At 57.1% G+C, this 262,868-nt stretch overlaps 11 protein-coding genes across 34 annotated transcripts in view; 7 read left to right on the top strand and 4 right to left on the bottom strand.

Moving 5' to 3' along the window:
* Nucleotides 1-6,580, bottom strand: part of STK25 (serine/threonine kinase 25) — a 10,903-nt gene extending 4,323 nt beyond the window's left edge. For 2 of the 4 annotated variants that reach the window (XM_036858185.1, XM_036858184.1), the window contains exons 1-5: nucleotides 6,411-6,552; nucleotides 5,847-5,969; nucleotides 1,497-1,727; nucleotides 795-851; nucleotides 184-292 (exon numbers count right to left, since the gene is read on the bottom strand). In XM_036858185.1, the coding sequence (XP_036714080.1) occupies nucleotides 184-292; nucleotides 795-851; nucleotides 1,497-1,727; nucleotides 5,847-5,876 (427 nt within the window). In that variant the 5' untranslated portion in view covers nucleotides 5,877-5,969; nucleotides 6,411-6,552. Of the gene's footprint in view, nucleotides 1-183; nucleotides 293-794; nucleotides 852-1,496; nucleotides 1,728-5,846; nucleotides 5,970-6,410 lie in introns of all 4 variants that reach the window. The other 2 variants (XM_036858183.1, XM_036858181.1) reach the window with 2 other exon arrangements.
* Nucleotides 6,581-29,224: 22,644 nt separating this feature from the next.
* BOK (BCL2 family apoptosis regulator BOK) lies at nucleotides 29,225-41,026 on the top strand. Of its 4 annotated transcripts, none has more exons than XM_036858361.1 (5): nucleotides 29,225-29,555; nucleotides 30,025-30,276; nucleotides 33,048-33,176; nucleotides 39,096-39,259; nucleotides 40,242-41,026. In XM_036858361.1, the coding sequence occupies exons 2-5, from the start codon at nucleotides 30,054-30,056 to the stop codon at nucleotides 40,365-40,367; spliced, it is 642 nt and encodes a 213-aa protein (XP_036714256.1). In that variant the 5' UTR covers nucleotides 29,225-29,555; nucleotides 30,025-30,053; the 3' UTR covers nucleotides 40,368-41,026. The 4 variants fall into 4 exon arrangements, 3 of the variants coding, with proteins under 3 accessions (XP_036714256.1, XP_036714255.1, XP_036714257.1); XM_036858360.1 differs by having other exon boundaries at nucleotides 29,296-29,484; XR_005020649.1 differs by lacking the exon at nucleotides 40,242-41,026 and adding an exon at nucleotides 35,277-36,630 and having other exon boundaries at nucleotides 29,349-29,484; nucleotides 39,096-39,177.
* Nucleotides 41,027-49,069: 8,043 nt separating this feature from the next.
* THAP4 (THAP domain containing 4) lies at nucleotides 49,070-91,067 on the bottom strand. Of its 3 annotated transcripts, none has more exons than XM_036857383.1 (6): nucleotides 90,936-91,067; nucleotides 87,648-88,834; nucleotides 64,045-64,204; nucleotides 62,553-62,662; nucleotides 61,641-61,744; nucleotides 49,070-49,359 (listed from the first exon to the last, which is right to left on the bottom strand). In XM_036857383.1, the coding sequence occupies exons 1-6, from the start codon at nucleotides 91,010-91,012 to the stop codon at nucleotides 49,240-49,242; spliced, it is 1,758 nt and encodes a 585-aa protein (XP_036713278.1). In that variant the 5' UTR covers nucleotides 91,013-91,067; the 3' UTR covers nucleotides 49,070-49,239. The 3 variants fall into 3 exon arrangements, with proteins under 3 accessions (XP_036713278.1, XP_036713280.1, XP_036713281.1); XM_036857385.1 differs by lacking the exon at nucleotides 90,936-91,067 and adding an exon at nucleotides 90,081-90,293; XM_036857386.1 differs by lacking the exons at nucleotides 87,648-88,834; nucleotides 90,936-91,067 and adding an exon at nucleotides 71,538-71,644.
* On the top strand, nucleotides 91,057-112,521 carry ATG4B (autophagy related 4B cysteine peptidase). The gene is made up of 13 exons (XM_036857387.1): nucleotides 91,057-91,683; nucleotides 100,871-100,972; nucleotides 101,124-101,195; nucleotides 102,797-102,895; nucleotides 103,287-103,388; nucleotides 103,914-103,986; nucleotides 106,143-106,222; nucleotides 108,566-108,759; nucleotides 109,273-109,351; nucleotides 109,545-109,690; nucleotides 110,874-110,930; nucleotides 111,200-111,293; nucleotides 112,215-112,521. Exons 1-13 carry the CDS (start codon nucleotides 91,674-91,676, stop codon nucleotides 112,286-112,288), a joined length of 1,182 nt encoding a protein of 393 aa, XP_036713282.1. The 5' UTR covers nucleotides 91,057-91,673; the 3' UTR covers nucleotides 112,289-112,521.
* A 3,102-nt stretch (nucleotides 112,522-115,623) lies between these two features.
* On the bottom strand, nucleotides 115,624-132,194 carry DTYMK (deoxythymidylate kinase). 10 transcript variants are annotated; one of them, XM_036858432.1, is made up of 9 exons: nucleotides 132,056-132,194; nucleotides 127,123-127,771; nucleotides 125,397-126,321; nucleotides 123,966-124,074; nucleotides 123,263-123,421; nucleotides 120,330-120,420; nucleotides 118,588-118,785; nucleotides 116,849-116,919; nucleotides 115,624-115,896 (listed from the first exon to the last, which is right to left on the bottom strand). In XM_036858432.1, exons 3-9 carry the CDS (start codon nucleotides 125,572-125,574, stop codon nucleotides 115,641-115,643), a joined length of 1,062 nt encoding a protein of 353 aa, XP_036714327.1. In that variant the 5' UTR covers nucleotides 125,575-126,321; nucleotides 127,123-127,771; nucleotides 132,056-132,194; the 3' UTR covers nucleotides 115,624-115,640. The 10 variants fall into 10 exon arrangements, with proteins under 10 accessions (XP_036714327.1, XP_036714326.1, XP_036714328.1 ...); XM_036858435.1 differs by lacking the exons at nucleotides 127,123-127,771; nucleotides 132,056-132,194 and adding an exon at nucleotides 116,166-116,254 and having other exon boundaries at nucleotides 115,692-115,896; nucleotides 125,397-126,730; XM_036858431.1 differs by lacking the exons at nucleotides 127,123-127,771; nucleotides 132,056-132,194 and having other exon boundaries at nucleotides 125,397-126,725.
* Nucleotides 132,195-132,349: 155 nt separating this feature from the next.
* Nucleotides 132,350-154,110, top strand: ING5 (inhibitor of growth family member 5). 2 transcript variants are annotated; one of them, XM_036858388.1, is made up of 8 exons: nucleotides 132,350-132,427; nucleotides 134,799-134,870; nucleotides 137,410-137,576; nucleotides 138,670-138,781; nucleotides 138,947-139,040; nucleotides 149,470-149,605; nucleotides 149,698-149,793; nucleotides 151,294-154,110. In XM_036858388.1, exons 1-8 carry the CDS (start codon nucleotides 132,391-132,393, stop codon nucleotides 151,414-151,416), a joined length of 837 nt encoding a protein of 278 aa, XP_036714283.1. In that variant the 5' UTR covers nucleotides 132,350-132,390; the 3' UTR covers nucleotides 151,417-154,110. The 2 variants fall into 2 exon arrangements, with proteins under 2 accessions (XP_036714283.1, XP_036714284.1); XM_036858389.1 differs by having other exon boundaries at nucleotides 149,698-149,759; nucleotides 151,294-151,451.
* A 2,900-nt stretch (nucleotides 154,111-157,010) lies between these two features.
* On the top strand, nucleotides 157,011-178,871 carry D2HGDH (D-2-hydroxyglutarate dehydrogenase). 5 transcript variants are annotated; one of them, XM_036858625.1, is made up of 10 exons: nucleotides 157,011-157,054; nucleotides 158,226-158,588; nucleotides 163,437-163,494; nucleotides 164,861-165,000; nucleotides 165,760-165,953; nucleotides 167,086-167,254; nucleotides 169,214-169,357; nucleotides 170,658-170,800; nucleotides 172,138-172,303; nucleotides 177,678-178,871. In XM_036858625.1, exons 2-10 carry the CDS (start codon nucleotides 158,231-158,233, stop codon nucleotides 177,935-177,937), a joined length of 1,632 nt encoding a protein of 543 aa, XP_036714520.1. In that variant the 5' UTR covers nucleotides 157,011-157,054; nucleotides 158,226-158,230; the 3' UTR covers nucleotides 177,938-178,871. The 5 variants fall into 5 exon arrangements, with proteins under 5 accessions (XP_036714520.1, XP_036714518.1, XP_036714521.1 ...); XM_036858623.1 differs by having other exon boundaries at nucleotides 157,012-157,054; nucleotides 158,221-158,588; XM_036858626.1 differs by having other exon boundaries at nucleotides 157,040-157,058; nucleotides 158,221-158,588.
* Nucleotides 178,872-182,686: 3,815 nt separating this feature from the next.
* On the top strand, nucleotides 182,687-202,376 carry GAL3ST2 (galactose-3-O-sulfotransferase 2). The gene is given in 11 exon segments (XM_036857692.1): nucleotides 182,687-182,717; nucleotides 183,662-183,741; nucleotides 184,339-184,407; nucleotides 185,608-185,680; nucleotides 188,531-188,800; nucleotides 189,002-189,121; nucleotides 189,391-189,549; nucleotides 193,171-193,308; nucleotides 194,201-194,345; nucleotides 200,570-200,834; nucleotides 201,552-202,376. Coding segments are annotated over 11 exon segments (2,175 nt in total).
* A 5,856-nt stretch (nucleotides 202,377-208,232) lies between these two features.
* On the top strand, nucleotides 208,233-211,309 carry NEU4 (neuraminidase 4). Its single transcript, XM_036857693.1, is given in 11 exon segments — nucleotides 208,233-208,383; nucleotides 208,879-209,081; nucleotides 209,157-209,242; nucleotides 209,244-209,401; nucleotides 210,346-210,480; nucleotides 210,483-210,587; nucleotides 210,590-210,819; nucleotides 210,821-210,938; nucleotides 210,941-211,054; nucleotides 211,057-211,257; nucleotides 211,260-211,309. Coding segments are annotated over 11 exon segments (1,551 nt in total).
* A 9,187-nt stretch (nucleotides 211,310-220,496) lies between these two features.
* Nucleotides 220,497-229,586, bottom strand: PDCD1 (programmed cell death 1). 2 transcript variants are annotated; one of them, XM_036858269.1, is made up of 5 exons: nucleotides 229,475-229,586; nucleotides 223,057-223,416; nucleotides 222,457-222,618; nucleotides 221,705-221,739; nucleotides 220,497-221,435 (listed from the first exon to the last, which is right to left on the bottom strand). In XM_036858269.1, exons 1-5 carry the CDS (start codon nucleotides 229,548-229,550, stop codon nucleotides 221,205-221,207), a joined length of 864 nt encoding a protein of 287 aa, XP_036714164.1. In that variant the 5' UTR covers nucleotides 229,551-229,586; the 3' UTR covers nucleotides 220,497-221,204. The 2 variants fall into 2 exon arrangements, with proteins under 2 accessions (XP_036714164.1, XP_036714163.1); XM_036858268.1 differs by having other exon boundaries at nucleotides 220,497-221,438.
* An 8,734-nt stretch (nucleotides 229,587-238,320) lies between these two features.
* On the top strand, nucleotides 238,321-241,942 carry RTP5 (receptor transporter protein 5 (putative)). The gene is made up of 2 exons (XM_036858324.1): nucleotides 238,321-238,481; nucleotides 240,225-241,942. Exons 1-2 carry the CDS (start codon nucleotides 238,330-238,332, stop codon nucleotides 241,711-241,713), a joined length of 1,641 nt encoding a protein of 546 aa, XP_036714219.1. The 5' UTR covers nucleotides 238,321-238,329; the 3' UTR covers nucleotides 241,714-241,942.
* Nucleotides 241,943-262,868: the final 20,926 nt, after the last annotated feature.

Below are 262,868 nucleotides of genomic sequence, written 5' to 3' on the forward strand. Positions count from 1 at the left end.
CTCTGCCAGCGCGCGGGGACACGGTACTCAGAAAGCTCTGTCCGTTACTGGCAGTGTCTTCTGGAAGACAGAGCAAGATGGAACTGCTGGGTTTCCGAGGCCACGGGGGGCGCAGGCTGGGCGCACTGAGCACCGCCAGCCCCGAGCCCCGGAGCCACCCGCCACCTCACAGCCCCGAGGGACCTTTGATGTCTCGGTGGATCTTGCGCTCCGAGTGCAGGTAATCCAGGCCCTTCAGGATCTCCCGCAGGATGGTAGCGATGTAGGTCTCCTCCAGGGGGCCCGGCTTAAGCTGCAGACACAGAGGAGACACTCGGGCCTCCCCTGCAACGCCGACCCACCCTCCCTTCCCCGCCACCCAGAGCCAGCGCCAAGGCCTGAGCTTGACCTCCTCTCTACCGGGCGCGGGGTGACCCTCCGGATGGCGGGGGCTTCCTACTTCTTTACCCACTCTCTCAAGAGAAGTTCCAGATGCCACGTCACGTGGGTGTGGGGGAGGCCCTTTTCTGAGGACAGACACATGCTACCTTCACCTTCGCTGTAAACGTAGCAGCTGACAACGGGGTCCCGGCCACACCCCTGAGCTGTCTGCCTGGGGGAGCTAACCGCCCCACCCCCCAAAGGCCCGCAGAGGCCCGGGACCCCTCAGCACCGGCTGGGTCCTGAGGAACATCCGACGCGCCAAGACGGCAAAGGGAGGGAGGTCACGGGAACCCAGGGCCCAAGGACAACCCCCAGACAACTTCGGTCTGGCCCCGCCCTGTGGGCCACCCACCGCTCGGCCCACACCTCACCAGGTCCAAGGCGGAGCCGCCGCCCAGGTACTCCATGATGATCCACAGCTTCGTGCTCTGGTACCAGAGAAGCGCGTGTCAGCACGGGGCAGCCGACAAGCATGGGACCCCGACACACGCCCCCAGCAGGGGTGACTCAGCCAGGACGCCCACCAGGGAGGGGCTGCGGCAGCCCAGCCTGGCGCCCCTCCCGCCACGCCCACGCTGCAGACACTCTGCAGACAGACCAAGTGCCCGGTCGGCAGCCGAGCCCCCGCCCTCAAAGCCCTCCTGGGAAGGGCTCCGGGCTCCGGCTGTGGGGGGGGGGGGGGCCAGAGCGCTCCCAGCAGACGCACCCTCGCTGGGGAGCGGGCGCAGCCAGGCCACTCCGGAGCCAGCCGACCCCAGGGACCCTGCTCACGCCCTGCCATCCCAAGGGCTCCCCCTCAGGACGAGGCCAGGCCCCTCTCTGCACGCACGCCTGGCCCTGGGGCTGTCGCTTCTTGGGGGCCCTCTCCACCGTGAGGCTGGGTCTGTGTTCACCTGTCGGGACCCCCGCCCTTCAGACTAGGCCCACGTGTGGGCAGACCCAGCCTCGGCCTCCCGAGCAGACACGGGGACCGCCGGGGCCGTCCCCGTGCTGGCCACAGGGAACCGGGCGGCTCCCCGGAGGGGCGGGCGCTGGCGCGGCTGGCGCAGGGCAAGCCCCCAGCCCGCAGGCACCTTCAGGTAGGAGCCGAAGTAGCGCGTGATGTAGGGGCTGTCGCACTGGCTGAGCACCGCGATCTCCTGCTGGATGTCCTCGATCTCGTCCTCCGCCGCCTCCAGGTCGATGGTCTTGATAGCCACCACCCCCTTGGTGCGGGTGTCGATGCCCTTGTACACCTCCCCAAATGAGCCCTTGCCGACGCGGTCGAGCTTGGTGAAGAGCTCCTCGGGGTCCACGCGAGAGTGCTGGGGACAGAGGGTGGGCCGGGCAGCCGGTGACCCCGAGAGCTGGGAAGAGCCAGGAGCGCCCCCAGATGCTTTCCTCGCCTCCTTTACCCCTTTTCGTTCAGAAGATAAAGTTACCCTCCATACAAGGGAAAACGCCCCCAGAGAGCGCGGCGAGGCCTGGGCTCTCGGCAAGACACCAGGGCCGTGGGCAGGCAGAGGGGCCACGCAGGGCACCCCGACCTGCCCCCGCCCCCCGCGTGGGGGGGGCCCAGCGAGGCACAGTGATGGGTTAAGAGGGACAAGTCGGTGGAGCACAGGGAGCTGGGGCCAGTGAGGCGATCCCGGGCGACGCTGTAACCACCCAGGAGCCAACCGCACGCGCCCTGCCAGCCTCGTGAGAAACAGCCCGTCCACGCTGCGTCAGTGACCGCAACAAACTCCCTGGGGAAGGGACGAGGGATGTACGGAACTCTCACCAGCCTTCCTGTAAAACTAAAACTGCTCTAAAAGATAAAGCCCGTGAATTAAAACAAAAAACAAACCCAGCACGCGTTAACCAAGTTCTCCCTGCGCACCTGGAAGCCACACCCCTTAGAGAGAGTCCCATTCGAGCCCCCAGATCAGTCCTCACACCAGCGCAGAGCTGAAAACCGACACTGTCTTGGATGCTCGATCCCGGATGTTCAAATACACGGAGCGCCATCCCGCCCAGTCCCCAAGACAGAAGCACAAAACCGCCCTGGCAGGCGCTGAGCCGCCGGGGCAGGAGGTGCTCGGCACCTCCTTGTCCCAGCACCTGGACGCGGTGGCAGAGGGGCATCGCGGTGACAACCCTGCTTTTTGACCCTGACCCTCAGTGCATCCAAGGCTGAGACAGCTCCACGTGGGGCTGCGCGGAGGCAGCAGCACCAGAGAGCGGGTGGGGCACCCCTGGCATCCCCCCCCACCCCCGCTCCGCGGTTCCCTGGGCTCCTGAGATCACCTCACTCCCGCCACCGACCACGTTCTTGGAGCCTAGAGCGGCCGCACAGGCGCTGGAGCCCCAGGACCCACGTGGGGTTCGGCAGCCCTGGGCAGGACCCGTGGAAAGGCTGGCAGGGAGCCTAGCGTTTAGTCCAGACAGAGGCGGAAAGGGTTTTCCAAGCCCTGCCGGGCCTCAAATCCACCAGGACTCACGTCCCTCCCACCCCAAGCACCGTCACCCAGAGGGCGTCTGGGCGGGCGCCCACCCAAAGCGGCGGCGTTAAAAGGCACAGTCACCACTTGCTCGGCTGCTAAGCACCGTCCGCGCTGGTGCCGAGGGCGGGCCCATCCCAGGGCGGCCGCGCTCACCAGGTCCGGAGGAGACAGCCCAGGGGAGCACAGAGCCCACGTGCACCCCGCGGGTTCACGCCCAGGCAGAGCTCCGTTTGCGGCCCAGCTGGCTCCAGACTGCGATGACGCGTCAACCCCAAGCGGCGAGCGAACTGCCTTCCCAGGAGAGGGCAGCAGGTGACGGGGCCTCGGGGAGGGCTGGGCCAGCAAGCCTGGGACACGGCCCCCTTCCGCCTGCCCCTCCGCCAGTGCCCCTCGGCTCAGCCAGCCCAGGAGGGCCTCTCGCACCCCTGGGGGCCGGCCCAGCAAACCACTCACCCGCAAGCCAGCCCCAGCCCCAGCCCGCGCCAGCGCTGGCACGGCCCCGGGGACGCCTCCGGTCCAGCCGGTGCCCCTTCTGAGGTGGTCTCAGAGAAGAGCCAGGGGAGGAGGGCCGAGGGCTGGCAGCACGAATGGGCACCGCCGTCCCTCCCGCTCTCGGGCCTCTGCCAGCGACACACGCTCCCCGCCTTCTCCACGCGGGGCAGGGCTGGGTCTGGTCCCCCGCAGCGGCCTGACCAGGGATACCCCAGGCAGGGCGCCCAGCCCTCCACGGCCCCGAAGTGGGAGACAGGGCAGACCCCTAACCAGATTCCGGGCTCGGCAGGGAAGTGGGGAGCCCCGGCCCCAACTCTCACCCTCTCTGGGTCCCCAGTGCTACAGGCCAGTCCCCCGAGCAGACAGCGTGACAGGAAGCCTCCCGGCCGTGGTCCCAGCCCTGCAGGCATGTCGCAGACACACCTGCTCACAGCCCTGCCCGCGGAAGGAGAGACAAGGGCTCCGGCGCCTGGGTCTCCGGCTGCCCTTCCTGACAACACGCGCGGTCCGGACAATTGCTCAGGCTGCTCGCTGGGCCCAGACCTGGTTCTCTGAATCAGCCCTGGGGCTGCCAGGTCTGCGGCCACCACTTAGCAGTGTGTCTGTCTGTCTGTATGTCCGTTTAGTGATACGTCTGCCATTAGCGTCACCCTCCAAGATGAGGGGTGCCCGACGGCCCCATCCACCCCACGACGGGTGGCAGCCAATGTGCACGCGGTGCTCCCTGCAGCCATCCGGACCCTGCAGGCAGGGCAGGAACCAGCGGGGCGGGGGCCTGACATCCAGGGCTCCCCCGTGGCTGTGGAGGAGCACACCCCATGCCCCATGCAGGGACCGCCTCAAAGGGCCACAGTGGCAACCACCGCAAGAGAAAACAACGTCCTGTCCGGCTTCCTGCCGCCAACAAAGACCAAGTCTCTCCACCCCTAAAAGGACAAAAGGGGCTTCCTTCCTTTGGGGTCTCTTCCTCAGCTCCTTTGGGCCTGCGCCCCCTTCCCCGGGCGACTGATCCGGACGCCCAGGCCACACTCCAAGTGCCATCAGCACACAGGTACAGGGGTGGCTCATAGCTCCAATTTCTCATTCTGGGACCCACGGGAGCCACTCCTATAGCTCTTTATAAGAATAAACTCGAGCCCGACTTCCCTCCCAGCATCTTAGTCATGTAATTTAAAAGACACAAGATGTCACTGATGAACGAAAACCCACCAGCTCCCGTCAGCGTCAGTGAGCAAGCCCTGGGGCCCATCTGCAGCCACAGCTGGTCCAGGATGCCCTGCCCAGCAACTGTGCGAGGCGCTCCAGGTTTCTCCAAGGAGCCCAGCTGGGTCTGGAGCTGACCCTGACCCCAGCCCTGCCGCCCACACACACACACACACACACACACACACACACACACACACACAACTTCCTGTTCCTCCTGGGCACCCATCCTCAGACTCAGCCAACGGAAGTGAGACTGAGCGCTATATTCTCTTTAAGAGGAGCTCCCAACACCTTACAGCGGTCAGCCTACACCACGCTGGAGCCGACACGTTAAGGAAAACAAGACCCAACGGCTAGGACGCAGGAACGCCCGACTCCCAGGGTGGTTCACCTCACATCAGCTTCCGGTCACACTCAATTTGAACTAACGAAAGAGGGGGAATCGTATGGCCCAGAAGCCCGGACGCTGGCTGCCCCCCGACGCTCTTATCCAGAGCCACGCAGCCTCAGGGCACACTGGGGAGGGTCCCCAGGAGTCAGGCAGTTAACATGCAAAGCCAGACGCCTCAGGGTGGCTGGGTGTCGGGAATTATGAGAACCAATCAGCCAAAAAAGAAAGAGAGTGGGCGCTTTCCAGGCAGGCACCTCCAGCCCAGAGGCAGCCCTTTCCAGCCCCCTCGAGAGACACACGCACACACGTGTCCTCAGCTTTCCCTGCACACCGACTCTCCCAACAGCTGCTAAATCCCATTCCCAGCTCCTCTCGTCCCCCCCCAGCCCCTGCCCCAGCCGGACACGGCCAGCGTCCCTGCCCAGGCCGAGGCTCCGTGTGGACCCCGACCTTCCACGTGCCTCCAGATGCGCAGACCCAGGTTCCTGCGGGCCGGCCCCGTTCCCAAGATAGGTCTCTGCACGCCCTCCGCTGACCCTGCACTGTGGCTCTACGCTGACAGGCTTGGAGACCCCTGCCCCACAGAACGCTGCAAACCAGCCAACCGGAGTCGGCCCTGCGCCCACCAAGCCTGAGCTCCGCAAGACTGCTCCCCGCTCTGCCCACGGCTGTGCATCACAGGGCTCCCCACGAGCTCCTCCCTTCAACCCACACGCGCCTTAGGAGGGGCTGCTCTTCGGAAACTCCAGGACGACTTTCAACAGACAGACCTTGGTGAAGCGCCCTTTCTAGACCCTGCAGCCAGCGCTCCGTGCCAGGCGCACGTGCACCGACGACACACACGCCCGCGGTCGAGACGCCCCCCTTACCTGGTTGGCAAATCCCCTGAGGTGAGCCATGTCTGCGCGGCCCTCAGACCATCCGCTGCACCGCCGGGAGGCCCCGAGATCCCGCCTGGAGGCTCTGGAACCCGGCTCACCCGCTTCAGTCAACTGCAGGGAGAGCAGGCCTGCTCGGTGCCCTGTTCCGGGTACACGGGGCTCCCCGCTCCCCTGGGACCCGGCGGCCGCCCCCTCCTCCAACCATCTGGGGACCAGCTGGGGTTGGGAGCGGGCTGGAGTCAGCAGGAAGGGCCATTCCTCCGAAGGATCCCCACTGCCGCGCTCTCCTCCTCGCCCGGCCCAGCCCAATGCCTCCCCGGAGGAGCTACCCAACACCGGGCACTCCTCGAAGCCCCTCACACCTCCGCCCCCGGCCCCTGCCCTTCCTTCAGACCCAGGACCCCCGCCCCTAACCCCGCCCCCAGTGCCCTCTCCGCGCCCCACCCCCACCGCCGACCCCGCCCCCGGAGCCGTCCCCCCGCCCCACTCCCCCAGCCGCCCGGCCCCCTCCCCAACCGCCCCAGGCGCGGGCCCGCCCGGCAGCGCGCCCACCTCCGGGGGGCTCCATCCCGGCCTCCCCCGGCCCGCTCCGCAGTGCCTACGAAGGCTCCCACCCGCAGCCTCCGCTCGCCCGGAGATGCCTGGGCCCTCCAGTCCGCGAAGCAGCGGCAGTGGCGGCGGCAGCCGGAGAAAGCCCGGCGGCGGCGGCGGCGGCGGCGGCGACGGCGACGGCGACGGCGAGGGCGCGCGGCGTCGTGGCCCAGCGCGGGGCTCTCTGGGACACCGAGTCCCTCTCTCGCCCTACGCCGGGGCGCCCGCAGGCGCTGGACTACAAGTCCCGGCAGGCCACGCGGTGGAGCAGTGTCGCGGCCCGCAGGCGCGCCGCGGAGCTCGCTGGGACTCCGAGTCCGGCTTCCTGAGGGGCTCGGGCCTACGTCTCCCGGCAGGCCGCGGGGCGGGGCCGGGCCGGGGTGGCCGTGGGGTGGGGCCGCCCCTCCGCTCCGCCCTCCCCCCCGCCCTCCGCCCTCTGCCCTCACGCTGCCCCTCCTCCTCCCCGCACCTGGGAGCACCTGGCCCTGGGCTCCCGCCCAGTCCTGCAGGCCCCGCCCCTTGCAGCATCCCCCGGTCAGGGAGGGATGACTGGGTCTGGACGTGCCCGGGAACACTATTCAGCCTGAAAAAGGGAGGCGGTTCTGACACAAGCCACTGCCTGGATGAACCTTGACGACGTGGCGCTAAGTGACATAAGCCAGTCACGGAAGGACAAATACTGTTTGATTCCACGTATGTGAGGTCCCGAGAGTAGCCAGATTCGTAGAGACAGAAAGGTGAAGGGTAACTGCCAGGGTGGGCGTGTTGTTCAATGCGGGCGGAGTTTCAGTTTGGGAAGATGAAAAGAGGTCTGGAGGTTGGCTGCACAACTGTGTGAACGTATTTAACGCTGCTGAACTGTACACTGTTAAGATGGTACGTTTTATGCGACCTGTATTTTACCACAATTAAAAGTAAATAAAATAAAATGAAATAAATCTATCACAAAGGGACAAACGCTGTATGACTTCACTTAGATGAGGGGTCAAGAATAGGCCAACTTGGGCTTCCCTGGTGGCGCAGTGGTTGAGAGTCCGCCTGCCAATGCAGGGGACACGGGTTCGAGCCCTGGTCTGGGAAGATCCCACATGCCGCGGAGCGGCTGGGCCCGTGAGCCACAATTGCTGAGCCTGCGCGTCTGGAGCCTGTGCTCCGCAACGGGAGAGGCCGCGATAGCGGTGGCCCCCGCTTGCCGCAACTGGAGAAAGCCCTCGCACAGAAACGAAGACCCAACACAGCCATAAATAAATAAATAAATAAATTTAAAATAAATGTAATCTGAATAAAATATAAAATCTGGTTTAAAAAAAAAAAAAAAAGAATAGGCCAACTCAAGAGACAGAAAGTAGAATAGAGATTTCCAGGGGCTGGGGGAGGGGAAAACGGGGAGATATTACCTAATGGGTACAGAGTTTCTGTTTGGAGTGATGACAAAGTTCTGGAAATAGACAGTGATCATGGTTACACAACATGGTGAATTTACCTAATGTCAGTGAATTGTACACTTAAAAATGGTTAAAATGATACATTTTATGTTCTTCATATTTTACCACAAATTTTAAAAGAGCAATGATAAATTGGATTTCATCAAAATTTTTAAATTTTGCTTTCAGAAAGACATTATTAAGAGAACAAAAAGACAAGCCATAGACTGGAAGAAAAAATTGCAAATCACATATCCAACTGTATGTACTGAGAATATATAAAGAGCTCTCAAAAATCAACAGTTAAAAAACAAACAACCCAATAAGAAAAAATTGAGAATAGACTTCAACAGACACTTCCCCACAGAGGACACATGGATGGCAAATAGCACGTGAACAGATGCTCAACATCGTTAGCTCTCAGGGAAATACAAATTAAGCTCATAATGAGATACTAACTACTCACATATTACAATGGCTAAAATAAAAAACACTGACAATACCAAGTGCTGACAAAGGTAGGGTGACGAACTATCCTGGTTTCCCAGGGGTTTCCTTGTTCCAGCACTGAAAAGTCCCCTGTCCCAGGAAACCCCTATGTCCTGGCAAAGCAGGATGGTCAGTCACTCAGGGTGAGGATACAAGCTGGGACATAGGCCGTCGATGCTGAGAATGCAAAATGGTGCAGCCACTCTGACAACAGCTTGGCAGCTTCTTAGGAAGTCAACTTGGGACTTCCCTGGTGGCGCAGTGGTTAAGAATCCGCCTGCCAGTGCAGGGGACACGGGTTCCAGCCCTGGTCCGGGAAGATCCCACATGCCGCGGAGCAACTAAGCCCCTACGCCACAACTACTGAGCCTGAGCTCTGGAGCCCGGGGGCCACAACTACTGAAGCCTGCGCGCCTAGAGCCCGTGCTCTGGAACAAGAGAAGCCACCGCGATAAGAAGCCCGCGCTCCGCAACGAAGAGTAGCCCCCACTCGCCCCAACTAGAGGAAAGCCTGCGCGCAGCAACAAAGACCCAACGCAGCCAAAAATAAAAAAGTTTATTAATTAAAAAAAAAAAAGTCAACCAGACACTTTACATAATGACCCAACATTGCCGTTCCTGGGTACTCACCCTGGAGAAATGAAAACTTACCTTTACACAAAAACCTATACATAAATGTCTACAGCATGTCTATTCATAATCGCCCCAAACTGGAAACAACCCAGATGGCCTTCAACAGGGTGAGTGCAGAGACCGTGGTCCATCCCCACCACGGAGCACCACCGAGCAATATAAAGGAACAAAGCACTGGTACTTCTGCAACTTGAGGGGCCATAAAGGCATCACGTGAGAGGAGGAAGCCGGTCGCAAAAGGCTGCGTACGTGGTACAGGGCTCCATTTAGGCGACGTGGGCACAAGGACGCGACGGCAGGGAAGGAGGGCTGAGCAGTGGCTTCCAGGGCCTGGGGTGCGGCCTCGCCTACAGCGGTGCAGCGGGAGGGGGCTTCCGGGCGCGGGACTGCGTTGGAGATTACGCAAATCCATACAGGCAGTAAAACTCATAGAACTGTACACTAAAAAAGGCCATGTTACTGTATTTTTTTTTACAAATAAATTTTTTTTACATTGACAATAATTCCTTAATAGCAAATATAGAGTCAGTGTTCAAATTTCATATATATGTGTGTGTGTATATATGTGGTTTCAGATGTGTGACTACACACAGTTTGTTCAAATTGCGATCCAGTAAGGCCCACACGTTATGATCCGTCTCTTGTTTCTTTTTCCCTTCGCCATTTAGGTGCTGAAGAAATCTGGCCACTTGTTCTGTGAAGGGGCCCAGGCTGCACTTTGCCGCTCGCCTCCCCATCTCACCTGCTCCTGTCCCCTCCTGGGACTTCACAGGTGGACCCCAGGCCCCATGGCTTCTGTGAGGAGGTGCAGGGCACCTTTATCAGACGGCAGGCACACCCCAAAGGGGGAGGACAGAGCATGTCCCCTTGGAAAGTCCTGGAGCCCGGGGTGCTGAGGACACCCCAGCGGGTGCCCAGCCCCTTCTCACCACCCAGGCGAGCCCTGCCCACAGCTGAGTGGCACTGCCCTGAGGCTGTGCAGAAGTGGGGCTGGGGGAGGGTGCAGCCCCCCAGGGACCTCCTCATGAGGGGCCCCGAGAAACAGAGAAGGGGAAGGTTTGGAGACGGAGGAAGCGAGGCTGCCTCAAAGCCAGGGAGGCCGGGGGCCCAGGACCTGAGATGACCCGCCCGACAGAACCAGCCCCTGCCCCTCCCGAGCGCGGACCTCAGGTGGGACGAGCCACACCTTCAGGGACGGACCAGCGGCCTCCCTGGGCCTGTGCGCTTGGCTGTGGGACAACCAGCCTCACGACGGGCCCTTGTCCAGTGCCAGACCTCAGGGGTGTGACCACCCCATGCTCTGGGAAGGGGGTGCTCACGGGGTTCTGCCCCTCGAGGGAACCCCAGCTGGGACTCAGGGATCAGGGCCCACAGCCTGGGAAGGCCGGGCCTGATCCTGGGGCCGGGCTCCTCCTCCCCCTTGTCCAGCCTCCTCTTCTGCCCAGGGAGCAGATCCGTAAAGCGATACGGGCCTGGGAACTGGGGAGGGGCCGGCCCCCTGGGGGCTGCGCCTTGTGTAGTCCAGGCCCCGCGCCGTCCTTGCAGCCACCCCACAGCTCGCTGTCCTGGTGACACTCCTCTGACGGCAGCCCCCGTGTTCACGGCAGGGCGTCCCGCGCACCTTCAGTCCCCAGGGAGCTGGTCCAGGAGGCGGCCCCCGCCGGAGTATTTCTGAACACCTGGGGGAGAGAGACAGAGGCGGCGAGACAGAGAGAGACAGACACAGAGGGAGGAGAAACGGCTGGACTTGAAGATATGATAGGAATTTCTGTAGTCCAGAAATGGATTGGAATCTGAAAGCGGTGGCCTGGGTATCAGTCCTGGGACGTCTGCGTTGGGCCTGGAAGCAGGCAGTGCCCGCGGCAGCCCAGCCTGGGCAGGGTGGGGCAGGGTGCCAGGGGAGGAGAGCCATGCCGCAGAGACAAGGCTGAAACCCCCAACAATGCACGGGGCTGTGAGGTCGGGGCTCCTGCACCCTTGGGTTTGCTGCCTGGGTGGGGCTGGGAGGAACCGGTGGGCACTCCCTGCTGGGGTCTGCAGGGGAAGCTGAGAGGCAGGGCCCAGGGGGAGGCGTCAGGAGCCCGTAGGGCCAGAGTCGGTGTCTCCCGGACAGGGGACCCCAGGCAGGGACCCGGGAGAGCCAGCAGCTCTCCCACTACCAGGTGCTGCTGTGGTCCGGGTGCAGCCCCGGCTGGATCCTGGGTCGCCATGCCCTCCCCCCAGAGAGTGGTCTCAAGTCACCTCTGGCCGGTCAACTCTGTCAGCCTGGACTTTCCGTGTCCCAGCCCAGTGCTCTTCTCCACGGGAGGGCCACCACCTCGGGGCAGGAAAGGCTGAGCTTCCCCACCTCCCTCCCTCTGCTCGGGAGGTGGCCACGGTGGGGACACTGATCCCGAAGCCGACTCATCAGCGCTGGGAAACTGGCTCGGAGAAGCCTGGCCCGGGAACAGCTGCAGGAGAGCCCAGAGCCAGGCCGCCCCTGGGACTCCGGGAGACAAGAAGAGCAGCCTGTGCTTGTTTTCACCCAGGAAAGCTGCCGGGGCACAACAGGGCAAGGCCCCTGGGGCCAGGGGGCCCCGCAGACACCTGTGCCCCCAGCTGGGGCCCCCGCCCCGGACACTGGCAGCCACTGCGCCGAGGGAGGCTGGGAAGGTGCTGGAAGACTCCCGGGGCCAGAGCTTGGGCGATGGTGACGGAGGGGGGCTGTTGCCGCCCACGCCCCAGGGCTGGGGATTCAGCCTCCGTGGGAAACAAACACCAAGCGGCTCCCAAGAGCCTGCCCTTAAATTTTCAGGAATTTTCTGAGCGGGGTGTTACCGCCATTAGCAAAAAATTAATTATAAATACTTAGAATGAGTTATGTTAGCAACGCATCTCTTCCTAACCATTTTGTTCCACTTTTCTTTTCCGTCTGTGCCTGAGCGCATCAGCACAGGGCAGCCCTCCAGGGCTGTGCTGCACGTCAGCGATGTCACCCCGGCCACGGCGGGGGCGGGGGGGATTGCACCACAGGAGGGGGCAGACCTACAGCTCAGGGCCCAGCTGGCCCCTCCCGGGGGGTAGGAGTTCAGCCGCCTGGAAGTGGGGGCGCACAGCACGCTTGGGTGACGGAAGCATGTGGCAGAGGCAGAAACAAGGAGTCAAGACGACAGCTGGGCACCAGACTCACATCAGTCCGCTCCGACTGCCAGGAGAGACCCACAGCCCCGGAGGCTTAGAGGACAGACATTCATTTCTCACATCTGGAGGCTGGGAGTCCGAGGTCAAGGCCAAGGCCAGAAGGGTTATTTCCCGGGAGAACCCTCTTCTCGGCTTACAGGCGCGCGGCTATCTTTTTGCCATGTCCTCACGTGACAGACAGACAGACAGAGAGCTGGAGCCCTCTGGTGTCTCTTCTTGGAAGGGTGCTAATGCCATCGTGGGGACCTCATCTAACCCGAATTACCCTCCAAAGGCCCATCTCGTAACACCACCACATTGGGGTTCAACATATGAATTTGGGGGGGACACCATTCGGTCCATAGTGTTCTAGAGGAATATGCTAGAAACACAAAAGCAAAGGAAAAGGAAAGCAGATCCAGCGAAGTGGGCAGGCAGGTATGGAGGGGAGGTGCAGGTGAGCCTCCTGCAGGGAGGGCCTGAGCCTGAGGGCAACCCCCCCCCCCCCCCCCGCCCCGTACGGAAGATGCTGTGGGCCGGGAAGTCTCCTCTCTGCCTTCAAAGGGCTCGGCAGGGCTGCCATCTAGAGGCTGCACGGCCCGATGAGGAAGTGGTAGGGAACCACTGACCGGGACCGCCCGCCCTGACCAGGCCGCTTGCCTCAGTTCTCTCACAACAGGAGGTCCCCATAAGGGACACGGTGCTGCCGCCACTGCCAAAACTCACCGGGAGGATTCGGGAGGGGCTGGAAGATGGAGGAGACGCCCGACCTCCCAGAGCCCTTCTCGCTGGAGTCCATCCTGGCTGAGAGATGCGCGCGCCACCAGGAAGGACCCTGAGTCAGACTATGGGCCAAGCAAGATGACCGACTAGAGGCAACCCGGAAACTAACCCCATCACCGTAAAACCCGAGACCGCGAGCCGCGTGGCTGAGCAGTCCTCCTGGGTCCCCTCACCCTCCTGCTCTCCCCCCGGGCGCCCCTTCCCAATAACGTCCCCTGCTTTGTCAGCACGTGTGTCTCCTCGGACATTTCACTTCCGAGTGTTAGACAAGAGCCTGCTCTCGGGCCCTGGAAGGGGTCTGCCTTCCTGCAACAGAAGGACACGAGCAGCTGGAGCGTTGGCGGCTGGCCCTTGCCTGGCCCAGGTGCTGGGGTTGGAGAACACGGGCAGCAGGCCAGGCAGGGGTCAGGGTGGCTGCACGGGACGGGGCCGGCTCAGCGCAGGGGCGAGCGCAGGGGCTCAGCGCAGGGGCGGGCGCAGGGGCGCAGGGGCGGGCGCAGGGGCGAGCGCAGGGGCGGGCGCAGGGGCGCAGGGGCGGGCGCAGGGGCGAGCGCAGGGGCGAGCGCAGGGGCGGGCGGGGCGAGCAGGTTCTGAACGTGCTGCGTGGGGAAGACCGCCGGTGGGCCTCCCTGAACTTCACAGGATGCCACCCAGGCTTCCACTCGAGGCCATGCCTATCAGGGAGGGGCTCCCGGGGGCAGACGCTCGGAGGGGGCTTCCCTGCCACCAGAGCTTGGGTTCTCCTTTGCGATGCCGGACCCAGGGTCCCGGTGAGGAGCAGTGCTTTCTGTCCCTGCCACCCTGACCGGGCTCCCCACGGCCTGATGATCCCAGGCGCAAGGTGGCCCTGGTGCTGGTGTCAGACTGTGCCGGGACGCCGGGTCCGGGGCCTGGCGTTGGCGTGAGGCACCCAGGCCTCTGCTCCACGGCGCGCCCTCTTCCAGCCACACTGGTGTCGAACTGACTCACGCCAGGGGTGTCGGAGGAGCACATTCCGTGCAGAGACCGTGGGTGGCAGGCGTAGGGGGGGCTGGAGCTGCCTCCCCCTGGGAGCGGGTCCCTGAGGGAAATCGCCAGGCCCCGTGCATGGGCTGAAGCTGGCGGTGGTGCCCTCGTGGAGAGCGGGCGGCGAGGGTGCCGAGGCCGTGCTGGGTGGGTGGCGGGTGGAACCTGTCTGGCCGCCTCTCCTTGGGCGGAACGGCCCCTCTTCCAAGGACATGGCAGGCGTCCCGGGGCCCCCAGGGCTGTCCCATCTCAGGGTGTCCTGGGGAACAGGGAGGACGGGGTCAAGCGGCCCCTGGGCTCGGGTGTGGCACGGAACCTGGGCGGTGAGCACTTCAGGGCAGAGGACCTGCCGGGTCCCCCCGCCAGCCAGCACCCTGCTGGCGCCTCGGGCCCCTGGGGTCTCTCTGCCTGACCCGCAGACTTTGACCCCTGCTGTCCACACGCACCCTGAGCCTAGCTTCCCCTCTGTCCAGTGGGGACCGTGAGTGGACCCCCAGCTGAGTGCGAATGGTCCCTAAACCACACGCACCCTGGAGGTCCCTGGGACTGGAAAGGTCAGAGGGCACCAGGCTTTCTCCTCTGAGCTGAAGTACCCCGTCCCTCCGTCAGGTTCAAGTCCAAACCCCAGGCAGACCCCGGGCTTGCCACGTGCGATGCAGCCCCCCACTCCCAAAGCCGGGGGGAGTGTCTGCGAAGAGCGGGGCTCTCCCAGGCAGGCACGCCTTGTGGGTGAGGACAGGCTGCTGGAGGGGCGGGTAGGAGCCTCTGGTTATGGACGGGATGCCCCACGGCCACCAGGAAGGAGAAGGGACGCCAGGGGCACACAGGATAGAGCATGAAGTGCACGACCAGGTTTCAGGGCCACGCACTAGTTTTGTACAAGTGTGTGTGTTATTTTAAACTGAGGAGAAACAGGCCAAAATACTCACAGTCTTCTCTCTACACAGCAACACAGATTTAAATGTTTTCTCTCTGCGTGCTTTCTTATTTTCCAAGCGTACTTCAGTGACCAGGATTTATAGCCAGAAAAATATGCTGTCTCTGGCTTCTGGCCGTGACTTTGAGATCTCAGAACAAGGCAGAGTGCTTCAAAATAACATATTTGTGCATAAAGAAGGCCTCCAGACCTCAGGAAGGGGGAGAAAACGGAAGAAAAAGAACTCCTGTCGGGAAAAATAAACGTCCCGAGAGGAGGAAAAGGGCCCAGTAATTGCCCAGCCCTGTCGCTGCCTGTCCCTGTCGCCTGGGGTGGCCGGGGACCGGGGCGCTTTCTGTCCCACGTGGGCTGCAGGCTGGGGGGCTCCCGGCGGCCCCTGGGCAGGCGAGCCCTGTCACATCCCTCAGCCGACGGCCTCTGGGCACCGCAGGGGTCACGGCTTCACGAGCTTGGGACGCGGGACAGGCAGACTGCCCCCAACCCCTCCCCACCCTGCTGGCACCTGGCTGGCAGGTCCACACCTGTGGTTAATCGTTTGTCACAGATGAGAGGAAAACCATCTACGGTTTATGGCCTCGGTGAAGGGGCTGTGAGGCCGGCTGCTGGGTCAAGGCCAGGGTTGGAGGCAGGTGGGGGCGGCCTGGGGTCTCCAGCTCCGCAAAGGGGTGTGGGCAGTCCGGGGGAGGGCCCTGCGTCCCCGTGCCGCCCCTGGAGCTGGGCAGCGAGGAGGGGGTCGGGGCCCTCCTCCCCGCCCCCCCCCCCCCACATTCACTGAATCCTCCCAACTGTGGAAACTTCAAAAGTAAGGGATGTGGCTCGTTGCTCCCGCCCCCAACAGTGACTGGAAACCCAGGGCCCTGCCCTCCCTCAACCCCGCGGGGGCCCTGCTCTCCTCCTACCTCTGACCCTCTCCGGGGGAGGTGGGGGCATCATAGGTGCCCCCTGCCTACCTCCGGGACCCCCTCCCCACCCTAGCTGGACCCGGGTGGCAGATGCAGTGGACGCCCGCCCCTGAGGGCCCCCAGCCCCAGGTTCTCTCTCCGGAGCTTGAACTGGGTCTGGCCTCACAGCCCAGGGCTGCTCGGGAGGCTCTGGCAGCTCAGGGCTGTGCCCAGTGCCCACTGCCAGCTGCTGCCACCTGCCACCTGTCCTCAGGGCCTCAGCGCTCACAGCAGCCTCGGGTCCCAGCTCTGAGACGGGGGTGGCCCCCAGGGCAGGCCTTCCCTCCCCCACCGGCCTCCGCTGGCCTCTCCCAGGAGCCGTGCAACCGGCGGAGTGTCCACCTTGGCCAAGGGTCAGCCAGCCTGTGCTGGGTGCCCACCACCCTCCTCCAGGGCCCAAAGCTGCCCTCCGTGAACCCTCAGCCACGAGATGGGGGACGGCCGGGGGCAGGTGGGGCACGGTGTGACAGCCGTGGAGATGGCTGCTGGGACGGGCCCGAGCCAGGCTCCTCTCTGCCCAGCGTGGGCGCCATGTCTGGCACGTCCATTCGGGGCACGCGGTAATTGCCGAGTGTGGGGCTGAGGTCTTTCCCACTCATCCCAGTGAGCAGGGCACTTGCAGGCCCGCCGGGACTTGGGGCCCAGGGTAGCCAAGGGGCAAGCAGCCCTGACAGTCACACCCCCGAGGCCGTCCACACAGGCGTCCCCCTGGGGCCTGGGCCGCCTTCTCTAGCCTCACGGGCCAATCCCTGCGTTCCAGCACTGAGAGGTGTTTGGGAGACACTTGGTGAAGCCGGGCGCCTCCAGGTGCCTCCAGCCTCCCAGACGCTGCCAGCGCCATCTCTCTGGGCAGAGATGGGTGGCATCGGGCTCCAGCCCAAATGCCCGCTGTGCCCCATGCCCACCGACAAAGCTCCACCTCCTCAGCCCTTTTCTGGCTCGGGTCCTGGCACTGGGCCCCGGGGGACAACGCTGTCCCCACAACTCGCTCCAGATGCGAAGCTTTTAAAACTCCCCTTCCCGCCGGCCTCGCAACTCCGCTCCCGGGCACCGAGGCCAGGAAAATGATCAGAGACGCACGATTTATCTCAATAGTGACCGGTGACATAAATAACAGAATGAAACGCCCATCGAGTGGAAGGTGGTACAGACACCAAAACGCTGCTTAGAAGGTCCTGACGCTCGAGCGCCCGGAACCTAAGACACAAGTGGGAGACACAGAAATGGCTCGTATTCCCGCCCAGCTCCCTCCATCCCTGAGTCCCCTCCCCCGTCTCTCCTGTGGATGGCGAGAAATGCATCCAACCATTACAATGGCTGCCCGTGAGCCAGAGTATGAATGTTCCATGCAAAATTTTAACATTTTTTCTGTACTTTCCAGAATTTATCAGATGAACATGTATTAGTTTTATGACTAGGTTACAGGGGCAGGGGGGCAGCAGAGCAGGTCCCTAAGCCCGTGTCCTTGGGCTGCAAATCACCACAAACTGCGCAAGACCAAGACAACACACCCTTATCCGACAGCCGGGAGGGCAGAAGTCCAAAGCAGGCCTGGGGGCTTTAAAAGTATCAGCAGGGCCCTTTCCTTCTGTAGCCTTGGGGGAGAATCTGCTCCTAGAAGCCGCAGGCATCCCTTGCCTCGTGGCCCCTCCTCCACTTGCAAAGCCAGCAACGCAGCGTGTCTCTGACCCAGCTTCTCTTGGACCCTGTTACACATCCGTCTCCCCTATGAGCCGACCCTCCCACCTCCCTGTTATAGGACCGTTGCGATGGCCCTGGGCCTACCTGGACCGTCCAGAGTGCTCTCCCTTCTCAAGACCCTGAGTTTAATCCCACAGTCCCAGTGGCTGTGTGAGATAGCGTATCTCAGGGATCAGGATGAGAACATCTCTGGGGGTTGTTCCTCAGCCAGCACACCGGGCACTGGAAGAAGGCCAGGACAGGCGGGAAACAGCAGCTCGACTGAAGAAAGAACCCCACCCCCACCCCAAGCCTGGGAAACGCAGTTGATGGAGCAGCCGGAGAAGACTCTGGGATGCAGGGAGGCCAGAGAGGGCAGCGTCTGCGGAAGGAATTGTGTCTCCGCAGTAAACAGATTCACGAGCTGAGCCGAGGAATCCCTCCAGAATGTAGAGCCCAGAAAAACACAGTCACGAGACGTGGAGGAGAGATGCCCCAGCCCTACTGTCCCTCTAGCAGGAGTTCCAGGAGGGGACCAGAGGGGAGGGAGGGGGCGGGGAGGCACCCCCCCCCCCAACACACACACGCTGGGGAAAGTTTCCCTGAAACTGAAGAGGAATGTAGGTTTTCAGGTTAGAAAATCTTGACCTGACACATGATAGTAAAATGTCAGAACTCTAAAGATAAAGACAAATCTTAAAAATGGAGAGGGGTGCTGTGGATTTGATGGTGTCCCCCCCACCAAATATGTTGCAGGCCTAACCCCCGATACATGTGAATGTGACTTTATTTGGAAATGGAGACTTTGCAGATGTGAACAAGTTAGGATGAGGTCACACTGACATCCTAAGCCCAGTGACTCATGTCCTCATAAGAAGAGGGAGGGACTTCCTTGGTGGTCCAGTGGTTAAGACTCTGCGCTTCCACTGCAGGGGGCATGGGTTCGATCCCTGGTCAGGGAACAAAGATCCCGCAGGTTGTGTGGTGCAGCCAAAAAAAAAGAAGAAGAAGAAGAAGAAGAGGGAGACACGGAGGGGCCACGTGACGAGATGGGCAGACAGGGCAGCGACGCAGCTCCAGGCCGAGCAGCTGGCAGCAGAGGCGGAGAGCCTGGGACAGACCCTCCCCCAGAGACTGCAGGGGACACAGCCCTGCCACTCCTGGATTTTCCGACTTCCAGCCTCCAGAACTGGGAGAGAACAGGTGTCTGTTGTTCTCAAGTCACCAGGTTTGTGGCAGCAGCCACAGGAAATTAAGGATGGAGAGAAGGAAGGGACGGAGGGGTGGGGGAGGATACGAGGGGGAACAGGAACAAAAATCAGGGGGACAGGTACACCTGGAGTATGAAGACAGTGCAGGGATGCTTCAAATTCTACTCCAAGCCACAGTCTTTCAAGCACAACAATGGAATTAAAGGCATTTTCAAACATACGGGCACTCAGGGAGTTTGCTCCCACAAGCTGCTCTGAAAGAGAACAGGGGCGAGAGAACACAAGAGGCGTGGGCTCCGGGGCGTCAGGGGCGCCCGTAAAGTCTGCACGAGTGTTGGCTGGGAAACAGGCACAGGGTCACTGCAGCCACGTCCCCCTCGGCAAGCCCCTCCAGAATGACCACGGAGGGATCTTAAACCAGAGGAGAACCCACAGGAACAAAGGAAACTGGAGAGGAGACAGCAGTGGATGAGAGATGTTACTGTTTCCCACCAGATTCTGATGGGAAGGTGAGGCTGGTACCCACCTCCGTGAGGGCAGCTGTCAGCCCAGCCCAGCCGCGCTTGGTAACAAACAGCCCGGCAACCACGGTGGCTCTCAGCAGCTGAGGTTCCTTTCTCACACAGGCACCGTGTCCCCCCTGCCAGGTTCCCCAAGGCTCCACTCACATGCTGTCCTCATCCAGGTGCCCGGTGGGAAGACAGCCCTCTCTGGACAGAGCCATCCTGCAGCAAAGGGAAAAGCAAGGAGGCAGAGACACACGCTGTGGCCCTCATGACTGCTCACAAATCACTGGCCGAGGCAGGTCAGGTGGCCTGGCCCGTTGTCTAGGGACGGGAGTGCACCCATCCCCCACCCCCCAGATGTGAATATTGTGACAGCGATAAACCCAGTCCCTGCAGAAGGGGTCAGTGATGAGCAGTGGGGCACAGGTGGCTGTGAGGGGTCTGACCTTCCCCACCTCCTATCACCAGGCCCCTGGACAAAATGAGCTCAGACCCTCTTTACAAGAGAAACTGGGTCCGCGAGGCCCCAGCCTTGGGAAAGTGGGGGACGGCGAGGGCTGGGGGAGGGGTAAAGGAGGTGCCACCTCCCGACCTGTGGTTCTGGCCCCTTTTCCCGCACTCTGCTCCGGGATGCCACCAGCCAGACGGGGACCCCACCCCACCCACGCAGGAGACCCAAGCAACCTTCTCAGGGGAAGAAGACCTCTTTTCGGGGACCCCAAGAAAGAGGCCGGCCAGTTACCCGGCTCTGCTCGGACCCCACAAGGAGCTGCTGGTCCACGTGGAAGGACAGCCAAGGAATTCCACCAACCCCCCCCCCCCCCGCCGCCCCCAATGGGAAGGACCAAATCGTATACAAGTGCTGGAAAAATGGGGACAAAGCAGGCAACCTGGGGGTGCCAGCCACCAAAAAGCCTCTTGAAATCACAATCCCCAGAGATAAGATACTGTGCCCGTAAAACAGAGGCCAGGGTACTCTGTTAAGGCAACAGTCAGGGAGTAAGAAGGAGGCATCAGAATCCAACAGAAAGGCCACAAGGCAGAACGAAGGCGCTCTCCTAACCCTGGGCGGGGGGCGGGGACCCGTGCAGACAGACGGGGCAGGAAGACGGAGGGGAGGTGACGATGGCTGGCGGATGCATCTGGAAAAGCGACTGATAAGTATTTGCAGGGCCGTAAGGTACCTCCAGGCAGGAAGAGCATCTCAGCGGTGGAGGTAGTTACAGCTGCGGCCAAGGCTGAGGGTGATGAGATCACCGAGGTGGGCGGGGACTCGGTCCTCCACCAATGAGAGAGGGAGGTGGGGCCTGTCGTCCTCCGCCTCGAGGATTAACGAGCACTACGGCAGGTGTTTGGTCTGTGTTGCGTGTGTCTTTAAGAGGTCAGGGTAAGGCCAGCCCACAGCGTCGTTCGTGGTCCTGATGGGGTCCCTGCGGAGTGGAGGGGCTGTGGGGTCAGGGCCCAGGGACGCCGGGGGTCTTCATCTGGGGAGCGCATCTGAATGTAGGTAACCCTGGATGCTTGGACGCACCTGTGGTGAACTTTGGGGTGTGCGCGGAAGGATCCCCCAGAAAATTAGAACTGTGAGCACGGCTTTGAACCTTTATAGCGAGGAGAACCCTCCACCAATCCATGGAGATGAAGGACCCGGAGATTTTAAAAAGAAAGACAGAGAGGCCAACCAGAAATAAACCCACACGCCTATGGACAATTAATCTTTGACAAAAGAGGCAAGATTATACAATGGGGAAAAGACAGTCTCTTCAGCAAGTGGTGCTGGGAAAGCTGGACAGCTGCGTGTAAATCAGTGAAGTAAGAGCACTCCCTCATACCATACACAAAAATAAACTCAAAATGACTTAAAGACAGATATACGGGAGAACACCATAAAACTCCTAGAAGAGAACATAAGCAAAACATTCTCTGACATAAATCATACCAATGTTTTCTTAGGTCAGTCTCCCAAGGTAATAGAAATAAAAGCAAAAATAAACAAATGGGACCTAATCAAGCTTATAAGCTTTTGCACAGCAAAAGAAACCATAAACAAAACAAAAAGACAACCTATGGACTGGGGGAAAATATTTGCAAATGATGTGACCGATAAGGGCTTAATTTCCAAAATATACAAACAGCTCATACAACTCAACATCAAAAAAACAAACAACACAATGGAAAAATGGGCAGAAGACCTAGATAGACATTTCTCCAAAAAAGACACACAGATGGCCAACAGGCACATGAAAAGACGCTCAACATTGTTAATTATTAGAGAGATGCAAATCAAAACTACAATGAGGTATCACCTCACATGGGTCAGAATGGCCATCATTAAAAAGTCTACAAATAGAGACTTCCCTGGTGGCACAGTGGTTAAGAATCCGCCTGCCAGTGCAGGGAACACGGGTTCGAGCCCTGGTCCGGGAAGATCCCACATACCGCGGAACAACTAAGCCGGTGCGCCACAACTACTGAGCCTGCGCTCTAGAGCCTGCGTGCTACAACTACGGAAGTCCGCGTGCCTAGAGCCCGTGCTCTGCAACAAGAGAAGCCACTGCAATGAGAAGCCCGCGCACCGCAACGAAGAGTAGCCCCCGCTCGTCGCAACTAGAGAAAGCCCACGCACAGCAATGAAGACCCAATGCAGCCAAAAGTAAATAAATAAATAAATAAATTTATTAAAAAAGAAAAGTCTACAAATAATAAATGCTGGAGAGGGTGTGGAGAAAAGGGAACCCTCCTACACTGTTGGTGGGAATGTAAATTGGTATAGCCACTGTGGAGAACAGTATGGAGGTTCCTCAGAAAACTAAAAATAGAGTTGCCATATGATCCAGCAGTTCCATTCCTGGGCATATGCTCAGACAAAACTATAATTCAAAAAGATACATGCACCCCATGTGCATAGCCAAGCCATGGGAGCAACCTAAATGTTCATCAACAGATGAATGGAGAAAGAAGATGTGGGATGTATATATTCCATTGTATATATGTACCACATCTTCTTTACATACATACATATGTATTTATATATATATAAAATGGAATATTACTCAGCCATTCAAAAGAATGAAATAATGCCATTTGCAGCAACATGGATGGACCTAGAGATGATCACACTAAGTGAAGTGAGTCAGAAAGAGAAAGACGAACATCCTATGATGTCACTTATATGTGGAATCTAAAATATGACACAAAAGAGCTTATCTACGAAACAGAAACAGACTCACAGACATAGAGAACAGACTTGTGGTTGCCAAGGGGGTAGGGGTGGGGTGGGGGAGGGAAGTATGGGGAGTTTGGGGTTCGCAGATGCAAACTAGTATACGTAGGGTGGATAAACAACAAGGTCCTACTGTAGAGCACAGGGAACTGTATTCAATATCCTGTGATAAACCAGAATAGAAAAGAATATGAAAAAGAATGTATATATGTTTAACTGAGTCACTTCGCTGTACAGCAGAAATTAACACAACATTGTAAATCAACTAGACCATTAAAATTTTTTTAAAAAAAGAAAGATAGAGGGGCCAAGAAGTAGGTGTGGGGCTGTGGGAGCTAGTTCCTCGTCCTGCATGGATGCGCCCTGGCTGAGGAATGCAGCAGTGAAAGCAGAGGCATTCACAGGAGGGGCTGGGGTGAGCCCTGATTTGGAAACTGCCTGCCTGGAAGGTGGTCCTGAGACAGCTGCTTTTCCTGGAAAACCCCCAAGAACCACTGGATTCCTTAAACCACGGACATGCATAACTTTGGTTAAAATGCACAACAAATGCATACAGGTGGAAATGACTGTACCAGGTGTCAACACATATGATAAAGTAACAGGAAGCGTGGAGGGATTGAAGCCGGGGTATGTCTGGGACACACACACTCAGACCCGGCTTCAGCTTAGTGTTTAAAGTTCTGGGAAAATCACAGGCCTCTCCGGCAGGAGATGCTGGACCAACTGCCAGCCCGATCTGGGGAAGAAAAAGAAAGTCTTTTCAACATTCACAGAAATGGATTTTAAAAAGCACACCAGAAGGTCAGGAACAAAGCCTGGGCGGCTGGCTTAGGAGCTTGGGGCGGGGAGGGTCAGACCTGCCAGTTCTGAACCAGCAAAGAAACGAGGCTTGAAGTGACAGCCTGGGGGAAACTTTTGCAGGCAAAGGATTAATACCCAGAATATAAAGAACACAGACAAACCAATGAGAAAAAGAAGTCGCGCTGGAAAAAACGAGCAAATCCTCTGCCAGGACGAGTCATGAGGCTCAGACGCTGACAGACCGCCAGGAAGGTGCTTGGCCCCCTCGGCTCCCGGGGCCCTACGAGTGCATTAAACAACGCGACGCCCTGTTCACCCCTCAGGCAGGCAAGACTTCATTTTATAACTTATAACAGCCAGGGTGCTGCCAGAGGGGCAGGCGACGGTGGCAGGTGCGACGTGGCTGCTCCATGTGGCCCAGGACACGAGGCCACGGCAGCCTGGAGCCCACCCTTCCGGCCGCCACTGGACACGGGGGGCGGGGCTGGAAGCCGGGCACGTGGGCCCCTCCCCGGGCCGCTCGGCCCTCTGTCGTGCGGGCTCCCAGGTTGTTTATCGTGCTCTTATCCAAGTTTATACAAAACCCTTCTGGCCTGGGCTCTGATTCCCCGTGAAGTATGAGCTTCTGGCGAAAAATAAACGGGGAGGGGCTGGCCCCGGGAGAGTTCTGGGCAAATGGGGCTGTCAGCCTCCCAAGCTTGGAGGTGCTGCCTCTGCGCCCAGGCCCCGTCTGGACATCTCCTGTCACGGTCGCATGGCTGGGTCACTGGAAGAGCAGGGAATGGACGCCCACCCAGGCAGCCTTTCAGAGCAGAGCCCCACCCCAGAGGCCCGTCCCCCAGCCTCCGCCCACCCAACTCTGCTGGGGGGGCGGTGAGGGTTACCTGCCCCTCAGTGGCACCGGTGGGACCCCTCCCCAATGGGAGGTGGGGTGCAGCTCCCACCGTTTAGTCCCTGGGGGGGTGGAGGCCAGAGAAGCCCGAGGGGAGACCCCCCGGGAGTCAGCCCACTGTGACCCTGCGTGTCACCCCTGAGGCTCCCGCCCCTGGGGCGCTCTGATCTGCAGCCGCGTGGTGACCTCACCCGAGGCCTGGGCCCAGCCGTGAGGGTTACGACTGATGGCCTCTTGAGCACTTCACTAGCCCCCGCTTCTGGGATTCCTTAAACATCTCCAGGGTTCAAGGACACTCTCAATTTTGGGTTGGGAGCCTCCGTCTCCCCGCTGCTCCAGCTTCCACCGAGGTGGCACGTGGAACCCCCTGCAGAGAGGCTGGTGCCTGGGAAGGCCGGCTGCCCGTCTGTCTTTTCCTCCTTCCAGGAGGTGAGAGCTTAAGTCCCTGGCCTGTCTGAGGGCTGCCTTTCTGTTCCTGTAGCCGGAGGTGTCCCATCGCTACTGTAATCGCTGATGGCCTGGCGGACACCGCAGCCCTCAAGAGGAAAGGGGCCAGGAGGGCTCGGGGTTTAGAACTCGCCCCCCCAAAGCAGATGATTCGGGGGACCCACTGGAAGGAGTGGGGGCCACAGTCACAGCCGGCCCCTCTCTCGGTTCCGTCCACACGTGTGCTCAGCACAGGCGCCCGCCCTGGGGCCCGGGGGGAGCCTGAGAAGGAGGAGGGAGGCCTAGGTGGGCGGCTGCCCAGAGGGAAGCAGAACACACACAAAACAACACTATATATGAACACCTACTGTCAGGGATGGTTTGGACTCCCGAGAGGGCAGACTGGGGGTGAGCGAGGGGCAGAGTGTGTCACACCCCTTGGGGGCTCCACGCCACATCCTCCCGGCCCACCTTGTCCTCAGCTACCCCTGCAGGGACCTGCTGGGCACAGGGGGGTGGGAAGATTTTAGCCGGGGCAAAGGGAGAGGCAGGCACAGGAGGGGGCCTCTCTGAGGAAGTGACATGTGAGCAGAGCTGTAACAATCTAGGAAGGAAGGAACAGCCCGCGCAAAGGCCCTGTGGCACAAGTGTGTTTGCTCAGCTGGAGCCCCCCGAGCAGGCAGAGAGGGGAGAGGCCTTGGCCTTGCGCTGACGAATCTGGTTGGTTTCAAAGGACACTGTCCCCGTGCACAGGGCAGACTGGAGAGGGGGTGGGCGGCAGTGGCCTGGCCTGGGGCACTAGCAGCAGGAGGCAGAAGTGGCTCTCGGGATACGTTGTGAGAGGAGAGCGAAGAGGCTGTGGTGAGGCCGGCCCCGCCGGCCCGGGGATCCTTGGACACAGGAGGAGCCCAGGAACCACTCAATAAACGACGCAGGCCAGCACCCAACAGGTGCAAGGCCCAGACCCACCGGGAGGCCAGCCTCCTGCCAAGACCCTTGCTGGGCCCACAGCTGGCCCTGCACGCCAGAGCCCGCACGTGAGCCCTGCACGTCCACACCCGTCCACTCCGGCCACTCAGTCCCCTCCGGGGCCAGGCTCGGGAAGAGGCCCGCACGGGCGCTGGAGGAGGCTGTGGACAGGGTATGCCGGGGGCCTGGGCACTTGCTTCGGGGGAGGGGACAACACTCTCCTGTGCCTGTCCCTCTGCGTGGCCATGTGCAGACCAGGCAGGACCCCTGTCCCCGTTGCGGTGGACGTTGCCGCTCACTTTCTTACCTGGTGCCACTGGGTTATGGAGCGCTCTGCTCCCCAGACTGTGGCCCGCACAGCGGACTTGAGCAGGTTTCTCCGGAAAGCCAGGACCCGCCTCCAGGTGGTTCGGAGGCACCGATAGGCCCCTGCACCCTGCACAGAGCCGCAGATGTGACCGGGCCCGAAAGACTGGCACCTTCCCATCTCCAGCCACAGCTGGTTCAGAGATGGGCACGGGACAGAAGCTGCTGGCCCCAGGTCATCCCCAGGAGCTCCCTGGGAAGACTGGCTTTTTTTCCCACTGGGAAAGACTGAACTCGTGCGGTGTAGACAGGGAGCTGTGGCGTCTTCTGCCATCACTCAGGGACAGCCTGCCTGAGAGCAGAGCTGTCACGAAGGAGCACAGACAGACTCACAGATAGAAAGAGAGACCCCTGGATCCAGCCATGCCTGAAACCAGTACGTGTCTCCCAGGACAATTTAGTCACATAAATCAACAAAGCTCCCTGTGCTCAAGCCAGTTTGGGCCGGTGTCGGCACTCAGAAGGCTTCTCGGCAACCAGGGACCCACTGGGCCAAGTGCAGGGCAGACAGAGGGATCGGACAAAAGACAAGAGCGGAGAGCAGGAAATCTGCAGAGGTGGAAACTCAGCGCCAACGGCAACCGTAGGAGAGTCCACGCACACTTGGGGGACTGGGGGCTGGGACTGGGCCAATCAGGTCAGCCTCCTCCAGTCCTCAAGCGACAGGAAGGTCTCAACTGACTCTACCCTGACCTGGGCTTTCTAAGGTCTGGCTCAGGGTCTGTGGTCTGGATACTCCAGATGGGCTTAACCGCCCCTTCTGATAAACACTTGGGGCGTTTCCAGTTCCTCATGGTCCTCAGTATCCTGTAGTGAATATCCTGAGACACGGCTTTGAGCTGGTCTAAAAACTCCAGGGAGAGGTCCACTGGTTCAGGCATGGCTGGATCCAGGCACGGCAGCTCCTGTACTGAAGGAACCACGCTAAACAGATGCATCTGTCACTCCTGTGTCAGGGCGCATGAGTCTTTCCACACCCGTCCATGCTGCCCAGGAGACAGGAAGTAGAAAACGTGATCCTATTTTTGTATAGGAGGAAACTGAGGCGGTGGGCAGGGTGGGAAGCTGCCTGAGGCCACTGCGGGGCGGGGGGGATGGGGGTGGCATAGGTTCTTCCTCTGCCAGAGATACATTCCATGGGCCCGGGGCGGGGGTGGGGGGGTGTCCCAATCTGCCTATGCGCAGTCCTGCGCTGACTCCTTCAGCAATCCCTTTCCCATTCCAAGCTTCCATATTTCCATCTATAAAATACACGGAATCCCAAACCTTAGTGCTCTTCAGAAATGCCAGAGGCAGACTCTGTCCTGCTCCAGACTGTGAGTTAAAGAGTGCATTAAAATGAGCACTCACATTTTAAAGCTTTTCTGAAAAAACAGCTAACAATTACTGAGCAACTACTATATGACAAGCACTTTTATACATGGATTAACTAATTTGGTCCACAAAATGTAGGTATTATTATTTTCTCTATTCTACAGACGGGGAAGCCAAGGCAGACAGAGTTTCGACAGCTTCCTGATGGGTGTCAGTATCAATGATATGTTGGCCTCACAAAATGAGATGGGAGATGTTCCCTCATTTTCTATTCTCTGTGCAGGTTTGTGTAAGGTCAGTGATATTTCTTCAACTGTTTAGAGGAATTCCTCAATGAAACCATCTGAACCTAGAATTTTCTTTGTGGGAAGATTTTAAATTATGAATTAAATTTATTTAATTGTTATAGGGCTATCCAGATTTTCTATTGCTTCTAGCGTCAGTTTGGGTAAATTGTTTCATTTAAATTTCAAATTACTGTCATAAAGTTGTTCATAATATACTCTTATTAGCTTTTTAATGTTTGTAGTATCTGTGGTGATGTCCTCTTTTTCATTCCTGACATTGGAATTTGTGTTTTCTTTTTACCCATTATTTCCAGGGGATTATCCATTCTATTAATCTCTTTTGGCTTGGTTGAGTTTCCCTGCTTTTTGCTTTGTTTCATTAATTTCTGCTTTTATTTTTATTTCCTCTCACCTTTAGATTTAATTTGTTGTTCTTTTTCTAGCTTCTTGAATTGGAGCTTAGAGCATTAATTTTAACCTCTCTTCTAAAGCTATAAATTTTCCTTGAAGCACTGCTTTACCTATATCCCACAGCATTTGATATGTCATGTTTTCACTGCAGTTCACTTCAAAATATTTTACGACTTCCCTTGTGATTTACTATTTGACCCACTGATTATTTAGAAGTGTGATATTTAATTTCCAAGTACTTGGAGGCTTTCTGATAGTTTTCCTGTTTTTGAGTTTTAGTTTAATTCAGAGAGGACACACTTGTATAATTTCAATCCTTTGAAATTTGTTGAGACTTCATGGCCCAGGATATGGTCTATTTTGTTTAACATCCTATGTGCACATGGAAAGAACATGTATTCAACAGCTATTGGGTGAAGTGTTGTATATATGTGAATTAAGGCAAGTGGGTTCATCCTGTTGTTTCAAGGATAGAGATGTTGATTCAAGGATAGTGAAATAGGGACTTCCCTAGTGGTCCAGCAGTTAAGACTCTGTGCTTCCTAGGCAGAGGGCATGGGTTCGATCCCTGGTCACAGAACTAAGATCCCACATACCAAAAAAAAAAAAAAAAAGGATAGAGAAATAGACCAGTGGGATAGAAAAGAGTCCAGAACAGATCCTCACATACACAGACACTTGCTTTATAATGGGGACTCTTCTCCAATTCAGTGGAAAGATGATGGCCCTTTCAATAACCGATGATGGTCTACTGGATATCCATATGGAAAAAATGAGCTCTGGCCCCCTACCACAATATTCATAAGAATTAATCTGTGATCCATCATAGATCTAAATGTGAATGCTAAAACAATTAAGCTTCCAGAAGAAAACACGGGAGAATATCCTAATAAAAAAGCACAAACATGAGAAAAGATTGATAAATTGGACTTCACTGAGAAAACTCATGTTCAATATCAGCAAGAGCAAACCACAGAATGGCAGAAGATATTTGCAATACCTTCCGTACAATGCAAATCCAAGTATCCATCTATAATACCAAGCCATGTGTAAGATCAGGGACACAGCATCCAGAATATATAAAGAACCTCTAGGAATCAATACGATAATGAAGCCGGGTGTGAATCCAGGAGGCTGGTGCCAGAGCTAGGTTCTAATCACTGGGACAGTGGGGGACAGCTCCTGCCCCGTGGCCCTCCTTGAGCGCATACCGGGAACTCGCTCGGTCCTCCTTAAGCGGGGAGGCGGTGGGGAAGCTCTGGCCGTGGCTCCGCCCCGGGGTTGCCTTTTCCTTAGAAGGCAAAGCCCCAAGCCTCGCCTCTCGCTGGCGGAAAGTTGCGCTGTGCTGCCCGCACTCCCCTCGCCCCCGACGACGCCGCCGGAGCCCCCGGAGGGCCCGAGACCCCGCGCCCTCAGCGCTCCAGCCCGGCTCGGGCGTGGACAGGGCGGGCGCCGGGGCGGGGCGCGCGTCCTCGCCAGTTTGAATGGAAGGATCCAGATCTGCGGAGACGGCGGCCAGCAGATACTGAGGCCAGCACTCCTCCCCAGCCCCCGCGCCCGAGACATGCGGCGGGAGAGGTGAGCAGGGCGGGCCGCGCCATGGGAACGGCGAGGCCGGGGACAAACACTGAGGACGGCGAGGCGCGGAGGTGGGTGGTGGCCCCGGACGCTGGGCCGGGCCGGGGTCCCGGCAGCCGCCGGTTGGGAGCAGGTCGGGCCATGCCCCCCGCCCACGCCTCCGCCGCCCGCGCACTCGTCTTCGAGCGCGGGCACGGCGGCCCCAGAGCCAATCGCCATTTCCCCGAGGTCGTTCCTATCCCCAGCACCCGTGGGGATCTTTGTGATTGAGCTCGGCATCTAAAAGAAGGTGACACCGCGCTTTGAAAGATTTGGGGCACAAACAGGAACGCTTACCCGCAGCTGGCCGAAGCCCTTCCCCGGAGCCGCGCCGGCCCGGCCTCCCTGTGCGCTCCGGCCCGGCGCACGCACGCGATCTAGGCGCACGCCGCGCCCCTTCCCCGCGCCCCGCTGCCCGCCCTCCTCGCGCGGCCGACCTTCCCCTCCGCCAGCCAGGCCGGGGCGGCGGGGCGGGCCCGTCTGAGCACCCTCTGCCCGCAGGTGCGGCGCCCCCCGCCCGCGTCCCCGCCATGGAGGTGCTGCGGCGCTCCTCGGTCTTCGCCGCCGAGATCATGGACGCCTTTGACCGCTCGCCCACCGACAAGGAGCTGGTGGCTCAGGCCAAGGCGCTTGGCCGGGAGTTCGTGCACGCGCGGCTGCTGCGCGCCGGCCTCGCCTGGAGCGCGCCGGAGCGCGCCACGCCCGCCCCCGGCGGCCGCCTGGCCGAAGTGTGCGCGGTGCTGCTGCGCCTGGGTGAGTGCAGGCCTCGGCGGGCGGGGGGATCCCAGGCTTCCCCTCCAAAGCCGGCCGGCGGGGCGGCCCCGCTGCGCCTCGGGGTACAGCTGTCCCTGCACGGGCCCGCCCGCCGGTGACCGCGCCGGCACCCGCCCCTGCTGGGCCTCGGTCTCCCCTCTGGGGCAGGGAGGGGGCTGGTCCGGGGTGCCCTGAGTAACCCGGCGCACAAGGCGGGCGCACCCAGACCGATGATCCCTCCAGCACCCCTACTCTTGCAGTTCCCCCCTCAGGCTCGCCTGTGCACCGCCAAAGACCTTCCCGCATTTGCCTGCTCAGCCCGGATTTCAGACACTCTGGCAATAAAGAATAGACAGCTCCGGGAAGCATGATGTTTTGGTGGCTAAACTTCCAGAGTGACCCTTGTACTCAGCTGGGCACAAAAATCCTTTGTCGGACCACGTGTCCTGATGTTTGTTTTGGAAAATAGGTCCTTGCAGTTACTGGCTCAAATCCTGCCGTGGGTTGCTCTTTTCTCTTGATTTGGAGGCCTCTTAGGGCTCCCTGTGAAATTTAGCGCCCCAGGAGAGCTGAGCCACCGTGAGGCTGGGTAGCCCAAGATCTCACCTGGACGGCTTGTTGAGTGGACACCTGGAGGTACTTGACCCTGGGGTCACACACAGCCCGGTAACTGTCTCCACCTTCTCTAAGGACCCCAGAGAGGGAGGGACCGGCCCAGCTGACTCAGTCAGCCCACCTCTCCACGGGGACTGAGGTTGCCCAGCCCTGCCCCATCCAGTGTGACAGTTCCACCCCGCGTGTGCACACGGGGAGGTGTGGCAGCGCAGATGGAGCCCTGACCAGGTGGCTCTCCAGGCAGAGTGCGGAGAGACTGGCCCAGGAGCCCTGGTCGGAGGGAGCACCCCGTGAAAGGGGGTGCCCTCCCCGTCTCAGGCTGGCTCGCGTGTCTGCGTGCCCCCGTTTTGTGTGGACCCTGGGGGCAGGCTTGCGTAGACCTGGCCTGCACAGGAGTGTTGGGGTCGGGGGGAGACACACAGATGCCGAGGGGCCATTGCAGAGGGCTGCCAGGGGGGCGGTGTCCCGCCTGGGTCTCAGGGGAGGGGAGCAAGCGGGGTTTGGGGGATCAGCCAAAGGCCCAGAGTGCCTGGACTCCCCTGAGGTCAGCGCCCAAGCCATTTCTTCCAGTTGGGCTGTGGGGACAACACTGGGGGGGAGCGTTCCAGAGGGTCCTGGTGAATATGGTGTCTTGACCTCCCAAGAGCCCCTGGAGTGGCCAGGAGAAGGTCCTGCCTCTGTCCCGGCCTCCTCTGCGACCCTGCCCGCCCCCAGCTCCATCTCCTTGCCTGCGAGCAGGGGCTCGGGGCTGCCTCTACCTTGGGCCCGGGGTCCCTACTGTTTGAACTTTCTGAAAAGCCCTGCTTTGGGCTCTGCTAATCAGACCGGGCCGGTATCTGTCCCTTCAGCACTGTGACCTCAGACCCGGAGAGCCTGGGATGCTTCCAGCCTGGGCTGGAGGAGCAGATCCAGCTAAGTGCCCTGCGCTGGCCCTCTCAGGGGCCAGGCCTTCAGGCCCTTCTCCAGCATCCGGCCTCACCACGGCCAGTCCCTGGGGTTCAGTTCCTGCGAGATGGCTAAGGGGACCCTGGAGGGAGATGGCTTGGACCCCCAAAGCATCCGCCCTTGCAGCTGCTCAGCGTGACCGCCCCTTCCCCACCCGTCATGGCCTGGAGCTGTCTCCCTGCCCCCAGCGTACCTCCAGCTCCTCCTGAGCACAGACGCCCAGCTCCTGGGGCAGCAGCAAACAGGAAGAGGCCCGGGTCGAGCTGGGGTCAGTCCCCGGTAGACCCCAGGGTATGTACGTGGGAACAGCCAGGCCAGCCCTGGGAGTTTCCACGCTCCCTTCCCCATCGTCTGCCAGCCTCCCCTAAGTCCTGCTCTGGTTCCAGATCTTAATTAATTAGATGGAGTGCATCTGCCCCATGGCTGACTCGGAGCCCTTATCGCCTGGACCTCCAGTCGGAAGCATTTTCCTGTTTGCTTTGGCGGAGAGGCGGCTGGGTTGGGGGACGCCCAGTCCGAGGGCTGTGTGGGATTCCCGGCACATCACTGCCAGGGCGCTGCGGCGGGCACGTCACTGCCAGGGGCGCTGCAGCGGGCACACGTGCAGACAGCGCCCTTGAGAGGGCCTGCCACTGCCAAGTGCGGCCGCCCCATCCAGATACCCCCGCTTGGCCCCGGGAGCCCAGGTCTGACCCTGTGTGGTGCTGGTGGCCCCGGGTAGTGGCTCCTTTTCTTGGTTCGCTGAATGGTGCTGGGGCCTGAGCGAGGACGCCCCTCTGAGGCGGCAGCCGGGCTCCCCACCTGCGTGGGGTCGCTGGCACGGTCCACGCCCATGTTGGGCTCTGGTGGCTTGCCTGTCAGACTACTGCCGGCCCGCCCGCCCGTGCAGCTCGCTGTGGGCTGTGAGTCACTCATCAGGCACGGCTGGGTTCCCGCCCCACTGGCCCAGCCGGCTCTGCCCTGGGGGGGGGGGCGTGGCTGGCTTGGCAGAGGGGACAGAGGCCCCAGAGGCAGGCCTGGGGGAGCCCACCGTACCTCCCTGGTCTTGTCCCCGGGGGCTCTGGGGGTGGTGTCTCGTGGGTGGGAATGTGACAGGTCGGGGGGTCAGGAGTAGGGCTGGGATCAGGGTCCCCAGCTGTGGCCACAGGCTGAGGAGTGGGCTGGCCCCAGGCCCGTGTGACCACCTCTGACCCGCCTGTGTGACCGCGCAGCGGACGAGCTGGAGCTGATCCGGCCCAGCGTCTACCGCAACGTGGCCCGCCAGCTGAACATCTCCCTGCAGTCCGAGACCGTGGTGACCGACGCCTTCCTGGCTGTGGCAGCCCAGATCTTTTCTGCAGGTAGGCCTGTGTGTCCAGGGGGCCCACACTGCTGGCATGGCCCGGGGTCTGTGGGTCAGGGCCGGGGCTGCAGTGCTGGGTGGGCTCTCAGGGGACCCTCCCTGGGTCCAAGGACAGTGGGCCTGCTGGGCAGCTGGCACGGGCCTCTTGTGCGGTCCTGGGGCTGCAGTGACCGGAAGCCCTGGCTGGGGTGCATGTCGCAGGCTGCCAGTTGGTGGTGACTGTTGGCTGGAGTGGGGCGGGGCTGTTCTGCGTGTGGCCTGTACGTGTCCTGTGGGGCTTGGGCTTCTCACAGCGTGGCCCCAGGTCCCAAGCAGCCCAGGTGGGCACCGCCAGGCTCTTTTGCCGTAAGAAGTCACGGTGTCACTGAGCCTGAGTCTGTTGGTCAGAGGCAAGTCGCAGAACAGCCCCCATAGTGGGAGGGCTGCACTAGAGTGGGAGTCCCTGGTGGAGTGGCTCACCGGGACACGTTTGGAGAATGCTGACACACCTGTCTCACCTGGCTGGCCCACAGTCACCTGAGAATCTCCCGAGCCTCCATCTGGGCCCTGGGAGCAGGTGACATCTCCTGCTTCTCCTCCTTGTGCCCTCGCCCTGAGTTCAGCTCGTGCTGCTTCCTGTCTGCACACCTGCCTCCAGGCTCACAGGAAACTATAGGACTCATCCCCCAAAACCCCCTCTCGTTCCCACGCCCCGTCCTGGGAACGCTGCTGGGCTTCCTGTGGTCCACAGATCTTGTCTCCCCACCCGTGACCTCGTGCCCTGTTCTGGTGCCCCTGCTCTGCGTGTCCACCCCGGTCCTGTGTCCTGGTACGTAGCAGGTGCCAGGCGCTGCTGGCCATCCAGGTGACCAAAGCCCCCACCCCAGTGCAGCACCTGCTCCATCAGCCGACCCCACCGAGGTTTCCCCAGCACGGTCTGGCGCTGCCCTGGGCCTGGGGACCCTGTGATGGACGGGATGGCCAGTCCCAGCCCTCAGGGAGGGGGAGCTTGGGGGCCCCAGAGCCAGAGTGTTCCCAGGCTGCATCCCGGTGGAGTGGGGGTGTGAGTGGCCACGTGGCATCGAGGGTGGGAAGGGCTTTGGGGAGGACAGGCCCCTTCTGTGAGGCGGCTTTGGGTCTGTCGCTGACCAGCAGTGTGACCTCGGAGCACCCCTTGCCTTTGCTTAGCCATCGGCGGGTTGGGACAGCAGCAGGGCTTTGGGGCAGAGGGCGCCGCGAGCCGCAGCCCCCGCCCCATGGGGGACCTCCGCCCACCGGCAGAACAGAGGAGGCCGGTGGAGGGGCTGGGGCTGCCGCATCCCATCAGAGGGCCCCCAGCCCGCTGACCACACCCTCTGGGTGTTGCCCTGCACTGTCCCCTCTCGAGGAGGCTCCTCCAACCCCTGGTGGGCAGGCCAGTGTGGCAGGGACACGGGACCACCGGCTGCAGGACCCAGCCTCCAGGGCGGCACTGGGTCGGCACTGACTTCCCAGCGGCGGCCACGGTGGCCAGGACTTCACGGGGGAGTGCCTGGGAGGGAGGGGGCTGGTGAGAGGCGTGGGCTGCCCAGGAGCGTCTGGCAGTCCTGACCTGGGTGCCCTCGCGGTGACCTGGGCAGGCCGGGGAAGGAAGCTGACAGCCGCCCTGGGCCCTCCCTGGGCTCCCGTCCGGCCTGACGCTGGCGCGTGGGTGGCCACCGGTGTCTGTCTCCGCTGTCGGGTGGGCGGGCGGCTGGCTTACAAGCCGAGGGCTGGCTTTAAAAGGAAGGGTCATCTCTGAGAATGCGGCTCCGGCCGGCTGGTGTTTGGGACTGAGGGGGCGGGGATGGCTGGGCCTGGGGAGGTGGCTGGCGTGTGGGCAGGGACAGGGGGCGGGCAGCCGGGATGAAGCACCCACCCTGCCTGCCCGGCTTGCTCGGTGCGGGACAGGCCGGAGACGTGCCCAGAAGGGCTCTGGGTTCTGGAAGGACGAGGCGGGGTCTGGGGCAGGGCGGGGAGGGGGAGGGGCGGGGAGGAAGGTGCGGCCGTGTGAATGGGCACAGGGCACAGGGCACCGTGGCTTCTTCCACCTGGGGAGTTCAGTTTAAATCCCGTGATTTTTCGCTTGAAACCGGAGCAGGACGTACTTCTCTGCAATCAAGCATCCCCGCCCCACCCAGCTGGCTCTACCTTTTTCTCGTGGCGGCCTCCACACCGCCACCTGCCCCTCCGGTGCTGTGGGGCGCCCACCCCCTCGTGGGCTGTGTGACCTGCAAGTGGCTTCTTAACCTCCGTGGACCTCAGAGCCGCCTGAACGGGGTGCAGAAGCAGTGTCCGCGGAGCATGGCGCTGCGGGTCCACCCCTCCTGCCGCCGGCTGGCTCTCAGCCCGTCCCCCTGACCAGCCCGTGGCCGCCCCAGGCGCCCTCCCGCTTCCCGCCCGCCCGAGGCCTCCCTTCAGCCCTTGCTCATCCCAGCCTTCCCGGTCGGTCCTCAGGCCCCCAGGCCCCCAGGCGAGCTCCAGCCATCAGACGCCTGCCCGCCCTGCCCGTCTGCCCGCAGCCTCTCCCAAGCAGCTGGGTCTTGCACTCGCTGACCCCCCGGGCTGGGCCTTCCTCCCCCTCCTCCTCCCGGCCGGCCCCTCACCTGCTCTGGCTGTGGCCGGCGACGTGGACGGCTCGAGGACTGCAGGGCAGGGTTCCAGGTGGCCCCCCCACGTGGCTGAGCCCCCGCGAAGGCAGAGGCAGGGGGCGCTGTTCCCGGCTGCGTCTTGGCTGAAGGCGCTTCTCAGTTCCCTTCAGTGGAAAAACTGAAAGTTGGCAAGTGTTTTCATTTTTTTCTTCTCATTACGAGAGCAAAATATTTCACCATGGAAAGATCAGCGAATACATGAGATAAAGAACTCTCAGAAACCAGTACTAAAAAGACCACCTCACTTTAAAAAGAGCAAAGGGTCTGAATAGGCATCTCGTCAGGGAAGGTGTGTGAACAGCCAGCACGTGCACGAGAATTTGCTCAGCCTCATCAGTCACCAGGGAGACGCACATCACACCACAACAAGATGCCACCTCGCGCCCACTGGAGCACTCAAGGCAAAAGGCCAGAGAACCCAGCACGGGTGAGGCTGTGAAGAGTCAGGGCGTGAAGTGGTCCGGCAGCTTCTCCAATGGTAACTGACGGGGTCACCCCCTGACCCAGCAGTTCCGCTCCTCGGTTTTGACCCCTGAGAAAGGAAGCCACATGTTCACACAAGGGCTTGCACACGAGTGTTCAGAGCCGTGTACCCCCACAGCCGGAGGGGCCAGCAGCCCACGTGGTTGTTTCCTGATGGGTGGTCCATCCACTCGATGGAACATTATTCGGCTGTAAAAAGGAATGAGGTGCCAACACCAGGACAGCACGGAGGAACCCTGAAAACATTTTGCTCAGTGAACGGAGTCAGACACAAAGTGGGACATACTGTGTGACTGCATTCACGTGAAATGTCCAGAACAGGTAATCCATAGAGACAAAGTAGATGAGAGGTTGCCAGGGCTGGGGTGACGGGCATGATTGCTCCCGGGGACAGTGATTTGGAGTGAAAATGTCTGGAATTCGATAGTGGTGATGGTTGTACAACATTGTCAATATGCTAAAAACACTGGATCATCTCACACTTTAAAAGGATGAATTTACGCTAGTGAGATTATATCTCCATAAAAAAGAACACAAAGAGCTCAAAGAAAATAGGACATACCTGAGCCCCACCTCCCAGAGACCACCCTGCCGGCACCTTCCGGACCAGGGCTTTCCTCTCCAGGTAAAATGTGGCCGTCACGTGGAGCTCACCTCTCCACACAGCACCACAGAACGCGTGTTCACTCTCTTGATCCCCGCCCTGCCACGCTGACCCTTCACCTGCCCCCGGTGGTGTTGGGTACCTGCTGGACGCCAAGCCTGGGGGTGCCAAGGGCACAGCTGTGAGCAGCACAGAGCCCGCCAGGGCTGGCACCCACGAGCAGCTGGTAAATGGGGAGCGTGGTGTGACGGCAGCGTCACCAGGACCTGATGCCGTCATGGCCTGAGTGGCCCTTAGAGGGGGGACCTCGAGCAGAGCCCTGGGGGTGAGGCTGGAATAGTGTGCATGAGGCCAGGTGGCGGGACAAGGGGGCCTCAGAGGGGCCAGCGGCCGGCTCAGGTGGGACTTCAGGCTTGTATTTACTTTGAAGGAGATGGGAAGGGACAGTAACAGGAGGGTTTGGGGAGTGGCCTGGCCTGATTTACAGGGTTTTAAAATTTTCTTTTCATTGAGGTGAAATTCACATGACATACAATTAACCATTTTATTTATTTATTTATTTATTTATTTATTTATTTACTGGCTACACCACGCGGCATGTGGGATCTTAGTTCCCCGACCAAGGATTGAACCCATGCCCCCTGCAGTGGAAGCACGGAGTCCTAACCACTAGACCGCCAGGGAAGTCCCAATTAACCATTTTAAAGTGTACGATTCAGTGGCGTTGAATGCATCCACAATATCGTGCAACCACCGCCTCTCCAGGTTCTTTGTCAGTGGGAAGAACACCCATTCCCATTAAGCTGTCACTGCCTGGCCCCCTCCTGCAGCCCCCAGTGACCACTGGTCTGCTTTCTGTCTCCATGGATCTGACAGTCCTGCACATTTCATAGGAATGGACTCATACGATACGTGTGGCCTTTCGAGTCTGCTTCTTTCACTGAGCGTGATGTTTTCAAGGTTCATCAGGTTGTGGCCCTGTCAGTGCTTCCTTCCACTTTGAGGCCAAATATCATTCCATTGTGTGGCTGGACCACATTGTGCTTTTCCATTCACCGCTTCTTTATGTTTTGTCATTTCCACCTTTTGGCGACTGTGAACAGGGATTTATTTGCACTGACTTGTGCTCTTATGACAGACTGTCCCAGTTGTGGTGTGAACATGGGTTGAGGGGCATGCTTCCTCCCTGCCTGTGCTGCTTCCTTCGAGGACTGAGGCGGGGCACCCATGTTTGTGTCCTTTCACAGGTGGTGCCGGGTGCCCTCCAGCTGTCTTCCTCATCACAGTTACCAGGCTGCAGAGTTACGTGGATCCTCACATTGCCACTTGGAATTTTTAGTCTGATAGACTATAATTTACATCTCGTTTTAATTTACACTTCTTTGTTTATCAGTGAGGGTGAGCATTTTTCATATGTCTGGTGTACTGTTAATACTTTTTCTTTTGTGAATCAGCTGTTTGTATTCTGTGTTCGTATTTCTTTTGAAAGGTTTCTCTCTTTTTCTCATTGATTTATAAAATCTCTTTCTATATTAAGGAACCTTATACGACTGGCAAGCACTGTTCCCCAGATTGTCATTCGTCTGTCTTTCCTCCCAGGTGGGCTCCATCTCAGTTCTGCCCCCAGTAGCTTGGTGGTCTGGGGAAGGCCGTTCCTCCCGGGGCCTCAGCTTCTTTACATGGAGAACATCCTGCTGTCCTCGCAGGGCTGCGCTGGGGGCAGGTGCAGATGGAAGCTGCTTCCTGTTTATCACATCCAGTGCCAAGTCACTGAGCCCCCTTGACCTGCTCAGCCCCCTCTTTGCCTTTCTGCTCCATCACTTCCTCCAGCAGATACTGGGCTGTGCAGGGGCATCGCCAGGCCCTGGCCCAGGCGTGCAGGTGCAAGGTGTGCAGGTGTGTAACACAGGCTCGAGACATCCCCGCCTGAGAACGACCCGTGATGGTGGCAGGACTGACCTGCAGCAGACGGTGGCTGGGACTTGCCCAGCAGGCAGCTGACCGAGCTCCCCGTCGGGTGGGAGCTGTGGGTTGAGGCTGCCCCGGGTGTCGACCCCAGTCACCAGCGGAATGGCAGGGGTGTGGCTCAGAAAGGCTCAGCCCCCCCACGTGACCCTGCGGGCTGGCCTCGAGCCGGGTCTTGGTGGCCTTTGGTGACCAGCACCCATCTCTCTCCCTGCAGGAATCACCTGGGGCAAGGTCGTGTCCCTGTACTCAGTGGCTGCGGGGCTGGCCGTGGACTGCGTGCGACAGGCCCAGCCCGCCCTGGTCCACGCCCTCGTGGACTGCCTCGGGGAGTTCGTGCGCAAGACCCTGGCGACCTGGCTGCGGAGACGCGGTGGATGGGTGAGGGAATGTGGCGGTGCCAGGAAGGGGGCGGTGGTCGAATGCCTGAGTGCCGGCAGTGGCAGGGGTGATGGGGCTGGAGGAGGGGCGAGGCCGGGGCTGCCCGGCCCAGGACGGCTCCTGCAGCCCAGCTCCAGTGCGGGCCCTCTGGGTCTGACCACCCCCGACTCCGGAGCTAAAACCCGCCACCCGCCCCCAGGGATGGTGTCAGAGTCTCCATGCCCCCGATCACCTGGTCAGGCCTCAGGGGCTGCGGGGCAGCCCCACCTGTAGGAGAGCTGTTTTCTCCTCTGTAAAATGGGTGGTGGGCAAAGGTGTGCAAAGCACACTGGCCGGGGGGACGGAGCTCAGCCCTCTGCTGGGATTGGAGCCACGGGGGGGCGGTGAGGGGCCACCAGGGCTGTGGTCTCATCTGAAGGCGGCACTGGGCGGGGAGGGCGTCACCTCCTGGATGATTCACGTGGCTCCGGGCCTCCCGCTGTCCCATCCTGCCGTCCTGTCCTGGAGCCCGGCTGAGGCTGGGCACCGGGGCAGCCAGGACGCTGACTGACACCACGGCCAAAGGTCAAGCTGTAGGGATAGTGCTTCATTTCTCAGCAGAACTAGAAAGAAATAAGGAAGTAAGGAGTGGCCGTTCACTGGGCTTCTGGAAAGCTCAGTTCCTGCTCCTGTCCTAAGGGATTTGTCCTTCCCTGGCACCCCAGGCTCCACGGCACCTGCGGAAGGACGCTGGGATGTCAGCAGGTGGCCGAGCCGGGAGCTGGTCCCGTGGCTGGGGGCCCAGCAGGCTCCCCTCCCTCCCCGCTCACCGTCTGAATCCACCTGTTGGGTCGGGTCCCATGCGGGAGCCTTCCATCCAGCTGGACCACAAGCCTTCCCAAACGGCCTCGAGCATTCCCTCAGGAGACTTGGCTGACACCGGGCGGGGCACGGGCCGCACCCTCTCCGCTCCACTCTCTGACTGCCCCCTCTTCCCTCCCAGACGGATGTGCTCAAGTGCGTGGTCAGCACCGACCCCGGCCTCCGCTCGCACTGGCTCGTGGCCGCGCTCTGCGGCTTCGGCCGCTTCCTGAAGGCTGCATTCTTCATGCTGCTGCCGGAGAGATGAGCTGCCGGCTTGGGCAGGGGTCGCAGCCCGGCCCCCGTACCCAGGAGGCCCTCGGCCCCCGAAAGCATCACCCTCTGCCCCACCCAAGCCGGGAAGACCCTCGGAGCCCCGTGTCGAAGCTGGAAGCCCTGCCCTGAGCCCCTCCTCCACAGACCCAGGCCCTCTGGACAGGGAAGTGGGGGGCTTCCTGGCCCTGGAGCTGGGCTTCAGGGCCGACGGGGGGCCCTTCCCCATCGTTCCCCCTCTCCCGGAACCCTCGCTGGTCCCCTTCTTTCTAGAGCCAGAAAGTCAGGGTCACGTCCCAGGCCCTGAAGGAAGGGAGCCGGGAGCGCCAAGCTCTCACTCGACGCCGGGCCCCGTCCGTGTGGGCTTCCCACGTCAGGACGTGAGCTGGCCGCGGTGCTCCCGGGCAGGGGGCCTGGACGCGGGCCTGGAGGCGACTCCCGAAGCTGGAGGAGCTGTGGAGTGTTACCGGCTCCGCACGTGGGGCCTAAGGCTCGTGTGGTGGCTGCTGAACCCGTTTCTAGACGGAGGGCGTGTCCCCCGTGCACCGGGGGTGGGTCTCTGCGTGGCAGGGTCCTGTGGACGCGGGAGCCCACGACCGAGAAGGATGGTGTGCTTGTCCGATCCCAATAAAGCTCCGCAGCCGTGGAGGGTGACCCCGTCTGCTCCTTGTGCCCGTCCTCCTGCGACTGCCAGGGACCCGACAGATGACAGGCCGGCCTGACGTGATGGAGCACAGGCGCACGTCTTCCCTCACAGGGCCGACTTGTGCTGCCCTGTGCCACACCGGGCCCGCGCGCATACACGCCTGCAAGTGCTGCCACCGTGCGTGCACCAGCAGCTGCTCCCACGCTCCTCAGTCCCCCTCCCCCCTGCCCCCCGCCCCCCGCCTCTGGCCTGGCAGCAGGCACACGGTGCTGGACGCGGCCTCTCTCAGCCCCGGTTCCCTTTCTGTACGACGCAGGGTGGACCACACGGCCGCTAGGGTCTTCCCTTCCCCATCCAGCCTCCTGGGGAAGAGCCCAAAGGCGAGGTTGCCGTGCACAAGGGGGGCTGCCCCCCTCCCCCCATCGCCCACCTCCTGGCCCCAGGGCCCCCCACAGGACCCCTCTCCTCAGCTTCCTCCCGGGGGGCGGCCGCCCCTGCAAGCCCATCACCTCTCCAAGCTCTGCCTGCTCTGTCTGCACGGGACCCAGGGGCGCTCGCAGTGAGAAGTCTGGCAGATGGCGAGAGGGAAGGAAGGGGGCGGGAGGAGAGGAAGGTCCCTTTGCCACCCTGCTTCCGTCACTAGGATCGATCCCTTGGTACGTTTCCAGCCTGGGAAAGTGATGTTACAGACGCTGAGTCAGGGAAGCAGCAGATTTACGGTCACTCAGAGAGACCAGGCATCTGCGTGGACATTGGGTTAGAGGCTGCAGTACAGGAGATGCCCCATTTCCAACAACAACAGAAGATGACATTTCGGGGTATAAACGGAGTGAGAAATGCGAAACCCTATGTGAGGCAAACTCTGAAGGTACCTCAGAGACACCCTGGCCTTGGAAGGACAGAAGAAATCCCACGTTCCAGAGGAAAACGATCTCATAAGACAGTTCTCTATAAGTAGCTTTGTAAATTTAACGTAATCCTTATGAAAGTACCAGAGTGTTTTTCCCCCCTCTGGATCTAAACAAGCTAATTATAAAGTTCATATGAAGTGGGGGGGTGGGGGGGAAGGGCAAAAACAGCCGGGAAAACCCTTCAAAGAAGAGAAACGAGGAGGGTCTAGGCCTCTTCCTCTGAGTCTGTTGTTGGACCACCAGGCCCCAGGCTAAATGCAGGCAGGCAGGCGCAGGGTCACGGGACCCCCAGAGACAGACCCGCGTGCCTGGAGAACCAAGTCCATGATGAGATGGGAAGAGCTGGGCTTGTGAGCAAACGTGACAACCAGTTAACGCTCAGAAAGAGACCAAATCGAATGCGTATGTCACACTAGACACAAGACAAATTCCAAATGGATCCAAGAGCCAAGCATGAAAAATGAAACAAGTTCTAGAAACAATGGGTGAATTTCTTTGTAACTGGGGAGTGAGCAGAATCTTCCTCAACATGATTTAAAATCCAGGAGCAAGAAAAGACAAAATACTTGCTGGGAAAAAAAAAATGTAACATTTAACATTTTCAAAAGTATCTGCAACTTGAGACAGGAAGCAGAGCAGTGCCGGGGGGGTGGGAGGGGGGTGGGGGTGGGGGTGGGTAGAGTGGGAGTGGCTTAATGGGTACGGGGTTTCTCCTTGGGGTGACAGAAGTGTCCTGGAAGTAGACAGAGTTGATGGTTGCACGACACCGAGAATGTACTAAATACCACTCAACTGTACACCTGTGGACACTGTGGAATAGTGAAGTTCATGTTGTAACCGTGCATTTCACCTCCATGAAAGGTGGTCACTGAAAATCAGGAATACTAGGATTAATGTTTATAATTCGAAAGAACTTAAAAGCTTCGAAAGTCGAGAAGAAAAAGACAAAAAAAGAGAAATGCAGGGACTTCCCTGGTGATCCGGTGGTTAACACTCCACGCTTCTTCCACTGCAGGGGGCGCGGGTTCAATCCCTGGTTGGGAAACTAAGATCCCGCGTGCGGTGTGGCGCAACCAAAAAAAAGAAATGCGTGCAGGATCTCATTTCTCACCGATCAGGTTGGCCCAGATCCAAATCTGACAACAGACTCTTGGTGGTGGAGGCAAGTCCCCTCACACAACACTGCTGGGAAGCAAAATGGCACAGTCCCTTGGGGGAGGGGCAACACTTGGACAAGTCATAGATGCATTTACCCTCGGACTGGCTACTTCTGAAAATCTATCCCAGAGCTACGCTGGCCAAAGTCCAAAACGCCATGTACATAAAGTTATTCATTGTGACATTATTTGATCAGCAAAAGACTGGAAACAACCCAGATGCCCAGCATCAGGGTGTCTGCTGGAAAAACCATGGCAGGGCTGCCTGGTGGGGCACTCAGCAGCTGGGCTATACACCCACGTGGAGCAAAATTTATCTTGTTTTACACTTAAAAAAAAAAATAAATTTATTTATTTATGTTTATTCATTTATTTTTGGCTGCGTTGGGTCTTTGTTGCTGTGTGCGGGCTTTCTCTAGTTGTGAGGAGTGGGGGTTACTCTTTGTTGTGGTGTGCAGGCTTCTCATTGCGGTGGCTTCTCTTGTTGTGGAGCATGGGCTCTAGGCACATGGGCTTCAGTAGTTGTGGCACGTGGGCTCAGTAGTTGTGGCTCGCGGGCTCTAGAGTGCAGGCTCAGTAGTTGTGGCGCCCGGGCTTAGTTGCTCCACGGCATGTGGGATCTTCCCTGACTAGGGCTCGAACCTGTGTCCCCTGCATTGGCAGGCGGATTCTTTTTTTTTTTTTTAACTTATTTATTATTTATTTATTATTTATTTTTGGCTGTGTTGGGTCTTCGTTTCTGTGCGAGGGCTTTCTCTAGTTGTGGCAAGCGGGGGCCACTCTTCATCGCGGTGCGCGGGCCTCTCACTATCGCGGCCTCTCCTGTTGTGGAGCACAGGCTCCAGACGCGCAGGCTCAGTAGTTGTGGCTCACGGGCCTAGCTGCTCCGCGGCAAGTGGGATCTTCCCAGACCAGGGCTCGAACCCGTGTCCCCTGCATTGGCAGGCAGATTCTCAACCACTGCACCACCAGGGAAGCCCGGCAGGCGGATTCTTAACCACTGCGCCACCAGGGAGGTCCCTTGTTTTACACTTTTGACAATAGGGTCATGTAGGATGTTTTGCATAAGCAAAGCTAACTTAAGAAAACAGTCAATTTTTTTTTTTTTAAATTTTTTTATTTATTATTTTTATTTTTGGCTGTGTTGGGTCTTCGTTTCTGTGTGAGGGCTTTCTCCAGTTGCGGCGAGTGGGGCCACTCCTCATCGCGGTGCGCGGGCCTCTCAGTATCGCGGCCTCTCTTGCTGCGGAGCACAGGCTCCAGACGCGCAGGCTCAGTAGTTATGGCTCACGGGCCCAGTTGCTCCGCGGCATGTGGGATCTTCCCAGACCAGGGCTCGAACCCATGTCCCCTGCATTGGCAGGCAGATTCTCAACCACTGCGCCACCAGGGAAGCCCAAGAAAACAGTCAATTTTTAAAAATTAAACAAATGAGTTTCTCTATCAAGTTGGTGACATAAGCACCCAGAGAAATCAATTATTCCAACTATATTTTAACTTTACATCTTCAATGAGAAAGCTGTAAAAACAGCAAAAAATTCAAACTTCAATCAGTAGTCTTATTGTTAATAACAATATTATTATTCTCAAATAATCATACGTATCCTGTAGGAGAAAGCAAATAATGATAAACAGGATTTTCATCTTAAAAGAGGTAAAATCAAAGAATTTAAGTAAAAAATTTTATAATCTTAAAATTTGAATTGGAAACCTAAGTGTGGATGCACAATTTTTTTTCTTTCTTAAAAAATGCATGTATCCCATGCTAAAGGAGTTGAGAGTGAAGGGTTGTGATCTCTGCAATGAGATCTCAAATAGTAAAGTGGAAATAAGTGAGAAAATAATTTATAAAGGGATTTTCCAGTTCTGCCCGGGGCCTCTCAGTCCCACCCCCACTGGAGAGAAGGAGGTTCTGAGGCAGGAAGTGGGTACAGAGGCCATCAGGGGCTTGAGGGGCTCCATCCAGCCAACTATCACATCATGTGGGCCCCTCCCATCTGTCAAAGAAAAAGACTGGACTTGCCTAGCTCACGTCGAACATACAAAAAGTACTGGGTTCATAACAGAAGCAGGAGGGGCGGTGGGGGTGTGAGTGGTGTGAGAAGGCTGGTCGGGCGGCCAGCACCGTTGTCCCTGGCACACTTGTTCTAAAACCCGATGATCAAAGGGGAAGAGAGAAGCGTTTCTGCTGGCTTTCTGGTGTGAACTTATTTCAGAGGAACCAAACTGAGCCTAATTGGATGGATGGAAGATCTTCGGAGAATTCCGCCACTGAATGCAGGACAGGCTTAGAAGACGGCCCTTCGGCAGCTCTGATGGGGGAGCTGGTTCAGGCGGGGGTCACCCACAGGCAGGCCGGTTGATAGACGCTGAGAATAAAGAGGGCAGGCTGCACTGTCTGAGCCTGTTAAGTTTAGCATCAGCCACGTGAGACAGGCAGATGCCGCACAGGAAGACCCGGACAGCCCTTAGGAAGTGTGATCCAACCTCCAGACTACAGCAAACAGAGGGGTTAGAGGGACAATTCAGACACCGCGAGGAGCCCAGAGGAACCCAGGATCCAGACTGGGGACGCCTCCCAGCTTCCCAACAATCAGTGGCATGGGGGGCGGGGGAGGAAGAGGAGGACCAGGTGACCATGTCAGTTATTTGCTCTTCATCTCTCAGCTCTCAGCCCCACCCTTCCTGCTCCGCTCTGGGTGCTGCCCTCCTAGCCCGCTTCCAGCTGTGAGCAGGCAGCAGCCTGGGATGCAGGAGGGAGAGAGTGGGGCTTCCTTGGTGCTCCCAGCTGCTCTCAGCCTCATTCCAGCAGCAGAGACAGCTCTGGTCCCATCCTCCAGGCTCCCTCGGAGCTATGGTCTGAATGTGTTTTCCCTCAAATTCGTATGTTGAAATCCTAACCCCCAAAGTGATGGTAGGAGAAGGTGGGGCCTCTGGGAGGTGACTAGGTCATAAAGGCTCCACGCTCATGATTGGAACGAGTGCCTGCATAACGCAGACTCCAGAGAGCTAGCTCAGCCTTTCTGCATGTGAGGTCACAGTGGAGACGGCCGTCCATAAGCAAGTAGCCCTTGCCACCTAATCAGCCAGCAACCTGATCTTGGGCTTCCAGCCTCTAGAACCGGGACAAGTAAATTTCGGTTGTTTACAAGCCACCCAGTGGATGGTTATTTTTGTTATAGCAGCCTGAACGACTAAGTCAGAAAGTTGTTACCAAGAAGTAACAAGTATCTAAAAATGTGGAAGTGGCTTTGGAAATTAGAGGTTGGAAGAGTTTTAAGATGAATGTTAGAAAAAGCCTCCACTGCTGTGAATGGACTGTTCAGGGCAATTCTGGTGACCCAGGAAGAAAAGAGAGCTGTGGAGAAAGCTTCAGTGTTCTTAGAGAATACCTAAGTAATCCTGAACAAAATGTTGGCAGATATATGGGATGTGTTCATCTAAAACAATAAAACAGCCAGTTTTTACCAACAAAATGGGTTTATTATGGAGCAGCAAAGATTTGTGTTTCAGGACAGGTAACTGTGGCACAAGTCCACAGGCAAGTCCAGTAGGACAAAGGAGAGGAAACTCTTTTATAGAGGAGAAGGTAAGGTGGGAGGGGCTGTTATAAGCAAAAAAGTCCATTGGAGGAAAATGGGGGTCTAAAGTGTGGTGGCTTTTCATTGGCTGGGCTGTTGCCAGGCAGGGAGAAAATCTTCCTTCCTCCTGATGGTGGTAAAGGGCTTCTGGCCTAAGAGGCCAGGTGGTCTCCTCCTGTTGGGATCTGTGCTGACATCCAGTGGAGCTGGTGAGCGCTCCCTCTTGTGCCCTCCCCACTCCATTATTTTTTGTTTTTTGTTTTTGGCCGTGCTGCATCGCTTGTGGGATCTTAGTTCCTCGACCAGGGATTGAACCCAGGCCCTTGGCAGTGAGACCTCAGAGTCCTAACCACTGGACCACCAGGGAATTCCCTCCCCACTCCAGTTTCGAGAGCTTTCCCTTTACTAATTTTCACAGGTGCAAAGGCCAGTCTGCTGAGATCTCAGATGGAAATGGAGGTCATTGGAAACTGGAGGAAAGGCAATCTTTCTTAAAAAGGGACAAAGAGCTTGGCTGAACTGTGTGTCCTAGTTTTGTGGAAGGTAGAACTTGTGAGCAATGAAATTGGTTATTTGCCTGGAAATTTCCAAGCAAAGTGCAAGTGTTGAAGCATGAGGGGCCTTGTTCCTCTTGAACACTTAAGAGTAAAATGCAAGAAGACTTAAGGACAGAATTGTTAACCAAAAAGGAAGCCGACCTTAAAAATGTGGAAAATCCTCAGTCTATTGATATTGAAAGTAGTAAGAAAGCTTGTTGAGACAGATCAGGACGCGTGGGAGGACCTGACACGGAGGTTAGTACCGATCTGTCACGAGCTAGTTACCCACACAATGGGAGACCAGGCAGCCACCTAAACAGAAGCCTAAAGTCCACACAATGGAAAAATGTCTTCAAAGGCATTTCAGAGATTGTGGGGGTGACCCTTCCATCCAAGGCCCAGAGGATAAGGCTCTGCTCCCCACATTCCTGTGCCACAGCAGACGTGGCGGCCCCCCCCGGAGGGCACAGCTGCAAACTTGGCTGGAATCGGTGTTTGGCTTCCACAAGGTACCATCTCTGCCAGCATGCAGAATGCAAAAGCCCTGGAGGCCTTGCTACCTTCCCTCAGTTTTGAAGGATGGAGCCACCTGGAGCCTCAGGTTCATGACCCAGGCAGAGACCCACACCCTGCAAGGGGTGCAGAGCCCCCGTTAGGGCGACCCCGGGTGGGCAGAACCTGGGGAGAGCCGCAGGCACATGACTCCAACCCCTGAGAACTGTGGTGACGGCTGCACCCGGCAAAGCTGGGGCGGGGGGGGGGGAGGGCAGGACCACCCCAGGGGGGCCCGGAGGACACACACGGAGCCACAGAGGATCGTTCCTCTTAAGCCTTAAGGTTTTGGACTTGCTCAGGACCTGTCACGCCTTCTTCTTTCCTATTTCTCCCTTTTGGAAAGGGAGTGTCCATCCACTCCTCTCCTGTCGTTGACTTTCGGAGGCAAGTAACTTGTCCGGTTTCCCAGGTTCGCAGCTGGAGGGACGAACTGTGCCTGAGTCTCTGCTGACCTGACTCTCTCGGCGAGCCCAGCCCGGCCACCACGTCCACCCTGCACGCAGGGGGCCGGCCGCCTTCCTCACGCTCCGGCCACACTCCTCTGAGGGTTCAGCACCAGCCCCGGTCCCTCCTCTGCGCTCCCAGGTACTGACAACCCCCGCGGTGGTGCCTTTTGTCCCCAGGGTGTGTGACAAGGGGATGTATGGCTGCAGACACTGACCCCTGCTCTTGAGCGCGGCCTCCTTTCACCCCGTGTCTACGTTCCTGGTGAGGCTCCTGATACCGTGCTGTGCTCCGGAAAGGAGAAAGGCGCTGTTTTGCTTTTACACACATGCTGAAGTGTTCCAGAGAAGTGACACTGTGTGTGGAATTCGCTTTAAGATGCTCCAGCCACAAAAAGGGGGCAAGAGCAGACGGAAGCACCGGTGTGGCCACACGCTGGCAGGAGCTGGAACGGGGTGAGGTCCAGGGGTCAGTGTATGTCTGGAAACTTCCATCGTAAACAAACAAATGAAGGTGATATTATATTGCCGAGAATAAATCCAATTTACAGAATGATGATAAATTCACTACCATCCTCTTGCCTTGGGAACACCCTTCGTCCATATGGAAATGAGGTCCTTATACTCTCAGCTCTTTAAAAATAAAGGAAAATTAACTGCAATCCTTTTTGTCCTACCTTTGTCTTCACCTTGTTACTGACTACTGTAGATTTATTAATATTTTCAGATCTTGTCAAAATTGCACAAAGGAAAGGAGAGTCACCCCTTTTCAATTTTTTAGGGAAATGACTCTGAAAACAAATAGTCACCAGCAGATGAAAGAAACGTAGTCTACGCAAGTGATAATATTCAAAATGCTCAGCCATAAAAATAAAGGCCTTTTATTTGGTTTTTCTGTGCCATTACAGGAACACGTGGCAACACCCTTGAACCCATGGTGACCTGTGGCCACACCCACACCTGCTGCGGCGTCTGCTGAGAAGCCGAAGTGTCACCACACAGGCCGGCCCCGCCGGGACTCAGCTCTACCTGGGGTCATGGGGTCACCTTCTTGTAGGTGACGTGCAGATGCTGAGTCAGGGGCTGCGTAGTGGTTGCCATGGAGACCGTCTGTTCAAGTTTGCCTTCGGAATTCAGCCTGAATTTTCGGGTAATCTGAGCAGAACAAAACAAATACAAAACACCTTAATTTTACCTTCCAAAGATTCAACAACCGCTGAGGTGCCACCACAGGCCACACGCTCCCGCGGCAGCTGCAACGTTTCACCTCAGTGGTCAGGGGCTTGTGAGCCAGGCAGTGTCCCCGCCAGGGGGTGCCAGACACTCGGCCGGCAGCCGTGACGGGCGTCCTGAGCCCTGGCCCGCGCCCTCTCCCTGCCGCTCAGCTGTTCCCAAAAGACCGAGGTGAGCACGGGCGTCAGTCTCGCCGTCTGACTAGGGGCCGACTGTCCAGCGCGCCCCTCTCCACACAGCTGGAACTGATGTCAGATGTGTTCTCAGAAGACTCGGTACCAGCACTTTTGGAACCCCCGATTCATCAGGGCCAATTACGGCAGCTGCTTCTAACAGGAACACAGATCTGCAGCATCCGAGCCCCCGATGAGAAAACGGGTTTGCCTGGAATGTCTGTGAGCAGAGGGTGAAAGCCCGACGACTGTGGAAGCCGCCTCCAGGGGTGGCTACCTGGCGCCAGAACTGGCAGGGGTGGGGGCCCACGAGCGCCAGAACCCGTGCTGGCCAGGCCCCAGCGACTGTCGGGCAGAGAAGAGAGGAAAGCCAGATTCCAGAGCCTGTTTAAAGCAGCCAGGCTGCAAGGCCAAGGCCTCAGGGGGAAGGGCGTGCAGGGGAGAGACCCAGCTCAGAGCAGCCGTCCCCTCTCAGAGGCCACCCAGAGGCTGGTGAGCCGGGTGGGTGCGCCCGACCCACGGGGCTGCACGGCACAGGCCACCCCCTGGAACCGCTAGAAGGAGGCGTCTAGAAGGAGGGGCCGCAGAAAACCGCCCGGCTGTCGGTCAGGACCCCCTCAGGGCCGCACCCCAGGAGTAAGAGTTCCCCAGAAACAGACTGGGAAGTCCAGTTTCAAAGTAGTGCTGTCTCTGTGGACAGGATCTGCCCTTCCTGGACAAACCAGCAGAAGCGCAAGAACTGCCCTTTGGTGGGAGACAACATCAAACAAGGCCTCAAGTCACCCACGGTTTTCACGCGCGATGTCTAGAATTCAAGAAATTCAACAGAAGGGATGGAAACTAGAAGACAGTGGAAGGACATCTTCAAAGCAATGAAAATAGCTGTCCCCCTGGCATTCTGGCTGCAGTGAAAATACCTTTCAAAAGTGAAGGCAAAATAAAGACATTTTTAGACAAAAAATTCACAGAGAATTCACCGCCAGCAGGACTTCCCCCCCTTCTTTACACAAAACACTAGAGGAAGTTCTTCAGGTTTTAAGGAAAAGGGTGGAAGCAGAGATGCAGGAACGAAGGAAGAGCAGCAGGAGGGGTGAACGCGTGGAAAACCGTGCGGAACCCGAGGCTGGAAGTGAGGGTGAGCTGTCACGTATCCAGCCTCGTGGGGTCTCGTGTGCATGCGTAGCTACAACACGGGACGGCAGACGCAGAGGCGGGAGGAGGACACAGAGTCAGTGTCCTACGTCCCCGCTACTCGGTGGGCTCCAGGCACCAGCCCCACCTGGGCGGCTGCTGGAAATGCAGAGTCTCAGGCTCCGCCCCAGACCTGGTGCCTCAGAATTGCCACCCTGAGCCCCAGGGACCACCCCGCATGGTGGTCCGAGCGGCCCTGTCCTAAGGTCCTTGCCACCGTCCACAGGTGTCAAAGGTCAACGTGCTGTCCTCGCCACGGTAACCGCTGAGGACGAGGGGGGGGGGGGCTGCAGAGGGCAGGACGGGGGGGGCGGGGCGGGCAGGACGGGGGGGTGGCGGGGGGGGGGGGGGGACGGGCAGGACGGGGGGGGACGGGGGGGCGGGCACAGCCCCAGACGAGGCGGACAAACAGAAAGCAGACGGGTGGCGGGCCAACATTCTCACACTGGGCTCGCTTCTTCAACTCCACAGCCTTTGTTCTGGAATTTAATTGAAAAACAAAGTCAAGGCTCTTACCCTTGAGACCACTGTGCAGAGGAAGCAGAAGTGCAGCGGAGAGAAACAAAGCCCGCGTTGCCCGCGCCACGGGCCACGTGCTCAGCTTCCGCAGGACAGCGGCCGCCTGGCCTCAGAGCCCGCGGCCCGCGGGGGGCCTGCTCCCCGGATGCCCCACCACCGACGCGGGACACGGGCTCTCGCCCTCACGACGGACGCCCGGTGCCACACGTGCCGGGGCAGCGCGGGCGGGGGCAAGGGGAATGCCTCCCCGGGGACCCGATGGCGGGCCCCCCGCGCCCCGTGAGCCTTTCCACGTTACAGGGGAGACACTGCGTATCTCTCACGCGGAGCCCGCCCGACGGGCCGAGGCTGCGGTCACCCCCGAAAAGCCGCACCTGAGGACGGACGACCTGGCTTCCGGTGCGGCCCTGCACCCCCCGTGCCGCCTCCGCGCTGCCGCGCCGGCTGCTGGCCACGCCGCGAGGACGCAGCCCATTTCACCGCGTGCTGAACCGAGGGCCGCCTCTCCCTCGGCCTTCGGCTCTGCTTCTTCGTGCCGAAGTCCGTGAACATCCGGTAACAGCCACCGGGCGGCAAGACGCAGGGCAGCAGAAGGCGGGAGACGGTCACGGGGGAGACCCCACGGCGGAGACGCTGGTCCCCCACGACCTCCCCAGGTCCCAGCGAGAGGCTGTGTGAGGGCTGCCCGGCCGCCGCAGCACACGCGCGGGGCTGTGTCCAGCGTGGTGCCCTCAGCGACGACACGGCTCCTGCAGCGTGCCCCCGTGCCCGGGAACCACCCGTTAGGTTCCTCTGGCCTTGGCGGCCTCTTGGATGAAATTTCTTGTGCTATTTTCCTCTTCAAATGAAAGTTATTTGGAAGAACTTAAAGTTGAGGCAGGTCGTAGATGGCATCGCTCAGGCTCAGAACCAGACCTCTCGGGGTGCCCACGGCCTCTGCTGGCAGTGATCCCGAGGTCACGCCACGTCTACCCTCAGGATGAGAATCCACCTGAGCTGCAGACTGACCCTCGTTTAAACAGGTTTAAACAAGGTGGGGTTGGAAGCAACTGTTTGCCTTTAAACCGTCAAAGCGGAGCCTGTCGGGGCCACTGGGTAAGCAGAAGCTGCGGGGGCCGCATTCTGGAGAGAAGCCCGCACAGCTGGGGCCCAACTCCGACGGCAGAGGCAGGTTAGGAGGCCAAGGAGCCTCTGAACACAGAGACAGAGGCCATCTTGACAACAACACGAGTTCTTACTTTAGCCAAGTGTGCTCACTTTTCCTCGACTGCACAGACCAAAGAGAAATATTACTGCAGAGAGAAGCTTGATGTGAGAACTTCTTGATGTTTTAATGATTTCTCAAACTGTTTTTTTTTTCTTGTTCCTGTTATGTCTTTTCCAGTAGGGAAAAGGTGGAGAAGGAAAGGCCAGGAGAGAGTAAGATGGATTTGACTTTGTTTTAGGTCCTAAAATAAAATACCGAGAAGCCACCCCGTACAACACTTGAGGCATCAAGGAGGGGGCTGAGTCACGAAGAAAGGGGCTGAGTTTGATAAACAAGGACATCAGGACACTTGGAGAATTACAGACAGTGCAGGCCTCGCGTTTCTCTCACTGACTTGCAAGAGGGAGGGGATGTATGTATATGTACCGCTGACTCACTTCACTGTACAGCAGAAGCTAACACAACATGGTACAGCAACTCTACTCCAACTAAAAAAAAAAAGAATTAGAACAGATGCAGGCTGCTTGCTGCCAATACCGGCTCCTTTCCCCTCCTTTGCCCCCTGCTTTATTGAGATATAACTGACATGTAACACAGTATAGGTTTAAGTTGAAACATGATGATTTGATACATGTGTATATGGCGAAATGTTTACCGCAATAAGGTCAGTTAATACATCCATCACCTCACAGTTATGTCTTTTTCCTCTTAGCAAATTTCACTAATACAACAGAGCCCTGTCAACTCTAGTGCCGCGCTGTCCATCTTACACCTGGACGTTCACACCCACTGAGCAACACCTGCCCATTTCCCCCACCTGAGCCCCCGTAACCAGCATTCTACTCTGTTTCTGTGAGTTTTCTTTCTTTTTTTTAAATTTCACATATACTGGGCTGGCCAAAAAGTGCCTTCGGTGTTTAAGTAAAAATAAAAGACACATTTTTCATTTTTACCAAGAACTTTATTGAACGACGTTTTCACCCTTTTGTTCCACTACCTTCTGCCATTTTTCAGGCACCTTCATAATCTCACCTTCCCAAAACTTTTTACCTTTTTGAGCAAAGAACTGTTCCAGGTGCCTTTTACAGTCTTCAAGGGAATTGAAATTTTTTCCATTAAGAGAATTTTGTGAAGACCTAAATAAATGGAAATCCGAAGGTACAATGTCTGGTGAATACGATGGATCAATCAGAACTTCCCAGCCAAGATGTAACAGTTTTTGCCTGGACATCAAAGAAACATGCCGTCTTGCATAATCCTGATGGAAGATTATGCATTTTCTGTTGACTAATTCTGGACACTTTTTGTTGAGTGCTGCTTTCAGTTGGTCTAATTGGCAGTAGTACTTGTTGGAATGAATCGTCTGGTTTTCCAGAAGGAGCTCATAATACAGGACTCCCTTCCAGTACCACCATATACACAACATCACCTTCAGACCGGACTTTGGTGTGGTTGGTGGTCGTTTATTTCCCTTGCCCCACGATCTCTTCCCTTCCACATTATTGTACAGTATCCACTTTTCATCACCTGTCACAATTTGTTTTAAAAACGGAACACTTTCATTACATTTAAGTAGAGAATCGCACGTGGAAACACGGTCAAGAAGGTTTTTTTTTGCTTAACTTACGTGGAACCCAAACATCAAAGTGATGAACATAACCAAGCTGGTGCAAATGATTGTCAGCGCTTGATTTGGATATTTTGAGTATGTCGGCTATCTCCCGCGTGGTATAATGCTGATTGTTCCTAATTAATGTCTCGATTTGATCACCATCAACTTCAACTGGTCTACCCGACCGTGGAGCATTGTCCAGCGAGAAATCTCCAGCGTGAAACTTTGCAAACCACTTTTGACACGTTTGATCAGTCACAGCACCTTCTCCATATATGGCACAAATCCTTTTTTTGCATTTCGGTTGCATTTTTACCTTTCTTGAAATAATAAAGCATAATATGCTCAAAATGTTGCTTTTTTCTTCCATCTTCGATATTAAAATGGCTATACAAAAATTCACCAATTTTGATAAGTATTTACTTATTTATTTATTTGGCTGCGTTGGGTCTTTGTTGCTGCGCTCGGGCTTTCCTCTAGTTGTGGCGAGCGGGGGCTACTCTTCGTTGCGGTGTGCGGGCTTCTCATTGCGGTGGCTTCTCTTGTTGCAGAGCACGGGCTCTAGGCACGCAGGCTTCAGTAGTTGTGGCACGCAGGCTCAGTAGTTGTGGCTCGCGGGCTCTAGAGGGCAGGCTCAGTAGTGTGGTGCACAGGCTTAGTTGCTCCACAGTATGTGGGATCTTCCCAGGTCAGGGCTCGAACCCATGTACCCTGCATTGGCAGGCGGATTCTTAACCACTGTGCCACCAGGGAAGTCCCAATAAGTCTTTTTATAAATGCACGCTGGTATGACAGCTGTCACGCACAATCTAACAAAATTGTTTTGAATGAAGTTAAAGACAACTAAGTGCTAGTAGAGCCCTCTTAAGGAAAAAAATGAACGAACATTTTGGCCAACCCAATACAAAACATTCCAGAAAGAAATTAAAGAAGACATAAATAAATGGAAACACATCCCATGTTCATGGATTGGAAGACTTAATATCATTAAGAAACAAATACTACCCAAAGAGACCTACAGAATTAACAAAATTCAAATCAAAATGCCAATGATATGTTTTGTAGAAATAGAAAAATCCATCCTAAAATTCATATGGAATCTCAAGGGACTCTCAACAGATTTCAAAACTTACTACAGAATGACAGTGACCAAAACAGCGTGACACTGGCATAAAAACAGACATATAGACCAATGGAACAGTTTTGAGAGCCCAGAAATAAATCCTTGCATATGCTATCAACTGATTTTCAACCAGGTTGCCAAGACCATTCAATGAGGAAAGGACAGCCTTTTCAATAAATGGTGCTGGGAAAACTGGATATCCCCTCGCCGAAGAATGAAACCGTACCCTTACCTAACATTAATACAAAAAACGAGTGAACAAAAAAACCCCTCAAAACGAATCACAGCCTTGAAGGTAAGAGCTAAAACTATAAAAACTCTTAGAAGAAAACATAGGGAAAGTGTAATGACATCGGATTTGGCAATGCTTTCCTGGATACCAATTTATAGCCAATGAAGAAAAAGCAGACAAACTGTAATTCATGAAAATTAAAAACTTTTGTGCATCAAAAGATACTATTTACAGAGAAAAAATACAACCCACAAAATAAGAGAAATATTTGCCGATCATATATCTGATAAGGGATTCATAAACAGAATAACAGAGAACTCCTAAAATTCAACAACAGCAAAAACAAAAAACAAACAACCCAATTCAAAAATGGGCAAAGGATTTGAATAGACATTTTTACAAAAACGATATACAAATGGCCAAGAAGCACATGAAAAGTTGCTCAATATCGCTATCATTTAGGGAAATGCAAATCAAAACTACAATGAGATACCACCTCTCACCCATTAGGATGAGTGATATCAAAAAACCAGAAAACAGCAAATGATGAGAATGCAGATAAATTGGAACCCCTGTGCACTGTTGATGGGAATGTAAAATGGTGCAGGTAAAGTGATTGTGCACTGTTGATGGGAATGTAAAACGGTGCAGGTAAAGTGGCGGGTCCTCAAAAGATTAAAAATAAAATGAACCACGTGACCCAGCAATTCCCCTTCTGGGGATACACCCCAAAGAACTGAAAGCAGGTCTTGAAGAGATATCTGTACACCCATGTTCACAGCAGCTTCATTCACAATAGCTAAAAGGTGGAAGCAACTCAGTTATCCATTGATGGATGAATGGAAAAGCAAATGTGGTCCATCCATACACTGGAATACTACTGAGCCTTAAAAAGGAGGGAAATTCTGACCCAGGCTACAACATGGATGAACCTTGAGGACACTGTGCTCAGTGAAATAAGCCAGATGCAAAAAGAAAAATAACTGTATGATTCCACTGATGTGAGGTACCTAAGAGGTCAAAATCAGAGAGATGGAAAGTAGAGAAGTGGCCGCCAGGGGGTCAGGGGAGGAGAGGACAGGGAGCTACTGTTTAGTGGGCCCGAGTTTCAGTTTTGCAAGGTGAATGTGTTCTGGAGATGATTAACAATGTGAATATATTTAAGTGTAACCTTAAAAATGGTTAAGATAATTAAGTTTTACGTATCTATTTTTCCACAATAAAAAATACTGAAGAAGAAAAAAAAGTTGGGGGTGAAATAAACTCAAAAGAAATATTGCCAGACCTATACTACAAGAAATGCCACTAATGCAGGTTTAGAATGAAGGGAAATGATACCACAGGAAACTCTACAGAAGGAGAAAAGAGCAACACAAAGAGAAACTAAGTGGGTAACTATAAGAGATTACTCCCCTGCCCCCCCCCCACTGTAATTTCTTTGAAAGTCAACCGATTATTTAAAGCAAAAATCCTAGTGTGAAGGTTTATAATGTATGTGGATACTTTTTATATGTAAAAGGTATGATGACAACAGCACAAAAGGAGGATAAATGTAATTCTACACAGCTGTAAGATTAACACACACGTGAAGTGGGAAATGTAACAGTGTATCACTGATTATAAACAGACTTTGATAAATTTAGCATGCATATTGTTAGCCTTAAGTTAACTATTAAAAAAAAAGATACAGTTAAGCTAATAGAAGAAATAAAACAGAATGCTAAAAATACTTAGTTAACCCAAGAAAACATACTGAAGGAACAAAAGAGGAACAAAGCCAAGAAAGAAGCAGACAAATCAAGATGGTGGATGTACAACCACCCATACAAATACTTATGTTAAACATAAATGAACTAAATACTCCAATTAAAATACAGAATTTTCCGACTAGAGAAAAAAAGCAAGACTCTATAAGAAATGTACTGTAAGTATAAAGACACAATTTGAATGTGAAAAGGGTAGGAAAAAAGATACACTGTATAAATGATAAGCATAAGAAAGCAGGTGCGGTTACATTAGTATCAGACAAAGCAGATTTCCAGGTATAGTATTACAAGCTATAAAGGACATTTCATAAATATAATACATATATCATCTGTATGCATCTAAATTACAGAGCTTCAAAATTATGAAGCAAAGATGGAACCAAAGAAAAGAACTGAAATATCTTCAGTCATAACTGGAGATTTTAATACCTCTCAGTAATTAGATACAACGAAGAACCCCCCCACCCCCAAATCCTCTAGTATACAGAAAATCTGATGACATTATCAATCAGTTTGACCTAACTGGCATTTTCAGTCCACTACAGCCAACAATTGTCAAATACTTATTCATTCTGAGTGCATATGAAATATTCACCAAGTTAGATCATATACGGGGCATAGAATAACTTTCAAACAGACCACGTTCTCTGGGTTTTATAGAACTGAATTAGAAATCATAGCAAGAAAGTCCTCCAATAGTTGGAAAATAAGTAACATTCTTCTAAATAATCCTGTTCAAGGAAACAAAATCATTGGAGAAATAAAATATTTTGAGTGAGGATAAAAATAATAAAAATGGGTTAAGGACTTCCCTGGTGGTACAGTGGTTAAGAATCGCCTGCCAATGCAGGGGACACGGGTTCGATCCCTGGTCCGGGAAGATCCCACATGCCACAGAGCAACTAAGCCCGTGTGCCACAATTACTGAGCCTGCGCTCTGGAGTCTGAGAGCCACAACTACTGAGCCCTTGCGCCACAACTACTGAAGCCCATGCGCCTAGAGCCCGTGCTCCGCAACAAGAGAAGCCACCACAATGAGAAGCCCGCGCACCGCAACGAAGAGTAGCCCCTGCTCGCCGCAACTAGAGAAAGCCTGCGCGCAGCAACGAAGACCCAACGCAGCCAAAAAGAAAGAAAGAAAGAAAGAAATTTATTTTTAAAAAGGGTTAAATATCAATGATCCAAATTTTTCCTTTAAGAAGCACCCCCCCACAAACCAAACAAACGAACAAACAAAAAACAAAACAAAGAGGAAGAAATTAAACCTGGAATGATTAGAATAAAATAAATAATATGACACAAAAATTTTCCAATTTACATATTTCAGTAATACATAAATCCGGTAATATAAAAAATGACAGATCATCACAATCAAAAGGGGTTTATCTGAAGAATGCATGGTTGGCTCAACATCAGAAAACCTATTACTGTAATTCATCATGAGCATCTGTCAGAACTTAATACCCATTTATGATTTTTTAAAACTAGCCATACAACCATATATAATAAACAACAAGGATTTACTGTATAGCACAGGGACCTATATTCAATATATTACAATAAACTATAACTGAAAAGAATTAAAAAAAGAATATACACATATATATGCATAACCGAACCACTTTGCTGTACACCAGAAACTAACACAATATTGTAAATCAATTATACTTCAATAAAAAAAAACTAGCAAGCTAACATCACACCCAGTGGTGAAAGACTGAACACCTGCTCCTAAGACAGAGAACAAGGTACCAACGTCTATTCCCACTACTTTTACTGAATACTATACTGGTGGTCCTATCCAGTGCAGTTAATGCAGGAAAAGAAATAAAAGGAATCAGAATGGAAAAGGTACTGTCTAATAATAGCAAATGATATGATTGTCTATGCAGAAAATCCTAAGGAATCTGTTAAAAAACTACTAAAATAAATAAGTGAATTTAAGAAGGTTATATAAGATCAATCTACAAATATCAATTTTATTTCCATATACTACAAACAAATAATTGGAAAAATTTAAAAAATCACTTATAATAGCATCTAAAACCATGAAATTAGGAAAAATTTAACAAAATATGTGTACGGCTTGTACATTGAAAACTGCAAAACAATTTAGGGTGGAAAAAACCTAAATAAATGTAGACATTTACCTGATACTGATCACAAGACTAAGTTTGCTGAAGATGGCAGTTCCCCACGTTCATCTAGAAACTCAAGCAATCCCAGTAAAATTTTTTCTAGAAATTCACAAGCTGATTCTGAAATTCATATGGAAATGAGAAAGATCCTGGATAGCCAATTTTGGAAAAAGAAAAAGAAAAAAATTGGGTAACTTATATTACCCGATTTCAAGGATTAATACAAAGCTATCGCAATCAAGACAGCGTGGTACTGCTGTAAAGACAGCTTAGAGATCAATGGGATAGAACAGAGTCCAGGAAAAGAGCCACATAAATATAATGAGTTGATTTCCAATAAAGCCACCTACATACTTCAACAAATTAAGGATAATTTTCTTTTTAAAAAATGGTGCTGGGCGACTTCACTGGTGGCACAGTGGATAGGAATCCGCCTGCCAATGCAGGGGACACGGATTCGGTCCCTGGTCCAGGAAGATCACGTGCCGTGAAGCAACTAAGCCCGTGTGCCACAATTACTGAGCCTGCGCTCTAGAGCCCGCAAGCCACAACTACTGAGCCCACGTGCCGCAACTATTAAAGCCTGTGCGCCTAGAGCCCGTGCTCCACAACAAGAGAAGCCACCACAGGGAGAAGTCTGCGTACTGCAACGAAGAGTAGCCCCCGCTTGCCACAACTAGAGAAAGCCCATGAGCAGCAACAAAGACCCAACGCAGCCAAAAATAAATAAAATTGTAAAAAAATAAAGTAAAATAAAAATAAAGAAAATAGTGCTGGCACAACTGGATATCTATCTAGGAAAAAATGAAAGCATCTTGACCCCTACTTCACACCATACAAAAATATAAATTCCCAAATAATAAACCTTAAAGTAAAAGGAGACACTGTAAAAATTCTTGAAGAAAATGCAGGTGAAAGTGTGTGTTAGGCAAAAAATGTTAAGACAGGGCACAAAAAGCACAAACTGTAAGAGAAAAAACTGATAACAGAACTTCATCAAAAGTAAAACATTTTGTTAAAGCAATGAAATGGTAAGTTTTAAGTTGAGAGCACAGTCTTATCAACACGACTACCTGATAAAGGACTTGTGTCCAGAATACGTAACAAACTCTTACAGCTCCAAGATAAGGCAAACAAGCTGCTGGAGAAAAAGGACAAAGGATTTGAACGCTCACGTCATGAAACAAACAATACAACGGCACATAAGCATGTTGAAAGGCTGAGCCACATCACTCATCACTGGGAAAAGGTAATTAACACCTCACTGCAACGCCACTCGGTAGCCACCAGGACGGCCTAAGTTCAAGGCCCAGCCCGGGACAGGGTGTGCGCTGCTGCAGGGCAGGGCTACAGAGTGGCAACGAGAACCACAAAGCACTTAAGACTTCACCATGGAGTGTCCAAGGCCTCTGTGGTTGACGCCATAAAGAAACCAACTTTGGTATCTACTGAAATACACCGAACAAGATCCGAAATCCCTGCAGCGCACCCCCGTGCTGCTGTGCGCGGCTACCTGCGGGGTCTCTGGCGCCCATCACGTGAAAATAAAAGTAAGAGAGACTAACGGTCTACGCGTAAAAAAGGAAAGCTGTGACAGCACAAGAAAATGGAAGAATAATTTTATCCTTTTGGAGCAGAAGACATCTTCCTGAGCAAGAGCCCAAATTCATACGGCATTTAGGAAAAGACCCCGAGAGGCAACTAGAGAAAGATGTACAGCCTGTGGGTAGAAGACATCGTCAATCAGGCTAACCTAAGTCACCGGATGGGGGTGTTGTCACAGATACAGCAGACGACAGATTGATATCCACAGAACATAAAAAATCTCCCAGAAATCAACAAGAAAATGACACCTCGCAGAAAAACAGGCAATGACTCTGAACATCAAGTATCGGAACAAGAAATACAAACAACCAGTGAGCACGAAGAATGCCCCCTCACTCATAAGTTAAATTTAAAACACCAATGAGATACCACCTTTTATTTATCAGATTAAAAAAATCAGAAATCCTGAAAACACACCGCACTGGTCAAGGAGTAGGGAACAAGGTCCCCCCCATGCAATGCTGGTGGGGACATAATTGTTCAACAAACCTGAGGACAGCCAACCGCGCACGAGCAGGGATAGACAATCACATCACGGCCTGCGTGAGCACGAGAAAGAACCAGGTGACAGGAGACAGCCAGGCCTCCAGGATGGAGTGCAAAGGCAGGGGTGCCGCGCGGTCCCACCCGGGCTCACCTGCTCCACGTGGGGCTCCTTGGCGAAGGAGATCCTGGCAATGGAGTGGGACGCGATGCACAGCTCCTGCCCGTTCACCTCGCCCTCCTCCACCTCCACGATGCCTGCAAGGGACACCGTCAGTCCACGCAGCCTGCCCGGGGCTCCCGGCTGCCCTGCGCTGACCACCCTCCTTTGCAATCAAGGGCTCAACCAATCTGAACGTCACGGCCATTGAGGCAATAACTGCCCAGTCACCTGCGATGACCCCCCAGGTAGCAAGAGGGAAAAGACACAACTCCTCCTGCAGCCAGGGCAGGTGATCTCTGGGGGTCGCCCTGACCCTGGCCCTCCCACTCCCCCCAGCGATCTGACAGGAGGGACACGAGGCCAGGGGAATGGACGCCCCTCTGGCTGCCCACCGATCTCCAGGCTGCCAATACCCTGGGCAGCTCGGCTGGCCCTGACTGTCCACCTGCTTCCTGGAAGTGAGCGCTCACTTGAGCCGGTGAGCAAGGTGAAGGGTCACGTAGGTGGGTGTTGAGTAATTTCGAATTCATGAACCTGGTTAACTATTTTAGGATGAATTCCCCCTGGGGGCAAAGCAAACTTCCAGACATAACTTTTGCTCCCTGGTCTAGGTACCCCCCGAGCCCCACCTGCACGGGAAGCTGAGCGACAGCACAGATGTGAGCGCAGAGGGCCGGAGGTGAAGCCGGCCTGTTCCCACAGAGCCACTCCCGCAGCCCCCCGCCTGCCGGCCCCCCGCTCTCCAGCTCCCCCTGAGCCGTCCAAAGGCCCGACACTGTCCACCCTGAAAGGCACCCACGGGGCCACGTCTGCGGTGACATAGAAATCGGGGGGCAGATGCCACCCCACCTGCTGGCAGCACGCAGGGCACGTGGGTGGCAGGCAGGCCGGCAAGGGGAGTACCTGTGTTCTGGGCGCTGACGAAGGCCACCTTGTTGGTGTCGGGCTCCAGGCGGATGAAGCCACACTCCCTGTGCATGGGCTTGTGGGTGTCCGGGTGGAAGGCGTTGAACCTGGACGGGTAATGCGACAGGTGAAGCCCAGGTACCAGGTGCCCACCAGAGCACATGCCAGACTGTGGCCCGCCCCCTCCTCACTTGGCAAGCGTCCCACCCACTGAACGTGAAGCACTGCGTGGAAACACAGACACGTGTAAAGGGCGCCGTGCAGAGACACGGGAGACGACAGGTGCGGGCACCCCCGCTCCCCCGTCTCTCCTCCCTCCCCATCCTCCCACCAAGGCCTTTTCAGCCCCAGCACCGCACACACTTCTCGGCCTAAGCCCTCCACCCACACAGTAAAGTCCCAGCCAATGCCAGGCCTTCCCTCTTCTGAGCTATTATCTTGCTTAGGAGCCCAGTTAATTCATAGGGTAGGAGAACAGAGCGGGCGATGAGTCAGCGTCTTATCACCCGGCCACTGCTGCAAGTTCACGGTGGTGGTAAGAGCTGCCCCTCGACCCGAGAGCACCGACTCACAACTTCAACACCAACGCTTACAGTCTCACCAGCACGACGTGGGGGAATCTACGGCCGCTGCGGATGAGCTTCTGACAGGCTGGTGGTGTGGCTACGGCTTACACGCCCTCTTGCGACCACAACCCCTCACTGAGAAATACTTCTACTACATACACGTAGACCACGACATTGACCAAAATACGTATTTTGTATTCTATTTCATTTTTCTTTAATGTTAGTCACAAAACTGAGTGACCAGCATTAAAAGAAAATTAATTAATGCTAGTCATAAATGTCTCTAATGGGTTACAGCTCATAGTTTAAAAAGACTGCTTTCTATTAGGGGTTATTCTGCATTATCCAGAATTTCCACCTTTTGTTTATGTGCAGGATATTCTTTCCCTTCACCCATTCAGTCAAGAATAATGCAAAAAGGTATGAGACAAGGTATCCTCCGCCACCTCCCCACCACCCCACGCCCCGGGGTGCCCCCACCTAGCCGCCCTGCCCTGCGACCCGCTTCCTCAGGAGTGGCAGGGAAAAGCTTTGCTGCACGCTACGAATCTGAGAGCCACGATACACCAGCTTCTCTGAGCCCTCGGCTGGCTCAGGGGTAGGACTAAATGAAAGCCGGGCCCCCTATTTTCAGTAATCTTGGGGTGACTGATTTCCACACAGGAATACCGCAGGAGATGAAGGATTTAATTGAGCACACGCACTTATCTCCACGTTTGGATTACCGAGCCTGAGATTCTGTGGTCACCTTCACGTTGTCTAAGACACAAGAAGGTACCATTTCCATCCAGTGTGTGTCTCAGGTGCCGGTGCAGGGCAGGAAGAGGGCACCTTTCGGAAACAGACCACCAGGTGCCCTCTGTACCTTCCCACCTGGCGTTCACCTGTCTCATCTCAGAGAGCAGCGCGGCGGGCGGACTCACGAGAAGTTCAGCATGGGCTGGCCCACGTGCGAGATGTGCACCTCCTCCAGGTAGTGGAAGGGCTGCAGGGTCGGGAAGGTCCCGGCTCCCGGCGGGTCGGACAGCCAGGTGCCCAGCATCCAGGACAGCGGCTCCACCACGGGGTTCATTCTGGGGGGCTCTGAGGATGGAAGGGAGAGGGCGTCAGCGGCTGCCGCCAGCGGTTCCCGGCGAGCTTTGTGCGGATACTCACACTCCGTACTGGGGCAGGCCCCAGTCACTGCAGCTCACCCTGCGGGGCCCTGAACACACCACCAGCCACCTGTCAAGAGGGGGAGAAAAAGGCCAAGCAATTAGCAAACGTCATCTTGCCAGACGCAGCTTTGGAGCCCTGCAGCAGCCCGACACAGAGAAGAGAAGGAGAGGGCCTGGAGGGCAAGGAGAGCCCAGAGGCCCCGGGGCCTCCGAGGAGGGCTGGGAAAGCGGCAACGCCAGGCCCCACGCCGGGTGAGCGTGCCCTGGCACGGCGGCCTGGCGATGGAGGTGAAGGGCAGAAGGAAGATGCGGGGAGCGGAGCGGGGGGCTTCGGGGCCAGCAAGACGTGAGAGCGCACGGTGCGGGCGAGACGCGACTGTGGACTCAGCTTCCCGGGAGAAGCCGAGGGTCTGCCCCAGCGGCTCCCGGTGGGCCTCCTTTAGACCATTACCCAGACGGAAAGGACCCTCAGAAGGACCCACCGTCACTGAAGAGTGAAGGACGACAGCAAGGCCTTGAATGGGGGGGAGCCAGGTGGCAAGGCCCCAGCGACAGGACCGCGGGCGAGGGTCAGGTGGCCGCTCCCACTGCCAGGGGCTCCCAGGCAGCAAGCCCAGCCCCACGCCCCAGTCCTACCGGCCAGCAGTCAGGGGATGGAGGCTGACTAAGGACCACGTGCTGCTGAGCAGCTTTTCAGAAACGGGCTCACGCGATTCTCACGCCCGCCGTGTACGGTGGACTCGCCCTGAGACCACGGGAGGCGGGGCTGGCGCCCGCACCTGGCCCACCGGGGGCACAGGGACAGGTGGTCTGAGTCCCAGATGCAGCCAAAGTGCTCCTCCCAGTACGCCTGCTTCCCACACCCTGTCACGCCTCAAACCCAAGTGCTTTCAGGCAAACAGTGCAAGCAATACTAAGCAAAAGCAGAAGAGGAGAGAGGCCGGTGTCAGCTGAGCCGCGTGGGAGGCTACACTACTTTTTTTTCTTGGCCGCACCATGGGGCTTGCGGGATCTTAGTTTCCCTACCAGGAGTCGAACCCGGGGCCCTGGCAGTGGAAGTGCGGAGTCCTAACCACTGGACCACCAGGGAATTCCCAAGGCCACACTACTGATTTCTGGGTTCTATCAACAAGCTCCAAAATGCCAGAGCAAAGGAACCTGCTCCCCAGTCACACACACCAAGGGGACGGGAGTTCCGGAAGCATCTCGGCCTCTAAAATCACACAACCTTCGACTAGATTGAAAGCAGTCTGGGAGAATGACACCCAGGGGAAAAGGAGCTCGAAGGGCTCTGGTGGTGGAGAAGCGACAGACAGCATCTAAGAACAACTGGGGACCACAGAGGAGGGCCGAGCTCCCGGCCAGGCCTGGGCATGCGGCGCAAACCAGAGGGTGGGGAACAGGGACTCACACCTGTGACTTCTGAGCCTCACAAGGCAAAAAACGGGCAGGCTTCGGGGGGTGGGGCAGGGTGAAACTCCCCTTCTTCTCCAACCTGGCTATCTCTTCCGGTACTTCCTTTTCAAACTGCCCGTGGAAAGTTAGAAAGCGAGGATGGCAACACCGGAGCCTTGACTCATCAAACCTTCATAATTAGACAGCAAAAGAAATTTACATCAGGCTTCTAGTTACAATCTTTGATGGAAGCAAAGAACAGAGCTTCCGAATCATCAGTCTGGGCTCCAGCAGACCCTGCTGCTGCTGACTCTCGGGGACGCATGGCTCATTCATTCACCCGTGCGACGTGCCACACGATCGTCCAGGGAGAGGGGCCCAGCAGCCAGCGGACGGGAGACAGACACTCGTCCCGGCGAGGGGAGCCGGCTGGACACAAGGAGAAGTAGAAGGGGCGGAACCTCCCGGACACTAGGTGATGAGCCAGAAAGGGACCTGGGGGCTGTGGGGACCTTCTGCGATCTTACTAAGCGGGGCAAGTTTGGCCCCTGGTGGGCGGGGAGCAGAGCCCGCGCTGGGGACTGGAGCCGGCGGCTGCCCGGGGGGGCGGACAAGCTGCAGACACAAGTTCCCGCAGACACAAGGCGGGCTGGCCTTGCTGGGCAGGAACAGGCAGCCAGCGTGGCTGGGGAGGGCCGGCTGGGAGAGCCTTGTGAGCCCCTGGAAGGGCTCCGGCCTTGACTCTGAGCAGAGCCTGGAGGTCTGAGCAGAAGGGTCGAGGCCTCTGGCTGCAGGAAGCAGCTGGTGGTAGAGGAGGGTGGCCCCCGCGGCCGCGAGGGAGGCGGCACGAAGGGTAGGAAGCCACGACCGGGCGGCAATCCTGCCCTCGGAGCACCCGAGAGAGACGGAAACACGCCCACCCGAGACCTGAACACGAGGCTCATCTGGGACACCCCAAATGTCCTCCAACGTCGAGGGAATCAACAGAACACGCAGACACAGAGTGCAACTTGGACACAAAAAGGAGGGAAGCTCTGGGCTTCCCTGGTGGCACAGTGGTTAAGAATCTGCCTGCTAATGCAGGGGACACGGGTTCGAGCCCTGGTCCGGGAGGATCCCACATGCCGCAGAGCAACTAAGCCCGTGTGCCACAACTACTGAGTCTGCGCTCTAGAGCCCACAAGCCACAACTACTGAGCCCACGAGCCACAACTACTGAGCCCGCGTGCCACAACTACTGAGCCCGCGTGCCACAACTACTGAAGCCCGTGCACCTAGAGCCCGTGCTCCGCAAGGAGAGAAGCCACCGCAATGAGAAGCCTGTGCGCTGTAACCAAGAGCAGCCCCCGCTCGCCACAACTAGAGAAAGCCCGCGCGCAGCAAAGAAGACCCAACGCAAACAAAAATAAATAAATCTAATAAATTTTTTTTTAAAAAAGGAGGGAAGCTCTAGATGAGGACGACCTTGAAAACGTGGACGACCTTGAAAATGCACGCTGAGCGAGAGAAGGCGGACGCTGAAGGCTACTCGGTGCACGATCCGATTTGTAGGAAATGCCAGAAGGGCAGGTCCACAGAGAAAGCAGAGCAGCATTCAGCACAGCAACACGGGTGGCAGGCTCCCCAGGGACGCGGGGAGGGAACGCGGATCCGAGGATCCTGAGGCCACCAGAGCCCTGCCTGCCGTCCAGGTACAGGCCGGGCCATCCAACACTGAGCCTGTGAAAGGTGGCTGGTCCGCTGAGACACGCTCTAAGTGTAAGACACACACTGAATTTCAAAAACTCAGTCCAAAAAAAGGAACTTCACGTAAATCAGCAATTTTCAAGTATTGGTGGTTACACGTTGAAATAATAATGTTTTATATAATATTGAGTTAAATAATTTACTAAAGTTAACTTCACTTGTTTCTCTTTACCTTTTTAATACGTTTAGTAGAAAATTTAAAATTAGGTAGGAACTCACGCCACATTCCTGTTGACAGCACTGGAAAGGCCAGTTTTCGACACTCAGGGAATGCTGTCCTGTGAGTTCTCCCTGAGGGTGTTCCTAGAAGACAGACTTCCCCAAAAGGCGATGGGAGATGGTGGCAGAGGAGTTGCAGTAAGTCCTGAACACGTTCCACGGGACAGCAGAGGTGAGCACAGGGCATGGGTGGGGGGTGCCCCAGCCGCACACAGAGACCGCGGGAGGAGTGGGAGCCCGGGGGGCAGGGCAGGCCGGCCGGTCCCTCATGGAGAGTCCGTGGCCCCGAGGCTGCCCAACCAAGAACAGACCATGCGGGAAAGATTTACTTTAAAAACAAAACACAGCAGGCACACTATAAAGCACTAAGAACTAACACCAAACACACCTGAAGTCACATGTTGAAAGAAAAAGCTCTTCAGAATGAATCACAAAGCAAGATCCTCAACACTTGCTGTAAACAAGAGATACAAAGGCAAGCAGCAGGAAATCAGGCGTCATGACCCTAAAATCAGGTAAAATGAAGTTCAAGCCAAGACGCATTCAAGCAGACAAGGAACAGCTTCTCAGAATGCGAAGGGCACAGGTCACCATGGAGATTATGTGTGAATACTCATGCACCAAATGCCGGCAGCAATGTTTATAAAGCAGAAATTACTGAAGACGCTCAGATGTTGATAGAAAGAAACTAAAGGAAATCTCCATTCATGTCTCTCTATGTCCAAGTGAATAATATTCAAATAATGAAATAGAAAGCCTATACAATATAATTAATGAGGTGGTTCTGACATACACTGAACTTTGTAGCTTAAAACTAAAGAATACTCCTTCAAGTTCCTCTGAAAGACTCATGAAGACTTACCTTATAAGGGGTCAGAGAAAACCTGTAAGTTTCAAAAACTGAAAAGAGTTCCCACCATACTGTCCGATCACAATGAGAGACTAGAAATTAAAACAGTACAGATATTCCTTAAAAACATGTCACGAAAGAGACGCCAGACACAAAAACGTACACATTCCACGACTCCACTTGTAAGAACGTCTAGATCAGGCCCGCGGATCTACGGGAGGGGAGTCAGGAGGCACAAAAGAGCCCAGGGGAGCTGGCTGAGGGGTCTGCACCCGTCAAACCTCATCCAGGGGACACCTAAGCTGTCTCACTCATGTAAATGCTACCTCAGTAGAAACGTTAGGAGGTGAAACTTCCGTGAAACAAACAGGCATCAAAAGAAAGCAGAGACGCCCGCCTTTCCCTGGCCTGCTGGCTGTGCGACAGCAGCATGGGGCGGCCGCGCCTCCTGGGTCTCGGGTCCCCGCAGGGGGACTGCTGCCCCGCAAGGACGGGCTCTCTGTTGCAGGTATTCTGGTATTTTAAGAGAAACCAGAAATATTGACTTTGGGGGTATATATCCCGGTTTCTAAACATGTGTTCAAATTAAAACAAGAACAGGCTGTGGTGAGTCCCACCCCCTCGTCCCCAGCGGTCCCGGTCCATGAGCTGTCACAGCCTTGGCCTCACGACACAGGGCTTGTGGAGGGCCCGGCGCTCCCCTGGCCCCAGGGTCAGGGCCAGTGAGTGCCCCCCTCGCGGCCTCTCGTCCCTTCTCTCTTCCAGCCTGAGTGAGAGGCTGGTGACACCAGCGACCCCCCTGCAACCTGAACCAATGGCTTCCAGAGTGTCAAGGGACATTGCAGCTGCCCTCAGCTGGGTTTCTAAGTGAGGAAGGAGCTTTCTGCACTGTCTGAGATGCACAGGGAGCTGCTCTGGACACAGGGACGCTGCCCGCGTACGGACAGGCCCGCTGCCCTGATGTCAACACGAAACCAGCAGCCTGAACAGTGCAGGAGGAACAGCCCCAGGACCTGCCGGGAGAGGCCTGTAAGGACGCGGTTGTGGCGGTCCACGAGGAGGAGAGCACAGCCGGTCCAGTGGGAGAACGGGGCTGCAGAGACTGTGAAGTCTACTGCAGGGGTGCTCCGCCGTCCCCAGCCCCCAGGGGCCCAGGGACTCGCCGCAACACCGGCACCTGGAAGGTGGGGGGAGGCGGAGCAAAGACGGATTAAAGATGGACCTGGGGGGTCTCCACTGCACCCTCGTTTGCTAGGAGGCAAGAGAGGATGTTTTTATAAGAAACTCCAGCAAGACGCAGGAACTGCCTCAGGGACGCGGAGACGAGACAGGAGGAGCACAGGTGGGAAAGGGTTCCACGGAAGGTCCTCTGAAGGGACAAGAGCCCAGCTGCTCTCGAATGGGTGGGACGGGGCATGGGGGCGGCTGGCCGACATACGCAGAGCCCAGCTCGTCCCGGGAGAGTTGGGCTGGAGGGCCTGAGGCGGGCCCGGACCACGCGGTGTACACCTGCAGGGTCGTGGGACGAGATGGCAGCGCTGGCCGGCGGCCCACCACCACTGGTCCCGCCTGCCCTCCTCGTTCCGGGGTAGCGGCCCCGGGCTGGGTCTGAGCGAAGGCTACCACCCACCAGGCTCAGGCAGGGGAGGAGCTGGGTGTGCAAACCGCAGCCAGGTGAGGCGAAAGGCGGGGCTGACCAGTCCCGGGGATGGAGACCAGGGAGGTGGCCAAGGGGACTGAGGGTGGAAGTCAGACACCTGGAGGAGAGTCGCCAAAACCAGAACATGGGAAGCGAGGCTTAAGATGTGACGTAGGTTAGGGAGTGAATGAGGACAGAAGGTGGGGGGGGGGGGTGGGGGGAGAAGTCCAGGTGCGGCTGGCGTCCTGGGGGGTTGGCACTGTCAGGGTGGCGGTGTGGGCCACACGAGCCAAGGTGGACACTGCCACCAGCACGGGTCAGAACCACCAAAGAGGCGGACTCAGCCAGGCACAGGCCCCTGGACAGAGGGTGGCAGGGTGTTTCGGGAAGAGCAGGCAGGGTGGGGTGACTGCTGAGGGCCTTGCTCCCCGCCTCCAGGAGACTCAGCCCCACACGCGCTCATCCGCGGACTCGGCAGGGCCGGATGGTGCACACGAGGCCATGTGGAGCCTTCCCGAGCCGAGGTTCCTTGAGTCCTCGGGAAACAGAACCCTCGCTCAGGTGTCGGCTGTCGCTGAGCACGGAGCTCACCTGTGATGGACACTGTCATCACACTGAGAAAGTGGAAGGGGCAGCAGTGTGTTTATAAGACTGCATAGTAAAAAAGACTAGAAAATTCTAAGATGACTCTTCTTTTAAAAGCCAGAAGAAATACTGTGAGTAGAAATGGAGCGCTTGCTTGGAAAGGAAGGGGCACGCTGTTAAATAAACGTCAGGAGACTCCTGGTGCGGCCCGAGCGCACGGTTACAACCCAGAAGGTCCGACACCTGGCTCTGCTCCGAGAAACGCTTCAAATCCAGTCCTCCTGGGCTGCTGTCACTTGCTCTTAATCGTAATGAACTTCACCGTGGACAACAGTCAACAGGTGGGCGTGGGCAAGTCCCCGAAGGTTGGCTGCCCCGCCCCCGCCCCCACGCCGAGCTGCCACCGCTGGGGAGCCACTGCCAGCTCCTTGTGTGCACTGAAGTGTTGCAGGGCAGAAAGACCAACAGGATACTTCTAAAATCCAAAGGTCAAGTGACATGAGCCTATACATATGCCAGAATCCATCCAACTATATCCTTAAGATCTGTGTATTTAACTCTAAGTTATACTTCATTAGAGAAACAAAAATAAAATGAATTTAAAAGTCAAACACATGAGAAGTATAATAAATAGGAAATCTAGCCTACTTGCCACTTTCAACCTCTTCAAGTAAACCAGACAGGCTTTTCTATGCATTTTTTTCCCCCGATTTGATTTTTCTTTTATTAAGATCTCAACCAAAATGCAAAAACAAAAATTTAAATTTTCTCCAAGAAATTTAAATTTTCATTTTTTTTGGCTCAAGACAGTGAAAGCAGGCTTACCCATCCCTAAGTTTTCTACCCTCCAGACACCGTCAAGGTTCTTCAAGGTTGTTTTCTGCCAATACACGGGAAATGTTTGCACCTGGCTGTTAGCAGCTCGACAGGAAGTGACTGCCAAACCTGAAGGATGCATTCTGGGAACTGTAGTTCCATGATAAAAGGGGATTCCTCAGGAGAAAGTGGAAGACAAGGACAGACCAGAGACGACCGAATCTTAGAGCTGAGAGGGGCTTTGGAGGTCAAGGTGAATTTATGAAAGTCAGACAGGCCAGAGGGGCGAACCGTGTGGAACAGAGCCAGGAGTGGGGCCTGCACCCTCCGCTGCTCCCACTGATGACCAGAGGGGACTGCCCTGTTCAACAGGGAAAGCACGTGGGCCAAGCACGCAGCAAAGGCTCTTTCTGGAACACACACTCTGGAAACTCCTGCCGTGTCCCCTTCTGTGTCTCCTGGCAAATGTGTCAGCAGACAGGCCCAGGACCCCCAGGGGCAGGAAATGAGCACACCCGTCCATTGGGACCCAGGGACCGATGCCTTCCTGGTGCCACCCACGCCCACATCGCTTTGCGTTGATGCCAGCATTCCCGCCAGGGCACAGAGAAAATGACGCCAGCTGCACACACATAGGGTGCAGAGCCCAGGTGGCCCAGCCAGCGCTGGCTGTCCCAGGCAGAGAGGGCATACACGCAGCACACATGGTCCGGCTGGTTCCCACTGGACGGGCACCCCAGGGGAAACTGTTCTTTTAAAACGATGGCAAGGCCTTCACTTCATCACCCAGGACATGGAAAGGCACCCATGCACACAGGGGGAAAAAGGAAATGACAGAAAATAGAGCATATTTTCTGTAAAATACAAAAGACATAAAAAGAGGCCAAATTATTATTATTTGCGGATAAATGTTATGGTTGGTTATCTAGTTAATCCGAAAGTCTCAACTGAGAAACTATTAGAATTAATAAGTGAATTTGTTAAGGTGGCAGTTACTAAAATGGGCAGCTTTCCCGCAAATTAAACTCAACAGGGGAGGGGCCGCCATCTTCCACTCTGACACGTAGAGCTTAGAAGTCATAACTCCTGTCTTTACAAGAAAAACACTGAAAGAACTGAAAATCAATGACTGTCCTTGGACCCATCAGAGAAGTGCGGCCACAGATGTCTCCCCCAAACCTGCAGAAACGTGCTCACCTGGAGCAGAAGCTGGCGGGAACCCTAGACCAGATGCCGGGCTGAGTGCGCGAGACTGAAAGAGTAAGCATCTGTGGGGCCACAGTCCTGCAGGCCCCGCACTTCCACGGCGTTCATTTCCAGAAACCCACCAAGTTCTCATCACAAAAAGCCAAGAAAAAAATCACCTGGGTCCTTGGCAGGGGTAGGGGGAGGGAACCATGTTGAAATAAGCCCAGAGCATTCTCCAAAACAAAGGCCTGTTCTGCAGTGAAAAGACTTCACCAGAGCTTGATCTCACCTGGGGGAAGGGCTCTTCCCCACTCGGCCCGCTGGCCTTCGGGTCTTACCCCAGGGAGGGGAAAGAAGGGGAAGAAACACTTGTGAAGGTCACAGCCCAGGAATACAGGCCACTAAAAGGCTGAAATTTAATCGTAAGATTATAAAATGCTTCCCTTCCCCCTCACCGCTACTCAGGGCTCCAGCATAACAACAGGATTACAGGGGAAAATGCCCCAAGGTACGGACTCTATGAAAACAGTCTTCAGAGAAACCCAAAGACAAGAGGGGAGACAAAAAATAAGGACATGGAGGAATCTGAAGACTTGGTACGTACAGCTGCAGCTGCAGGAGAGATGAGACGCTGCCCAATCGCGAGTCAGGTTATGGTGACACTTCAAGCCGAGAGCCCATCTATGTCAGTTTCCACTGTGATACATGACACCATATCCACCTCTCCAAAAAATTACATGGTATGCTAAAAAGCAAGGAAAAAAAAAAAAAAACATGGTCTGAAGAGACAGAGCCTGACTCAGATATGGAAGAAATTCTGGAATTATCAGATTAATATGCTAAGGATGCTAACTGAAAAAGTGGACACCATGCAAGAAGAGATGAGTAACATCAGAGGAGAGAGGAAATGTGGACAAATAATCAAAAACACTGATGGACAAGGCTGAGGAAAGAGAGAATCTGAAGATATGTCCATGGAAACTTCCCCAACTGAAATGCAAAAAGAAAAAAGAACGAGAACAGAATATCAGGGAAATGTGCAACAATAAAAAAGTGATACGTATGCATGATAGGAATAGAGAAGAAGAAAGGAGATAAAGAAATATGTGAAGTAAAAAGAGCTGAGAATTTTTCAAAATTAATGACAGACACCAAACCACAGATCCAGGAAGCTCAGACAATACCAAGCACAATAAATACCAAAAAATCTACATCTAGGCATATCATATTCAGACTGCAGAGAACAAAAGACAGAGAATCTTGAAAGAGGCCAGAGGGGAAAAAAAACCTCATCTACAGAGTTAAAACGATAAGAATTACAGTGGACTTCTCGTTAGAAGACATGCAAGCAGGAAAAGTGTAGAGTCCTACATCCAGTGAAACTATCCTTCAAAAGTAAAGAGGAAATAAAGACTTTTTCAAACAAAAACTGAGAGAATTCACTGCCAGCAGACATGCCCTGCATGAAATATTAAAAGTTCTTCAGGGAGAAGGAAAATGATATCGGTCAGAAAACTCGCATCTATATAAAGAAGAGAGCATAGGAGAAGGAATAAGTGAAGGTAAAAATAAAATGCTTCCTTTTCTTATTCTTAATTGACACAATAGACAAAGGTTTGTTCAAATTTTTAGTAGTAACAGGGTGATTATAGCATAAGTGAAATGAATGACAGCAATTTCATAAGGGACACTCTGTTAAAGGCACCTACACTACCTGTGAAGCAGTGTAGTGTTATTTGAAAGTGGACACAGATTAGTTGTAAATGTATATTGCAAACTTTCGGACAACCACTAAAAAACTTTTTTAAAAGAAGTATAATTGATATGCTAAGAAAGGAGAGAAAATGAAATCAAATAAAATGCTCAATTAAAAACAGAGAAGGCTGAAAAGGAGAGGAAGAAAACAAAAGAAGCAAATGGAAAGCAGTCACAAACATAGACATCAATCCAGCTGAAGCAATGACCAGTTTATATTTGAGTGGCCTAAGACCACCCATCAAAAGATGGAGACCATTAGAGCAGATTGAAAAAAAAAAAGACCCACTATATGTTGTCTATAAGAGACCCACCTTAAATATAAAGACAGATTAAAAGTAAAGGGATGTAGAAAGATATATCATGCTGACAAGAATCAAAAGACAGCTGGAATAGCCGGAAAGCAGACATTAGGACTAGAAAAATTACCAGGGGTAAAGAGCAGCAATAGTATATAATAACCAAGAGGCCAAGTCTCCAAGAAGATTAATAATCCTCAATGCTTATGTACCTAACAACAGAGCATCAAAATACATGAGACAAAGCCCGACAGAACTGCAAGGAGAAATACACAAACCCACTATCACAGCTGGAGACTTCAACACACTACAAGGAAAGGACAGATCCAGCAGGCAGAAAATCAGCAAGGACACAGATGAACGCATCCATCAGCTGAATATAACTGATCTCTATGGACCACTATGGTGGCTAATTTTAGGTGTCAACTTGACTGGGCTAAGAGAATGCCCAACTAGCTGGTAAAACATTTCAGGGTGTGTCTGTGAAGGTGTTTCCAGAAGAGATTAGCATCTGAATTGGTGCACTCAGTAAAGCTGATGGCCCTCCCAATGTGGGTGGGCCTTGAGGGCCTCAACAGAATAAAAAGGCTGAAGAGGGGCAAACTTGCTCTCTCTGTTTTAGCTGGGGCACCATCTCCTGTCCTGGGGCCTTCAGATGGACCAGGACTTCCCTACCCCCTCCCAGGCCTTTGAACAGGGACTGAATTACTCCACAGGGTTTCCTAGTTCTCGAGCTTGCCATACATAATGGTGGGAGCCAATTCCTGTAATAAATTTCTGTGTACACACACACACACACACACACACACACACACACACACACACACACTACTGGTTCTATTTCTCTAAAGATCCCTGACTAACCACTAGTTCAATCAACAACAGCAGAACACACACTCTGCTCAAGCTCAAGCTCACAAGAAACATTCACCATGACAGGCCACATTCTGGGCCACAGAACACATCTTAACACATTTAACAGAACAGAAATCATAGAAAATACGTTCTCAGATCACTGGAATTAAATCAGTAACAGCAAGATACCTGAAAGATTCCAAAATACTTGGAGATTAAACAAGACACTTCTAAGAACAAAGTGGGTCAAGAAGGAAGCCTCAAGAGAAATAAAAAACACTTAAACTAAATGGAAATGAAAATACAACTTATCAAAATTTGTGGGACGCAGAAAAAACAATACTTAGAGGGAAATGTATATTAGAAAAGTAGTATCTGAAATTAATAATCTAAGTTTTCACATTAGGAAAGTAGAGAAAGAAAAGCAATTAAGTTGAAAGCAAGCAGAAGAAAAGGAAAAAAAATTAGAGCAGAAACTAATGAAATTGAAAACAGGGAAAAAAAGAAAATCAACAAAATCCAAGATTGGTTTTTCAAAAAGATCAATAAAATTGATAAAACTCTAGCCTGGTTAACTAAGGAAAAAAAGAGAGAAGACACAAATTACCAATATTATAAATAAAAGAGGAACATTACTACTATCCCATGGACATTAAAAGGTTAAAAAGGCATACTATGAACAACTTTATGCCTACAAATTTGATAATTTAGGTGAAATGGATCAATTCCTTGAGAGACACATACTAGCAAAATTTATACCAGGAGAAATAGATAATCTGAATAGGCCTATCTCTATTAGAGAAATTGAATCAATAATTAATAACCTTCTAAAACAGAAAGTACCAGGCCTAGATGGGTTTCTAGAATATTGGTGAATTCTACCAAACACTTAAAGAAAACATTTTACCTCTTCTTTACAATCTCTTCTGGAAGGCAGAAGCAGAGGGACTACCCCCTAAGTCATTCAATTGAGGCCAGCATCACCCTAATTCCAAAACCAGACCGAGACATTACAAGAAAGGAAAACTACAAATATCTCTCATCAACATAGATGCAAAACTCCTTAACACGAGCAAATGGCATCTAACAACGTAAAAAAAAAAAAAAATTATACACCATGACCATGTGGGTTTATTCCAGTATACAAGGCTGGTTCAGCACTCTAAAATCAGTTAATACACTCCGTCACATTCAACAGGCTAAAGAAGAAAACTCAAATGATCATATCAATGGATGCAGAAAAAGTGACAAAATCACTTTTCATGAAAAAACTCTCAATAAACTAGGAATAAAGGGGGAACTTCCTCAACTTGATAAAGAACGTCTATTTAAAAAACCCTACAGATGGGAATTCCCTGGCAGTCCAGTGGTTAGGACTCCGTGCTTTCACTGCTGAGGGGAGGGTGCAGGTTCAATCCCTGGTCAGGGACCTAAGATCATGCAAGCCGCATGGTGTGGCCAAAAAACCCCCCCAAAACCAAAAAAATGCTACAGTTAATGCCATAGTCATGGTGAGAAACTCAAAGCTTCCCTACGAAGATCAGCAACAAGGCAAGGATGTCCCCTCCCCACTCAAACAATGAACTGGAAGGTCCAGCTGATGCTGTGAGAGAAGAAAAGGAAATAAAAGGTGCACAGAGTGAGACCGAAAGATAAAACTGCCTTTGTTCTCAGATGACATGACTGTCTGTAGAAAATCCTAAAGGATCCACAAAAAAACTACTAGAGTTAATCAGCAATTATAGCAAGGTTGCAGGATATAATGCTAATGTACTAAAGTCAATTGTTTTCCTATATACTAGCAATAAACAACTGGAATTTGAAATTAAAAAAAAAATAACATTTATACTTCTGCCAAAAAAAGAAGGAAATATTTAAGTACAAATCTAACAGAATATGTAAAGATTTATAAGGAAAACTACAAAACTGATGAAAGAAATAAAAGAAGATCTAAATAAATGGATGGATATTCTATGTTCCTAGATTGGAAGATTCAATATTGTTAAGATGGTCAATTCTGCCCAACTTGATCTATTGATTCAACACAATCCCAATCAAAATCTCATCAATCATTTTGTGGATACTGACAAACTGATTCTAAAGTTCATATGGAGAGGCAGAAGACCCTGAATAGCCAGCACAGTATTGATGGAAAAGAATAAAGTTGGAGAACTCACAGTACCCTATTTCAAGACCTATTATAGAGCTACAATCATCAATAAAACGTGGTATTGGCGAAAGAACAGATACATCAATCAGTGGAACAAAACAGAGTTCAGAACTAGACCACCACAAACAAAGGCAACTGATTTTTTACAGAGGAGCAAAGGCAATACAACGGAGAAAGAACAGTCTATTCAACAAATGGTGCTGGAACTGGATGACTGGACTGAAAAAAGCATCTAGACACAGACCTCACACCTTTTACAAAAATTAACTCAGGATGGATCACAGGCCTCGATGTAAAACGTTAAAGTGCAAAACTCCTTAAAGAGACATAGGAAAAAATCTGCGTGACCTTACTTGGCAATGAGTTTTTAGATACAACACCAAAAGCACAATCCATGTAAGAAAAAAGCTGATAAGGACTTTATTAAACTTAAAAATTTCTGTTTTGCAAGATGCTGTTAAGAGAATAAAATAAAAAGAGAATAAAAAGACAAGCTACAGACTGGGAGGCTATATTAGCCAACCCCTACCAACCGCTCCGACGCCCCCCACCCTGCCTAAAAGCTGCACTCGTCACCTTCCCTGCCTCCTTCTTCGGACCCTAGTTTTAGAAAAATTTATGTTCCTAACCCATGTTTGGTTTTTTCCTACCATTTCTATCCCATATATTTTCATATATTTAACTTTATTACATAAAGAAGTAAAACAAAAAAGGACTTGTACCTAAAATACACAAAGAACTCTTAAAACAATAATAAAACAACCTAATTTAAAAATAGGAGAACCATCTTTGAAAAGATGAACAAATTCAACAAACCTCTAGCTAGATGCACGAAGAAAAAAAGAGAGAAGACTCAAATTACTAAAAATAGAAATGAAAGTAGGGACATTACTACTAATTCTACAGAACTAAAAAGGACTATGAAAGGACTATGGACAATTGCATGCCAACAAACCGGATAACCTAGATGAAATGGACAAATTCCTAGAAACACAAAACCTACTAAGACTAAATCACAAACAAATAGAAAAGCTGAATACACCTACAACTAGTAAGGAGATTGAATCAGTAATCAAAAACCTCCTGACAAAGATGAGCCCTGGACCTGATGGCTTCACTGGTGAATTCTACTGAACATTTTAAGAAGAACTAACAACAATCCTTCTCAAACGTTTCCAAAAAAATTGAAGAGGAGGAAACATTTCTAACTCATTGTATTGAGGCCTGAATAACCTTGATACCAATGCCAGACAAAGATACTCCAAGGAAAGAAAACTACAGGCCAATATTCCTTCTGCATACTGATGCAAAAATCCTCAACAAAATACTAGCAAACTGAAATTAGCATCATATTAAAGAATTACATACTGTGACAACGTGGGATTTATTCCTGGAATGCAAGCATAGTTCAACATACAAATATCGATCAGTGTAATATGCCACACCAACAAAATGAAGGGAAAAGAACACATGATCATCTCGATGCAGAAAAAGCATTTGACAAAATTCAACACTCTTCCATGACAAAAACACTCAACAAAATAGGGATAGAAGAAAACTACCTCAACACTATAAAAGCCATATATGAAAAGCCCATAGCAAACATAATAATCAATGATGAAAGACTGAAGCTTTTCCTCGAAGATCAGGAACAAGGCAAGGCTGCCCACCTCACCTCTTCTATTCAACATAGTACTCGAAGTTCTAGCCAGAGCAATTAGGCAAGAAAAAGAAATAAAAGGAATCCAAATTGGAAAGTAAGAAGTAAAATTATCTGAGATAACACGACCTCATATGTAGAAAATCCTAAACACTGCACAAAAAAGCTATTAGATTATAGGTCATATAACTCAATATCAAAAAACAAACAACCCAATCCAAAAATAGGCAGAATACCTAAAAAGACATTTCTCCAAAGAAGACATACAAATGGCCAACAGGCACATGAAAAGGTGCTCAACACTGCTAATTATTAGAGAAATGCAAATTAAAACCACGATGAAGTATCACCTCACACCGGTCAGAATGGTCATCAACAAAAAGTCTGCAAATAATAAATGCTGGAGACTGTGGGGAGAAAAGGGAACCCTCCTACACTGTCGGTGGGAATGTATATTGGTGTAGCCACAATGGAAAACAATATGGAGGTTCCTTAAAACACTAAAAATAGAGCAACCATAGGATCCAGCAATCCCACTCCCTGGCATGTATCTGGAAAGGATGAAAACTCTAATTCAAAAGGATACATGCACCCCAATGTTCATAGCAGCCCTATTTACAACAGCCAAGACATGGAAACAACCCAAGTACCCATCAGCAGACAAATGGTTTAAAAAGAAATGTGGTATATATGTACACAATGGAATATTACTTGTCCATAAAAAAGAATGAAATACTGCCATTTGCAGCAACATGGATGGACCTAGAAAATAACATAATAAGTCAGACAGAGAAAGACAAACATTACGTGATATTACTTATGTGTGGAATCTAAAAAATAATAGAAATGAATCTATATATAAAATAGAAACAGACTCACAGACATAGAAAGCTAACTTCTGGTTATCAAAGGGGAAAGGGAGGGGAGGAGGGATAAATTAGGACTACGGGATTAACAGATATATGCTACTACATATAAAATAAATAAGCAACAAGGATTTACTGTATAGCACAGGGAACTATATTCAATATCCTGTAACAACCTATAATGGAAAATAATCTGAAAAAAAAAAGACTGAATCACTTTGCTGTATACCTGAAACTAACACAATATTGTAAATCAGCTATACTTCAATTAAAAACAAAACAAAACAAAACATCAATAAACCCATGGTGATTCACGGTGAGCCAGCTAAGGTAATTTGGTAATCCTTCAGGAAAAAAAAAAAAAAAGCTGTTGGATCTAATAAATGAATTCATCAAATTAGCAAGATACAAAGTCAACACACAAACATCAGTTGCATTTCTATACACAAACCATGAACATGAACAATCTGAAAAGGAGATTACAGAAACAATCCCATTTATAATAGCATCAAAAAGAATAAAATACTTTGAAATTAACTTAACCACGGAGGTGAAAGACCTGTACAATGAAAACTACAAAACACTTCAGAAGGCAATTAAAGAAAACATAAATTAATGGACACACATCCCATACTCATGCACTGGAAGGCTTAATATTGTTAAACGTCAATATTAACCAAAGCAATCTACAGATTCAGTGCTCTCTCTCTCAAAATCCCAATGTTTTTTGCAGAAATAAAAAAACCCATCCTAAAATTCATATGGAATCTCAAAGGACTGAGAATAGCCAAAACAATCCTGAAAAAAAACAAAACTGGAGAACTCACATTTCCTGATTTCAAAACTTACTACAGTAATTCAAAACAGTGTGATATTGGCATGAAGACGTATATAAACCAGCGGAACAGAAGAGAGAAGCCAGAAATAAACCCCCACATATATGGTCAAATGATTTTTGACAAGAGTGCTAAGACCATTCGGTGGAGAAAGGACAGTGTTTTCAACAAACGGTCCTGGGAAAGCTGGACATCCACGTGCCAAAGAACGAAGGTGGGCTCTAACTGGTCCGGTATACGGTTATCTAACACCATATGTAAAAACTAACTCAAAATGGATGAAGGACCTAAACGTAAGACCTGAAGTAATAAAACTCTCAGAGGAAAACATAGGATGAAAGCTTCACGACACTGGACTTGACAATGATTTCTTGGATATGACAACAAAGGTACAGGTAACAAAAGAAAAAATAGACAAACTGGAGTTTAAGAAAACTGCTATAATTTGTATATCAAAAGGCAATATTCACACGATAAAAAGGCAACCTACAGAATAGGAGAAAATATTTGCAAATCATATTTCTGATAAGAGATCAATACCTAGACTATATAGAGAACTCCTAAAACTAAACAACAACAAAAAAACCCAAATAACCTGATTGAAAAATGGGCAAAGGACTTGAACAGACATTTCTCCAAAGAAGATATACGAATGGCCAATATACACATGAAAAGATGTTCAATGTGACTAATCATTAGAGAGATGCAAATGAAAACCACAGTGAGATATCACCCCACACCCATGAGGATGGCTATTATCAAAAACACAGAAAACAAGTGCTGGTAAGGATGCAGAGAAACGGGAACTCTTGTGCGCTGTCGGCAGGCATGTAACGTGGTGTATTCATTATGGAAAATAGTATGGAAGTTCCTTAAAAAATTAAACACAGAACTACCATATGAACCAGCAATCCCACTTCTGGGTATACACCTGAAAGAATTGAAAGTCAGGTCTTGAAAAGTCACCTGTACACCCACATTCATAGCAGCATTATTCGCAAGAGCCAGTGGGTGGAAGCAACCCAAATGTCCATTGATGGATGAGTGGCTAAACAAAATGTGGTCCATCCACACAACGGAAGAAAATTCTGCAGTATGCTACAACATGGATGCACTTTGTGGGCACCAGGCTAATTAAACAGCTAATCACAGACGGACAAATACTGTACCATGTCACTTACATGAGTCAAAATCATGGAGACAGAAAGTAGAATGGTGGCTGGCAATGGCTAGGCGAGGGGAGAGGAAGGGATATTGTTTAGCTGGTATAGAGTTTCAGATTTACATGAGTTATGGGGATGGGTGGTGGTGACGGCTGCTCAACAACGTGAATGTATTTAATGCCACTGAACTGCACACTGACAAACTGTTAAGAAGATAAATTTTTTGTTATTTGTACTTTAACTCAATATAAGAAAAGGAACAACAACAAAAAAGAAATGAACTATCAAGCCATAAAACGACAGAGGAACCCTAAATATATACTAAGTGAAAGAAGCCACCCTGAAAAGGCTGCATGCTCTGGTTCATAGCAACCAGACATCCCAATCACACAACAGCCTAGAAAAGGCAAAACTACAGAAAGAGTCTCAAGGTCAGTGGCTGCCAAGGATTGGGAGGAAAGGCATGAACAGTGGACGGAGACGTTTTTAGGGCAGTGAAAATACTCTATGATATTGTAATGAGGATACATGTGCTTATGTATCTGTCAAAATCCAAGTATAAGGCGTCCTGCGGGCTGACCTGCCCGAGCATCTCCAGGGGCGCACAGACCCTGGCCGGGACTCAGACGCGTGCAGTGGTCGCCTTCCTCCCCAGGCCTTCAGTGGGGAGGCCGGTGCTCCTGTGTTTGTGTTTGTTTGAAAGATTCCTCTTTTTGTCCCTTTCCCAGCCGTGTTTTTCTTGCCCAGCAATGATTCATCTTCAATGGTTTGAAATCACAAAATTTCTACCCACCGAATCTTTTACTTCATTCTACTGAGTTGGTCTTAAATAAAATCCTCTTGAGATTTGTATCTTTGAAAGATATTCTTTCTTGTTAACAATGGTTTGTCAGTGGACGAAAAAAATCCAAGACAGCGAACCTGAATGTAAACTGTGGACTTAGTTAATAACAACGTATGTATATGGGTTCATAACTTGTAATGAACGAACCACACTAACACAAGTGGAAATGCAAGATGTTAGTAGCAGGGGCAACTGTGGGGGAATTTCCTGTACTATCTGCTGAATTTCTCTGTAAATCTCAAACTTTCCTAAAAAAAACCTCTATTAATCAGAAAATAATCAATGGAAGGTAGGGAGTAGGTAGAAATATAGATGAAATAAGAATATCAGAATACTGATAAATGTTGAAGCTAAGGGGTAGGTACAAGGGAGTTATTATACTTTTCTGCTTAATTTGTACATGTTCAAGATTTCCACAATAAAAAGCTTTTAAAACTCCAGATTAGCTCAAGAACTGTCTGTATAATGAATAAAAGAGCGGGAAGAAAACTGAGATATTTTTGGAGCAAGTATTAAATTAAAACTGAGGGCATGGCTGAATCACACTTGATAGTGGACATCCTTGTCATATCAGGGACATTCACAGGTCAGTGAGCAAGGCGGGAATGGCACGGGCAGGGAAGGACGGAGAGGGGATGAACATGGAAAGATGTTCATCCTCACTGGTTCACAGAAAGGCCAGCAACGCGGCCTGGTGCAGCATGATGCCTGGACTCAGCACGGGCTCAGGGACAGAGCGCCCCATCCTGTGGGAATGCCACTCAGCACCAGCTTTCTGGAGGGCAAACTTCCCAGAGCCCGGAACCTGCAGGCCCACTGGCCGGGCTTCTCTGCTTCAGGGACTCTGTCCAAAAAAATGGGACTGGCTGAAGGTCATGGACTGAATAAACAAGTGTACAGTCCCTTCAACACACCCTATAAAACCACCAGAAGGTTCCTTCACCGATGAACGAAGTCATAAGCACACTGGGAACGGTCAAGGGAGCAGACGCCAAGGAGAGCCGCAGGCGGTGACCGTGGCGCTGAGCGGGGCCCTGGGTGGCCTCTCTCCCTCCCGCCCCTCCCACTGCCCCGGCCCAGCTCCTCCTGCAGCCTCTCCCTGCACCCCAGGGAGCCCGGGAGCAGAGGTGCAGCACGCCCCCCGCCCCTCCTCAGGGCCCAGCGCGCTCCCCTCCGTCCTCACGGCTCTCCCTGCCCATCTGGGCCCCAGCAGACACCTGCTCCCTCGTCCCCATCCGACACACAAAACCTCCCTGTGGAGCCGTGCTCCCCTCTGGCTACTGCCCACTGTCCCCACAGCTCAACCTCTTAAAGTGCCTGGTCCCCAGCCACCCTCACCGGCCCCTCCCTTCACCGGCTCTACACCCAGCTCCACTCCCACCACTCCACGGAGACTGTGGTCACCAGTGACCCCATGGGGCCGAGTCAGCCACCCTCTCTCCATTCTGATCAGCGCAGCCCAGCAAAGCACCCCCCTTTCTACACACCTTTTCCCCCGCCTCTGCAGGCACACACATGCCACCTCAAGAGGCTGGGTGCTGGCTCTCTGGCATCAGCACCTATGAAGCATCTCAAACTGGATTCCTCTCAAAATTTCTCTGTCATCTGAGTTCCCCCCAAATCATTAACTATTTCCCCAAAAGAGGGAAAAATTGGTAACAATAAATCATGGCGAATAAAGTAACCAATACCACGTGTACGTGCATCTACTGGGGAGATGAGGATACGGAGCTCAGATCAGAGACGACCTGCACTGGGGGAGGGGCACAGGAGCCGATCAACTCAGGCATTTACAGAAAGACAGGATGAGGCTGACAGACACCCATCAGAATGGAAAGAGAAGCAATGAGAAAGCCTAACAAATTAAAAAATAAAATTAAGAGGCAGGCCCAAGTTTCAATTTATCAATAATCCCAGTTGTAAATGGATTAAATTACTTTACATATATATATATATATATATATATATATATATATAAAGGCTCTCAGATTGAGCTAAAATATAGCTACAAAATAAAGGGATATAAAAAGGTTGAAAATAAGGAGACAAGTAAAACTTTAAATGGGACAAAATAGGCTTTTCTGTTTGGTAACACGCAGGCATACTCACGTATCTAATAACACGGTCTATAAATACAGTTAAACTGAACATTCAAGAAGCAATGGCACCTCAGGAATCACAGTGACAGACCTACCTCACCTCTTAAAAATCAACAGATCAGTGGATACAATAAGTTAGGAAACAGATCAGTTGACCAATAAAATAAGCTAGATCCAGCCTCAGCCCGACAGAACAATGTAACCAATCGATGGACAGGACACATTCTTCTCAAGCTGTAAGGAAACAGTCACAAACACAGAGCGTACTGAGCCACAATGAAACCTCAGAAGATTCTATAGAGCATGTATCTTTAAGTCACTGAACCTTAACAATAACACAAAAAATTAACTCCCTTCCCCCAATCCATCCACTTGAAAACCACAACACCCTCCTAAACAACTCAAGTTAGAGAGAATCAAGACTGAAATTACAAACTCTTTAGAAACTAAGGGCAAGGAGAGCGACAGGAGGCGGGTCTGTGGCGCAGAGCCAAAGGGACAGAAGGAGGGATCCAGCCTCCACTGCAGGTACCGGGAAACATAAACTGTCCCCGAAGTCGTTATGCACTTCCCTCCAGGAGCCAGAACAGCTATAAAACCCAAGAAAGCAAAAAGAAGTCAGGAAGAAGGAAGCAGAAACAACAACGGAGACCTGATCAATGCAGGCTGTTTGGAAAGACCTGCAATAGTGACAAACTTTGGGGCGTCTGACCAAGAGGAGCAGAAAAAGGTACCAAGAAGGGGCTTCCCTGGTGGCGCAGTGGTTGAGAATCTGCCTGCCAATGCAGGGGACACGGGTTCGAGCCCTGGTCTGGGAAGATCCCACATGCCGCGGAGCGACTAGGCCCGTGCGCCACAACTGCTGAGCCTGCGCGTATGGAGCCTGTGCTCCGCAACGGGAGAGGCCGCGAAAGTGAGAGACCCGCGCACCGCGATGAAGAGTGGCCCCCGCTTGCCGCAACTGGGGAGAGCCCTCGCACAGAAGCGAAGACCCAACACAGCCATAAATAAATAAATAAATAAGTTAATTAATTTAAAAAAAAAGAGTTAACACGTGAGGAGGTTTAACTGCCAGGCACAAATAAGCATCTATCTTTGTATACAACTGCCTGTTCTTTAAAAAAAAAAAAAAAAAAAAAAAGGTACCAAGAAGTAATACCAGGTACGAGAAACTACAAAAAACACTTTGAAATAACAGGAGAATGTAGCGTGTAACTCTGACCAGTACATCAGGATGGCTTTGGGTTGTGCTTTTGTTTTTGGTTGTGCTGATGGTTGTTGACCTGGGGGGTCCAGGAAGCCCTGAACAGCCTGTCACACACTGGAGCCTTTTCTCACCTGCAGTGTTAATTACAACCTGGAAGACAAACGCTGATGCAGACTAAACGCACGACGTGGTAGGAAAATGGTTTCCACCTTTATACACGTAACAGGCAAAAGATACTAACCTCAAAACTGATTCTACAAGAAATAAATAGTAGACTAGGAGGAAAAGCAGAAACATAAGCAGTAATGTATGAAATATATATCCAACCTATTTGTATAATAGACACAAAAACATGTAAGTGAAAGCATAAAAAAATATGGACTTCCCTGGTGGTCCGGTGGCTAAGACTCCACGCTCCCAATGCAGGAGACTTGGGTTCGATCCCTGGTCAGGGAACTAGATCCCGCAGGCATGCCGCAACTAAAAGTTGGCATGCTGCAACTAAGAAGCCCGCATGCCACAACTAAAGATCCCACATGCCACAACTAAGACCCGACGCAGCCAAATAAATAAATATATTTTTTAAAAAGCATTAAAAAAAGTCTAAGATTACACACTAAATTTTAACGGCAACCAGGAATAAAAGTGGGGAGGTGAGTGGGAAAGGAGAATTTTCACCACTTCTTAGCCGATGTATTTCTGCAGTGTTCTTACGAGAGAACATACTCTACTCGAATAGGTGTTTAAAATTTTTAAAAAGTTATTATTAACGTTCAAAGTGCTTTAACGTCAGGATATTCATCACAACCCAACTGGAAAGAACCTCCTCGTGATTTTAAGAGTCTCCTGCGATCTTTCTAATGGCTCACCGCGTCTGTCTAAGCTTACGTTTCAACCCTAACGCGTCAGCAATTTCTGTCTGCGGGAGGTCTGCGACAGGAAGGGATCCCGGTGGGACGGGGGACCAGCCGTCCAGGCCCCACCACCGTGGTTCTGGGTCTCCCACCCCTCCTTGCTCACCGGCTAAAGCTCCCAGCTACAGCCACCTCCCGAGTGCCCTGGAGCCCAGCCGGCGAGGCGAGCTCGCCAGCCTGGCTCCCCTCTCGGGAGGCACCGCGCGGCGCAGGCCCCGCGCTCGCGAACCCCAGCCGCGCGGGCGCCAGGCCCGGGTACTGACCGCGGCCGGGGGCCAGCAGGCTGCTCAGGTGGGGGACGCTCAGCCGCCGCAGCCGGTCCAGCTTCTCCCGCAGCTCGCGCACCTGGCTGTCCGAGCGGCTGACCCTCTGGCGCAGGGCCCTCAGCTCGCCGTTCTTCTTCTCCACCTGCTCCTGCAGGCAGCACACCTGGCTCTTGCTCTGGCGGGAGGAGAAGCAGTAGGAGTGCAGCGAGTCGATGAGCTTGCAGGCCCCCGACGCCGACAGGATGACCTCGTTGATGGACATGGGGCTGGCGTCGCTGTGCTCGCTCTGCACGGCCTCGGCCGCCGGCTTCGGGGTCACGTCGGTCGGAGGCGCCGAGGGGCCCTGCGTGGGCTTCTGCGGCGTGGCTGTGAGCGATGAGCTCGCCGTGGGGGGCGCGCGTGGCGGGCTCTGCGCCGGCCCCTTGTCGGGCCCCGGGCTGCTCCCGCTGCAGCCGGGCTCGGCGTCTCTCTTCGGCCTCTTGCGGTCCACGGGCTCCCGGGGGACGGCTGGCCTCTCGCGGGCGTGCTTGGAGGAGAAACTGTAGGAATGAAGCGAGCCGATGAACTTGCAGGCCCCGGACCCCGGGGGGGTAAAGTCATCCACGGAAATGCCGCTCCTGTCCACCAGGTCCCCGTCCGGGGAGGTGGCGTTCTCGTCGCCGGCATCCACAGCACAAGCGTTGGCTTCTCCCGGGCTGCCGGACGCGGTGGCGGAGGCCGGACCAGCATCTGCGTGTCCTTCCGGAGGCTGTCGGGCCCGCTGCGGACCGGCGGCCTCCCGGGTGGCCCTGGCTGCGGTTCTGCCCTGTGACGCGCCCCGCTTCAGCTTGCGGGACTCGGGCTTGGCCATCAGGCTTTCACTCGAGGATGACGACGACGACCCTGCAGCTGCCTTCCCGTCGGCAATGTCACTTGCATGTGCCCTCAGACCCCCCGAGGCCTTCCTGGCGTCCTTTCTCCGGGGGCGGCCATGGCCTCCGGGCCCCCTTTTCTTCTCAGCCAGGTGGAAGATGGACGGCACGGCCGTGGGCTTAAGCAGGCGGTGTTGATCCTCCAGTCTCTTGGAGAAGCTATCTTTGGTGAAATGTTCACTACAGAGGAAAGAATACTTAGTGGGCGTCCAGTTATCCCTCTGAACAGCCTTCAACCACTGGATCAGACGTTTTGAGTCCTTTAGGGGGAATCTGCAAGACAAATGACAAATTAGAAAAAAATAATTAAGTGCCTCTCCCTACTACTATCAACTATAAAAGCAGAACAAGTGTATTTGCAAACACCCAAACCTGTGCTGACTTTACCCATTTAAAAACTTAACAAAGAACTAAGGAATACCTTCTACTTGCAACTTATTACTGAAATAGAAAGATGAAAGACGCACTGTCTGCCCTTAAGAAGCTTACAGTCCGTAGGGTGGATAAAGAGTGAAGGTGAATACCTCCTCCCAGGCTGTGATAAATGCCCTGCAGGGATACAGAATCCTTGGAGAGACAGCACCAGATGGCATCACGACAGCGGGAAACGCTTCAGGAAGCCCTGGAAATAGTTCCTAGAAGCTCATAGCTGGCCAACCCTCCTGGTGTGCCTGGGATACAGGACTTGGGGTGCTCAAAGGAAGATGGTTGCCCCTCCCCCCCCATTTAGAAGTCAAGCCAAGCGTCAGACAGCAGAGATGGGAGCAAGAGGCCAGGAGAGCGTCCCAGACACCCCCACGTGCCCCAGCTGCGGCTCGAGGAGCCGAGGACACGAGACCAGCTCGCAGAGCAGGCGAGACTCAACAGCCACGGCTCTGCGGCTCCCTCTGAAAAGCAACCAGTCCCTGGCAGATACTGAAAAAGACACTTAATGATCATTTTTTTTCTCATTCAGGCAAGATGTCTACTTAGAAAACTCTGGCGAAACTACACATACGAGGGTGGGAGTGGGGCGGCCATTCCGGAGGGCTGTTCTGCTGCACCTGAGGTCACCTAAGCCACCTGACGCTGCTGGGGATCAGGACCGCGGGGACACCAACCCCTCACGAAGCTCCAAGCAGCAGGACCCTCTAAATTTCCTCACTGCTTTGGGAGCCCGTTACCTGAAGCTCCCCTCCACTCCCAGTTCCCATGTCCTCGGCCATTATGAATGCCAACAGCAGCCTTCTCTGCAATGCTTTGCCTCCGTTTTCAAATACAGTAACAAAACTAAGGGCTCTGAAGGAAACTCAAGTAAGCATGCTGGCGACCGCTGAAACAACCTGCTGTTACTATCTTGATAGGTTGTAACGACTGAGGACTTAACGCAAACCACCACGAACTTTCAGTAAGACTACACAACAAATGTCCTCCAGGTTTTCAAAACTTGAACACCATCCCGCAACATCAAAAGGAAAACAGAAAAGTATCCGGGAGGAGGTTTTTAAGGTGGAGTTTCTTCTGCTCACGGTTCTGGTACCTCCAGCGTGGAAGTCGTAGAAAAGGACTCGCTGTAACGGGCTGAATTCCAGAGCCTTCACGAAGCAGGCCAGGCCAGAGAGAAGGCCAGTCCCTGCCCTGCCTCGGGCCGGTTTCCGTGGGCGCCCACGGAACGGAGCCCTCCACGGGCTCGCAGCTAAGCCCCGGCGAGGAGCGGGCTGGGCCGGCCCCACGCTGGATGCTGCCAGGGACCTCCCGGGACTCACCTCCGCGCGGCAGGGCTACCTTCCCCGAGGCCGACCGCGAGGCCCCTTCTAGGACACAGCGTCTGGAGCGCGTGTTAATCCATGAGGCACATTTGCTCGGCCACATCTCTGATCGCAGAGATCAAGACGGGCTCCCCCGCGACGAAAAAAGCAGAAAAGTCACAGCAAACGCAAGACGACAACCGACCGAAGGAAGCGCGTTTCCAGAACACAGCGTTTCTGGAGACTGGCGGCGCCAACCCGAACCCATGGGGCGCAGGGTGGCCACGGGGTGGTGGAGGGGCTGCCGAGGCCGCGGCGTGGGCGCCGGGCGGCCTCCGAGTGGGCATGGGGCGCGCACCGGCGGCCGAGGGTCGCGGGGGTCGAGTGGCCACGGATGGAAGCCGCCGGCCGCGGTGGCCCGAGGCGCCCGGCCCAGAGACGCCGGCCGGGCCAAGGTCACACAGCGCCGCGCTGACTCACTCGCGGGACCGGCCCGGGGCCCGCGCCCTGAGCGACCCCGCGTCCGACCGGGCCGCGCGGCCTCAGTCTCCCCGCGGGGCCGGGCCGGGCCGAGCCGGGCCGGGCGGGGGCGTGGCCCGCGGGCCGCGCGGGCGGCGGGCCGGCGGCGGCGGGCGGGGCCCGGTTACCTGTGGAAGGAGACGGCGCGCTTTTCCCCCTTGCCCTGCCGGTTGGAGCAGTTCGCGGCCGCGCAGCAGATCACCATCTCGGGCCTCGGGCCGCCGCGCCGCCGCCAGGCTCCGGCCCTCGTCTCGCCGCGCCGAGCCCCGGGCGGGACCGCCCCGAGGGGAGGGCGCGCGGCGACACGGCTGCGGGACGTGGGAGCCAGCCCCGCAGCTCCCGCCGTACGGCAAGATGGCGGCGCCCGGCCGCCCGCCGCCCGGCCGCCAGGCCCGGCCCTCGGCGCGCCCTGGATACCCGGCACCTGGCGGGGTGCAGCCCACGGCTCGCGGCGTCTGGGGTGGGCGGGGGTGCCCCGGACCGGCAGCGCCCTGTGGAGACATGGCGCGCGGGGGGCATCCGTACGGCAAGATGGCCGCGCCGACGGGCCTGAGGGCACGACGGGCTCACGCTCCCGCCCCGGTGCCCTGCTGCCCGCTCGCGCCTGCTTTAGCTGCCCCGGCGGCTCGCTGGTGGGATCCCCGGAAGCACGGCGCAGGCCGCCGTGGAGCCGAGCGCGCGGGCCCGGGCCTCCGCGCTGGGTCCGCCGTACGCCAAGATGGCGGCGGCGCACTTCCGTCGCGTACTTCCGGCCCCGCCCGCGCCCGCGCCCGTTCGGTCCGGATTGGCCACGGCGGCGGCCCGTCGCGTCGCTCTGCGGAACCGTCGGAGCGACGCCGCGCTCAGTCGGCGGCTCTGGAGGGAAGATGGACGCAGGTGAGGGCCGGCGGGGCGCGGGGGGACCGGGGCGGCGCTCGCCGGGCCGCTTGGCGCCGGGGCCTGGGCCGGGGCTTCGCCTGCGCGGCCTGGGCGCGGGGCGGAGCGGGGCCCTGGGGCGGAGCGGGGCGCGGGAGGCGTCCGCGGGAGGCCGGCGCGGGTCTGACAGCCCAGTTTGCGTGTCTCGCGCTTTTCTGGGCCGCCCTCAGCGCCCCGGCCGCCGGTCTCCCGGGTCCGCGGCCGGCTCGGACGATCGAGGCAGCGCGACGTCCGGGACGGCGGGTCGGGACGCCAAGCGGTGCTGGGGGCCGGGTGGAGCCGGTCCATGACACTGCGGTGGGGAAGCTTTTGTCCTTTCGTTAGGAGTTACGAAGGGGAGACTTTAACTCTTATAAAGTTACGGGGGTGGGCTGGAGGCGAGCAACATGCTCCACCACTCAAAACATACGCATTTTTTTTTTTTTTTCAAATTCAGTGATCAGTAGATGATCTAAGCGTTTTCCGTGACTGAAAAGACAGACTGAATCCATCTCATCATGTCTTAACTCTCTAACACAAAGTGTGCGGGGTCTGGGGAGGGTGTGTGCGTATACGTACGTATGTGTATATCTGTGGATGTGCTGTTTTGCTCTGTTTCATCATGTTTCTGCTCCAGGGGGGAGAATTGTTTAATTTTTGCTGGCACGCTATTTTGGATTTTGTCCAGTATCCTTGAAAGCATTCTTACACCTTGAAAAGCCCTCTTTTTCATCCCACAGCAGTTTTAGTTCTTTTATAACTTGTAGGGAGTGATTTGTGTTCAAGTATCCCTCCATCTGTAAAAACTTTCTTCTGGTTTAATTCCACCTACCATTCTGGATGGCATTGTTTTTGCTTTTTTTTTTTTTCCTGGTAGCTGCAATGTAAACTTAGTGAACTCTCAGTTTGGAAACTGTAATATAGACCTGTATGGCCAATATTTCAGTGACTTGTGGCATCTTGTCACTGAAGTGTGTTAGGTAGTAGGACAGAATGGTAGCCATGACTCCGGAAAGATGATGTTGACCAGATGTATTGTGAAGTTGTTCAAAACAGGAAAAGTACTAGGCCCGGGGTCGGGGAAGGAATAGAATTATTTAGTTGGCTACTTTCTTTTAGGTTATGACTGCTTGGGTGCCTAAGAGCATTCACTTGGGAGACTCGGTTAGGGTGGAAGGCACAGTTTTGTGATGGTCGTTTTACGTTAAACGTGAAAACCATCATGTTAAAGTTGAGTAGCCGCATGGTGATACCCTCATGGGACACTGATCACTGCTTCAAAGCAGAAAAGGTGTTTGCGTTTGAAGGCCTCTCTTGATGCTAGTAAAAACGTATATGATATTTGTAGGGTGTTGTGGAGAGTGTTCTTTCTGACGTGGTGCTGTACCACCTTTTAGGATGATTAATGGTCCAGCCTCCCCTGACCCCTGGAGTCCTTACAGGTTCTGCCTTCCTTGCCAGATGTTATGCAGTTCCTGGTTGTTTTTATAGTCATCCATTCAATAACTATACTTATTACTGAGTGTGGGTTTGTGTCTGGCATTGTTCTAGACTCTGGGGCTAGAGAAGTGAACGAAATAGATAAAAACTGTGTGCTGGCTGACATGCTAGACGTGACACCCACGGTGTGGCTCGTGGGAGGGTGACATGGGTCAAGTAGGAGGGGTTTGCAGTCGCCAGGATGGCCCGGAAAGGTCTCACCACAGAGGTAACTTTTGACCAGGACTCAGAAGCAGTGCAGGCGGAGGGCAGGTGTCCTGCTCCGGGAGCAGCCAGTGGCCAGTGAGGCCAGGGTACAGTGGGTGGGGGTGAGAGAGCTGAAGGTGGAGCAGTGATGCGGCCCAGGCGAGGCCTTGTTGGCTCGTGGTGCTGGCATCTGAGCTGGCTGGGGGTGCTTCGGAGACTTTTGAGAGGAGGAGTAACGCGACTTGCTCGGGGTGCTCTCCTGCAGACGGGCGACGGCGAGGCCAGGAGACCAGTTACGAGGCTGTTGCAGTACGCCGCGCGCGAGCCCTTGGAGGCCTCGGTCAGCGTGGGGAGAGGGCGTTGACCTCTGGCTGCCTCTGCAGGTTGAGACAGTGGGGCTGTACCAGTGGGACGTGGTGAGGGCGGGGTGGAGAGGGAGGAGTTGGAGGTGGTGTGAGGTTTATGGCTTGAGCTGAGAAACTCATGTGGGGAGACTTGGGGAGATCCCGCTTGGTGGGGAGCTGTTAGCGGTTTGGTCTTGTACATGGTGACCATGAGGTACCTGCTAGATGTCCATGTTGTGACATCCAGAGAGCCTTGGGTCTGCAGGCCTGGAGCTGAGGGAGGAGGGTGGGGCTGGAGGTAGAAGTGTGCGGGGGCCACTCTGGACGAGGTCACTGAGGGTCTGAGTGTGGGAGGAGAGAGACAGAGCTGGGGATGGGGCCCTGGGGCTGCTGCGTAGAGGTCTGAAGGCGGCAGGCAGGCCCCAAGCACTGTCCGTTCAAACACGCTCCAGGGGCTTCCCTGGTGGTGCAGTGGTTGGGAATCCGCCTGCCAATGCAGGGGACACGGGTTCGAGCCCTGGTCCGGGAGGATCCCCCATGCTGCGGAGCAACTAAGCCCGTGCGCCACAACTACTGAGCCTGCGCTCTAGAGCCCACGAGCCACAACTACTGAAGCCCGCACGCCTAGAGCCCGTGCTCCGCAACAAGAGAAGCGACCGCAATGAGAAGCCCGCGCACCGCGATGATGAGCGGCCCCCGCTCGCTGCAACTATAGGAAAGCCCGTGCGCAGCAACGAAGGCCCAACGCAGCCAAAACGAAACGCTCCAGTTGGCACTTAAATCCACATGCTGTCCGTTCCTTGAGGACAGAGCCGGTGTCTTGTGCTTCATCTCCGGTGCTTTGCGTTGTGTCTGGTGTGTGGCTGGCGATGGAAGAAGCAGAACTTGAGTTGGTGTTAACGCACACATCCTTGTTCTGTAGATGTTCCTGGGCTGCAGAGTCTGTGTGTAACGGAAATCCAGTGTGTTGGTGTAAAGTGTGGCTGATGAGGGCAGCTCACTGCAGGGCAGCGGGGCTCACTGTGGACGCTCTGTCCAGCGCGGTCACTGAAGCGGCGTGTGCAGTATTCTCATGCCGCTGAAGTTCCAGCTTTTCTTCCCTTCCATCCTCCTTCCTCCCTTCCTTCCTTTTTTCATTCAGAACTGAACCACCAGCGTTTTCATATAAACTATTTGGGATTTGAAAAAACTAATTATTTGCAAACCTGTTATCTTTTTTTTTTATATATAGGTGTTCAACTTTTTTCCAGATTTTATGTTTTTGGTATTTATTTTAAATTTTTTATTTATTATCTATTTTTGGCTGTGTTGGGTCTTCGTTTCTGTGTGAGGGCTTTCTCCAGTTGCGGCGAGTGAGGGCCACTCTTCATCGCGGTGCGCGGGCCTCCCTCTCACTATCGCGGCCTCTTGTTGCGGAGCAGAGGCTCCAGACGCTCAGGCTCAGTAGTTGTGGCTCACGGGCCCAGTTGTTCCGCGGCATGTGGGATCTTCCCAGACCAGGGCTCGAACCCGTGTCCCCTGCATTGGCAGGCAGATTCTCAACCACTGCGCCACCAGGGAAGCCCCCAAAACCTGTTATCTTAAACATAAGCATTTTCTGAAGGAAAGGAAGATCCCTTCTTTTAATTTTATTCATAAAGCATATATAATATATATATTTACGGAGTATAATCTCTCAGAAACATAAGCATTTTGGGGAAATGTCTTTGAAATGTGGTACATTACACAGAGCTCTAAACGAAAAGTAATGGTGCATTATTTTTGTGGTTCTCCCTAGTTGAGTTATGTAATTGGGACTAAGTCTTCTGGTTACATTTATTGAGCACAGTTTGCTATTTTCTACCACATTAATAACATTAAATTGAAACATTTTAAAAATGGAATTGCCATTCTGTTAAAAGGCTTTCCACTTCCTCTTCTGGGTGTGATCAGGGACATCCTAGGGAGGAAGAGGTGGAAAATCAGGCGTCTGGGACCCAGGTGACCAGGTGGGAAAAGTGTTTCTGAAAGGCTTCTTTCTCAAGGTGGATGGTGCCTGTCTTGCTTCTTCTGTGTGTCATCTTATTTCAAATTAAAATCATGGGACTTCCCCGGTGGCGCAGTGGTTAAGAATCCGCCTGTCAGTGCCGGGGACACGGGTTCAAGCCCTGGTCCGGGAAGATCCCACATGCCGCGGGGCAACTAAGCCCGTGTGCCACAACTACTGAGCCCGCACGCCTAGAGCCCGTCCTCTGCAACAAGAGAAGCCACCGCAATGAGAAGCCCGCGTACTGCAACGAAAAGTAGCCCCAGCTCGCCACAACTAGAGAAAGCCCGTGCACAGCGACAAAGACCCAGCGCAGCCCAAAATTAATTAATTAATAACAAAAAATAATTAAGTTAAAAAAAAGATTAAAAAAAATTAAAATCATTACCTGGGCATCTGGAGACTGGCATTCTTTGGGAAGTTGGGCTCCTTTTAACTCAGGAGGTGTGTGAACTTCAAATGAAATGATGTGGGATGTGAAGGTGCTGAGGTTATCACAGGGCTGGGGTGTGAGACGAGGGAGCCTTCTGGGCGGAGTGCAGAGGCTGCTGGCCTCAGTCCCCAGTGGAGCTGGTCAGTCTGAGAACAGAGTCGATGAAGGAACCTTCGAGGGGGGGCTCCTCGTGTTGGTCGGTCTCTGTGAAGCTTAGTGAGTGTGAACTTTAGTTTTAAAATGGAAAAGTATCAGTTTTTCTGTTGGAGTCTTTTGTGGACTGGTGTTCTGTAATGTTTTCTGTTCTGCACAAACATGAATACATATTTGTGCCTAAATTAATACCGGTGATAAAACAAAAGTGTTGTTTGGTTCAGGGAAGGGGAAATTTAATTTCATCTTGTAAGTAATGAGGTCTGAGATCACACGAGGAAGAGGCACAGGAGGTGCTCAGAGCCATGGTTGGGGGTTGCCCACGGTGCTGGAGCCCGTCCTGTGTTCTCACCCCACTGGGCAGAGCTGGCAGCTTCTCCCCATTTCGTAGGTGAGGAAACTGAGGCTTAGAGATTTGAGTCGGGTGTCATACAGCTAGCGTGTGGGTTCTCTGTCTCCAAAATCAAATCTTAATACAAATTAGAAAGTTGAACACTGGAGGTGAATGGAATTCAGAAAAGTCTTTCCTTTCTCCGTTACAGAGGCTGAGCCGAAGGTCAGGGAGCTGGGGGTCCGGTCCAGGTGCCCCGGCCCGTGGCCTTGCGGCTGGGTGTCGGGAGGGAGGCTTGGTCCCGTCCTCTGCGCAGGCCCATGGGGACTTTCTGACAGCGGCCCAGGAATGAGGCCCTCCGCTCGCTGCTCTTCTGGTTGAAGCCGCCGCAGGTCCATGGACTCTGTGCTGGTTTCCGGGGTGGAAGCCTGAGGACAGTGAAGCAGCCCGGGAAGTGGCCGGCGGCCCTGCCCTTGCGAGCGGGCTCCGTTACCGGGTCCAGGTCTGGTAAAGTCACTCAGGCGGTGGACGTCGTCCCGGGTGTTGCACCTCCCTGTGGTCGCGGGCTGTGGAGACGAGGTCTCCTACCCGCTTCAGTGATGCCCCGCGTGCGCTGCCCATCGCCACCCAGTGAGGATCGGAGCTCCTCGCGTGTGTTGACGTGTTTCTTCCTCCCGTGAGCCTCGAGGAAAGCAGCACCGCTCCTGCGTTGCCAGCGAGGAAACGGGCGCGGAGGGTTCCCAAGGAGGGAGCGTCGGACTTCTGGCCCTGTACGCGGTCAAGGTCAGGGCGCGTTGTTCGGACGCTCCGCCCGGTGCCCCGTGTGGCACGTAGAGCGGGAGCGGGGCCTGCGGGGTGTCTGCGGCTGGTTCAAGAGGCAGGTGTGACCCGCACCCGACAGGGGGCAGGACTCGGGTGGTCCTGCCGTCAGGAGGCGCAGGGAGGTGTGGGCCCAGGGGACTCGGGGACCACCTGCACTGTCACCTCCTGGCTGCACCTGAGCTGCCGGGCCCTGCGGCTGCCACCTGCCCATTTTTTCCCTTCAGGTGCCTCACGCAGTGAAGACGCTGAGGCTGAGACTGCACCGCCCGTTATTTTGTTAGTTACAGCAGGAAGCTCAGTGATGTGTTCTAACTTAATGGGTAGGATACCTGTTGCTACCTTCCCTTGGAAGTTGGCTTTGTTGCCTATAATGTTGGCTCGGTACCCTGAGAAATGTGCCTGCTTTGCATGTGGTGTCTTTGGGTATGAAAAAACCCCTCTACTGCAGGGCGGCCGGCCGTCGTCACCTGGCTTTCAGAACGAGCCTTGTTTCCTTCTCTTCCTTATCTGCTTGTCTCCCTCGTGGTGGTAGTTTCCTCACTGTGGGAAGCTAGGTTTCTCAGGAGTGTCTCAACGGTCCTTTGATGCGTGCCGTGTCCCTCTGCCGCCCAGAGCCTCCAGCGTTTAGAAGGCATGTCTGCCTTCAGTTCAAGGCTGCAGTCTCGGTGGGGTCTCGGTCCAGCAGGGGGAGAGTTGCTGTCCCACAGTGCTGTCCGTTGAAATCAGGTCTTGCTTGCGTGCTTTTTCCTTGGAGTAACCTTTGTGGGTTTTGAGTGTACGTATCGTTTAAGCCTCAAGGTCAGAGAAGGCCGTGCTTTCTGAAGATGTGGGGTGGCTTTCGAGGGGCAGCAGAGACACGTGATGTTTTCAGCTCCTTGAAAAGGTAGAACTTTAATTCATCTCAGCTCGGTTTTTATAATCACCTGCAGAAACAAGTAATCTTATGTAAAAAAGGGGAGAGAGAAACTTGGACATTAAATTGTTTACTCCTGATCCCAAAGCGGCGTGGCCGACAGCGTCTGGGGAAGTGTGGAGAAGCAGACACATCAGAGCAGGGCCCCTGCCTTGCACCCGCCCTCTGGGCGGCAGAGCTCGCTCTGGAAGCACGCGACTCCTCTGACCCTGTAGGAGTTCCGGTGAAAAGAAAAAAGGCAGAGCTGGGTCTGGGTTCCCAACGTTCGAGAATTCTATTTTTTTTTTTGCAAGGGGGAAGATCCCTTTTTTAAAATAATTAATTAATTATTTCTGGCTGCGTTGGGTCTTAGTTGCGGTACGGGGAATCTTTCGTTGCGGCGCGCGGGCTCAGTAGTTGCGGTGCGCAGGCTTAGTTGCCCCGTGGCATATGACATCTTAGTACCCCGACCAGGGATCGAACCCGTGTCCCCTGTATTGGAAGGCATATTCTTAACCACTGGACCACCAGGGAAGTCCCAGTTTGAGCATTTTTGAAGCGGTGAACACAGGGCCTTCTGTTGATGCGGATTTGTTCATTTAGTGAGCGCTGCTTTCCCAACCCTGTGACTGTGAATTTGCTGTGCATCCAGTTAATCCTTTTGGGTGTAGTAAAATTGCTTGTCTTCGTCCTTGATGTTAGTGACACCAGCTGACCTTGGAGCCTTTTGTCTGCCAGCCTCCTCATGAGCCCCTCATGGGAAGGGTTTCAGGGACACTTCAGCGCTGCGCTGCAAGGGCATCCTGTTACATGTTCCGTTTTATGGGTGAGGGGCTTCCCACACCGAGGGGCTAAGTGCCTGCTCGGGAACTGCAGCCCGTGAAGGCCGGAGCTGGGAGGTTGTGGGATGTGGGCTGGCAGGGATGTGCGTGCAGCAGGACACTGTGAGGCCCTGAGACGTCTGGGTGGGGCGCTGTGACCACCGCGTGGAAAAGGATGAAGAAGAAACCGCAGGTGTGGCATGGCTTCATTTATGGATCTACACATACAGGCTTCTGGAAGGAGAGTCAGTCCTGGGCATGAAGCTGAGAGTGATTTTTTTTCTTTTTTTTTAAATAGAAGATTGAGAAAGGTGGCATTTTTTTTTTTTTAATTTTTTACTTATTTATTTATTTATGGCTGTGCCGGGTCTTCGTTTCTGTGCGAGGGCCTTCTCCAGTTGCGGCGAGCGGGGGCCACTCCTCATCGCGGTGCGCGGGCCTCTCACTATCGCGGCCTCTCTTGTTGCGGAGCACAGGCTCCAGATGTGCAGGCTCAGTAGTTGTGGCTCACGGGCCCAGCTGCCCCGCGGCACGTGGGATCCCCCCAGACCAGGGCTCGAACCCGTGTCCCCTGCATTGGCAGGCAGACTCTCAACCACCGCGCCACCAGGGAAGCCCTGAGAGTGATTTTTTACATTTTGTAGTCTTCAGAGTTTGTTTTTTTTTTTTTTTTATAAATAGTATATGTCATTTTTACCAAAAGGTAGGGCTGTTGAAAAATAAACTCAGGTGTGGGGGAAACGCATTTAATATCTTTGATTTTCCAAAGAGTTGAATGGAGTTGCAGGTGAAGGGTAAGAGAGCACTGTGGAGCTGGCGAGGCAGCAGCTGGGGAGATGGGGTACCCGGGACACACCGTGTGCCCCTCACCTCGCGGGCAGTGGCTGAGCTCTGTCGCCTCCGGGGCCGTGTGCAGAGGGAGGGTGTCCTCCGCCGGAGCTCCGGGGCGGGAGGGACGCGGCCTCTCGAGCTTCTTTGAGGAAGCCCCACAGAAGGGGGTGCTCACAGAGGGGGCGCTCAGGGCTTGGAGGCACAGCAGGTGGCTGCGGCTGTGCGCACGGCACCTCCTTAGGAAGTCGGGGTGCGCCCCCCAGGTTCCAGGCCTCGCGGCGCCCGGGGCCCTGGAGGGCTTTGCACTGGTTTCGGGAGGTCAGTGTCCCTCCCAGGAGTAGCGCTCTGCCCCTCTGCCGCTCACTGCGTTACGGCTCCTAACCCAGAAGTCGGGATGGCCTCGGAGCCCTGGGGCGGCCAGGAGAGCTTGCTCGACCTTCTGTGCCATCTGGGGCCGCCCTCATGTACAGAGATAAAGGTTTGGGCTCTTGTGTTTTTATCTTTTTAGAGTTAAATCTAAAACAGCTAAGGGCTTAAACCAGGTGCCTTTTTTTCCCCTCCTTTCTGTGCCCTGGGCCTGGCCCCCAGCTGGTCTCTCACCCTGGGGTCTGCCAGGCAATGACTCTGTCTTGAACTTGAGAGGCTCAAGAAGTGGGTGCAGGGCCGCTGCCGGGTCGTGAGTGTTTGATTTCTCAGTGTAGTGGTGTGGCTGGTGCACTGAGGTGCACAATTCCACGTGGGCTCTGTGTACGGAGATGCTATAAATGATCTCTGATATTGTTTTATGAAATCATAGAACTGTCATCAGAGTGTGTCTTTGGTTTCCATAGCTACTCTGACCTACGACACTCTCCGATTTGCTGAGTTTGAAGATTTCCCCGAAACCTCGGAGCCTCTTTGGATCCTGGGTAGAAAGTACAGCATCTTCACAGGTACCAGCCCTGCCGGAGCCTGCTGTGCTCTGCGTGCTCAGTCTGCAGAAAGAACTGTTTGGTGATGCTAGTTATCTGCTACCTCTCTGTACCATGTGCCCTAGAAACTTACGGCTGTGTGTGCATGTTTCTTCTCTCGAACGCTCTCTAGAGAAGGACGAGATCTTGGCCGACGTGGCGTCGAGACTTTGGTTTACATACAGGAAGAACTTCCCAGCCATCGGTGAGTACTGTCTGCTACAACGTGGGGTGAAGTGCATGTGGTTCAAGCAGAAAACTTAGGTTTCTAGCTTTGACTTCAGTGTGTCAAGTACTTGTCACTTGGTGTCATCCTGAGGCAACCCTAGGTAAATAAACCGGCTGAGGTCTTGTGCCTCGTGGTGGTAGAGCTGGATTCCAAACCCAGGGCTCCTGATTCTGCTGAGGCAGTGATGTTTCTGACTGTAGGCCACACTCTATTACTGGGGCCTAAAATCTGGATAATGGGTCACGACTGGCATTTGAAACGTAGAGCAGAACGGGGCGGGAGGCGGTGTGGCACGTCACGGTGGCGCTGCAGCCTGCTGCCGGGGGGCTCGTATGCCTGTGCATCTGGCGTTGCCTGGGTCGTAGCTGTACAGCGTGCTTCTTGCTGTTGGGCCAGGATGTTGGGACGCCCTTGCTCTGTACCTGCTGCCTTTTCTAGTATCTCCCACACCTAGTTGTGGTGGGAGCTGAAGGTGGATGTGACGGGTTTCACATAATACGAAAGCATGTTCCATTGAAGTGGTTCTCCTCGCGGTAACCCTGGAGGTAGACAGATGGGGCCCGGCTCCGCGCCTGGCCTCTGCCAGTCGGAGAACCCCAGGCCGGAGGTTCGGGACCAGGAGACGGCCCTGCCTTGGTGGCCTGTCTCGGTTGGTCCCACTCCTAGATGTGCTTCCATCCGTCCCCCAGAGCTCGACGTCCGGGAACGCTGGAAGGTAGGGGATGTGGCCACTGTTACCAGGGTTAGTGTCTAGCGACAGGGCTTGTCAGACATGCTCGGGGAATGTTGGTTCATCCAGCAAGTTGTCCTTTCACCCCTACTTGGCCCTGGACGCAGGGGCGGGGTCGCCTGGCCTGTGAGGCGCACTCACTGTGCTGTCAGGAGGACGGACCCCTGACCTACAGCGTCCTGAACCCACAGGGCTCTGAACCCACAGGGGCAGGACGGGCTGGAGGGCAGCCCTGTGTTTGGAAAAGCCATCGGGTGGAGCGCGGTGGCTCTCCCGGCCGTGTGGCCTGTGTCGGCCTTGGCCGCGTGGAGCCCACCGTGTGGGGCGTGGGTGGGTGGGCGGGGCTGAGTCCACGTTGGCGGGGCTGTTTCTGCGCACCCGGCTCTGCCTACCCCGATCCCGCTGCTGCCCCGGGAGGCGGGCCTTGTCCCCTGCGCCTGTGTGCGGGAGGGGCTGCCGGAGGGGCGGGCAAAGGATGCAGCCCCCCCACGGCGGCCCGCGTGGTCTCAGCCCTGTTTCCTGTCATCTTTGGGCCTGTCTCACGCACACCTGGTACCGCGGTGCCCGGCGTCAGCGTCTCCCTGTGCCCTGGCCGGCGGACGGCGTGTTCTCCATTTCTCATGAGGCTGAGCATCTTTCCATGCTTCCAGACATTCTTTTCTCTCTGTGACTTGTTCACGTCTTGGCCCATTTTGAGGGGGTTGTTAAGATGTTTCACTTCCCAGCAAACGCAGCCTTGGCGTGAGCAGGTTCAAATGGCGTGTGTCGCCTGACACGGAGGTGACCCGTGCGTGGGCTCTTGGCCTCGGTCTGACGGTGAGTGCCTCTCTCTCTCTGTCCATGGCAGGGGGCACCGGCCCCACCTCGGATACGGGCTGGGGCTGTATGCTGCGGTGTGGACAGATGATCTTTGCCCAAGCCCTGGTGTGCCGGCACCTGGGCCGAGGTGAGTCAGCGCTGGGGTGGCCACGTCCTCAGGAAGCGAGGAGGATGGTGGGGCGAGGTCAGCGGAAGTGGATCACCACGAGACGCTTTAGGATTTGGGGTTTTCTTCAGCGATGACCCAGTGGTTCTCGTTGATTGAAGAAAGTGGCTTTAAAGAAATGCTGATAAACGTTTGTCTTGTAGAAATTATTTTTAAACTACTGAACCATTCTCTCCTTTCTGTATGGATTTGTCTTGATGTGTTGGCATCTGTGTATTTGAAATCCCGGAGAACTCGGTTCTTAAATTTAGAAAGGTTCGCAAGAGGTTTGGATACCACGAGCGCCTTAGAAAACTGAAGGCTTCTTGCCTGTATTTTGGTGAAACTGAACTTGTGCACGTGTCTCCCGTAGACTGGAGGTGGACGTGGCGGGCGAGGCAGCCGGACAGCTACTTCAGCGTCCTGCGCGCGTTCCTGGACAGGAAAGACAGCTGCTACTCCATCCACCAGATAGGTGGGGGGTCGCGGCGCGCCGGCCCCGTGCCTTGGGGCGCTGCGGTGTCGGGTCCCCGAGAGCTCTGCTGTGCCGTGAGGCGCAGGCCAGCGGGGTGGGGACGGCCCCGGGCCCATGGTGAAGTGCTGCTCTGCGCCCCGTCTCCGGACACCAACTTGGTGGCCTTGGAGGCCGGTCCTCTCGGGCTCCGGCCGGGAGTCCGGGCGCTCCTCTGTCTTAATCCAGCTTCTGAGCGTCGTGTTTCCACCTGTAGACGGAGGTGCGGGTAGAGCCCTGAACTCGCTCACCTGAGCCGTGTCCCCAGGGCTGCTGCTCGGTGGAGGTCTGTGGGGAGGGAGCACCTTGAGGAGGAGCCTCTCCCTTGGGGAGGAAGCGTCCTGTGCCCGTCAGGAGCTCGTGCCCAAGGCAGGCTTCCTGTGACGCGCTGCTTACGCCGCACGTGCTGGGATGGGCCTCTGCGAGGCGCGGGGAGGGGTGTGGGGTTGGCGGGGCGCGCGTGCCGCTGACTGGCTCTGTCTCCCGCAGCACAAATGGGAGTCGGCGAGGGCAAGTCCATCGGCCAGTGGTACGGGCCCAACACCGTCGCCCAGGTCCTCAAGTACGTGCTGAGCGCGCCCCCCCCCCCCCTCCGGGGCAGCACGGGTACCTGGGCGCCCAGCCTCGCCTGAGTCTGTGCTGCTGAAGGAAATAGGGGTCTCGTCCTCGTTTCAGGACCCTCAGGAGGGTCCTCAGAGGTGACCGTGCCGGTGGTCTTGTGAACTGGAACTTCCCTTCCTAGTGAGGCTGAATGCCTTCATCCGGATGCAGCCACTGGATCGGGCCTTTGCTCCTTGTGTGCCGCGTCCCCTCCTGTGCCGTGGTGTCTGGTGGCCTGGGAAGTGGGACGTGGTCGTGGGGCGACAGCATTCAGGCGGGCAGCCTGTGGCCGCCGTGGGCCTCCGCCTCTGTTCCCGCCCATCCCCCTCCCTTGAGACCGCTGTCCTGGGCCGTGGCTCCCCGGGCAGCCGCCTCGCGCCCCTGCTGCCCGCTCCCGCCCCGCAGGAGTCCCCGGGGGCGCCTCCCGTGGCCCCTGGGCCCAGCCTGCTCGTCCTGCTCGCCTGCTGCTGGGGTCCGTTCCTGGGGTCCAGGACACTGGCTCCGCTTCCTGTGCAGCTTCCAGCTGACCCCCAAGCCCACTGTCTCTTGTGTCTCCTTGCCCAGCCCCTGGGATTTCCAGCCCCCACTGCCCTTTGGCGTCCTGGCCCAGCCCCGCTGCCCTGAAGCAGCCCGGTCAAGGTCACAGTCAGTTCCGTCGTCACGTCCCAGGGCTGAGTTTCAGCCCCGACGTACTCAGCCGTCTGCAGGCAGCCCCTGGTGTGGGTGCTTGCCGCGCTCCTTGGAAACTCGGGCTGCTCGGCCGTCCTCCTCTGTCCGTCTGGGCGCCTGCTCTGCTGAGCCCTGCGGGCTTGTCTCACGCCTTTGGTCACGGCTTTTCAGCTCCTGTTTGCGCACGCGCAGCTCCTGATTTGTCCCAACTCCAGACTCACATCCAGACGCTCATTCGGCAGTGCCCCTCGGATGCCCAAGGGGCACGTTGACCTAATAGCCCAGACCCAGAGCTGGCCCCGCCCTCTCCTCCAGCGCAGCCCACTGCCCCTACGGGACGCAGCACCGCCCTTCTGGGGGCTCAGGCCAAAAGCTGGGGTCACGCCAGAGCCCTCTTCCCTTCAGCACACCCCGCCTGCATGTGCCCGAGCTCTGAGCAGTGCTCCCTGCCCCCGCCCAGGCCCCCCCCTCGCCGCCTCCTCTCTCTGCCATCCTGGCGCCTCCCTCCAAACTGCAGCAGAGTCACCCTCAAGAAACAGACGGTGGCCATCTGTTCCTCCTCTCTCAGCTGTCCCGGGGTTCCCCGCTGCGCCCGGGAGGGCGGCAGGCACAGGCCAGCGTGCCGGCCCTGTCCTCCCCCCGCGGTGCCGTGCCCTTCGCCTGGAGCCCCCCCAAGGCCTGCCGCGTTGCTCCCCGGGCCTCCGCGCCGAGGCCGCTCCCACCCAGGCCTCCCTGCGCTTGCATCAGAGGAGCGCCCTCCCCTCTGCCCCGGCTCTGTGCTTTCCCCAGGCACTTAGCTCCCCTGGAGCGCCAGCCTCTCCTGGGACCTGGTCTCCTGTGTGTCCGTGTCTCTCAGCACGGGGGGCCCACCTGGCCCTCGGTGAGCCCGGGAGGGAGGGGAGGGAGGTAGCCGGTGGAGCCCTGCAGGTGGCATCCGCTCTGGCATTCCCACCAGGAGACCAGGGGCCTCCGCCCTCCACCCGTGTCCCCAGGTGCGCTGGGTGCTCTCCCACCTGGGGGGCCCCTCTGCAGCCCCCGAGGTGAGCTCAGAGGCCCTCCCGTCGTGCCTTCGGTCACGGGCTGCTCCTCTTTCAGAACCGTAATTCCTCGGCCACAGTGGCCCACCCAGCACGGGGACTCCCTGCTGGGCTCTCTGTCACCCGCAGGTTCTCTGTGAGAACTCAAGCCGGCCGTTGGCTCAGGGGGCCTGGGGGATAAGGCGGGGCTGGGCCTGCCTCGGGCAGCGTCCGAGACCTGGGCTCACGTTCTGGTTCCTGCCCGTGTCCAGCCTGATCGGGAAGTGACACCCCGGCAGGCTCCTGCGCAGGACCTTCCCTGCACGGTGGCGGCTGGGTGTGGCAAGCGTGGGGCCCGGGCGAGAAGAAGCGGCCGCAGAGGCCACAGGTCGAGCTGTGAAGGCTCCTCAGCGTGTTCTGCCCTCTCTGGTAGGAAGCTCGCCGTCTTCGACACGTGGAGCGCCCTGGCCGTTCACGTAGCGATGGACAACACGGTGGTGATGGAGGACATCAGTAAGTGAGCCAGAGCGCGGTGTCGTGGCGGACGGGACCAGGGCAGCTCGCTTCCCTGCCTGGCCCGCGGGCCCTCAAGGGTGGTGCCGGCCAGGCTGAGCGGAAGGCCACTTGTGCCCCACCCTGCTTCTGCGTCTTCCTTACAAATAATTGACGCCCGTGTGCTGGGTTCAGCTGCCAGGCCCTGTGTGTGCCCTGATGCGCCGCGAAGTGGGGCGATTCACACTGGCCCTGGCCATCTTGTCTTCTGGCCACGCCAGGCGCTACCGGAAGTGTTGAGAATTCTGAGGGGCACCTGGGTTCATGAGGTCTCCTGATGGAAAAGCAGAGAATTTAGACACGTTGACAATGCTAATGGGGCTAGAAAACTACAAGTGGGGGCCTGGTGCAGCCGGAAACCCACCCCTTACTAACAGGGCGTTTGTAGGGGACAGGCCACGCGAGGACGCAGTGAGCCCCGAGCTCAGCAACGACAGCCCCGCTTCTCTGCTCTTGTTCCAGAGACACCAGAGGGGCCGCGCTAGTGGTGACCATCTAGTCAGCAAGGAAAATGTTCTCATCACAAAAAAGCCTCAGAATCAGCGAAGCGAAACTTACAGCAAATTAAGAGAGACTGTATGGCAGATCGAATATATAAAAATAAAGTTACGAGGATCTGAATAATACAGTAAGAGAGCTTTAGTAGAACATGTGTCAAACCCTAGATTCCGGTGGCAGAGCATACCTTTTCAGAAATGTCCATGGGACATTTATATAAATTAATGCAAGAATAGATAGAAAAAAGGACAAACTCTTACCACCTAGAAATGTCAAACTTCTGTCTTAGCTTTTGGGTCAAAAAGAGTCAAGTTTACAGACTACATATCAGAATCTGATGTGTACTGAACTCAGGAGAAAACACGTACCTTTAATACTGGTGACCAGATCATAAGAAGTGAAGATGAATGGGCATCCTGCAGTTCAGCTCAGTTCTGGCCCTGTCTGCACTCCTGGAGATGGCATCAGACCCACAAGACTGCCCTCTCACCCCCAACTTAAGACCCCAGTGGCAAGTCCAGGTGGTCACCTGTGCTTCCGACAGACTGGCTATGGATTGGAGGTTCCCACGACCCTCTCCTTGGCTCCGTTACTTTGCTGGAGCGGCTGGGAGAACTCAGGAGCACGTCACTCACTAGGCCACAGATGTGTTCAAGGACACACCTCAGGAGCAGCCCGACTGAGGAGACGTACGTGCCGGGGCCTCCTGGAGTCTATGGAGGCTTCGTGACACAGGCCCGTTTAGGTTTGGATCGGGCGTGTGACCAAGAGCGTGCCTGGTGGTGGTGTCCGCGGCAGAGCGACACGGGAAACGGCTTGCTCCCTGTCAGCGCTGCCTCGGTCACCTGCTTAGGACGCGCCCCTGGTGCCTAGCGGCTCGCAAGTGGTCTGGAGGGGATACGTTACGCGCACTGAGGGTTTACTACGTCGGGTCTGGAACAGTGGTCTCTCTAGGGCGTGTATCCCTTCCACATTTATCTGTTGGCACTCTTCTTGGGAAGAGCCCTCTTTTCTCCCCTCTTCCCTCTCCTTATTTACATTTGGAAGACCTATTTTTAGAGTCAGGATCTTCATGGATTCTATTTTTAATTCAAGGTGTTACCCCTTATGGTCATTACTTACTCCTTGTCCCAAATTTGGCTGGCTGTTTGACAGAGTCCTGTCGTTTTTGTTGTTCAGCGTTTTCTTTCTGGCATTAACTAGACTCAGGCTCACCTGGTACATTCCCTGCCCCATCCCTGGAATCAGCCATTTTCCCCTTGGTTCCTTTTAGTGGGGAAAGGTGTTTAGGAACCACGGACGGGGTGCCTGGTGTGCTTGGGGTACTGGAGTGGCTCTCTCCTACCACTAAACCCCGTAGTTAATCCGATTATTGAAGGATTACCCAGTGTGTCTAGACAGAAGAAAAAGGAAGGAGAAAAGTTATCGCTCGATGCTCTCCTTGCTTAGGGGGGACCAGAGGGGCCCTGGGTCAGTGCTGCATCCACTAGGCTGGTGGCTCCGTGGTGCTTGTTTTATTATTGCTTCTAAGGTGCACGTAAATGTTTTCTTGCATTATTTTGTGTGTATGCTTTATTTCACAATAAAAAATTTAAGTTAAACGCATAGAAAGTGTGCAAATTTATTTTTTTCCCTCTGGGCGGCAGGGTTAGTGTTATACTTTATTTTCCAAGTTTGAGGTGTACTTTAAGTACTTGACTTTTTTATACTCGTTTCCTGTTAACAGTGTAAATTCTGTACCTGTTTCTCTTGGGTGAACTTCTGCCTACTTCGTTTAGCCCATAAAAGCACGTCTCCCTTTTTCAGGAAGGTTGTGCAGGAGCAGCCTTCCTTGTGCCGGGGCCGCAGCGTTTCCTGCAGATTCCGACCGACACTGTAACGGGTTCCCGGCTGGGGCCGAGGTCAGCAGCAGGCCGTCGCCATGGAGACCCCTGGTGCTGCTCATCCCGCTGCGCCTGGGGCTCACGGACATCAACGCGGCCTACGCGGAGACACTGAAGGTGGGTCTGTGCTGGCCCGTGCCCTCCCGCCTGTCATCCCTGCCCACCGGGGGGGGCTGAGACCCCGCTTCCTACTGAAAGCCCCAGTTGTCACCATCTTGCCCGGTCCAGCCCTCTGACCGCCCTGTGGGCTCCCGGCCCCCACCCCTCCCGCTGGCCCCCGTGCCCCCACCAGCTCGCTCTTCCCTGCTGCCACCTCCTGGGGCCCTTGCTCGTCTTGCTGACGTGGTGCTGCTGGCCTCCCGTCTCCATAGCTGCCCCCCGCCCACGCGGGGTGCCGGCCCCTCCCCACTCCTGTCCGCCCGGCGTGCAGGCTGGGCCGACCCTGTCCGCCCCCCCAGCCTCCCCTTGTCCCTTCCGGCTGCCCGGGGCTTTCCTGAGGACCTGCAGCCTCGGTGTCCGGAACCCGCACCCTGTGGGTCTGGTCTTCCATCTGCGGTTGCCCACGCCTGGTGCTGCAGGGGGAGCGGGGAGCCCCTCGCTCAGCGGCCCGGCCTGTCTTCCGCCCCGCAGCACTGCTTCATGATGCCCCAGTCCCTGGGCGTGATTGGAGGGAAGCCCAACAGTGCCCGCTACTTCATCGGCTACGTGGGTGAGTGGGGTCTGCAGTGACGTCGGAGGAAGGGGTGTGGTCTCTCGGGCAGCCCCCCCCCCCACTTGACAGGCAGCGTGCCCCCACCTGGCCGGTGCGACGTGTGCCCTTTTCCCGTCCAGCCGCGTGGCGCTGGTGGCTGTGGTGAGGCAGCTCTGCCCGCCTCCCGCTGACCTGCCTGCTGCCCGCCCAGGTGAGGAACTCATCTACCTGGACCCTCACACCACGCAGCCAGCCCTGCAGGCCGCTGAGCACTGCCCGATCCCGGACGAGAGCTTCCACTGCCAGCACCCGCCCAGCAGGATGAGCATCGCGGAGCTCGACCCGTCCATCGCCGTGGTGCGTCCACCGCTTGGTCCCGCTGCCGCCAGCTGCGCGCGCTTGTGCCCGGGCGCCCCGAGGCATCTGTGCCCAGTCCTGCTGCTGCTTTAGGATGAGAAGGAGAGCATCCCCATTTCTGTAATCTCAGCGTCTTGGAATAAGTATTGTGGTCACGTGGCTTAGAACTCAAAAGAGCACAAAGGGCTGGCAGCCTCAGGTGTGGCCCAGGCAGGCGTGTGTGCGCGAGTGAGTGTCCCGCGTCGCTGCCCTGCACCCCCCCCGCGGGGCTTCTCGGTTCGCCTTTACTTTTTAGAGTAGCTGCATCTGCAAGGTGGTCCCTAAGAATGAACCTCCTTGCTCTCTCTCTTTTGATTACAAGGCTGGAATTGTTGGTTGTTCTAAAAATATGTTTGAAGGAGGCCAAAAACACCTAGGAATCATAACACCCCTAGGGGAGTGATTAACTGAGTTGTGGACACGACGAGGCACTCGGTCCTGAGAAGGGATGACCCCAGACGCACTGCCCATGGGTCTCGGTCGTGCCCTGAGGTCGGTGGCGGCGGGCTGGCGCGTGGGGGCTCTGCTGTCACAGGAGCCCCCCCCCCCCCCCCCCCGTGAGCTCGTGAACATCAGGTCAGGTGGGAGCGTGCATCCCAGCTCTCGGGGCCGCGGAGGACGGCTGCTCTGGGGAAACAGGCCTCCGTCTTCCGGCCGCAACCCGCGTGTCCTCGCACCAGGGCCCTGAGCAGAGCCCCGAGTGCCTCTCTGCGGTTCCCCGGTTTCTTTTTCTCCACGTGGTGGGTTGAGCGTTCCCAGTAGCTCATCCCAACCCTGGAGTCCTGCAGACGGTAGCTCCAGGGGGGACGGGGTCCGCACGCCTGGTGTCCCCTCGGGAGGGGTCTGCTGATCCCGTTGTGCCCTGTGCGTGCTGTGGGCCACTGAGGCCTGCGGCCCAGCCCCAGCGGCGCGGGAGGAGCGAGCTCCCTGCTTTGCCCTGACTTGTCGCCGTGACCGGCTCGCTGCCCGGTTAGTCCAGGCAGAGGGCGAGGGTGGAGCCGTGGACGCAGCCCGCGGAGGGGTGTAGGGGCTGGAGAGGCGAAGGGGGCCGGGTGCGCGGTGGCCAGCACGTCCAGGACGCACACGGGGGCCGGCGGGTTGGACGTGTGTGCCGCTCTCCGCTTACCGCTGGCTTTGGTTTCAGGGGTTTTTCTGTGGGACCGAGGACGACTTTAACGACTGGTGCCAGCAAGTGAGAAAGGTCGGTGGGGCCCCGCCCCTGTGCGGGTCTGGGGGTCCTTCCTCCCCTGCTCCGCTGGCGCTCGGCTGCACAGCGTCTTGCGCGCCTTGCCTGGCCCTTGGACGCCAGGTGCGTCCCTGCTGGGATCAGGGCGCGGGGCCGGACTCTGCTGGAGGCTCCCTGGGACTTCCGGTCCCGAGTCGGGGTGGTGAGGGGCGGCGGGGTTCCTGCCTGCGCACGGCACCTCGCTCCGCCCGCGGGGCCCCTGACGCGCTGTGCCCCGCTGACAGCTGTCCCTCCTTGGAGGCGCCCTGCCGATGTTCGAGCTGGTGGAGCGGCAGCCTTCCCACCTGGCCTGTCCTGACGTCCTGAACTTGTCCTTAGGTGAGTCCGGACGCCCCAGGGCCCCGTCTCAGGTGGGGACGGGGGCGTCCCCTGTCTTGAGGCTGGGGGTGCTGCCTGCGTGATGCTTCTGCCCTGCCCTCCGCCTCCCCAGGTCCCGTCCCAGTCACCTTTGGCCTTTCACGTTGCACGGCCCCTCGGCGGCCCCTTGTGAGTGGGACCAGGGACGCTGCCGGTGCCGCCCTCCCTCCTCCCACCCGCGTGGGGCAGCACGCCTGCAAGCCCGCCCGGCCCCTCCGCGCTCCTCCCGTGGCCCCTGGTTCTGAGAGCTGGAACGGGCCACGCTTCCTGTGCTGATGTGGCATAGGTGGCTCCGTCCCCACTGCCTGGTGGCTCTGGGCTTGGGGGAGCCTCGCCCAGAGTGCATCGAGCACGTGGCACGTGGGGAAAGGGGACCCGCCGGGGGGCCCTGAGCACGTAGAGACCACCCTGGGGAGGACCACAGCCCGCGGCCTCACGGGAACCACGGGGGTCGGGGTGCCAGTGCCAGACTCAGGACAGATGCCCCACCAGACCTGGCTGGTGCAGGGTGCGGGCACCCCTCCTGGGATGGGACTCTTGCCCTCCTGGCCCCCGTTGCTTCCCTCTGGGCTCTGGTGAGGGGCGTGTCTGCCCCCAGCCGCACATGCCCTCACCCGCCCAGGCCGTCGTCCCCATGCTCACAGGGCAGGAACCCCTCTCCCACCTGCTCAGACCCACCGCCCGGGAGGAGGGCGCCTCAGCCAGGCAGTCCTGGCATCCTCCGACCTCCCTCTGCGCCCTGGCCACCCTGGACGGTCAGGCGCTGGGCAGGACCTGCTCCTTCGTGGGGCGGGTGTGCTCACACGGGCCCTTGTCCCTCGGCCCACACCCCAGACTGACCCACGCCTGGCACCTGGTGAGGTTTTGTCACGTTCCTTCTAGATTCTTCTGACGTAGAGCGACTGGAAAGATTCTTCGACTCAGAAGATGAAGACTTTGAAATCTTGTCCCTCTGAGGATCCTGCAGCTAGGGGACGGTCTCACTGGCCCCGCAGGGGCGCTCGGCCGCCGCATCTCATCCCGCCCGCCGTCCGCCGCCCACACAGAGGCCCGCGCCACCGGAGACCCAAGCGCCAGGCACCCACGAGGGGCTCTCCCGCCACACTGCCAGCCCTGCCCGGCCCCGCTTCCTCCTGGGCTCCAGGCCCGGGTTCGCTTTGGAATTAAAGTCCTGTTTGAAGTTCCGTGACGGACCTGGCTTCTGTTGGGCGTGTCCTGAGCCAGGCTCCGAAGACACGGCCTCCAGGGCCATCGCGGCGGGAGAGGGGGCCGAGGAACCACGGCCCGGGTCTCTTTGCGTTGGGAGGAGAGGAGCAAGGGGTGGGGGCGGTGAGGCCCAAAGACGTCGCCGTGCAGTTGGCGCCGGGACAGACGCGCCGCCAGAGCCGCAGATGAGGCCGCGGGGCCCCGAGCTGCTGCTTGCCTGTCGCTCCAGCCTCCCCAGGGCCTTCCGCCGCCTCCCGGTCAGCGAGGCTTCGGATGGTTTGGGGCCGGAGGGTCAAACCTCAGCTTTGTGCCTCTGCCCCTCGCGCCGCTGGAGACCTTCCAGATGGACGCCAGCACCTGCCTCCTTAAACCTGTGTTCTGGGCCCCGGGCACCGCCCCGCGCAGTGGCTTTCGTCCCACCAGGGAGCGCAGACGGGGGTTTGGGAGCCCAGGAGGTGGCAGCCTTCTTCCCGGGGACCTTCCTTGCAGAGCCCCGGCTCACTCCCCGTGAGTTCTTCCCTCCGTCTCCCATTCTGTCTCCCCCTCATCCCCCGTCATCCCTCAGGTCGAGTTGGGTGGGAAGGTTTCCATTCCTTCTGCTGTGCCACTGCTGGCGGGGCCGGGGGTCTCGCTGCAGCTCCTGCTGGTGGCACAGACGGCGGAGGTGGGGGCCCCCCTGAGCAGCGGGGGTTCTGTCTCGTGTGCGTCGGGAAAGGCTCACTGAGGAGCATTCACTCTTAGCTGTATAGTGCGCGATTCTTAACGGCAAATAATAACAGTTTCAATAGAAAACAAGGTTCGTCTGTGTCTTGATTTTCTCGGAGCTGTAGTTGGACATGGTAAGAGCGAGAACAAGTGTTTTCTGAGCTCACGAGGGGTCTGAGGAAGGACTTGGTGGATGGACGCGCTGAGCTCGTTCGTTCCCAGACCTGAGCGAGTGGCGCCCTCTTGTTCGGACCTGGTTCCGCCACGCTGACTCTCAACTCTCTCTGGCTCCTGTGGTTTGCGGGGGAGCTTGGTTTTGGGAAGACGCTCTCCTTCTTTCATAGACGGGAGGGAGTAGCTGCGGTGCCGGGAGGCGTGTTGGCTCCCTGGGCAGCGTCCCTGTAGGCGCCCCGTGCCTCAGCCGGTCACCCCCGAGCGGGTCACCAAGGATGTGAACAAGGGCCTCTCGCCCTGCCGGGAAGTCCTGGTGGGACGCTCGGAGCGACCCCGGCCCACTCGGCTCCCCGCTTCCGCCTGCCCGCCCACCCTCCAGTCTGGTGCAAGGGGACCAAGGCCAGACAGGACAGCAGGAAGCGCCATGGCTCAGAACCTGAGTCCTGGCCTCTAGACGTGGTCGCGTTGGCTTCTTGAGCTGCGACGCCCTCCACACGCAGGGGCCGGAGACAACACTTACCTCCCAGGGCCCTGGCGGGCAGAGGTCAGCAGGGCTGTCCCCCTGGGGCCCCAGGGAACTGGCTACCTGTCCTTTCCGGCTCCTAGAAGCCCCCGCGTCCCCTGGATCAACACCCGCCCCCCCCCGGCACCCCCCGCAGAGCCGGCATCGTCTCCTCTGAGCGGGCCCCTCCCGCCTCCCGGGCGATCCAGGGTGGCCTCCCACCTCCTGGTCCCTTTGGCCAGGTGGGCGCCCTACTCACAGGCTCCGGGGGTCAGGACGAGGATGTCTCTGGGGGCTGTCATTCTGCCGGCCGCGGGGCCCAACAGGCTCCTTTAGGGGAAGCCAGAGGGTCAGGGCGCCTCTGGACATGCGGCCCCCTTGGCAGTACCGGCTGCCGCAGCCCTGGCGAGATGTTTTAAAACCCGTGCTGGGCGTACTGAAGAAAGTTTAAGTGGCCCGTTAATTTTGCGGCCTCCGGGGCCATTTCTGTCTTCACACCAGCTGCCCGTGGGCCCCACTCAGCTCCGGCCTCTCCTCCCCTGGGCTCCGGCCCGCCCCCACCCACACGGCCGAGCCCTGAGAGGGTCTGCGCTGGGCCTCCGTGGCTCCGCTCCTGGCCTGGGCCAGAGAACTCTCGTCTGGTGCCCAGCTCCCACTCGGGGGCCCGCCCGGCGCGCTCCGGGCATCCCACCCAGGTCCACAGCCGACGCAGCCTCCCTGACGGCCCGGTACTCTCAAGACCCCCGCCCCACGTTTCGTTTTCTTCACCTAGGACGTGGCCTTGGTCGTGTGAAAGATCAAAAGGCAGGTGGATGGGAGGGTTGCCAGGCCACGCCCACGGGTGACCCTGGGACTCCGGAACGAAAGTGGTCTGACTCTGCGAGCGGTTCCCAACTGTTTCTGTCACTGGGTCACGGGCCCCGAGTTCTGACCTCGAGCGTGTGCTGCACGTCGGGGTGGACACAGCCAGGCCCTTCAGACGGACGGGCGCCCGAAGCCAGCCTGGTGCCATCAGCAGGACCCGCTGTGAACTGACCGCACAGCCGTCCGCGTGCACAGCTCCAGCCACCCCCAGCGCTTGTGTCCTCTGTCCTCCCTTGAGGGCTGGGCTGCCCCCACCTGCCAAGCACCTGTGGATGGGCAGCCTCATCTATTCAACCTGGACGAGAAGGGACCCTGCCCGGTGCGGAGAGTGGGCGCCACCGCTGAGCTGGGACCCGCTTGGCCACATACGGGTTTTCCCCAAGCCCTGGTCAGACTGTCTTGTGACACTTTAAACTGTCACATCCTCTTGTTCTGCTCGGAATCCAGTCTCCTGGCACGCACAGAAGGGCGCTGAGACCTGTGGTACCCTGCAGACGGGGGCTCTGCCCACCGTCCACTGCAGGGCCACTGCATCCTGGAGTAACTTGACAGGATGCAGCGACTACACACCTGCATTTCAGACCTTAACAGAGGGAAGAGCAAAGCGAGCACTGGGCGTGCTCCGAGGAGACGGGCGCCGCCGCTCGGACGCAGCCCGGTCAGGCCTTGTGAGGTCGGCACGTTAGGCCGGCGCTCAGAGCCCAGGCACGGCTGATGCATGCCAGGCCCGGGGCTGCCCACAGCCGTTTTCATTTCATCTTTACGGGTGTCTGAAGACGTCCACAAGGAGATCAGCGACCCCGATGGAACTGCCTGGACACAGTCACTATGAAACTTCAGTAAGCAGAACACAATAACTAATTTATTAGTATCTTCGGGGCACAGGTGAGGGCAGGAGAAGGCCACCCCGCAGGCCGCTCCACGGGGAGCCCTGCTTCGCCCCCCGGTCGCTGTGCACACGCGGCTCCTGCCTTGCGGATGGCAGACGGGGGTCCTGTCCCTCTACGTCCACAGCTGCCCCAGCGGCCTGTGTGCAGCGGCCCGCATGGCGCCCTCAGACAGCACGCGGATTTCCCGGTGGACGTCCTCGATGCTCCTGGAGGCGTCCACTGTCTGGGCCGGGGCGGGGGCGGGGGAGAGACAGGTTAATGTTCTCAGTGGGCGGGTCAGGTTCCGGAGGGCACGGCTTCCGCTCCTCCGGGGTCCTTGACCCCCGGCCTCCCCTGGGGACAGTGAGCTGGATGGGTCCTTGGGACCGAGCCGCCCGGCCCCCCGGCTGCAGCCCCGGCCAGACGCTCACCCCCAGGGGACCCCGGTGCCACCAGCAGAGGCGGCGAGGGCAGCGCCCATTCCCGCCCCTCCACAGCTGCGCCCGGACCTGCCTGGACCCCAAGTTCTGCCGGGAGCCCAGTTCGGGTCCGACTCCTCTCCCTGGTACGATGGGCTTCGTCCCGACAGCTGGCTGCCCCACCTTGCCGACCCGTGGACCTTCGGTCACCGAGGAGCCAGCCCACGAGAGGAGTGACTCTCCACCGGAGGGAGGGACACGTACCGGGCCACATGAGGGTGGGCGTGCCTGGGAGCCCCCTCCTCAGCCAAGGCTCAGCCCTGGGCGCCAAGAGCCTCTAGGCAGCCTCTGGGGCAGCAAACTCTGGAAAAGCTCCAGGGTGTAGACACGCTCAGACAGCTGTAACCGCTGCACGAAGTCTATCAGGAGCGACACCGCCTCCCCACGGGCCCCCCTGCCCCGCCTGAAGGTCACCCTACCGTCCACAGCCCCAGCGGCAGAGCTCTGGCACAGAACCAACCCAGGCAGCTCACGGTGCGTGGCACCTCCCGTGTGAACCTGTACGTGGATACCCCTCGTCCTCTGGGGGCCCAAATAACCGTCTCTATCTCTTTCTCCATAAAATGGAACCAGGAACAACTCGGGACGCTGGGCCGGGAAGGCACAGGGTGAGCCCAGAGATCGATCGTAATGGGCCGGGAGCAGGAAGGGCCCGGAAGTGAAGGGAACTGATCAGAAGGCCCCGGGGCTGGGGTGGGGGTCACCCAGGGGCCAGACCTGGGGCCATCTGCGCCTCCAATTGCGAGGAAAACGGGTTGCTGGTGAGTAAGCCGTACAAACATGAGTCCGTGCAAGTGTAAACATATAAACGAACTGCAAATCTATGAGCAGCGAGGTTTTTACGTGGCTTCAAAGCACCACCTCGCAGGGGGACGCGGAGCGACTTCACTGTGAACCGCTTAACCCAGAAGTCAAGGGGAGCGTCGCTGGAGCGCGACACACCGAAGGCGCGCAGCCCGTGACGGGGCAGCGACAGCCCACCAAGGACACACGACCTGATCCAATCACAGAGTCATTCTGAGGTTCGGCTACAAAGCGACTGTTGCGACCTTCAAAAAAGTCAAGGTTGAGAAAGTCACAGGCTGGAGGCCAGAGAGTGTGCCTGTGAACTACGTCCTTTGTTACAAGGGTCACTAGCGGGACCAGGGGGGTCAGGCACTAGGAGCGGATCCATGTGACTGGCCCCATTGTGACAGAGAGGGGGTGTCAGCTACTAATTTATTCTCAAATGGTCCTGGGGAAGAATTCCTTGTATCGTACTTACAACTTTTCTGTAAGTTTGTGACTGTTTTAAAAATTTGAAAAATAAGTTTTCAGATAAACAAAAGCTGAGAATGCTATGCCAGGAGACCTGCCCTACAGGAAACATTAAAGGAAGTTCTTAGAGCTGTGGGAAACGAGACAAGACGAAAACTCAGTGCAGGAAGAAAAGGAGAGCGCCGGCTGGCCTTCCCCTTTCACGTTCCCAATGCTGTTAAGTCTTGTCGTGTTCCTAGCAGGTGCTGAAATCTAGTATAAATCAAGAGGAACTCACACCATGTAGAACTAGTTTAAAAAAAAACAGAGAGGGACTTCCCTGGCGGTCCAGTGCTCTCAATACAGGGGGCAGGGGTTCGATCCCTGGTCGGGGAACTAATCCCACACACAGGCCGCATGGCACAGCCAAAAAAAAAAACCCGAGAAACAGAGGAAAGCTCTGCAATTCAGTAGCTGATAGAAGCAGCCAGCAGGGGTGACGGGGATTTGAGGCACCACACTGCGGCCTGTCTGGGGAAAGACACGCCCTTCCTTCCACCCCCGAGCACACAGGAGACAAACGGAAAGGTCAAGGGCGTACTTCGCACCTGCACACAGAGGAGCCCCGGCCCTGGCCACAGACCAGCACCACCCAGGGCAGGACAGCGGGGAGGCACAGCCGGAGGGCGAGGGAGAAGCACGAGGTGCCAGAGCCAAGAACCCAAACCCCGGAACCTGCCCAAGTGGCGAGGACACCGCCAGCAGTGAGAGAGCAGCGGCCGTGCCAGGCGGGCGCGTGCAGGGAGGATGGGCCGGGGCGCCGGGGCACGTGCCCTGAGGTGGGCGGGCGCCAGGCTGCGGGGACGGAGAGCAGGGAGGTGGCAGCTGTGGCGGGTGCGGGCTGCCTGGCGCCTGGAGTCAACGTGGAGGGGCTGGGAGGCCCCACGCTCGAGCCGGTTACACGGGAGCGAAAGTGCCGCCGCCTGACCCCCGCGGACTCGGCGTTCTGGACACTGGCCTTGCACAGCTGACGTCCAGCAGGGGACGGGAGCCCGCTGGACGGCCGGCTCGGCACAGGGTCCCCCGCGCGGGACGGCTGCTCTGGAGCCGCTGCCCGTGCAGCCCTGCCCTGGGCCAGCATCAGGGCACCGACCCACGTCCTGCACCAAACCCAGGACCAGAAAGCGCCGCCCCCAGGAGGGCCCGGGCACCGCGCCCACCTTCCACGGCAGACTGGAGTCTCCCAGGAGCTGCTGGAAGCGCTGCAGGGCCCGCTGCTGGAAAGGGCTGCTCTCGTAGCGCTCACGGCCGAACTCGCCCCTCGCGGCGGCCTCCGGCAGCTGCAGCTGCAGGAACACGACCAGGTCCGGCTTGGGGAGGCCCACGTCCGCCTGCTTGCACCAGTCCAGAGAGAAATTCTGGCGACGAAGAACCCAACCGTTACGGAGCCAGCCTGACGCGCTCTCACTCCTGGTTTCAGAATTCATCAAAAAGGGGGAGAGGCGAGCTGACGTTTGAGGGGAGAGTTCTTACACAGCAGCAGCTCTGTCCTTAGGTCTCCAGCGTTTTGCTTTCTCTCCCATCACCTTCCTGTGTTTTGATGTGTGAACACGTACACAGTGGACAGAACACCCCGGGGCCCAGGACGCGTCACTCAGGGCCCGGGACCGAGGGCATCGTGCGTGCGCCCCACACCCTCTGGCCAAGCAGCGGCAGCAGACGGGCCAGGGCGTCACCCCCTTCCACAGAGAGGGGAGGACCCCAATCCTGGAGACGCTCGCCAGCGCCCCGTGTGCTGTCTCCTGCACGTCCCATCTCATTCATCCTCGCGACTCTAAAAATAGTGTCCCCACTTCTAGAGAAGAGAGAGCCACACAGCTCTGAAGATTTAGGGTTAGAACCCAGCTGTGGGCCCAGAGCCTTGTGCTGCCAGGACGCCCTGACGGGAGTAGGGGGCCCGTCGGCCCTGCCCGAGCCCGCGTGCTTTTCACAGACGGAGCCGTGTGGCCGGTGCCTCGGGGGACCGCCCTAAAGGAGGACCCAGCTCGCTCGTGCGGGAGGACTGGCGGGGCTAGAAGGCTGCCATTGTGCAGCGCTTCGTGGACTAACCGCGCGCGATAAAGACTGTTAGCACAAAACGCAGACAACCAGGCACGCTGGGCCTCTTGATGGGCGACTTGGGAAAATAAACAATTCAAACATTTTAGCGGAAGGAAGAGATGCAGGAACCTACGTATCGAGAGATTCAAGAGACGTTTCAAGAATGGACCTTAACTGGCTGGGTTCTGATTCAATCGAGCTGTAAAAACACAAGCCGGATCACCCGGCTCCTGAGAGCGCTGGGACCTCTGCACTGACTGAATGATGACATTCCGGAATGGGGTGAGACGAGGGTTCTGAAAAGTTGTTTTGGGGATGTGCACCGACATGTTTATGAAGGGACTGATGATGTGTCTGGGGGTCACAGAGACCAGAAGGTTCTGAGGCAGGTGACGGTGCTGGGTGGCTTCTTTTCTCTGCTGGTGTATGTTTGAAAATTTTTAAATAAAAAGCAGGAAAAAAGGGCAGTGTAGTCACTGCCATTATGCCTGTGAAACAGCAGCTCCCTGGAACAGGGGGTCAGGAACACAGCATGAAAGCAACCCAGACACTCTCACCGTCTTTTCCGAAAACGAGACGCTGGATGAAACAGGTCTGCCGATGGACCATCTGTGTAAATGTATCATGTGAAATGTGTCGGCCAAATGAAAAACGCAGTTGTATCTGTGAAAACAACCTGTAGCTACGAAAAAGGTCTCTCTTCTTGTCAATAAAGACCAAATTAACCTGGCGAACACGGGGATCTCAAACCCCTAGAGGCAGTGACATGAAGAGACTCGTGCTGCGACTGCTCTGTGCCCACGGGGACCACACTGAGTCCACACCAGGCACAAACCACGCGCTGGGGCCGAGCTGCACTCACCTCCTTGGCGCTGGTGAAGGCGACCCCGGAAAAGGCGTACCTGTCCACGACCAGGGTGACGCCCTGGCTCAGCTTCTCCTTAATGAGCGGCCTACAAAACAGAGAATGCCTGTGAGCCATGGCCCTGGCTTCGTGGGCCCTGAAGTCTCACGCTCAAATCACCCTGCCGACACAATTCAATTCAGAAGCCAACATGATGAAGGAAGCATGCACGGGCAGCAACCTGTAGCCTGACTTGTCATCCCCCAAGGCTCTGACTCTTCACTCCCAGCAAAGCCCAGCACGAAAAGACAACTCCACTAAAGGGGATAAATACAACTGGCATTGGCAGCTGTCCAGAGGCAGCTCGGCTGTCCGGGAGCGGAGGGGCCGGGCCCTGCGGGGAGAGGAGGGGCCGGGCCCTGCGGGGAGAGGAGGGACCGGGCCCTGCGGGGAGAGCAGGGGCCAGGCCAACAGGAGGGAAGGCTGGACGTGGCCCGGAGGTGATGAAGGATGCTCGTGCGTCCACCTGGGAGCCAGGACACCCTCCAGCAGGAGGCAGCAGGTCCCCACCACCCTCCGGCCCCGAGACCTTAGCAAGGTGGGTGCAGACAGAGGCTTGGCATCGGCCAGAAGCACTGCTTGTACTTGGGGAACAAAAGGCGTCTGCTACTGTCACGGTGAGAAGCTCACAGAACAGCACGGCAGGGGCGCCTTCAACAGTGAGACGCGATTCCCACCACAGCGTCATTCCTAAGTGCAAATTATCAACACTTAAAACTACCTCATCTTGTGAACAGAACGCTGGTAGAATACGGCACGAGCACAGAAGATGCAACTGTACAGAGAACGAGAAAGATGCCCCATAAACGCCCTCCTGACACGTTGCTAACAAAGCAAAGCACATTGAGCACACAGGTGGCTGCCTTTATATCAGACAGAAGGTGAGTCAAGACAACAGGTATCTGCTGACTTTGTTTAGAAGTGAATGGGCCTGCTTACCGACAGGGGAGGGCAGGGCTTGGATGGAAAGGGGATGGGCAGGGCAGTGACCTTTCTGTATGATTCTGACCCTTAGAACCATTTCATGTTTTACGTATTCAAAAACTGAAATCAACAAGAATGGGAAAAAAAAAGAAAAAAACCCCTAAAATTGTATACAAAGTCAAATGAACCTACCCATATCCCAAATGAACACAGTGGAAGGGCAAAGGCGTGCTTGAGATGTTTGGACACAGCACCGTGTGCCCTCATTCTAACGACAGAGCTGCAACCACCCGTGAGCCCCAGGCAGGCTTTACATAGGTGGGGGCGGTGATCCTAAAACCAGCCCGTGGAGGGCAGGCGGGGCGGAGGAGCCCGGGTGCTGGACGAGATGGCAGGGGTCAGACAGATGCGGGGGACGTGAACACGTGCAGACGCTGAGGAGCAGACGTCGGTCTCTGAAGTCCACCCTCCACAAAGCGGAGAGAACAGCTGGCCCCGGCTAACGCAGGAGAAGGCACGGAAAGCCGGAACACCTTGCCATGCCAAGAACACGTCCAAGGGACGAAGGAGCCAGCCTGAAGGGATTCCCACAGGCCAAGGCTGGGACAATCCGAACAGCAGAACGACGACCACTAGTGCTTATGACCCAGAGTCCGTACTGACGATGGACGGACAGATGGACGGACGGGGAAGGCAGGAAAGCTCTTCCTTACACAGAATGCCAGCTGATCAGTGTGGAGGGAATGACAGAATCAGAAAATCACAATAACGGACTCCAGCAGGATGACTAACCAACACAAACTAGGAGGTGAGTTTCATAGAAAGGGGATATTTATGGGTTTATGAGTTCCCCTTTTGACTATTTACAACAGGAAAGAGAGTCACTTAGTGGAAGAGCCTGGCCAGCAGCCCCCTCACTCATCAGGGGAAACCCAAGTGGCCTCGCATCCTGCCACGATGCCCTCAAGAGGACCCAATGGCACTTCTGCGGTATTCCTACCAAAAATGCAAACCCAAATCTACTCGTGAGGAAACATCAAGTAAACCCAGCATTTCATAAAATAGCCCTTGATTTTTAAAGAGTGAGCAAATGGTAAAGCAAATGTGGCAAAATGTTATTAACGGGTGAAGCTTGGGGAAGGGCACCGGGAATTCTCGGTGCTACTCCCGCAGCTTTCCTGTCTGATTGAAACGATTTCAGAATAAAAAGTTTAAAAATAGGTAGAGAAGAACATTGCTAAATTGCTATGGAAAGTAAGAGATATTGCTCATTTCCAGGAATTTAATTCCTGGATGGCCCTAGAGGATCAGTAGGTTTTGGCAAATAGCCGGGGAGGGAAGTGGAGGCCGTTACCGGAATCGGTGCCAGGGAAACCGCACAGCAGCTGGGAGGGGAGATGACTTCCACGACCAGCAACTGACCTAGTAAAGACGCAGCACAGCAAAAGAGCAGAAAACCAGGGGCTGAGGAAGTAACCAGAGTTCCCTCAGAAAGTGCTCCAAGCACCAGGGTGGACTCAAAACAGCCCAGGTTAACTGAGCACCCATTCCCAGGCCTGCCCTGCACACCAGACCTGAGGGGTACTAGGGGCCACAGCGCTGCCCGGCATCCGACCTGTCAGCCAACGACTTTCAAGTGTCAGCAAACCTGATCTGATGGCAGTGGCTGGAATAATCAGAAGGGGGAGCTGTGGCAGAACAAATGGCCCAGAGACTTGCAGGCCTGTGTCCTGGAAGCAGACAGCAGTTAGGGAATGGAGTCAGAACCGTTTTTCATTTTCAGTTGCTCTGACATTACTTTTCTACAAATCCACAAAAAGCGAAAAGCACAACATTTATGTCAATAAACTCCAGATGTGTTAAAGATTGTAAATCTGCCCTCATTTTCATCTAATACACGGAGGGGGAGGCCTTTCCAGACTAGACTACCAGCTAAGCCAAAGCCAAGGAGAGTAGTGCCAGCTTGCTTGTGAGAGGGAACAAGGCACAACCACCTGAACGTCCGTCCACTGGCATCACTTAATCCAAGGTGGAGCAGCCTTTCCGGAGAGCAGGCCGCCGGGACGGGAGAGAAGAGGAAGAGTGGAGATCGTGAGGCGGACTTAGGAAGCCAGCCGTGAGGGAATCTGTACGGTAGGATCCCATTCGTTCACGTTAAAACAAAACACCTCCGATGACATATGTTACCTACATACGTGTGTAAATGGAAACAGAAGCACCTGAGAGTGTACCCCACAGGCACTTCGTCAACAGTTGTGCTGGGTGAAGAGGGAATCCACCAAGATGATGTAAATCAAAAAGAGGGCGTGAGAGGGCACACCCCAACACAAACTCACCTTCACTTAATGATGTGTCAACACTGGTTCATCAAAGACATAAATAAGAGCAGCTCTGGGCGAGGAGGAAGGGACAGGGGTATGGGGGACTCTTTTCTGTGTATCTAAAACTACCTACAGTCTATTAATTACAAAAAGCCAGGGGCGGGGGGGGGGTGGGGGAGAAAAAAAAGCATTAACTAGTGCTCTTTGGGATCCGTGCATAAAAGAACCTTGTAAAGGTACAGTCTCCAGCATGACTCTCAACCACTCAGAAGCAAGAGCCGCACTCAGAGTCCCAGGGGGAGGCACAGAAGCGGGGGGGGGGGGGCAGCAGAAGGACAAGGTTGTTTACACGTGTTCCCAGCGGTTCGCAGAGAAGAGCAGGTGCACCGAGTGGTCCTCCACCTCGCTCTTCTTTTCCAGGTAAGAACTCAGAAGCTTGCCAATTTCAGTTGATCTTTCTAAAAAAGAGAGCAACACACAAGAGTGACGTCAGGCTCTCCATCCACATTAACAGTTTGTGCCAGATTTCCAGGCCCTGACCCAAGTCTAACTTTGAGTTTTATTTTACAACTTTAGACAGGTTCACCTTTTCCTGAGAAAGGGCAGCAGTGTGCAGACACTCTGGGATGAAAAACGCTTCAGGAAGAAGGAACTCAGGTAGGAAGCAGCAACTGCAAAGGCACTGCCAACCCAGGGGGACCGGCACCAGGAGCCACCTTGATACCAAAAGAAGGGTATTCAACTCCCAGAGTCGGCCCTCCATATCTGAGGTTCTGCATTCTTGCATTCCACCAACCCAGGACTGCGTGGTACTGTAGGTGTTTATTGAAAAAAATATGCATGTAAGTGGACCACTGCAGTTCAAACCCATGTTGTTCAAGGATCAACTGTGTAAGATTTGTAGACTGGCTGGCTTAAAGATTAAAATGATAAATATTCAAAAAAAGCACTTTCGGACTTCCCGGTGGTTGAGACTCGCAGGGGGCACGGGTTCAATCCCTGGTCAGTGAAGTTCCACATGCCACAGTGTGGCCAAAAAAAAAAAAAAAAAAGAAAATTTAAAAAAGCATCCCCCCATCCCCCTACCCCTGGTTTGTAAACCTTGAACTTCTCTTGATTAAGTATTGATATTTTTACAGCATTTTCAAGATCAATGTTCTACCTTAAAAAATTAAAAATATGACACAAAACCCTTCACAGGGTAAACAACCATGCAAGGGCGGGGGGCGGGAAACCCAAGACAAAACGGAGACTTGGATTACAAAGCAGCACCCGGAAACTTTCAGGGGTCACAGATACACTCATTCTCCTGGTTGTGAAGACGCTTTCCTGGGTGTACATGCGTCAAGACTCACTAAACACGTGACTTTATGCACATCAGCCGCGGGGCAGCTGCGCAAAAACAGAACCACAGACTAGTCCCACTGAGGCTCGGGGACCACAGGGGGGCCCAGTCCCCGCGCTCCGACCCGCGGACAAACGAGGGCGAGTCCAGCGCAGGAGGCCTTCGCTTCTCGTCCTCAGGAGCCGGCGAGGCCTCCGTAGCCCCCGGATCCCCTCCCCGGCCCCCGACATCCCGGAACCCCGCGCCCGCCGCGCCCACCCGGGAAGCGCAGCAGCTCGGCGCAGTGGCCCGCGGCACACAGCGCGTCTACCAGCTTGCGGCTCTGCGTGCTCTTCCCCGCGCGGTCCACACCCTCCAGCACGATGAGAGCGCCGCGCCTGCCCGCCATCGCCGCGCTTCCCGCCTCCGCCCCCAGCGCAGCGGGGCCGCCCGGACCTCTCATTGGCTGCAATGGGCCGGCGCCCACGGCGCGCGCCGGGATTGGCTCAGATGGGCCGGATTGGCTGGGACTAGTACGGCGGAAGCGGCGCGACTGGCCCGACGGGGCCTCGGTCGCACCGCCTCTTGCGGGCCGGAAGCGGGGCGCGCCTTCTGCCGCGCGGGCCGCTGTCATGGGCGCGGGCGCCCGTCCCTGCTCCTAAAGTTCGGGGCTGCGGCCTCGGGGCCCACCCGCCGCCGACTCCCGACGGCGGGGACCTTGAGGGCGGGCGCCCCGGCACCGGGAAGCGCTCAGTCAGGTTGGCCGCTGTCGTCTTAGGGGCGGTTCCAGGTGAGACCGCGTCCGCCGCCTTCTCGTCGAGGGGTCCCGCCCTCTGGGCCTCATGGCCCCGGAGGCCTGTCCCCAAGTACTGTCACGGTGGGGTCAGACCTCAACCTAGGGGGTTGGGGCGGACACCAGCGTTCGGCCCGTGCCAAGCTGGCAGCCGCGTTTCCCAGAACTGCCTCTGGAACGTTCGAGTTTGCCGAGGAGAAATCCGGAGGCAGCCGGCAGCGTGGCCGTGAACTTCAGGGCTGCTCTCCAGGGAGCCTTCGTGAAGCACCTGCTTCCCTGCTGCAGACGAGAGACGGGCGAGGGCTCTCCAGGGCTGGGGACGTCAGCGGACCCCCGCGAGCTCCAGACCGTCCACCTCGGTGCTTGGGCTGAGGTCGTGGCAACAGTTTCCCTGACTTTCCTCCCCCACCTCATTCGGTGCAAGCCCCTGATTTCCCGTGACCCCAGACACCTATGGTCGCTTGACGTTTTCCTGATGGACCGTTGCTTGATTTGGTTGTGGGTTCCAGAAGGGTGGTAGATTCTATCATTCCCAATTATTGGCTTTCTTCCTTGATGTTGAGCTTGGCCCTGTGACTTCTAAGGCATCTGTAAAGTAACCAGAGCTGACTTTCAGGAAGAAACTTTAAAAGCTGTTGTGCGGGTCACCCCTCCCCTTCCTGCCGCCAGTGTGAGAACAGCATGTGCACGATTGGGCTGCTTTTTCACCCTGGACCTTGGAATGAACAAACAGCCACAGCCAAGCTACAGCCACTGCAGCTGACAGGTGGCACCAGCAAGAAATAAACAGTTGTGATGCCGGGTCCACCGAGACTTTGGGGTCCTTTGTTACTGCGGTACAACCTAGTGAAAGGTCATTGATACAAACACTAGTACTTAACATTGCCTTTGAATAATCAGTCTTGTTCTGAAATTTTCATCTCCTTGCCTTCAAAAGGATGAAGGGATTAGGGATTACAGTACACAAGAGAACCCTCCTGGGGTTGGGCAAGTCCCAGGACAGCCTTGTACCACATCTGTAGGATGAACTTACCAGGCAGACAGGCAGGAACACGTGCAATACCTCAGCTTGTGACCACATAGCCTTCCTGGTCACCCATGGAAATGCGGGGAGCCTGGCTGCTGGGTCCTTGTATGCGGGGGATGCCCTTTTGATGGCAGAAATTGCTAAACTGGCACAAGTACAGTGAAATTTCTTATTAAGATACAGGAAGCAATTTTGCTTCCACCTCTTCCAACATGCCTTTGACTGCAGGTACCAGAATGCCAGCCTAACTGGCTTAAATCACCAGGATATCTAATCATCTCACATAACACAAAGTCCAGAGTTAGGCAGCCAAGAACTGTTTCTGCTACTCAGTGATGTCAGATGTTGGGTCAACAACTTACCAGGTCTCTTAGCTTGTCCCTCATGGTCACAGGGTGACTGCAGCACCTCCATGCATGCAGTCGTGACCTCACATCCCTGACGCAGGTACAGGAGAGTCCTTGCATCTGTACATCCGTCTCTGTGCTTGCTATGCTGAGAACCGTCTCCGCACAGTCTGCCCTGAGCAGTGCGAGTCTCCACTGCCACGGAGGCCTGGTAGCGGGCACAAGGGCATCTGCTTCATGGAGGCAATGCCAGCTAGGGCGCTGGGCCTGAGTGTGCTTGGGGCCGGTGAAGGGCCAGAAGCTGGCCGGAATTGCTGAAGCTAGCTGATGGGCATGTGGAGTTTGTTAGGTCCTCTCTGCTTTTGTGAGTTTGAGACTTGCCATTAAAAAAGAGGCCCCATAGCTCTCTTACTGTCCTACTGCAACTTCCATCACAGGAATTGGTCAGACTTTGCTACTACCCATCAAAGACTCTCTCCCTGTCTTAGCCGGGTTGCAAGAGCGAAATGCCACAGGCTGAGTGGCTTAAACAGCAGAACATCTTCCTCACGGTTTTGGAGGCTGGAGGGCCAAGTTCAAGGTGCCAGGAGGGTTGATGTTCTCCCTCTGGGTTGCAGGTGGCCACCTTCTCACTGTGTCCTCACATGGCCTTCACACTGTACAGCTGTGGACAGAGAGAGAGAGGTCTGGTTTCTCTTCCTCTTAATGATCTCTCAAATACAGTCACATTGTTGGTTTAGGGATTCAGCCTATGACTTTTGGGGGGGATATTCAGTCCATAGCACTCATCTACTTCCAGAAGAATAAGATTGTGCTGGGCACATCACTGCCCTGTTAGATGCCATCGCTCAGCCCTCCCTGCAGGTAGATGGGGTCAGGTGGCTACGTTACTGCCAATGAGATGCGAGCAGCAGTGGTGTGTGCTCCTTCAGACAGTGGACGGAGCACTTTCCCTCTCCCCCAACCCCCCCACCACCTTCTTGCAATCCAGCCTTGACCATGAAGACAATGGCAAGGCCCTTTGGGGGCAGACGCCACGCTGGAAGGAATCTGGGTCCCTGAGTAACCCCACAGAGCATGGCTGCCTGGCCCCTGGACTGTTACATAAGAAATAAAATTCCTTCTGTGCTAGTGGGTTTTGGTTGGGTTTCTTTGTTAGAGTAGCTTAGCCTTCCCCCAAAGCACTGGCTCTTGACTGGGGGACATTTTGACTGTCACAGCCTGGGGGGGGGGGTCTAAAAGCATCTAGTGGGGGAGGCCAGGGATGTTGCCGGCCATCCAAGCACAGGAGAGGTGCCCCCCACCCCAGGAAAGACTTACTGGTCCCAAACTGTCAATAGTCCCAAGGTTGAAATTTGTTATCAAAGATTTATCTAAAGTATTGCAACATACTGAAAGAAAAAGCATGGGTGAAAAATAGTCTCTGCCGCATCAGTAAACAAAGGATGTTGCAGCCGTCAAGCCGGCAGCTGCTGCAGACGCCCCTGACGGTGCACCCTGAGGGGATTCAGGAGGGACAAGAGCCGGATCCTGGCCCTAGATAGTTAAGGTGCACATCAAGAGGAATGATTTCAGTGAGCCCAGACTCTTGAATTTTCCCATACATAGAAAAGTGTTAAATCCATTAACTCGAGGTGTCTGGTTTCCTTTAATTAACAGTACTCTTTTGATGTTCCGACTGCGCGGTTTTTGTTGCAAAAACTCTCATATATCCTGGCTCCTCTCTTACCTCCTCAGAGCAGTCTCTCAGAAAGTCTGACAAATAAAGCTGAATTCTCAACTTTTAGGTTGTGCGTTTTTTTTCAGTCGACAATAGTTAGGGAATCATCTCTCATTTTTGCAGTTTCTAAAACGGTCTTTGTAAGAGAATTCATCACTATCTGGGAGGAGTTATTTTCATTATATGATACAGGAAGACCACTACCCTTCATAATAAAGAATTTTTTTTTAGATGAAAGGCATGAAGACCAATTTCCCCATCGATAACAGTAAAGGACATAAAATGATAGAAGAACTACAAACAGCCAACAAATGTGTGAAAATCTGTTTAGCCTCACTTGAAATCAAAGAAACACAAAACACTGAGGTTTTTTTTTTTTTTTTCCCCTATCATGTTAAGCAAAGATAATAAAGCCTGGTGAAATCTAGGGTTAACAAAAGTAGAAACATACTCAAAGGAGTGTCAGTATAACCTTCCCCTCGGGCAATGCATTTAGAAATATCAGCACTTAGAACACACCCTTTGAGCCAGCAATACAATTTCCAAGAATCTATCTTGAAGAACTAATAAGACGGGACTTTCCTGGTGGTGCAGTGGTTAAGACTGCACGCTCCCAATGCAGGGGGCCCGGGTTCAATCCCTGGTCAGGAAACTAGATCCCACACGCTGCAACAAAGAACCTGCATGCCGCAACTAAAAACCGGCGCAGCCAAATAAATAAATAAATATTAAAAAAAAAAAAAAGAACTAATAAGACAATGTGGTAGATTAAGATGGCCACAACTGCGCTACTCCTCCCATTGAGAGGTGGGGGTCCACTTTCCCTTCCCCTCGAGTCTGGGTTGGCCCCAGACTCAACCAATAGAATGTGGTGAGGTGATGTCCTGGGATGACCAAGGTGAGGTCACAAGAGTCTGGCAGCTTCCACCAGGGCCTCCTGGAAATCTCCAGAAGCCCTGAGCAGCCACATAAGAAGCACAACTGGGCTGGAGAGGCAACGTGTAGGTGCTCTGGTCCCTGGTGCCAGTTGAATGCAGCCTTCCAGCCACACCAGCGATCTCTACCGCATCACACAGAACAGAAGAATAATCTAACTGAGCCTTGCTGGAGTGCCTGACCTACAAAAATTGTCAGCTCTAATAAAATGCTTCTTTTAAACCACGAAGTTTTCAGGTATTTTATTATGCAGCAGTAGATAACTGGAACAGATACATACAGGTGTATGAACAAACGTTCACAAGAGCACTATTTATGGTAATGAAAGATTGGGAACAATCAAAATATTGTTCATCTATTAGGAGTCTGTTAAAGTATGGTACACTAACACTGTGAAATATATCTAATAAACAGAATGACATAAAACTGAGTAAAACATGGCCAGAATTTATGAAGAGTATTAAGTTAAAAATGTAAATGGTAGAAAAGTGGATAGTGTGACACCAGTTAAGAAAACCAACAGCTCAATTTAAAAACTGGGCAAAAGATCTGAACAGACACCTCACCAAAGAGATGTACAGGCAGCAAATATGCATGTGAAAAGGTGCCCAACATCATTTGTCATTAGGGAATTGGAAATAAAATGAGATACCTCTACACATCTATTAGCATGGCCAAAATCCAAAACACTGACAACACGAAATGCTGGCAAGGATGTGGAGCAACAGGAACTCTCATTCATTGCTGGTGGAAGTGCAAAATAGTACAGCTCATTCTGGAAGACAGTTTAGTGGGTTCTTTTTTTTTTAATTAATTAATTTTTATTTTTGGCTGCATTGGGTCTTTGTTGCTATGCTCGGGCTTTTCTCTAGTTGTGGCGAGCGGGGGCTACTCTTCGTTGTGGTGCACAGACTTCTCATTGCGGTGGCTTCTCTTGTTGCGGATCATGGGCTCTAGGCGAGCAGGCTTCAGTAGTTGTGGCTCGCGGGCCCTAGAGCGCAGGCTCAGTAGTGGCACAGGGGCTTAGATGCTCCGCAGCATGTGGGATCTTCCTGGACCAGGGCTCGAACCCGTGTCCCCTGAATTGGCAGGCGTATTCTTAACCACTGCGCCACCAGGGAAGTCCCAGTTTGGCGGTTTTTTACAAAACTAAACATAATCTTACAGTGTGACCCAGCAATTACAGTTCTTGGTATTTACCCAAAGGAGTTTAAAAAAAATGTCCACATGAAAACCAAAACATGAATGATAATAGCAGCTTTATTCATAATTGACAAAACTTGGATGCAACCAACATGTCTTCAGTAGGGTAATGGAGGGACTTCCCTGGTGGTCCAGTGGTTAAGACTCTGCTTCCACTGCAGGGGGCGCGGGTTCAATCCCTGGTTGGGGACCTAAGATCCTGTGTGCTGCGCGGCATGGCCAAAAACAGGTAACTAAATAATAGGTGAATGGATAAATTGTGGAACATATAGACAATGAAATATTCTTTAGCATTAAGAAGAAATGAGCCATCCAGCCACGAAAAGGAATGGAGAAAACTTAAAATGCCTATTACTAAGTGAAAGAAGCCAATCTGAAAGGGCTATATACTGTATGATTTCAACTATATGACATTCTGGAAAATGCAGAACTAGAGACAGTGAAAAGATCAGTATTTGCCAGGGGTTCGGGGGCAGGGAGAGGGATGAATAGGAGAAGCAGACGAGTTTTAGGGCAGTGCAAATACTCTGTATGATACTGTAATGGTGGATACTTAACATAATTGTACAACACAATAATTCGTAATGTAAACCATGGACTTTAGTGAATAATAATGTATCAGTATTGCTTCATCAATTTTAATAAATGTACCCCACCCATGGAAAATGTTTATAATAAATGAAACCGTGTGTATGTGTGGAGGGGGTGTATAAGAACTCTATTATTTCCTTCTCGATTTTTCTGAAAACCAAAAACTGCTCTAAAGATAAAGTCTATTAATAAAAACACTTATCTACTTAAAACAATAAAAAGGTGGGTAGAGTGCAATTATGTACGCGAGCGCGCGTGTGTGCATTTTCACATCAAGCATTAAATGGGGCCAGAAAGGTTGCACCGAAACTGCTATCATTTAGATTGAAAGGTGAGCAAGATAATCACAGTCCTGTAACTTCGGGAGGTTGGGAAACTGTAAATTCCTGTACAGTTTGAATTTCTACAATGAAGATAAAATTGCCAGAACAATGAACGTGTTTCCACTCTTAAATATCTGCCTGGGGTTTAGTGAAGAGTTCACGGAGGAGGGTGTACCTTTAAGCGTGCATTTTCAGTGATGAACGACTGCCCCCGGCATCGCAGGGGTCTGGGTCCGCGGGGCCCCGGAGGCCGCTCCTCCTGGGGTCGCGACGCGCTCGAGCTCCCCGCTGCCCGACACCTGCTCCACCCGCCCCGCCGGGACCGCCCAGCTCCCGCGCGACACCTCGCGCGGCCCCGACCGGAAGCCGTGGGGCGGGTTCAAACAGCGCCCCGCCCCGGCAGGCGACCAATCAGCGCGCGGGGCTCATTAATAGTGACCACGCCGGCCCCGCCTCCGCCTCTCGCGGGGCCACCGCCCGCGCAGACCCAGAGCGCGGCCGCGGACGAAGATGGCGACTGCCATGTACTTGGAGCACTACCTGGACAGTAAGCGCTCCTCGCGCCCCCTAGGCCCACCGCCCTGGCCGGGCCGCCCCCGCCGCGCCCGCCCCCCGCGCACTAGGCTCCGCGCGCGGACCCCGGGGCACGTGGGGGCGGCGGGACGGCCCGGGGGCGGCGGGAGCGGCTGAGGCACGCGCGGGGCGGGAGGGCCCACGAGGGAGGGGCGCGGGAGGTGCGGCTCGGGGTCCCGCCGTCACGGCCGCGCCAATTCCAGGTGCGTCACGGCGGGGCGGGGCCGGCGGGTGCTGGGCGGGGCCAGCGCGTCTCGGCTCCACCCTCCCAGGCTCAGCCCCGCCCACTTTCGCCATAGGCCTCACTCTTTCCTACCTAGGACCCGTTTTCCTTGGCTGGGCCCCGCCCCTCATTCACTAGGCCCCGCCAACTTCGTCGTCGGGCCCGCCCTCTCCGCCCCGGCCCCGCCCTCTCCACCTAGGCCCCGCCCCTCCGAGTCCCGTCCCGCCCATTCCCGGACCCGCCCCCACCGTGGGGACCCACTAAGGTGGTCGAGTCCCAGTCCCCTGGGACTCTGGGCCGGGTTTGGGGGGGGCCCAGGGCCTCAGGGTTCTGGGTTCTGTGCCTGCTTGTGCTGTGACCTGGGAGTCGCTTCCAAGCCTCAGTTCGTGCATCTGCAAGGCATGATGGCGCGGAGGGTCTCTGAGGGCACCTGTCTTTGCGCAGGGGGTTGGGGGCGCTACTTAGACGTGTGGGTAGGGTGTTCAAGGCAGTGGTCATCACAGTGGGCCAACGTCCCGAGGCGTCACACAGGTTGCACCCTCTGGAGGACTCCTGAGCAGGTGGTTATTGGCCGCATTTCACAGCGGGGGTGACGCTGCGTCAGAGGCTAAGTAGCTTGTCAAGGTCACTCGCTGGAGAGTGGCGATCCCACGTTTGAGCCCTGCGGTCCGACTCCAGTCTGACCCTGGCGGGGACATGGCCTGGGGATGCGGGCTGGTGAGGATTTTGCCTGGTAGCTCTGGGGCCCTGTGCTGCACTGGGGATTTTCAGTCATCCGGGCCTGGGTGCCCAGACCCCCACCCGAGGTTGCTGAGAGTAGGGAGTGAACCCCGGCTCCGAGGAAGGCAGTGGGGATCCAGCCCTCCCCAGGGGGGTCTCCCAGGCATGGCCCAACCTGAGCACAGCGTCCTGGGCTGGAGAGCACCGTGGAGGGAGGAGCTTCCGCACCATCGTCACTGGAGACGCCTACACCCAGGTGCCTGTTCGGGGTGCTGCGGCTCACCCTCCTCTGACCGGTGCCTGCCCAGGGGGCCCCAGGAGGAGGGTCTGAGGAACACAACTCCTGTCCCGTGCGGGACACCCACGTGCAGGCTTGCGGACGGAGGTCACTGCTCACTCCCTGAGCACCTGCTGTGTGCCAAGAAAGCAGACATGATCCCTGTTTTCCTGGAACTGGCTCTCAGATGGGAGAGACAGAATTTTTAAAAGTTCACAGAAGTTTAAAGGTCATGGAGGAGCCCAGCAGGTCTGAGAGTGTAGGGGTGGCACTGTCTTGAGAGCCCTGGTAGGACAGCAGGGGAGCCCACGGGGAGGGCGTGGTGGGCCTGGAGGCCGTGGGTGGGTCTGTGCTGCTCTCCGCATGAGCTGGGAAACACTGGGGCTTAAGCAGCAGCTTTGTACAATTAGACAGAGCTCTTAGAGCGGTCATCTGTGGAGGGGGCCCGTCCTGGCTGCGGGCAGGTGGGGAGCTTGGCCTGGACCAGGAGCCTGGCCATGCGGACAGCAGAGCAGTGTGGGGCAGGGTCCTTACCTGTGCTGTCCCGCACGGTCTGTTTGATTTTAAATAAACTCAAGTAAAATGAGAAGTTGAGTCCCTCGGTTGTACTGGCCCCATTTCAGGTGCTCAGTAGCCCCGTGTGGCCAGTGCCTGCTGTGTCGGGAAGCTCTGTCTTGGCATAAAGTTCTACCGCACAGCCCTGGTGGGCACCAGCCAATGCCCTGAGTTCAGAGTAGAGTGGGGGGAGAGCAAGGAGGACCCCGGGGTCTGGGCTTGTTCTCTGTGGCGGGGCGTCTGCAGGGGAGGAGTGGCCTGCGGTCTGCGGTGGGAGAGTCGCACAGGCATCTTCCCCCCTCTGCCCTCTGTTCGCCTCAAATTTCTCAAGTTTCTGACAAGTTCTGAAGCGCATCAGCCTATTACCAGTGTGAAATAGGGGAGGGCTGGATTCCCCACTGTCTTCAATGTTTGGCTCGCGTCCCTGAAAAAAGATACCTTGATTCTTCTTCTCTCCAAACCCTAACAGAAACAGAAGCCAGAGTGGGCTTATTGTTTGTAGCCTTGAAGTATGAAGCTTGGAAGGCGGGTTTTTGTCCTGCTGTTGAGAAGCATGTGTCTGTGTTTCAGGTATCGAGAACCTTCCCTGTGAGCTTCAGAGGAACTTCCAGCTGATGCGAGAGCTGGACCAGAGGACAGAAGGTGGGTTCAGACCTTTCAGAACAGCCAGGGTGTGGGGAGCAGCTCCCCAAGGCCAGGAGCGGAGCACCAGGGTCCTGGGGGTGGCGCACTGGTCTTCCAGGCACCTGGGGCAGTGGGGCTGCTGTCCAGCCCTGGGCCGCAGGTGTTGGGTAGTGTGTCAGAGAGAGTGATGAGTCTTTTTTTTTTTTTTTAATTTATTTTTAGCTGCGTTGGGTCTTCGTTGCTGGGCGCGGGCTTTTCTCTAGTTGCGGCAAGCGGGGGCTACTCTTCGTTGCGGAGTGCGGGCTTCTTATTGTGGTGGCTTCTCTTGTTGTGGAGCACGGGCTCTAGGCACACGGGCTTCAGTAGTTGCAGCACATGGGCTTCAGTAGTTGTGGCTTGTGGGCTCAGTAGTTGTGGCTCACGGGCTCTAGAGCGCAGGCTCAGTAGTCGTGGCACATGGGCTTAGTTGCTCCGTGGCATGTGGGATCTTCCTGGACCAGGGCTCGAACCCCTGTCCCCTGCACTGGCAGGTGGATTCTTAACCACTGCGCCACCAGGGAAGCCCCTAGTGCTGAGTCTTTAAAGTCAAACTTAGTCCCTTGTGTCCCTACACGTCTCCATGTCACATCTTTATAATCGTCATCCCCTTCCGCAGTCAAAATATTTGTTACCTTTTCTCTCCTTTAAAAGATTTTCTATTTTCAAACTATGTGTACATAGTTTAAACAGTTAGTCCTTTTAGATCGTTTGGTATTTAACTCCCTATTTCCAAACAGTTCATTTTTGCTGCTGTTTCTTACTTTATTTCCTTTTGGTTTTAGACTTTATTTATTCAGTTATTACAAAAAGTGAAGATTTACGTCTCCAGTTGTGCCCTGCTCGGTTCACGCGCACACGGCTCCCTCCCCCCGTCTCCTGGGTGGAATGGACTGGAATTTGAATTGTGGTGGTGCTGGGCTGTCCGGCGGTGCTGTTTCTTTCCTGGGCTGCTGTGTCGGTGGTTTACCGTACGCTGTGCTCACATGCCCTGTTGGAGTAACTGTCTTTTTCTTGGAGTTCTTAATGCTTTGCTTGTTGGTTTTGTTTTCCTCGTTTTCAGTGTGCCTGCTGCACCAGGTTACCTGCCAGTTCTGTGTGTGCTCTCCATGGAGACCTCTCTCCTGGAGCCTCTGTCCTGCGGTCCTGTCCGGGCCGACTGTTTCCGGGCCTGCCACGCACGCCTTGCCCTAGGTATTCCTAGGCTCTCCCTTTGTTCCTCTTCGGCGTGGAGCCCTGTTTCCCAGATTGTAAACATACTACTTCTTGATATGCCCGTTTGTTTCAGAGGAGCCTTTTCTCTGGGAGCTTCCAGGAAGAAATTTACGGCAGGGTAAATTTCTTATACCATTGCATGTCTGAAAATACAGCAGTGAATGGTTTGGCTGGGTATAGAATTCCAGATTGACAGGCATTTCCCCCAGAATGTGGCAGGCGTTGCTGCATTGTCTCCCAGCTTCTGTGTTGCTGTTGAGAAGTCTGATGTCATTTGGTTTTCTCATCCTTTGAATATGTGATCTTTTTTTCCCTTTCCTATTTAGAAGCTTTTAGGTTTTCTCTTTATCCCTGAGGTTTTACATTTCATGGTGATGTGCTTGGGTATGGGCACTTTTTCACTCATTGTGCTAGGCACATGTTTTGCAAGATTGGAAGAGCTGTGGTTTTTCACTAAGGAACAGCTTCCTGACTAGTGAATACAGAGATTTCTTTTATGGTGAGATAAAGCATTTATATTCAGAAATAAGCATAAACATTTGTAGATTGCTTAGCAAATAGCACCCGGAGAACCTCTCCCCAGATGGAGAAATGGAGCCTCTAGTGCCTGGGGGCCTGTGTGATCCTCATGAGCAGGCCCCCCTTCCCCAAGGGGTACACCCTGAGTTTTCACCTGCAAGAATGGTTTTCTCACCTCTCTAAACCAAAGAGTTAAGAGTTGCGTCTGTCTTTGCCTTTAACATCAATGGAATCATACAGTGTGTCTTCCTTTGTGTCTTGCTTTTCTTGCTCAGTGTCACCTTTTGTGGGATTAATCGATGTTGTTATGTTTTTTTTGTTGCTGGGTAGCGTTCTGTTGTGTGAATGGACCACAGCTTATTTATCTGTTTTACTGTAGATGGGACGTTTGGGTTGCTTTCTATTATCTGCAGTTATGAATGTTTTCCCATGTGTACCCTGGCCTCTATATCTTTAGGGTATGTACCTGAGAGTAGCCTGCCGGGTCATAGGTAAGGTGAGCACATCATTATTCAAACAATAATAAATGGACTCTTCAGACTTGAGAGTCCAAGAGGGCACGATGAACCCTTGCTGGGGCAGTGTCATACGTTGGGACTGTCATGGGCGCACTGCCCTGGTCGGGGTGTCTGCTTGTCTCCCTGATCCAAAGTGTTTGGGAAGGCTGTGCCCGCCACCGGCGGCCAGTTTGGGCCAGCCACTTCTTTGCTGGCCCTTGTCATTGTCAGGCTTTATTGGTTGCCAGTCTGGTGAGCGTGTCCTGGCTTTTCGCCCGTTACTCTCTCAGACAAGAAAGCCGAGATCGACATCCTGGCCGCAGAGTATATCTCCACGGTGAAGTCTCTGTCTGCGGATCAGCGCGTGGAGCACCTGCAGAAGATCCAGAGCGCCTACAGCAAGTGCAGGGAGTACAGCGACGACAAGGTGCAGCTGGCCATGCAGACCTACGAGATGGTGAGCGGGAGGGGGGGCGGGGGCGGGGCCTCCCCGCCCGCACGCGCCTCCCTTTCACGCAGCGAGGGGGCGTCGAGGTGGCGGCCGGGCTGCGGCAGAGCGATGCTGCTGGAGAAGGTGCACGTTGGAGGAGGCCTCGTCCTGGGACCGTTACTGCGGGCTTGTGTCCTGTGCCCGTTTTGCTTGTTCGTTTATATACACTTTTAATGCTTGTTTTTGTCAGCTTTAGGTAAAATCCTAGAATTGGTTTTGTCCAGTTTCCTCTCAAGTCCGCTTCTCTTGGGGTTTGCAAGGTGGCACAAAGCCGTTCTGCGACGCACCTGAGGTCGTGTAGTGCGGCTCCCGTCCTTGCCTCCCCCGATAAAACAAACAGTGATTTCTTAAAGCCTGAAATCAGTCGTGTTTGAGAAAGAATCCTCTAGGAGGAGAGCTTAATGCCTGTGTGTGGGACTTTGATGCTCCAAAGTGCTAAATCCTTTGAGTAATCAGCCTGTCTTCCAAGGAGTTAGGTGTGATCAACGTCCTTAAGGCAGTCCGTTTTCTCTCTGACGTGTAACGAAGCTTAGGACTGTGGTTCATTTCCAGTCGGGGGCCGTGATGGACGGTGTTGGACGGCTGTCACCAGCCAGCTGGTGCTGTGTCTCGTGACGTCCTTGTCGCTACAGGAGCCCCTCTGTCACGGGCAGTTGTCCTGTGCGGTCCTTCCTTCCAGCTCCGTCCTGAACTCCGTCTTCAACAGTCATTTTCTGTTGACGAACCCATAGCTCTTCACATTTTACGTCAGGATCTAGTATCCAAGGTCCTCAGCCCTTTACTTCATTGCATCTTACGGCTCTGTTTCTCATTGTTGCCTGCCTTCAAGTTTTTTTCCCTGAGTGGGATTTATTCTGTTGATGGGGAACAGAATGTGGGGAAAAAAGACCCTTGCATCAAGTTGGAAATAGCAGGCCTTGTTCTAGCAGAGTGTTGTTACTTCTAGACTCAATTTAAGGGCCAGCAGACACTGCTTTCTGCTTGACGTCAGGAGCATTTGTGACCCTGAGGCGTTTTGCTCTGAGTTTCGAACGGAATGTGTGAGCACCCTTCTGTGCAGGTGGATAAGCACATCCGGAGGCTTGATGCGGACCTGGCTCGCTTTGAGGCGGACCTGAAGGACAAGATGGAGGGCAGCGACTTCGGAAGCTCTGGAGGACGGGGGCTAAAAAGCAAGTCTGTTAATTTGTCTTCATTTTGTTATTGTTAACTATGGAGTTTTGAAGAATTTTGTCTGATAAGTGTGTTAGGAACATTATGGTAAATGTCATATTTGGGTAAATCTTGTCCTGCTTCAGTGAAATCTGTGAACAAAGTTGTGGTCTTTGTTGTTTCAGAAGGTCGAGGTCAGAAAGAAAAGAGGGGCTCCCGGGGTCGTGGCAGGAGGACCTCAGAAGAAGACACCCCGAAGAAGAAGAAGCATAAAGGAGGGTGAGAGGTGCTTTTTTTCTCTTTTTCCCTGAAGAACACCATTGGTATTTGCTCAGGATGGAAGCACCGGTGACTGCTTAGGCTGAGGAAGTGCTTATCTGTGCGAGGTGTGCCGTAGCTCCTCCTGCTTTGCCCGCGCCGGGTGTGCCGTAGCTCCTCCTGCTTTGCCCGCGCCGGGTGTGCCGTAGCTCCTCCTGCTTTGCCCGCGCCGGCTGTGCTGTACCTCCTCCTGCTTTGCCCGTGCCAGGTGTGCTGTAGCTCTTCCTGCTTTGCCCGTGTTGGGTCAGTTGATCCTCACAGCAACCTGAGGGAGCAGTGTTGCAGTCGTGGAGACCGAGGCTTCGGAGCTGTTGGGTTTGCACCAGGCGGTCTGACTCCAGAACCCATTCTCTTAGCCACTGCGTGCCCTGCCTCTTAAGGGACACGGTGATGTTTGGTGCGGTTCAAGCTAAGCCACTTCCTAGTAGTTGAATACACATCAGTTGATCATTTTATATATAAATACATGTTTTAGATGTATTCATTTTTAAATTGTGTGACTGCATTTATTAAATATCCATGTCATTTAACTTGAACTTCAGAATATTTCATTTAAAGCACTCTCTCACTTGCTACCCCCTACCCCCCAAGATAGCTTCATAGAATATGAATGTAATTGCTTCGTCCTCCAAGATAGTGTAACATTGCTTCATAGAAGATGCTGAAATGCCAAGTGGCTTCTGTGGAGATGATTCTGATGGTTATGGGGAGAGCTCAGAAGAGTTAGTTTTTGACAAAAGAGAAGTTTTGGTTCTTAAACCTTGTGTTTAAACTTTTATCTTTAAAAAAAAACAAACAAATCCAAATAGTGTCTTTGTAAAGTAATGCACAGATGCAGAAGACCACACAACACACGTGTAGTTTAACGAATTACTGTAAGAGGCACATCCTTGTAATCATTGCCTGGTCGGTGACTAATGCTCCCTGGGGGGCCCTTCCCTGTGCCCTGTCAGAATCACCACTTCTCAGCCCCAGACACACAAGACCCAGACAGACAGGGTGTTCACTTCCATTCTTTCTTTGTAGTTTTGTCCCCGACACGTGCACTCCTGGACCCTATAGTTTAGTCTTGTTGCTTTTTTTTTTTTAAGTTTTAGATTAACTTCATTAAGGAATAATTTACATAACAATAAAATGTTCTCATTTTAAGTATACAGTTTGATGCTGTATTCAGCTTCTTTAAAATTATAGAACTAGTCAACCTTTCTATTTCTTCTTGAGTCAGTTTTGGTAATCTATATCTTTCAAGGAATTTGTTGTTTCATATAAGTTGTCACATTTATTGACATCAGGTTATTCATAATATTACTTTATTATTCTTCTGATGTTGTAGGTTCTGTACTGATGCTCACTCTTTCAGACCTAAAATTGATGATTTATGTCTTCTCTCATTTTGCCTTGATCTTTTCAGAAAACTAGCTTTTGGTTTCATTGATTTTAATTTTTTTCTCTACTGTTTGTTTTCTATTTCACTTATTTCTGCTAATATCTTTATTCTTTCTGTCCTTCTGCTTGGCTTGGATTTACTTTGCTTTTCTTTTTCTAGCTTTTTAAGGTGGAAGTAGCTTAGATCATTGATTTTCATACTTCCCTTCTTTTCTAATATAAGTATTTAAAGCTATAAATTTTCTTCTAATTACTGTTTTAGCTGCATCACACAAATTTTGATATGTTTTTATTTTTATTCCATTCAGAATATTTAGAATTTTCTTTCGTGATTTTTCTTTGACCCATAGCTTATGTAGAAGTATGCTTCTCAGCTTCCAAATAATTTGAGATTTCCCAGCTAACTTTCTAATTTCAATTTCTAATTTAATTTTGCTGTGATCAGAGAACTTCTGTAATTGAAATCATCTGAAAGTGATTAAGTTTTGGGTTATGGTTTATGGTCTGTTTTTCTGAATGTTCCATATATACTTGAAAGCAATGTGTATCTTACTGTTGTTCGGTAGATGTCAATTATATAACTTGGTTGACAGCACTGTTCAAGTTTTATGTATCCTGACAGATACTCTGTTTACTTGTATAAATTACTGAGAGAAGAGTGTTGAGATCACCAACTCTAGACATGGATTTGTCTATTTCTCCTCCTGCTGTGTGGGTTTCTGCTTCATGTATTTTGAAGCTCTGTTATTTGGAGGTACATACACATTTAGGTTTTTTAAAAATAATTGACTCCTTTATCATTATTTATTTTGTTGTCCTTCATAATATTCTTTGTTTTGAAGTCTGTTTTGTCTAATATTACTATAGCCATTCCAGGTGTCTTGCAGTGAGTTTTTACAGGGTGTGTTTTTTCCCTTTTTCATTCTTTTACTTTCACCACATTTGTGTTTTTGTATTTAGAGTGAGTTTCTTGAAAGCAGCAAATAATTGAGTGTTGCTTTTTTATCTAGCCTGAAAATTTCTCCCTTTTCATTGCACTGTTTAGACCAGATTTAATGTAATTAGTGATATGGTTGGCTTTAAATTTACTATCTTGCTATTAGTTGTCTCCTTGTCCCATCTGTTCTTTTCCTGTCTTCTTTTGGATTAATCGTGTATTTTTTCAGTATTCCATTTTTTTTAAGTGGGTGTCAATGGCATCTCAAAGAAGTCTTAGTTTTCATTTTATTTATTTTTTATTTTTTTGTTTTTTGTTTGTTTGTTTTTTGGCTGTGCAGCATGGCTTGCGGGATCTTAGTTCCCTGATCTAACCAGGTCCCCGGCAGTGAAAGTGCTGTGTCCTAACCATTGGACCACCAGGGAATTTCCTCAGTATTCCATTTTAAGGACTATTCCAGTGTGTACACCCTGTTTCATTAACTTATCACAAAGAATTTCAAATAATACTATACTATTTCATGTTTAATGTAAGAGCCTACATGGGTATTCTTTTGTTTTCTGCCTTTTGTCCTTTGTGCTATTATCAAAAATTTTACTTCTACATATGACATAAGTCTCTGAATATATTGTTGTTATTGTTTTAGGTCTAAATCATTGCTTATCTTAAACACATTTTAAAGTATGAGAAAAAGTTTTATAGTTAGTCCATATATTTACCATTTCCAATGCCCTTCACTATGTGTAGATGCAGATTTCCATCTGGTATCATTTCTCTTCTGCCTGAAGAACTTTCTTTAACATTTTTTACAGTGCAGGTTTGCTGATGGTGATTAATTTTCTGGTTTTGTTTGTCTGAAAATACCTTTATTTCACTTTCATCTTTGAAGGATATTCTTGTTGGATATAAAGTTTTAGGTTGACTTCTTTTTTTCTTTCATCACTAAAGATGTCCTGTTGTTTTCCATCTTGCATTGATACTGATGAGAAATTAGTGGTAATTCTTATCTTTGTTCTTCTGTATATAAGTGGCTTTATTTATTTTTGCTGTTTCTAAGGTTTCCATTTAGCAACTTGATTTTTTAAAAAATTTATTTGTTGTATTTAATTATTTTTGGTTGTGTTGGGTCTTCATTGCTGCACGCGGGCTTTTTCTAGTTGTGGCGAGCAGGGGCTGCTCTTCGTTGCGGTGCGCAGCTTCTTACCGTGGTGGCTTCTCTTGTTGTGGAGCAGGGGCTCTAGGCGCACGGGCTTCAGTAGTGGCAGCACGCAGGCTCAGTGGTTGCGGCTCGCAGGCTCCAGAGTGCAGGCTCAGTAGTTGTGGCGCACGGGCTTAGTTGCTCCGCGCGGCATGCAGATCTTCCTGGACCAGGGCTCGAACCCGTGTCCCCTGCATTGGCAGGCGGATTCTCAACCACTGCTCCACCAGGGAAGTCCACAGCAACTTGATTTTTAACAACTTAATTATGATGTGTCCTCGTGTGGGTTTTTTGTGTGTTTTCTGTTTGGAGCTCATTGAGCTTCTGGGAACTGTTAGTTTATAGTTTGCATCAAATTTGTAATTTTTCAGCCAGTTTTTCAGATTTTTTTTTCTGCTCTCTTTTGTCCTTTTTATGGGACTCCAATCATATATGTGTGTTAGCTTGATATTTTCCTACAGATCACTGAGGCTCTGCTTATTATTTTGTCAGAAATTTTCTTTCTACGCTTCCATTTGTATAGTTTCTATTACTTTATCTTCAAGTCTTTTCTTCCTTGTTGTCTAATTTAATCTTAATCTCCTTTAGTGAATCTTTCATTTAAGAAATTTTCTTCTCAGGAAGTTCTGTTTGTTTCTTTTTTTATATACCTGCCCTGTCTATTATTACACATATACTTTCCTTTATGTCTTCGAATATATCATTTTACAACAGCTTTTTAAAAAACTTTCTCTTCTGATTCTGTGTCATTTCCAAGTCTATTTCATTTTTTTTTTTAAAGCCGCTTTATTAAGATATGATTGATACACAAAGAACAGTATGTAATGCATACGTTTTGATGAGTTTGGCAGGTCTGTTTCTGTTGACTGCTTTTTCTCTGGTTGTAAATCACATTTTCCTCCTCCTTCACATGTCTAGTAATTTTTTTAAAAATTAATTTATTTTTGGCTGCATTGGGTCTTTGTTGCTGCACACGGGCTTTCTCTTGTTGTGGCGAGCGGGAGCTGCTCTTCGTTGCGGCGCACGGGCTTCTCATTGTGGTGGCTTCTCGTTGCAGAGCATGGGCTCTAGGCGCACAAGCTTCAGTAGTTGTGGTGCGTGGGCTCAGTCGTTGTGGCGCATTGGCTTAGTTGCTCTGCGGCATGTGGGATCTTCCCGGACCAGGGCTTGAAGCCGTGTCCCCTGCATTGGCAGGCAGATTCTTAACCACTGCAACACCAGGGAAGCCCCCATCTAGTAATTTTTGACTCGATGTTAAGACAGTGTCAGTGTTATGTGGTTGAATATCAGGATTTTGTTGTCTTCGTTTAATGGGTGTTGAATTTAAAAAAATCATTTAGGGGCTTCCCTGGTGGCGCAGTGGTTGAGAATCTGCCTACCAATGCAGGGGACACGGGTTCGAGCCCTGGTCTGGGAAGATCCCACATGCCGCGGAGCAACTGGGCCCATGAGCCACAATTACTGAGCCTGCGCGTCTGGAGCCTGTGCTCCTCAACAAGAGAGGCCGTGATAGTGAGAGGCCCACGCACCGCGATGAAGAGTGGCCCCCGCTTTCCACAACTAGAGAAAGCCCTCGCACAGAAACGAAGACACAACACAGCCATAAATAAATTAATTAATTAATTTAAAAAAATTCATTTAAATTTTTGTCACCAGTTTAATCACCTGTGGAGCAGCTTGATCCTTTGTAGGCACATTTTTTTTTTTAATTTATTTTTGGCTGTGTCGGGTCTTCACCGCTGCGCGCAGGCTCTCTCTAGTTGCGGTGAGCGGGGGTTACCCCTCGTTGCGGTGCACAGGCCTCTCACTGTGGTGGCTTCTCTTGCTGTGGAGCACGGGCTCTAGGCGCATGGGCTTCAGTAGTTGTGGCACGTGCACTCAGTAGTTGTGGTTCGCAGGCTCCAGAGCGCAGGCTCAGTAGTTGTGGCGCACGGGCTTAGTTGCTCTGCGGCATGTGGGATCCTCCCGGACCAGGGCTCAAACCCGTGTCCCCTGCATTGGCAGGTGGACTCTCAGCCACTGCGCCACCAGAGAAGCCCTGTAGGCACGTTTTTAACGTTGGTTAAAAAAAACCTTTTTCTTAATATGCCAGATAGTAAATATTTTAGGCTTGTAGGCCATATCGTCTCTGTTGTGACCACTCAACTCTGCTGTTGAATATTGAAAGCATCCACAGAAAATGTGTAGATGAATGATGTGACTGTGTTTCATTAACACTTTATTTGTAGAAAAGGCAGCCAAGTGCAGGCTGTATTTTGCCAACCCCTAGGTTAGAGTAGCCTTTACTCTAGGCTTGGTTAAACCCTCCTGCTAAGGTGTGACCCTTCTGGGTTCTCCTCTGAATGTATTTGGTGTTTGACGAGGTCTTTCCATTCTGGCTGGTTGGAACTTGAATGTCACCAGGCTGCCTGTGAGCTCTGGGAATTGTTCAGCTCACGGGTCCCTGGTACTCTCTGCCTGGCCCTGTGGGTTGTCACTCTGTGCACAGGCAGCTTCAGTTGTAGCTAAAAACTCAAATGGATCTGTTTGCAGGTTCCCGGGGTGCGCTCTCTGTAGCGTCCTCCTTTCCAGCACCTGCCCCCAGGTTCCAGCAGCCTCACCCTCCCTGAGCTTTGGTTTTTCCCTCCTTCTAGACATGCAGGCTTTGCTCCTCTCTAAGGACTGGCGTGTGGAAAGTGCCTCCATGCAGAAAGCTGAGAAGGTCATAGGTCTCACCTGGCTTGTTTACCTTCTCAGGAACGCTATCCTGTGCTGCCTTCTGTGTAGTGTCTGGAAACTTCTACTTCAGGTATCTTGTCCAGTTTTCTACTTGTTCATAGTAGGAGGGCAGCTCAGTACCTGTTATTTCGTCAGGGTCTTTTTTTAGGTAAAGTTTCTTTAATGTGTAAGTTTTTCTCCATCCCTTTCTTTTCTTCATAATTTTCCTTCTTGAAGGACCTGCGCTGTTTGGCTTGTAGCATTCTCCAGAGTCTGGATGTTGCTGACGAGATGTGAACCCTTGTGAGAGCTTCTTTGTTGAGCATTTAGACAGCGCATCTCCTTCTTGTTTGCTCTGCAGGGTGACCCTGGGGAATGCATCGACCTGTGTGTGTTCTTACTGAAGCCGGTTTTGTAGATCTGGCAGGACATTTAATGCTGGGCCATGAGACCTGTGTCAGAGGTGATTGAAAGCATCTGCCTTATGGGGGATGTTTGTTGACTGTGTGGGAACAGTTAGGCTGTGTCTGTTGTAGATGGATGAGACCATAAACGTTACAGGTGACCCTTGAACAATGTGGGGCTGGGGGCACCAGCCCTCCGTGCAGTTGGAAGTCCGTGTATCACCTTACAGTCAGCCCTCTGAGCCTGAGGTGCCACATCCGAGGGTTCATCCAACCACGGGCCACGTAGCACTGTACCATGTACCCACTGAAGAAAACCTGTGTGTTAGTGGGTTCGCGCACTTCAAGCCCGCCCTGGTCAAGGGTCAACTGTAAGTCCGCGTGCTGTAGTCTTCATTCTGGAGCACCCATTTGATTCCTTTTTTACGGATTTTAGTTCCTTTTTGAAAAGTCTCCATATTTGCATCTCTCTTATTTACATTTTCTTCATAATGTGTGTTTAAAGCCCTTCTCTGCTAATTTTAACATCTGGGTCGTCTCTGCATCTGCTTCTGTCTGCCCGCTTTCCTCTGGTTACCACTCCTGCTTTTTCACGTCATGTGCTTGTCTCGTCGTCTGGCCTTGGAGGCACGTGGAGAGGGAAGTTCTGCGCTCCCCCGGAATGGCTTGCCCTTCTTTGGTCAGGCAGATGGAGCAGGCGTGGGGCGGGGTGGCGCAGGTGGCAGGGGCCTCCCGGCTCCTGACGGAGAAGCCGGAGCGTCTGTTTTGCTGCCCCAGTGGCCGTCTGTGGGCGGTGCCTGGCTTTCCCCCCTGCGGAGGGCTTCCTGCGGAGCTCTGGAGGAGGAGGCTGGCTGCTCAGAGACCAGGGGTGTCACTCTGCAGCCTCTGCATGGCCCCAGGGTCAGGAAGCGGACCGTAGGGTCACGGCCGTGTGTGCAGGGTCCTGCAGTGTCGGTGTGGTCCCCGGTGGGCATCTGGGCCTCGGCCGAGCACGGTAGGTGGATGGCCTGCTCCCTCGGCTGCTGCCCCTTCCTCAGCCCTCGGGCATCTGGCCTGTGTCACTCCACAGCTGTTCAGGGTCTTTAAAGTATGACCTTAGCAGTCTGTCGGGTTTGTCTTTCACCTCGTGGTGGCAGCAGTGTTCCGCGCCTTCCTGCTCCTTCCTGCTTAGGGCCCAGAGTCATGCCGCCCTCCTCTGGGGACGAGCAGGTGTCCTCCTGTGTCCCTTCCTCTCCATGAGTCCCCTCGGAGGGACAAGACGCTGGCTCCCCGGTGCAGTGGGAGCCTCCCCGACGGGCGCGTGCCTGGCCACGGCGCAGACCTCGGGGGTGACCCGGGTGTCTGACCCTGTCTCTGCGGGCGCGCTGGAGCCGGCCGGGCCCGTAGCTCCCCTCACCGCGGGGGCTGGCGTGCGTGCCGCTGGCTGCTGTTTGTAGCACTGGCCGCAGCAGCGGCAGGTGAGAAGGGCTGGTCAGGGGCGGCGACGTTGGCAGAGCCCTCGGTAAGTCAGGCTGGACCCGGCGCTTCCGCGTGAACCGTTTCCTCTCCACGGCCACCCTGGGCGGCGGTGCCGTGACCGCCCCGATTTACAGACAGAGGGGCCCCGGGGTGCTGAGGCCCGCCCTGAAGTCCCGCTCTGCCATGTGACCGGGAGCGCCCTGTCCCCAGGGGCCATTGGGGCAGGACGGGGCTGGGCGGTGTCTGGAGAGGACAGGACACCCGCGGGCTGGGTGCGGGCCAGTGTCCTCCGTCTGCCGGCGCTGTGGCTTCACAGCCTGCCTTGGGGTGTTGCTGCAGTTCCAGGGTCAGTGGCAGGTCCTGTCGCCCTGCGGGGCCGACAGGGGGGCCACCCGAATGGCGAGCGCCAGACCTCGGGTGCGTCCTTGCCGTCTGTACGGCCCCTGAGCCAGGCAGGGTCTGCATGTGGATGTGGGGGCCGTTCCTTCTGAGGATGAGTAGCCGTGCCTGTTGGGGGGCGTGTCCTGAAGCGCCTGGGACGCGCGTGGGGGGCGAAGCGTGGGGGGCTCCCTGGGGTGGCTGGTGAAGGGTGCCCACCACATCCCGGGGTCCGGAGAGACGGGCAGCACTGCTGCCTGGGGCGTCACCCTGGCCTGCCCCAGGGATGGGCTCGGCCAGCAAGAAGGGCCCTCGTGGGCTCGTCCCCCGTGACCTCCTGGCCGCTCCCTCCACCCTCCCACCCCGGAGCCCCCTCCGGGTCAGACTGCAGGGGCGGTGGTGCGGGGTCCCGGGCCTGCTCGCTGGCTGGGGGTGTCCTCGCTGGGGGGTCCCCACAAGCCCTGCCACCTCTCCTACTGCCACGCACCCGGCCAGTGCCCTTGAACCCGGGGTGACGGGCGCAGGTTGCGCGGCAGCTGGAACTGTGCAGCGCGGTCGAGCCTTAAGCAGACGCATGGAGCAGGCGAGGCGAGGTCTGTGCCGGAGGCGGGAAGCACCGCAGGAGAGGCGCGAGTCCGCTGGTGGGTGCCTGCCGCGAGGGTTTGCACTGATTCCCCGGGGGGGCGCCTGGGAGGGAGGCCCCTGGCGGCAGGACAGGACCCCGTCGACGGTGACACAGCACCCCAGCCCGAAGGCCTGCTCGCGGCTGCGCCTGAAGCAGTTTGAAAGCACAGGGGCCAGGACGCGTTTCCGCGACATCCCCAGAGACGGAGAGCAGGGCCCACACAGAGGGAGGGCCCCGGGGGGCAGCTGCGCGGGCACCGAGCGTACTTGTGTCAGGGACGGTGTGCGGCCGGGGCCCTCGCTGGGCCGGGAGGCAGGTCGCAAAGGCACAGCGTGTTTCTAGACTCTGGTGCACAGGGAGCACGTGAGCAGTGAATCCCTTTGGGGACCAGATTTTCTTCGTTTCACCCCGGTCAGTATATTCAGATCGCCCGGCGGCCGCCGTGTCTTAGCTTTCCCTTTGCCGTGTTCCTCGTGTGACTTGCTGTGTTTGGTTAGCAAGTACGCATTTGAATCTGCGCCTGTACTTTTTATTTTGGGGGTGGGGGAGGGAGGGTTTTCTTTCTGTACTGTTGGGAACGTACTGTCTGTCTACACCAGCCTGAGCTCGCGGCTTTTGTTTTAAATAACGAAACACATGAGAGTCGATTCCACGAGCCCTTCCCTGTGTGCAGCTGCTGAGCCGCAGGCAGCGGATCGGAGGGCGGTGTGGATGGTGCAGGGGTCTGGCTGGGCTGTGGGTGGAGCCCAGAGGGCAGCTGGGGGGCGCAGGGCGACAGGCCGCTTCCCTGGCGTGGGCAGGTGAGGGCGGCCCTGCTGACAGTGGGCAGCTGGGTAGGGGGTGGTGGGCTCCTGGGGGTGAGAGCCAGGGCCGGGCGAGGGGAGCAGGGGCTCCCGTGGCTTCGGCGGCGAGGCGGTGGCCCTTCCTCTGGGGGAGGTGCAGGGCGAGCTGGCGGGGTCAGGGCCGCTTAGACCCCTGGGCTGCCTGGATGGGCTCAGGTGGGTTCTCGGACGTTGCCAGGTGTCCACTGGTGGTGGTGACGTGTGCCTGCCCCGGCCGGGGAGAGGCCACGGGAGGCTGGGGGCGCTGACCCAGGCTGGGGGCGGAGCTTGGGGAGCAGGCCCCGTCGGGCGGGGGCTGGGCGGGGGCCGGGCATGGTTCCGGTCCCCGGGGCGACTGGTCTGGACGCTAAGTGGTGAGCGCCTGCCCCTGACACCCTCCCACGCCTTCGTGCACGGCCTTGTCTGGCGTCATCCGGGGCAGCTTGTCCCCGTACCCCCCCGCTCACCGCTGTCGTTTCCCCGCAGGTCCGAGTTCAGTGATACCATCCTGTCGGTGCATCCCTCTGACGTGCTGGACATGCCCGTGGACCCGAACGAGCCCACCTACTGCCTGTGCCACCAGGTGTCCTACGGGGAGATGATCGGCTGTGACAACCCGGACGTGAGTGGGGCCTCGCTGGGGCCTGGGGTGGCGCCCTCGGGGCGGGTGGCACCCGGAGCGCGGGGCTGACCACCTCCTCCCTCGCCTTGCAGTGCCCCATCGAGTGGTTTCACTTCGCCTGTGTGGACCTGACCACGAAGCCCAAAGGAAAATGGTCAGTATGGGCGCCGGCTTTCCTGGAGAACTGGGTGAGCGGCTGGTCCTGGTCCCCGGCGCCGAGCTGCAGGGGACACCCACCCACCTCACGCGGGGTCGCGGCTTTTATTACGTTTGCATAATGTAGGGACCCATGAGCAACATGGGTTTGAACCACTTAGATGCGGATATTTTTCAATGGTAAATACTGCCGTGCTCCGTGATCCCCCGTGGGTTGGATCTGCGGGTGTGGAAGAACCGCGGGTGTGGACGGCCTACTGTAAGTTATATGTGATTTTCAACTGTGCAAAGAGTCGGCGCTCCAACCCCTGCCTTGATCAAGGGTGACCTGCACTTCCTGTTCCCCCAAACCACGGCCATTCTGACTCTTGAGCGAGGCAGAGATGATCGCAGATGCAGACAGGGAATGGGGAGTCCTCCCGGGGAGCTCTGACGAAAGACGAAGAACGTTAGCCAGGCCTTGGCCGGGCGCAGGCCAGGCACCCTCAGCGCCGCGGGCTTTCTGTTCCACCGAGAAGACGTGCCGTGGGTCGTGGCTCCATCTGTTCCGTCCTGTGTTCAGTGGGCAGCGGCAGCTTTGGTGTGCATAGAAGTCTGGTTTTGCTGACCTGCGCTGAAGCGAAGTCCCGGGAACAGGAGGCGGGGAGGGCGATTTGAGTTTGACTTGGACGTGGTGGGTTCGAGTTGTTTGTGGGACTTCTGGGTGGAAGAGTCTAGTAGGCACTGGAAAATCATTTCCTTCTGGGAGGAGAGGGTCTGCCCACCACTTGCTGGGAACAGGGCGGGACGCGCAGAGCCAGCCAGGCAGCCGGGGCGCGGCCCCAGCCCGCCGCTGTCTAACTCCTGGCTCCCCTGGGCTCCCCTGGGCTCCCCTGGGAGATGGCAGAGAGCAGGCTGCTTCCCGCCGAGGTCCGAGACCTGAGCCCGTGTCTGGGAGTCTGCACGCTGTGCGCGCTGGTGCAGCGTTGCCCTCCGCCCCGGGGCCCGGCAGGGCCGGGCTCACTCGCTGGCCTGGACCAGGTGCTGGTGGCCGGGGCCGGGGCAGCTGCATCACACGGGATCAGCTGCCTCCCTTCTGTTACGGGGCTGCCAGGGCCCAGGAGGGACCAAGAGCAGCCCCCTGTGTCTCTGGCTCTGGAACCTGCTTGCCCAGGGTCACCAGCGCCCGCTCAGCCCCGCGGGGCGGGCGGGGGTCTGCTCCTGCCCGGTTAAGGGGCCCCGCTCGACTGCTTGCCTCCCGTTCAGTCCCAGTGGCGCTGTCATCGCGCAGGGAGGACCCATGAGCTTGGTCGAGAGGAATGCTCGTGTGTAAACACCATTCTGCTCGCCGACCCGTATCTTATCCACCGACTTCAGAACAGACGTGCTGGATGGAATGGCCCGCGTTGGGGGTTTTCCCCGATGGGAAGGCTGCACTCTCTGCGTTTGTGGGTCTCTGTCCTGGTGCCGTTTCAGCAGCGTCCAGCCATCCTGGAGACGGGGTCTGGCCGCCCACGTGCAAAGGGCCCCTCACTGTGCCTTTCTCATCACAGGTTCTGTCCACGGTGTGTTCAGGAAAGGAGGAAGAAGAAGTAAGGAAGAGGCGGACGCCCGGACCAGAAGAGCACGTTAACACATCCCTTCATTCACGTCGCAATATTTTATCTTCATTTTAAAACGACCTTGTTTCCAATGATATTTAATAACTCAATGGCCAGTTGTAATTCTGGATATTTCCTAAAACAAACAAGAAGCCACCTGAGCCCTGTTGCCCAGAGGAGTGACCCTAGGGGACTTACCACAGTGACTCCATTCTCATGACTTTTCATACAGACCCGTGGCCCCAAGCATGGCGGTCACAGCGAGTGGCCCCAGGACTTCGAGGGGTGTGCGTGCCTGGTACACTGCCATCGCTTTGCAGCTGGAGGTGTGAGCCCTGGTCATCTGTCTGTGGTTTCCTGGGGCTGCTCCCCGAGAGCCCGGCACCACTACAGGCACCTCTGACCCTCACTGAGAGCGGTGCACGTGGAGCCTGGTGACGAGCCTGGGAAGGGCCGGCTCTCCCCGGGGCGGGCAGGGGTCTCAGCCTCGCTGTGCGCTGCCTTTTCGTCTGGACTCCCGCTTCCCTCTGTGAGGGGTTTACTTTCTGGAGTAAACGGCTCTCCATTAGCGAACGATAAGAGATGGCCCCGCAGACGGGCTGATGTTCTGTTTCCCTGGGAATTCCTGGCGTTTTTACTGTGAAGGTGAATTATCGTGGTAGCATGAAGATAGTGGTCTGTGTGAATATGAAGTGAGTCCAGGCCACTAGGGGCTGATTTGAAACCTGTTCATTTGCACAGCAGATGAGCAGCTTAGATCAGGAGACAATTATGTGATGTGATTTGTGAATTTCTTGTGCCACAATAGCAGTTCTGGATGAATCTAGGAAACTAGAGTGTCCTTTCTTTTTAAACAGCATTCACCAAACCGACTTTGAACCGTCTTTTTGGTAATAGTTGGGGGAGATTGCATACCTTTGGTGTGTTGATTCTGTGTGTGAGGATGGTCCATAAAGCGTGACTTCTGCAGGTGTCCTTGGACTTGAGAGCCTCCGGCGTGCATTTACGGAAGGGGAAACCTGCTTCTGTCTTCAGACCAGAAGTCCGTGAGACAGACTTGGGGCTGAGATTCCCAATTTCGAAGAACCTTGTTTTCTTTATAAGGAAGGCCATCTGGAATGATACACCCGCTTCCTCCTGAGGCCTTGTTACTATAGATGCTCCTCCTATTTTCTAATACTCACCAAGGAGAGGAAAGAAAGCAGAAGGGAGCCTGTGAGGCTGTGTCCTAGACCGGGCCACTCCCCGCAGAGTTAGTTAATATTCAGCAGATGAAAGCGGGGTGTGGCCGAGGTCTGCGTCTCAGCTTCCCAGTGGGGCGTCGCCTGCGCCCCGTGTCCGACTCTGTCCTTTCTGGAGGGAGCTGACGGAGTGGCACTTGATCCCAGATGACCGCGGGCAGTTGGGTTCAGCACGTGTGGCCTGTCCAGTCTCGGGCTGGGGGTGGGGTAGGGGGTCGGCCGCTGCTGTAGCTTGTCCCTGGAGGATCCCGGAGCCACACGGCTTTCTAGAACCGATGCCCTTCTGCTGCCCCAGAGAAGGGGGGCTGTGTCCGGACGAGTGCTGTCAGCACCCTCAGTCTCAGCATTGGCTGGAAACCCAGGGGCGTTGGTATTTAATAACTTAGGTTTTTGTTAACACAGGTGTTTAAGGATTGTGGGGAATAAATGTGGAAAAAAATTTTTTCTTCACTCTTTTACCGGTTTTTGTGGAGAAGATAGGTAAGTACAATAAGCTTGTGGTGATTCTTTAGAAGCTAATTTAATATTTGCACTTCATCTGTGAACACTTCACACCCGCTGTTACTGCGGGAAAGCGATGGTGTTTGTGGATGCGGGTTGCTGGCTGATTCAGTTGGGATTGTCACCTGGTTTCCTGAGGCCGCGGTCGTTTCCCAGGAAGGATGACCGACTTCTCTGTCTTAAGCTTTTGTTTAAAGTCCGATGGTACCATCCTGCTTGTCACTGTGTAACATCCCACGTGTGGACCTTTTTTTTCTTTTGTTGTTGAAGTTTCTGTGCTTATATGTTTCTAGTGTTTACTTTTTGCTGGTTACAATAATATCACCAAAATAATATGCACGTAGCCTAGGAGAAAACGGAAAACACGAGCAGAGTAGAAAGAGTCCCCGGAGCATCGTTTGGCCTCCCCGAACGCCAGTGCTGCCTGTGACAGAAGGTGGTGGCCACGTGGTCGGGAACGTCCTGGCCCGAGGGGTCGGCTGGAGCCCACGCCGCTCGCGCCGTCGTCTGAGGCCCGCCGCCTTCATCGGGATGCTCGCCGGGCTCCGGGGCTGATGCCGGAGGCCGCTCTGGAGCCCCGCCCGGCCCTCGCCGAGGAGGAGGCTGCCCTGGGCCATCGCAGCATTTCTGAGCGAGCGAGAGCACCGGCGCTGTGTGGCTGTGGGGCTGGCTTGTGAGGGAAGAGGTTTCTCGTGCAGAGGAGAAGCACAGTCGTTCCCTTGTGTCCAGTGCTGTCTTATCTGTCGGCCGTTGGAGAAACATCCTCTCGTTTTCCTGCAGGAGAACACATGCTGCACCAGTAAAAGCAGGTGTTAAACTGAGCCCCCAGCCTCTGTGGCCAAGCTCGTGGGGCTCGTGGCTGGGACGCAGACACCGAGGCCTGTGTGACTGTCCCCACTGCAGGCTGGGCCCCCGAGCAGGTGGCCGTGAACCTGGTGCTGGCAGGGCCACGTGAGCCGGGTGGCTTCCCATGTGCTCAGGGCAGCAGATGCCGGACGCGGCCCCAGGCAGCAGTGACGGGGGTGGGCGTGAGGGGGTTGCAGGGGTGTGTGGGGACAGTGGCCGGCTGCGTGTCAGCCCTGCCTCCTGACCCGTCACTGGCAGCCCTTGGCGGGGACTGTGTCGAGCAGTAACGCTGTCTGAGGAGCAGCTTCCCCGTGTGGCCACAGCCAGGGCCTGCCCCGGTGCGGGGCTGGGACGCTTGTCACGGCGTGGAAGGTTTCAGGCTTTCCTCAAGTTCTAGTGAACAGTGGTTGGGCTTCATTACCTGTGTCGAGAGGAATTTTAAAATGGGACGTCTAAGAAAAATGTTCTCGTTCAGGAGAGAGTTCTGTGAAGTTCCTTCCTAGTGTGTATTTGTGGTGTTCATCATACCACATCTCATCCAAAACGATGCAGCTTTAACATGAATGTTACATTGTATTTTCAAGGAATTATTATTGATGTTCTCTTTGTAAAGGAAAGATAATATTGTAAATCTTTTTATTAAATAATGTAAAGATGTATATCTGTATTTTTGGATCATGTTATAGATTATGGATATATTGTTTAATGAATAAAGTATTTTTTGGAACAAACATTTGAGAATGCATCCTTTCGGGAAACGATACAACTTCAACATCGTGTCCGGAGATGAGAAGTACATCCTGTGTGGCCTTTTGAAGGGGACGTGCAGTGGACCAGAGGGGGTGTGTCACTGCCACGGGCCTGGGGATCCTGCCACACCTTGGTCGGTGGACAGCCTTGGGCCTCAGCTGTGTCATGGCATCACAAGTTGGTCCCCAAGCTCACAAGAAAGATAAGTGGTTAGAGTGCTGTGGGCCACTTTCTAGAGGCTTAAGGCGCCTCCTTTGGAACAGAAGTTTCACCCTCTAGGCCTGCTTGGGCGCCAAGGCCCTGTGGGAACTAAACAGCTCTTAGGACGTTCCCTTGATGAGTGTTAACAGTCAGGGTCCAGAAACCCAACCTGGTCACGGTGGGTTGGGAGAGCACAGCCGAGCAACCATTTTCCAGATGAAGCACAGACTCGGGTCCTTGGCTGGAGGGGCGCCTTCGGCTCTGGAGGAAGGCCTGTGACCTGCCTCTCCCTGCACCATCTTGCCCCACGCACACCAGGACTGCCTGCCTGGGAAAAGGAGGCACCAGCTCTTTGTTTCGGGGGTGGGGTGCTAGTCTGCACTGTTGCTGATTCCCAGAGGTACAGGATGCCACTGGTCTGGTCAAAGCGAAGGCCCACGGCAATCAGGTGCTTAGGTAACATTTGTCTGGATGGGTCCACAGGCACCTCTGTGGTTATCTTCCCAGTGCCTGAGTGTGTCATTGAAATAGGCAGACGTAATGGCTGGCAGGATGGCCACGTTGACCTGTGGAGTGAGGGTCGTCACGGTAGGAAGGGCCAGGTGGAAGGCTTGGAGTGTCCTCTCCCTGCCAGGGCATAATTGAATGGCAGGATGTCTCCTTGACGGGAAGGTCAGGGGTGATGTTCCTAGCACACCCCATTAACATACCTGTGAAGAGGTGGGCGGGCTTAAGGAGTATGGTTTACTGAAGATGTGGGTGAGACCCCCGCTGCACCTGCTGTTCCTAGTAAGGCATGGTTACCAGAGCAGAACGCACACTCCTGGCAGGTGGCCAGTGCCAGTCTGCAGGGACCACCAGAATCTTTGTTCTGTTGGTACTTGGCCGAGCTGGCAGCACACCGTCCCGGCCCTGCCTTGGGCCATGTACACACGCTCGCTCTCCGCAGTCCCCGGGCCAGGGATCGTCATCCTAGCATCCCACGGAATATCCCTCCTGTCTGCCTCACCAAGAACTCTGCAACTGATGAGCCAGACACATGCTGGAGACGCCTTGGTAGGACACGTGGGGGCCAGAGGGTGGGAAGAGAACTCTACTCTGGGTACTAGGGACTGTGTTAGCCAGCAAAGTAGAAACCACTGTTAGTTATTGTAACAATTTAAATGAGGGCATTCCAGGGCTGAAAAAGCAAAAAGGGAGCACTGAGGTAACAGTAATTGGAGGAAGCAGCTGCCATCCCTAAGTCGGCGAGGGGGGGGGCGGGCGGGGTAGGGGGCGGAAGTTGGAGTCTGGATTTGGCTGCTTGGAGGAGGGGCGCTGATTAGGATTCAGAGCTCAGAGGAGGGCCGGCCGCACTGCCACCTAGAGCAGGTGTTACTTGGGTGGCCCCGGGCCTCAGGAGCCCCGGGAAGGGGTGCCCCATGGAGCTGGGGCACTCCTGAGGGAACGTGATGCGGCTGGGAACTGGCACCGTGCTGCTGGGGTGACGAACATCCATCAGGCCGGAAGCTTCCCCCCTCCCTTTGTCCCCCTTGGGTGGGTGCACTGGAGCTGCAGACGGCAGCCCAGCACCGGGCAGGTGCAGACCTGGAGGGGCCAGAGGAGGCGGCAGGCTAGAGAGGCTGCTTCCCTCCTGGTGTGGTTCAGGCCTTCCTGCAGCCGGGTCACCAACCCAGCCCAGCTCCTCTGAGGCCCCCTCACTAAAGAATGCTTGGGCAGGCAGCTTCTGGAGCTCCGCGGGTTCGGCCTGCCTGCAGTGCGTACCTGACCTGCACAGATGTCTGCCCTTCTGCCAGAGTGGGGGCCAGGGTGTCCCTGGGGCAGAGGAGGGGGGGGGTGAGCCAGAGTCCCCTGGGGACCGCCTGTAGGATGAAGGAGTGAGCAGTTACTCTCTCACCCGGGGCCAGTCCTCGTGGAAGGGGTGGGAGGGTGCGCTGGGACCCCCGCTAGCCGGTGCCAACGCGGGTCAAGGCCAGCTGTCCCCCCGTGGAAGCTGCATCAAACCGCGCACCAGGGCGCAGGGGGCTGGAGGCATCAGGGGCGGGGCCCGGGGACGGGGGCGGGGCCCGGGGACGGGGGCGGGGCCCGGGCCGGGGCCTCCGGCGCAGGCGCAGTCTCGCCCGTCTCGCCCACTCTTGCTGTGGCGGCGCGAGGCCTGCGGCGGGGACGCGGACGTGAGTGCGTGCGCGCGGCCGCCCGGGGTCCGGGCTGAGGGGCTGCGGGGCTGCGGGGCTGCGGGGCGCGGGTCCGGGGAGGCGGGCGCGCGCAATCGCGGCGGGGCGGGCGCCCGCGGGGTCCTTGGGCCCGACAGCCCGGGCTGGTCCCGTCATGTGATCGCGCAGGCCGCGCGCTCCGGGCCCTCCGGAAGAGACGGGGTGGCTCTGCGCCCCCGGGTGCGCCGAGGCCACCGCGATTAGCCGTTGCTTCGCAGCCGGGGCGGCCCCTCCTGGCCCCTGGTGGTCACCTGTGGGCTGGCCCGACGGCCGTGGCCCCAAGCTCCTGGTCCCGGTCGGGGGTCCCAGCGAGTTACTTTCCTGAGCTCGCCCACCTGTACTGCGTACCCCCTAACGGTGAGGGTCACCGTCCGTGGTTCATTTAATCCTCACCCCCACCGGTGAGGCACATGCTGCATCAAGGCACAGAGAGGCTCGTTCGTTTTCTCAGGGTCACACAGCGAGTGTGAACCCACGCGAGAACGCTGCCCCCGGTGCCGACTCAGGTTGTCTGAGCACCAGGTGAGGTGGAAGTATCCAGAAAACGGGTGCTCCACCCCTCCCCCCTCCCCGGAGGGCTGCAGGGCTGTGTGGTGTTTGTGCGAATCCCGGCTCTCCCACCGTGGGCAGCCAGAGGAACTTCCCCCTGCCCCCACTTTCTTTGATTCCGTGGTTTTTAAACTTGTAACATATCCACGAAACATAAGATTTATCATATTAACCATTTTTAAGTGTACGATTCAGCGGTATCTGTCCCTTTCCTTTTAGCACCTTAACTCCTGGTTTGTTCTGAAGGAAGGGGGGTAAAAGGGAGATATGGTTGTTGCAGATGTTAAAAGCTGACACCCAGGGGTGGCCTCAGCGAAGGGCGTACATCTCAGTGACTTGTCAGGAGGTGACTCCACACTGGGTCAGGGTGAAGGCCTCGTGTCCCTTGTCCCCCCCACCCCCAGCCCACATCTCCTGGGTGGTCCAATCTCACTCCGCCACCACCACCGTGGAAACTGTTGTCTGTTTCTGGACCTTTCCTGGGCCTGGGCCCTGCCGAGGTCTCTCCCCAGCAGGTGCTTCCCTTTGCGTTGCTCCGTAGTATTCCAGAGTTCCAGGTCCAGTCACTTGCTTTTCAGGGCAGGAGCGATGATGTCCCGTCTGGCGCCCAGGTGGCCTGCGTGGCTCTTCTGGTGGCGGGCGGCCTGCGCTCAGGGAGTCTCCGCACAGCAGAGGACATGGGCAGGGGCGTCCAGGATCCCTGGGCCGGGCGGCCCTTGGGGGGCCACGGGCACCAGCCCCCTCGTTCGAAGAGGCAGCTCCTCGGCTTCCTCCGGTGCTCCCGAGGTGACGCTGACCCGGGAGCGCTACTCCGCGCGGCGGCTGCCCTTCTCCGTGGTGTCTGAGGACGACCTGGCCGCCCTGGAGCGCATCGTCCCCGGCGGGGTCATCACAGACCCAGAGGAGCTGGAGGCTCCCAATGTGGACTGGCTGAGGACGGTCCGAGGTGAGTAAGGGTCTGTTCGTGCTTCTTGCTTGGCGGGGCGGGTGGGCCTGAGAAACAGCATGAGGTGAGGTGAGGCGGTGAGGAGCTCTGGGTGGCGCCACCTAACGCTTTTCTTACGCCCGACATCTACACATTAAAAGATGAAACAGCGCCCCCGCCCCCCCCACACAGCTGCTCCGAGGTGGGGGTGTGTGTTAACTACTGCTCACTTCCTCTCAGCGCCTGCATTAGTCTCCCGGGGCCACTGTGTAACAAAGAACCACAAACCAGGCTCAAAACGATGCATTCATCCTCTCCATTCTCAAGGCCAGAGTCTGAGATCCAGGCGTGGGCAGGCTCCCTCCAGGGGAGGGCCCTTCCTGCCTCTTCCAGCTCCCGGGGGATCCAGGTGTCCTCGGCTCGTGACAGCATCACTCCAGTCTCTGCCTCTGTCCTCACATGGCCTCTCCCCTGTGTCCTCTCTCTGGTCTCCTGTGAGGATGCCTGTCCTTGGATTGAGGTCCCACCCTTATCAGGATGATCTCATTTCAAAGATCCTTAACTTAATTACACCTGTAAAGCCGCTTTATCCAAATAAGGTCACTTTCGCGGGTTCTGAGGGGTGGGAGGTGGACGCATCTTTTGGGAGGCCTGTTCTCCCCAGTGCAGCTCCCTCTCCTCCACTGTGCCAGCGGTTCTCCTCCTGGACCCAGCACACCCTCTTGATAACAGAGATTTCTTAATACCCTGTGTTCTCTTCTGAAATGATTTCAGAGATAACGTGACCTACTTCCTTAGTTACAGAAACCAACATGATGTTCTTGCTACAATATTAAGGAGAGCTAGGAGACAAGCAATTTACAACATGGTGACATATTTAAACCTGTAATTCCAGGACACGCTGGGCGGCCAGGTCCTCAGGCTGGGCCTGGATCCAGCGCACTCGGGACTGGAAAAGAGTAGTGGAGGGTCTGCTGTGCTGTTGACTCGGACACCCTGAGGGTTGTGCTGCGGGCGGGAAAACCTTCGAGTGAGGTTCCAAACCACAGTGCAGAGTCTTGAGCGAGTGGAACTGGGGCGGAGGCGCAGATAACGGGGCGGCCCTGCCCCTGTGGGAGGCCCGAGGCATTGGACAGCCTTCGGCTCTACTTCTCTGCTGGGGCGCCCTCGAGTGGAAGGGCGTCCAGCCCCGCCCTGCCCACAGGGGTGGCGCTGCCCTGTTGAGAGGCCCCGCCCAGCAGGCGGTGATCCTGGAGGCCGGAGAGGGTGATGCCCACCCCGGCTCAGCCAGGCCGGTCGCGGTCCCGCCTTGGTGCTGCTGTCTGGGCGGACGGACCTCAGTACCCAGCCCCACGCAGGGCGCCGCACCTGCTCGTCCCCGAGGCCCGCGTGCTCCTGCTCCGGGGTGCCCCGAGTGGGCGGGGGCTGCAGTCTCCTGGGGGCCCTTCTCCCTGTCAGCCGCCCTCCTGGGGGCCGGGCAGTGGGCAGCCTGCCCTGCGTGCCCGTGTGGAGGACCCCCTCCGGGCTTCCTGTCTCCCTGGGTTCGGGAAGGTTGCACGGGGCCTGCTCAGCTCTGAGTCCGAGGGCTCAGGGCCCAGCGGCTGCTCAGTGGGTGTCTGTTGGGGGACTTGGTGAATTTTTGTCGAAATACTCCTTTATGTGGCTTTCTTTTGGAGAGAAAGCCTGTCTAAATTTTTGATCATTTTAATCTCAGAGTTATGTAGAAAATGTAAGCTAGCAAAAGCTGATTAGGGTCTTTTAATTTTTCTTAAAAAGTGAGATTTTATTTGAAATGGAAACTCATTGAATATTTCTTCCTTCAAAACTTAGACCACTCGCTCGTGGGTGAACCCCACAAACTTTGCGCCTGCACTGAGTGAAAGGCTGGGGCCCTGGCCATGCAGATGGACATGAGGCTGGCCTGGGGGAGGCAGCAGGAGCAGGGAGTGGGCTGTGCTCCACGTGGCCGTGAGTGCCCCGGAGGCCGCCCCCCAGCACAGGCCCTTTTCTCCAACCGGGGCAAGCCTCTGGAAGGGCGTTCCTAGAGCAGGAACAGCCAGCCAAAGCCTCAGAGCAGGGCTGCACTGGGCTCCTTGGAGGAGCCGTGAGACCCGAGACCCCATGAGCGGCCGGAGTGGATGGAGGGGGGGAGGTTGGGGAGGGACGGGTCAGTGAGGCCTCGAGGGCCCCGTGCATCCTGACCTTTCCTGCGAGCTGATGGGGAGTGCGGCCGGAGGGCCACAGCAGAGGGGGCCTGCGCTGTGACCGGCCGCGGTGGGTGTGCGAGAGGCCGGGCGCCTGGGCGGGGGGCTGGCCGCTGAGTAGCGAACGGTTGGCTCCGGGTGTGTCTGGAAGGGAGGTTGGCTGACGGCTGGATGAGGGTGTGAGGGAAAGACGGCAGGCACGCAGGGATGTTTGGCCTGAACAGTAGCAAACACTGGACCCATCTGCTGCGTTGATGAGGAAGGTGACCGGAAGGGTGAATCTGTGCGGGGAGAACCAGGAGTCTGGATTTGGACGCGTTCACATGGCCACTCGAGGGGGCCTGTCGGGCCGTGGAGCAAGCTAGTCTGAGGTCTAGGGCGGGGCAACACCGGGCGTTCCGAGGAGGCGGATGACCGCTGTGGTCAGTGGGGGGGCGACGGGCCAGCCAAAGGGGCGGAGCACCAGGGGCCGGGGGAAGAAAGGCAGGGAGGCGGGGTTGTGGGGTCAGATGCGGCCGCAGGGACAGGCTGAGACGGGTCACGTGGGCGTCCTTGGGGACACGTGGGAGGTTCTCCATGGCGTGAAAGGGACGCATGCTCCCCTGGAGCCGGCCCTGGGGTGTGAGGGACCAAGCGGGGCAGAGAAATGGGTGGGGCTTGCAGGGCTTCGGGGGTGAAGAGAAGGGACTTTCCGTCTTTAGTTCTAGGATGAGAGCGCCGTCTCGGCAGGTTTGTGGTGTCATCGGGGATGACCAGGTGGAGAGGGAAACGTGGATGACACAGGGACAGGAGGGACGTCCTCGAGGAAGCGTCGGGGGGGGGGCACAGTCCTGTGGGCGGTGCAGATGCTGGGGCGGGGGGCAGCTTGTTCTGCGGGCCACTGGACGCCAGGAGGCCAGGTCTGAGTCCTGCTGTTGACAGTCTCCATGGCCTGGCCAGCAGGCTCCTGCAGAGGGTGGGCAGGAGGTCCTGGGCCTCAGCTCTGCCCCCTCGTGTGCAAGCAGCCCCGACGTACGCCGTACGCAGGGGGCGGCAGCCGGGCAGGCTGTGCTGACCCTGAGGTCGGTGGGCGCCGACACCCCCGGGACTCGGCTGGGAGACCAAGCACCGGGGGTGCCGCCAGGTTCGTGTGCGTGAGGAGGGCGCCTGGACGAGGCCCCTGGGGAGGAGGGCGCCTCTGGCACCCCAAGCCCGGAGGCGTCCTGAGGGAAGGAGAGGGGTCAGTGCCCTAGGGCTGCAGGGGAAGCAGAGGCAAGAGGCAGGAGTCTCGGCAGCCGCCGGAGCAGCTGCACCAGGGCTCCGGGCGCTCAGGAGGCAAGGAGAGCGGATGGCCTCCTGGGGGTGAGGCACCTGGAAACGCTGGGATGCCGCTGGCAGGTGGTGGGCGGGGTGCTGAGCGAGCTGGGATCCAGGGCGGTCCACCTGCAGGGACAGCCCCCAGAGCACTGTGAGGGTGTTGAGAGGGAGGAAGGCCGCAGTGGGGTGGTGTTCTGAGCCTGCGCAGCCGGCCTGTCCGGCCTGGACGCTCCTTCCCTCCGGTCCTGGGCGGTTCCCCCGAGTTGCCTCTGATGATTCTCTGCTCCGTGCTCCGTTCTCTTTGTAGGCCCCCCTTATTAACACGTTGGGCCATTTTCTTATCCTTTCCCCCATGAGAAAGTAAACTTCCCAGGGGCGGGAGAACTCGTCTGTTTTTATTCTCTGTGCCCATCACGGGGCACATAGGGTGGGCACTCAGGTGTTGCTGAGAAACAGTGTGTGAGTGAAACCGACAGGAGCCTCGGGGGTGACCAGGGTCCCTGGACTGTGCTGTCCTGAAGGGCTGGATGCCGAACGGCCAGCTGCCTGGGCAGACGTGGTTCATTTGATGCAAAGCAAGTGAGAAATGGCTTTCAGAATAGAAAAGGGTGAGGTAGACACTACAGCCCGAGCTCAGAGCTCCATGAAGTCACGGACCAGCAGGAACACCTGCCAGACGTCCCCCTGTCCTCCTGCCGCCTCTTAGCTACTTAAAGTACTGATACTTCCCACAAAATTGAAAGGGTGGAAAGAGACTCGATTGTCTTGGAGGCAGTGGTCAGGAATGCCGACAGACGAGGCCACGGCTGGACAGCAGATACATCGTGACAGCAAAGAATTGTAACCAATGAACAAGCTAAGAACCCATGAGCCCGCACTGCTGTGATTAAATAGCCAAGGGCACAAATACGTGAGAGGGAAGGGGAGGCCCCTTCTTACAGCAGAAGGTTGACTCGAATGCGGGCAGATGGATGGATTTAGAAACATCACCTCTGGTACCTGTCCTGAGAACAGATTCAGGTAAGGATGGTCAACAGACGCTAAAGTCCACAGGCAACTGTTTGCGGGGCGACAGGGTATTGACGTAACCTCAAGTGTCTCTGCACGAGACGTGTATTAATTACAAAGGAAACCCAGTAACTTTCAGTGGGGAAGCCGGGCAGACGCCCCTGCCCCGGGGCCCGGCCACCCTGCTTCCCAGGGCCCAGCTCGGGACCACAGACCACCACCCACTGGCCCTCCACCTCCTCCAGCTAGAGGCGGGCCGCTTCTGCCATCGGGTTGTGGCCCTTGAGGTTTGTGGGCCGGCTCCGCCAGGAGGTGGGGTGCGCCCCCGCCGCGGGGTGACCGCGCAGCTCCTGTCTTGCAGGCTCCAGCAAGGTGCTGCTGAGGCCCCGGACATCCCAGGAGGCGGCGCACATCCTCAGGTACACGCCCTGCCCGCTCGCTCTCCTGCGTCGCTCACCAGTGGTTTCCTCACAGGCACAGGACACAGAGCAGGCAGGCCCCGTGAAGTGGGCAGCGACCGGGGCCGGGGAGGCGGCGGGGGCAGTGCCAGCCTGAGCCCGGAATCTCGGACCCTGGGGGTACCAGGTGGGCCTTGGGTGGGGAGCGGCGGGGGCTGTGCCAGCCTGAGCCCGGAATCTCGGACCCTGGGGGTACCAGGTGGGGCTCGGGTGGGGAGCGGCGGGGGCAGTGCCAGCCTGAGCCCGGAATCTCGGACCCTGGGGGTACCAGGTGGGGCTCGGGTGGGGAGCGGCGGCGGACTCGAAGCGCAGAGCAGGGAAGGAGATAGACCTTTTCTTGAGAAATGTGTTCTTTGATGTTTTATATCAATACACTCTCGTGTTGATGATAGAAAAATTGGAAAACGTACAAAACCATAAAGAAAAAAAATGCAAAAGCAACCAGTAATTTCCCCTCCAGAGAAAACCACCAATGACCTTTTGGTGTGTTAGCTCAGCATCTTGCTTGCGCGGGTGAGGGTTTTTAAATGTTACCACGTTGTATCTACAGCGTCAGAGTCTTTTTTCCCTTCCATTTGGCAATATCCGTGCCCATCTCTTGTTGCTAATTATTCTCCCACGCCACTCTCATTGCATGGAAGGTGTGCGCCCTGTGAGTGCTTTGTCCCCACGGTGGCACGTTGACATGTGTCCAGTGCGTCAGAATAGCTGGCAGGTGGGCGGGCGCCCCGGCCTTCTCTGTCAGAGCCACGGCTGGAGGCTGACCGCACGGCAGGCGGCTTTTTTGACGCACGTGGGCAGCCTGCCTCTCGGGGCAGGTGCCCTGCTGCCCAAATCCTGACCCATCGGGGCCCTCGTCGCTGCAGGTCTTGGCGCGGTGGGAGCCTGGTTGGGGACGAGGTGCTGCTGCTGAGGCTGACGTTTGTCTGGAGGGCGGTGGGCGAGGGAGGGGCATGCGGCCAAGGTTAAAGGGGAGAGGAGACGTGGGGCGTGGAGGTGGGAGAGGGCCCGGAGTGCCTGGGGGCTGCGGCTCTTCAGGTGAACAGGGAGGGCAGCAGCTGTTGCTCGGACTGTCTGTACTTGGAGCAGTGGCGTCTCAGGGCAGCTGGGGCCTCAGCCGTGATCGGGGAAGATGCCGGCCGCCAGCTCCCCGGGGGATCGTGTGATGGACGTTTGTCCCCTCAGACTCCCATTGTGCGTGGGGACCGAGGAGGCACCCCCTCGAGGCTGTGGCAGGAGGGCCTTGGGGTCTCACAGCCCCGAGAGTGTCCCCCTGGGCTGCTGGTGTGGGAAAGGGGCCCTGACGCTGGTCCTGTGTGTGTCCCAGGTACTGTCACGAGAGGAACCTGGCCGTGAGCCCACAGGGGGGCAACACGGGCATGGTGGGGGGCAGTACCCCCGTCTTTGATGAGATCATCGTGTCCACCGCCCTCATGAACCAGATCATCAGCTTCCACAACGTGTCCGGTAAGGCCAGCTGCCCGTCAGGACCTTCCCTCTCAGCCGCGGGGCTGGGCCATGGGGGACCCGGGCCGGGGAGGGCCCAGAGGCCACCACCACTCCACCCGAGCCGGGCCCCCGGGGGCGTCTGCAGGGGGGCTGTTATTCAGTTGGTTACTGGGGTGACTCACCCCTTGGGCTTGAGCTGTCCCCGCGGCCCCTTCGGATTGACATGTCCTGACTGTGCCGGCCCTTCCCAGGGCGTGCAAGGCGTCTACGGGGCTCCCTGCTCATGAAGCTCGGGGCCCGGCAATGGCGAGTCGGTGCCTCTCGGGCAGGACATCCGGGTGGATCGTGCTGTCTGGCAGGGGTACCTGGACACCGGGCGGTGTCGAGCAGCACCCTGGCCTCCACCCACTCGAGGCCAGCAGCACCTCCAACCCAGATCGCCTCCAGAATTGTCACGTGTCCCCGGGGGCAGAATCACGCCCACAGTTGAGGGCCACAGCCTTGTAGCAGCCCTCCATTTACGGCTCCCTTGCATAAGCGTGTATGTGTGTGTGGGGGTGTGGTGTGTGTGAGGTTTTTTTCCTCCATTTGGCCTCACTGTTTTTTTTCTTTTCTCATGAAGGCATCTTCTGGGGAGGGATGGGGGACACGCCCCTTTTCCTCCTCGCCCGGGTTCCGGGCGGATGCCCCTTCTGGGGGTTTTCGCCTGCAGGGCCCCCCCGCGTGGTCCGGCTGGTCCTGAGCTGAGTTCCCGCGGGCGCTCTGGTTGCTTGGCAGGGGTCCTGGTCTGCCAGGCGGGCTGTGTCCTGGAGGAGCTGAGCCAGTATGTGGAGGAGCGGGGCTTTGTCATGCCGCTGGACCTCGGGGCGAAGGGCAGCTGCCACATCGGGGGGAACGTGGCGACCAATGCAGGTGGCCTGCGATTTCTGCGATACGGCTCGCTGCGAGGGACGGTCCTGGGCCTGGAAGTGGTGAGCCGGGGACGCTGTCGCGGCTCGGCGCTGGCCCTGCTTCCAGGGGCGCTGGCCCTGCTTCCAGTGACACTGGCTGGGCTCGCTCTGGCCCCCCGGTCGGTCCCAGGGTGGCTGACCTTCCCAGTGGTCAGCACGCGAGGTCTCTGGGTGAGACCCCCTGCCAGGTCCACCCTTGCTCCCTGCAGACACCTGGGGTGGTGCAGGCCCAGCATGGGGGCTGCCCTTTTGGGCCCCGGGTGGCGCAGGTGCATGAGGCCACCTCGGGGATGGGGCCTCGTCCCAGCCTGGAGATCCAGGTTCCCACCGTACCAGCCCCGGTCTCCTCTCGGTCCCAGCAGGGCCTTGGGGGTTACACGTAGCACCCCGCTCTCTGGCTTCCCACGAGGTGATGGCGTGCCCGCTGCCCTGCTGCCCCTGTGAGCAGCTGCCGTGGGGAGCTCGAGCGGGTTCCCGGACCAGCAGCATCCCGCCCGCCAGCTTCCTGGTGGCTCGCGCTCAGAGGAGCCCCGTGGCGCCACCGTCACCACCCCTAGGGCTGCTGAGTCTGTGAAGCACACCTCGGGGCTTTCTAAAGCCAGGGCCCTCTGTTTACCCAAGGAGGGAACGACTTCCATCTGCTAAATCACGAGGTTCCCGTAGCTTTGTCCTCTGGACGCAGGTTATTTTTTATTGTAACTCACTTCCTCATTTTCACAAGCTGTTTCACTAAGCTTCTGACTAGATGAACCAAGCAAGACTCAGGACGGGCTTACAGAGCATGACCGAGGGGCCTGTGGATGAGGAGTGCAGGGGTGGGGGGCCTGACGCACTGCCGTTCTCTGCCCTCCTGCACCCCAGGTGCGCCCGCTTTGGGCCAGCTTCCCGTGAGCACTGAGCCCTGAGCTTCCTGATCGTGGTGGTGGGGGGGGTCGTCACTGCATCCGGGGAAGAGGAGCCCCTCTTTCAGCCTGTTAGGGTGACTTCAGGCCTGGTGCCACCCTAGGGACCCCTGTGTTCCTGGACCAAAGTGGGGCGGCGGACTGATGGCTGGCTCAGCTTTCTCAGGGTGCCCTGGGCTGGGTCGGCCTCCCCCGGGCGTCTGCTGAGGCCGTGGGCTGATGCAAGAGAGCCCGTCTCTGCTCCGTCCCAGGTGCTGGCCGACGGCACCATCCTTAACTGCCTCACGTCCCTGCGGAAGGACAACACGGGCTATGACCTGAAGCAGCTCTTCATCGGGTCGGAGGGCACCCTGGGGGTTATCACCGCCGTGTCCATCTTGTGTCCGCCCAAGCCCAGCGCTGTGAACGTGGCTTTCCTCGGTAGGTGCCCTCCGTCTGCCTCTCGAGCGGGTTCTCAGGCTGCGCTGCCATGTGCGGTCCCTCCTGTTTCTCCGGGCTTCTCGCTGTTTCCAAAGGTTCTGGGACCTGGCCTTGTTGGTGTCCGCAGTGGGGTTTGGGCAGAGCACACTCTATTCTGTAACAAAACCGGGGCTTTGCACGTTTCATCCACCCAGCGTTTGTTATTTAGGCAGCTTATGCAGTAAGATTCACAGGGAAATGATGTGGTTTGGCGCAAGATCAAGGGCACGAGTCCGTTCATCACGGGGTTGGGGGGGGTGGGCAGTAAGTAGTACCCTCTGTAAGCCAGCGGCTTGCCTCCCCTGTCTTGGACCACCTGTCTCTGCGAACGCGTTGGGACATTTCCCTCGCCGGCCGTTCACGTTCTCTGCTTCCCTTCACAGCAGGCTTGAAAAACGGGCTCATGTCTGCTTTGTTCCGATCCCTCCATCACCTGTTTGCACCTCCTTTCCCGCCGTCGTTCAGCTGCGTTAGGTTGACCGCGGCCTCCGCTCCTCTGCTGGTCCAGAGGCCCGTCTCTGGGAGGTCCCTGCGCCTTGCCCGGCGGCGGGATCCAGGGCCCGCGGTGGCTCCCGCCACGCACGGGTTCTTCTCTTGAGTCCGTCAGTCTCTGATCTCTGGTGGTCCTTACTGTTACTTTCCACACGTGCCATTTTCTTCGTCCCCTGTGTCAGGCCTTCCTCCGGAGGCCGCGTGCCTCGTGAACACGTCCTCCGTCACTTCCTGTCGTGGATGCCTGCTGCTGTCAGTTCTCGCTTTGAGTCTGTCCAAAACCATCTCCGTTTCACCGCATTCTTGGAAGACACTCTCGCGAGCACAGGCTGGCATCTGTGCCCTTTCGTCCTGTGAGGGCGTCACTCCGCGTGGCTCCGTGGCTGTTGGTGGCGTCAGCCAGCCGTCCTCTGTGCCGCTGCTCTGAGGGACTCTCTCTCTTTTTCTTTGGCCGATTTAAAGATTTTCTCTTTACCTTTGGCGTTTTATGGGTCTCGGTGTGTTGCATGTGAGAGTACGTCTCTTTTTCTCTCTGGGTTTCCTGAACTTCTTAAACCCATGGCTTGGTTCTCCCACTTCCAGAAGTTTCCTGCCACCCCCCCCCCCTCGTCAGCGGTTGCCCCCGTTTTGCTCCCCTCTCAGGACTGCGATTAGACGCACGATAGAGCCTATCAGTCTGTCCACCCTCCCTGTGTCTTACCTGCACCCGAGTTTCCATCCTGTCTCACTCTGTGATGCGTTCTGGAAGGTTTCTTCTGATCTGTTTCCAGTTCACTGACGCTCCCTGCGGCTGGAGTTCATATATCGCCAAACCCGCCATGTCCAGCCCTGCGTCCAGCTGGGGGGCCTGCACGTGTTCCTTGGGCCTCAGCCCCTGAGCTTCACTCGCCGGATCTTGTCTCCAGACCCTCCTCCCTGACCTCCACATGACCTCTCAGTGCCTTCCCATCCCTGCCCTGAAAGGCCAAGTGTGCCCACCCCTCCCCCCCTGCTGACATATCCACGTCCCCTCTCTGCCTTGGGCCGCTTGGTGGTCAGCTCCAGGCACCGGGACACCACGGAGAGCTCAGGGGTCAGTAAATGTGCCTTGAACGACTTGCTGGGCCCTGGGTGTCGTCAGGGACGCACAGCTAAGCCGTTTTCCGGGGCGGCCCGTTGCTGGCCCTGTGTTTGTGGACTTTCCAAGTGGCTTTCCCGAGCGTCGGGGCTCTCAGGCAGGCTTTTCTCTTCCTCTTCGATGCCTGTGACCTACGACGTGGCGGCTGACGCGGGTAGCTTGTCCCGCTCCGCGAGGCTGCCCAGCTCAGCGGCACTGTTGCCAGGAGACGGGTTGGTTTTGCTGCTTGAAAGGGGGCTCAGGTGGGCCCGTAGGTGAGGCCCTGCCTCCGCATGACCAGCTCGCCTGTCCTTTCTCCACGTCTGTTGCAGGCTGTCCTGGCTTTGCTGAGGTTTTGCAGACCTTCTGCACCTGCAGGGGCATGCTGGGCGAGATCCTGTCCGCATTCGAGTTCATGGACGCCGAGTGCATGAAGCTGGTCGGGCGCCACCTCCGTCTCGCCTGCCCCGTGCAAGGTACTGTCCCCGCCTGCTGGCAGCGCCCACCGCCCCTATTGTGCTGTTTGATGTGTGGGCTGATCGGAGCCTCTGTCCTGTCCGTGAAGTAGGAGATGGCAGGGAGCGTCGCCACGGTTCCCGCGTCCCCGTAGTTGTTGAGAGCAGAATTCTCCCGGAAACTCGTTTTACGTACGCCCCGGGAGTTCAGTCAGTGCTGTCGGCCGTGCTGTAGCCCTGGGGTCTTTGGAACAGCCAGACGCACAGTCATGGGCGCCCTCCTGGCTCCTGCACTGGGAGAGGTGTCATCGCATGAAGTGCTGGCCCTCGGAGCTCAGCCAGCTCGTTCTGATTTAGCCAGTGAGCTCGTCATGCCCAGGTCCTTAGTCCGCGCTCTGTGTAAAGCTAAGTCCATGCAGCTGTACACCTTGGTATTTTCACTTCTGGAATCGACCTGGAAGAAATGATCGTTGTCTTACCCCAGGCTGCCCTAACAGAACGCTACAGCCTTAAAAAAGGAAATTTATTTCCCCCAGTTCTGGAGGCTGCAAGTCTAAGAGCAGGGTTCCACTGGGGTTGGGTTCTGGTGAAGGTCCTCATGGGGTGTCTTCTGTGTGTGTGTGTGGGAGAGACCTCTGGAGTCTCTTCCTCTTCCCATGAGGGCACCAGCCCTGAAAGATCAGGGCCCCACTCTTAGGACCTCAATTAACCTGAATTACCTCCCTAAAGGCCTAATTTCCAAATACAGTCACATAAGGGGTGGAGTAGGGCTTCACCGTGGGAATTTGGGGTGGGCGGTTACACAGTTCAGTCCATAATAGTCATAAATGTGGAAAGAACTCTATGCTTTAAATTTTTACCGAGGTATTTGTTTTCGTATAAAATAGGAAACCACCCGTCCAGGGTAGAGAAATAAGACATGTACAACCATTGGAAAGATGGAGGGTCCCTGGGGGGTAGGGGCGGAAGGTCCCTGGATGGACAGAAGGTCCCTGGATGGTTGGAGGGCCCCTGGGGTGTTATCGGCCATTGCAAAGCGCTGGGCCTCCCCTTTAGCCTACAGTTTGGTAAGAGGAGCCCCTGGGGCGCCCCCCGCCCTATCCAGGCACCAGGAGTACAGCTTTGTGGTGTCTCCAGGGGGCATGGTTTCTCTTACGGTGAAAGACCTATTTTTAAACTGTCTGAAATTCAGCCTGAGTGCCAGCGGCTGCTCTGCGGGCAGCATGAGAGCCGTCAGGGGTACTAGAGCGGCGGCTGGCCTAGACCCGTCCTGGCTCTCGGCCGACCGCCTTCCGCTCCGCTTTCCCTCTGCCCCCTCCAGAAAGTCCGTTCTACGTCCTCATCGAGACCTCGGGCTCCGGGGCGGGGCACGATGCGGAGAAGCTGGGCGGTTTCCTGGAGCAGGTGCTGGGCTCGGGGCTGGTCACCGACGGGACCCTGGCCGTCGATCAGAGGAGGGCCAAGGTGTGTGGGCGCTGCGGCCTCGTCCTTCCCGTGACGCCTGAGCTTGGACTGTGGCCTGGGGCTGAGCGTGAGCGGGCGTGCCCAGCGGGGCCATCTGTCCGGGCCGGGCGCCGCATCCCTGGGGGGTGGTGCCACCTGCCTTGGTGCCCCCTCTGGTCCTGCCCTGTCTGGGCTGCTGGCTCCACGGCCCCGTTCTCAAACGTCGGTGCCAGGGGCCCGGCCGGGTGGCACAGGAGGGGCCTGGGCCAGCATCCTTCCTGGGTGGGTGAGGGGTCAGGAGGACGTCCCTGAAGGGGCATTTGAGCACAGATGGATGGGGGGTGGGGAGTGAGGTACCTGTGCAGGTGCACAGAGGCCCTGAGGGGCTGGTGCCTGCTGTGTTCCAGACAGAACTTTCTGGAGAGGGTGGGATTGGAGCGCAGTGAGAGGGGGTGGGCAGACAAGGGGGCAGCAGGTCTTGTGGGCGTGATGGACGTAGGTGGCCGTGAGCGGGGGTCGAGGAGCCTGTGGGCACAGGGGACGGGCGGGGCCGGCCGGCTCAGGCCGGCCGAGCAGGGCTGTGGCTGGACTCCGGGTGTGAGGGCGTCGGGCCAGAGGAGGGGCTGCCGATGAGCGTGCGGGAGGCGGGTGCCGGGTGCCGAGTGGCCCTCTGCTGTAAAGGTCTGCGAGGCGGCTGGGGAGGTCCGGGCGCTGGCTGGGTAGTCCGTGGTGGCGAGGAATTATTGTTATTTTTTCAGGGGTGATCGTTGCACTGGGGGTATGTTAAAAAAGCAAGAGAAAGGAGCTTTTGCCTTGCCGAGGAAGTTGGTTTGCCGGGAGGTTTCCTGAAATGGGGAGTGGGGAGCGGGGGGTGGAGGGCGGGGCAGGGATGAGGCCCAGGTGGGACGGGCGTGCCCAGGCCCTCTGTTCTCTGACGCGACAGGGAAGGCGTTCTCGCGAAGCACAGCGTGACCGTGATGAGGACACCCTGCCTCTCTGCTCCCTCAGTCCCTCCCCGTGTCCCCCAGCCCAGGCCCGGGATGTACCCCCTGTCTGCCATGCTCCTCCCGCGCCTGCCCTGCCCCCGCCCTCGCTCGGGGCCCTGTCATGGGGGTCACAGGATCTGTTCCGATTGTCCCGAGAGGGGCCCTGGGTGCCTGGGTCCCGGGGGCCAGCCTGTGGCCTCATTCGGGGACCTTGTCCCATATGGACTCTGGGACAGAAGCCACACACCTGTCACGACACAGAACGTTTCTGTCACCTGGAGGGTTTCCTCGCGACCCCGCGGTCACCCCGCAGCAACTCAGCATCGCTGCCCTGCCCGCCGCAGGTGACCGTGCCCGCCCCCTCACTTCCAGATGCTGTGGGCCCTGAGGGAGAGGATCACCGAGGCCCTGAGCCGGGACGGCTATGTGTACAAGTACGACCTCTCGCTGCCCCTGGATAGGCTCTACGACCTCGTGAGCGACCTGCGGGCCCGCCTCGGCCTGCACGCCAAGCACGTGGTGGGCTACGGCCACCTGGGTGAGCGCCGCCCGCGGTGTGGGTGGGGACCCGGGGCCGGGAGGGGGAAGGGCGTCCTCACCACGCGGTCTCTGGGGCCGTCTCGGAGGCGGAGTGCAGGGTCCGGTCTCGGCTGGGGCAGCGGGAGGTGGGCCCTGAACACGGGGGTCTCGAGGTTTGATGAAGGGGCCTCACCCCTTCCTCCTCAGACGTAAGGATCTTAAAACCAGTTCAGATAATTATTTTTTGCAGAAAAGTCACGCAAAATGAAAGGAACTGTTTCATTCCCCTTCATTCTCGGCAGCCTTTGGAACTGGGCGTCTCAGAGCCCCGTCCACAGGGCAGGTGTGCTGGGGTGGGCCCCTCTGGGGCCTCCATCCATGTCTTCAGGGTGGGATTCAGCAGTGCCTCCTGGGATTGTGAGGGTTTGAAGAGGTGCGGTGAGGGGCACATGGTGGAGGGCTGGCCCTGGCCTGGCATCGCTCTGAACGCTTGAGTGGAGGGATTCCACTTTCAAGAATTGAGGAAGAACGTTGGATTTGTCGAGTGCTTTTTCTGGGTCTGCCCAGGTGCCCAGTGCTGGTTTTCCTTTGACCAGCCAACAAGGCTCATCACTCCAGACCTCTGAGGGCAAGTGGGCCTGTGTCCCGGGATAAGCCCAGCGTGGCCATGATCCTTTTTGTGTCTTGTTTGATCCCGTTTACTTATCTCATGTAGGGCTTTCTCCATCCTGTCCTGTAAGGCTTCCTTCTTCTGTCCAGGCTGGATGTTGGTCTCAAAGTCCTAAAACGATTTGGGGGTCGTCTCTGGAAGAGTCTGTCGGGTTGAAATTACCTTTTCCCTGAATGTTTGGTAGAACTTGTAAATGAAGGTATTTGGGCCTGAAGGTTTTTGTGGGTATTTTTTGGGGGGGGTGGGATTGACTACAGAGAAATTTCTTTAACAACTAGAGGGCTCTCCTAGCTTTCCTTTTCTTCAGAATTGGTTGTGGTAATTTTTTTTCTGGGCTTTAGTCCATTTCTTCTAAGCCTTCGAGTATAGTGGCATTATCTTGTTCATATTATTCCTTTTTTGCCTTTGTGCCATGTCCAGCCTTTGGGGAGGGGGGCTATTTAACTGCTGATTTGGTTTGTTTCTTGTGTCTGTCGACTGAAGAAAAATGCACAACCTAAAAGTTGTGAGTTAAGTTTTATTCGGGGACCATACTGAGGACATAGGCTGGGAGGCAACCAGTCGGATAGCTCGGAGGGACGGCTTCAAAGAGGCAAAGGAGGAACCAGGATATAGAGGAGTTTTTGTAGTCAAATATCAAAATATTACTGCTAATCACGAAAACCAGACCGCTGAAGTTAATGATTTTAGTGCTTTTCTTTTCTTTTTTTTTTAACATTTATTTATTTATTTTATTTTTTATTTTTTGGCTGCGTTGGGTCTTCGTTGCTGTGTGTAAGCTTTCTCTAGTTGCGGAGCATGGGCTCTAGGTGTGCGGGCTTCAGTAGTTGTGGCTCACGGGCCCAGTTGCTCTGCGGCATGTGGGATCCTCCCAGACCAGGGCTCGAACCCGTGTCCCCTGCGTTGGCAGGCGGATTCTTAACCGCTGCGCCACCAGGGAAGCCCCAGGTCCCACCCTGTCTGATGGCACTTTCATTATCTTTCGGGTCTGAATATTTTCTTATTTCCATTGTCATTGCTTCCTTGACCCATGAGGTAGGCAGAATTGTGTCTTTAAATTTCCAAACATATGGGAGTTTTCTAGCCATTTTAAAGATCATGGGCTTGTTGACTGTGCTGTGGGCAGAGAGCTGGGTGGAACTCATCTTCAGTTGAAGCGTGGTCCCTGGCCCAGAGTGCAGCCAGTTTCCATGGCCGTTTGGTGGGTACCTGAGAGGGGTGTGCCCCCTGCAGACCCTCCAGATAAAGTGTGCACTCTGTGCCGGCCCCTTCCTGGAACCTGCTCGCCTGTCAGCTGCCGAGAGGAGCCCCCACTGTGACAGTAGACCCCTCTGCTTCTCCTGGTGCCTCTGCTAATTCTGAAGATAGGAGATGCGGGCTGTCAGTTTGATGCCGAAAGCTCGGCCTCGGTGACCGGCGCCGAATGGAGTCTCAGAGACAGAGTTTTGGGTGAAGTAGAAAAGAATGGCTTTATTGTTTGCCAGGCAGAGGGGGACACAGCGGGCTCCTGCTCTGAAAAACTGTGGGTCCCAACGCGGGGGGACTTGGTGAGGAGTTTTGTAGCCGTGGTTCAAGGGCGGGGTTGCTGATGAGATGAGGGTGTGCGCAGGGCCTGCGCTCCTTTCGTCTGGCCTCAGGTGGTCTTTTCTGGAATGAAGAATGCTGACATCTTCCACTTGTTGGGGGTTTTAGTTCTGTAAAGAGCTCAGATACATTGTTCTGTGTGTCCCGTGAGGGGGAACCGGGACCTGCCCCAGGGCTGCACTGTTGTTTCTGGGCTGCTCCTCCCTCATCTCTGCAGCCCCTCCCTTCCCTGATCAGCAGCTGTTCGAATCTGCCCTTTGGAGCTCAGGGAAGGTCATGGAGGCTGAACAGAGGGGCTCCCTTGCCCAGGAGCCCCACAGGGTCCTGCTTGGTTTCAGTTAGAACTTGGGCTTATAGGGCATCTTAGCAAAGAACAGTACATCTTTGGAGATGGCACAGGTGAAGAGGACAGAACTTCTAGGCAGCAGATTGTGGGAAGGTGCATAAACACACGGGGAAGCTAATGGACATGAGGCTTGTGTAGACCGAGGCCAGAGTTGTCTCAGGTGGGTACCCTGACCTTGCTGGAATGTGGGGACACCTTTACACACTCACGTCCTGCTTTTAGGTGGACGGAGGGCAGAGAGCTTCTCTTGTGCCTGGTTCTTTTCAATTGCCTTCAGCTCAAAATAATCCTTATGCCAAAGCAGGCTGTTTTGAGGTGGCATATTTTGTAATTTACATAGACTGTAATTACTCAGTGACCTGGATTTGTCTGACTTTGGGCCTTCTATTTGTCCTTCATTTCTTCTATTTCTTTTTCTCTGATTTATTACCTTCTTTTGGTTGGTGTTTTTTCTCATATAACTTGTTTCCATTTACTAATGAGGGAAGCGTGCCTGTCTAGTCTTTCGGCAGTAGCCCTAGAATTGTGGCCTTACCAGGGTGGTCCTGCCTTCCCAGGGTTGGAAGTTAATCAGTGTCATGATCCCCCTCCCAAAGAGTGTGGTGGCTCATTTTGTGTGTCAGCCTGGCTGGGCTGTGGTGCCCAGATGCTTGGTCAGACACCAATCTAGATGTTGCTGTGAAGGTATTTTTAAGATGACATTAACATTTAGATTGGCAGACTTTGAGTAAAGCAGATTACCCTCCATGATGTGGGTGGGCCTCATCTAAGCAGTCGAAGGCCTGAAGAGGAAGGCACAGGTGTCCCCCGAGGGAGAGGGGGTTCTCCCCACGGCCTCTGGACTCGAGCTGCAGCGTCTGCTCGCCCCCAGGTCTCCAGCTGCTGGTCCGCCCTGCAGGTTGGGCTCCCACGTCCCCACAGTCGTGGGCCAGTTCCTTAAAATCCACCTCTCTTTGTCCCTCCGTCCTCCTAGCCCTCTCCCTCCCCCCGACCCCCACTCTGTACACTGCGTGCATCTGCAGGTGTCCTACTGGTTCTGTTTCCCTGAGAGCCCTGATCAGTACTTGGGGCAGGGACCTGGGGACCTGGGGACCCTGTCACTTTGATGCTACCATCTGCTCCTGGTCACACACTGTGTTTTGGAGTGTGTTCCATCGTGTTTTTTAGCCCCAGATAGCAGCAGTGCTGTTGTTATTACTCCACGAGGTCAGTGTTTGTCTAGACTCACCCACACCTCTGGTCCTTCTTTGACCTGGGGTCACAGCCCTGCCTTTAGAATTGCCTCTAGTGTGGGAAAGTAGGTGACAGCACGTCTTGGATTTTATTTACCTGAAAATGTATGAATTTTGTTCTTCAGTGGTTGTTTTTCCAATGGATTTCAAAATTCTCTGTTGACAGTTCTGTTCTCTGCAGAGTGAAGACATCATTCTGCCGTCTTGACTTCTGTTGCTGCAAAGTTAGCTGTCAGCGAGTGTGGTTCCATTGAAAGGAGTCCATTTTTTTCCTTTTTGTTCCTTTTAAGATCTTTCCCTTTTCCTCGGGGTTCCTTGGCTTCACTCTGCTTTGGTTTAGGTGAGCGTCGGCATGCCCTGCTGGGGTCTGGTGGGCTTGGCTTTTGGAAATTGCTCCCCTGTTGTCTCTGCAAATGTTGTCTCTCCCCACCCGCCCCTTCTTTCTGGAGCTTCAGTCGAGGGCTCACGATGTCCCCACGCGTCTGTCTCTCTTTCCTGTTGTCTGTAGCTCTGATCCTCTGTGTGCTTGATTTGTTTTCCATTTCATTAATCTCTCTTTGCTTGTTGACATTTCAGTGACCATATTTTTCATTTCCAGAAGATCAGCCTGGGTATTTAAAAGCTTTCCCTGGTCAGTGTCTTATATTTTTCTCTCTCTCATTTCTTTAAACACGTGAAGCATTTATTTTCCGTCTCTGGAAATCACCAGGTCGCAGGTCCTGGCGGGTCTTGGTCATCATCGTTTCTTTTCTATGTGTTTGCAATTTGGGGCTCAGGTATCTTAGGCTTGTATCTGTGGGAATTATTTGAGGCCGAGGTGGGGTGATTTGCTTGTGCAGGAGGTGGGGAGGGTGGGAGTGGGGCTGGGTCCCGGCCCGCAGCCAGGAATGGCCTTGGGGCCACCGGGGCCCTGTGAGCTGTGCTGCAAGCCCGTGCAGGCTGGCTGCTGGTGTGGATATCTGAGTGTCAGTGGAGATAAGGTTCTCTCTCCCCCCCCCGCAGTGTTTCCCTTGGGAAAGACCCTTGTTTTTAGAGCCTTCGCCCTGAGGGCATCAGCGGGAACCACTTTTGGTGGGAGAGGGATCCCTGGTTCGCTCCCTACATTTGACAAATGTGCATGGAGGGAGGGGGTCTAAGAAGCCCCAGGTCACAGGGTCAGAGGCCCCCAGGTCACCTGGTCCGAGACCTCCTGGACACTGGGGACCCAGGTCTGTGGCGGCATCGGTGGTCCAGCCTGGGGCTCTCGCAGGTCGGGCGGGTGTTCGTCCCTCTCAGTCCGGAGCCCTCGGGGAGGGGTTGGGGGGTAGGCTGTGCGGGTGGAGATGGGGGGCTGGGGAGAACTTGGAGAGAAAAGTATGTGAAGCCAAGGGAGCTGCAGCCCCCAGAGGAGGGGAGTGGTCACCAGCAGGTCAGTGGCCAGTGACGTGAAGGGCTGGAAGCCGGCTGTGAGGGCAGAGGCGGGTGGGACCAGCACTCCCCCGGGCGGCCTCCAGGCAGGGCAGGGGCGGGGCTCGGGGCTCCCGGGAAAGGGGGGCCCAGCCTGACCTGCGCGTCCCTCCAGGGGACGGCAACCTGCACCTCAACGTGACGGCAGAGGCCTTCAGCCCGTCGCTGCTGGGCACCCTGGAGCCCTACGTGTACGAGTGGGTGGCCAGGCAGCGGGGCAGCGTCAGTGCCGAGCACGGCCTGGGCTTCAAGAAGAAGGACGTCCTTGGCTACAGCAAGCCACCCGAGGCCCTGCAGCTCATGCGGCAGCTCAAGGCCCTCCTGGACCCCAAGGGCATCCTGAACCCCTACAAGACGCTGCCCACCCGCACCTGACGCCCACTGCGGTCAGCGGGAGACTTGGGAGGGGGCCTCGATCCTTGGCTTTGCCTGTGGGGCGCGCCCGCAGGCTGGCGTGGGCTCACAGGGCCTCCATCCGACGGAGCCAGCGGCAGGCGGGGTGACCGGCCCCCTGGTCGGCGGTGGGGAGCCGGCCCTGTGGAGCCTGGGACACGTGGCTCTCGGCAGGATTCCTCCGGGTGCTCTGCCGATTCTGTTGGGTGGGCCGAGTGGAGAGGGCTGCTCGGTCCTCACTCCATCCTCGGGGCGGGCACTCCGTCCCTTTGCAGGTCCTGGACAGGCCAGGTGGTGGGTGAGCCGTTCTGCCCAATCAGAATAGACCAGGTCACCCCTGCTTTGCCTGTGGCCCCTGGGGTTCCACCTTGTGGGGTGCAGCTCTGGGAGGGGGCACGGGTGGTCCTTCCGCTGGTCCCCCACGCAGTGTGAGCCTCTGAGGTGCCCCGGGCAGAGGTGATGAACTCCATGTGGGCAGCAGAGCACCGTGAGGTGGGTCCACGCGGAGCTCTGACCAACAGAGCCTGGGCCATCGGGCGCTTTACGGATGACTTTTAGTCACATTTGAGCCAGAGTGACAGGAATGCCCCCCCCCTGTGGAAGGTGTCATTTCCCCTGTTTTCTAGAAGGCCCACGAGTTGGCAAGACCGTTGTCGGAAGACAGGCATTGGTTTCTTGCACTTGGTGGTTTGCTGTGATGTGTCTTTCCGGTTCTGCTTTGACCACGAATGTCAGTAGTGCCGGGTGAGAAGCCCCGCCTGGCACAAGCATCTTCAGTCACCCCGACCGGGCCCTCCCCATTGACCTTGGTCCCTGGGGCAGCTGCTCGGGCTGTGGAGACAGTCTGGGAGGCTGGACACGTTTTCTGTTTCTGGCTGCTGTGAGCTTCCAGTAAAAGTGGGAATTAATCACGATACTTTCCTTCCTTCTGTTCTTAGAAATATAACCTCATAAAAGCCCAGGTGAAGCGCCCGTGTACCCTGTTCCTCAAGCACCCGAACGTCAGTGACCCGGGGCCTGGCAGTCTGTGTGTGGGGACAGGGCATCCCTGTCCCCGTCCCCCATCCCCATGCCATGTCCCCCGTCCCTGTCCCCCACTGTGTGACTTGGAGCCCCGCCTCATCGGGCCCCTGAGGCGTGGTCTCACGTGGGTAATGTGCAGTGAGGGGCTTTGCGATGCAGAGAGACCTCCTATAAAAAGTTTTAGGACTAAGCAAGTTTATTTTGGAGAATTAAAATAATGCATGGATTACTAGAGGGCTTAAAACTTTGAGGCATTTCCTGCTAGAGTAAGGGTGGGGCTTCGAGAAGGTGGCCTAGTGACTGGGGGTGGGAGGGAGCAAGTGGCAGGGGGACCCCTCCATGTCCTTGAAGGATAAGCTGGCCCCCAACATGTCAGAAAGTGAAGTGGCACCCACTGGCCCTGCGGTTTAGTCCTGGGGCTCGCCCCTCAGGATCCACCTGTGCACGCGCACACACGCGTGCACACACCTGCACAGTAATGGCACACGTGCACGCATGCACGTGCCGGCGTGTCCCCGGGCCATGCTCGGAGCACCGTCTGCAGGTGGTGTCGGTCAGTGGCCGCGTCGCCGGCCGTGTGTCTGTTGAGAAGGAGGCGGGTGTGTGCCTCTGTGGCCCCTGGACAGAGGGACGGCCGGAGGAGGGGATGGAGGGGGCAGCTCACCTCCTGCTTCTGAGAAAGGCCGTCGACTCTTGGAAGCCGGTTCAAACAGAACCTTCCTGCGTGTCAAGACCGCGGCTGGGACTCACTTTGGGTGCCTGGAGGCCGGGTTGGGTGGGGAGGAGATGTCATTTTCTATGTTTTTGGGATGCTTTGCCTTTTTTTTTTGCCAAGTGCCCGTACACTCTCATAAAACGTGAACAAACCAGGCGCAGACTGATTCAGAGGTCCCATGGCTGCTGCTGGGCTGGATGGGTGAGGCCGGGCATGGGCTGCAGCCACGGTCCCCTCCCCTGTCACACAGGAGAGGGGCAGCCCCAGCAGAGCCTGCTCCGAAGGGGACACAAGCCCCTGCCCCTGCTGACGCGGCTGGCCCGGGTCCACCTGCCCGGCCAGGATCCTCTGGCTGCGGATGGGACACACCCTGGGGGAGGTGGGTGCTCTCCTGGGGGTGTCTTGGCCCCAGCGTGATTTCAGGGCCTGGGCCAGGGCCCATCTCCAGCCCCCACGCCGGCCCAGCAGGGCGGGCGTGTCGGGACACCCGTGACTGCCTCCAACTGACCCTTCCTGCTCTCTGCCAGGATTTAAAATGCAGGTCCCCTCCCCACCCGTTGTCGGCTGCCTGTGGCCTCGCCTGGTTCCAGGGCCTGCCTGGGGGGCCCTGCAGTGGGTCCCTCCGGCCTTGCTGGCCCCAGGGCTGGCTCTGTCCCCTCTTCCATCATCCCCAGCTGGGCACTCAGCACGATGGAGCTCCCGAGAGCCCTGGTGGCTCGCCTGTCTCTCCTCCATCCGTCCAAGGTCAGCGGATGGCCCGTGGTGCTCAGCTTCTGACCCTCTGGAAGCCAGGTTTGAGGCTGGCGTTTTCCCAGTTGTTTCTGGGACGGAGCCGGGGCTGCCCTGCCCAGCGCCCTGGGTGGAGGAGGTGGCCCTGGCGGGTCATAGAAGGCAGGCACACACCAGGCATTCCCTGCTGGTGACGAGGCCTGGGGTGCGGCGCCGCGGGCCAGGGGCCTTGTTTCAGGACCCACAGCGGCTGGGGTGGGATATGCCGTTTTCTCTGCCCACCCCCCGCCAACCAGCGATGGTTCCCTTCAGCCTCTGAGGCCCCCTGTCCGCTGGTCTTTGTGCTGTCTTGGTGGGTGGTGTCCTGGAATCAGTGAAACAACGCGGCCTGCGGAGGGAACACGGGAAGGAGGCCAGCCAGCCGGACCCCCGCTTATGTGATGGTAAAACGTGGGCTCCGCAAGGACAGGGAGGTCTTGGGTTTTCACACGTCCGGAAAAACCTGCTGGAACAGCAGGAAGACCAGAGGAAACCCCGTCGCATCCAGCAGGCGACTCTCAGAACCTGCGGGGACATGGGCCGTGTGGACCACACCGCAGAGCCCGGGTGTGGGCTGTGCCCGCGGAGAACACGTGCCCTCCCCGGGGCCGCAGGCACAGACGGCAGGACACCCGGAGCGCGTGTCCAGGCGGGGCCTGGGGAGGCTCACCCATCTAGAGCCTTGCGGGCTCTGCGGTCACACGAAACGTCACAGGCAGAGGGAGGGAGCCAGGCAGGCTGGGCGCCAACAACAGGCACCTTCGGACCAGGAGTGGACCCCGCGGTGGGGTGGGGGCGGGGGGAGACCACCCACCTCCCGAAGCGGCTCCTCACCGGACACTTGCCCGAGGACAGGCTCCACGTGTGCCTGCAGGTGGCGAGGGAGGGGCTGAGGGCGCTGTTGGGTTTGGCTTAAAAAAAGCTTCTGGGGGGGCTTCCCTGGTGGCGCAGTAGTTAGGAGCCCGCCTGCCAGTGCGGGGACACGGGTTCCAGCCCTGCTCCGGGAAGATCCCACATGCCGAGGAGCAGCTGAGCCTGTGCGCCACAAGTACTGAGCCTGCGCTCTAGAACACACGAGCCACAACTACTGAGCTCACGTGCCACAACTACTGAGCCCACGTGCCACAACTACTGAGCCCACATGCCTAGAGCCCATGCTCTGCAACAAGAGAAGCCACCACAATGAGAAGCCCGCGCACAGCAACGAAGACCCAACACAGCCAAAAATAAAATAAATAATATAAATTTATTAAAAAGAAAAAGAAAAAGCTTCTGATTTACACCTCAAAACCTCTAAGCTGCTGCAGTGTGAGAAGAGGTTACGTAAGAGGACCGCTCAGGGCGGAGGCCGCGGAGAGCGGTTGAAGGGGGCCCGGGGTGGGAGGAAAGCCCCAGGCAGGGGTGCAAGCAGGCTGTCGGGGAGCCAGGGGGAGCAAGGAGGCCGCCCACCCCTCAGCCCCAGGGATGGGTTGTGGCTAGGGGGTGGGCAGCCCTGCCAGGCCTGCAGGGGAGCAGAGTCTCCGCCCTGCCAGCTCAGGACTTGTGGTCCAGGACCCAGGGGGCTCAGAGGAAGACTGGGGACCTCGTGGCCCTGCAGGGAGGGCCCCCTGCGGGTGTCCACCAGGATGCTGACCCCACGGAGAGGTGGAGGTGACTGGCCGCGGAGTAGTGTGCCTGACCCCTGACCTCGCTCACATGGGGTGCCGGCTCAGGCCCACTCCTCCACCTCCTCCCTGACCTCCACCAGGACGGGGGGTGCACTCGGCTGCCCCACCAGCCCCGCTTCTGCCTGGCACACCACCCGCCGTCCTAGGCTTGAGGCACCTTGGACCTCAGGGGCCCGTGGAGGACAGGCTGGGTTGTCCTGCTCAGGCCCCGAAGGCCACATGGGCAGTGGGGACATGGCCCCTTCCTGGGACGGGCGCGCTGCTGGATGCACTCACGACGGCCCTTGGGTGACCCCCCCCACCCCAGGGAACATCAGCCCTGCCCTCCCCCAGCCCTGTGGGACAACCGAGTCCTGGGAACTTTCTAGAGCATCTCCTGGTGCAGGGGTGTGTGAGGAGGAGCTTCCGGGGTGGCCCTGGCGGGCCTGTCTCCCCTGGGGCCTCTCTTCCGCTCCCCTCCCCCTGAGATGGTGCAGAGGTGTCCCGTGGGACGGTGGCCGTGAAATCAGCTGATGTCCCTTTGCTTTTGGGCAGTGCCCAGAGCCATCTTCCCATTCCATGGCCGTGGGCCCTCGGGACAGCGAGGGAGGTGGGTGCTGGGTGGAACCCGCTCGACCTGGCTGCTGGGATTCTTGGCTGGCCCCTGGACCCAGAAGCAGAGAGCTGGGGGCAGCGGTGCTTAGGCTGCAGCGCCCCTGCCCCGGGTCCGAGCCGGCTCCTGAGGTTCACGGGTACCGGCCGGAGCTCGGAGGGGCTGCCGGCGGTCAGCGGGCAGGGGTCCTGGCGCTGGCTTCCCCGAGCCCTGGGCTCGTGACGGAGGCGCGTTTCCCGGGCTCTGGACTGGAGGGAGCCCTTCCCTGCTGGCTCTGCCAGCCCCTGGCTCACAGCCACCCCTGCCTTACTGTTCATGCAGAGCCAAGGGAATAGGAGACAAATACTTGTGGGCCTCCCGTCCCGCCGTGGGTCCGGCCCGGCGCCGCCCACCCCGCAGGACCCAGGCCACACGCCCAGCACAGAGCATGGGTGGGAGCAGGGCTGGGCTAGAGGAGACAGAGCCCTGCACCCATTAAACTGTCCCTCACGCGGGAAGGAGGGGCTGGCAGGGCGGGCTGGGCATGGGCTCTCCAGCCGGGCAGGCACGGAGGTGACCTTCAGCCCTCAGGGTGCGGCTCTGCCGGCAAGGGCACCGCACCTGCTCCCAGACTTTGCTGGAGTCTTCTTGGTGTTCCGTCTACCCCTGGAGTCCCCAGACCCTGGGCTCGTGGGGGCTCCATCCGGGACCATGAGTCACAGCTGCCCCCTCCCTCTGTCCCTGGGCCCACCTATGCTCCATGTCACGTTGCTTTGTCCTGTTCTGCACCCCCAGCCCAGACCTGAGCCGGGGATGCCGTGAATGACCCCTGGGCCTCCCCCACATGGTCCACTCTCCCTGCCCGGGATCCTTCGGCCCCGCCCGGCGTCCGGCCCCCATCACCCCAGGACCCCGGCTGCGCCTTCAGGGCTGAGGCTCTGTGGTCTCCCCTGTCCCCTCAGGTGGGGCCCTGGGCGCCTCTGGGGGTCTCAGCTCAACGGCCCTTCCTCCCAGCTCCATCACCAAGTGTCGGAGGCCTGAGGTACATTTGGAGGAAGGGAAACATTTGAAACAACCATGAAATCTGAGTCCCCCAGTGGGTGGGGGGGTGGGGTCTCTGCCCCGAGCGTCCCCACGTGTGGCCCTTAGCATCCCCACCCCCGGCCAGAGGGTCCCGGTTTTGCGCCCAGGCTGGGGCTCCTTTCCCCGGGTAAGTGGTCAGGCAGGAGGCCCCTTTCCCTGGGAGAGCCGGGGCCACGTGTGGCCTTGTTGACTGCGGGAGGAATGGCCCTTCGAAGCCGTAGCGATGGCTGTTTACCGCGGCTCCCTGAGGAGCCAGGCGGACACCTGCCTCTTGGCCAGGGAGGGGGACCCCGAGAAAGCCGAGGAAACCCTCCGCCCTGCACGACGGGGAGGACCAGCCACCCCTGCACAGGGCTTGGTGACCAGAGCAAAGCGGGGGCTCCCTGTGCCGGGAGGGGACTGGACCAGGGGACCCCGGGGACAGAGGGTGGCTTCTAGTGGCCGATGCCCTGCCCCTTGTCCCGGGGCTCGGCCGTGTGGCTTTGGTGGCCTGTGAGGTGTGAGGGGTGGCGATGCAGCAGGTGGGACGTGCCCTTGTTCCCCCCGCACGTCCTAGCGGCCGCCGCGCGCTGGAGCCTTCGGTGGTCTGTCTCGGCGCCAGTGCGTCGTAGGTGGGGACTCCCCGGTGAGGTCGGGTGCCGTGCGTGTAGCGCTTCCGTCTTTTTCTCTCTTCACCCCCCACGCCCTTATAGAAGTGAAATACATGGTGCTGGGCTGCAGCTCCCCCGAAGGAAGACCCTCCCGGAACCGCCACCGAGGACGGCGGGGAGCCTCAGCCTTCTCCCCAACCCTTTCAGTCGAGCGTTTTGGGGTGCGGGCTCCCTGCACTCTGAGCTGCACCCTTGCCCCCCAGCTCCTGCTGGGCCAGAGGTGCACTCGGAGGGGACATGAGTGCCAGCACCAGAGGCCGCTCCGCCAGGCTCGCCAGAGGCGTGGGAAGGTCCCGAGCCTATTCCTACCCACCCATCGCGATGGGTGCCGACCGAACTGGGAGCCCTGCCTCGCTGGCACAGAGGGGGCCTGTGGACAGGTGGCCCCAGAGGTGCCCGGCCGCGGCGAGGCGGGGAGGTGACCCCCAAAGCCCATGCTGCCAAAGCCCACAGGGCTGGTCGGGGTGGGGCGGACACTCCACGGTGGCCGCCCACAGTGCTGTGGGGATTTTGTCTTTTCCTTCTGGACTTAACGTTTGGTAAAAATGCTGCAGACGTTTCCCCGAGTCTGTTGTTTGTCTTTGAATTCTATTTATTTATTTCCCAAGGAGAGAAATGTATTTCCATGGAGTAAAATCTACTAAATTTTTTGTTTATTTTCTACTGGGGTGTCCTCTTCCCAAAGTTCTTTTCCAGCCCAGGATGTAAATAATAGTTAACTTTCTCCTGGTATAGATCAAACTTTTGAGAAGAAGAAGGAAGGGAGGAGAGCGCTTGACTTGGCCTGTTCCCCCCTCGTCCTCAGAGCTGTTGGCTGACTCATGAACCTTCGCATCTTGTGCTGCCTTCTGGTCCCAGAGGCCTTGACGATGCCCACGGCTGCCCCCAGCCCACCTGGGCCGACTGACCTGCACTGGGGCGGGGTGAGCGGGTAGCAGCCCCACGGCGGCGAGCCGGGATGGGAGGCCCGTGCAAGGAGCCAGACTCCGCACGCGGCACCAGCCGGGCCCCAGGGAAGGTCCGGTTCCTCCTGAGAACGCTATGTTAAGCCCTGGGCTTGGGGTGAGGGTGGAAGGCGTGGCCTCCCACCGGGGCTGGGCTGGCGGGTGAGCTTCTCTGGGAGTCGAGTTCCAAGCGTCACACCCAGACTGGTACCTGTGCCCTGCGGCTCCCAGCCAGAGTGTGGCAGCGGGGCCAGGCCGGACCGCCACCTGCCAGCACGCTGTCTGCTCCGGGGGGCTTGCAGAGGTAAGGCAGGGGCTCTGGGTCAGCGCGGCAGACAAAGCACTTCTTCAGTCCTGGGAGCCTGAGAGCCTGGCAGAAACAGGCCCTTCTGGGAAGTTGATGTGGACTGAGGGATACTTCCCTGAATTCACCCTCCTTGGGCTTCATTTCAGACAGCGCGGAACCCCTCCCCTTCTTCCTTCCAGGCCTGGGCCTTGTCCTGTGCCTGGGGGGGTGGGTGATGGGTGTGGGCCCTGGGCCGAGGAGACGGCGATTTGGTGCTTGGGCTTAAGGCCTGGGTGGTCGGCTGCTGGGGTCAGGGCCTGCTGGCCTCGGTCCTGCGGTCGCCTTCCTGCGGCACTGGCCGTGTCCCTGGCCACCTCCCGGCACTTTAGGGCCAGTTATCCACGTGTGCATTTTAGGATGTTGGCTGGGGGCCCTGAGCCACTTAGAGGGTGTCCCCTGACGGGTGCGGGCGCCCGTGCCTGCCACCTGTGGGTAGTAAATGGCACTGCTTCCCCGTGTGTAACGGAGGGAATTAGACTTTTCAGCACCGTTTGGAGGGGAGGTGGGTGTGGTCTGGACGTGCCTTCTTTTTCTTTCCTGGCTCACCCCACCTGCTTCTGGGAGATTCCAGTGCCTCTGGGTGCCCTCCCCTTGCCCCGCTGCCGCCCCTCTGAGGGCCTGGGGGGTGGGCATGATCAACCTCTTTGTAGAGGTGACTCCCCTTTCTTGGGTGAGGATGGGCTCCCCTGGAGGGCCAGCCGAGAGGGGTGGCATGACGGCTGAGGGGTGTCGCCCCACTGTTCGGGGTCAAGCCTGGGCCCCGCGGGCTGTCCCGGCCCCGTGCACTGGGCAGGCATGGGAGGCCCTGCAGAAGGGGTCAGGCGCCATCGCTGGCTGCTGGGGCACAAGGCCGGGTGGCGGCGCTCTGAGCGTCCCAGGCTCACGGGTGCGGCTCAAAGCCCTGAAGGAAGGGGCTGCACGGAGCCGCTGTCCCCACAGCGCTCGACGGCACTGGCCGTCCGGAGCCTCTTGTTGATTTTCCTCGAATTGTGGAAACATCTGGAGGCTCCTCTTGCTTGGCCAGCGCCCTGGGCTTGGCAGGCAGACCGGCCCGCGGCCCTGCGGACAGGGCACAGGCAGGCTCGGCCGTGCGGGCAGATCTGGGCGCCACGGGGACAGAGAGGGGACAACCATGGGCCGGTGGGTGAGCCCAGTGGCCCTGGAAGGCCAGAGGAGCGGCCTGGAACAGGGACTAGACTTCTTCTGCCGGGTGAGGCGAAGGGTCTCAGTGAGTCTCCTGGCCTGTGGTGTTTAGGAAACGAACCCTCCTCAGCTGCCTCAAGGCTTGGGGTGACCCTGACTTGGGGGGATCGCCGCCAGGCTCCTCTCTGCCGGGGACCCCAGACCAAGGTTTCGGAGTCGCTGACTGTATGGCAGCCATTGGGATGGGTCCCCAAATGTCCCCAAGTCCTGGCCTTGGCCATTTCCTTCGGGCCTCTGGAAAACCTGTGTTTCTGGTTGTTCAAGGTCAGCTGTTTCTGGGAACTAACATCTCCTGGGGTACTGAGCCCCAGGGAGTGCCCGTGGGGGTCTGTGCAACCCCGTGGAAGGCTGTGCGTCCCCGTGGGGGTCTGTGTGACCCCGTGGAAGGCTGTGCGTCCCCGTGGGGGTCTGTGTGACCCCGTGGAAGGCTGTGTGACCCCGTGGGGGGCTGTGTGACCCCGTGGAAGGCTGTGTGACCCCCTGGGGGCTGTGTGACCCCGTGGGAAGCTGTGTGACCCCGTGGGAAGCTGTGTGACTCCGTGGGGGGCTGTGTGATCCCATGGGGGCTGTGACCCCGTGGAAGGCTGTGTGACCCCATGGAAGGCTGTGTGACCCCGTGGAAGGCTGTGTGACTCCGTGGAAGGCTGTGTAACCCTGTGGGGGGCTGTGTGACCCTGTGGAAGGCTGTGTGACCCCGTGGGAAGCTGTGTGACCCCGTGGAAGGCTGTGTGACCCCGTGGAAGGCTGTGTGACCCCGTGGGAAGCTGTGTGACTCCGTGGAAGGCTGTGTAACCCTGTGGGGGGCTGTGTGACCCCGTGGAAGGCTGTGTGACCCCGTGGAAGGCTGTGTGACCCCGTGGGAAGCTGTGTGACTCCGTGGAAGGCTGTGTAACCCTGTGGGGGGCTGTGTGACCCCGTGGAAGGCTGTGTGACCCCATGGAAGGCTGTGTGACCCCGTGGGAAGCTGTGTGACCCCGTGGAAGGCTGTGTGACCCCGTGGAAGGCTGTGTGACCCCCTGGGGGCTGTGTGACCCCGTGGGAAGCTGTGTGACCCCGTGGAAGGCTGTGTGACCCCGCGGAAGGCTGTGTGACCCCGTGGAAGGCTGTGTGACCCCGTGGGGGGCTGTGACCCCGTGGAAGGCTGTGTGACCCCGTGGAAGGCTGTGTGACCCCGTGGGGGGCTGTGTGACCCTGTGGAAGGCTGTGTGACCCCGCAGAAGGCTGTGTGACCCCGTGGAAGGCTGTGTGACCCCCTGGGGGCTGTGTGGACCTATGTGGGGCTGTGTCTCTGACTCCAGGCCCTTGGGCCAGCTCTGAGGGTGGGGAAACTGTGTATGTGGGTGCAGGGGTGCAGGGAACAGGGCAGCGGGCTTGGCAACAGTCTGCTGCTGTACAGCTGTGGTGGCCACGTGTGGGCTGGATGGGGGGCCAGAAACAGCCCGGGGCGGGCGGTGTGGACCAGCCAGGATGCTTGCAGTCGATGGGTTGACTCTGCATGGAGTCTCCAGCGCCCTCAGGAAGGGTCTGGCTTGTGCCTGAAACGTGTCCTGGCACCAGAGGGTCAGTGCGCTGGCTGGTCCGTGACCGGTGGACGGGTGTCTGCAGAGGCGGTTGGCCAAGGTGAGGCGTCCCCTGGGGGCTCCGGGGAACGTGCTGGAGGAGGGGGTGCTGGGGGCCGGTGGGACCTGTGGGTGGACCGAGGAATCCACTGGCTGAAAGACACGCCCCCAGATGCCTGTAGCGGTTCCCGTCTCCATGGACCGGCCCAGTCCCGGGCCTCCTGGAAGGTGCTGTCTGGCGTGAGGGCGGCTCTGAGGCCTGGCCATCTTGACCCGGAGGCTGACCACCCCAGTCGAGGGCCTGTCCGGAGCAGGGGTGGGGCGGGAGGAGGACGTGCCCAGACTGAGGAAGGCAGAGGCCCAAAGGCTGCGAGGTCGCACTCTCCCCCCGCTGGCCTCCTGGCCCGGCACCTCTCGAGGGCCAAGCCGGATCTGCCCCAGGGCTGCTCTCCGAGCCAGAGAAGCTTCCCTAGAGCCACACGGCAAGAACTTTGACCGTTGTCTTGTCTTTTCCCAGCTAATGGGCCCCTGGCACTTGCTGGGAGCAGCTCCCTGGAGAGAGGGGCCCAGGACACCGGCCTCGCATTCACCTCTGTGGCAAAGGCAGTGATCACCAGCCCGGCCCGGGTTGCCCCTGGTGGCACAACCTGCAGGGGTCCAGAGGGCAGGGCTGTGGCCCCGCCAGCTTCATGTCGCCCCAGAAAGGCCGGGAGGGGTGGTGGGCACGGGAGGCGCCTCTGCGTCTGGGGGGCTCACCTGGGCTCCAAGGCAGCCCGAGCCCGGGGGCCACACTGGGAGCTCGGGGGAGACCAGGATGACAGTGCCTGCCGGTCCCCTCCTCCTCCTGCGCCCCCAGACGCTGAGAGGACGTGTCAGCAGACTGTTCACGCCTCTGCTGCCGGATAGGCGGCTCCTTCCCTGGGCAGCTCCAGGCGCTTCGAGTCCTGAGTCTGGACGCTGGCACCTGCGGGGCCGGAGGAGGGGCCGGCTGTGTGGCCCCTGCACCCCACAGCCCACCGAAGCCCAGGAAGCACCGGCATCTGGAGGACTTTGTGGTCCCCCAAGGTCAGTGGCCATGCGATGCTGTCCCCAGGGAGGGGTGGTGACTGCAGAAGGGGCTGAACCTGCTCCCCCAAGAAGAGGGCGTGTCCAGGCATGTGGGGTGGGGGGCAGGGAAGGAAGGCGCTGCACCAGGGCGAGTGTGGGGCAGGCAGGGGCTGGGGGTCCCAAGGAAACTGGTCAGAGAGGTTGTGAGACAGAATCTCGGCTGCCGTGTGTCAGAACTGCCGACGGCCTGCACGTTTCCTGCCCTGGACTTGGACGCCTGGGCCTGGGGCAGCCACTTCTCAGTGGACAAGGGGACTCCTTGGCCTAAGCATGAGGCGCAGAGGCAGGATGGCACCCGACTGATGTGGCAGAGTGGACGTGTTTCCATGATGACCTGGGTGGAAGAAACATGGCGCATCGCTGTCGGGGACACACATGAATCTCTGTGAGTGTGTCGATCTAGACAAGTCTCCCCACAGCCTTACTGCACCCCACGCTCTCAGATACTCTCTCGTCTGTTCTGTTCTACTCCATATTTAATCTAGTCTATGTTTATTCTTTTCTATTCTGTATCTGTCTCACCCCATCCCGTTCTACTCTATATCTATTCTATTCTATATCCATCCTATGCTATTCTTTCCGTTCTATTTTGCTCTAGTCTATTCTATTCTTTAAGAGTGTTGGCTACAACCTCCAGTGCTGGTGGTGTGACCCACTGAATTGCCTTCAAGGCAAATGTGGTGCAGCCCGGAGTTGAGAAAACACCACCCAGGCTGTACAGCATGAAGCAGTGGTGTTTGGGGAAGGATTTGGAGGTCCCCGTGGGGTGGCGGGGACACGGGCCACCCTGGGTTTTCCTTGTATCAGCAATCTTGTAACGAACCACCAGAGACCCGGCCGTGCAAGGTGATGCTGAGCTGTTTCTCAGGGTCAGTGTCTCGGCTGGTGCGCCCCCCGGCGGCGGCGTTCAGCTGGACGGCGGTGGGGCCGCAAGGCCCTGGCCAGCCCCTTGCTCACTGGCTCTCAACTGGGGCGCCTCGGTTTCCTCCCACGGAAAGTGGCACAACAGCTTCCTTGGGGGGCCGTCTCAGGACGGTGTTTTGGGGGAGCAGAAGCGGAAGCTGCCGGCCTCAGCACCCCACAACATCACTTCCTGTCAAGACACGGCCCAGTCATTCCCGATTCAAAGGGAGGGTGGCAGGTGGGGAGTGGGTGTGGGTCCAGGCGTCTGTGGCCACGTTTCTCCTCTGTCACACCCTGCAGGCGTGACAAAGTGACTTTCTTTTCTTTTTTTTGGAAGGAGCCCCTGGGCGGAGGGTGGCCCACACTCCCTCTCTCTATTATTTGGGGGATGTTGAGTTTGGACATCCGGGCCCCTGTCCCTGATTCTTTTTGGTTTGGCCTTTATATGGTTGGCTGTGTGCTCCGGACTCATCGGCCCATGGCCTCCACTCTCCCTGATCACACCGTCCCCAGCCCCAAGGAGACCTTAGGCCGCCCTGCGCCAGGCCTCGTGCTGATGCGTCTGTGGGGGGACAGGGGGCCGGCATCTCCCTGCTCTTCTCCAATGGCAGAGCCAGGGAGGGGCCTGGTTTCCCGAGGATACGTCCTTTCTGGCCAAGTGCTCTTCTGTGAGGGGGGAGCCCTGAGTAACTGTTGTGTCTTATCCTCGCCCTGTGCTAATTAAATGCTCCTGCTGTACCTACCCCCTCAGCTTGTCCACATGCCTTATGCACTGGGGCTCAACAAGGACCAGCTGAAGGGACGATGGATGGACGAACCAGCAGTGACCACTTTCGGGGGGGCGGTTTTATCTGACCACTTTGGATCCTACACAAGAGCCCTGGGTTGGGGCCCTAGATCAGCCAGAGGAGAAAAAGCCAGGACAGATGGAAGGCTTTGTAAGTTTGACCTCGTATGTGTGTGAGAGGGAAGGCTAGCTCTTTTCAGCCCATACCTGCTTCCTTCAGGCTGTGGGACCACCGGGAGAGAGAGAGAGAGAAAGAGAGAGAGGGAGAGAGAGAGAGAGAGAGAGAGAGGGAGAGAGAGAGAGAGAGAGAGGCAGGTGACCACGTGTAGCCCGGGCCTCCAGGTCCTCTGCCTGTGCTGCTGGAGTTTGTCGGGTACTGTGTTTCTGGGTTCTGGCTACAATTGGCTGACCACAGAATGGCAGTCAGACCTTCAGTTCTATGTCGTTCTGGAGAACTTCCCTGAGTTGGAGATGGGATGTCCTTGTCCTAAGGCTCTTTATTACCCATAATTTTAGATCTTTTATTGGTTCTTACTCAGATGCCCAGGACAGCCTGGGAACGGCCCCACCTGGGGGCGCTCAGCGGTCAGCCAGCTGCTTACCTGGGCCTGGGGGGCTGGGGGCCTTGAGCTCCTCCTGCCGGCCCCCACTGGAATGGGAGCAGCGCCCCGTCCCGCAGATCCCATCGGCTCCTGGTCCCTCTGCTGCAGGGTTGGCTGCTGCCACTTCTGGGGCCCGCACTCTGTGACCCTAATAGCAAAGCCTGACCGAGGGGTGTCGGCCAGCTGGCAACCCCTGGAAACCAACCCTGTCCCTGAGGAGGGCAGCCAGAGCCCCCATGCTTGGGTTCCAGATGCAGGAAGTTTGAGGCTCTTTGGAGTTTATCCACTGAGTGATGCAGGCCAACCCTGAAGAAAAGGGAGCTTCACCGAGAACCCTTTGTTTGAGCGGCCAGGTCCTTGGGGATGGTAGGAAGGCTTTTTAGCCAACAGTCCTCAAAGCAATGTTACATGGTTTATAATTTTCAGCTATATTTAATTATTTTTTCACAATTATTGGCTTTCCAAAGTTTTTTAGCAGCTGAACTCTTTAAAAATATTTCTAATTATTTTTAAATTTTTACAAACAGCTTTATCGACATGTAATTCCCATACCAATTTCCCCAAAGCTGTGCAGCCGCTGGGCTGGCCCTAAGGAACGGACGCCTGTGAGTAGCCCCTGGGGGTGAGGCAGACGCGGGACTCCATCCCTCGGCTGGGAAGGACACCCCACCCCTTTGCAGCCCTGGATAAGTGGCTCCCGGTGCGTCAGCCCTGCTGGGCTGACCACGCGGCCCATCCAACACCCAAGACCCTGCTGACCCCGCAGGCGATGGGACCAGAGGGACTTTTGCAAAGGAAGAGCCTCTCTTTAGAAACGAGGGATTTCTCTGAAGACGTCCTTGCTCTTGGGCAGCTGTGGAGAACTTGTTGCCTTAAGGTCAAAGGGCTTATTGTAAATGTTAAAGCAGAACTTTCGAACAGATGGTGTGTGCCGGAATTCCGCCAGCTCCTCTGAAGGGGCCAGCAAATGTGCAGTGTTTGCGGAAGGGAGTTTTATGTGTCAGAGCAAAGTCAGGAATGGGTGAGACTGAAGGGAAAAGCCAGGCCGGTTAACGTCCCATCCAGCAGGGGTTAAACTCTAACTCTACTGGGCTGTGAAACCACGGTGGTGGTCGGCACTCGGGCTCCAGGGCTGACAAGCCGTCTTCCCTGGGAGGGTCTCAGGAGCTCAGCAGAAGTGGCTCAACTGTAGGGCGGGAACCTGTGAGCCCGTGACCAGGGTGTGGCCTTCTAGGAGTTGTACCCCTTTGGGGTTTGGGAAAGCCTGTCCCTTCTACCTCGGTGCAGACGACCGGCCCCGGAACCGCGCCTGCAGCCGGGACCCAGCGCCTGTGCTGGCTGCAGGGTCTCGCTGTGCCTCGCCGCTGCACTCGGGGCCAACGCAGGGGCCCTGGCCCATCCGGCCCCATCCGGCCCCACCCCGGTGTAAGCCTATCGGTGACCCTCCATCCACTGTAGTCCTACGCTTGTTAAGGCTCCGCCTTTGCCTCCTGGGAGCCTCTCTGAGGCGGGCCCCAAGCTCTCGGTTATGAGGGCTCAAGGGAGCATCGGGAGAGAATGATCCGAAGGTGGGGGTGGGAGAAGCTCGTATCACGTCTGTGTGACCTGGAGACGCAGGTGTAGTAGGAGCTGAAAGTGGTGGAGAGAGGGGACGGCATGTGCCCAAAACGGCTCGACCTTGAGGCCGTGTGTATGACGTGAGGAAGCGATGGCGGGGGCTCGAAGTCCCCCAGCCTGTGTCTGGGACCACGCTTCCCTGGGAGAGAGGGTCCCCGAAGAGCTGCCGTGTGGTGTCGGAGCGACGTGTGGGTGTGGACTCCCGGGGAGTTCCCCGCTCCGTCCGCTGAGGGGCCCAGAAACTGCGAGCTTCCCAGAGCAGCCAGCACCGCCGGCCCAGACTGTGGTCCCCAAAGCCCATTTCCTACCAGTGAGACCAGGCCCTCTTGGCGATGGGGCCGGTCCCAGGCTGGGCCGGCAGGTGTACAGGACGGGCCCGGAGCGCCCTGTCACAGCAGGCACGGGAACGCTAGGATTCGGCCACAAGAGGCGTGTAAAGGGGCTGGAAGTGACTGGATACAACGCACCTTTAAACAAAGTTTCTTCTGCTCTAGTGATAAGCACCAAGAAAAGGAATGTGAATTAACATTCGTTTACAATGGCAACAAAACCCAGCAGATTGCAGTAAACACGCGAGGCTCTGGACCTAGGTAACGAAAATGACAAAATCCTGTTGAGAGCTCCGAAGACAGACCCTGGACACACGGACCTGGCACTTCCTGCGGGAGGGGAACGTCGCGACCGAGTCCGGTCTCTGCAGATCCGCACCAGCACCCCCTCTGTTCGCTTCCCAGGGCCAGCACCCAGGAGACGGTGGTGCCGCTCGGTCCTGCCGGGCTGTCCTGCTGGACGTGTCTCAGATCTCGACCGCTGCCGGACCTTCTGCCTGGAGTCCTGGCCCCGAGGTGATTTCCCTGCCCTGCCCCGTATGGAAGGCCGCCAGCGCATTGCTCCGTCTGTTTATTCCCCGGATGGGCCGGCAGCGGGGACCACTGCGAGCGGGGACAGTGTGGCCGCTGGTTAACTCGGCCTGGGCCACAGGCCTCTTCACCGTGTCCTAGTGTGTGGGGACTCCATGGGGCAGAGCATGTTGGTGTCAAGATCAGGGAACGTGGGGTGACTATGGAATAAGTCCCTGGATACATCTTTGCTGGGCAAAGGCTCTGAGGTCCCGAAAGGCAGCGCCAATCAGAGCAGCAGCCCCAGGAGGGACAGCCTGGCCACACCATGACCGTGTGTTGACATCTTTGACCAATTTATTCTGATCGATGGGGTGAGGTGGGGATCCGGCACAGGGGCCCGCTTGTGGTGACCCGCTGCTCCCCTCCCTGGAAAGCCCCACTTTATCATCACGTGCCCTCTGCGCACTCTGGGTCTCCTCTGGGACTTTCTACACTTCCTAGAACCTGTGTTCCCTGACATTGTTTAGAATTTTCCTGCTATTACTGTATGATTTGCTTCCATCTGAACTTTAAATTTTTTTTTTTTTTGGCTGCGTTGGGTCTGTTGCTGCACGCGGGCTTTCTCTAGTTGTGGCGAGCAGGGGCTACTCTTCGTTGCGGCGTGCAGGCTTCTCATTGTGGTGGCTTCTCTTGTTGCGAAGCACGGGCTCTAGGTGCGCGGGCTTCAGTAGTTGTGGCTCGCGGGCTCTAGAGTGCAGGCTCAGTAGTTGTGGTGCACGGGCTTTGTTGCTCCGCGGCATGTGGGATCTTCCTGGACCAGGGATCCAACCCATGTCCCCTACATTGGCAGGCGGATTCTTAACCACTACGCCACCAGGGAAGCCCCCCTTCTGAACTTTAGAATTGACTTCTTAGTTAAAATTTCCCTTTGGGGGATTATGTTAAACTTCGAGACTGTTTTGTGCAGAGGTCTGGCCATCTCCTTCCTCCAGAGCAGAGGAGTGGCGGCCGCAGCTGTGGGCGGTGGGACCTACGCCTCGCTTGGGGCCCGGGGGCCAGGGGGGTCCCACAGGGCAGCACATGAACAGCCATTTCTGGCCTAGCAGTGCGGGCCAGTGTGAATCCACTTCTGAGTTTCAGTTTCGGGAGGGTTAAGAGAGGTTCACATGGACTTCCCTGGTGGCGCAGTGGTTGAGAGTCTGCCTGCCAATGCAGGGGACATGGGTTCGAGCCCTGGTCTGGGAAGATCCCACATGCCGTGAAGCAACTAAGCCCGTGCGCCACAACTACTGAGCCTGAGCTCTGGATCCTGCGAGTCACAACTACTGAGCCTGTGTGCTGCAACTACTGAAGCCCACGCGCCTAGAGCCCGTGCTTCTCAACAAGAGAAGCCACCACAATGAGAGGCCCGCGCACCATGGTGAAGAGTAGCCCCGCTTGTCACAACTAGAGAAAGCCCGCGTGCAGCAACAAAGACCCAACGCAGTCAAAAATAAAATAAATAAATTACGTAATTAAATAAAATGAAAAGAGATAATTCTATTAAAAAAAAAAAGAGTGGTTCATCTAAGGCCTGGGTCGGGTCTCCCTGCTGTCCTAGTGTCACCCCCACCCTGAGTGGAGCTGCCATGCTTTGCCCTTTCCTTCCAGGCTTCTTCTCCCTCGTGTTTCCCCCTGGTTAGAATTCCTCTTCCTCTATTTGCCTGTAACACTCTTATGTACCCCGTAAAGCCCTATGTAGAAGCCCCAGTCCAATCAGGAAGCTCATCCCTGGGTCCACTCCAGGTGCCAAGCTCTTTGAGTGCAGGTATGTCATCTGGTCCCCTCACACCTGTGACTTGCCCCCTCCTGCACTGAGAGGCCATGGCCTGTGTGGCACGACCCCCCTCGTCCCCTCCAGCCCCCGCCACCCCCCACCAGAGGCCTTCCTGGTACCAGCTGCCCCTCCACGGTGCTGGAGCCCGAGGGACAGCCTGCCCTGCCGGGCACAGGCTGCGTGGAGACTCAGGTCCCAGAGTTAGGTCCCAGGAGGACTCTGCTCTTGTCCTTCTTTTCCTTCTCCTTCTTCAGACTGGGGAAGTCTAAAGCTCACCCTCTGACCTCAGATCAGCCTGAGGAGAGGCCCAGGGACTTGGCTCTGACTCATAAGCAGGAAGCAGGTGGATGAGGAAGGTGTTGGAAAGGCTATGAAAGGAAAGGCTGTGAAACTTGGGACCGACCTGCGAAAGGCAGTTGTGAAATCTTCCCAGGTGTCTGGGAACAGGTGATAGGCACCCGCCCACCTGGTGACGGGTGCCTGGGCTGGGCGGCTCCTCCCAGGGTCACTCCCCTCAGGAGCTCAGAAGCCAAGGTTCACGCGGCTATTGGCAAAGTCAAGGCAAGCACACGCAGGTCTGCATAGGCACCTCCCGTCTGCAGGAGGTCAGGATGCTGAGCCATCCGCGTCACCTGGTTGGTGGGATGGTCGGGCCGTGCGCCAGGCGTGACGGGGGCCAGAAGCTCAGAAGAGGCTGCAGCCCCTAGGCTGTCTCAGGCGGAGGGACAGGCCCTGTCTCCCCGGCTTGCTCCCGTCTGCAGGAGGGAAAGGAGCGGTGAGAAGTGACGGGGGAGGTGCTGTCCCGGCCAAGTGAGGGGTCCCGGTGGCCCTCTACCCAGTAACCACCCGGCGTCCCGCTCGCTGGAAAATCAGGGCCAAAACACCTCGATGCAAACGGGGGCCGCAGCCGCTGAGGAGGCCCCGAAGACGGTGGCTTTGCCAACACTCCACTGAGGCCGTGCTAGGGTGGGGCAGTGCCATGCGGTGGCTCTGTGTCCAGGACCGCCTGTCGTGAACTCTGTATGCAGACATCCGGAACGTGTCTGCAGCCTGAACATCTGGGCTAAGCAGGCCTGACTTGCGGGTTGTTCTTGCTGCTGGCTGGGACACCGGGGTCCTGGGCCGCAAGCCAGGCCATGTGCGAGAAGGCCACTTGTATTTCCTTCAGAGATGTGTCTGCCTCCAGGGCAAGCCCAGCTAGGCCCAGGCTGCAGCCCACCGTTCCTGTAGAGCTACACAAATGTAACTGAGGCTGACACCCATCACCTTCTCCCTTCCCCCCCGCCCCACCCCCAACCACCACAGAGGCTGTAAACACTAAATAATGCTTTCCCAGCGCCCCCTTGCAGTTGGGGGTGACCATGTGACCGAATTTTGGCCAAAAAGATGGAAGTGGAGGTTTGCTAGAGGCTTCTAAAAGGCCTTTGGTTCCTTATCATGGCTGGTCCTGTCCCTTCTCCCTTCTTGCTGATCCAAATGTTGATATGATGGCTGGAGCTTGGCAGCCATCTTGTGACTATGAGGCCACATGCGTGGAGAGAGAGAGAGATGTCAATATCCTCAGCGTGGTGGGGCTGAGTCTGCCAGAACCAGCGGCTTCCCTCCCAAGCTTCTAGATTGGTGAGGAAAGTCCACCGTTGTTTTCTGATTCTTGCGGCCAAGGCTCCAACTGACATGGGTTTTTATGCTGATGTGCAAATGTGTGTCCTGGCCCCAGCAACTCCTTGAGCTCCAGACTCCCTTTCTAGTCACTGCCTGGCATCTGCACTGGGTGTCTCAGGACATTTCACACTCAACAGATTTGCTCCCCCACATCAAAACCTGTCCCCGCCCCATGGTTTCCCCTCCCCCTGCATCCCACGCCAGCTCAAACCAGGAGGTCCGCGGTGGGGGGAGGGGACGTGTGCTTGGTTTCACTCACTTACTCAGCAATTACGAGCTGAGCACCTTGCACATACCAGCTGCCCTTCCAGGAACCGAGGAGCTTACACGCTAGTGGGCAGCACAGACCACAAACAGACAGACGCATATGCAACCCCCTCAGGTGGCAGTGAGGCTGAAGGGAGAGACAACGAGGGGTGGGGTGAGCAGTGCTGCAGGGAGGTTGGGGAGACCCCCTGCCCCGAGCCCGAGCCCGAGCCCAGAGGAGCTGGGGGTGGGTCGTGCAGTAACTGGGAGGAGTGTCCCCTGCTGAAGCCTCGTGAGTACAGAGGCCCTGGGGCTGGATTTTTGAGGAGCAGGAGGAGGGCAGTGGCTGCAGAGTCGGGGGGGCAGGGGCAGAGGGCCTGGGGAGCTGCTGGGAAGACATGCATTTTCCTGGAGGGTTTTAGCAGAAGAGCCTTTTCAATTAAGGGGTTTAATCAAGGGTTTGAGCACCTTGGGCTTTTTAATAAAAGGGTCCTTTGGGCTGCTGAGGGAGAGTAGACCGTGGGGGGCAGGGACGCAGGTGGGAGTAACCAGGCCCCCAGGGTCTGGGAGCGGCATGGGTCGAGACAGAAGATGGGGGGCCATGTGGCCAGAGCAGGTGGAAGGAGCCGCTGTCCCCTGTGGGTGGGCTGGGTTTGGAGGGCAGGGCAGGAGCAGTGGTGTGGACCTTGGCGGCTGCGATGCCTTTGGACACCCCAGTGGAGATTTGGGGCAAGCCAAGGCTGGGGATGTAAATTTGGGGCGGCCTGCAGGTGGCTGACACAGCCGAGACTGGCTGGGGCTTCCTCTCCCTTTCTCAGTCCGAAGTGGCCCTTGGGGTGGTGAGGGCCAGGGAGGCCCCTCATGGCTGACCCACTGCAGCTTCTTTGTCCACGGGATGGCAGGACATAGGAGGCGGTCACTGCCCAGCTCCGAGGGGCGCCCCTTGTCCCAGCTCTGTCTCTTCCCTGACATGGTCACAGCATTTCCCTTGGGTGTTCTGGCCCAGGGACCACGGCCTGCACCCCACGTGCCGAGCTCCTGGCACCCAGGCAGGTCCCCCAAGGCTCCCCTCTGGTGGGCCCCTCCCTCCCTTGATGTGCCACAGTCTCTCAGGGGGCCCTGCTTAGGGTTGGGGGTCCCTGGACCTGCTTTCACTTCTGCCCACCAGATCACCCTTCTCTGCCCCCCACCCCAGGGAGTGGGTTCCCCTCTTGGCTTCTTCTGGCTTCTGAGCAGTGGATGGTGTGGTAGGGGGACCCGGTGGGGGTAGAGTCTGATGATTCATGCCCATCCCGGGTTTCACCCCCTCACCCCAGGGCCCCTATGGGCCAGCGCACAGTAGCAGGTGTTGGATACAAGCTGTTACATGGACAATGGGGAGGTGGACGGGGTAGGAATGGGGGTGGCAGCGCTGCCCCCTCCCAGAGCAGTAGCGGGGGACCCCAGTCTGCCCACCTCTGGGAGGCACCCAGCACTGGCCGTGATGGTGGTGGGCCACGCCTCCCTCAGGGCCTCAGTCTCTCCTCTGTAATGGAGGAGTGGGCCCTTCCTTACGGTCACCCTGTCTCCCGGGGGCCTCCCAGTGTCTCCCATGGGCAGTAAGCTGCCCAGGCCTCCGGGTAGGGCTACGGGAGGGTTGACTCTGGGCCCGGGCTGGGGGTGTCTTGGGCAGAGGGTGACGGCGAGGCAGGGCTGGGGAGGTCAGGACCGCTGTTCCCCTGCTTGTTGGTGGTATGACCTCTGTGAAGCCCAGGGCCCACACCGATGGCCACCCAGGCCCAGTGCTTTCGCCTGGCTGCTGGAAGGGCCCTCCAGCCCCAGGCCAGCCCCCACCCCTCTGGTTGATGTCCACAGGAGAGGGGGGAGTGTCAAAGCCCCCGGGTGTCTTTGCCTCAACTGTCCCCGGGGCTGGCACAAGCCTCTGCATCCTGTCCCCCACCCTCCTGGGTCACTCTTACCGGCCCTGTTTTGGGGCCCTGCGTTGGGGCAGGGAGGGCACCTGTTGCTCCAGGCTGGCTTCCACAGCTGGGTGGGTGCCACTGTGGGATCACGGGAGTGGGCACCGGCGTCCACTCCCGCCCTGCAGTGAGGTCAGCTGGCCTCGGCATGAAGGGTCAGCCAAGAAACGCCAGCCACGGGGCCTGGGTGGCAGGGCCAGAGCCATGCCGGTGGCCTCGGAGCGAGACAGGAGGCTGGGGGGGCGGGGAGCCAGGGCCTGGGAGCCCAGCCCGCAGTGTGCAGGGCCAGATGGTGCGGCCACTCACGAAGCAATGGTGTCTGTGCCGGTGGTCGTGCAGGGCTGCAGGGCTGGGGTCTCCAGGGTAAGGGGAGCTCAGTGATGGGGCTGGGTTGGGGTGTCGCCAGTGCAAGGAGTGTGGGTTGCGGGAGCACGGTGCCGGGAGAAGGTCTGAGGGCCTCCAGCTTCCGGGGTTGCTGGGTTGGGGTCTCCGGGTGGGGAAGCGCGGGGGCTCCCTGGCCGATGGCGGCTGTGCTCTCCCCCCAGCCCCCTCGGGGGCCAGGATGAGGGGACCCCCGTGACCAACGTCATGTTCCTCAAGACGCACAAGACGGCCAGCAGCACCGTGCTCAACACCCTCTTCCGCTTCGCCGAGACACACAACCTGGCGGTGGCGCTGCCGGCCGGCGGCCGCTTCTACCTGGGCTACCCCTGGCTCTTCCTGGCGCGCTACGTGGAGGCAGTTGAGCAGGGCAGCCCCGAGCGGCGCTTCAACATCATGTGCGACCACCTGAGGCTCAACCGGCGGGAGGTGCGGCGGGGGGCGGGGCGGGGCCCCTGGGGGCGGGACTCCCGGGGGGCGGGGCTCGGTTCCAGGCCCGCGCAGCTCCCTGGCTTTGCGGTATGACCAGCCGGGACCGGAGAGGCTGACGCCGTGGGGGTGTGCGCGTCAGGGACCAGGCCGGAACCTTGCATGGGGGCTGGTGAGGCCCCCCGCAGCCCCCGCGGCCCCCTCCCCGGCTGCCAGTCGCCTGCGGCGGGCACCCCAGGGTCTGCCGCCCTCTCCCTCTTCCTCTCCCGCCTCCTCCTGCTTCCCAAACCCGCCAGCTCTTCCCACCCCAGGCCCTTTGCACGAGCTGTCCCCTTTGGTGGGGAGGCTCTTCACAGCTCCTTCTCTGGGTCATTCGGGTCTCAGCTTAGAGGTCACCTCCTCCCGGGGTCTTCTCTGACCTCCTTCTGAAAGGCTTAGCGGGGGTGAGGGGGAAGGGTGGGGGTGAGGGGCCTGGCCCGGTTTTAGGTGTTTTAGGGTCACTCCCGGTGCTGGTGGAGAGTCGCGGCCAGGGGAGCCAGGAGGCCTGGACTGGATGCAGGGAGGCCGGGTCGGGGAGGCGATGGGGCGGAGCGCAGGGGGCAGGTTCAGGTGTGCTGCGGGGTGGGGAGCGGGGGAGGCGACACCACCTGCCTCTGGGGGGGCCGCTGCGAAGGAGTCCGGAGCGTCACCAGCCCTTCCTGTTCTGTCACCGAACAGGTGCAGAAAGTCATGCCCAGCGACACCTACTTTTCCATCCTCAGAAACCCCGTCTTCCAGCTGGAGTCCTCCTTCATCTACTACAAGGGCTACGTCCCCGCCTTCAGGGGCGTCGCCAGCCTGGAAGACTTCCTGGCGTCGTTGCGGACCTACTACAACCCGAGCCTGGGCTTGCGCCGCGCCTACGCCCGGAACAGCATGTGGTTCGACGTTGGCTTCGACCACGACGTGCCGCCCAAGGAGGGCTACGTGCGCGCGCGCCTGGCCGACGTGGAGCCGCGCTTCCGGCTGGGGCTCATCGCGGAGCACTTCGACGAGTCCACGGTGCTGCGCTGGCGGCTGGACGACGTGGTCGCCTGCAGGCTCAATTTGCGCAGCCCGCGCAGCGTCGCCAGCCTGACGACCGCGGGCCAGGAGCGCGCTAAGCGCTGGCGCGTCCTGGACTGGCGCCTCTAACAGCACTTGGACCGCACCTTCTGGGCCCGGCTGCGCGCAGAGCCGGGCCCGCGGCGGCTGAGCTCCGAGGAGCGGCGGCGGGAGCGGCTGCGCGGGCTGGCGTCCCTGTGCTTGCAGGATGGCGCGCCCAAGGGCAAGTCGCAGGTCACCGGCCGCCGGCGGCGCGCCTACCAATCCGGCAGGGCCGACATCCTGGGCTACAACCTCAGGCCGGGCCTGGACAACCAAACGCTGCACATGTGTCAGAGGATGGTCATGCCCGAGCTCCAGTACGTGGCCCGCCTGTACACCCTGCAGTTCCCCGACCAGCCCCCCAAGAACGTCCACGTCCTGGAGGCCTGGAGGGATGGCGCCGGGGACTCTGTCTAGCCTCTCTCCTGTCATCCCTGGGAGGCCCTGGGCACCGCCTCAGGCTCGGGGGGTGTCCTGGGGCATGGGGGGGACCCAGGCCCTGCCAGACCACCAGTCCTCAGGGTGAAGACGCCTGTGAAGAGACCACCCTTGATCCACCCTCTTGGAGGCGACCTCTTTGGTGAGGATCCCAAATATAGGGCACTGGGCACACCTGGACTGATGACGTGAGCCTATCCATCAAATAGAAAAGTCCTACCAGGTAGGAAAGTGAGGGATATTTAATTACGTGTCAGCACACTGTCCATCAGGAGAACAGGAGTCCAGGGAATCTGGAGGGCTTGGGTCCCTGAGGAGCTCAGAGGCGCTTCCCTCAGTTTGCCGGCCATGGGGACACGGCTCTGGTCACTGAGACACTGGTTCAACACCCACAGGCAGTGCTTTGAAGATGGGCCTGGGGAGCTGGGTCTGGAAGGGTCTGGAATGCCCAGCTTCCCATCTTTGGCTGTAGGAGGCTTATTTCCAACCGAAGAACGGTTTTTGATTGAGAAATGTTAGAAATGCTTATGAGACAAATGGTTTAGCCCAAACACAGGTCAATGCTGCAGCTCTGTGTTGGGATAGCCCCCCTCCATGAATGTCCAGCGAGGGAGAAAACCTGCTGGAGAGCTTGGATGGGCCAGTGCACCCTTGGTTGCTGTGGAGACCACGCAGGATGCAATCCCAGAGGAGGGCGCTTCCAGGCACCCCTGTTTGTGGCTGTGGGGAGACAGTGAGGATGCCCTGCCTGGCAGAACGTGATCCCTGGCTGCTTGGGGGTCCAGTGGTTAGAGTGGGGTGCACACACCCAGCACCATGGGCCCTATGCCCTGAGAAAAGTGGGGCACCTGGAGCACCCAAGCGACAAGGCCACTGTCTCACACTCAGCTGAGAGGCTTAGCCTGGCCTGTCCACCTGGTGCTGGGGTCCCCTTCCTTCCACGTGGGGCCCTCAGCCCTGAAGACCCTGGCAGCTGCTCAGGTGCTCCTGTGTCCGGCCATGTCCACACTTTTCAGGGGAATCAGCATTTCTAAGAAAAGGGGGCTCCCACCCCCAGAGCAGGCAGCAGCTCCCTTAGGCATAATTTAATGGAGGGACTTCTTTTTTTATAAATTTATTTATTTTATTTTTATTTTATTTTTGGCTGTGTTGGGTCTTTGTTGCTGCCCGTGGGCTTTCTCTGGTTGCAGCAAGCGGGGGCTACTCTTCATTGCGGTGCGCAGGCTTCTCATTGCGGTGGTTTCTCTTGTTGCGGAGCACGGGCTGTAGGCACGCAGGCTTCAGTAGTTGTGGCGCAGGAGCTCTAGAGTGCAGGCTCAGTAGTTGTGGTGCACGGGCTTAGCTGCTCCGCGGCATGTGGGCATGTGGGATCTTCCCGGACCAGGGCTCGGACCCGTGTCCCCTGCATTGGCAGGTGGATTCTTAACCACTGCACCACGGAAGCCCCTAATGGAGGGACTTTAAGAAGAATGAATTTTCAGTAAGATTAGAGGACATATTGCAGCATACTTGAGAATAAAAGAGAATATTTGGAAACAGAAAAAATGACTTCTGTAAAAACGGAATAGAGACCATGAAGGATAGATGGACACTGCAGAGAGCCAGGGTCAGCCAGGAGATCCTCCAGAGGCGCCTCCATCCTCCACCCAGAGGAAAATGCAAAGAAGGAAATTCCAAGGGAGAGTGGAGACGGGGAATCAGATCCAGGATGGGCCAACCTGATAGGAGTCTGGGAAGGAGAGTAAGGGCCATAGATGAAAACCTATAGCCAAGCAAAGAATGGGAAAAATGACCCCGATTTAAAGAAAGACTCAAAGCAAATCACTGCCCTGAGCATCAGGCAGCTCTGCGAACCCCCAAAGAAAACCAGACGCCGCACTCAGCCGACGTGGGCAAGCGAGTGAGCCCAGGATAAGCAGAAAGCACTGCTGCTGCTTAATACGGAGAGCGGACTGTCGCAGGGGAGGGGGTGTCAGGCCAGCAGCGCTGGGACCGCAGACGTGGGCCCGTGCTCAGTGGCACAGTAGCCAAGAACACGAAGTTACCATAGAAACTCAACGGGGGTTACTCTTGCCTTTGAGGTTGGCAAGAATGTAAACTGGCACCATCTTTTTGGAGGGAAAATTGGGGGTATTTATCACAACGTAAAGTGTATGTGGTTTGTAACAGAGAACTTCAGAAACAATCTGTCTGGGTGTCCATCCAAAACAAACTCAGTTGTTTAAAACGCTAAGTCCTACACAACCAATAAAGCTGGGAGCGCAGAGTCTGTGAATCTCCTCTCCGGAGGGGCATCTCCAGGCCTTGTGATGCTGGGTCAGGGTTGGTGAGCAGGGCTGCGGGTGACTGGGGTGGGGTGTGCTTGTCCCAGCCAGCGGTGCCCATGGGAGTGGGGGAAGCCGGGGAGACAGACCGTCTGATTTTTCAAGAGAAGCTGGAAATACAGGTTTTTATGTCAAATCTCTAGGTTTAAAAAAGCTGGCATCTAACTAAAACATGAAAACCCCTGAGAGAGGGAACAAGGCATGTGTGTGCGGGCCGCCTCCTTCTGTGGCCCCCGGGCACCCTGGTTAGACAGCCCTGCTCTGGCTGGGGGGCTTCGAACAGGTGATGCGGGGACTTGGAGGCCCCATTCCTCCGGGGCCTGGGTGCTCAGCGGGCAGCCTGTGCGATGGCACCTGGCTTGGACTTGGGGGACAGGAGAGGAAGGTAGACCCTGCCTTCTGGTTTGGATGGGGCTCTAGAGGCGGGAGGCTGTGTGAACTGTTCCTTCACACTGTCTTCCCCTTTCCGTTCACGGCAGACCCCTGGGCTTTTATGTGGGCACGGGCTGCTGGCTGGAGACGTCCTGGGGGCAGAAGTGATGTGTGCCACATCTGAGCCACCTCCGTAGAGCGGGTGCCACAGTGCCAGCACCACCCCGCCCCGCCTTGCCCTGCCAGTGCCCAGCTCTGCTGTGTGGGAGGAGATGGTGGCCCAGACACAGGGGTAGGATGTGGGGCCCATGAGGGCCAAAGGGGCTGGCATCCTGGGGGCCGAGGGAACGGCAGGCAGGCACCTGGTGTGAAGGACCACAGAGAGCTCACTTGGCTTCTCGTGGGAGGCATCTCTGGGGGCAGCTGACGCCCGTGTCCCCCACGGAGGTCAGCTGTGGCCCCTGGTGGCGGCCCGCCCCCAGCACAGCTTGGAGGGTGAGTGCCCAGGGTGGAGCCAGTTGACCAGCAGAGAGGAGCCCTGTGTGGCCCTGTCCGGACACTGCCCCCTCCTGGCTGCCCTTCTTCACCCCCCCACCCCTCTCTGTGCTGCACCACAGTCGCATGGCTGGCGGGACGGTCCTGGATCCTGACGCAGCCCTGAGGCACGGCCAGCTCCCGGCTCCCGGCCACGGAGTGGGCCCTTGTCTCTGCCTGTGAGCGGGTCGGAGAGGCAAGCACTCCTGCAGCCGCCCCGCAGCCAGCTCTGCGGGGCCCGGTGAGTCCCCTCCCTGCTCACCTATATCCCCGGCCCTCGGGGGCCAGGACCTGCCTCTCTTTGGCCTGAGGGCAATGGGCTTGTGGACGGAGGGCCTTCAGCCAGAGTTGCCACATGGGCCCCCCGCAATGGGACGACTTCCTGCAGGGCCTCGGGGTAGATTTAGAGGATGGGGTAGATGTAGGCTGGGTGTCGGGGCCCCGCTCCACCGAGCACGATCACTTGGGCCCATAGGTGACGCTTCACCAGGCAGAAGTGTCTGAATTGAGTCCTTGCCCTGGACAGGGCACAGGACACCCGGGTTAGGCCGGAGACCCATCCTGAGGTGACACAGCCAAGTCTGCCCATCTTGTGTGCAAAGGGCCTGTGCCCTTTGTATGCGTGTGTTTCATAGCCCCGCAGGCTGAGTGTGCCCAGCGCCAGCAGGCCCACGGGACAAACGTGCTGGCCCAGAGGGTGTGGGGCAGGCGACCTGGGCTGGCTCGTGCTCCAGGGTGGAGCCCAGACAGGACCGGCTGCAGGAGTTCGGGGCAGGTCCCTGCTGGGGCAGAATGACCCCCAATAACTTGCCTGGGTCCAGGGCCAGGCGACCAGACTGTCTTGGAGGTCCCATCTCCTCTCCAGGCCTCGGTTCCCCTTCTGTGTTGCATCACCCCTGGGGAGGGCCCTGCTGGGGAGGGTAGATGGGCATGGAGGCTTATGGGTGCTGGCTCCCCTGAACGCTGGGTTACGGCCATCCTGGTCGAGCCAAACCCCTGGAACCTGCTGCACTGGCCCAGCTGGGCAGGGCCAGCAGCCTGGGAGGCCTGCTCTTCCTCTTAGATTGAGGGCCCCCCCGAGACTCTGGGGCTCTGCAGTAACCCAGGGCGCGGCCCGGGCGCAGGTGCTCTGAGTGCCCGGCAGCCTGTCCCACTCTGTGCAGTGAGCAGACGGCCCAGCTAACTGCTGGAGCCTCCATCCCTGCCGCTCCGTCCCACGGTGGGGGCTGGACCTGAGCCCCCTGCTTCTGCTGGCACCAGCTCCTGGCGGTCCTGGGCCCTGCAGAGCAAGCCAAATGCAGAGAATGTCCCATTTGTGTCCATTCAGCCTGGAGGGACATGTGGCACCTGCACCTGCTTCCTGATTGGGCACAATTGCCCCTTGGATGCAGAGTGGGGGTGGGGACCCAGGGCTTCCAGGACACGGGAAGCTGCTCTCAGAAGCCCCAGAGGCATGTTGGGGTGGGTGGACCTGGCGTTGGGCAGGGGTCTGCTGGGCTCAGGGGGCAGCGCGGTGGGGCTAGTGTACTGCCCCAGGGAGCTTTCCAGGAGCAGGCGGTCCTGGGCAGAGGTGGGCGTGTCTGTCTGTTTCGGGGACCTCGGGCATGGAGGTGTATGTGTGCATTCATTCCCGTCACCCCACTCTCCATCCCGACTGTGTCCTTTGATGTGCGCCGGCCTCGCTGTACAGGGACTCCCCTCCCCCCAGCACCCTGTCTAGTTACCGCTGCGTCTGGCCCTCAGCTGCTCAGACACCTGCGGTTCCTGTCGCAGCCCCTGGACCCCACTGCGCTGGGGGGAGCAAACTCACTGCCATCCCTGGTGGGGGCTTGGCCAGCCCACCTTTGTGCGAATCAGAACGGGACCCCCGGCAGGGGGCCGTCGGATTGCAGACCGTGTGTGCCCCCAATGCACCCGCACCCGAGGCCCCGCCCCTGTGAGCCTCCCTCAGGTGACCCCACCCCAGAAAGGCCGCCCAGGCCACACTCCGTCACCCCTGCAGGAACCTGGGCCTGTGGGCAAGGGGGCTGGGGGACCAGCCAAGGTTTAGGGAGCCAGGCTTCGTGGGGCCTGGGCTGTGGCCTTCCTCATGGTGGCTGGATCCTGCGCCGCTCCCTCCTGCTGGGGCGCTCCTGGTGCCTGGCTTGTGGTCTCCCCCCGCCCCTCCCCTCTTAGCTCTCAGCTCTGAGAAGCCCACCCAGCCTCCACCCCCTGTCCCCCAGCCTGGCTTCTCTCCTGGGTGTGCTCCCGCTTCTGGGGGGCTCTGTCGTGGAGGGTGCTCATCTTCCTCCCATCACTGTGTGGGAGCCGCTGCTTTTCAAGTTCAAACCCCTGCCCCCTCCTGTAGACTAAACACCCCGCCCCACACTTGGTTCCTTTCTGCCTGGAGGGGGCAGGGGCAGGATGGCAAGGTGGTGACCTCTCTGGCCTCTTTGGGGTCCCTCTTGTTGCCCCACTGGCTTGTACCGCCCCTAGCTCTCTTGGGGTACACGTGTGAGCTATTTGGGGTACCCCATAGGTAGGGGTGGCTCTGCTGGACTTCCCCACGTCCCCCAGCCTTGCTCAGGAGCCCGGGGGGCAGGGTGGCGGGTCCCCTACCTCGCAAATGTCCCGCTGGGGCCTGGAGTTCAGGACCCTTATCTGCAGGAGAGCTGCTGGGCCCCCCTTGGGTCAGCAGGCAACCCTCTATACGTCTCCTGGCCACCCCCAGGACCCCAGGTCTGAGAGGGTGATGGCAGTGGAAGCCTGGCGTCTGGGTGCGGCACATGTGAGCGTGTCTTCCTCTGTATCTCCCATGTTTCCGTGCTTCGTGTCTGTGTCCTTTTCTGCGTGTCTGCACGGCTCCTGTGGTTGTGGGGCCCCTGCTTGGGGACACTGAACCCCTCCTTGTCCAGAGCCTTGGACAAGGCTCCTGCCCGGCAGGCTCTGTGATGACCGCAAGTCCCCAGCACGTGGGTGGGCAGCGTCGAGGGGCTCTGGCCAGGCTACCCTGCTCCTGACACCAACCCGTTCCCTCTCCGTGGGCCATGCTGAGAGGAGCACGGCGCGGATTCCAGACATTTGGGGTGCAGTAGCCGTCGGGGAGGGACCACCCTGGACGGGGGTGAGGGGCCCTGGGACAGGGCGGTCTCCGGGTGGGCACAGGAAGGCGGGCTGGGCGGGGTCAGGGACAGGGCGCCTGCACCCGCAGAAAACCCTCGCCCATCCGGAGGGACCCCGCTGACTCTGGGGTCCTGGGCCCGCGCCCGCAGAGCATGGGGCCCCGCGTGTCCCCGCGCAGACCGTGCTCTTCCAGGGCAAGAGGGCCGGCCTGACGTACCGCGTGCCCTCACTGCTGCCCGTGCCCCCAGGGCCCACCCTGCTGGCCTTCGCGGAGCAGCAGCTGAGCCCCGACGACGCCCACGCCCACCGCCTGGTGCAGAGGACCGGCACGCTGGCTGGGGGCCCCGTGCGGGTGAGCCCGGGGTGGGCGGCGGGGCCCGCGCCGCGCGGAAGGACTGGGGACTGAGGCTCGGCCCCCTCCCCGCAGTGGGGCGCCGCGCGCGTGCTGGGGGCGGCGGCCCTGGACGAGCACCGCTCCAGGAACCCCTGCCCGGTGCACGTCGTGCGCACGGCCGGTCTTCCTCTTCATCGCCGTGCACGGCCGCGAGGCCGCGCAGATCGCTGCGGGCGAGAACGCCGCGCGCCTCTGCTGCGTGACCAGCGAGGACGCGGGGCGCAGCTGGGGTGGCGCGCGGGACCTCACAGCGGAGGCAGTGGGCGGCGCCGAGCAGGGTAGGTGGGCGTCCCGTCTGCAAGGCGCGGGGGTGGGGGGGAAGGGGGGTCCGAGCAGGGTGGGGGTCGCGCGGGGCGGGGATGGGATTCTGCACCGCGGGGGGGTCTGCACCCCGGCGGTGGAGGGGGGCCTGGCTGGAGCTCCCGCCTCGCTCCGCACCCAGCCTAAGCGCCACCGACACCGTTTGCTGGGCCGCCCCCGTCCTGTCCCCGGAACCCCTCAGTCCTGCGCCCAGCAGGCTCTGTCATCTTCCCGAGCCTGTCTCTGTCTGAGCGCTGAGGTCCCTTCTGGCCCCAAACCCCAGGTGGGTCACCTCTTTTACCCCTTCCTCTTCTTCCTTCTCACCCCTCCCCCAGGGCCCAGCCCAGGGCTGCAGCCGGGTAGGTCGGCTTGACACCAAAGCTTTCCCTCTGCTCTTGCTGCCCCTTCCGCAAGGGCCTGACCACCCACTGCCCTCGGGGCCACTCTGACCCTGGCATGTGGAAGCTGACCCAGGGGTCACCTAGGCCCTGGCAGGTAGGAGCTAAACAGAGGGGTGGGGCAGGCTCTGAGACCCAGACAGGACACAGCGGATCTAAAGAGCTGTCTGCTGGTGTGGACCCCGCCCCAGGGGACTCGAGCCCATTGCCAGGAGGGGCTGCCCAGAGCCTCCCGCCCTCAGCTGCCCCTCTGCCTGGGCAGCGCGCACACTTGGGTGCTGGCCTCCCGCTCACCTGCTGAGAACCTGGCCCAGCGGCCTGCCTGGGCTCGTGGCTCCTGCTAATGACCCAAGAGGCTTGTACAGCCTGGCGGTGGCCGGAAGGAGTGGACAGTGGGGGCACAGTGAGCTGGTGGCTGCCTCCTGAGCCGTCCCCTAACCCGGGCACTGGTCCCCCATCCTCCCCGTCCCCCAGGGCGGTGGTGCTGCCTGACCGTGGGGACCAGCAGCCCTTCCTCCCTGCAGACTGGGCCACGTTTGCTGTCGGCTCCACCCATGGCGTCCGGCTGGGCTCGGGCCGCCTGCTGGTGCTGGCCTACACGTACCGCGTGGACTGGCGAGAGTGCTTCGGTGAGATCTGTGGGACCGACCCCCACTCCTTCGCCGCACCTGGCACCGCGGGGGCCTCGTGCCCAACCTGCGCTCGGGCGAGGGCCAGTTGGCGGTGGTGGACAGAGGGCCAGCCGGGGGCATCCTCTACTGCAATGCCTGGAGCCCCTGGGCAGCCATGTGCAGGTGCTCAGTGTAGACGAGGGTGCCTCCTTCCTGCCTGGGGAGCTGGTACTTGCCCTGGCCGAGACCGCCGGGGGCTGCCAGGACAGCATTGTGGGCTTTCCGGCCCCGCCCTCCAGCAGGCCGGATGATGAGGGGTGCTCCATGGGTACCAGGAACCCCCTCCACCTTCCACACCTCTGCCCTGAGCCCCAGGAACCCCCAGAGGAAGGAGGGCGCTGGAGACACCCGAGGGGGCGGGGGGCTGGGTGGGACAGAGGGATGTGGGGATGGCCCCAGTGAGCCTGGCCCAGGGTCTGGGCTTGGTGGGAACAGGGGGGCCTGGACCCCCGAGCTCCTGGTCCCCCCTCGGCCTTGTCTCAGAGCCCCACGTGGCTGCTGTATTCCCACCCGGTGGGGCGCAGGGCACAGCTCCACATGGGCATCCTCCTGAGCCGGTCCTCCCGGACCCCCACAGCTGCACGGAGCCCTGGGCGATCCACGAGGGCCCCAGTGGCTACTCTGACCTGGCGTCCATCAGGCCCACCCCCGAGAGAGCCCTGACCTTCGCCTGTCTGTACGAGAGTGGGACCGGGGTCTCCTACGAGGAGATCTCCTTCTGCATGTTCTCCCTGCAGGAGGTCCTGGGGAACGTGAGGGCGGCGCCGGGCATCCCAGCCTTGGGGACAAGCCTCCGGGGCGCTGCCGGCCCTCCTGATGGGCCTCTGGCCAGGCCCAGGAGGAGCGGGGAGGAGAGCAGGGGCGGAGGATGCTGGGAGGTGGCGGGGCGGGGGTGTCGGCGTGACCCTGACCCAGGCCTGGACGGGGCTCCAGCCTGGAGAGGCGCCTTTGCTCCTTGGCTTCTCCATGGAGGTTCGTGAGGGTGTTTGTGAGGGACCTCGCTGAATTTCACAGAAGCTCAGTTGTAACAGTGTCCAAGCAGGGCTGGTCTTTAGGAAGGAGGTGTGCAGCCGGGAGGGAGGGTGGCCCGGATGGCCCGGATGGCCCAGGGTGGACGGACGGGTGGCCCTGGGTGGCTCACCCCGCCCCCTCCCAAGGCCGACAGCAGGGGCTGGGGGGTGTGGCGGTGGGAGGGTGGCGCCGGGATCCTTAGCCTAGCCCGCGGTGCTTGGTCGCCTGTACCATTTTCCTCTTTCCTCTTGCTCTGCTGGCTTTTTCCTGGCTTATGAACAAGAAATAAAGGGATCCTGCATGTCTGTCCAGGGGTGTCTCTCCTCAATTCTTTCCACGTCGAAGCCTGGGGAGGGTCCCCAGCGCTCTAGCCACGTCACTGTGGGGTCTGCCCCCCAAGCTAGACTCTCCAGTGCTGGAGACTGCCAGCCGCGGGGCAGGAGGAGGACAGGAAAAGCCGTCTCTGTGTGGCAGCCCAGATCTGCGTGGTCTCTGCACTGCTGGCCGGAGGGGCCGGTGGGGAGTGGGGGCAGCTGCCCCTCCCTGGATGGGTTACCTCCCAGGACCGGCCCTCTGTGCCCTTGTGGAAGCACCTTTTTATTTCCTCTTCTTTGTAACATCTTCTTTCTGGTTATAAAAATAAAATGCGTTCGTTGTAGAAAATGTGGGAAATGTATAAAACTATAAAGAAAAAAGTGACCCACACAGACCCTTCTGCCCACCACAACTATGATTATCTTTTTGGCATTTCTTTCTGATTCCTTGAAGAAATTCTTTTTAAAAAAATACGGCTTCATTTTAGCACGTTATCACCCTCCCCGCCAGCTCTGTTTACGGGCCCCGATGCGCCATGATGAGGACCCTGCAGGGCGACCTTCTGGGGCTGGTCGGTTTCCCCAGTTGCCAGTCATGCGTGATGAGCCTCTTTGGGGTGTCCCTGGATGGCCCCAGTTCCTGTCACCTCCTTAGCCTGGACTCTGGGACAGCATGACGTCTTACACGGTCTTCCCGAAGGGTGGGGACGTCCAGGAAGCCTCTGAGCAGTGGCGGCCCAAGGGTCCCCAGGGAACTCAGAACAGCCAGTCCCCTGGGAGCCGGGAGGCCCCCTTATTGCTCTCCTTCACTGTCAGCCGTCCCTGCAGGGGTGGCCACCTTTCAGGGGTCACCACTGGGCTCCAGGCACCCCCCCCACCTCCAGGCCACCTCAGTCCCCCGTAAGGACAGCCCCTCTACCTGGGGCTTTTGGGCAGTGGCTTGAGTCTGCTTTTCTGTTTTCAGGTTTAAGCCACAGAAACCAGCAAAGACGGGCAGGTGGGGCTTTCCAGAGGCCCAGAGGTCACAGGTGTGTACGGCAGTGTCCTGTACTCACTTCCAGACTGGGTGATTAGTGTCTCCTAAATTTCACCTGGAACCTCAGATTGTGACCTGTTTGGAAGTAGGGTCTTTGCAGATGTAATTAAGGTTAGGATTGAGAGGAGACCATCCTGCGTTAGGCTGGGTTCTAAGTCAGGCAGAAGTGAGTGTCCTCATAAGAGAAAAAGGCCGTCAGGGAGAAGTTATGTGAAGATGGAGCCCCGGACTGGAGGGGCGTGCCCACAGGCCCACGGGCACCTGGAGCCCCCGGAAGGTAAGAGGCAGGAGGACCCTCCCTGGATCCTGGGGAGGAAGCGCGGCCCTGGGACTCCTTGACGTGGGGCTTCTGGCTCCAGAACCGGGAGGGGACAAACACCTGTTACTCAGGCTGCCCTGTTTGTGGAACTTCGGGAACTCGCTGCTGTCCTACCTGGGGGAGGGAGAGCGCCAGCCAGGGCAGGTCCCGGCTGCCCCTGTGTGGGGGCCGTGACAGCGGCTCGAGTCCTGGCCGGCACGGCAGGCAGGCGGCCAGCCTCCCACTCCTGCACCTGCATCCTGGGCAGGCTTCTCCCGCCACGGGGCTCCCAGCGGGCCGGTGAGTCCCCTCCGTCGAGCACCCCACGCAGACCAGCCGTGGAGTGAGGTCTCCCAAGTGAGCAGAGCTGGCCTTCGGTGACTGGGTCCATCCCAGAGCTGTGGCTTCCTCGGGGGGCCCCATCCTGGCTCCTCGTGGTCTAGGCCGCGGCTGAGGGCTCTGGGTTAGGGCTTCCCCAGGTGTGACCCACCCCCGGGCAGGGAGGGAGGCTGTGGGGAGAGTCCCTGGGCTCAGGGCAGCTCGGGCCCCCTCCTAAAACGGTCCTCACCCGCCCCCGAGGCCTGTCGCCACCTGCACCTGCTCTGGCTGGTCCCCGAGGGCTCAGGGCCCTGGTGCTTGCTGCTGTCGGGGCAGCTGAGCTAGGGATGGCCCTCCCCGCTCTCTGGGCCTGCATCCAGCTGCTGGCCTGCAGGGCTCAACCTTGCTGGGACCTGTGGCCCTGGCTTCCCTGGTCCTGGGTGACTGTACCTCGAGCAGTGCCCAGCTGTCTAGCCTCCGGGGCCACTGGTCCTCAGAGCGGCCCAGCCTGACCCCACAGGAGCTGCTCCTCTGCCCCCTCCTCCCACTGCCCCCCAGGCTGATCTGACCCCCCAGGCCCTCTGGGATGGCCCTGTGCTCTCCCAGCCTCTTCCTTCCTTCCTCGGTTCCAACTTGATGGACCAGCCCCTGGGCATTTCCCCAGGCTCTGTCATGCGCCTGTGGTGCTGTCCCCAGGCCGGGTCGGGCCTTGCTGGGGGTTCTAGTGCAGACTGCCCGTTGCGTTGTATCCTCTCCAATGCTGTTCCTTTTGTTTCCTTTCCTTGTTTTACTGGACCGGCGGGACCTCCAAGGAAATGTGAAACAGACGTGATGTCTGGTAGACAGAATACAGGCTCCCAAAGGTGTCAGCGTCCTAACCCCCGGAACCTGTGAGTGTGTGATCTTCGTGAGAAAGGGACCTCGCAGCCGTGATTAAGTTAAGGGTCTTGTGATGGGGGACTGTCCTGGGTTATCTGGGTGGGCTGGCACTTAGAAGGGGGACAGAGGGTCAGAGGGGAGAGCAGGTGTTACGATGCTGGGCTTGAAGATGGGTGAGGGGCCTGGAGCCAAGGGATGCAGTGACCCCTGGAATCTGGAAAAGGCAGCAAGTGGATTGTCCCCCGGGGCCTCCAAAAGGAACCTGCCCTGTGGACACTGTGACTTTAGCCCAGTGAGACCCATTTCAGAGCTGAAGGGGGATGAGTTTGTGCTGCTGTAAGCAAGTTTGTTCCAGTGGCCGCGGGAGACGCCAACAGGCGACACTGGCTACCTAATCCCACTCCAGAGTTTCTGGGACCCAAGTTCCTGAACGCTACCCTTCTCACTGGATGCTTCTTACTCTCGTCTGTGTGTTTTTCATCATTTTCTGTCTCTGTGCTTCACTCTTGACTTTTCTTCCAACTCACTAATTCTGTCTTTGCTGTGACTGATTGGCTGCAGTCATCGCCTCCCTCCTTCTCTGTCTCTGTCTCTCTGTCTGTCTCTGTCTCTGTCTTTATGTCTCTCTGTCTCTCTCTGTCTCTCTAGCTTTCCCTCCCTCCCTCCCTCCCCCCATGTCTCTCTGTCTCTGTCTCTGTTTTTCTGTCTGTCTGTCTCTCTCTCTCTGGCTTTCCCTCCCTCCCTCCCCCACCTGTCTCTGTCTCTGTCTGTCTCTGTCTCTCTGTCTCTGTCTCTCTGGGTCTCCCTCCCTCCCTCCCTCCTCCGCGCTGTCTCTCTCCTCCGTCCCTCTCTCGGCTTCAGTACTGTGCTCCGTTTCTGTGTGTGCACAGAAGGGAAAGGATAAGACACTCACAGAAGGTCTCCTGTGTGTCACATGCTTTGTGCACTCCATTCCCTTTAATAAATCAAAGCCCCTGTGAAGCAGGTATTATGTCCATTTTCCAGATGTGGAAGTTGAGGCTCAGCGGCCTGTGCTGATCCCACAGTTCGGGGTAGAGACCAGCTTGCAGTCCATTTGGTGGCTCCCACATTGAGTCTTTTGAATGTTTTCCGCTGTGTGTCATTAAAACAATTTCAGTGGCCACAAGTGCTTGTTTTAATTAGTCAACCCAGAGTCTCAGCCCTCCCCATTCTGCCCCTAAAGGTGACAGCAGCCCGCTCCCCTCCCAAGGTTCACACAAGAGGAAATAAATCGGAACATACATGGACGTGTTTCCCTTTGCACCAGGGTGAAATAGTCGCATGACTGTGGTCCTGCAGCTGACCGCCCGAGTGCAGCAGTGCTTGGCCGGGCTGCGTGCCCTGCGGATGAGGCTCGTCGCTGTGGTCTGGTGTGGCCCACTTTCCAGGTGACCGTGAGCTTGTGCTTGCACTGCTGGCGTGGACCCGCAGGGGAGGGGAGCGTGAGCGTCGCGGCCGCAGCGGGGTCTGAGCCTTCCCGCCGAGCCTGCTCACCTCCTCCTCCTCCTTGACAGAACGCAGGGCTCTGCAGGTTCCCGCCGTGGGAACTCCCCACCACTGTGCCAGGGGAGGCCGGGGTCCCTTCCGGGCAGTGTCTGTAACAGGGAAGAAGGGAGAGGTTCTGTGCGCTCAGAGCGGCACCGAGAATAAAACCGTGATGAACGTGGGGTGGGGCGGGGCCGTAGTCTTCTTTAGTCTGCAAACCCTGTGCCGTCTCTGAAGAGTGTTTGGAAGGTGGGAAGGAGGGAGGCTGCCCACAGAGCTATTTTTAGATGAGATTAACATTTAAATCCGCAGACCTTGAGGAAAGCACAGGTATCCTTTATACGTGGGGGCCTCCTCCAGCCAGTTGAAGGCCCTATGAGAAAAGAGTGAGCTTCCCCGAGGAAGAGGGGATTCGGCCCTTGACAGCTCAGATCCCAGCTGCAGCACCGGCTCGCCCGGCTCTCCAGCCTCTGACTTGCCACAGCTGTGGCAATGACCATTCTCTACCCCAGCCCCATGTTCATCTTCCTAAACTGACACTGTCGCCACTAAACATTAACTTCCCAACCCCTCGTCCCCAGCTGTTGGCACCCTCCATTCTACTTTCTGTCTTTATGATTTGACTACCTAAGTGCCTCATATAAGGGACTCATAGGTGTCCACCCCCTGCGTCTGGCTTATTTCACTGAGCGTCGTGTCCTCACGGTTCATTCGCAGTGTAGTGTGGCTCAGAATTTCCTTCCTTTTGAGGCTGAATAATATTCTATCATGTGGACGGACCACATTCTGTTTATCCTTCATCAGTTGATGGACGTGGGTTGCTTCCGTCTTGTGGCTACTGTGAATGACGCTGCTATGAATGTGGGTGGACGGAATTTTTAAAATTAATTAGTTAATGTTTTAAATGGCTGAGTAATAGAATTTGATAGTATATTTTCAGAATTCAGACTGAGATAAAAACATAAAAACAAAAAATTATCATGGATTTTGCCGCCGTGGGTCGGTGGGATGCTGGTGCACGTGTGCCTGAGGCCCCGCCCCCTAGGCCCCGCCCTCAGGTCGTGCCCTTGGACCAGCCCCATTTTGCCCAAAGGACCAACAGGAGCTGAATCTAGAGGAGCTACGACCCCCACTGGGACCCCTGGCTGGGAGAAGTCAAAGCAGCTGGGGGGTGTTGGATGTGGCTCGGTGCCCACTGGGCAGGCCACCGGGGGCCAGCGCCCCTTGGGGCGGATGTGAGGCTGGGCGCCGTCTGCCTGGACGTGTGGGTGCCTTGGCGCAGAGCCTCTTCCCGCCCGAGGGCCCAGCAGCCGAGCGCCTTGTGAAGCTCAGATAACGGGGCCTGAGACGCAGGGCTGCAGGGCGATGACACATCTTTCCCCTAAAGTGGCTCTCAGAGGCGGCCCTGACCTGCGGCGAGCGCAGGGCACCGCAAACCGCAGGAGGCGAGGGCTGTGGGGACCCCCCCACCCCTGCCCACCCAAGTCAGTGGGCTCGGGAGCCAGGAACACAGGCTCCCCCCAGCGGATGGGGCAGCCCGACCGGGTCGAGGTACAGGACCCCCAGGAAGGGTCCCCCGCACCGCCTTGGTCACTCTCAGGGGGATCCCCACATTCTGAAGTCTCCAAACACTCAGGAACCTCACTCAGACCATAGGGGCAACCGTGCACGTCAGACCACCAACCCACAAGGGCTGAGAGCCCAGGCGCCACACGACAGCCCCGCTTCCCTGTTCCCAAGGCTGGGTTCCCTTTGAGACCTTAGCCCCTCTGCTGCCAGGAGGCCTTGGCCACAGCGCCCGCCCGTCCCGCAGGCCTTGTGGGACCTCGGACTCCTATGGTGAGGTGTCCGGCCACCCCCACTTCCCAGCACAGCAGCTGGGGACAGGGAGGGCACAGGTGGCCCGAGGGGGTGTCCTGCTGGGCAGAGGGGCTGCCAGGGTGGGGCTCGGCTAGGTAGCACCTGGAACCTGGTGGGCTGCCGGGGTCTCAGGCTGGGAGCAGGGAGCCCTGAGACCCGCCCTCCCCCTCTCCCCACTCCCGGACGCTGTGGGTCCGTGAGATGCACAGAGGCTGATGCAGGGACTGACCCGCTGGAGCGGGTGTGGGCGGGAGGTGGGCGCGACGCCCCGCCAGGCCGGTGACACACGCGGCTGGGGCAGAGCAGGGGAGCGGAAAAAGTGAGTGGCGGCAGGCGGCAGGCGGCAGGTGGCAGGGGCCGCCTTACGGGAAGGCGGATGCAAAGTGCTGAGTGTCGCTCTCGGTCTCACTTCTTATCTGAGCGCGGCTGCCAGGGCGGGCGGCCGGCACTGCCAGCACACGCGAGGCCACTTCCTTCCCTCCCTGCTCTTTCATCTTAAAAAATTGTTTTCCAGTATCAATATGAGCTCGTGGTCTTTTAAACTTGCTCAGAGTGTGTGAATCAATTAGATTTTTCATGTTAATTTTGGCAGTTTTGATGCTCAGATTGCCCCCTTGTCTTTTGACCGGACCCCAACCTGGTTCCGTGCTCCGGGGCCGAGTGTGTCCATCCCTCCTGCACACACCTGAGGGCTGGCGGCCGCCCGGGAGCCAGTTCACCCAGAGTCCGGGCGGGGCCCCTGCTCCTGCCGCCCCGGGGCCTCCCCGCCTTCGGCCATCAGGTCCAGCACAGGGAACCCCGCGTGCTCCTGGTTTCTGCCAGTCTCCCCGGGAGCTGTTGCACAGGTGGGGCTCAGGAGTGAAGGGCAAATGCTCCGCTAACTGCTAAGCAGCCGCTTCCAGCATCCTTGCCCAGGGTGTGGTCAAGCTTTCCGAGATGGCCGGTGAATAGGTGTGGCTGTGATCTGCAGTTTCCTTATTTTGAGTGAAAATAAGCATCCTTTCCCTGTTTAAGGGATATGTGTGCATATGTGTACATATAACATGTGGGAGGCATGTGCGTGAACAGTCCGTCATTTCTCTGGCTCGCTTTTCCATTGCAACTTTGACCTTGCTGTCTCCCCGATTTTAGACCTTTCTCTAATTGGAGCATTGGCCTTCTGCGCGATATTGCAAATACTTTCCCCAGTCTGCTCGTGCTGATGTTTCTGCTGTGCTACAGGGTTTTCCCCAATTTACACAGTTGAATTTCCCCATCTTCTCTTCCATGGCACCTAGGGTGAGCCGGCATCCCTGCCCTCCCTGTGAAGTTCTGGTAGGTTTTTCTCCTGTGTCTCATAGGGTTGGGATCGATGCAAGCACAGGGTAGGAGGGACGTGTCTACCTTACTATATTCTACTTTCCAAATAGCTGTGCTGTCCCAGCACCACCTAGAAAAAGTCTATGGTTCCCCACTCATTGGCTCTATTCCTGCCTTTTCATGTGCTAACGCCACTGTTTTAATGATCATCAGTATTAGATCTGATAAAGCTGCTCTTCTTTCACTTTCCTTTCCTGGTTTTCTTGGCTGTTACTTGCCTGTTTATTTTTCCAGATGAACTTTACGGTTGCAGAAGTGTGGGTTTTTACTGGGATTGTATTACATTTGTAGAATTAGGAAGAACTGACGTGTCGACGGCTCGAGGCATCCGCCCCAGAACATCAGGCCACGCCTGTGCTCTGCTCTCCTCCTGCGGGTTCGTGCTTTTCTCACTAAATCTACGTCTTGGACACGCAATCTTTTCTGTTGCTGTCATAGGCGGAATATTCGCTATCACTTTTTCTTCTAAGTGGTCACCGTTGGATGTACGGAAGCCATGTATTTCTGGATGTTAATTTTACAGCTGCTCCTGGACTAGATTTTCCTGTTGCCGTAGCAGTTTCCCCACAGAACCTCCTGGGTTTTCCAGGCACAAAAGCCCACGTCGTCTGCAAGATTCACCAGCAGTGTTCCCTCCAGTGTCCCAGACCCGGTGACTCTCCCTCTGCCTTGGACAGTCTCCAGGATGGCAGGCACAGGGTGTGGGCTCAAGGGCTGAGGAGCTGGTGGGGGCCGCTGTGCTCCTGGCACCTGCGGGTTTGGGCGAGGCTCGCTGTGGGGGGCAAGGTTGGGGGTGTCTGTCATGGTAGTCAGGGACAAGAGCCGATGACCTGTGTGGTGGCAGTGCATCCCCTCCCTGGGGGACTGAACCATCATCCAGTTTGCAGAGGGGAAGGGACTGGGTTTCCCCACAGATGCCAGCCCCCCAGCAGCCTGGCACCTGCTCACTCATAGCATGCGGCAGCCCACTCGCTTGCCTACCCGCTCCATCCCCTTGCCGGCCTGGTGTGGGGACACGTGGGGCTGGGGCAGCACATTCAGGCACAGCTGCTCAGTTGGGGACATCCTGTGCCAGGTTCGGGGGCAGGGGGCTACAGGACCCGGGGGCGTGGAGCCTGGAAAGGGCTTCTGGGGGGGCGGTGCCCGGTGGCCCCCTGAAGTCAGAGGGGTTTCAGGCTGTGGGCGTGAGTGTGGTGGGGACGGAGAGGAGGGGCCTTGGAGGGCCAGGCCGGGCAGGCTGGTGCGTCCTCCTTCCTCAGGCCGGTGTCCAACGAGTGAGGCGGAAAACTGAGCGCCTTTCTTAGAGCTTTCATCACTCTTTAATTACAGTGTAACAGAGCAAGGAAGTGTGTGTGGACCCCTAGATGGGACACGTGCCTCCGAGTCCCCCACACCCAGCTGCCCCGGCCACGCTGCCCCGGACGTGTGTGTGCAGGCCACGGGGAGTGGCGGCTCCGTCGGAGGGGTCCCTGCTGAGGGGGCCCCGCACCTGCCCCACTGCCCTGGAGGGAGCCCGGCGGAGGCCCCTTTAAGTAGCACCGTGAATGGGCGCCAAGGAGAAGTGGGGATACACGGTGGACACCAGGGCCCCCAGGATGGCCTCGGCGGGGTGACTCCAGCTCCGCCAGCTCCCTTCATTGCCTGTTTCCTGGGCTGCATGACGGGCCTGGGCACATGTGAGGGTGGAGGGGCCCCACGACCGCCAGGAGCTCTCTTCCAGGCCTGGGGGAGCACGAGGCCCCAGGGGAGCCCTGACCTTGTGCATTTCCCCGTGTGCCCCTCGGGGGATCCGTGCTGGACCTACCAGGCCTGCTCCAAGACGGAGTCTCCAACCAGGACCCGCGGGCCCCTACATCCAGGCACCGGGCCCTCCTGGGAGGCAGCTGGCGTGTGTAGGAGGGAGGCTCTGGCCAGCTCAGCCTGAGACTGGGTCTGGAGTCCGGGGTGAGGCTCCTTCCCCTGCCCATAGAGCCGGGCAGGGCTGGCAGGTGCTGGCAGGGGTGGGCGCGGTCACCCTTGGACAGGCGGTCACCTCCTGGGCGGCCCTACCACTCTGTGCTCTTCCAGGGAAACTGTCCACCCCGGCTCTTGGCGGAGGGTCTGAAGGACTCGGGCCAGCCGAGGAAGGCGGTCAGAGGGGCCAGGAGCAGTGTCCGTCCTCAGTCCTCAGAGGCCGGGGCCCCTGCGGGCTGTCTGCGGAAGCCCTGCGGCCTGGGGAGCCCGGCCTGCCCGGGAAGACGATGGTGGCGTACTCGGTCTGCTCAGGGACACAGGGGGCCGGGGGATCCGGGGTCTCCTCTCGCCACTGGAAGTCCAGCTCCCCGTAGTCCACGGTGCACGCAGGCCCGGCGGGGGAGCCCTCCTTCTTGGGGAGAGAGGGAGGGACGGCTCGTTGCTCTCCGAGGGGCTGACACGTGCGCGCGCACACACACACACCCCCACACTCGCACGCGCGCGCACAGCAGGGCAGGGCTGGCCACCCAACCTCGGACACACGCATTGGTGGCGGGCGAGGGGCGTGGCTGCTCTGAGGCCGCCCACCCCGGGCAGTCGCCCCGCCCCCCGGCAGTCGCCCCGCCCCCCAGGGAGGTGCGGCCGCGGCGACAGCACCGCCAAGGGAAGGACGCTCACCGGAGGCTGGTCTTCGCTCCTGCGCGCGCAGCCCTCTGCAGAGAAGCACACGAGTCAGGGAGCCCCGAGGCCCTGCTGTCGTGGCGTGGGGTCTCAGGGGTCCCTGGGAAGGGCACCAGGCTCGCCGCCCGCCCCGCTCGCCTCCTGAGGGTCCGGTTGGGACCTGGGTTGTCTGGGCCCCAGAGGCCCGCCTGGCTTCCAGGCCTCACGTGCGGCCCAGCCCCGCGCCCAGCGCCCGCTCGGCTGCCGCAGCGCACACAGCGGGCGCATCATCAATGATCCCCGCACGTTCTCAAAAATATTTGAGGGCGGGAAGAGCGATTCCCTGGAGAGATGACCTCCCACAGGGGCTCTGCTGTCAGCTGGGCTGCACCCCTACCCCGCTCAGCGGGTGGGGTGTCCTCAGCGGTCTCCAGGCGGTGGGGCGGAGCCGGGGGCTCCAGGCCTGCAGTGGCTGTGGCTGTCACCTCGGGCGCCCAGCGGTTAGAAGAGCTTTCAGTGTCCTGCAGCCTGAGGTGCAGCCTGGGGTGACTCAGCCTTGCGGGGGGCTGCCCTCCCCACTCCCCTCCCTCAGACCCCTCCTGAGAGCAGGCACAGGGGAGGGGGCACTGCTGGGGTTGTGAGGGGACCCCAGACCCTGGGAAGCCCAGTCTGGCCCCTCCTTGTGGGGGGACACGGAGGGGCTAGGAGTAGGGGAGGGGTGAAGGGAGGGAGACTGTGGGCTGCGCCTGTGGGGACCGGCGGGACATTACCTCGAGTGACCCAGAGGAAGACGGCCGCCAGGACCCAGGTCAGCAGCAGCAGCAGCAGAACCCCCAGCAGGGCGCTTGTGATGCCGGTGACCAGGCCCTGCAACTGGCCTTCGGGCCTGGGTGGGGGGCTGGGGCGCTCTGTGGGCAGCTCCAGGACTCCCTCTGCAGGGGCAACAGGACAGGAGTCAGAGCCGGGGACCCAGGGCCCTGCCCTCTGCCAGTCCTAGACCTGCACTGACCAGTCTCGCCCAGGCCTGCACCCCGGCAGAGCCTCCGAGCACGAGCTCATCCTGAGGGGCGCCCACCACCGGCCCCCTCCCTCAAGGACAAGTGGGTCTGGGGGTGCTTCCAGTCATGGAGAGCCAGCGCCATGGGTCGCCGTGGTCCTGGGTGTGGGACAGAGCCCTGGAATGGAGCCTGGCAACCCCTGCCCACTATGCCCCATGGCTGAGGCTGCTCCTGCTGGCTGCCCAGACCCTGCCCTGCTCACCCCAGCCCTCGGGGGCCCACCCCAGCCTTCGGGGGCCCACCCCAGCCCTCGGGGACCCACCCCAGCCCTCGGGGGCCCCCCCCCTGCGCTCGGGTCTCCGACGCCCGCACCTGTCACCGTGAGCTCTGCAGGCCGGCTCTCGTTGATCTGCGTCTTGGGGGGCAGGTAGATGGCCCCACAGAAGTAGACGCCGCTGTCATTGCGCTGGGCGGCCATGATGCTCATGTGGAAGCGTCGCCCGCCGGGCAGCGGCGTGACGTGGAAACGCCGGTCCCGGCCAGGCTGGCTGCGGTCCTCGGGGAAGGCGGCCAGCTTGTCCGTCTGGTTGCTGGGGCTCATGCGGTACCAGTTGAGGACGAAGTGCTCGGGCTTGCTGGAGAAGCTGCAGGTGAAGGTGGCGTTCGCCCCCTCGGGCACAGTGAGCCGGGCCGGGGAGAAGGTGAGGGGGCTCCAGGGCCTGCTGGGGGCATCTGAGGGGTGGAGAGAGGAGCGGTGGGCGGGCGTGCGGAAGGGGTATGGGGACAGCCCACCAGACCCTCCCCTCCCACTTTCCCAAGGCCCGTCTGATGGGAAGGTTGTGCAGTGCTTCTGCCACGGAGCCTTGCACGCCCCCAGGGACGGGGTGCTCACCTCTCACGGGCCACTCCATGGTGGGACTTTGTCCTTTGACGCTACTGAGACCTGGGGCCAGGGCTGCGATCTGGCTCTGACCTCCAGGCCCTCGTTTCTCCCCCGCGTGGTGGTTTAAGGGCCTTCACCCCCTCCCTCCTTGAGTCCCAGTTGCCAGTCCCCGCAGGCCTGACCCCCACGCTCCCAGACCCGGCATACTGGTCCTGCCTGCTCTGCGCTGGGGGAGGGGGAGGGTAACCGGGAGGCCGGGCTGGGCTGGTGGGGGCGTCCCACGGAGAACCCAGCCCCGGCAGGCTCCATCTCAGGACCAGCTCGGAGCTGGGAGCCCCACCTCCGCTCCCCCCGTGGGCACTGCTGACTGGGCAGCAGGAGGCCCTCCGTGTCTTCTGCCACGACTGGAGACTGGTGCTCAGAGGCCAGCCGGGTCATCGCCCCTCGCGTGGACGAGCCTGGGCTCTGCCTGCAGGCCCCCAAACAAGGCCAGCCGTCGCCTGCCAGGCCCCACCTGGGGACGCCCTGCCACGTGCAGGGGCCCACCTCGCCGACACACACACGCAGCTCACGCTGGCACGCGCACGCATGGGTGTGCACGCCCTCACACCCAGCTCGCTGGCTGGGGGGTGGGGGGAGGGGCAGCCCCTCCCAGGAGATGCCCAGCCGCACCCCACACGGAGTCCAGGCTGACGTGATGACCCGTGTCGCAGGGAGGGGCCCCGGGTGGGACCCACACGTGGCCAAACCCACACTCGGTGCTTTAGCCCCTGCGGACGGCTCATGCTGGGAGCTTGCGCAGTGGCCCCGGATTTGCACACAGCGGCAGGCCTGAGGCTGCCCCCCCAGACCCAGCTCCGGGTCTGCGGCCAGCTCCCCTCAGCCCCCTGCCCGCTCCTCCAAGCGGGGGGATCCCCCGGCCCCTGTGGAGGGGCAGCTCTGTGCAGGGTGGGCGGTTGTCCTCGCATCTCTGTGGAGGGCCTGTCCCACTGGCAAAGAGGGGCGGGGGCAGCGGGAAGGCCGAGGAGGCCTGCGGGCGGCCGGGCCTCCCCTCTCAGCCAGGCCCACGGCCCCGCGGGGCCCGCGTCTGCTCCCCCGCCACCGCCCTGCCGCCGCTTCGGTACAAGCTGGACACAGATTTGGTCAAAGTCGCGTGGTGGCGATGGTGCACCGGATCCGAGAGCCCTGCTCTGCACAAGGCCCTTGGGCGCCCCCCACCCCCGGGCTCCCACCTGCAGCGAGCCCGCGTCTGGGTCCGGAAACCCAGGACGCCTCACAGGTACCCCAGGAGCCCCTGTTCTGGGTGGTGCCCCCCAGACTGTGCTCCCACCCGTCCTGTGTCCACGCCACTGCCCCTTTCCCACCTGCCAAGGCCTCGAGTGAGCCCCCTGGGGAGCCCCCCTTCCTGCACAGGCCCCTCCAGCAGGGCCCCCATGAGCGCCTGCGGGGACCTTCGCTGACGAGCCCTGCGTGGACGGCGGCCCTGCTCGTCTTCAGTGCAGGCCCTCACCATCACCCCCATCCGCCAGCCTGAACTGGTGGCCATTTGAGTCTCTTGTCTACCTGCTTGCTCTTTGTGGGGACTCTCACAGAATCTGGACCTGAGCAGCTGGGACCCTGGGCTGCCTGGGTCCCTGGCCTGGTTCTCTACACGGCCTCCCCGTCCCGCTCAGGCCCTGGGAACTCCAGGTCCCTCCCAGGGGCTCTCCAGGCCCTGCTCCCTCTGGACCCCATGGCCTCCCTGCTGCCCCTCAGACCCCTCCCCCAGCACAGCCCTACCTGGATGCCTGTCCCGGCCCCCCCGCCCCCCCTGGATCCTCACAGTGTGGGCAGAGGCAGGGGCTGGATGCAGCTGCTGGGGGGCCGGCCTGGGGCACATGCATCCCTTTACATCAGCCTTGGCCTGGGAGGCTGATAGCAGAGCTTCCTCCCGTCCTGGGGTCTCACTCGCTTTATCCCTGCAGTATGAATGTCTATGAATCTTTTCTTATGTTGTTTGAGTAATTGAAAATTTAAATATTGTCTATTTATGTAATAATGGAATGTCAGTGAGGGGTCTCCAGGCCTGTTTTTCTGTTTGAGGAGTGGGTTGAGGAGAGAGCCGCTGAACCCCAGCAGGGTCGGGAGGGAGAGACCCTGGGGGGGTGCCTGGGTGTGGGATGGAGTGTGAGTGTCGAGGTGGCACCAGCCCGGGGCTCCCATGGAGGGAGGCCTGGCACGGGCTCAGGGTGGCCTCAGAGACCACATTTCACAACTACCATCTAACACCTGATTTAGGCAACACCCGTCAGTGGGTGCTGAAAGCATTGCCCAGCGGACTGCTGGGTCCCTACCTCGGGTCTCTGATTCATCCCGAAGGGAAAAGAGCACCTTCCCCCAATACTTTGCAGTGGACCCAGAGGGAGCGACCCCGTCGTAGGGTCTCCGATGGGTGCCCCAAGAAGGACCATCATGTCTATGACCTCCCACAAACAAACAACAGACACACCCAGGTGGCAGGTGCTTGCACACCTGGCCGGGCTCCTTCAGGAATGCCAGCACCGGCAACAAAAGCAGAAATAGACAGGTGGGGCTACATCAAGCTAAAAAGCTTCTGCACAGCAAAGGACACCATCAAAAAAGGACACCATGAAAAGGCAGCATAGCGAATGGGAGAAAATACTTGCAAATCATATATCTGATAAGGGGTTGATATCCAAAGTATATAAAAAACTCTTATAACTTAATAGCAAAAAAAGAATCTGATTAAAAAGTGGGCAGAGGACCCAAAGAGACATTTTTCCAAAGAAGACATGCTGACGGCCAACAGACACATGAAAAGATAGATGCTCAACGTCACTAATCATCAGGGAAATGTAAGTAAAAACCACAATGAGGTATCACCTCACACCCATCAGAATGGCATCGTCAAGAAGTCTAGAGATAACAAGTGGTGAAGAGGATGTGGAGAAAAGGGAATGGAAACTGACACAGCCGCTGTTGGAACAGTACGGAGGTTCCTTAAAAACTAAACATAGAACTACCATGTGATCCAGCAATTTCACTTCTTAGTATTTATCTGAAAAAAATGAAAACACGAACTTAAAAGATATATACACCCCAGTGTTCACTGCAGCACTATTTACAATTGCCGAGCTATGGAAGCAACCTCAGTGCCCATCGACAGAGGAATGGATAAAGAAGATGTGGTGTATATACAATGGAATACTACTCAGCCATAAAAAAGAATGAAATCTTGCCACTTGAGACAGCTTGGATGAACCTAGGGAATATTATACTTAGTGAAGTAAGTCAGGCAGAGAAAGACAAATACCGTATGATTTCACTTATATGTGGAATCTAAAAAAAACCCAAAAAACAAAACAAGACAAAAACTGAGCTCATGGATATAGAAAACAGATCGGCAGTTTCCAGAGGTAGGGGCTGAGGAAATGGGTGAAGGTGGTCAAAAGGTACAAACTTCCAGGTATAAAATAAGTAAGTCCTTGGGGTGTGATGTGCGGCATGGTGACTAGAGTTAATAATTCTGTGTTGCGTATTTGAAAGTAGCTAGGAAAGTGGATCTTGACAGTTCTTTTCACAAGAAAAAAATCTGGTAACTGTATATGGTGATGATATTAGTTGGGCTTATCGTGGTGATCATTTTGGAATATATACAAATACAAATACACTGTATACCTGAAACTAATATAATGCTATGCCGATTACACCTCAAAAAATCCTAATTCTAAGGATTTCCATATCTAAAATAAAATTGAGGTTTGATTAAAAACAAACAAACAAACAAAAATGCCTGCTGTAGGTCAGAGGAAGCTGAGGACAGTGGCGTCCAGATGAAGCCGAGGTTCTGGACTCGGCTCCATCAGGGAAAGAGTCCAGCCAGAGGGCAGGCTCGGGACGCCAGGGCATCTGATCTATGGGACTGCATCAGCCACCGTCCCGGGCGTTAGGAGAGTCTGTGACTAACGCTTAGGTGACCAGCGGTGCGCGGATGGAGAGGGCTGTGGGCTGCACTGGCCCCCAAATCCCCGCGTTCAGCAGCACCCCGCAATGTGACCTTATTGGAAACAGAGTCTTTGCTGATGTGATCCGTTGAGATGAGGTGTGGGGTTGGTGGCCCCTAACCCGACACGACCGTGTCCTTACTGGGGAAAAGGGGACACGTGGACAGCCCTGCACACGGGAGGACGCCGTGTGACACGGAGCAGAGCTGGGGTGACGTGTCCACAGGCCGAGGGACACCAAGCATCGCCACCACCGCCCGCACCTGGGAGGGGCCTGGAACCACCTCTCGCTCGCAGCCTCGGGAGGAAGGGACCCCGCGACACCGAGGTCCGACTTCCAGCTTCCAGAACTGCCGGCCCATAAGCTTCTGTGGTTCCAGCCGCCCGCCCAGTGTGGGGCATTTGTTACCGAAGCCCCAGCCAACTAACACAGAAAGCCAGTGTGCCAGGGTTACCAATCGGAGACTCTGGGTGAGGGTGTTCACTGCTGTGTTTTTGTAACTTTTCTGTATCTTTCAAATATTTTTCAAGTCTGTAAGTTGAAAAAAATAACACATATCTGACTTGATAAAATGTGTCACAGGCTGGGCCAGACAGTTCTTATAAGATCGAATTCTCATGACGCTGTAAAGCAGGCATTATTATCACCAAACTGCAGGAGGGAAAACCGCAGCTCAGAGAGGTTAAGGGACCTGCCTGAGGGCACAAAGCTCACCAGTGTCGGCTTCAGTTGGAATTCAAGGCCGGCCCCTTTCACGTTTTGATCTTCCCCTGCTTTGGGAAGGGGCCCTGGTGGGGAGTGGGCGGCCGAGGGTAAGTCACAGCGCCCCCCAACCCCCGGGCCTTGGTTCCTCCTCCCGGGATGACACGCACCCCGTCTCCACCCCCACGCCGTGCCTGGGCTCTCCAAGCCTCCCCACGGGGCACCTTTTGGCCACAGGCTCTTGGACCACTGACTGCAGCCGTGAGTTTCCTCTGTCCATCCTGAGAGCGAGGCCAGGTGAGGGGAAAAAGCAGGGCGACCTGGGCGCTGAGCAGGTGCTGAGCAGGCCCGGCTGGGCTGAGACAGCTGAGGGCCTCTGGGCACAGAATCCCGGACTGGCAGCCAGTGGGGGTCAGGGCAGCCCCACCTCGGCTTGGCCCTTCTAGGGCCCTTGACCCCTGAGCCCAGCGACGTCTAGAGGACAGGCCCTGGGTCTGGCTGGGGACCCCTTCCCATCAGGGCAGCACCGGGCGCAGCGGCTGAGGGCAGGGCAGCCAGGAGGGGCCTCTCCCTGACCACCGCTCTGGCCACGGGCCTGCCGGGCCTGCCTAGGGGGCAGCCCGTACTGAGGGCCTTGGGGCCAGGGCGCCTCTCCAGAACTTGCTGTGGACGCTCTCGGATGTGCCCCGGCGCTGTGCTCCAGGCCATCTCGTCCAGAGGCCCAGGTGGGGCTCATCCCAGGCCCACGACGGGGTGGGTCTTTACTGGAACTCTTACACTTTTGACATAATCGGAGAAACATCTCCAGGCCACCCAGCCTGTGCCCTCATGGAAACAGTCAGTCCCTTCCCCCCAGGAAAACACAAGCGGGGCCGAGGTTTGGGGCTCTGGCGGCCCAGCCCTTTCAGCCTACAGAGAGGGGCATGAGCTTGCCCGTCCCTCGGGACTCCCAGGAAGAGCTGGGATACTCCTGCCTGCTCATGAGCAAGGAAGGGACTCACCACCAGGTGAGGGGAGTGGGTGAGGAGCCGGAGCCCAGAGAGGGCCCTTCACCTGCCCGAAGCCACACAGCGCCCTGCCAGGGGCCGTGCTGGGCCTCAGGGGCCTGGTTCCCAACCCCCCCTCCCCCCCGGCCAGAGACTGAGAGCTGGAGGTCTTTGCCCAGCCTGACCCCTCGCCACCCAGCCCCGACCCACATACCTAGGAGCCATCCTGGCTGCCAGCCCAGCTGCAGCACGGCCCAGACGAGTGGCCACAGTGCCCGCGGGGTCCCCATGCCCGGAGCGCCAGCCCGCCCGGCATGCTGTCTCCTCTACTGCTTGCAGAAGTGCAGGAGGAAAGGAAAGTGTCCCGGGTCAGGTCGGAGGGCCACGCCCCAAGCCCCTGCCCCCTCTTCCTCCTCCTCCACTTGGGCAGGGAGTTGGTGGGAGGGAGAGAAATGCTCTGCGCGGAGATAGAGATGAGAGAGAGGGAGAGAGAAACAGAGACAGAGGCAGGGGGAGGGGGAGGGGCGCCCCCATCCCGGGCACTTCTTGTCTCTTTATTTGTTGGTGACTCTTCCGGAGGCTGTGGGTCCGCTGGGAGGGGGTGCAGGGTCTTGTCTCCTCCCCTTCCCCAGCCGTCCCTCTGCCCTCTCCGGGCTCAGGTCCCTGGAGCCACAGTGTTTGAAGCACCGCACTCTGCCACTGCTGGGCCAGGCCTCTGCTGCCTGCCCCCGCCACCCGACGGGCTGTGGGCAGCGGGCACACTGCTGCCCCAGTGGGCAGTGAGGGTCCGGGGCCTTTCCTCCAGGCCCACCTGAGACCCTTTCCCTCTTGTCCTACCCGGGGCCCTGGGCCCCTCCCTGCCCCCATGGTGGCCCTGCTAGCCCCGTGCTGAGGGGCGTCGGGGCCCAGCACCAACCCCCTTCAGGAAGCCTTCAGGGGCTTCCGGGGCCAGCTTTCAGGAGGCCCCAGGCTGGGGGCGGCCGCGTTTCCAGATATTTCCACTATCAGCAGCTTCCTGACCTCCTCCAGTGCTGGGGCTTGACCGGTAATGCAGACCTCACCTTCCAGGACTGACTTGCCTCAGGCTGGGGGAGGTCCTGGGGTCCGGGGCCCCCTCACAGCCCGAACATTTGTGAAGTGATTGGATTATTCACCGCATTTCGCTCTAAGCATTTTGTTCTAATGAATGGAAAACAGGAAAAATGAAACTGCTGATATTAGCGGCGCAATGTGTAGGTCTCATCAGCTAAGATGACAGAGACAGAAACCGCCTGACAGCTGGTGTTCAGCTCCGGCTCTGAGACACTCAGGGTTCGCTGTGAAGGGAAAACATTAAAGAAAGCTGAAACGGTGGAAAAAGAGCATCAGAGATGATGTCTCAGGCGAGGCGTTGGGCGGAGGAGGCTTCGGCGGCAGACGGAGGGCCGCTCCCCGAGCCTCAGCTGCTGGGGCCCCGGCAGGGCACGGCCTGGAGCGTGGGAGGGGTCCCTGCCGGCCAGGTGGCTCCGAGCGTGGAGCGTGGGGGGAAGCTGGCCAGACGGCTCTGGTGGCTGGTCTGGGAGAGTGTGGCCCGCAGCTGCCCCGTGTGACACCCCATGCAGACAGGCATCTCCTGGCAAACCCTCCCCTGTGGCCTCCCCTCGGGGGGCTGGAGCCCTGGGCCGCCAGGCACCCAGCACTCTGCTCCCTGCTGACCCCTGTGTCCGTGAGGCACGTGGCACTCACACTGGGGCCCTGAGGCTCTGTGTCGGGGGACTCAGCTGTCCTCGGAGGACCAGGGCTGGAGGAGGCTGGGCTGGAGGGTGGGGGTGTGCTCTGGGATGGGAGGTGCTGTCAGACCCTGGGGGGGGGTCTCCTCACCACCCCTCACCTCAATTCCATCTGCGAGAGCTCAGACTGTGTCCACAAGGGGCGATGCAGGGCCCCTCCTCACCCGCCCACCTCCCTCCATCTCCCTCCATCCCTCCCCCTTCTCCCCCTCGACTTCCTCTTTCCCTCTCACGCCCTCTTCCCTTCCTCTCCCCTCCTGATTTTCCCCTCCCTCCGGACTCTTAACCCCTGCCCCGCTGACACCCTTGGGGCTGGGGGCTCGGTGGGGGACCCAGACTCAGGAGGCTGAAAGGGGCCCAGAGACCGTGGAGGTGGGGAGGGGGTGCACATGGCCTGGGGTCGGCAGGACCAGCAGGGCAACCGGGTCAGAGCCAGGGAGGGGCTCAGGCAAGTGAGGAAGGGGGAGGAGTCCCAGAGCCTCTGGGGTGCTGTCCCCCCAAAGTCAGCTCCCCCCGAGCTTATCAGCTCACTATACCCCAAACACCCCCATCCAAACACATGCTGTCCCCACCACACACTGTCCCCCCCAAACACACAAACTGTCACCACACACGCTGTCACACCACACACACCATCCCCACCACACACACCGTGCCCACCACACACACACTGTGCCCACCCCACACACCGTGCCCACCACACACACCGTGCCCACCACACACACCGTCCCCACCACACACACACCGTGCCCACCACACACACCGTGCCCACCACACACACCGTCCCCACCACACACACCGTGCCCACCACACACACCGTGCCCACCCGTCCCCCTCCCTCACCATCCTTCCTTAGGGACAGAACAGGCTCCCTGGGAGGAGGGCAGAGGGAAGGTCAGGGCTCCATCTGTCTCCCTTCTGTGTCCCCTGTCCTCTCTGTCCTGCGTCCTGATTTCACCCCTTCAGGTTTGGGAGATTCCAGCCGAGGTCCCAGCCAGGGCCTCCGTTCCCCTGGTCCCACGTATTACCCTCTCACATGACCAGGCACTGGACCTGGTCATCAGAGCCAACAGGGGCCCCCAGTTCAGTGGGCTTTCCAGTGATGAAAGCTGCGTGTTATTGTCATCGAGGTGATTGCAGGTGTGCTTCCAGCTGTGAGGATAACAGAGCTGGCCCTGCACATGGGGCCGAGTCTCTCTCAGTGATAACACTTTGCACAACTGCCGTCTGCTATTACAGCCAGGATGCTGCCATGGGTACGGCCCAGCCAAGGAGCGCAGAGGGCCTTGTCTTAGTTCACTCACTCGTGTGTGTTTAGTGCTGTACGATGTAGCCACGTGACAGCCCTGGCATCCAGCCCTCTGAGATGATGCCAAGGTCTGTCACCACGGGACACCCTGTGCCTCTTTGAGCCACACCCATCTCCCTTCTGCTCTCACCCTGCATCCACTGGTCCATTCTCCAGCATATACTTTTGTCTCCACAAAGTACAGTGGGATGGCCCGGCAGTGGCCCGCGGGGTGGGTCTCTCATGCTGCACGATCCCACGGACAGTGGTCCACGCGTGCGTTTGTCTCCACTGGGATCGTCGCTGTGCCCGCATGTGCTCCATGGCAGGTGGCACACTTGGCTCTTCTCTGCTGAGGTCCGCTGGGCGGATCCAGTTTGGGGTGGTCCTGCTGGGAGGATCCCATGTGCAGGGCCTGGGTGAGCAGCAGCTTTGGTCCTGGGATCCCTGGGTGTCTGGGTGCAAGGTGCCGCGGGGTGTGTGTTCTGTGTCTGTGGGGCACCCCACCTCTACCCAGTCCATCAGGCTGCCGGCTGCTTCCTGCCCGACCAACTGCAGCAGCCCAGGGACCAGCAGTGAAGGAAGCGAACGGCCCAGAAGGTTCTCAGCAAAGCGGGCACTGAGGACGCAGGGTCTGGCTTTTAGGAGCCTGGGGAAGTTTCCCTACTCGGGCCACCCACCCTTCTACCTGGAGAAGAGGGGCCCTAGAGTTTCCAGGTGTGCCGGCCGAGGTGACACGCACAGCCGCACAGGAGCGGAGGGAGAGTGGGGGAGAGGGGATTCCCGTGCTCCTGAGGCACCACCAGAGCCGGAGGGAAGTTTCCATTCACAGGAGAAACACAGGAAGCAGGAGGGTCATCCTGAAACTGCTTCTGAGGGGCTGGAGGGTGGTGGTGTCGGTGACCTCTGACCCAGACTGGGAGGTGCACAGTGGAAACGATGTCCCCCAGCCCGGGAGGGCGGTGGATTCACAGCTAGTCTGAGGTTGGAACAGGAAATGGTTAATAGTGTTTGCAAATACAAACTTTCTGCTCTATCCTGTTTCTGAAGCATTTCCCAGAAGTTAAAAAAGAGCGCCTAATTTATCTGCCCAATTTAAGAATCAAATTAAAAAATAGGGACAAAATATTTCCACCATTTATTGTACACAAGAATAATAGTTGGCTTGTTTGTTAAGGTGGTGGGGTCCCAGAAGATTTCTTACCCCCTCATTTCTAAACTTTCTAGAATGCTGTTGGGAGTTTAAATGCAAATTTATATTTTAAATTTCCTAAAGTGTGTGTTTGGGTGTATGTGTTCATGTGTACGTGTGTGCGTAGGTGTGCAGGCATGTGTGTGTATTCATGTGCAGGTGTGTGTATAGTGTGTGTTCATGCCTGTATAGGTGTTCATATGTTTATGTGTGTTTTGTGTGTGGTGTGTGTTCGTGGGTACCTGTTCATGTGTGTGCACGTGCTCATACATGGGTTGGTATTTGTATATGTGTATATGTGTGTGGTGTGTTTGTGTGTGTATAGTGTGTAGGTGGGTGTGTGTTCGTGGGTGTGCACGTGCTCATACATGGGTTGGTATTTGTATATGTGTATATGTGTGTGGTGTGTTTGTGTGTGTATAGTGTGTAGGTGGGTGTGTGTTCGTGTGTGTGGTGCGCATGTGTGAACACTTCCCTGGCCTCTCCCACTGGGTGTCATTCACGCTCCTTGCTGGTCGCTCGCCCAGGCAGCTGAGGTGCTGCCCCGCGGGCTCTGGTGCCAGACTGACCTGGGTGGACGTGCAAGAGCCACTGCCCTCTGGGCAGGCTGTCCTCAACTTGGAGGGCCGGGGTCCCCTCTGCCCAGCCTGTGCCGGCTTACTCAGAAGGTGCCCCCCCGCCTGCGTCCCCTCCGTTGCCCGATGTCACGGCTCCTTCCGGGACCTGGTGGAGGTGCCGGCCCCTCGCTTGGCAGCAGCCGGGCTGGATGTTGGAACTTGGGACGGTGGGAAGCGCCTTTAGGAACAGAACCGGCTGGACGGGGGCTGCTGGCCCAGCTGCTGGCCAGGACCCCCTCCTGCTGCCTGCAGGCCCTGGACACACACCTCGACGGCGTGCTGGGGCTCGGGCCTCCCGGGGGGCCACACGGCCTGGGGTTCGGGGAGTGGCCCATGTTCCTGGAGCTGCACCCCCTCTGCTGAGGTCTGGGGGGCTGAGGTGAGCCCAGCACGGGCTGAGCACCACGCTGCTGCCCGAGTCTCTCTTCTTGTCTGTCTGTCTGCCTGTCTGTCTCAACCTCTCCTGCCCAGACACACAGGGTGGGGCCCTGTTGACAGAGCAAAGCCAGTCGGCCGGCTGGCCTCATGCTGGACCCCGCGACCCCTTGACCCTGACCTGGCTGCCAGGCTTGATGCCTCCCTGCTGGGCAGTCCTGCCTCTGCCACCTTCCCCCTCCCCCTCCCCACCCCCGGCCCAAATGGGGCAGTTCCCTGGTCCAGTGTCGCAGTGAGGGGCTTCGGGGAACCAGCCAGGCCAAGAGGGGGACAGACACTCCTGCAGGAGACTGTCCTCGTGTCTCACCTGGGCTGCGGAGGGTCTGCTTTCACACGCTCCACCTGGAGGCCCCCAGTGTGAGGGCTGCCCCTGGCCCCCGATCAGGGAGGTGAGTGTGAGTGACGAGGCCAGAGAGTGTCCACGGGGAGAGGGGCCTCAGCGTCTCCCTCGGGGGGCGATCGTGTAGAAATGGTACCTGTTTCCTGACACTGCTCTCCACACCCATCCCACCCCGGCCTGGGGTCGTCAGCGCCCCAGGGAGGCTGTCATAGGTCAGAAGGTGGAGGGCAGAGGGCGGAGGGCAGCGTAGGGGCAGAGGGCGTGGCTACGAGCCTTGTTCTTAGAGCCTGTCCTTAGAGACGCCAGCATCCTTGCACCTGCTCCGAGGAAGGGCTTCTCCCACCCCACCTACGGGCTGCACAGTCACACAGCCGGACCCATGGTTCCAGGACGCGCCGCACAACCCAGGAATCACGTACGGAGTGGTGCGTGCGTTTTGCTTCGCCCATCGTTTCTCTGGTCAAAAGGAGGGGATATTTATGGTTGAAGAATTTGTTAGCTGACCCTGTAAGTAGTTTTTGCAGGGGGCTTGGCTCGTGGGTTTGGGGAGCAGATAAATGGGCAGACGGATAGAGGTATGTGGAGGCTGACTTCCCCGGGGCCTGCACCTGGGCCTTTGGAACAGGCTCTGGGACAGACTGAGGAGGTCCTGAGAAGGGTTGGAGGCGACAGGCTCCTTCCATTTTGAAAGGGTCCGTCTTGTCACCCAAAGGTTATTTTCCAGGGCGGGGGGTGGTGAGTCATGATTCCAAGACTCTCCTCCAGAGTCAGAGACAGTTGGTGGTCTTGGAGCAGAGGGGCCTGCAGGGTGGCCTGGTGTACAGGGCTGTGGTCTGGTATGGGCAGAGCGAGGGTGCCAACACCCAGCACGGTGCAGGCACAGCCGGGGCCACTGTGCCTGGAGGGGCTACCAGAGAGGGAGAGCTCGGTGGGGGCTCCTTGGGCTAGGGCTACAGCCACCCCCTCAGCCCCCTGCACGGGCACGTGACAGGACTGCATGGGTGCCCCCATACACACACTGACCAGCAAAATTCAGGACCTTAGAATTGCTACGATTGGCTGGGTGATAACCAAAAAACTCCCAGAAAATGGCTGCTAGAAGTTTATTTCTCTCTTGAAGAAGAAATCCAGAGGTAGGCGACCCTGAAGTGGTATTGCGACTCCAACTGCCATCCAGGATTCAGGGTCTCAGCATGTGGTTTCCATCTGCAAGGTCACCTCATGGTCTAAGGTGGCTGCAGGAGTGCCAGCCATCACCTCTGCACTGATGAACTGAGAAGGTGAAAGTGGAATGGGAAAAGTAGGACTTTCCCTGGTTACCTGGTCCCATATTATGGAACCTTCCCCAAAGCACATCCCAGTAATTTCCTGTTCTACCTCATTGTCACACTTAGCTGCAAGGAAGAAAGACGTCACCCAGTTGAAAGAGAGCCAAAAGGAAGTTTGAGAAATGAACAAGTCACTTGACAGGATCAGCTGTAGTCTGGACACAGACAAGGAAAGAATCAAGGAACTGGGAGAAAAATGAGAAGAAACTGCTCAGCATGCAGGGTACAGAGGCAGAATCACAAGACAGGTGAATATAGGGAGGAGGCCCACAAGGAGGTGAATAGGCCGTGGGCAGAGCATTCACTGGGGGCGAAGGCTATGCTAAGTTTGCGCCTTGGAATTTCTAGGTGGCTCTGGGCATGAACAGGCTGCAGGAAAGGCCCGCGAGGCCCGCTCCCAGCAGGGGCGAACGCAGCGATTCTCGAACCTGGAGCCGGCCGCCCGGGAGGTGCCGTAGCCCTCGGCAGGGGACACAGAGCAGGCAGCTCGCTGCTGCGGGCACTGCCGCCTGCCCAGGGCGAGGGTGGGGGCCCAGCGGCCCAGGCTGAGAGTCCACGACCCTCATTCCGGGAGGGGGTCCGGATGAGGCCCGCTCTGTCCTGGGAGCTGCCAAACGGCCTGGGGGGCACCCTTTCCCACCACCCGCGGGCGCGGGGGCTTAGCTGGCCGCTGAGCACTGTCCCTGCCAGCGGACGTCCCTGCTTCACTCGCTCAGAGCCTTTTCCTCTCGTCAACACGAGCCGCCGTTGCACGGCCTTGGGCCCACAGAGAAACCCGCCTCCTTGGCACTGGACCGGCCAGCTCCTCGGCGGGGTCTTGGAGCCACACTGCCCAGTGGACAGGGCGCTGGGCGCCGCCTCCCCACGGTCACCGAGGGCGGCCTCCCCTGGGAGCTCGCTTGAGCCCTCCCCCCGCCGCCCCGGGCTCAGGCCCCTCCCGGCTCTGCTCGACCCTCGACCCTCGGCTGGTTCTTTCCTCGAGCCATGTCGCCATCTCACCGTCACCAAGTACTGGACACGCATGGGGTGAAGCTGGCCCGCGGTCAGGAGGGGAGCCAGACGCATGCGCACAGGACGCGAGGCGGGGCTTCCTCTGAGGGGAGGCGCAAAGCCCCCAAACAGGCCGCATCCCAGGTGGAGCTGCCAGGGGTACCAGCGCCGGTGCCTCTGCTGGGAGGGGCGTGCTGGCGGCGGGTAGGGGGCGCGCAGACAGCTTTGGGGGGCTGGCTCCTTCGGGTCCTGAGCTAAGACTTTAGAGTAATTTGTGAAGTTGTGCATTACCTTTAAGGCATTTTTACGTAAATGTACATTTCTAGCCAATAAAAAGTGTGAAGAAAGGAAACATCATGGGAGGGACTTCCCTGGCCGTCCAGTGGTTAGGACTCCGCACTTCCATTGCAGGCGGTGCGGGTTCCATCCCTGCTCAGGGAACTAAGATCCCGTAAGCTGCGTGGCACAGCTGAACAAACAAGCAAACAAACAAACACCAAAAAAAAAAAAAAAAAAAAAAAGAAAAAGAAAGAAAAGACATGGGAAAATTCGCAACGATACATGTTCAATAAAGTTCCTCAAGCTTTGTTTGTAATGGCAAAGACTTAGCACCGTGTTCAAGGACAGAGGCCGGGCAGGTAGATTATGCCCCAGCCACAGACTGGAAAATATCAGATATTTAGAAGAATGGGTATCACCGTCCATGCTATGCTGTGGGTAAAAGAAGCAGGCCTTAGGATAATATGTTTAGTAGGATTTCCTATTTGTGAAAAATAATTATGGAAATGTATATGTGCATAGGCACCGAAAAACACGTGGATGTCAGCACCTCGATGACTATGGGCGATTTTTATCATATTGTAGCTTGTCCTTTTCATTTATCTGTTTCTGATTTTTCCTAAAATGAAAATCCACTGCTTGCGTAATAAAAAATACGCAAAAGGATCAGAAAAAAAGGGCTATTTCTCATTTCTCTGAGACAAATCCGGTTGCTATGGAGACGAGACGGTTGTCAAGGCGGCAATTGGTCGGTGCCGGAGGCGGGTGGGCGCTCGCTAGGAGCCGGAGCCAGCGCAGCCCTCAGACCGCACTGCGGAGCCCAGCGCCAGCATGGACGGCGTGGATGTGTGGGCCAGCACCTTGGCCCAGCTGATGGCCAAGAGGAAGCCCCAGGACACCTGGGAGCTGGTCCCCGAGGAGAACCTGGCCTCAGGGCACCTGGACAGCAGCGGTTTCCAGTACCGGCTGCGGGGGCTCTCGAGGTGCGGCTGAGAGTGGGGTCTCCTGTGGGGTCCTGGGAGGGAAGGGCCGAGGCTACTTAACCACTTGGCTAGGCTGGGTGTGGCCTGGCCGGTGAGGAAGGTGGGGGGGGGGGAGGGGGGGCATGTGTCTGCCTGGCCTTGGCACCCAACAGGTGGGTGGTGGGCCGGGTGTTGCTCCTCCCTTCCGGGAAGTGCGGGTGTTGGGGGAGCAGTCTCTTCATTGACGTTCAGCACAGGCGAGCTGAGACCCTGCCTGGCAGTGCCGGCACCGCCAGGCCAGTCGGGGCCCTGCCAAGGGGTGGCTGGCGTGGTGGTGCTGCCCCCGCGTGGAGGACTTTGCTTGTTCACTGCAGCACCTCCTCGTTGCCATGGCAGCGCTGACAGCGGGCGCAGGGGGTGGGCAGGCACCCGGTCAGCGCCCGGCCCTGCACTGCACAGAGGCCTGAGGGGATGGAAGAAGGGAGCACGGGCCCCAGAGGAAGGAGGATGTCCCCGGCCTGGGCTGTGGCTGAGTGGGGGCTGACTCACGAGCCCCGGGGACCACGGGTCACCACGTGAGCCTCGCCCTTCCTCATCGTGATGACAGCTGCCGTCAGAGCAGCCAGGACGGGCCAGACCTGCGGGGGCCCTGCCCAGCCAGGCAGCCTGGTCCCCCAGGGGCCAGCTGGGAGGGGGCTGGGGGGAGAGGGGGCCTCGCAGACCAGTCACCGTGTGGACCCTGCAGGCAGCTACCCTTTGACACGGACGCCCCAGTTCCCCAGCGTCCGAAACCCCTGGAGTCAGGTGTGCAGTGGGATGCCGGCTTTCCCAGGTGTCAGGAAGTAACAGCCTTCGGTGCATCTGAGGGGCCCCTTCCAACCCGGTACTGTTCCCACAGCCCCGTGGAGGAGCCGCTCTACACAGGTGGGACGAGGACCCTGAGCGCACATTCATTTTCCGTTTTCATGGACAGAAATGCCAGCTGGTGGGATGGTCACTCGGGCAGACCCACCTCTCCACGTGCAGCCACTGGCCACGTGCAGCCATGACGCGCTCATTCATTAACAGATAAAGGAGGACGTCCAGTCCCTAGGGCACCATCCGTGTCCAGGTGCTCCCCGGCCACGTGTGGCTGGAGGCTGCATGCAGGGGCGCAGTGGGGACAAGCCCACCATCAGGGGAAGTTCCGGTGGACGGGGCAGAGGGTCACTCACCTGTGACCTGACAGCCTGGAAACAGAAGCACACAGGGCCTTCAGCCTCCGGAGCAGCCCCCTCACCGTGTGAGGGCCAAACCCGCCGCCCAGGGAGTGGTGCCCGCAAGCGAGCGCAGGGCCACCCCGGCATCCTGGGGTCCCAGCCCCTCACCGCTCTCCTCACACTTCTCTGCCCACCCCCAGCCTCCCCATCGCCTCTCTCCCGTGGGATGGGCTCCCCAGGTCCTTTCTGCAGCCCCCCGCCCCCGCACTGGGCATCACAGATGCTCTTCCTTCCCTCACTCTCCTGGTGACGTCTCCTCGGGCAGTTGAGACCCAGGTCAGCAGGCGACAGACCAGCAGCAGCAAGCGCAGACGTGGCCCTGCACGTGGCAGTCCGGGCTTTGCCGCTGAGGGCGTCTTGGTGCCAAACGGACGAAAGGCGTTTGCTTCGGCTTTTCAGGTTATGGGTGCAGCGAGGGATGTGCACACACGGGCTGGGGTCCTGAGTTCCGCTGGGCCCGGGGGAGGGCCACCCCGGCCCCGCTCACCCCCTCTCTCCTCCCCAGGCTCCAGTGTGGCCGCTGCCAGTGGGGCTGGTCCTCGGCCCACGTGCACATCCTCTTCCACCTGTGGTGGGACGAGGATGCCCGGCAGGGGCTGGTGAAGATGCGCATCTGGGCCCAGCGGTGCCGGCTGTGCCCGCCGGGCGGGGCCGCCTGCCAGGTCAGCCTGCTCAACGTGCGGCTCTTCCTCAACAAGCTGGTGCAGTTCATCGTGCAGAAGTGCTACGGGGAGGGCCCGGGCTCTGACCAGTGCCCCGAGATCTGCTTCGGCGAGCACTGCGAGGCCTGCGACCTGGGGGTCTGCTTCTTCCAGAAGCCCCCGGACCCCGCCTGGGGGCCCGAGGTCAAGAGCCCCAGCACCATCAAGGGCAGGTTCACCCTGTATGGCGGCAGCAACGTGGACGCCCCCACCGCCAGCCAACAGCTGCGCACGCTTGGCTGCGGGCTTGTGGTGGACCGCTCCAGGGGCTACACCCCCAACTCCATCACGGTCCCCCTCTCCGTGGCCGATTTCATCAAGAACCCCCTCTCCGAGGGCAGGGACTTCTTCGGCGAGGATGAGGAGATCGTCACTGTCCCCTTCTCCCTTGTGCGCAAGGACAAGGGGCCCGTGGCCGACCCCGCTGGGCCGCTCATTGTCGGCAGGGGCTCCCTCTACCTGCCCACCAGTTCCAAGGCCACGTCCAAAGGCAAACGCTTCCCGGTGAACATCAAAGCCCCCGTCTTCCACGGCAAAGGCCTCCTCCTCAGCGGCACCAAGGAGATGACGGGCTTCATCTACAAAGGCCACGGCTGCGTCTCCGACCCTGATGAAGATGAAAATGAAGACGAAGATGCAGACGACGGCTGGGGCCCCGCGTTCGGCAGCAGCGGCCCCATCATTGAAGTCACTGAGGGAAACGGCCTGCGGCCAATGACCTACATCATCGGCCTCATGAACAACGGGGAGGGCTCCGTCACCTTCCCCTCTTCCTTGACCACTGTGGTCCTTGAAGGCGAGGACCCCTTTGACCTCATCTACGGCTCCCTCACCTTCCCTTTCATCTTCGCCGACAAGGGCAAAGGCGGGGCTTCCTCTGCTGGCGTCACCGAAGGCAAAGGGAAGGAGGATGGCGGCAGCGGCCCTGCCACCGCCGGCCGTGAGCCCCTTCCAGGGACCAATGCCGGTGGCCCCGTCCCCATCAGCGAGGGCTCCGTCACTATCCCCTTCTCCGTCCTCAGTATCATTCAGAGCAAGGGCTCTGGCAACGATGCCAGTGGCCCTCAAAGCAATGGCCTTGCCACCCATGGCTTTTCCAAGAAGCAGAGGCAGCCGGGGCCCAGGGCGGGCAAGTCCGGCCCTGGGTCCTACTGGGAGGAGGACTTCTGCTGGGCCGAAGGCTTCTGCTTTGACCCCTACGAAGAAGTCTGGATCTGGGTCTCCATGACCGTCTGCATCCTCTGGATAATGTACCTGTACAAGTTCAGCCCTGACCTCTCCCCGCGGGTGTGAAGTGTGGCGCCTCTCGTTGGTCCCCACTTCATCCCCCAGCAGGGCCGCCTGGGCAGCCAGTGAGCCAAGTGACCTCCCTGTCCCCCCAGCAAGCCCCCGGCCGCCTTGGCCGCCCCCTGCTCCCGTGTTCTGTCTCCTGCCGTGAGTTGTGGTGTCGTGGCAGCTCACGCCGTGGTCGGCCCCCGAGCTGACCGTGTGTGTTCCAGGCGCTTTTCTGTACGTGTGTTACACTCCGATAAAATAAAAGTTAAGAAGCAGCAGCCACACGGCACTCGGGCTGAGCTGAAGGTGTGAGGTGGGAGGGAGAGGTGGGCACACGGGCCGACACCTGGGTCCCAGTCCCCGCGGGGTCTCCTTCCCTCAATGGCTTCTGGATCCCTGGACGGGACGCTCGGACCTGTTCAGCACAGGCTGTCAGGGCAGGGTGGGCGGTGGGGGGGAGGAGGTCCTACACCACCCACTCTGCGAAGATCACAGCCCCTTGAGGTGTGGTTGGCAAGCCTCTTCCTCCCCCCACCGCCCCCCCCCCAACACCAGGGTCCCAGGAGCTGAGGAGGTACCTTCCCCATGGGAGGGGCAGGAGGCCAGCCAGCGCTTTACCAGATTCTGTTCACGGTTCCCCTGGAGCATTGACATCCACAGTGCTGTTCTGGATTAAGAAACGCCATCTGTGCTGTAGGTCAGAAAACTGTCCTGTCACTTGTATGCACACCCTGGATTTCCATCTTAAAGGCCGTAGGTCCGGTTCTAAGGGGCAGGGGTGTTAGGCCATGTGGGTCCAGGCAGCTGGGGACGTGACAGCGGGCAGCTGGGTCAGGCCACCCTGTAGCCCCCCATGCAGAGCCGGCCCCAGGACCCTGGTGGGGGGGTTGTCTGCAGAGCCCTGAGGTCTGAGACTTGCATCCCCTGGCCGGATGAGAGTTTGGGAAGGCCTGCCCTGTGGGGAGGGGTGAGTGGACGGAATCCAGCGGTGCTGGAGATTCAGCCCTCAGGCCTGCCCTCGGGGTGAGTGGGGAAGGCGGGGTGGGGCTCCCGCACAGACAGGGCTGCCTGAGACGGCAGGGGAGGAGGGGGCTTTACATCAGCACCAGAGCGGCATGTGCCAGCCCCATGCCTGCCCACAGAGACCCCACACGACACCAGAACCACGGAAGTTTCCACCCTACGGGGAGGCCAAACCTGCACGCGATGTGAGCCTGGACACCTCAGCCAGCCCGAGCAGAGCCTCACCAGACAGCACGAGGCCAGGCCACCAGGTACCCTATGCGCTAACCTCACCCTTAGTGCGAGACCCACCCTCCACCCTCAGTGCTGTGTCTACACTGGGTAAGACCCTCACTATTTGGGCGGGATCCACCCTCCACCCTCAATGGTGTGTCTACACTGGGTGAGACTCTCACCCTTAGTGCAGGACCCACCCTCCCACCCTCAGTGGTCTGTCTACACTGGGTGAGACCCTCACTCTTAGGACAGAAACCACCTTCCCACCCTCAGTGGTGTGTCTACACTGGGTGAGACTCTCACCCTTAGTGCAGGACCCACCCTCCCACCCTCAGTGGTCTGTCTACACTGGGTGAGACCCTCACTCTTAGTGCAGGACCCACCCCTCCCACCCTCAGTGGTCTGTCTACACTGGGTGAGACCCTCACTCTTAGGACAGAAACCACCTTCCCACCCTCAGTGGTGTGTCTGCACTGGGTGAAACCCTTACCTGAGAGCAGGACTGAGCCTCCCACCTTGGTTTTCCCGTCTACACTGTGGTGTGACGACCTAGCCGGGTGGTGTCTGTGGTGGTTGGGTTTCTAATTTACTTTTATTTTTAATTTTTTTATGACATAAGCACTGTTTTATTCGGGGGAATCAGGAAAGGCCTTTTGAGAGGCCTCTCTCCTCTTTTGAGAGAAGGCTTTTGATTAGGAGACTTTTGAGAAGAGGCTTGATGGAAATAAAAGTAGCAAAATGAGGATTAAAATAAGTAAATCTATAGGATTTTTCAGTTAGGAAGCCACTTCAGTTAGGAAACCACCTTTACAATGATGAGTGGAGTATGGGGGATGAAATCTGAGTGCAAAGGGCTGAGAATGAGTAAGAGGAGACAGTGTTATTCTTTCCAGTAGTTCACTGCAAAGGGCAGAGGAGAGACAGGGGAGAACACGCATATCTGAAACAACACAGGATCCGATCGGTCTCTGCTTGCAATTACCATCGGACTCTTAGCTCCCTTCCTGGGGCCACATTTTCTGATTCTGTTTTCTTTTAGCTTCAGGTGGTCTTTTCCCCCGCCTAGCTGTCCTCTTCGGCCCTGCACAATTCCTTTAGGGAGCTGTCTTTAAGCCCCATGTCACATACTAGGCACCACAAGGAGGCGACTGCCTCCTTGAACTCTTGCGCTGATGGAGGCTTTTATTTCTTCAGCTTTTGCACAAAGTTATTCTTCAGTTGCTTCCTCCTTCTGTCTGTTCTCCCCTATCCTGACTTCGGCCTTCATTGTTCACTTTCCACTTTCAACCCCGCCTTGTCTTTTAGACTAGATTTTCAGCATTGTCTTCTTACCCATAATCTTGTCTACCTGTTTTCCAAGAATTAGGTCCTTTCTGTACACTGCTTTGGGCTGCCTCTCAATCCAGCCCCAGGAGATATGGTGTTTCCTGAAGATACAGCAGAGGAAACCACAGATTAGGTTGTTAACCTACAGTTCTGGATCACCTCCTTGGTAAGACCATGGCCATTTCATGCCCAAATTAAAGTCCTCCATGGCTAGCCAACCTGGCACTAGAGGTAGAACATTACTCTAGGGACTTCCCTGGTGGCACAGTGGTTAAGAATCCGCCTGCCAATGCAGGGGACACGGGTTCCAGCCCTGGTCTGGGAAGATCCCACATGCCGCGGAGCAACTAAGCCCGTGCGCCACGACTATAGAGCCTGCGCTCTAGAGCCCAAGAGCCACAACTACTGAGCCCACGTGCTGCAACTACTGAAGCCTGCACGCCTAGAGCCCGTGCTCTGCAACAAAGAGAAGCCACCGCAATGAGAAGCCCGTGCACCGCAACGAAGAGTAGCCCCTGCTCGCCACAACTAGAGAAACCTGCACACAGCGACAAAGACCCAACGCAGCCAAAAAAAAAAACCCAAGACCAAAAACAAACACCCCCCCCTCGCCAAAATAGAAAACCATTACTCTAATGACTGGAATCCCTGGGCTCATTAACCATTCACAGAGCCCAGGGCCGAATTGCTGGCTCTACATTGAGAGGCCCAACCCCCACGGCTCTGAGAGCCCTCCGAGTTCTGAGGTCTGTTTTCCCAGAGGTTCAGTTCTGCTCTTCTCTAACTGATAGCATGCTAAGTGTGCATAAAGCACTTTTGCTGAATCGGGGGGTCTGACTGAAAGGGCAGTTGCAGTTCCTGCGCTGGGGTCAGCACGGACAGTGGGCGAGCTCCCTCTGCCCCCACCTGTCAGGGGCCCCCTGCCTCTGGCTCTCTGGCTTTGCCCGGAACTGGCTGCGTGGAGGCTGTGCCGTCCATAGGGGCGTCCCCTCTGTTCCTGGTTCCAGTGCGACCTCTGCTGGCGCAGGTCTCTCCCTCCCCAGCCCTGGCCGAAGGGCAGCGTCACCTCCATGGTTTCCAGCTTCTAGATAAACTAAAATTATTTCGCAGATGCAAAGCTTGCCTGGGTGGCTTAAACTGGATGCTGTGACAGTGAGAATTTCAGTGCTGGCCGGTCACTCTTCCTGTGGATGTTCAGTCCGGGAGTCCGACCACACCGGCTCAGAGGGCGGAGTCACCCTTGGTCCTGGGGTAGGTTTGGGGAATCTGCCCCCAGCACCACCTCCCAACCCGTGTGGGTGGGGTTTGCACCAGCTCCTGGCTTCTGGGACCTCCTGGTGGTCAGCTGGGCCACCCCAGGCAGACAGTAACCTGCCCCTCCCCCACCACCACCGGCCAGCGCCGAGCGGCGGGCGGTCCTGGGCCTGTTGGACTCACGGTAACGGTCTGTGCCTCCCCGGGCCCTGCTGGCCGCACACCTTGACCTCATCTCTGTCCCCCCCATCGCCCGCCAGCCCCGCGCACGTGCAGGGAGAGGGAGGGTCGGGTTCCCGTATGGCCCCTCTGGGTCTTCAGCACCCCTCGCCCTAGGAACCTGCGAAGAGCGGTGTCCCCTTAGGTGTGAGCACACGGGGACCTCAGTAAGGTCCCCACCAGCCGGAAGCAGAAAATGCGGGGAGCGCTAGAGTCCTCCAAACAGGGAGTGGGGAGAGGGCGGCATCACGGATGGCGTAAGAGGTGGGGGTGCAGCGCCTCCGGGTCCGGGGGTCCTCAATAGGCACTCCCAGCCCCGCCCCGTCCCTCCCACCCTTCCCCAGCCCCTCGTTCTCCTGCCGCCCCAGGCCCCGCCCCCAGCTCCGGCCCCTCCTCCTGCCCCCGCCCGGCCGCCCGCATTGTCCTGCGGCGCCCCCGCGTGGCCGCTGCCGGGAAGTGCAGCCCTGCGATGGGGGAGGCGGGAAGGCCCTGCCGCTCTTTAACTGTTTACTGTTTAATCAGAAGGTTCCTTAAAACTCAGCAAACTCCACCCATCGTCAGCATCACTAGCACACGTTTTCATAAATAATTAAATTTCATGTAATTACTTAATAATTAATTCATTCAGAATTAAGATTCAGGAATACGATGAAAGCGAGAGCAATACCCACACTTGATCTGTGCACCCCCCCACCCCCCATGGCCCCCCCCCCCCCCCCCCCGCCAACATTCAGGCGTGCGGGCTGAGTGCGTGGTCAAGGGAAGTTCAGGCTCGCGGACACTGGATAAAACGCCAAGGGCGAGCCTGGGGCTCAAATTCAGGGCAGCCGGCGCCCCAGCCCCTGTGCAGCCTGAGTGACCACATTGGGCCTAAGAGGACTAAAGGCAGACACGTTTCAAATGTAATTACTATTAGTTCAACCAAAGATGGGGCACTTAAAGTGTGAACGATTTCCTGATCTCTTGCCCTCTAGGGAGAGGCCATAGGGTCACGGCCGGGGACACAAACCCCTGCTCTCCTCAGCCTGTTTCCAGAGCAGGTTCAGGGGACCACACACAGGGCAGGGGGCTTGATCTGGCCGGACATGACTAGCTGGTGCCCCTCCCGAGGACGGGGGCGGCGGCTGGGCCGCACCATCTTTTCATCACCTGTTCTCTTAGTTGAAAGATTAGACGGCAGACTGTTGACTTTCATTATGATGAAATAAAATTCATATTTTATGGCAAGATGAGGAAAATTTTAAACAAAAATGTTCCCTTGCCCGTTTGGGCCTCCTCCCTCCCCTTTAGTGTGTGCTGTGCATCTGCGTCAACCAGACCTCCTTAGGAGGGAACCTTCCTTCCTAATCCTGTGAGGGCCCACAAGGACACGTGCCCCACTGTTCACTCTGTACGTGCAGGTCTGGATTATGTGAACTGTCAGTAATACGTCATTTGATGCATAACTCTGTCTCAAGACCTTATGTAAATGGGCTTTGACTTCTAATGGGCAGAGCACTCCCCAGCGCTTTCTGAAACTCTCCGCAGTTATAATCCTGAGGTTGGCTAGAGTAAAATTTTCTATTTCTTTCTTGGATTGACTATTGATTAATTTTCATTGGCAATTAGGAAACACATCTGTTTTGTAGTCCAGATGTTCTCATCCGCTAGGGCAGTCTGGCATTCCCTTCTAGAAAGCTATACAGCTCTAGTCAGAAAGGGGCTGGTGAGTGTGCCCTGCCCTCCGCGTGGCCTTGAGTGGAGTGCGTGGGACAGAGGGCCATGTTGCTTCCTTTCCCAGGACATGTGACTCTAGACACGGGGTGTGGGCTTTCTTCTGGGGGGAGCTGCTGCTCCGGGGGCCTCGCAAGAACTGCACACTTAGTATTTGTGATTTGAACCACTGGGTCCATTTTCATTATGAAAGTAAACGAAAAATTCTGGCTCCCGGAGACAGAAGGTTAAGAACTGCTTCCTGGGACGTCTGCAGTTTTTCTCCTCAAGTTTCTTCTCTGCGTTATCCAGCAGCATGGTTCTCTCTAGATAACACAAAATGGGATTTGGGGTGCAGTCTTTAACAGTCAAAATACTGACATATCTCGGAGATAGTGGGGTTCAGTTCCAGACACTGCAATAAAGTGAGTCATATGAATTTTTTGGTTTCCTGGTGCATATGAAAGGTATGTATATACCATACTGTAGTCTATTAAGTGTGCAATAGCATTGTGTCTAAAATACAACGTGCATACCTTAATTAAAAAATACTTTATTGCTAAAAAATGCTAACCAATGTCTGAGCCTAATCTTTTTGCGGGCGGAGGGCTTTGCCTCGATGGGGTGGCTGCTGACTGATCAGGGTGGGGGTTACTGAAGTCTGGGGCAGCAATTTCTTAAAATCAGATGACAATGAAGTTTGCCTCATTGATCGACTTTTCCTTTCATGAAAGATTTCTCTGTAGCATGCAATGCTGTTTGTAGTCTTTTACCCAGAGTAGAACTTCTTCCAAAACTGGAGTCAATCTTCTCAAACCCTGCTGCTGCTTTATCAACGAAGTTTATTTAATTTTCTAAATCCTTTGTTGTCATTTCAACAGTCTTCACAGCATTGTCACCAGGAGTAGATCCATCTCAAGGAACCACTTTCTTTGCTCACCCATAGAAGCAACTCCTCATTGCTTAAAGTTTTATTCTGAGACTGCAGCAATTTAGTCACATCTTCAGGCCCCACTTCTATTCTAGTTCTCTTGCTATTTCCACCACATCTGCAGTTCCTTCCTTCACTGAGGTCTTAAACCCCTCAAAGTCATCATGAGGGCTGGAATCAGCTTCTTCCAACCCCTGTTAATGTAGGTATTTGGACCTCTTCCCATGAATCACGAGTGTTCCTAATGGCACCTAGAATGGTGAGTCCTTTCCAGAAGGTTTTCGATTGACTCTACCCAGATCCATCAGAGGAATCGCTGTCTTATGGCAGCTATAGCCTTGTGAAATGTATTTCTTAAAAAATAAGACTTGAAATTTGAAATGACTCCTTGATCCATGGGCTGCGGAATGGATGTTGTGTCAGCAGGCATGAGAACAACCTTCATCTCATTGCGCATCAGAGCTTTTGGGTGACCGGGTCCATTGTCAATGAGCAGTAATACTTTGAAAGGACTCTTTTTATTCTGAGCAGTATATGGTTTAAAATGTTCAGTAAACCATGTTGTCAAGAGATGTGCTATCATCCAGGCTTTGTTAGTCCATTTATAGACCAAACACAGTAGATTTATCATAATTCTTAGGGGCCCTAGGATTTTCAGATGGTATATGAGCATTGGCTTCCACTTGAGTCACCAGGTGCATTAGCCCCTTTGAAGCTCCAAAGCCAGGCATTGACTTTTCCTCTATAGTTATGAAAGTCCTAGATGGCATCTTCTTCCAGTAGAAGGCTGTTTCGTCTACACTGAAAATCTGTTGTTTAGAGTAGCCACCTTCATGAATTTCCTTAGCTGGATCTTCTGGATAAATTGCTGCGTCTTCTACATCAGCATTTGCTGCTTCACTTTGCACTTTGATGTTATGGAAACGGCGTCTTTCCTTCAACCTCATGGACCAACCTCTGCCAACTTAAAACTTATCTTCTGCAGCTTCCTCACCAATCTCAGCCTTCACAGAATTGAAGAGAGTTAGGGCCTTGCTGTGGATTAGGCTTTGATTAAGTGAATATTGTGGCTGGTTTGATCTTCTATCCAGACCCCTCAAACTTTCTCCATACCAGCAATAAGGCAGTTTCACTTTATATCATTCATGTGTTAACTGAAGTGGTACTTTTAATTTCCTTCAAGGACTTTTCCTTTGCATCCACAGCTTGGCTAACTGTTTGGTGCAAGAGGCCCAGCTTTCACCATCTCTCAGCTTTAGACCTGCTTTCCTCACTGAGCTTCACCATTTCTAGGTTTTGATTTAAAGTGAGAGACATGCGACTCTTCCTTTCATTTGAGCACCTGGAGGTCACTGTAGGGTGATTAATTGGCCTAATTTCAATATTGTTGTGGCTCAGGGAATAGGGGGTCTGAGGAGAGGGAGAGATGGGGGACCAGCTGGTCAGTGGAGCAGTCAGAACACACCACATTTATGGATTAAGTTCGCCTCTTATATGGGCGTGGTTTGTGATTAAATTATGTTACTATTATAATTGTTGCTATTTGAAACAGTTAAAATAGTAATATCAAAGATCATGGTCACAGACCACCACAACAAATATAAGAATGAAACAGATCTTCCAGTGGGCGTGCTGCCCACTTAGGGCTGCTTACGGAGCCCCTGGGGGGAGGCACGCAGACCACCCTCGGTGGGCGCCCTCTGACAGCACCTCGGCCTCGGGAGACCCTGCGTCGGCTCAGCGCCTTTCATGGGGGCCTCTCTGGTGATGCCCCGCTTTCTTAGGCATCGTTCTGAGTGTGTCTTTCGAAGCTGCAGCCATGAGCTGCCCAGCCTGGGTGCTGGGCAGGAAATCATGCACCTGGGCTTCACAGGATTTGAGAAGATCAGGGCTGCAGGTGGGGGCACTCGGGGCATTCATGCAGGGCTGCGGCGGGGGGTGAATTGCATGGGCTGGTGTTGGGTGGCTAGACCCTCGGAGAGGGCGATAAACCCACACACGGGGAGAAAAGAGGAGTCAAGCCTTCCCAGGCGGCCGTCCCAGTGACCACCGGCGGTCTTGACCCAGGGCCACTGTCCCCTGGCCCGGCCACTCCGTGCTCTGCCTTCTCATCCACAGAAGGGGCTGTCCCGGGCGGGAGCTCCTACGCTCAGCGGCTCCCTCGAGGTCCTTCCCAGGTAGCACCCCTACCAGCGCGTGAACTAGAAGTTGGATCCTCTCACCTGAATCGGGATTAACCCAAGAAGGATCCTGGCGGGGAGGGCAGGTCTCTGTTCTGGGGCCTGCAGTGCAAGCAGGGAGGTGCGCCATGGCTTTGCACAGACACCCTCACGTCTGGCTTTCGGAGCCCCAAGCCCTGTGTTGTCACTTCATCCTGATAAAGTTCAAGCTTCCGTGTTCTTCCACATCACCTGTCCTCAGGTCTCACGGTGAATGGCTCTGTTGGATCTCTGGGGGCGTTGGGGGGCGGGTAGGTCCTCGGGACCGGAGCGGAAGCGTCTGCATCGGGCGGTGAGGGGTCCCCTGAGCTTGTGCTGCGAAGGGGGTTGGGCTGAACCTGAGCGGCGGGTGCGCCGGAGGCTTGGCCACCTGCCCGAGGGTCTCTGTGCAGAGCTGGGAAAGCGGCCCGTTGTATTTTCTCCCCTCTGTGCGCAAGAATAACTGCTTTTGTTTATGATTTTCTGAAACGTGTTTCTAAGTCGATTACCCCTGAAGGGTGAGCGGCGCCCATGCATGGCCCGCAGATGCACCTCCAGGGAGAGATGCATCCAGGGGCCGGAATCAGGCCAGCGCCACCTCCTCCCCCCACGTCCTCGGCTCCCAGACCTGAGGGGACGACCTTCTAGGTGGGCGACCCCCTCCCCCGCCCCGCCCCTGGGCACCATCCCCCGCCCGCACGACTGAAATTCTCTCCTGGTCTTCTCCACCCCATGCGATGTAACCAGTTTCCCCACCTGAGGGGGTCCAGGCAAAGCGCACTAGTTGGTATGATGTAGTTTCTGTAACAAATCATCACAAACTTACTGGCTTAAAACAGCTCAAATTAATTTTCTTACAGCCCTGGAGTGGGACTCATGTTGCACAGTGCAGAGGGGGTCCCATGGGGCTAAAGTCAAGGTGTCCTCAGGGCCGGTTCCTTCTGGAGGCTCCAGGGAGAATCTGCCTTTTCCAGGTCCCAGAGGCCACTGTGTCCCTCTCCCGTGGACCCTCTAATCTTCTCTGATTCTGACCTTCTTGCCTCCCTCCTTTTTTTCCGGCTTTATTGAGAAATAATTGACATATAACATTGTGTAAGTTTACTGTGGTGACTTGATACGTGTATATGTTGCAAAATGATTCCACAATAAGGTTAGCTAACACCTCCATCACCTCACATGGGTACCATGTTTTTTTGTTTGTTTGTTTGTTTGTGGTGATAACATTTAAGATCTACTCTCTTAGCCACTTTCACGGATACAGAACAGTCCTGTTAGCCAGAGGCACCACGCTGTGCGTTAGATCCCAGAGCTTGTTAACCTTAGAACTAGAAGTTTGTACCCCTTGACCAATATTTCCTCATTTCCCCCTCCCCACAGTCCCTGGTAACCACCATTCTGCTCTCTGTTTCTACCATGTTTTCCCTCTATTCCACACGTAAGTGAGATCATATGTTATTTGTCTTTCTCTGTCAGGCTTATCTCACTTAGTGTAGAGTCCTCAAGGTCACAAATGGCAGGATTTCCTTCTCATGGCTGAATAATTGTATGTATATATTTATACCACATCTTCTATATCCATTCATCTGTCTACAGACACTTCGATTATTTCCATTATTGTAAATAATACTGCAATGAACACAGGGTGCGGACATCCCTCTGAGATAGTGAGCTGCTTCCCTTTTATAAGGACCCATGTGATGACATTGGTCCATCTGGATAACCCAGGATAATCCCCCATCTCAAGACCCCTAACTTAACTACATCTGAGAAGTCGCTTTGTATGAAGGTCACATACGCACAGGTTCTGGGGATTTGGACGTGGATATCGGGGGGAGCGTTGTCCTGCTGACAACAGCACGAATCAGATGGCCCCGAACAGTTCACAGCTCACAAAACACTGCACTCTGCACAAAGCCTCTGTCTTCCCCAGGTTGAGAAAAGTCTATTTATAGCCCTTGGTTTGATTCTAGGCTGGGTTTATGTTCATCATGCTCACACCGGCCTTCTCCCCGGCAGCCAATGAGGGACGCAGTGACCACTGGGCTGCACCCCCAGCCCCGTCAAGCACTGCTCCCTGGGTGGGGCCCGTGCACGGCTGCCCCTCCGCCGTCGTCCCTCTCAGACTGCCGCCCTGGCCTGGACCTCGCCCTCTGCACGAGTGTAAGGCCCGACCCCTTGCTCGCCTGGACACGTCTGCAGAGCCCCTCGGGGACTGGCCACGGCCCCATGTCACCCCTGCACAGTCCTGTCGACCTCCCGTCTTCCAGGGCCCCCGGCAGCAGCCTGCACGCTGCTGTGATGGGCCCCTGTCTGCCCCTGGGATCCCACAGCCCAGGCCCCTGGGACTGGCAGTGAGGACCCACCCCTCATGGCATTTCCATCCCAGGACCAGGGGACCCCACAAGTGCTTGCCATGGGCTGGGGTCCAGGAAGTGAGTGCTGGCGGGCGCAGACCAGGCGAGGGAGGGACAGTAGGGCTGGTGGATGATGTGGGGACAGTGATGGCTGGAGAGGGACAGAACGAGGCCGGATGAGGCACCGTCAGTCAAAGGCCGCATGTGAAGCCGGGAGGACCCTCCCCTCCCCCATCCTGAGCCCAAGGACCATTCAGCGGTCCCAGGTGCACCTGCCCAGGTCAGGGTCCGACTGGGAGGAGAGGGACAGTGGATCCCTGTGGGCAACGTGTGAGACCGGGGACCCGAGATCCCTGGGTGGCATAAGCACCCCTGCCCCCATCAGGGCCCAGCACTCGCCCTCCCTGGGGGTGGAGTGGCCTCTCCCAGGGGGCAACGCGTCCCTGCAGATGGGAGGTGCCCCCCCCACCGGTCAGCAGCAGAGGTGGGGTGCACCTGCTCCTTCACTGTAAACCTCTTCTATTGGGATGAAATTCACATGCAATAAAGTGCATGATCCGAGGGTCAGCTCCATGCGCCATGAGGGTTGTGTGTCATGTAACCTCCACCCGAACGAGATCTGGAACATCTCCACCCCCACTCGGCCCCTGAGCTGTTCGGAGATGATCCCCTGCCCGCAGGGGACCAGGGTCCCGCTTTCACCATGACTCTCTCTGCCCCTTCTGGGATGTCACCTGCAGGATGGGCACGTTTTTATCACACCCCAACCTCCTTTCACCACACGTGCCGCATTGGTGCACGCATCAGCAGTTTTTTACCTTTTTTTCCTATTATTTTACTATTGAATGTACCACAACTGGTTTATTCATTTTCTGTTCCGGGGCAGCTGCGGTACACACAAGCTTAGGACCTTTCGTTGTTTCAGAAAGCAAGGGAACTTTCAAGATGAGTGGAAAATCCTTTGAAAAGGTCCCACTGGTCAAATCTGTGACAATTCAAGCATCGAAGGTGATGCTCCGAGTTGACTGACTGCATCCAGTCGATGTAAATCCACGAATCCAGGGTCACACTCAATAGGAAGCCTGGGAAATAGATCCACGGTCATACTCAATAGGAAGCCTGGGAAATAGATCCACGGTCATACTCAATAGGAAGCCTGGGAAATAGATCCAAGGTCATACTCAATAGGAAGCCTGGGAAATAGATCCACGGTCATACTCAATAGGAAGCCTGGGAAATAGATCCACGGTCATACTCAATAGGAAGCCTGGGAAATAGATCCACGGTCATACTCAATAGGAAGCCTGGGAAATAGATCCACGGTCATACTCAATAGGAAGCCTGGGAAATAGATCCACGGTCATACTCAATAGGAAGCCTGGGAAGTAGATCCAAGGTCGACATTAAGCCAACTTTTCATTTTGAATATTGATGGCAAAGGGAAAATGAAACATTATCCTGCTTTCTGCACTCATGAGAGGCAGTCTAACCAAACCAGTCCAGTCACAAGAAGAACCCACTTGAAAAAGGGATGTTGTCTAATGAACATAAAAGTGGTGACAGATGAGCAAGCCCCCTTGTCAGCTTTCTAGAAGTGACCGGTTGGACAAGGTGGGGATTTGTGATCAGACCATGAGGAGTGTCTGCCGGGGACCTGGGCTTATCTGGCGTCAGCGGTAGGGGGACCGTGTGTCTCCCGGACGCAGACTCAGACTCAGCCTCATGCAGAGGGCGCCCAGGTGCTGGTCTTTGGGAGGGAGGTGACGCAGCCCTGGTGTTTAGCTCGAACTCCTTGAGCCCTTGGAGCGAATTTCCATCTTTAAGAGGATAGAGAAGCAGACAAATGACACCGCGAGGAAGGGGCCCCTCAGGACGGGTGGGGGGGATGGTCCCAGGATGCTGGTCTCCCCCCGGAAGTAGAGTCACCTGTTCGATGCGAGTCTTGTTCACACAAACCTGCTGTCACAGGAATTTGGGGGTAACTGGGCACATTCGAAAAAGGACTCAGCATTAACTGGTGTTAAGGAATCTTTTTACCTTTTTGTTGAGCATAGTAACTTAATTTTGGCTAGGCTGAGAAATGCTCTTATTCTTAAAAGACATGTGCTGAAGGAGAAAGAAATGGTACACAGCCAGCCACCTCTAAGGATGACTGACTTCCTCGTTTAATTAGCCCTGTTCTTGGTTTGGCAGGTCCCAGCATCGCTGCTCTGCAGGGAGGACCCTCCTCCAGGGAGCCTCCGCGGGTGCCGCCCACGGGGTCTCGAATTCAGAGGCCAGCCCCGCGTGGGCGGCTTTCCTTCCCACCATGACAGCCCCTCAGTCCCTTGTCTGCAGTGCCCAGGTCCAAATAGCTCTGAAAAGTAGAAGCTTTCTTTGTAGCTCACTTGTCAGCCAGACCCTCTCATATCACACTGAGAGGAAACTTCCCTGTTTTCCCGGCAGAAACATTAAGATGCTTGACCACAGGTGTCAGGAATTTCTGGGCTGTGGGCTGTGGTTCCTGCCAGAACTGGGACCGAGTCCCACGCAGGCTGAGCAAGGGGCTCACGGATGAGGAAGAGCACAGCAAGCCGGGGGGGGCCCGGGCAGCCCTACGAGGCTCTGCCGTACCGTCACTTAGCTGCCCGACCCCGGCTAGGTTCTGGAGGGCGAGCCGCTGTGGACTCAGGGTTACGGTTACTCTTCAGGGCGCGCGGCTCTGTTCAGCCTTGGTGAGCTCGGCAAAACGTGATGTGAGTTACGGAAGCCCTTCCATGATACAGCAGGAAAAAACCCAACTAGCCACCGGGCGTTACCCTGCTGTGTTAGGATGAACGTCAGACCTGAGCGGCGATGCTGTTTTGGGGAAGAGCTGATGGGCACAGTGGACGGACCCCAGGTGCCCCGTGGAGGCCCGAGAGCGGCAGGTGCCCGCACAGACCCGCTGGGAGCAGGTGTCTGTGCCCAACCTGAGGGCGGGAGTGCCCCGGGCTCGGGGGTGCCCCTCACATCAGGCAGCCCGGGTGACCCCACACCCTCCGCCATCACGGCCCTTCCCTCAGTTACTCCCGATGCTGGGAAAGGGCAAAGGCTTGTAGAGAGAAGAGAAAGGGCCTCTTCGCTCTCTTCTCCAGGCTGCGTGGCTGGGGCCCCATCCCCACTTCTCTGTGTCTCAGATTCTCCTCCAGAAGAGGAACGAGTGGATATTCTGTTGGAATTCAGCCCCTAAACATGCTCTGCACACGTGGAAAATTACAAAAGAGCCAGGTGTGCGGAGGGCTCGGTCCTGAGCCCTCACGTGGGCCCCTGGGGCTGGGGTCCTGCCCGCCCTCGCTGCAGCGCCCTCTCTGTCCCCTCTCCCTCACCGAGTGCCTTCTGACCTCAGAGTCTAGCTTGGCGTCGCCTGAGGCTAAGATCAACAATAAAGAGAGAAGATGCAGTTGGTGAAGAGCCTTGTCTCCATGCCATTTTGGCTTTTGCCACGAAGGGAAATTCACTGGGTCACTGCAGAGTGACCACAGCGTGACAGGCAGTGAGGACAGAGATTGTGCACGGCCTCACAGCTAGGGCTGCTGCACCAACATGCCCATCCACCGCAAACGGTCCAGGCCTCTGTTTATTAGTGTTGACAGCACGGAGCTCTAAGCACATCATAGATGAAATTACCTTCCAGCAGCCTGGGGCTTTGTGAGTCTTAGTGACGGACTTCTATTCTCCAACTATTTTTAGGGCAATTAATCACCACGTTCCCAGCATGTTTATCAATGGAAACTCCTGAGTCACGAGCAATGACAGACAGCCCGCGAGGTGACCCAAGGAACATGTGTTTGCAAGTTGGTGTCATAAGGGACCTTTGCTAGGTTCTCTCCACTGGGTCATTTGGGGAGCTAAACATCCACGCTTTGTGTCAGGTTCCAGGCCTTTCCTGCTGGACTTTCGCTTGCCTGTCCAGTCTGTGTGGTCAGCTCTGGAAATGCCCTACAAGGCATCTGTGTTCAGCGCAGGATGTCACGTGGATGTCACAGGATGTCACGTGGCCATTGGTGTCACGTTTTTTCTCTGGTTAAGTCTCTGGAGAGGCTCCCAAAACTGGTGAAGTCATGCTCCTTCCCCTCTGCTCGCCAACTGGACCAGAGGGTCAGAACAAAACAGAATCCAAACCCAGTTGTTACCGAGTCCGAGCTTGTACTGCTGGCCGCACGAGAGGCCAATAAATTGAGAGACCAGGTGCTGGGGCAGGGAATAGGGACTTTATTAGGAAAGCCGGCAGACCGAGAAGATGGTGGATGCATGTCCCAGAGAACCGTCTCACCCAAGTCAGAAGGGGAGGGGTGTGGCTGGTTGCTGCAGACTTCTTGGTGTAGACTCTTTTGTTCCTGCAGCTGCCCATGTAGGTCAGGTCCCGATGTTCCTGTAAACCTCCAACAAGACAAGTGGTATTCTCTGTCCTGCAAATTTTTCTCTTTATATGAATAAAAAGTGTTGTACCCTTACAGGTCAGAGCCTTGAGAATGGGCTACCTTGTATATTTCAGGTTATAGGCAACATTCTTTTAGTGATTAACTTGTAGCAAAAGCAATAAGATACAAAAGTTAAAGAAACAGACCCAATATGGAGTCAGATTTGTCCTTCCCTGTTACTCAGTCTGGAGAGATGATGTGAGCTAGACCCCAGCCCCACACCGGCAGTCCTGCACCGCCAACGAGGGGCCGCAGTGGCCACCGCCGGGCGCACACAGGCAGGCTGGCGGAGCGGGGTCAGGCACCGGCTGGTGTCTGGGCCTCATCAGGAGATGAGACAGACCAGGTCCTCCTGCTGCGGCCCGGCCTCTGCTGCATGCTCGGCCCTCCTGCCCGTTTGGGGTGGTCACAGCCCCCGCTGGGGGGCTGGGAGGGACACGACTGAGCCTGAAGCACCGAATCCCAGCTCGAACGGCCTCTGTGGACTCAGGAGATTTGTGCCTCCAAACCCGAGTGAAATTTCTGGCTGAGGACAAGACTGCTTAGCTTCCTGAGATGTTCCGGGTAATGAGTAAAGTGTGTAAAGGAATTCTGGGAAAGCACATGCTTTACACACCTTCACATCAGGCAGTATCCTGAGGCTGAGCTTTTGCACACATTTTGATCAAAGGTGAATGAAACTGTGTTTGAATTTGCACGAGTCCCTGCAGCCCAGCGGCTTCTCTCTGTGGCTTGTTGTAAGTTAGTAGCGTCACTGTCGCTTTTAATATGTGTCCATATTACAGATACAAAGAAAAATGCGCACAAAACATCCACTTATCTTAGATTTTATTGGGTGCTTGCATCACGCTAGAGACGCAAAACCGCAAAGCGGTTCTGCTGGCGCGGGGGCCACGGCGGGGCCGTCGGGGGAAGCAGGTCGGGCCTCAGGCTGCGGGCTGGTCGGGGGCGCCGGGCGGGGCGGGCCTGGGGGCGCCTCCTGGCGGCTCAGCATCGTCTGATTCCTCGTCTCCAGCTTCCGAGCCCACTCGCTGCGGAGCCTGGGGCGGGCGACCGTTTGGGCTCAGGGAGGACTGGGGTCAGCTGGGCCCGTCTGTGGGCACCTTGGCCGCGTGCGAGCTAAGCTGCCCCCTCCCTGCCAGCTGGTGCCCGCGTTTCAGGCCTCGCCTGCCATGGAGGGTCTCACTTGGGGTCCTCCCGGAAGGGAAAGCGGGGACCCAGCTGCGTCCTGAACTCGCACCTGGGGACGCGCCCGTGTCTGCAGGCACCTGTGCTCCCAGGGTCTGGATGCGCCCTCACGCCGGCCCCTCGGGCGGAACCTTCCTGGGAAGGTGGCCTGCTGCGGTGACCACAGCACAACACACGGGGTGCCCCCGGGCGGGAACAGCCTGGCCAAGGGGTCAGGCTCCCCCAGGCCCCACACCTGCCTGTGGACCACGTGTGAGCGTGTGGTTTGGTTTGGAGGGAGGCAGGTTGGGGGGCGCCTGGCCGGACTGACCTCCAGGGCTGGCGGGCAGACTGGCAACGAGCGTCCCCGCAGACGCCTGTCCCAGTGCCCAGGGACCCAGGTGAGGAGGGCGCCTCCCAGCAGCCGGTGGAGAGGCTGGGACAGCCGGGCCCCGCGCCTCGGCCACGCTCCTGCCCTTTTCCAGGCTGTGGGTGGCCCTGGGGACGTGGCCCAGAGCTGCTGCCGGCCAGGAGTAAGGTGTGGGCTGGGGGGGTCCGAGGCCCCATAACAGCCACTTCTCTCCAGAGAGGCGAAGATGTCACCCCCTTCCCCAGTCCGGCCCCTAGCAGCCCAGGACCTCTGTGACTAACTGGGCCGGTGCTGACCCGTGGCCCACTCTGGGGACCTGCCCCCATGGGCCAAAGACCCAGAACATCCCAGGGCCTGATGACACATGAAAGACAGGGACAAGGCCACGGAGACCCAGGAGGGAGCCTGGGGTGGGGAGGAGCCATTCGTGTGAGGGTTCTGTGCCAGGACCCCTGCCGCAGGAGGCCAGGCGGGCGCAGTGACCAGCTCTGGGGGCTGCACCGCGAGGAGAGGAGACGTCACGGCCCCCACACCTGTGCCGAGTGGCCGGAAGCCTTGGATGACGGGTGGGGGGCGGCCAGCACGGCAGCCAGACCTCTGGCTGCTCACAAGGTCAGTGCAGGCCTGGTCCCGCCGCGGCCCCCAAGAATCCTCCTTTCCAGCCCAGCTCCCAGGGCGGCAGCTGCTGGTACTATCTGGGGACTAAGGCTGCGCCCACTTTGGAAGTTTCTGGCCATTCGGATCCTTGTCTAGGTGCAAACTCTGTGCTAATACGCCCTCTTAGCTGTCCACGAGCGGTTACTCCTGGGCCTGCTCGGGGTCGCCTGAGCTCAGGGAGACGCCCTCAGAACTCACAGGCCCCTGGAGTCCACCCAGTAAAGAAAGGGGTGGCTTTGAATCTGCAAGTCAAGCAAGTGTGTGGGAAGGAGTAGGAGGGACACGTTGTTTTATCCTGAACTCAGTGGGAACAACTGTCAGAAAACAGACAAAGCCAGACTAACCCTGGGCAACAACTTCCTACAAGACCCTCAAGAGAGTGGGGATGAATGGATGGGGTGATGGAGAGATGGGGTGAGGAGGGATAAGGTGATGGAGGGGTGGGATGATGGAGGAATGGAGTGATGGAGGGAGGGGGTGATGGAGGGAGGGGGTGAAGGAGGGATGGGGTGAAGGAGGGATGGGGTGATGGAGGGATGGGGTGATGGAGGGATGGGGGAGGGAGGGATGGGGTGAAGGAAGGATGGGGGAGGGAGGGATGGGGAGATGGAGGGATGGGGGTAGGGAGGGATGGGGTGATAGAGGGACGGGGTGATGGAGGGATGGGGAGGGAGGGATGGGGGTGATGGAGGGATGGGGGAGGGAGGGATGGGGTGATGGAGGGATGGGGAGAGAGGGATGGGGAGATGGAGAGATGGGGGAGGGAGGGATGGGATGATAGAGGGATGGGGGAGGGAGGGATGGGGTGATAGAGGGACGGGGTGATGGAGGGATGGGGAGGGAGGGATGGGGAGATGGAGAGATGGGGGAGGGAGGGATGGGATGATAGAGGGATGGGGGAGGGAGGGATGGGGTGAAGGAGGGATAGGGTGATGGAGGGATGGGGGAGGGAGGGATGGGGTGTCCTCTCTCCCACTAGTGATTCAATGATGTGACTCTGAAGCTGAGTTAATGTGGCTGGTGTTCAGGGTTTCGTACCCGTTTCTCCTGTGACACTGATCCGGGGGGAGGAAGTGGGAGGTAGTGGTGGGGTCTGCGGACGCCCGCGTCCTGAGGGCTGAGCAGCCCTGGTGCAGGTGTGTCTGTGCCCCCAGGTCGCTGGCTCTGCGCTCACCTGTCCAGGGCACTCCTGCGCATCCTCATGTCCTCGTTCTGCAAGCTGTTAGTGTGAAGCTCGATTTTTTCTCCCAAAACATTTTTATCATCCCAGCATCAATAGGATACCCTTCCCGGATTCTTCAAGGTGTAGCTTTTACTCATTTTCTGGGTAAAGGAGAATTACAGGACCTCAGTCACTTTGTGCTGTGTTGGTGCGAGAGCACATGAAACCAGCTTGTTAACAATAAAGAAGTTGGCTCGGCCCCAGACATTTCCCGGGCACCCTGTACATCTTTTTGGGGCATTGGACTGTCAGCCCCTCATGGCCTGTCTAAGACCAGTGGCCCTGCCACCTTCTGGAACGGTTTCCTGTATTAGAGGAAGTAGCAGCTGATGGCAAATCCCATTTTGGGTCCTTGGATGTTTCACGCGGGTGATCTTGGGTGAGGACGGCTGGCAGTTCATATGGCTCCACATGGCAGGTGTCCCTTCCTGAGCCCCCCGAGCTGTCGCTGAACCGTGTCCTCCAAGTCCTAGGTGGGGGTCCCAACCCCCAGGACTGCAGAACGTGATTGAGGTAATTAAGGCTAGAAAAGTTCACTAGGGTGGCCCTGACCCAGTAGAGCTGGGGTCCTTATAGGAAGAGGAGGTCAGGGCACAGACACGCACAGAGGGGCACCCCGTGAAGACCCGGGGAGGAGGCGGCCGTCCACACGGCAAGGAGCGAGGCCTCAGGGGACCCCGCTGCCCAGGCCTGGCTCTTGGAGTCCAGCCTCCAGGATGGAGACGTTCAATATCTGTTGCTTCAGCCTGTGGTACCTTCCAGCACCTCAGTGCGTAACCAGGTTTCCAGCTTCTGTAAGCTCGGGGCCCTAGTGTCTACCCTGCACACACGACCCCGACACGCCTTCTTCTGGACGTCCCAGTGCTGTGCCTGGGCTTCCTGCCTCCTGGGTGCCTTTCCGAACACACCCCAACCAGTCCAGAGACTCCCTCTCTGGCTGCCACACTCCGGGCCACGATCCGCTTGCCCTCATCACCCAGGACCAGGCACCAGAAAAGCCAGGGACAAGCCCTGCACCCCGGGCCACTGCAATCACTCAGCTTGCCCTGCCTCACCTGGGCCTTCCCACGGAAATCACAGCCCCCTCTCTCCCTGCCCCCCAGCCGACCCTGCCGCTCCCCGGGAGGCCCTGCAGGGTGGGGCGTGCCCCTCCTCTGGGGACCATGGAGTGACGAACTCTTCAAACGGCATCACAGCCTGATCTGCTGGCCTGGCTGCACCCCACGTGTTCTATCAAGACCCCATGTTTCAGAACACACAGGTGGACACTGGGTCAGAAGAAGCCCGGTGGGAGATTCCAGGACCCCAGTGGACCCCTGAAACCAGCCGAGGTCCATTGGAAAGGCACCTTGGCTTAATTAGAAATCGAGATCAAGATAAGTTTCTGGGGACAGAATGAGCTTTTGTTTTTCATCTAGAGTTGGCTTGCTGTTAAAACCTCAGGCCGTGCGCTGAAGGGCCAACCAGGCTGCTCCTGCTGGCAGAGGTGGAGCGGGGGGGGGGGGGGGGGCAGCAGGGGGGCCACGGGGGGGCGGAGCAGGGGGGGCAGCGGGGGGGCAGCGGGGGGGCCGCGGTGGGGGGAACAGGGGGGGGGCCAGCCCTCAGCCCCACAGCGCCGGCTCCCTTGTTGCTCCACCTCCACGAGGCTATCCACGGCTTCCTAGCGAAGAAGGGCCCAGCGTCAGCCTGTCAACACACGCTGCATGTGTGTGCATGTGTGCACACGTGCCTGGGTGCGTGGGCCGTGAGTACTGGAGAGAGCAACTTCTGTGCTCTGACACTGGTTAACCCTCAGACAGAGGGCTGGCCATAGGGACAGCTGCTCACATATGTGCCAGGGCTGGACCCAGGCACAGTGTGGGAGAATGAGATGGTGCTGGTGCAGGAACCCGGGAAAGAGAGGAAGAAATGATGAGCCGCCCGCTTCGCAGTCTAAAAGCTTCTCGGGGAGGCCAGCCCTCCACGCTCAGGCGCAGGATGCTTACAAAAACTAAAGAAGAAACCAGAGCCTGGAGACCGGCAGCAGATCCCTTAAAACAACTTTAAATCTCCGAGGCTGCTGGCTGTTTGGGTCGGGGTTTACGCGGCTGCGTGGACTAAAC

This window comes from Balaenoptera musculus, chromosome 7 (genome assembly GCF_009873245.2).
Source record: "Balaenoptera musculus isolate JJ_BM4_2016_0621 chromosome 7, mBalMus1.pri.v3, whole genome shotgun sequence".
In the NCBI taxonomy this organism is placed as follows: Eukaryota; Metazoa; Chordata; class Mammalia; order Artiodactyla; family Balaenopteridae; genus Balaenoptera; species Balaenoptera musculus.

What these genes read in the sequence shown, in the direction of transcription:
- BOK (XM_036858361.1), top strand. Translation starts at nt 30,054, where the DNA reads ATGGAGGTGCTGCGGCGCTCCTCGGTCTTCGCCGCCGAGATCATGGAC. An exon ending in CGCGGTGCTGCTGCGCCTGG is followed by an intron (nt 30,277 to 33,047) that starts GTGAGTGCAGGC and finishes GTGACCGCGCAG; the next exon opens with CGGACGAGCTGGAGCTGATC. An exon ending in TGCGGAGACGCGGTGGATGG is followed by an intron (nt 39,260 to 40,241) that starts GTGAGGGAATGT and finishes CTTCCCTCCCAG; the next exon opens with ACGGATGTGCTCAAGTGCGT.
- THAP4 (XM_036857383.1), bottom strand. Translation starts at nt 91,012, where the DNA reads ATGGTGATCTGCTGCGCGGCCGCGAACTGCTCCAACCGGCAGGGCAAG. An exon ending in CGCGCCGTCTCCTTCCACAG is followed by an intron (nt 88,835 to 90,935) that starts GTAACCGGGCCC and finishes TTTGTCTTGCAG; the next exon opens with ATTCCCCCTAAAGGACTCAA. An exon ending in CGTCAGCGCCCAGAACACAG is followed by an intron (nt 61,745 to 62,552) that starts GTACTCCCCTTG and finishes TGTCCCTTGCAG; the next exon opens with GCATCGTGGAGGTGGAGGAG.
- ATG4B (XM_036857387.1), top strand. An exon ending in GAAGAACTTCCCAGCCATCG is followed by an intron (nt 101,196 to 102,796) that starts GTGAGTACTGTC and finishes TGTCCATGGCAG; the next exon opens with GGGGCACCGGCCCCACCTCG. An exon ending in CGTCCTGAACTTGTCCTTAG is followed by an intron (nt 111,294 to 112,214) that starts GTGAGTCCGGAC and finishes CGTTCCTTCTAG; the next exon opens with ATTCTTCTGACGTAGAGCGA.
- DTYMK (XM_036858432.1), bottom strand. Translation starts at nt 125,574, where the DNA reads ATGACAGCGGCCCGCGCGGCAGAAGGCGCGCCCCGCTTCCGGCCCGCA. An exon ending in CCCATTGCAGCCAATGAGAG is followed by an intron (nt 124,075 to 125,396) that starts GTCCGGGCGGCC and finishes TCTCTTTTTTAG; the next exon opens with AAAGATCAACTGAAATTGGC. An exon ending in TGCCTTGTTCCCTCTCACAA is followed by an intron (nt 120,421 to 123,262) that starts GCAAGCTGGCAC and finishes TCTGTTTTGTAG; the next exon opens with GCCGCTCATTAAGGAGAAGC.
- ING5 (XM_036858388.1), top strand. Translation starts at nt 132,391, where the DNA reads ATGGCGACTGCCATGTACTTGGAGCACTACCTGGACA. An exon ending in GCTGGACCAGAGGACAGAAG is followed by an intron (nt 134,871 to 137,409) that starts GTGGGTTCAGAC and finishes TTACTCTCTCAG; the next exon opens with ACAAGAAAGCCGAGATCGAC. An exon ending in TCGGCTGTGACAACCCGGAC is followed by an intron (nt 149,606 to 149,697) that starts GTGAGTGGGGCC and finishes CTCGCCTTGCAG; the next exon opens with TGCCCCATCGAGTGGTTTCA.
- D2HGDH (XM_036858625.1), top strand. Translation starts at nt 158,231, where the DNA reads ATGATGTCCCGTCTGGCGCCCAGGTGGCCTGCGTGGCTCTTCTGGTGG. An exon ending in CTGGCTGAGGACGGTCCGAG is followed by an intron (nt 158,589 to 163,436) that starts GTGAGTAAGGGT and finishes CCTGTCTTGCAG; the next exon opens with GCTCCAGCAAGGTGCTGCTG. An exon ending in GAGGCGGCGCACATCCTCAG is followed by an intron (nt 163,495 to 164,860) that starts GTACACGCCCTG and finishes TGTGTGTCCCAG; the next exon opens with GTACTGTCACGAGAGGAACC.
- PDCD1 (XM_036858268.1), bottom strand. Translation starts at nt 229,550, where the DNA reads ATGGGGACCCCGCGGGCACTGTGGCCACTCGTCTGGGCCGTGCTGCAG. An exon ending in TGCAGAGCTCACGGTGACAG is followed by an intron (nt 222,619 to 223,056) that starts GTGCGGGCGTCG and finishes TTGCCCCTGCAG; the next exon opens with AGGGAGTCCTGGAGCTGCCC. An exon ending in GGAGCGAAGACCAGCCTCCG is followed by an intron (nt 221,439 to 221,704) that starts GTGAGCGTCCTT and finishes TCTCTCCCCAAG; the next exon opens with AAGGAGGGCTCCCCCGCCGG.
- RTP5 (XM_036858324.1), top strand. Translation starts at nt 238,330, where the DNA reads ATGGACGGCGTGGATGTGTGGGCCAGCACCTTGGCCCAGCTGATGGCC. An exon ending in CGGCTGCGGGGGCTCTCGAG is followed by an intron (nt 238,482 to 240,224) that starts GTGCGGCTGAGA and finishes TCTCCTCCCCAG; the next exon opens with GCTCCAGTGTGGCCGCTGCC.